General features: G+C 54.8%; 21 protein-coding genes across 41 annotated transcripts; 14 read left to right on the plus strand and 7 right to left on the minus strand.

Moving 5' to 3' along the window:
- Window positions 1–9,847: 9,847 nt before the first annotated feature.
- Window positions 9,848–16,139, plus strand: RUFY4 (RUN and FYVE domain containing 4; the record flags this gene model as incomplete). Its single annotated transcript, XM_084209454.1, is given in 13 exon segments — window positions 9,848–9,902; window positions 9,905–10,016; window positions 10,965–10,971; window positions 10,975–11,026; window positions 11,772–11,878; window positions 12,220–12,345; window positions 12,618–12,724; window positions 12,873–13,016; window positions 13,684–14,761; window positions 14,838–14,944; window positions 15,571–15,717; window positions 15,827–15,958; window positions 16,037–16,139. Coding segments are annotated over 13 exon segments (2,277 nt in total).
- A 1,567-nt stretch (window positions 16,140–17,706) lies between these two features.
- LOC311155726 (C-X-C chemokine receptor type 2-like) lies at window positions 17,707–18,783 on the minus strand (the record flags this gene model as incomplete). The annotated part of the gene is made up of 1 exon (XM_084209106.1): window positions 17,707–18,783. The coding sequence occupies one exon, from the start codon at window positions 18,781–18,783 to the stop codon at window positions 17,707–17,709; it is 1,077 nt and encodes a 358-aa protein (XP_084065232.1).
- Window positions 18,784–22,356: 3,573 nt separating this feature from the next.
- ARPC2 (actin related protein 2/3 complex subunit 2) lies at window positions 22,357–42,631 on the plus strand. Its single transcript, XM_084209400.1, has 10 exons — window positions 22,357–22,514; window positions 32,153–32,187; window positions 33,145–33,257; window positions 35,263–35,308; window positions 35,919–36,105; window positions 36,529–36,622; window positions 38,891–39,017; window positions 40,371–40,471; window positions 40,804–40,904; window positions 41,718–42,631. The coding sequence occupies exons 1-10, from the start codon at window positions 22,441–22,443 to the stop codon at window positions 41,740–41,742; spliced, it is 903 nt and encodes a 300-aa protein (XP_084065526.1). The 5' UTR covers window positions 22,357–22,440; the 3' UTR covers window positions 41,743–42,631.
- Window positions 42,632–42,664: 33 nt separating this feature from the next.
- Window positions 42,665–46,710, minus strand: AAMP (angio associated migratory cell protein). Its single transcript, XM_084209399.1, has 11 exons — window positions 46,602–46,710; window positions 46,158–46,310; window positions 45,629–45,748; window positions 45,357–45,496; window positions 45,128–45,272; window positions 44,901–44,984; window positions 44,511–44,626; window positions 44,062–44,165; window positions 43,489–43,579; window positions 43,065–43,219; window positions 42,665–42,804 (listed from the first exon to the last, which is right to left on the minus strand). The coding sequence occupies exons 1-11, from the start codon at window positions 46,687–46,689 to the stop codon at window positions 42,729–42,731; spliced, it is 1,272 nt and encodes a 423-aa protein (XP_084065525.1). The 5' UTR covers window positions 46,690–46,710; the 3' UTR covers window positions 42,665–42,728.
- Window positions 46,711–48,459: 1,749 nt separating this feature from the next.
- Window positions 48,460–54,387, minus strand: TMBIM1 (transmembrane BAX inhibitor motif containing 1). Its single transcript, XM_084209193.1, has 12 exons — window positions 54,231–54,387; window positions 51,083–51,327; window positions 50,899–50,981; window positions 50,764–50,828; window positions 50,584–50,637; window positions 50,418–50,468; window positions 50,227–50,266; window positions 50,063–50,100; window positions 49,754–49,841; window positions 49,543–49,638; window positions 49,221–49,274; window positions 48,460–49,123 (listed from the first exon to the last, which is right to left on the minus strand). The coding sequence occupies exons 2-12, from the start codon at window positions 51,297–51,299 to the stop codon at window positions 48,980–48,982; spliced, it is 930 nt and encodes a 309-aa protein (XP_084065319.1). The 5' UTR covers window positions 51,300–51,327; window positions 54,231–54,387; the 3' UTR covers window positions 48,460–48,979.
- Window positions 54,388–58,844: 4,457 nt separating this feature from the next.
- Window positions 58,845–61,450, plus strand: CATIP (ciliogenesis associated TTC17 interacting protein; the record flags this gene model as incomplete). Its single annotated transcript, XM_084209564.1, has 9 exons — window positions 58,845–58,920; window positions 59,185–59,397; window positions 59,531–59,586; window positions 59,908–59,994; window positions 60,138–60,308; window positions 60,505–60,629; window positions 60,720–60,796; window positions 60,898–60,986; window positions 61,220–61,450. 9 exons carry the CDS (start codon window positions 58,845–58,847, stop codon window positions 61,448–61,450), a joined length of 1,125 nt encoding a protein of 374 aa, XP_084065690.1.
- Window positions 61,451–62,981: 1,531 nt separating this feature from the next.
- Window positions 62,982–68,123, plus strand: SLC11A1 (solute carrier family 11 member 1; the record flags this gene model as incomplete). Its single annotated transcript, XM_084209789.1, is given in 15 exon segments — window positions 62,982–63,035; window positions 63,729–63,851; window positions 64,143–64,262; window positions 65,019–65,125; window positions 65,216–65,286; window positions 65,380–65,447; window positions 65,579–65,734; window positions 65,872–66,030; window positions 66,210–66,299; window positions 66,476–66,595; window positions 67,045–67,194; window positions 67,274–67,347; window positions 67,743–67,760; window positions 67,762–67,942; window positions 68,022–68,123. Coding segments are annotated over 14 exon segments (1,488 nt in total). The 5' UTR covers window positions 62,982–63,035; window positions 63,729–63,779.
- A 3,374-nt stretch (window positions 68,124–71,497) lies between these two features.
- Window positions 71,498–76,479, plus strand: CTDSP1 (CTD small phosphatase 1; the record flags this gene model as incomplete). The annotated part of the gene is given in 8 exon segments (XM_084208914.1): window positions 71,498–71,649; window positions 71,651–71,736; window positions 72,980–73,122; window positions 73,280–73,381; window positions 73,603–73,659; window positions 74,141–74,233; window positions 74,496–74,681; window positions 74,788–76,479. Coding segments are annotated over 8 exon segments (948 nt in total). The 3' UTR covers window positions 74,917–76,479.
- Window positions 76,480–79,664: 3,185 nt separating this feature from the next.
- On the plus strand, window positions 79,665–85,181 carry VIL1 (villin 1; the record flags this gene model as incomplete). Of its 2 annotated transcripts, none has more annotated exons than XM_084209123.1 (19): window positions 79,665–79,739; window positions 79,942–80,016; window positions 80,157–80,353; window positions 80,615–80,723; window positions 80,986–81,096; window positions 81,196–81,398; window positions 81,903–81,981; window positions 82,091–82,189; window positions 82,286–82,439; window positions 82,549–82,649; window positions 82,784–82,921; window positions 83,076–83,234; window positions 83,314–83,493; window positions 83,585–83,730; window positions 83,825–83,969; window positions 84,248–84,436; window positions 84,594–84,662; window positions 84,843–84,980; window positions 85,068–85,181. In XM_084209123.1, the coding sequence occupies 19 exons, from the start codon at window positions 79,665–79,667 to the stop codon at window positions 85,179–85,181; spliced, it is 2,481 nt and encodes an 826-aa protein (XP_084065249.1). The 2 variants fall into 2 exon arrangements, with proteins under 2 accessions (XP_084065249.1, XP_084065250.1); XM_084209124.1 differs by having other exon boundaries at window positions 83,314–83,483; window positions 83,593–83,730.
- A 680-nt stretch (window positions 85,182–85,861) lies between these two features.
- USP37 (ubiquitin specific peptidase 37) lies at window positions 85,862–119,614 on the minus strand. Of its 3 annotated transcripts, XM_084209499.1 has the most exons (24): window positions 119,536–119,614; window positions 118,513–118,720; window positions 116,062–116,233; window positions 114,892–114,992; window positions 113,455–113,636; window positions 113,025–113,099; window positions 112,413–112,510; window positions 111,191–111,275; window positions 110,113–110,274; window positions 109,514–109,645; window positions 107,636–107,759; window positions 107,184–107,389; window positions 106,312–106,429; window positions 105,013–105,092; window positions 104,328–104,492; window positions 102,810–102,875; window positions 101,749–101,899; window positions 97,748–98,000; window positions 95,621–95,787; window positions 93,749–93,809; window positions 91,493–91,608; window positions 90,533–90,602; window positions 89,881–90,019; window positions 85,862–89,299 (listed from the first exon to the last, which is right to left on the minus strand). In XM_084209499.1, exons 2-24 carry the CDS (start codon window positions 118,666–118,668, stop codon window positions 89,212–89,214), a joined length of 2,967 nt encoding a protein of 988 aa, XP_084065625.1. In that variant the 5' UTR covers window positions 118,669–118,720; window positions 119,536–119,614; the 3' UTR covers window positions 85,862–89,211. The 3 variants fall into 3 exon arrangements, 2 of the variants coding, with proteins under 2 accessions (XP_084065625.1, XP_084065626.1); XR_014616315.1 differs by lacking the exon at window positions 85,862–89,299 and having other exon boundaries at window positions 89,956–90,019; window positions 91,493–91,583; XM_084209500.1 differs by lacking the exons at window positions 85,862–89,299; window positions 89,881–90,019; window positions 90,533–90,602 and having other exon boundaries at window positions 91,104–91,583.
- A 168-nt stretch (window positions 119,615–119,782) lies between these two features.
- CNOT9 (CCR4-NOT transcription complex subunit 9) lies at window positions 119,783–133,167 on the plus strand. The gene is made up of 8 exons (XM_084208978.1): window positions 119,783–119,899; window positions 124,788–124,967; window positions 125,342–125,457; window positions 126,915–127,024; window positions 127,771–127,880; window positions 128,331–128,429; window positions 130,793–130,884; window positions 131,571–133,167. The coding sequence occupies exons 1-8, from the start codon at window positions 119,876–119,878 to the stop codon at window positions 131,737–131,739; spliced, it is 900 nt and encodes a 299-aa protein (XP_084065104.1). The 5' UTR covers window positions 119,783–119,875; the 3' UTR covers window positions 131,740–133,167.
- A 674-nt stretch (window positions 133,168–133,841) lies between these two features.
- Window positions 133,842–143,657, plus strand: PLCD4 (phospholipase C delta 4). 5 transcript variants are annotated; one of them, XM_084209383.1, is made up of 17 exons: window positions 133,844–133,936; window positions 136,523–136,575; window positions 136,845–137,081; window positions 137,562–137,790; window positions 138,014–138,143; window positions 138,620–138,851; window positions 139,246–139,447; window positions 139,715–139,859; window positions 140,280–140,432; window positions 140,794–140,934; window positions 141,291–141,447; window positions 141,853–141,969; window positions 142,228–142,406; window positions 142,535–142,670; window positions 142,740–142,889; window positions 143,017–143,132; window positions 143,311–143,657. In XM_084209383.1, exons 2-16 carry the CDS (start codon window positions 136,551–136,553, stop codon window positions 143,121–143,123), a joined length of 2,340 nt encoding a protein of 779 aa, XP_084065509.1. In that variant the 5' UTR covers window positions 133,844–133,936; window positions 136,523–136,550; the 3' UTR covers window positions 143,124–143,132; window positions 143,311–143,657. The 5 variants fall into 5 exon arrangements, with proteins under 5 accessions (XP_084065510.1, XP_084065509.1, XP_084065508.1 ...); XM_084209384.1 differs by having other exon boundaries at window positions 133,842–133,936; window positions 136,923–137,081; window positions 143,017–143,657; XM_084209382.1 differs by having other exon boundaries at window positions 133,845–133,936; window positions 143,017–143,657.
- A 221-nt stretch (window positions 143,658–143,878) lies between these two features.
- On the minus strand, window positions 143,879–153,857 carry ZNF142 (zinc finger protein 142). 3 transcript variants are annotated; one of them, XM_084209010.1, is made up of 9 exons: window positions 153,716–153,857; window positions 152,956–153,275; window positions 151,786–152,409; window positions 151,289–151,549; window positions 150,016–150,828; window positions 149,608–149,785; window positions 145,770–148,974; window positions 144,767–144,872; window positions 143,879–144,419 (listed from the first exon to the last, which is right to left on the minus strand). In XM_084209010.1, the coding sequence occupies exons 2-9, from the start codon at window positions 153,236–153,238 to the stop codon at window positions 143,920–143,922; spliced, it is 5,970 nt and encodes a 1,989-aa protein (XP_084065136.1). In that variant the 5' UTR covers window positions 153,239–153,275; window positions 153,716–153,857; the 3' UTR covers window positions 143,879–143,919. The 3 variants fall into 3 exon arrangements, with proteins under 3 accessions (XP_084065136.1, XP_084065135.1, XP_084065137.1); XM_084209009.1 differs by having other exon boundaries at window positions 151,289–151,552; XM_084209011.1 differs by lacking the exon at window positions 153,716–153,857 and having other exon boundaries at window positions 151,289–151,552; window positions 153,152–153,245.
- A 32-nt stretch (window positions 153,858–153,889) lies between these two features.
- Window positions 153,890–158,496, plus strand: BCS1L (BCS1 homolog, ubiquinol-cytochrome c reductase complex chaperone). Of its 3 annotated transcripts, none has more exons than XM_084209554.1 (8): window positions 153,890–153,919; window positions 154,705–155,081; window positions 155,341–155,480; window positions 155,596–155,790; window positions 155,989–156,052; window positions 156,409–156,578; window positions 157,031–157,148; window positions 157,857–158,496. In XM_084209554.1, exons 2-8 carry the CDS (start codon window positions 154,762–154,764, stop codon window positions 158,107–158,109), a joined length of 1,260 nt encoding a protein of 419 aa, XP_084065680.1. In that variant the 5' UTR covers window positions 153,890–153,919; window positions 154,705–154,761; the 3' UTR covers window positions 158,110–158,496. The 3 variants fall into 3 exon arrangements, with proteins under 3 accessions (XP_084065680.1, XP_084065682.1, XP_084065681.1); XM_084209555.1 differs by having other exon boundaries at window positions 153,908–153,919; window positions 154,692–155,081; XM_084209556.1 differs by lacking the exon at window positions 154,705–155,081 and having other exon boundaries at window positions 153,906–153,919.
- An 856-nt stretch (window positions 158,497–159,352) lies between these two features.
- On the minus strand, window positions 159,353–166,409 carry RNF25 (ring finger protein 25). Of its 2 annotated transcripts, XM_084209084.1 has the most exons (11): window positions 166,364–166,409; window positions 166,156–166,230; window positions 165,981–166,083; window positions 165,819–165,886; window positions 165,029–165,098; window positions 164,833–164,904; window positions 163,980–164,120; window positions 163,191–163,280; window positions 162,549–162,683; window positions 162,383–162,433; window positions 159,353–162,178 (listed from the first exon to the last, which is right to left on the minus strand). In XM_084209084.1, exons 1-11 carry the CDS (start codon window positions 166,399–166,401, stop codon window positions 161,711–161,713), a joined length of 1,311 nt encoding a protein of 436 aa, XP_084065210.1. In that variant the 5' UTR covers window positions 166,402–166,409; the 3' UTR covers window positions 159,353–161,710. The 2 variants fall into 2 exon arrangements, with proteins under 2 accessions (XP_084065210.1, XP_084065209.1); XM_084209083.1 differs by having other exon boundaries at window positions 159,353–162,433.
- A 72-nt stretch (window positions 166,410–166,481) lies between these two features.
- STK36 (serine/threonine kinase 36) lies at window positions 166,482–179,271 on the plus strand. The gene is made up of 26 exons (XM_084209658.1): window positions 166,482–166,790; window positions 167,645–167,785; window positions 168,485–168,562; window positions 168,989–169,119; window positions 169,370–169,619; window positions 170,017–170,110; window positions 170,370–170,539; window positions 170,756–170,955; window positions 171,034–171,154; window positions 171,265–171,408; window positions 171,678–171,857; window positions 172,073–172,170; window positions 172,524–172,629; window positions 173,388–173,529; window positions 173,807–173,934; window positions 174,536–174,640; window positions 174,985–175,083; window positions 175,275–175,369; window positions 175,737–175,800; window positions 175,972–176,082; window positions 176,226–176,300; window positions 176,686–176,860; window positions 177,233–177,380; window positions 177,584–177,743; window positions 177,999–178,739; window positions 178,840–179,271. Exons 1-26 carry the CDS (start codon window positions 166,611–166,613, stop codon window positions 179,026–179,028), a joined length of 4,125 nt encoding a protein of 1,374 aa, XP_084065784.1. The 5' UTR covers window positions 166,482–166,610; the 3' UTR covers window positions 179,029–179,271.
- Window positions 179,272–179,307: 36 nt separating this feature from the next.
- TTLL4 (tubulin tyrosine ligase like 4) lies at window positions 179,308–205,641 on the plus strand. Of its 2 annotated transcripts, none has more exons than XM_084209659.1 (19): window positions 179,308–179,374; window positions 186,105–187,383; window positions 188,056–188,165; window positions 188,587–188,650; window positions 190,638–190,762; window positions 191,134–191,244; window positions 191,636–191,712; window positions 192,385–192,579; window positions 192,663–192,745; window positions 193,832–193,960; window positions 194,568–194,690; window positions 196,680–196,778; window positions 197,338–197,472; window positions 198,195–198,332; window positions 200,175–200,274; window positions 200,819–201,029; window positions 203,267–203,343; window positions 203,927–204,009; window positions 204,806–205,641. In XM_084209659.1, exons 2-19 carry the CDS (start codon window positions 186,161–186,163, stop codon window positions 204,945–204,947), a joined length of 3,225 nt encoding a protein of 1,074 aa, XP_084065785.1. In that variant the 5' UTR covers window positions 179,308–179,374; window positions 186,105–186,160; the 3' UTR covers window positions 204,948–205,641. The 2 variants fall into 2 exon arrangements, with proteins under 2 accessions (XP_084065785.1, XP_084065786.1); XM_084209660.1 differs by having other exon boundaries at window positions 179,309–179,374; window positions 203,267–203,337.
- A 756-nt stretch (window positions 205,642–206,397) lies between these two features.
- Window positions 206,398–212,487, plus strand: PRKAG3 (protein kinase AMP-activated non-catalytic subunit gamma 3). 8 transcript variants are annotated; one of them, XR_014616287.1, is made up of 13 exons: window positions 206,398–207,166; window positions 208,038–208,077; window positions 208,354–208,574; window positions 208,659–208,740; window positions 208,827–208,885; window positions 209,163–209,208; window positions 209,327–209,381; window positions 209,483–209,877; window positions 210,051–210,088; window positions 210,317–210,463; window positions 210,543–210,712; window positions 211,407–211,458; window positions 211,846–212,483. XR_014616287.1 is itself a non-coding variant. In XM_084208941.1 (13 exons), exons 1-12 carry the CDS (start codon window positions 207,134–207,136, stop codon window positions 211,415–211,417), a joined length of 1,221 nt encoding a protein of 406 aa, XP_084065067.1. In that variant the 5' UTR covers window positions 206,398–207,133; the 3' UTR covers window positions 211,418–211,458; window positions 211,846–212,487. The 8 variants fall into 8 exon arrangements, 5 of the variants coding, with proteins under 5 accessions (XP_084065067.1, XP_084065066.1, XP_084065065.1 ...); XM_084208941.1 differs by having other exon boundaries at window positions 210,543–210,636; window positions 211,846–212,487; XR_014616288.1 differs by lacking the exon at window positions 211,407–211,458 and having other exon boundaries at window positions 211,846–212,482.
- A 649-nt stretch (window positions 212,488–213,136) lies between these two features.
- CYP27A1 (cytochrome P450 family 27 subfamily A member 1) lies at window positions 213,137–218,366 on the minus strand. Its single transcript, XM_084208938.1, has 9 exons — window positions 218,119–218,366; window positions 215,883–216,073; window positions 215,428–215,627; window positions 215,147–215,344; window positions 214,850–215,010; window positions 214,342–214,508; window positions 214,033–214,114; window positions 213,748–213,948; window positions 213,137–213,649 (listed from the first exon to the last, which is right to left on the minus strand). The coding sequence occupies exons 1-9, from the start codon at window positions 218,350–218,352 to the stop codon at window positions 213,524–213,526; spliced, it is 1,560 nt and encodes a 519-aa protein (XP_084065064.1). The 5' UTR covers window positions 218,353–218,366; the 3' UTR covers window positions 213,137–213,523.
- A 9,158-nt stretch (window positions 218,367–227,524) lies between these two features.
- On the plus strand, window positions 227,525–239,748 carry WNT6 (Wnt family member 6; the record flags this gene model as incomplete). Its single annotated transcript, XM_084209561.1, has 4 exons — window positions 227,525–227,601; window positions 235,589–235,809; window positions 238,708–239,009; window positions 239,287–239,748. 4 exons carry the CDS (start codon window positions 227,525–227,527, stop codon window positions 239,746–239,748), a joined length of 1,062 nt encoding a protein of 353 aa, XP_084065687.1.
- An 11,309-nt stretch (window positions 239,749–251,057) lies between these two features.
- On the plus strand, window positions 251,058–267,431 carry WNT10A (Wnt family member 10A; the record flags this gene model as incomplete). The annotated part of the gene is made up of 4 exons (XM_084209174.1): window positions 251,058–251,116; window positions 253,818–254,080; window positions 261,903–262,279; window positions 266,964–267,431. 4 exons carry the CDS (start codon window positions 251,058–251,060, stop codon window positions 267,429–267,431), a joined length of 1,167 nt encoding a protein of 388 aa, XP_084065300.1.
- Between the last annotated feature and the right edge of the window lie 4,405 nt (window positions 267,432–271,836).

The raw sequence follows: 271,836 nt of genomic DNA on the forward strand, positions 1-271,836 counted from the left end.
CCTGTTTCCTGCAGCACAGGAAGCCTCATTGTTCCCATTTCCTCTGTCCGTCCCTCGCACGGGGCTCAGTGACACCGCACACGTGCGAGGGCTGGCAGCCCCACCTGTGACCCACTGGGTGCCACGAGCAGCAAGCACGGCTCAGGGGTGACACCCACATGTGTGCACAGACCCCCACCCATGTGCAGCTACGTGGTGGCCACTGCACACTCACTGCACATGCATGAAGCTGACACACAGCCACGTACACGTGCGACACCTCAGTGTCTCCATGGGCCACCGTGGCCTCCCAGCCACCTTCCCACCCACAAAGGTACTGCACACACTCTCTCACAGCCTCAACTCTCCCTCTAACACACAGGCACACGTGTGTGCACAGATTGGCAGAGGCACACGTTCCCACATTCAGATCCTCGTGCATGCAGGCATACACACACATCCCCGATGTCCTGACCTCCCTGGCACGCCCTGTGCACTCGCGCTCCCACAGCCCCAGCTCACCTCTGCAGGTGCTGCCCTGGCGCGTGATGGCCTGACGGCAGATCCCACAGGCCTTCACCTTCTTGAAGCTCGTCATCTTGAAGGAGTGTGCTGGAGGGGCCTCCAGGTCCTGGGGCTGGGGGGAACACAGGGCTTCATCAGCGGGAACAAGGTGGCACCAAGTCCCAGACACTCAACTCCTACCTGCCCGTTTCCCCTGGGCAGTTCATCCTCCACCCATGTCCCTCACACCCCTTCACCTGTAGCTGTGAACTCTGCAGCAGTGGCACAGGGCATGGGCTACAGGATACGGGGTACAGGGCAAGGGAGGGGGGGTATGGAATGGGGATAGGGGGTACAGGGGAGGCGGGGGGTGGGGCACTGCCTCCACCCCTTTAAATAGTCTCTGCCGCCCCCTGGCGGTACGTGCCGATGTGTAGCGCATGTGTGTGTGTGTGCGTGTATGCACACACTTGTATGTTCACACGTTTGTGCATGTGCACATGTATGTGTGTGTGTGCACGCCCAGATTGTGTGCACAGATGTGCATGTGTGCACAGGTGTGTGTCCATGCTGTTTGTGCTGTGTGTGCACACACACAGGTGTGCACAGCTGTGTGCATGGGTGTGCACAGATGTGTGCACATTCATGCCTCCCTGCATGTGGGTACATCTCCGTGTGTCCCTGTGAATGCATGGGACATGCCCACGCACAAGCGTCTCTGTGAGCACGTGTGTGTGGGCACAGCTGTGTGTGTCTGCACACACAGGGGGTGAAGATGCTTGAATGCACATGCGTGTATGCAAACTCGTGTGCACGTGAGCATGTGTGAATGCACAAAGATAAATGTGCAAATAATACATGCATGTATTTTCATGTGTGTGGGTACACAGATATGTGCACAAAAACCTACGTGCACACCCGAGTACGTGCGAGTGCTGCCAGTAGGGTGCCCATGCTGGGGGTGTCTCGCTGTCATGCTGTGTTTTGGGGTGCATGCCAGGCAGCGTGTGCTGAGGTGTGTCTTGGAGGGGTGTAAAGGGGGCACAGAGCCCCCTGAGCATGAGCAGCCATGCCCACCCTGTCTGGCACAACCCACAGCAAGAGGAGCTGATGCCACGAGTGCGACTGAGTGCAGGATGGATCCAAACTGTGCAACTGTGCAAGTATGAACTGCGTGTGTTCATGCATGGGGGTTGAGGACAGGGAGGGGTCTTGGCACAGCTGCAGGCAGCCAGTGATCCTCCCAAACTCCCAGTTGACTGTTTTTGGAGGGGGGCAACCCTTGGCAGCATGCCAGCCCTGCCCACCCACCCGCTGCCAGATGAAGACGTGAGCCCCTGTAAATCCGCCTTTTCATGCCAAGACTAATGAGATTAAGCAGAGGCCCGGCTGCCCCCCCTTGCCTTGGCGCCCCGCTCTCCTCCAACCCACTGCACCAGAGCCAAAAGGGATGGTGCCAAAGTGTCAGGGGGCCGGGTACCTCCCACAAAATGCTCTGCCTCAGTTTCCCCAGTGCAGACAGGGACGAGAGACGGGCCATGCACGTGCACTGCACACCTGTGTGTGTGTGTGTGCAAACACCCCTGGGGCTGTGAGGGTGCTGCACATGCAACATGCAGTGCACGTGTCGTGGCACTGCATGCGCATGCACACCTGCAGGCATTCACATGCCCAGCAGCCACAGCAGAGCAGTGGCACGGGCTCATTGTTCCCATACGCAGGTCCATGTGCCACCATGCCCACACTCACACAGATTTGTTCATGTGCATGCAAGCCCCTCTTCCCTGGGCACCTGCTCCCACAGGGCCACTGCCTTGGCAGCCCCCAGAGCGGGTGCCACCCTGCTGGGTGGGTGTGTACACACACACACACACGTGTGTGTGTGCTCAGACGTGGCGTCGCCCACTCGGCAGCCGTGGGAAAAGCTCCCCCAGGACAGGGGCTCCCACGCCGCAGTTGCTGGGTGACAGCGAGACCTAATGATGCCATGAGCTCCTTTGCATATGCAAAGCAGCATCATTGCTGCAGGGTGCCCCGGGAAGAGACCTTGCCCCCCGCTCCCAGGGACCCACTGGGATGCACAGGGATGCCGACGCATCTCCCATGCACGTACCCCCCACTCTGCCTTGTCCTCTATGGCTTCATTAATAGCAATTATCCTCACTAGTGAAAGAGCTGGCCCTTTGATTCCCACACCCCCAGAGTCTCTTCTGTTTGTCTCATCGCCAACACCATCACTGTGCCAGAGGGGGACCAACCCAGCACCCAGCTTTATGCCCCCCCACCAGCACCCTGCTGCTGGAGGGGCACTCTGCCCACCCAGTGTCACTCTGCCAGCCAGGGAACCAGCCCATTCCACAAAACAATCCAGTCCCAGCTCCATACTGGCAGCATCCCAATTAGCCTCCCTGCCCCCAAGGCTGGAAACTGTTGGGGGGTTGCAGGGGAACGGGCTGGAGGGCTTCTTGGGCACGTCTCGTGGGAACCCACCCATGGGTACCCACCTCCAGGGTCCAGCACCCACATGGTGCAGGAGCAGGGGTGCAAAGACATCCCTAGCTATTGGGCCCGCCAACACACAGACCAAAGGAGGCTGGAAGGGGACCCAGGTGTCCTGGCCTGGAAGAGGCACCAGACAGAGACGCCAAATTAATCAGGAGCTGGGAGACCTGGGTTCATTGCCCAGCACTGCAGAGAATGCAGTGGCAGCAGGGGGGAACCTGTGACACCCAGTTTCCCTGAGGCTGCAAAGCGAGGGTGGGTGGTGGCCACAGGGACACCTGGTCTTCTAGGCTCAGGTCCACCCAGAGTTTTGCAACCCACTGGGCCCTAGGACCCAGCTTAGTGACTGGGGAGAATGCAGAGTCCCAAACTCCCATAACTAACTGGATCCCCCAAGTTTTCCGAGTAGCCCTTCCCTTCAGTGGAGTAGCATATCCTCTGCCCCAGGGAATGGTGGAGCCCCCAGCCAGTGATGCAGGCTTGGGCGTCGTGGGGGATCAGCCTCCCAGCCTCCCCAAGCCCACAACCCTTCCACACACAGATCCTTCTACAGCTCAGTATGTCCCGCATCCCATCCCTGTCCCCCCACTTCGTGTACCCCCCAGCCTAGTGCCCACCGCCACTTCTCTCTCGGGCTGGGTCCCGCTCTGCTCCCCACAGTCCCCGGCCATCTCCTGGCCCCGCTCCCGCTCCGCTCCCCCCAGCCCCACGCCGTTCTCCGGCCGTCCCTAGTTGTCTCCGCTCTGTCCCGGTTCCCCCAGAGCCGGTCCCGGTGCCGGTCCAGCCCCGCCAGTTCCCCCTGCTCCCAGTCAGCCCGTCCCGGTGCAAACGCCCCCGCTCCGTCCCGCTCCCCTCGCATCCAGTCCCATCCACCGCCCGCTCCTGGGACCAGCCCCGCTCCGCGACCCCGGGACCCCGCGGCGCTGCCGTGCTGCTCCCCCCGGTGCGGGTCGTACCCAAAGCAGGCAGGAGAGGCACAGCCCGGTCATGCTGCCCGCGGCGCGTCCCCGGCCGGCCGAGCCCCCCGGCCCCTCGCTCCGCCCGCCCGCCCCACCCCGGCCCCTCGCCGCCCCTCCGGCCGGGGGAGGAGGGGAGCGGCAAAGCCCCCCCGACCCCGCAGCGCCCCAATCGAGTCGGCCCGGAGGCGTCTGGGACACCCCCCCACCGCCAGCAGAGGGGCTGCGGGACTGTGGGGGCCCGGAGTGGGGCCGTGCGTGTCCCAGGCCCCCTCTTCCCCACTCACACACATTTGGGATCCATTTCCTCCGCTGACCGGGGGACACCCGCCACCCACGTCACCCTCATCCCTCCTCCGGCCTCCAGCGGGTCCTGCGGCGGGATGCACCCCCCCCATCCCCAGCCGAGTCCCCTGGGTGGTCCCGGGATGGGAGACGGGGAGGGATCAGCGGACATCCATGCGCGGAGCTGGGGGGCCTCAGCGAGGGGGGACAACCTCCAGGCGGGACGGAGAGCGGCTTGGCAGCCTGCAGCCCTGACGGAAATGGATTTGGCAGGGGGGTGCTCCAGCCCCTCCTGGGGGGCTTGGCCGTGCGACACACGGTTCCCCCTCTCTCTGCCAGTGCTGACTCCGGCTCCAGCCTGGAAACTTGTGCTCAGCTGGCCGTGACCATGAGGGTGTGAGTCAGGGTGCGGGACGTGCCAGGGGGAAGGACACACCGACAGGACGAGACACGGCTGGCATGGAAACCTGGGCATGGAGAGGACGTGGGCACTGTAATGCCCCCCACCCCATGCCTCGGTTTCCCATCTATACTCTGCATAAAATCGCCAGCCCAGAAAGGAAAGGAAGGGCAGGGTGGGATGGAGGTAGGCTGCTCTTCCCAGAGACTTGGGTAGTATCTGGCTCCTCCCAAAGTGCAGCATCCCCTCCCCAAAATATCCCTGTCCCATATCCCTCCATCCCACCACTATGCTGTGCTCACCCGGGCCAGGGTAGTGGTGCCCCTGTGAGGACGTGCCAGCTGGGATGGAGGACAACACTTCCCACCTCTCCATGCCAACCAGATCCAGGGGCAGAGCGTGGCTGGAGGGGCTGATCCTGCTCACAGCTCCAAAGAGCCATCCCTGCCCACCCCCCTCACACACCCCTCCCCATCATTACAGCCCTTATTAATCAACCTCGGCAAATGAAAGCCCCGGTGGAGAGAAGTGTCCACACCCCCCCATAAATCACCTCCTCCCATTCACTGCCGTGACAATCCCAGGCTCCTCAGAAGGGCAGAGACAAGGGTCATGCGACAGGGACAGGGTGGCCGCAGGGACACAGCCCATTGCCATCATTTTAGGCTCATTTTCTCAGCATGTGGACACATACAGGGTCACTTAGCACAGGGACTCCCGCATGGGTTCTACTGGTGTAGACATGTACTCCCAGTGCAGGTCCAGCCTTGGCAGTACTCCTTTGTGTCCTGAGGTCATCAAGGCCCCCACACTCACTTCCAGCAGAGTGTCTGCACAATGCTCGTGTGTGATGTGTACTCTCACACGCACACATCACACATGTCCCCCCGTGTACATGCCAGGACACACTCATGTACACCACACACACAGCCCATGTCACACATGGTGGGTGGGTCCCCTGTGCGTGGGTACCTGTCGGCACAGAAAGGACCGAGACACCCCTCTGTAACAGCTCACACCAACAGAGAGCCCTGCTGCTACTGCCCCCAGCATACAGGCATGTGTTAGGGGACACACACCCCATGGCAGCTCCATTGAGACCTCCTGTGCACCCACACCCGTATGAACCGCAGTTCACTCTCACCTCAGCCCCATCTGCATGCCTATGAACACACATGCACAGGTGCACGTGTGCTACAGCCCCCCATGCATCCATGTCCTCAAAGCCACATCACAAACACACGGACAAAGTGGTGGGCAAAGGACTGCACAACCACCAACTCGCGTCTCACCAGTGCCACCCACCCACCCACCCACCCACAGCCCTGACCACCCCCAGTTCTACTCCCATCAGTTCATGGTCCTGCGTCCCCGGCGCGCTCTGGGGTCCCCAAGCAGTCAGAGGCCTCTCCTTCCTCCAGGCTGTGTCCCTGTCCTGGCATATACTGGACTGTCACCAGCCTGCAGTGACTCCTTCAGGCGCTGCCCAGCAGTGGCTTTGGCACCTGCTTTTCTGGCATGGTGCAGCTGAAGTGTCCCATGCCATCCTGCCAGGCACGGGGCAGCTTCCCAAAGACTGAGGAACGAAGTGAGGGTGGCGCAGTGGGATCCAGCACCCTCCATCAGCTTCCCCCCCCTCCCCGCCTCAGTTTGCGCAGCCTGGGTGGCAGAGTAGAGAGTCCCCACGGCAGCATGGGCACAGGGATCCCCTGTGGGGCAGTCCTTTGGCACATGGATCCCACACATGCCAGGTGCTGATGGGCCCAGAGGTGCCCTACACAGAGTGACCCCACAGGGTCTCGCACGTTGGGCACAGGGAGCCCACACTGGCTGAGTACTTTATGGGCATGGTGCTTCCCAGTGCCAGGTGTTCACAGGTACAGGGATCCCCCACACTAACCACTTCATTGGCACAGGGATTTCACTTGGAGGGTGTTTTATGGGCACTGGGGTCCCCTTGTGCAGGGCACAGTGTTCCCTTTGTGGGTTCTATAAGGACACAGGGACACCCCCTGCCTCTACGGTCTCTCTGTAAGGACACAGGGATCCCAGCAGATCCCTTAGAATGAAAGGCTGTACGGCAGATCCTCTCCAGTCGGGCACTGCAGGGGTCCTCGGGTGTGGGAAGAGAGGGTCACAGTGAGAGGCTGGGGGGGGGGAGGGGGCAAAAGGAGGGACAAAGGACATGCCCTGCACCCTGGCATGCATATGCAGGGTTTAACCCCCAGCTGCCCGGAGCTGGCAGGGCCAGCGGCAGCCCATACCCCCACTCCCCGCACCCCGGAGCCCCCCCAGCTCCGTGTCCCCCGCAGCCCCTAACCCTAACGCCGTGCCCGGCGATGCCCGCTTACCTCCCGGCGGCGGCGGGCGCGGAGGGGCAGGAGGCAGGACACCAAGGACTTCCCCCAGCCTACCAAGGTGGCAAAGCACCAGCTCAGCCGGGTCATGGTGCCCCTGCCAGGGGCTCAGCCGGCGGGGGGAGGATGCAGGGGCCGACCCCTGCCCAGGGCACGCTCGGACGAGCGGCCGAACCCAGCCGTGCGCCGGCCGCAACAAGCTCCGGTGCCCGGGCAGTGCCCTCAAAGTGCCCAGCCCTGGGCACGGGGCCGTGCGACAATGGTGTGCTGGGGGGCTGCGGTCCCACCGGGCCCTGTCCCCCCCGCCGGTTCCCCAGCGTCGCCTGCGCGCTGGCAGCCAGGCAGGGAGCACCGTGCCCGCCCCTGTCCTGCAGTGCTTGGGTGGGAGCCAGCTCCGACACGCTCCCCCTCCTCCCCCTCCTCCTTCTCCTCCTCCTCCTTCTCCTCCTCCCGCACACGGGGCTCGGGGCTTGGCACCTCCGGCGCTCACCCGCCTGCCCTCCGGGCACGGCATCCCCTAGGGTGGATGCCAGACCTTAACGGGGTCCCCCACTCCAGCGTCATCAGTTTTGGGGGTGCAGGAGGTCGCACACGGTGGGTTCGATCGCAGCTCAATCCGCGACCCTCGCCCCCACCCTGCCTCAGTTTCCTTACAGCTGCCTACCCCCAGCCCTAAGTGGCAGTGCCAACACACGGGAGGGGGGGACTTCCCTCCCCCTCTGCCAGTCCTCCTTATCGCACCAAGCCTCCCCTCGGGAGCCTGAGGACACAATCAGGGACTCCCCACACAGTGCCCTTGCAGTGGGGTCTCTCCCCATCAAGCCTGCCTGACTGACGTGCTGTGCTGTGGGCACAGAATTACCATGGGGAACCTCTCCCTGAAGGACAGCTCAAACCCGGGCACCTCCACCTCGCCGTGGGGCTTGCACAGGGCAGGGGAGCAGAGTAACAGGGTGCAGCCCACTGGGCACTACACAGCCCCCATGCACCCATCGAGGTAGTGCCAAGAGGAGCAGGCAGCAGGCAGCAGCACCCCTGGATGCTGCCGTGACGCCGTGCTGGTGCCGGGCAAGGACCCATCCCCACGGGGCAGCCGCTGGTGCCAAGCGCAGGCAGCGCCCATGCCAGGCATGGGCACTAATTGCATTGCCTTGGGAAGCCTCCCAACAAGCAGCAGCATCAGGGTGGGGGTGCAGGAAGTTTGGGTGGTCCCCCACACTTCACAGCTGTCCCCCCCAGCTCTGTCTGGCACCCTGGGGGTGGTAGAGGGCTGGAGGGCAGAGGGGGCCAGGGAGCCTCAGGGAGGTGACATCACTGCTGGCTCCACGGTCCCCCACCCCCATTTAATTAGCAGATGGCCCCCGGCTCCCCCCCCGCCCCCCCACCCCGGCGGGCAGCGCCAGGCCTGTGCGGGGCCATTAGCTTTATTGGCTGTGCTGAACCGGGGCCAGGCCTCGTTAATTGAATTGCACCCACGCCAAGGATGGGTGAGAGTCTTCTCTGCCCCCCCAGCCCCTGGCACCCCCGCCCTGGCCCTTGGCTGGGGCAGGGAGAGGGGACCCTGCTGCCAGGCTGCCGCAGTGGCGCAGCGGGCAGGGGCACGTCCCCCCTGCAGGTGTTGGGGTCTTGCCCTCGCAGTGCCTGGCACAGGGCACGTGGGTGGGTGCAATGAAGGGCACACACGGTGCCCTCTCAGCCTCTACAGACACCAGCCACACGTGTATAGCTTGCACCCACACACACAGCCACATAGCTGTGCTCACACAGCCGGCACACAGGTGCAATCACACGCACGCCTGCACATGCATGCACACACACACACAATGATGCTGCTGCTCCACTGCCCCCCAACACCCTGCCCAACCCCTATCCAATATGGGGTGCTGTGCCCCATGCCCACAGTGGCACACACTGCCAGGTGGCACGGGGCAATGGGGTGCTGAGGAGGCTGGGTGGAGGGGGTCCAGGACCCATACTCCCCCCCCACATACTCACCCTGAGTACTGCCACTGGCTCCCCTCTGCTCCCCAGAGGCACCTACAGGCCAACACCCACCCGGGAGCCAGGAGGGTGCTGGGAGGCCCAGGCTCCCACTCAGCATCACTTCCTACTTTCACTTTGGTGTCGAGCGAGGCCTAGCCGAAGGGCCACGGGTGTCCCCAAAGACATCCAGGTGTCACAGGTAGGGGCAGCATGCTCTACAAGGAGGGGCATAGGCAGAGGATAGGACATGGACATTGCTGTGGCCATCCACCAAGATGGTGGGGAGCAGGATGGCAGTGGGACTGGTGGGAGGGGCTGGCATCACCTTTGACATCCCCCCCGCCAGGGTTTCTCAGCCCCCAGTCGAGAAGGAGCCCACAGGACAGGGCTGACAAAGTACAGGGGTCCAGGCACAGTGAATGCTCTGCTGGGTTAGGGGCTCCCTAACAAGAGGGAGCCTTATCCGGAATGCTCCGGAAAGAGCTTACACACTGGCTCTGGCTATAGCCCCCATGTGGAGCCCAGATGATTGGGGAGGGTTATGGTCCTTGCTGGGGGGGCTGCAGCTCCTGCAGGGGTCTCTATGCCCAGGGGCTGTTGTGCATGGGGGTGGCCTCTGTGCCAGGGTCTGCTGCTGGCTGCTTCTAGCGGAGTATGGGTCCTCGACCCCCTCCACAAAAACTGCAGGCAGGTTCTTCAGAACATTCCAAATTTCCATTCTCATTGGGGAGCATCAGCGTCCTCCCATATCTGACACTGCTCTTCCTCTGCCCCTGCAAAAGCTGCACAGGCAGAGCAGCCTTGCTGACCCTTTCCCCAGAGCTGGCACCCCCCAAAACAGGGAGCCGGGTGCTGGGGGCTAAGCTGCAGTGCCTGATGTGATGTGGGCCGGGCGGGCTGTGGCTTCTGCAGCCTCACCGACCTCCCACACTTCCTCCTCCCAAGGTACAAAAGGAGAAGCAGGCAGGCACAGCGTGGGCACAGGGACATGCCAGCACACCCGCAGCACTCAGCAACCACCTCGGGGCAGCCCACAGCTCCTGGACACAGGTAAGGGGCTTCTCTTCCCAGGGGAAACTGAGGTACAGGTGGGGTGGGCAGATGCAAAGATAGCTCATCGAGGTCTCTCAAGAGCCCTGGAATGGGAGCGTAGACAGCCCCAGACCGGTGTCCTGCTCCCTCACTGTGCAGTGGTAGAGGGCACAGGGCACTCACACGCTTGGGCACATTTGGGCACACCGGTGCACCCACTCCTGTGAGTGCACCCTGCTGGGACACACGCCCCACCTCCCAATGTGTGTTGCCCCACACCAGCCACAGTGACAAGTCACAGACCTGCCACCTCCATGGGCTATTTCCCTCACCCTGTCCCCAGGCTGCCACCCACCCCAAAATCACTGCACTGCGCCCAGTGGCTCCTCACCTCCTGCCCACAGCTCACGCAAACCCCATGCCAGCTGCGCAGGCAACATGCTGTGCCAGAGGGCTCTGCCTAGGGAGCTGAGCTTAGGGGGGCTGCATATCAGGGCTGGTGTGCCCCCTTGCTCAACCACCCAGAAGCCCCCACATTATTCATTATGTGAATGAGGGAAGCGAGAGCAGAAGCAAAAGCAGCACTTCCCCTGCGCCAAACCCACATCCTGAATCCTGGCAAACAGGGACAGGGATAAGGACAGGGACACAATAGGGATGTGGTGGGCTCAGCCCCAGGAACTCCCCAAGAAATGGGAGCAGAGGCTGAGGACACACAGGGGCAGGGCACAGGGAGAGCTAAGAGGGGGCAGGATAAGACACCTTTGTCCATCTCTTCTGCTCTGCCCTGTGTAGTGGGGGAACATGGGCAGGGTAAGGGGTGCCTAAACCTGCCCTCTCCCACCTTAATAGCAGGCAGCTCTGGGGTAGAGCTGGGGGGGCAGACACTCGCTCTGGGACAGAGAGTTTGGAGATGCCTGGGGAGTGCCAGCCTAGAACCTCTCATCACTGCCCCCGCCTCTGCAGATCCCTGTGAACAGCCATGGCAGGGGAAGGGGAGCTCAACCGTGTCATCAAGGACCTGCAGAGTAAGTGTGCCAACCAGTCCCCTGCCAGCATGTTCCCTGCACGGCACATGTCACCCTGGCCATGCCAGATCCCTTCTTGCACCCGAGTCGTGGGCAGTGGGGGGTGTCACTGCCAGGGATGCTCCAGAGAATCCCCGTGCCAGCCCTGCCACTGCTGCCTGCTCCCATCCTCACAGCCAGCCCCTGGGAACCAGCAGTGCCCAGGAGGTGGCGGTGCTCCTTGCTACCCCTGGTCCCCTCCTTCATCCCAAGTTCCTCTTTCTCTCTGAAGAAAAGGAGGCACAGTGGGGGATCTTATCACTCTCTACAACTATCTGAAATGAGGTTGTAGCAGAACAGAGTCAGTCTCTTCTCCTCAGTTACAAGGTTTGAGACAAGAGGAAATGGCCTCAGGTTGTGCCAGGAGAGGTTTAGACTGGATGTTAGGAAAAATTTCTTCATGGAAATGTTTATCAAGCATTGGAACAGACTACCCAGGGAAGTAGTGGAGTCACCACCCATGGAGGCATTTAAAAGACGTGTGGATGTGGCATTTGGCTGCATGGTTTAATGGTGCATGGTGGATTTGGAAGTGCTGGATTAATGACTGAACTTGATCTTGGAGGTCTTTTCCCACTTAGATTCTATGATTCTATGATTTCATCCACCATGAGAAATCCCCGAGGCCGGTTGTTGTGAGGCAGTTGAGGGAAGAGCGGTAGGATGGGAGAGGGTGCCATGCCAGCCCAGCCCTGCCATCCCGCAGAGACCGTGGCCAAGCTGAAATGCAGCTACCAGGAGCAGAACCTGCCGGTGACGGACGGGAGCCGGGAGCTGCACAGCCTCTGTGCCCAGCTAGAGTTCCTCCTCCAGGTACTGCTGCTCCTCCATCTCTGCTGCTCCCTGCCTCCTTTCCCCTTAGGCACAGTTGACAGCAGCAGGGACCCTGTGTTAACCATGCAGGGGATGGAATAACCCCACCCAGCATTGTCTGGCCTTGGGCATCCCCAGCCACCTGGACCAGGTTCTCCCTAGTCCACATGTGTAATTACATGTGCTGCAAAAGGGTAACTGAGGTATGGAGCCAGTGAAGAGAGGGACACCCAGACCAACCCTGCTGGGGGACCTGGCTGGATTCCAGCCCCACAGGGGACAGGCTGGGGGGAACAGAGGATGCTCCCAAAAAAGAAAGTCCAAGCTTGTACCTCTGCCAGTTTGACCTCAAGGAGAAGAGGAGCTTCTTTGGTCAGCGCAAGGACTATTGGGACTTCTTGTGCCAAGGCCTAGCACGGTGCCGGCAGGAGCATGAAGGCATTCACTTCGTCACCTCCCTGGACAAGGTGGGCATGGGCTGGTGGGATACCCAGGGACTTGTGCACAAACACAAGCTTTTGCTTGCTTGTGGGCGCACATGCACCTCTGCACAGGCGCACACTTGCTTGGGCACCAAGCATTCACCCACTGGTGCTATAAACGGTTTTGAGCCCACTAGGATCCCCACTACATCCCAGGCCAAGCCCTGGGGACCCTCTTTCCCTGCATGGGCTGGGAGGGAGGTGTGTGGAGGGGCAGACTGGAGTGACAGGGATTGATAGCCCCCTCTCCCCTGCAGCTGAAGACCCCTGTGGGCAGGGGCCGAGCCTTTCTGCGGTACTGCCTGGTGCACCGGCAGCTGGCAGAGTCCCTGCAGCTCTGCCTCCTTGACCCTGAGAGCCTCTGGTGAGAGCAGGGGCACACTGAGGGGATGCTCATGTTGGTGGGGGACATGGCCAGGGTGGGCAGTACCCTACGGCACCCAGTCAGCAGAGGTGCTGCAGGCATGTGTACCTGTCCAGGGCATAGAAGGATGCATGTTTTGTGGTTGCAGTGAGTGGTACTACGCCCGTAGCCCCTTCCTGAGTCCCAAACGGCGAGCAGAGATCTTGGGCAGCCTCTATGAGCTGGACTGTGTCACCTTCCACCTGGCTCTGTACAGGAGTGACCTGGACACCGCCTGGCCCATGTTCTCTGAGTGAGCCTGGGGACACTGGGGGCACCAGGGGCATTGGCAGCACTGGGGATGTCAAGGGCATCAGAGGCACCCGGGGCTTAGCATTGTAGCGAAGCATGTGTGCATTGCCCCACTGCCCTGGACCTCACACGGCATTCCAGATGTGCCAGCTCTTCACGTGTGGCTCCAGGGGGGCACAGGCACTGGCACCAGCATGCACACCCTGCCTGTGCCTGCAATCATGCCACATGCATGTGTACACAGAGCCATGCATGTGTACACAGAGCCATCCTGTGCCGAGTATTTCCCTGCTGCAACACCATGACACCGTGACATCTGACAGACAGGGACACACGTATATGCTTGCACACCCTTGCCCCGGGCACACTTGTGGGGGCATCATGGATGCAGCTGTTCCAGCACACTCAGCACACCTGTTCTGCTGAAATGCAGAAATGCTGTTCACATGCCCGTGTGCATGGACTGGCACAAGCATACATGCTTGGGTCGATGGGTGCCACGTGTTCTGTGGGTGCTCAGGCTGGTGGCACCAACATCGCTGATGCCCTGCCCTGCTGCCCCCCAAATTCCTAAAGGCTGCTGTGCCCAGTGAGCCTAAAAGGAGGGTGGTGATGCCCTGTTCACCTTGGGGGTGACCTAGTAGTCCTGAGCCCTGTGTCCCCTCTAGGCCACTGGTACGGCCCAGCCCGGTGATCAGGAGCAGCCCAGCAAAGACAGCCCTGCAGACAGACAGGATCGGCACTGTGGCACATGGATGGTCGGATGGCACTGGCCATCCCACTGTGGCACTCCATGGGCCACCAGCCCATCCCTACCCACCCACTTCAGCTGCCCTGCAGGCAGGGAGTGTGGAAATGGAAGATATAGAGGAAGATGTAGAGGATGGGGAAGTGAAGAAGGACATGGAGGAGGAGGATGAAGAGGAAGTGGAGGAGGATGACAGTAAGGATACAAATGATGTGAAGGTGGAGGATGTGGAAGTGGACATGGAGGAGGATTTGGAAGAGAAGCATGAAGAGTTGGAGGAGGATGAGAAGGAGATGAAGGGTGTGGATATACAGGAACTGGAGGATGCACATGGCACTGGCAAAGCAGCCCACCCTGATGGTGCTGGAGAACCTGGCATGTCCCCACTGTCCACTGGCACAAGGCGCATGCTGGGGTCCCTGTCAGCCAGGGTGTCACCAGTGCCCAGCAAGCCGGATGGGACAGAGGAATCCCTGCAGGCACTGGTGTCGCAGCTGAGGGCCGAGCTGGGTCAGCGTGAGGCGGCGGCCCAGGTGCTGGCGGTGCGGCTGGAGCGGGCGGACCTGCGGCACCGGCGGCAGAAGGAGAGCAGTGCCCGGCGGGCCCAGCTGTGGGCACGCCAGGAGGAGGCATTGCGGGAAACCAACACCTTCCTGCAGCGGGCACTGGAGGCAGCGGTGGCAGAGGGGGACCCGGGGGCACTGGCACGGGCACAGGAGGAGGCACGGGGTTGGCAAGAAGTGGCAGAGGAGAGGGGTACCCAGCTGGCCAGGGTGCAGGCAGAGGCGGCGGCGCTGACCTCGCGCCTGCAGGAATGCCAGGAAGCGCTGGCGGCGGCAGGACGGACGGACGGGCCGAAGGATGCTGGTACCTCAAATGAGGTGGCTGCCTTGGAGGAGGTGCTGCGGCAGGCACTGGAGCTCGCCCGTGGTCGCCAGGAGCCCCCACAAGCCCCCCAGGCAGAAGGGAAGCCCAGCACGGTCACCAGCATGGCCATGGTATGGGCAAGTCCAAGGGGACCCCGTGGTGGGGTGGGGGTTTTGGGTCCAGGATTGAAGCCCCACTCTCCCCCAGCGCTTGGCCAGCCTGGCTACCACAGCACAGGAGGAGACCTGGCAGAGCCGGCAGCAGCTCCAGGCGCAGCGACAGGAGATGGCACGGCTGCAGGAGGAGCTCAGCAGGTTGGACAGGGACCCCTTCTTCCACCGCCCATCACCCCAGAGTGGGACCTCCTATCTCCACCCGCCACATGATTTCCCCTGGGGCCCCAATGATGTCCCGCTTGGACACAGCCGAACAGCAGCAGGGGATTGGCAGGGAGAGGGAGGGAAGGGTTTGAGGGGCGAGGACTGGAGGGAGGGGTCAGTTTGGGACTGATAGGCGGGTGGAAGGGTAGGCGGGTAGAGAGTTGGAGTGGTTTGGCGTTAGTAGGTCGAGGGAGGGAAGGAGGGATCAATTTAGTAAGAATGGATGGAGATGGGACGGTGGATGGAGAGACACAGAGATGAATTTGGGATGAGTCGATGGGTGGGTGGGCACAACGCCAGGGGTATGGATGTGGAGAAGGATGGATGAACAGTGGGAAAACGGATGGGTGGCAGATGGCAAAGTGGCTGTGAGGGTGGAGAGAGAGCTTGAGGATGGATGGGCAACAGCAGAAAAAAGAAGGGAGGGAGGAAAGGAGGGAGGGGGCGAGGGAGAGAGGGAGGGAGGAACCAGCGGCGGGAGATTTATCCGCATGCATGGAGGGACGGAGAGACGATCAGCTGAGAGACAGAGGGACCGTGTCGCCACTGCCCCGCGGCAGGGCCCGGCAGGACGGTGAGCGCTGGGCATCGGCGCTGCAGCGGGCGCAGCGGGAGGCCCTGGAGCGGGAGGCCACGCGCGGCGCCGAGCAGGCACGGCAGCAGGAGCTCATCCGCGACATGAAGGGGCGGCTGCTGGAGCTGCTGCGGTGAGAGCCCCGGGGACTCCACGCAAGGGCAAGGGGACCCAAACCCCTTTGCCCAGAGGAGGGCACCAGAGCCCAGGCAAAACCAGTGCTGACCTCTCCCCTCCCGCAGGGAGAAGGATGCCCTGTGGCAGAAGACAGAGGGCATTGACACTCCGGTGCCCAGCCCGGTGCCCCGCGACCCAGGGCTGTGTGCCCGCTGCCACAAGGATTTCCGCCTCCTCTCCCGGCGGTACAGCTGCAGGTGGGCTGTGAGGGGAATGGGGCTGGCACTGGCACAGTGCGGGGAGGACTCAGCTCTCACCTCCTGCTCTCTCAGCAGGCTGTGCCAGGGCAAGGTGTGCCACACCTGCTCCGTGGACATGGGCAAGCACGGCCGCTGCTGCCTGATTTGCTACCAGCAAAGGCACCCACAGGCCACATGAGTGGGACAGCAGACCTGGCGCCAGGTCTGGAACACCTCCTGCCCTGACTGCCTCCTCTTGGACTTACTGGGGTGTCCAGGGCCTGCATGCAGGTCCTGCTGCCCAGCATTTTGGGTTTGACATGTGTCTTTCTTGCCGCTGGTCCACAAAGAGGAAAACTACTCATTTCTCCTACCCCTGTGTCTTCTGTGTCATCCATCAGTCACTGCCAGATTGACACTGGGGTTGGGTGCAGGGTGGGGAGTGCTGGTGTGGGGATGTTCAAGTTCTCCTGTGGAAAAACCATCCCCAAAAAGGGTGTTCTAGCTGCAGCCAGGGTGAGCCACTCCCTGCACCATCCCACACCGGGGAGAGTAGACAGCTCTTGGTCAACAGCTCTGGCTTCCTACCACACTGCCGAGGAACCACTTGGGCAAGAGGTTTCTCAGATGGAAAGGTGATGGGTTGTCCTCACTCAGCAGCCCCACTGTCTCTGCTCTGCTCGAAGTCTCCAGGGTTCCCACCTGGGTGCTGGGGACCCCTGTGCCCACCCATAAGCCAGCACATGGGTGACATCTGCTAATGTCCCCATGGTTATGAACCCCTAGGAACCTGGATCAAGGTCAATGGAGGAGCAGTGTGGGACTCCAGTGGAGAGATGTGTAGATGTGTAGATGTATAGGTGTGTAGGTGTGTAGGTTTGTAGGTGTAGGGCAGGCATCCTGAGGCCTGGCACACAGAGTGGCAGGAGAGTCCCCAGCAGGGTCACAGTCCCCTCTTCAGTTCCTTGACCCCAGTCAAGTGTCAGCCCCAGTTGCCCAAGCCAGGGCGGAAACATCCCGGTTGTGTAAGGCACAGGTTCCCAGCCCTTTGCACAACAAAGTCCTGACACCATGGCTCGGGGGGGTGGGGGTGCCTGGGGTGCTGGTACCCTTCAGGCAGGGGTCTGTGTGATGGCTCAGTGTGATGGGCTGCTCAGAGATCTTTCAGTGATTTTCTCTGCTGGGGTTGAGATTGGGGTTGGAAAGGGAATCCCACTTTGTCCCCAGGTGGGATACACTCCACACAGAGACCATCGAAGTGCCAGGACCTGTCTGGGGAGCTGTAGGAAGGAAAACCTGGGCTTGGGTCCCCTGTGGGGATGCACAGGATGCCAAACCCTGTCCTGGAAGAAGGGTTACCCACACTCTGACAGGCTCAGCAGGCAGCACTGTTTTGGCCCTGTCCTGCCATGTCCCTTCCCATGGCAAAGAGGAGGCAGACATGGGTGACAAACCCACCAACTCCTTTATTGCTGGATGGTCACTGGGTAAATACACCATCCCCACAGCAGGCTCACAGAGTCCACAGGGTCACAGGCTTTGTCCCAAAGAGGGGGGAGGGTGGACACTTGACATCACTCCCCTGGCAATGGCGTCCTACCACCTCTCCACCCAAGCCCCCTTCCTGCTGGGGTTCAGCATCCAGTGGTGGCCCTGCCCATCCCCATGGCATCACCACCCACATTCCAGGGGACTGGATGAGGATGCTGAGGTGTGTGGGGTGCTGGGACCAGCTGGTACACACAAGGGCTGGGTCCTAGAAGAGCTCAGAGGGTGGTGGATGTATTGCCAGAGGTGGAGGCATAGGAGGCGCGGCCGTAGCGGGCAACAGCATCCTTGCTGATCAGCCCGCGCTGCGCCAGGATCTTGAGGAAGCTGTTGCGAAACTTTTGACCGATGAAGGCATAGATGATAGGGTTGATGCAGCTGTGGGCAAAGCCCAGGACCTGCGTGACAGAGAGGGCTGTGTCGATGCGGTTCCTCCTGTCACAGGTCTCGGCAATGGCCCGCGTCCTCATGAGGGTGTCGCTCACCAGCGTGATGTTGTAGGGCAGCCAGCAGATGAGGAACACCAGCACCACAGCAAAGATGACCTTCATGGCCCGCTGCTTCTGAGCATTCTTGGTCTGCAGGAGGGTGTGGATGGTGACGCCATAGCAGAAGAGCATCACCAGGAGGGGCAAGACAAAGCCAAATGTCTGCGGCAGGATCCGCAGCACCACCCGCCACTTGGCCGTGTCCTCGCCGCTGATGCGCTCATAGCACACGGTGCCGTTGTTGGGTGAGTGGAAAGCCTCACGGAAGAGCAGCACGGGCAGGGAGAGCAGCGTGGAGAAGACCCAGATGCCCAAGCAGACAAACTTCACCCAGTGCCTCTTCTCAGTGGCAGCCCGTGTGGCATAGACAATGGCCAGGTAGCGGTCCACACTAATGCAGGCCAGCAGAAGGATGCCGCTGTAGAAGTTGGCTTCCTGCAGCACGGAGATGGCTTTGCACATCACAGTGCCAAAGACCCACTCGTGGGCTCGGTAGGCTGCCCAAAGCGGCAGGGTCAAAGCGAAGAGCAGGTCTGCCACGGCCAGGTTGAGCAGGTAGACGTCAGTGACAGAGCGGCTGGTGTGGATGGAGGTCACCACCAGCACCACCAGCCCATTCCCCACCACACTGAGGATGAAGACAAGGCAGTAGATCACCACCACCAGGTACTTGTTGAGGGTAGAGCTTTCAGGCCGGCACGGAGAGGATAAGATAGCAGTGTCAGGCATGGCTGTGCTGTAGTCATAGGTGTAGTTGTAAAGGTAGAAGATGTTGGAGAAATCCCCACTGTAGGACAAGGATTCCATTTTGCCTGTGGAGCACAAAATGGCATGAGCCTGGGGTCACAGTGTTGTGGACCAGAGATGGTAGCACCTTTGGGTCCTCTGGCATTTCCATTGTCCCCCAAGTCCCCTCCCAGCCAAGGGGCAGCTGCCCTTCATCACTCCACTGTGATGGAGGACACAGCATCCACATTGTGCCAGGTAATGGTCAGTACTGCAGGTAAACACTGCTCCTCATATACCCCCTCATAAAACTCCCCCTGCATGCCTCAGTCTCCTGCATTTCAGCCCAATCCTGTCCCTTTCCTGACTCCTGCGGAAGAAGAGGTTCCCTCATAGAATAATCATCTCCTCTCAGTTTGGGGGGGTTCCCCATCAATGTAGCATCACATCCCTCCAGGAGACATCTGGCTCCTCCAGAAGCCCTGGGCTACTCTGCTTACTGGGGGTCCTTCAAAAGCCTCTCAGCTCTTTGGGCATGTCAGAGCCCCTCAGGCACCTCCAAAGTTCTTCAAGAACCCCTGTATCCCTCCAGCCTCTCCAACCCCTCAAGCATTGCTGCTGGGATGCCTGGAACGGAGCTGCCCCTCCTGCCACCTCAGCCTGCAGCAAGGCTGGGGTCATGGTGCCTGGGGCAGCAGCACTCGGGAAGGTCTGAAGGTGCTTTGTGCCCTTCTTCCACCTCCTGGTCTTGCTCCTGCAGGAGTAGTTTCAAGCCCTGGGCGGAAAGACACGTCGCACTTTGCAGGCAGCTTTGGAAATATTACATCTCTGGTTTTCCTGTTGCTCAGCTGGGCACTGCCATGTCCCCCCATGCTTGGCCTCAATGAGGAAATCACAGGTGGCAGTCGCTTTTCCTGTCTCCTCACACATAGGAGATGGTGAGCTTGCTCTGCTCCTGCCTCCCCAAAGACCACTGGCTTTCAGTCTTCTCTCAGAATGGATCTGCACTCTTGTTTCACTCTGGTTTCACCCCTCTGTCCCATTTCTGAGCCCCCAACCCCTCCAGGGCTTGGAGATGCCAGGACTGCTTGGGATGCTGAGTCTCCCCAGTGCTGGGGGCCCCCAGCTCCAAGCTGGCCCTGTTTGAACCCAAACCATCCCTGGGACTGACTTTCCCCTTTTGCCTCATGTGAACTCCCTGCTGCAGCTGGGCTGGTGCCACTGCCCAGAAAAATCTCTCCCTGCCTCTGCTGTATCCTCTCTTGCAGTGATCCAGGGATGGAAATCCTGGGATGGTGACCCCAGGGTGGTGATGCTGGGATGCTGAGGCATCAGCATCCCGGAGGACTGCAACCAGCTGCCAATGCTGATGGGGAATGTCCTCCCAAGTGGGGCTCCCACAGGCATGGGGCAGAGCCTGATGCCAGTGCTTCCCCTGCATCTATTTCTGGCTGCTGTTTTCTGCCTTCCCACTCCAAAATTCTGGTGGTTCCTCTGGAAACGGGTATTCCCCGGGTACAGCACACACAAACATCCCACAGCTGGCCCAGATGAGGGGAACAAGCAGCACTCCATTTCCCCCCCTGCCCCTGGCAGGGCTGGGGGACAATGGGGTGACCCTGGGCTCCCAGTGGGGAGGAAAGAGGGACATGCCATGGGGAAGGATCCTCCTAGCTCATTGCTGTGCAAGGAAATGGGAGCAGGTTTTTTCCCCATGGCACCCAAGGCTGATGTCCCTGGGGACTATGGAGGGTTTGCACCCCAGATGAGCCCTCAGCACACCCTTGAGTGCTCTCACCACCACCTCCCTCTACCAAGCAGCCTCTTGAGCAGCTGCAGCAACCCACCCCAGCCCCCAGGCTGCTCCACATGTGATGGGCCTCAGATGGGAGCTGTCAAACCCAAGGAAAGCCACGATCTCCAGCAGTGCACCCCATGGACTCACTGCTCGCTGCTGTTGCCGTCCCCTCAAATGTGGAGTCTGCTCCAGATCCCAAGTTGTTTCTCACTGGGAAGCACACAGGTACGGGTTTAAATCCAGATGTCACCCCCAAAGGGCTCCAGTACAAAGTGTGGTGGGAGGCAGGGTAGCACCAGACACCAGCCAGAGGATCCCTCACCTGCGCCTGCTGCCGTGCCACCTCCCAGTACCCCTTTCCTCCACCGCCCACTTTATACTGCCCGGGGAGGAAATGTTGCAAAATCTTCTCCCAGAATGAAGCGGAAGTGGCAGCCAAAGGGACCCTTCCGTCGTCCCCCCAGATGCCTTTCTCAGTCCGAGGGGAGCCCGCAGCCCTCTGTCATCGTCCTGTCCCAGGATGGCCCAGGCCACGCTGCACTGGGGGTGCACCCAGGGGTTCATTGTCATCCCTGCGATGATGCACCCTGGGGGTCTCCAGCTGGAGGTCTCCAATTTGTCCCCAGGCCCTCCATGGATGAGGAGATCCCTTTCAAGGCACCCCTGTGTGCTGCAGTCCCCCCAGGAGAGCAGAAGGTCTCCAAGGCCATGGCCATGGCAATGCAGGGCTCTGTGCCTCAGTTTCCCTATAGACAGAGCAAGGGTTGTGTCAGCATTTGTGGGATGCACAGGAGCACTGCAAGGCTGGCTTGCCCTCTGTTGGGGGTTGCTGTGGGGGATCCCCCTAGAGTAGAGCCCCATGTCCCTCCTGTGCTGTCTGTGCTTTGCCAAACTAAGCCAAGTCAAGCCATGCCATCAATGCCAGCAGACAGAGCCGTGCCCCAGTGCCAGCCCCACAGACATCGAGAATGCTGTGGCTCCGAGTACCCCTATTGCTTTTAGGGAAGAACTGCTCACAAGTCCATTGCCCATGCACCTCCCTTATTCTGGGGCTCTCACAAACCCTGTGAACTACCCCATCCTCACAGCTCTCCATGTTTGTCAGTTGTAGGGGTATCCCACGTTTTTGGGGCACCTGGTAAATGCCACCATCATATCCCTTGAGCATCCCCACAGACTCGAGGACACTCCTATTCGCTGTGGGAACACCTCCCCAGTTTTGGGCAAACCCCAGCTCCAGGGCACCATTACAGTCCCCCTAGGATACCCCCACTCCCTTTGTCACCAAACATTTTTGGGGCTCTGTAGCTCTGAAATTATCCATTTTGCAAGACACCATTTTTCCCTGTAAGCACCCCCTTATCCCCAGGGCACCAGTTCTTACACAGACCCCTATACACGGGGGGACACCTTCTACTTCCTAGCGCGTCCCTATAATCCTAAGGGCACTCCACTGTTTCGGGGACCCCCAACACGGTGAGTATTCAATTAACGGGGGTGTGGGGGGAAACCTCACACTCTTGGGGACATCCAAACCGCAGGCACACCACATATTCCTGCCTCACCCCGGCTGGCGGGGATGCCCCTACCACGAGGACCCCCCAGAGCACCCCTGCACCTGTGTCGCACCGCATTTAGGGGACCCCCCGTGTCCCACCGCATTCAGGGGACACCCCCGTGTCCCATCGCATTTAGACGACACCCCCGTGTCCCACCGCATTCTGGGGACACCCCCTCCCTCCCCCCCGTTCCCCGCCGCCGCGGGGCGGAGCTCCTTGTGACGTCATCATGCGGTGGGCGTGGCGAAGGCGGGGCGGTGGCGCCGACGCCGAGCCGGAAGTGACGCGCGGGCGCGAGAGCGGAAGCGGCGGCGCAGGCTCGGGCGGGTCCCCGGTGCGCGCAGCGGGCTCGGCTCCCTCAGAGCCGCTCCCGGCACCGACATGATCCTGCTCGAGGTTAACAACCGCATCATCGAGGAGACCCTCACGCTCAAGTTCGAGGGCGCGGCCGCCGGGTATGAACAGGGGAGCCGGGGCGGGGCGGGACGGTTCCGTGGACCTAGGGAGGGGCGAGGGGGCGGTGGCTGGCGGGGCCCGGGCCGTACCAGGCGCCCGGGCACAGAGTAGAGCCTGGCGGGTGGTGCCGAGGGAGGATGGGGCTGAGAGGGGCGGAAGGTGGGAACCGGGGCATGGTGACAAGGCAGGATGTGGGGCCGGAGAGTGGCGGGGAGCGGCGCTGAGCCAGCTGGTGCTGTGCTACCGGGTGGCGGCCCGGGAACGAGGAGGGCAGAGCGGGCACGGGGTGGGGGCCTGCAGGATGCCGGGCTGGGAGCGAGGTGGTCAGGGTGCGAGAACTGAGCTACGGGCGGCGGGGATGGGCAGAGCTTGGGCAGAGGGAAAGCCTGGCGAATGAAGGAGCAGAGCGGGACAAGGCATGTCGGAGGGGAGAGTGCGGCTGGATGGGGTCGTTAGTGCCAGAGCAATGGAGAGCCCCGGGGGAGCAGGACGGATCTGGGAATGGTACCGGAGATTGCCGTGCTGGGGTGGATTGGAGGACAGGGCCTGGACAAGGAGGAAGTTGGGAAGGGAGGAAGGTGGATTTGCATGGTGTTTGCTTTGGGTAAAGTGGGCTTCATCAGCGTGGTGCCAGCGCTGGTACAGAATGTGTAGGGGGAGGCAGGGAACAGGAAGCCTGAGTATGGAGTCATGGCCTCAGCCTTTTGCTTTGGGGTGAAGAGCAAATTCCAGCTTGCTCTCTCTTTGCTTTCTCGAGCAGAAAGGATACAGGCACACGGGTTAGCCACAGCCGCTGTTGCCAGCCTGGTGGGAGCAGACTGGGGGTCTAGTTCACACCCACATCTTTGGCTGGGACAGTTCAGTCCCTGGGGAGCCAGTGGGTTTTTTTAATGAGTATTGCACCAGGGCTGTAAAGATGCTTGCGAGGACACAGCTTAGCTTGGAAGGAAGCCCCTTAAGTATGAATGTCCTTATCTGCAACCGAGTGGCCTGTGGGCTCGATGCTCTGCCTGCTGACTGAGACACCTTTGTACAGACACTAAGCCTTGAGAGGCAAAGCAGTGGTGTTATCTCTGGGGTGGAGCCTGCCCTGGCGCCTCACAAGGCAGGGCTCCGGCTGCTCCAGGAAAGGATCCCCCAGGCAGGTGCCTTTTTCTGTGTTACCTTTTTTCTCCAGTGATTTTTGAAACTCTTCTACCTTTTGCATGCAGAACATTGTCAGAGGCCGCTTACTCTGCTTTCCCCCCACTCTCAGTTGATTTGTTGCTCAGATACGTGTTTTGTTTTGGAGGGTTTTTTTTCCATAAAATAATTATGCAGGCTGCTCTGCCTTGGAGGACAGCTGAGCTTCTCCCAGATTTTGATTTGTCTTGAGCCCTGATCATTTAATGCAACAAGCTTTCCCAGAGTACAGGCACAGCACTGGGCAGAGAGAGCTCCCAGGTGACCACTGTGGTATTGCAGCAGCTCCCATTAGAAAATGTGGCATGTGCAGAGCTTCACAGTGAGTGTCAGAACAGCTTGTCTGTGCCAAGGCACTCTTCCTGATGGAGAGGGAAGAACGTGCATGTGTCCCTGTGTTGATTGGATGTGGAGGGGCAGTTTCCAGCTTTAGATGCACCCCAAAACTCTGTGAGCAGAGCTGTGCTTGCTTGCCCTGCAGCAGCCTGCAGGCCCCTGAGGTTTTCATTTTGCTGTATGGTAAAGCCGCCTCACTTGTGTGTTGGCACGTGTGCCTGACATAGTGATTGTTCCTGGATCAATTTGTAGGGTGGCTGATGGTGCTCTGCTTCTGCCTTTTAGTCATCTGTGGCATGTTCTGTTCTTTAGATGGTGTTTCTAGATAGGTTTTGTGCCTTGAGTGTGTTGCTGAAGGTGTGGAAGACATTTACTTCTGAATTTTCTTCTGTGCTTGTTCTGGGGTCCCCCATGCAGGCAAGTGCAGAGAGGTTTCTCCTGGTTTCAAGTCTTCTAAGGAATGGATGTTACAAAACATATATTTAAGTGATATTTCTTTTTCTTATGGCCACAGCTCTCGGGTTATTCCTGTGGGGCTCAGCCTGTAGGCAGGAAGGGATTTCCTGTATTTTGCTATTTTGGTGATGGTTTTCCAAGGTATATCTTGGGGCTGAATACAGGACAGTCAGGGCAAAGTCATGCCTTGAAGAATTTGGTGACTGGGAGGAGTGAGTCTGGACACTGGGGCACAGTTGGGTTTACATTAGTTGTTCTGACCCAGAAGTGCAGCAGATGTGATGCAGGGATTTGTCAATAGTGGTTGTATCAGAGCCAGGTGTGGCTGGTGGCTTCAGCACCAGCCTGGAAGTGGGGCAGGGCAGGGTTCATTTCCAAATCCTATGCCAGAGACTTGTCCTGTGACATGGGCTGTGTCGCTCCCCTCTACTGCAGTGCAGCCATAGTTTGGCAGGTTCCTGCAGAGCTTTCCTGGGCTATCAGGTGGGAGACACTCCACATTTCACCTTGTCATCTAGAACTAGGTCACATGTAGAAGACTGAATTCATTAACTGCCATTATTGTCATATATGTCAAAATCTGCTCTGCGTGGAGGTCCATCAGCTGTCCCTAGAGTTCCCAGTGTGAAAGGTACCTCAGCAGGACTGCAGACAGAGATCAGCACTTGAGACAGGGCCTAACCCACCTCTAAGAGTACTCCCTGGACAAGGTCCTTGGGGCTCAGCAGCATCCACCTGTAAATAGGGTAATTTCAAATTTAATTTGGTTTTGTGGGCAGTCCCTATGAAATCTCACCTCCTTGGAACTTGGAACTTTCAAGCTACTGTTGAAATATGATTTAGATCAAGGTGGTAACAGATGATGGACTTCAATGCATCTGATTTTTTTTTCCTTACTTAGGTCTAGTAATTTCTCTGTTTAAATCTATTCTCTTAAACCAACCACATTTTAAAATAAAAACCTAAAGCTACTGGAATCTGTTGAAATAACTTGAGTTAGGAATTTGCTGCTGCAATGTGGGAATATCTGGTCAGTATCTGGAAATAAGTTTATTGAAATGAGGTTGGCTCATGACCTTTTTTCATGTCAAGAGGAAGCTTCCATAAGCTTTTCACCAATTCATTTGTACATGAGATGTTGCCTGGAAGCTGGTGTCCCAGGTGAGTTTTCCCATTTCTGATAGAAGTGTCATGTGAGGAGATGAACTCCACCAGTTGGAAAATCCTGTTTCTCATAATTGCTTTCCTTTGCTAACGCACAGACATTAAAAAAACCCCACAAACACTTTAAGTGTAAAACATTTTGATGATTGTCTTCTGTGTCTGATGAATACTCATTCTGTTTGACACTAGCAAATTTGCCATCCTGCACTAATTTAACTAACCCCAGGGAAAGTGTGGCACAGGGCTTTGGTCTTAGGGTTTGGTTTTCCAGTCATACATAGCTTACCCAAAATCTTTAGTCAATTAATCATCTGTCTCAGACTGTTACTTATTATTTACACACTGTGCCAAAGAACACAAATTTGCATAGCTGGGGTACAGCATGCCTTTTTCTAGGTTGGGGGTGGAGGGAAGAGAATCTCAGATTTAAATGATGGTTTCTTTACAGCCATTAGTAGGTACAGCTCTGCAGGGCTCCCTGACAATTAGCTGCATAGGAAATCGACTGAAGCTTGGACTTCCCTGATGCACAGTGGTTCCTGTGAGCTGGTAGGAGCTGGGCTGGGGCTGCACCCACCTGCTTTATGGTATTTCCCACCTGCAGTCACTGGATGATTGTGTGCCGCAGAGCTGAGCCTTTCAGACACAGAAGCTGAACCCTGGCTGAAACCAGGCAGTGAGAACTTTGTGTTCATGGTGTGACTTGCAGTGAGTTCATCATGGGGAGACAGGAGTGTCTGGAGGCTGTTGATGGGCTGGGAGGGTAGAGGAGCTTTGAATCCTGCCAGGCAGTACTGAGGAACTCTCTTCAGGAGTGGTTATGTGTGACTCCAGTGCTTCAGGGCTCAGAGACCCCACCAAAACCAGATTGTTCCTCTGCCACCCCCTCATTCTTGCTGACACAGACATTTTTGTGGCTTCAAGGGAAACAGGATTGGGGAAGTGACCTAGGTTAAAATAAAACAGGCAAAACTTGGTATTTTTAGCTTAGATGAGTTTCCTCATCCCATTCATTGTGTCATGGCTGATCACCATGGTGCAGCTTTGGAGCAGGGATCAGATCTTCCTTCTTCAGCAGCGGTGGCAGGTGCTGGCTTAGTGTCCTCACAAGCCCAGCCTAGAGCTGCACATCTCTCCAGGCACAGCCTCACCTGCTGAAACTCAGTCTGCCTGACTGCAGAGTGCTCGAGAAATGCTGCTGGCAGAAAGACCAGGTTTGTGTTTGGCTGGTACAGACAGTGCTCGTGGTACACCCTGGCTGTCCATGTTAACTGAGAGTGCTGTAGGTGTTGGAGCACAGCTCCTGGGTTGTCACAGCACATCCTGCTTTGGACACCAGGGAAGATGACTTAGCATTAACAGTGGATTGTGAACTACCTCTATCTGGAAGTAGATAGTGCTCTGCTCTTGTGCAACAGCACAGAGAGCAGGAGGGAAGAAAAGCCAGATCTGAAAAGTGTTAGGCTTTCACAGGTGGTTCTGTCATCACTCCAGCCTCAGTTTTCATCTTGGGTTCCTAAGAGGAGCATGCTCTGTTTTATCTTCAGAAAGTGGTTCTCACTGCAGCCACCAATGCTTGACAGCAGAGAAAAGTAGGTGTCCATCACTCTACTAAAGAAACACAGTAAAAGTGTGTGCAAAATAAGGCTCTTATCCAGAGACTTGGCAAAACTGTGGATCTCTCTGGTGGGGAACCACAGGCTAGCTGCCTACAGCTGGGGATGGAAGACAGCTGAGGACAAGGATCTGGCTGGAAGGGAATCTGCCAGTGCAAGCATGCTGCAGGACTGTCTGGGCTTTTTCCGCTGTGAATCCCATTGCTTTCCTAGCAGCCCACTCCTCCAGGCTATAGGGCACACAGCAAGGGAAAAGCTTGGGCATGGAGGGGTCACCTAACCAGGAGGGGAGAATTGGCATATGTAGGGTGCTGTACACAGCTCAGCACCACCCACTGACAGAGCACTCCTGCTCGTGTTCATGGTGGGTGTGCTGCCAGAGCTATGGGAGCTCCTTGATTGCATATGCTCCTGCAGCTTACGCAGAGAGGCTGTTGTTAGCCGAGCAGGGCCCAGAAGTGGAGGAACTGTTCAGAGAATTTTAGTCATTGCTCATAATTTTTTTTATTGAGGTGACCTTTCTGTAGCAAGAGCCTGCAGTCTGTCACTGAATTTGGCTCACTTTATCCAAATTATGTGTTGACTCTGGTGATCTCAAGGCTTAAGAGTATTGCTCAGAGCTTTAAGCTTTGAAATACCCCTTTTTCCCCCCCTCTCCTATGGGACAAGAGGTTAGAGTATCTGCATGCCTGCAGCTTTTGGAATAATTGCCATTCTCCATTATTTGGTAGAGGCCTTAATTGTGGTGTGGGAGATGCTTCAGTGTGGTTGTCAGCCAGGTTCTTAAATTTGTTGTATCATATAGCTAAGAGCCTTTGTGGCCTGAGAATGAAAAGGGAAGTTCTCCGAATCAAGTGAGGAAGTGCTGTCAGAAAAAAGATTTGCTATTGCTCTTAAGTGCTCACTGGTTCTCTCCATGGGCACCTGTGGCTCTTCACGGATGTTCTGCCGGGGTGAAAAATCTGATTTGGAGCTGGCCCTGTATTACATAGACAGGGCGTAGGAGCCATTTGGAGATGAATAAAAGGAACACAGGCAAGAAGACGTAAAACCTGTCAGGGTTTTTTATTGTTACAAGCAGAGGGCAGATGGGATTTGGTGTGGGTTTGACTTCCGACCTGATAACTGTTATCACAAAACAGACTGCTGCTGGGAACAGCTGCCATTTTAGCATTGGAGTTCAGGCAGGGGTTTGCAGAAAGGTCTGGTCTGGATTCAGTTTTCAGTGCAGAGAGAAGCCATCTCAGCTATTCCTGGTATGAGCTGGTTTTATTGTCCATTCAGGGCAGAGGGTAGCAAGCAGGGAAGGTCACTGAGGGATGCTGTGGTTCAGGTAGCATTGAAGGTGAGGAGCTTGAAGGGCTCACAGCAGCTCTCTGTCCCCGGAGTGGATGGGGTGTCCTGTCTGAAATCCTCTGAATATAGCTAGGCTTAGTCTGTTTTCAGAGATTTGGATCAGGGATAGAAGTGAATCCCAAAAGACCTCCTGGCTTCCCAGTTGGTATTTTCAGTCCAGCTGGGACTTAGAGATGGCTGTGATTTAGAGTCATTCAGCACCAAGCTGCTAAACTGCCAATTCTTGCTATGGGTGTGGAGAGCCTCTTCATGGAGGCAAGGGACACCAGAGCACGCTAGACCAGACAAAGCTCTTTGGGATCATGCCAGTAACCTGACAGTACCTGGTACCCACCCTCAGTGGTGCAGGCCCCATCCCAGGCCTGCTGTGAATCCTCTCCACTGAGCTGTGGCTGGCACGAGAGCAGGAGGGACAGAACATGGAGAGGACGCGTTGTGCCTCCATAGAGCTATTTCCGGTGGTAGAAGATGGGGTTGCTGGAAGGTCAGGGGGAAGTGAACATGTGTGTGTCACCTGCAGCATTGTTGCTAATCCAGAAACTACGGAATGCTGGAGGTGAGAGCTCCTCTCTCTTCTGCCTGGGGACTTCTTGAGGTGGGAACAATCCAGGTAGCAAAAGGAGTGGTTTTTCTGTTGGAGAAAAATTTTGAGTAGCCAGGGTAGTTTTGATGAGGTGAGCCAGAGAAATAAATAGAAGCACTTAAACACTGTGATTGTAAAGCTTATGGACTGGGAAAGATTCAGGGGCTCACTTTGCTCCCAGCCACACTTCCAGTGCTCTTCCCTGTCCTCCCCTGGGCCAGGCCAGGCCTGGGTTACTTAAGTGTGTGCCTGGTGAGGCAGAAAACCACTGTGTTGTAGACAGGGCCAGCGTGGCTGCAAGGAGCTCTGTATGCAGCTCACGTGAGCTCTTGCTTCACTGAGGCTGTGCTGGGAAGTGGTTGAATATTCAGCACCCAAAGTTCTGCCCAGTTACCTTCTTTTCCCTTAAATACTCCCCCTCCTCACCATCCCCAAGTACCGGAACTGAGCCACTTGGGAAATCAGCGTTAAAATAACTTCTCTAAGAAATGACGTTTGCACAATAACAGGCTCAAACCCAGCTGTGTTAGCAGTGAGCTTTTGTGTGCAGAACAAAGGCTCTGTGCAGAGCCATCAACTGGCTCCTGTACATGGTCTTGCTCGGCTTCTTCAATGATGTGATGAGTGATCTTCCTGCCATCCCCTGGGTACAGGACAACCAGATGGGGAGTCATCCTTCCTCAGCAAAACCACTCCCGTGTCAGGCACTTCCTTGCATTTGTCAGAGGGAGGTGCTGTGTTTGGAAGGCTCTGCTGGGAGCGGGGGCTCTGGGAGATGTCAGCTCTGTGTGTGTGGGGAATGGTGTTTGAATGGTGTAATTCTGAGAAGATGGAACAGAGGTTTAAGAATGCATCCTGTTTAATATTCCTAGCTCTCATGTGCCTGGCTGTGCTATCTTTAAAGCTTCCTACATAGATTTCTTTTTTTATAAAAATTTATACTGCCATCCAAGCTGATTCCCACGTCTGAGTGTGGTGCTCTAAAAGAGGAATACGTCTGCATCAACTGACCGAATGGGATCTCTGGGATTTTCTTTCATCTCTGCTCTGAGCCGTCCTCAGTGAGCAGAAGTGGCTTGGACATGTTGGTAGAACTGCTCCCCTTTCCAAGAGCCCAAGCTAAATATGCAGCCAGGGATGCCTGCTGAGCCTGTCTCAGGCCCAGCTGGGGAGGGGAGATGAAAGCAAGAGAGGTCACAGGTAGCTGGCACGAATTTTAAATGAAAGGACCTGCTTTGGGTGCACTAGCTCCGCTTCTTTCAAGTGTGTAGTTTTTATCCTCAGCAAGGTGGCACTAAAGACAGAGGCTCCCCAGCCTTCAGACAAAAAAGGGGCTGTTGCCTTTCACAGCTGATCACTTTCAAGAAGCAGGAATGCCTCCTCATTTTCACTTAGGTTCTCCATCTGGGGGTTAATTCCTCCCTTTCTGCTAGAGTAAAATGTTGACCTGGTGAGTGTCTGGGATCAGTGCAGTGCAGTGTCTTGGTCTCCCTGTATTGCCCAGCTTGAGTTTTATCACATTGTGGTAATTTCTGCCTTCCAGGAATGAGGCTGGCTGCCGAAAAGCTGATGGAAAAAACAATGCTTGCTGCTGAGATAAAATCATTTAAATTGTTACAGAATATTGTCAGGGAAAATAGATATTGAGTCATCACTTCACCCCACCTTCCTCAGTGTATGTACCACATGGAGTACAACCAGTACCCAGCAGCACATAAGTGTGGAAGAGCAAGTTTTGGCAAAATGGTTGAAGCTGGTCTCTGGGCAGCAGCAGCATAGCTGAGACCACTGACTTTACTCTGGGAAGTTATGTCAGTATGTTGGTTGAGACAGGTGGGAATGAACTGTTAGAGACTAGATTTCTGTTAGCAGCAGCATTATTAGCCTGTATTCGAATATCATCTACTTTTGAAAAATAAATGGAGATACAGTGTGAAACAGCGGTAGCAGACTGGCATTTTTATCCTGTTCTCATTTTCCATGCCTGCTCTCAGCAGTGGAGATACCTTTGCATCAATTCCCTGTTGGAGAATGACCTATTAATACCAGTCCCTTGGAGCTGTGAAAGCAGTTATGTAGTGCCAATCCCAATGAAATGACCTTCCAATGCAGTTACGTCTTTCATGGAGTCCTACTCTTTCACAGATCATGAACAAATGTTAAAATAGGGTTTGTTAAGAAGCAGTTTAATCTTCATAGTCACAGTATGAGATGTGATGTGCCTCTGGCTTGCAAAGGGTTTTGTTGCTGATGGGGGTCCCAGAGACCACTCAGGACAGTGTTAGAGCACGTGCAGAGCTACAGTTTTTCTGCAGAGGCTATTGGCAAAATGTTGGGGTGTTTTGGAAGGGGGGCAGGATGAAACGAATGTGTGGGAAGTTTCCTTCTTTGACCTGCTCCTGACACTACTAACACTTTCCTAACTTGGAAAAGGGGTCTTCTCTGCAAGTTATATCAATGCATTTGCAGAACTGGTATTGATGGCAAAGGGGGCACTGTGTCAGGAAGGATTACTCAGCTCCTTCCATGAACTGGTATTGCTGAACCTTACAAAATATCCTCTGTGTCATGGCCATTCTGTACAGAGTGTGTGCTTGTGAAAACAAACTTCTTAGTAAGGGGTAGCTTTCTTAGGCATTTCTAACTGGAAATATGTGATGTCAAGATCTATTAATAAACTAGAAATAATGTGTGCCAGCTTCAAAGTCTGTGCCAGCTATTTTATGTCTATTTTATGTCATCTGGGTTAAAACTGGTGCTTATAAGAAAGGGAATAGGTCTAAGGTCAGAGGTTACTACTAGTCAGACAGCAGGAGATAAAAGGGTTTTGAGGAAGGCCTGCCTGTGGAAAAATAAGATGTTGGAAATTAATCCTCTTTCCTTCACAGCTTGGAGGCTGCTGTTAGAGTTCTCATTTACCTCCTTTGTTTTCTTTGCTTTTTAGGAATAAACCAGAGGCAGTAGAAGTAACATTTGCAGGTAAGCTCCACAGCTCTCTTGACTTTACTGAACCAAAGGCTGGCTTGAACAGTTTGCCACACCACTGGGCAGGGGCAATGTGGAGACCCTGCAGTATCCCCAGAGTTGACTGCCCCACTGTTTCTCTGTCTGTCTGCCTTCCCTGGGATTTCCCTAGAGCATTGAGTTCACTGGTGGTAGCGCTTTGGTGTGTGCCTGCTGCATAGCTCTTGTCTTTTACCTCATCTGTTCTCTAGTCCTGCCCTTGGTGCTACTTATTATGAGGTCTTTAGCACCATCTCGTTTGGGTTGTTAGGAAGCTGACTTAGGGTGACAGGCAAAATGGATTCATCACCTCAAGTTTGCTCTTCAGGAAGAGGAATGCCAAGGAATTTCTAGTAATCATTCAGCAACTGATTTTTTGCTTCTGTTATCAGGATTCTGGGTAAGCTGCAAAACTCTGTGGGGACGTGGAGCTTGCTAGGTAGCTGGAGGGTTGCCTTTCCCTTCCTCCTGCCCTCCCTGCCCATTCTGCAGTGAAGTGGAAGCTCTCGCAGCAGGCAGTGGCTGCGCTGCCTTTGCTGGCAGAGAGGTTTTCTCCTCCAGGCTGCAGCTCTGGCCTGGTGGGCATGTCAGTCACTTTCTGTGCTGGCCATCCAGAAGGCTCCCGTCTCTGCGTGTTTGTATCCTTGTGCATTGAGCACAAGTGGATTTGCCAGGGATGCTAAATTACACTAGACTAAAGCTTTCTGTGATGGACAGGTGTCAGAATTGTTTCAGCCCTGTGAATGATAGTAGGTCTCCCTACATGACATTACCATTTTCCTTAATTGCAGGTTTCCCTCTTGCTGTGTGTGTGAGGGCTGGAGCAAGAGGAGCAGTGTCACTTTATGCAGTTACTAGAACTTGTAGGGAAAACCTTCCTCAGAAATAGGAGCTGGTTCCTGTTCCCTCACATTTCTCTTGCTTGCTTCTTAGACTTTGATGGAGTCCTTTACCATATTTCAAACCCCAATGGAGACAAGACAAAAGTGATGGTCAGTATTTCTCTGAAATTCTACAAGGAACTCCAGGAACACGGTGCTGATGAGGTGAGTAAGCATGTCCAGGCCTCCTGCCTACAAATAGTGTGTTGATGGCAGTGCCTTTATGATGTATCTAACATCTGACCCTTAGAGAAGCATCTATGCTCCCATCTCACACTAGTCAAAGGAGCAACCCTGTGCCAACCAGGAGTCCCACTTTGCTGAAAGACAAGGCCAAGTGTGTTCACGCTCTCTGGTGAAAAAGTAGTCATCCTGTATGACCCTGCAGCCCGAAAGGCAGAAGGCACTGCTAATTTCGCAAGTTCAAAGTGAAGCCTGACCATGTAGAAATAATTTCCCTGACTGATGTGTTGAGCCCACAAGTGAAGGAAGGTGCCAAGACAGAGCTGTAGTGCTCCTCTTCTGACTCCTAACCACACTTGAGAGCAAGTGTTGGGCTCCTGTTGTGTGTGCAGACCTTGGTTTTCAGACTGGTTCCCTTTTCACTGCTGCTGTGTGAAGTCCCAGGCTCAGTTCCTGTTGACTGGGCCCTGTGGCTGCGGAGGGCCATTTATGGTAGAAAAAAGGAGCCTCTTTGAGCTGTGGTTGGATGGCAAGGCAGGAAGTGTGACTCAGTTCCTGAGTCAGTTTTCAAATCTCCACATGGTAGCGAATGGGGTTCACCCAGGGCTTTTCAGCAGGCTTTTGCCTCTGGGTGTCTGTCCTTGGAAGAAAACAAGGAAACTGCTCCATCAGTTTATTGTGAGTCTAGTGAGAAATGGGTGATTTGAACCCAAAGTGAATTCCTGCCAATTGCTGTAAGACCCACCTAAGTCAGAAGAGATATTACTGAGTGTCCTGGTTCCTGAATGCAGAGCTTTCTAGGTGCAGCACTGCCTGCTACTGAAGGTACGGCTGCTGGCATGAGGAGTGTCAAGCAGCCCAAATGGTGCAGCCTTCCCAGCATGTATAGTGAGGATCAGTACAGTGTGTGATCGATCCCAGGAGAACTCCTGTGGTGGGTGAGTGGCTGACTCACTGTGCACCAGCAGCCATTGTAGTGGTGAAAGGCAACTTTCTATAAACTTTTAGAGGAAAATGGGATCTGTGCAGGACTGGCTTGGAAGTACTGACTAAATAGAAATTACATTTTTCAGTCTCCAGTTGTCATAATGTTGCTTTCTGTACTTCCCTGCAGACAGTGTTTCTTGTTTCTGCTCTGTGTTTGGTGAAACCCCACTGTGAGGAATGCAGAGTGGGCTTCCTGCTAAGGCAGGGCATCTTCCTGCACTGCTGCAGGCAGGCTCTCTGCAAGGAGGTTTTGGCATGCAGAGAGTCTCTGTATCCTTTCTACGTGGTAGTGGGTGTCATCCCAGGAGGGCCAATTCTGCCCCAACACTGTTGTGTTCTTCTCTGTGAAATACTGCCTGTTCCCAGCCCCCTCACTGACACAGAGCTATGGCTCAGTTGGAAATTGCCATTGATGTAAAATTCAGCAGTAATTACGTTTGAAGAAAGGTTTTTGCTGTGCTGTAGGCGGTTCTGCTTCTGGGAGGCATCCAAGCCTGCGTGGCAGTCTCCTCTCAGTCCCCATCTGTTCGTGCAGTAGGCTGAGACAGTGTGTGATCACCAGGCCATGGTGTGCTCTGAACTTACTGTCCTGTGAGGAGAGGGACCAGGCACACTTTGCATCTGCCTTTGAATGGAAGGAAAAGTGGTAGCCCTCAGGGCTGTTGTGTCAGGCTCTGCTGATTGTTCTCCTTTGAAGGTATGAGCTATAAGGCTTCTTCCCCACACAAACCCGACTAGCAAGAACTTGAAAAAGTTCCAGTTTTGAGTCCTCTCCTGTAGTATGTCCCCTGTCAAGTGGAGTTCAGGGAGCCCTCCCTAGAGCAGGAACAGCCAATAGTACTAGAAGCTGATGACTTAATATTTGTCTAAGTTCTCTTAGACTAGGGGAGGCAGGTGCTGTAATTTGATACTTCTAAAAGAAGACCAAATATGGCCTAGGCTGTGCAGGAGGAAACAAGTCTTGATAGCTTGTGTGCTCAATGTTTAATTTCTTTTCTAGGTATTGAAGAAAGTCTATGGAAGCTACTTGGTAAATCCTGAATCAGGTAACCCTGCAATAACATTCTCTCTCTCTCTCTCTGTCTCTGTCTCTCTGTGTGTGTGAATGTAATTCCAAAGTTACTTAAGTCACCTGAGAAATGCTCATATGAAGGCTGCACTTGAAGAGCTTGACGTCTGAGGCTCTCTATACAATGAATTGCAATTTGAAATTGCCAATTTAAAAGGTGGCTCAGACACGTCAGGGATGAAGTAGCTTGCAGCACAAGCTGTAATTCTTTATGCAGTCCTCCTCCAGGAAGGCTCTGTTCCTCACGGTTGGGGTCTTTGTTCTTCTCAAAGATGCTTTGTAAGACACAGAAAAACCATGGTTACCTGTGACAACATCTCTTCCTACTCACTGCAAAAACTTGGGAGCAGTTCAGCCAGCACGTGTGTCTGGGAGCTTGGGAAGGAGCCCCGGGAACGTTGCCATGGCCACACGTCGAGTTCAGGCATGGCTTTTGGCAAGTGCTTGGAGTGGGAATAACTCACCCCTGGGGCTTTTGGGAGGATTTAAGGCAAGAGAGGGACTGTAGGTGTCTCTTAAAAAAAAAAATCTCTGCTTTCATTAAGGCCCTCTGTAGATTTTTAAAGCTAGCGGCTGTCCCTTCCCAGGTTACAATGTCTCTTTGCTCTACGACCTGGAGAACCTTCCTGCAGACAAGGATGCCATTGTGCACCAAGCCGGCATGTTGAAGCGCAACTGCTTTGCTTCAGTCTTTGAGAAGTATTTCAAATTCCAGGAAGAGGGCAAAGAAGGAGAAAAAAGAGCAGTCATCCACTACAGGGATGATGAGACAATGTAAGTGTTCAAACCAAACAGCATGGGGGTTGGACAGTGGTCAGTAGTCTGCTCCTGTGCACAGCTGTAGCTTTTAGTGGAAAGTCAGGAAATCCTCCTGTCCTGTGCTTTGGCCGGGTAATATGGGCCTGTTCTAGGGTGCCACAAGTATCCCGTGAGGGTAAGGCTTATGCCTCGGGCTGCTGGGATGTTACACAAGAGTCTGTTAGTGGCATCACTTGTGGCTGCATGCAGGAGAGGAACTGGCCACTCCCAACTGAACTGTTGTGCTCCCTGTAAATACTGTCTCAGGGGAGGGGAAATTTACAGCAGCCAGGCCTGTGAATTGCTGTTGTATATACTTGACCTTGTCACGCAGTTGCTTCCTTGTCCAGTTGAACTTAGCTCTGGTTCACAGGTGGGTTCTCTCTCTGCCACCTGCAGGTATGTTGAGGCAAAGAAGGACCGTGTCACGGTTGTGTTCAGCACGGTATTTAAGGACGACGATGATGTGGTGATCGGAAAGGTGTTTATGCAGGTATGGAAACTGAGTTACGGGGAAAGGGTCTGGTCCTCAATTCAGATGCCTGCTTGCTTGAAGCACCATTGCAAAATTAGCTGCTGAAGTGAGCACAAAGGCGGTTTAACACAAGAAAATGCTTTGCTCCATGCTGCACTGGGATGGAAGAACATGCTAATAGGCACAGACAGTGTATTTTTCTGGCTCTTGCATTGGCATCTGTATCATCAATAGTCTTGCTCATTTGGACAATCGAGTGTATTATGTGTTACAGATGAGAAACACCACAATGAATACTTCAGTCCCCACATTGAGGCCCAGTAATGTGGATAGCTATGGTGCAGGGATCTTCAGCCAGCTGAAGACCTGAGCATGTTGAGGCTGTAAAGGGAGAGGAGGGGTGAGATAATGTCATGCCATGCCTGAGGAGGAGCTGAGAATGGTCTTCACCTTGAAGTTTTATCCTGCTAATGCTCAAGTGCTGCAGGAACACTCAGCAGCTCAGTCTGACAGCTCTTGAATTTCAACTTTTTAGAGCTATGAATATACTGAATTTGTGGGCTCGAACCAGTCATTGCCAAGTTATGGACTGGACTCACCTGAGTCTGGACTCAGCTGCCTTTTCCAACTGCTGTTTAGCTGGGAAGTATTCAGAGACTTGTAGTAAGCATGTCTGTGAACAACTGTATGCAGCTTGGAGAAAATGAGACATCTGTGTGCAGCTGGGGAGGCTCAATACATGCTCGTACCTGTGTTCTTCTGTGCCACTGGCCCACCTCGCTCATCTGCTTAAGCTCCTGGGGAGCCAGCCTCCTGTTTGGGCATGGCCATGGAGCAGGGCCTACAGGGTGTTCCAGGCAACTTTAACCCACCTGTTTAAGGGTGCCAGGCCATGCTGTGACAGGCTCATGGACAGCAAGTTACTGGCCCAGTTTGCTGGAGACCAGTGTACCTGTGTTGGGTGTCATCAGAAGATGGTCTGTTGCAATCAAAGTCTGCACAGCTCTGTTCGCTGTGTTCATTTGCTCCAGACAGGACATCTGCTCTGGCTTTGAGGTTTTCCCCCACCAAGCATATCCCTCAGTCTGGAATTCAGTTTTTAAAATGGGAAGGGAGGCATGATGCTAACAAAATGGGGTTAGTGAGGTTCCTGGGAAGATGGCAGTGCTTCAAGGCAGCAGCTGTCCTGGAGTCTCCATGTCCCAAATTCTTGGTTTTTATAAGAGCAAACCCTGCCTCTGCCCAGCCACAGGAATTTCCACTCTGAGTCACACTGGCTCTTTCCCTGCAGCTATTGCTCTTGCATAACACAGCTGGGCATGGTGTCTGCTCATCTGGGTTCTCATGGAGAAAATGTGACCATTAACTAACCAGTGAGGCCATTTGAACCATTTCACCCTCTGGCATAAGCAGGCAGGAGTGCAAGCTAAGCATTTCATTAAGGAAACCCCAGTGATCTACTCTAAAAGGGACATGGATGCCCCTGCCTTTCCCAGGGGAAACTGCTCAGAGGAGAGACCAAGGGTAGCTGATAATGTGTAGGTTGGGATGGAGGTCAGTGAGGCAGAGGGAAGACTGCCCTGCCTCGGGGCAGGAGAATGTTCTCTGGACATTCCCAGCCCACACAGAGATGGTCCTTACAGTTCCTGAAATGCAGAGCCAGTACATTTCCTGTGAGGTGGGGGTTGTGCTGCTGTCAGAGGTGGGGGAAGGGATGTCCCTGCCTGAAGGTATTGTTTCAAGGTGTAGGGAAGCATTAAGAGGAGCAGACCACATACAAGCTTCAAGCCCCCAGATACATCTTGATGCCTAGACAGATGCCTGGTGGGAGATGGTTTCTCAAATGGCAGAACCTTTACACTAGGTGTGATGGAGACCTTGCAGCCCTTCCTGAGAATTTCGGTTCCTTGGCGGTGGTGGGCACTGTGCACTTTCACTGGAAGCACTGAAGTTCCAGCAGGAGCTGTGCTGTCTTGTGTGCTTTCTCACATTGAGGTGTCCCTTCCACAAAACACCCATGGCAGGGGTGTGACACACTGAAAGCCACCCCAGCTGAGGGACTGCGCTATGGTCATGTATAAACCCAGGACAGCCATGCATTTGGGGCTGGTTTTGCTGGGAATAAGAGTTACTTTCAGGGTGTTTGGCCTGATGAACTTAATCAATTCAGGGAAGGGTGGGCCACCTTCTGCTCATTGTCCTTTGGGAGTGAGGAAACCCCATTTGCTTTCCTAGCACGTTGCTGCAGGGTTGCAGTGGGAATCACCTTCACTTTGTCTTGTTCAGGAGTTCAAGGAGGGTCGCCGGGCCAGTCACACAGCCCCACAGGTGCTCTTCAGCCACAGGGAGCCACCCTTGGAGCTGAAAGACACGGACGCAGCTGTTGGCGATAATATTGGCTACATCACTTTTGGTAAGCAGGCAGCTCTGAGGCTTGCGGGTGCTTGGGGAGGAGAGAGGGTTCTTGTTGCTGCATGAAAAACAGAAAGGAATTCACCTTCCCTGAGTGTTGAAGTGGGCAGTTCAGGGCTGCAAGGACTCTGGGGTTGCATTCTGTCTTGTGTGCCCCCTTTGGAGTGTCCCTTTTCTGTATCAGGTCACCTCAGCTCTGCTGTGGGCAAGAAGATGTGGAAGTGGACAGTGACTTTAGTGTGCGCCTACAAAATAAGTTCAGTATTTGGAAGCAAAGGGAAGAGTGGCTTTGCTGTGATATTTTGGAAACTGGAGGTTTCTTGTGAAAGTTTTCATGCAACTGTACTTGTAGGTAATCCAGCTGCAGGGAGCTCTGCAGTGCTTGATCAGCAGAGACAGGCAGAGAGCAGTAGCAGAGCACTGCGTTCTGCTTCTCCAGTTCTGCCTCTTTGCTCTGGGCCAAACACTGATGAGCCACTTTCCCCTGCCAGAGGTGCTGGCCAGCAGAGCCATGACTTCACCCTGGGTAGCAGTGTCAAGGAGTCTAAACCCTGCCCTGTTGAAAGGGATAGGTCTCTTCAGGATGGTTTGGTTTGTTATTAGGGTGTCTCAGGTCAGCATTTCTGCAGTTTGGAGCTCAGAGATGGAGCAGACATTGCAGAGAAAGGTGAAGATAGCATTGCCCTTCTCCTGTGCTGGAAATGGTGTCTTGAGGCCTGGGCAGCTGTCAGCTATGGAAAGAAGAGGTCTAGGATGGCATGTACTTTTGTTGTTGACACTAAATTTCCCAGTTATCTGATCTGACAGTCTCAGGTGAGATCGTCAGCCAAACAAAATGTTCTTTTAGCTCTAGGATCTCAGACACCTAACAGAGCACCAGCTTATGGAAAGAGCAAGCAATCTGCTTGTATCTGAGTCTATGTTACAGGGCTGGCAAGCTGCCAGGCAAAGATCCACAACCAATTTCAAGACCCCAGGGCAGACTGGATCTTGAAATCGGTTGAGCAGCCTGGGTGCCCTGGTCTGCCTCCCAGCTTGCTCCTCCAATTGCATCTCCCAAGCACTGATAGAGCATCATGTGGTTTCCTGCAGTGCCATTGTTTCTGGACACATGGCCATGCCTGTGTCCTGCAGAGTGCACAGGGTGCTGTGGGAAATGTGGAAAAGTGCTCTTAAGCCTTGTATTTAAAATCACAAGTGCTGCATAATCTTGGTACATGTCAAGTGTGAAGGGTTCTTTATAGAGAGCAAGGCAGGGATTCAGTGCAGCATACCCTGAAGTCTCCAGCACTGATCCTAAAGGCCTTGGCAGCCTCAGGAGGTACTAATAGTCTGTGTTGGCCTCTTCTTTCAGTGCTGTTCCCCCGTCACACCAATGCTGCAGCCAGAGACAACACCATAAACCTGATCCACACATTCCGGGACTACCTGCACTATCACATCAAGTGCTCGAAGGTATGAGGGTCACAGGGAACACAGGGTGGCTTCAGCCCATCTGGGTGCTGAAAGGGAGAAGCAGGAACAGAGGTACCCCTTGAGAACTCATTAGGGTCTGCCACTGCCCTCCCCAGTCATGCAGGGGTGGCAAGTGATGCATCGTTGCCTTCTCCCTGCTCTTGGACACAAGACTTCCCTTTCCATTCTAGCAGTGAAGTAGGATTTTTCCCTTTTGGATCTGGTTTGTTTCCCTTCTGAGAACAGAAATTAGGGTAATTGTTCAGAGTGACCTGGCTTTGATGTGTCCTGAAATCTCACCTATGTCCCCGTTTTGTCCTAATGAAACACAGGCCTATATTCACACGCGTATGAGGGCAAAAACGTCAGATTTCCTCAAGGTGCTCAACCGTGCCCGTCCAGACGCAGAGAAGAAAGAAATGAAAACAATCACGTGAGTAGCAACGCAGGGCATGGCTCTCTGGGCTTCTCTGCCAGCCACGAGCTCAGTCTCGCTCAGTTTGGCATACTGCAGTCCAGGGCAGGCAGGGGGTGACCCACAGCTTACTGTCTCAGATGTCCTGTGAGGAGCTGGGTCTGAAGCAGAACCCTGTGCTGGCAGGTCCTTCACAAAAGGCTCATACATTGACTTGCAAGCCCTGGTGTTTCCATTTCCCCCCACCAAACCCTTGGTGGCATTCCTGGGGGCTTTGTTCCTGTTATATTAGAGCTGCCTTGTCTATCTCTGGCAGTAGTTCCAGCTCACGGAAGGGAGAGGAGCCAGGTCCTTCCTTCCTTCCTTGGGGTTTGTGGGCACTGGACCAGGTCTTGCTGCCTAGTGTGTCTGCAGCTCCTAGGTCAGTGGCTGCCCTTGGCCAGCTCATGGCTGGGGCCAGGCCACTATGCTGGCTGGCTCCCTCTTGTGCACAAGCAGCCCACAGTGAAGTGGACGGAGGAGAGCAGTTGTGTGAATTATGTTTCACTCAGGTCCCTTTCCTTCTGCTTATCCCAGAGCCCCTTGGTGTGGTTTTTTCTCTGCTTGTCCTGTCATGTCCCCTTTGCATGCTGCTTTGGGGCAGGAGGGTTGTCCCCTCTGCAAAAGTTAGCCTCTCCTTCCCACAGCCCTGTGACTTGGTTCTGCAGCCACAGACCCTGTGAGCTCCAACCCACCAATGCCCACCTGGCTTAGAGAGCTGTGCTACGTATGCCCCAGCACAAGCCCCACAGGCCCCTGGGGCTGTGCTGACCCCTCTCTCCATCCTTTCAGGGGGAAGACGTTCACAACCCGTTAACGCCAAGTCACCGAGGCTGCCGGAGGACGAAGGTTGGGGCACTTGCTACCCGATAATCGTAGCTTTTAATGTTGCACCTCTGTGGGCTCATAAGGAATTCAAGCAATCGGGGTCTGTTTGTACGACAGTTGGGGGAGTAATCTGCAGAAACGAGCTGTGCTTGCGAGGACTCGATCGTTCCAAGAAACAAAACTTTAATTCCAGTTTGATTGACTTAATTTCTTTTCTTTTTTAATTTTTTTTTCTTTTCAAGCTGTTTCGCTTTGCAATATGTTACCGGAAGTTGCAGTATTTCTTATGAGAATAATGCAATATTAACTTGTTTTCCTCTGAGTATTTGAGTTCAAAACTCCTGTATCTGAAGAAATACTGTTGGGGTTCATTAATAAAGAAGATCTTTCTATCTTAAAGGGCTGTGAAGTTTTGGCTTGTCAATACATGTGACCTTTCCTTGGAAGGGGTGTTTAGTCACAGCCCCAAGGAAAATAATTCCTGTATTGTGGAACATATGCCTTCTAGCAAACTTTGGGGTGCAGTACCCAGATCTGGGAATAGCGTGTTCTGTTAGGGAACTCCTGGACTGTACAGAGCAGGATTCTCCTTCCTTCCGCTAGCAATCTGCACCGTCCTATCCTGACCTCTTCATTCCCCCTAGCAGGGAGAGCTAGGATGGGAGTCTCTGCCACTGATCCTCAGGCCATGGTTGGATGCCAGGGAGATAGATCCCTGAGGAGGGAGCTTAGCTCCCCAGATCCTCTTCCCCCCAACAAGCAGAGTAGATGGCATCCAGTTAAGTGAAATAATTTATATAATTAAAGACATCTTCATACAAAACCCCTGGCTTGGCCCCTAGATGGTGAGGGCAAAGCAGGGCAGGCTGGAAAAATTACAAAGCACGCACTGGAGAAGGGTGGTGAAACCATGTCCCTCGTCCCTCTGTACACGGGGTGCAGGGCAGCGCGGGGACGCTGTCCCTTGATACAGTTCTAGCGATCGGGCCGCTGGACACAGAACACTTTGGCTTGGTGGTCGCCAGAGGTGGTCACCACAATGGAGGCATCCCTGCAAGGAAACAGGGCTCAGAGGTGGGGCTGGGGGCTTCCAGTATCCCTGACCATCACCCCCAGCCCAACTCCGAAGTGCACTCCCCCTTGAGACCCTCAAGTCTCAGCATGGACCTAGGTTTGTCTCCCACCTTGGGACCAGACCACAAGGGCACTCAAAGAAGAGGCAGCTTGTGATGTGAGCTCCTAGGCTGAAGGCCCCTGCTATCACTGCTCCCTCCACCCAGCAGGGAAGGGGTCTAGGGGGTGCCTGCTCACTTGTTGACGGCGAAGTCGAGGATTTCAGCAGAGTGCCCTCGGTACTCGCTGATCATCTTCCCCGAGCGGGCGTCCCAGAGCCGCACAGCCCCGTCCAGGCTGCAGGTGTACACCACGGCCGAGCTCTCCTCCCACAGCAGCTGCACGATCCCTGACTGCAGCAGGGGGAGACCACAGTGGGGATCTCCAGCAAGTCTTAGCTCCCCTCATGTACCCCCACCCCCTCATGGTGTCTGCCATTCCCCCAGAACAGCCAGACCCCAGGGCCAAGCACATCCGCTTTGCAGAGACTGCGGCTGCCCTCTGGGGAAGCCCAAGGCTAAGGGAGAAGTACAAATTGGGAACTGGCCCTTGGGCTCCAAGGGAGATCTCCAAGAGGCCCAAACCCACCTCCCAGGCCTGGGTGAGGGGGGGAGGGCAGTACCTCGTGTTGGCACTTATGCCTCAGGCTCTGTGTGGAGAGGTCGTAAATAGCCAGTGTGCCATCAAGATAGCCCACAGCAGCCAGTGGCATCCTACAGACAGGGGAAGAGGCATTACATGGGACATGGGGAAGCAGGGATGGAAACACAGAAAGGCTCCGGGTAAAAGGCAAACCCTATACTGAAGGCTACAATATATTGAGAAGGTGAGGATCAACCTCATCAATACATTGGAGCCATCAAACACCCCGCTTGGGAAACCCAACAGTACGGCAAGTCAGCAATCAGCCCATGGTTTGTGAAGATGACAATGTCCTGGCAGGAAAACAGCTGTCTGGAGAGTATCCCAGCCAAGCACTGGTCCATCAAGCTAGCCCAGAACCCCAACACTTGCAGGGAGGACTGAGCAGCTGGTGTCCCTTGGCTTCCTACCAAAGGGATCTGGCATCACCACACCCAGCTGGGGAGGATGGAGGCAGGAGAAATACAGCAGATTGAGCACAAGGGATGCAAATGCATGTGTATGACAAGCCCTGTAAGATGTAGCACTAAAGAGGGGCTGTCCCAACACTCACACATTACAGAAGCCCAGCGACTCCACTGAGTTGGACTCTGCCTCCTCGCCCTCACTGATGGGTGCCTTGGGGGTCACGCTCTCCATCTTGAACACGCACACCACCTGGGTAGAGGGAAGGTGACTATACCCCGAGGGAAGGAGACCCGGCTGCGCAAAGGTCCCGTTCGTACTCGGTACCGAGTCTGCGCCCTCATTAGAACAAGGCGCGGCCCCAAACCCCCAACTCCTGGGAGCAAACAAGAGGGAACTTCCTTCCAGGAGCCGGGCGGGACCACCCATGCCGCGCTCCACCCGCAGCGCGAGGGCGCCGCCTGCCGGCTGCCGATGGCCGCACACCGACCCTGCGTCCGAGGGGATCCCAGCGCTCCTGGCTCTGCCCCCGGCCCAGGACAGGGGACTTGGGGGGTCCCCAGCGCTCCTGGCTCTGCCCCGCCCACACAGACGCACCTTGCCCGTGGCAGAGTTGATCAGCTTGGCGTGACAGTCCACAGAGCCTGTCATGATCAAACTGCCATCCTGGTTGCTGGCCACACACGTCAAGGGGTCCTGATGGCCATCCTGGCCTGAGGGGTGAGCAGCAGGTATGAGCTTTATGTGCCCTCCCCACAGAGACCCAGTGAGCCTTGAAACACCATCCTGCAGCCTCCACCCTGCTTGGCTCTGCCAGCACCCCGGCAAGCAACGGCCACCGCTGTGACAGGGAAACCCCGTGCCAGGCTCCCTCCTGCCCACACAGGATGCCTCCTCTCCACCCAGGCAGAGATCAGAGCCCACTAGAAGGAGCTGTTTGCCCACTAGAGAGTAGCCCAGGTGATAAACATCTTCCTTCTTCCCTACCTTTCAGGACATGCAGCGAGGTACCCTGCTTTAGGTCCCAGATGCGCATGGTCCCGTCCTCATACCCCACCACAGCTCGCTTCCCTGGGTGAGACAGAGATAGCCGATAGAGACAGGCCCCCCCATCCCCCTGCCTCCCATTCAGCACAGACTGGGAGAAGCAGGAGGGCAGATGGCCCACACAGAGCTGGTGACATTTCACACTCCAGAGAGGCCTCGTGCCTCACCATCAGGCAGGATCCTGCCACATGTGGCTGGGCATGCTGGACCCTGAAAGGTCTTGCAGTCCCCACTGGGGATCTTCCACATCCAGGTGTTGCCATCAGCTGTACCAGCCAGAAGTACATGGGCTTGAGGGTGCCACTCCATCCACTGGGCAGAGAGAGGGACAGGCAGTGTCACCGAAGTGCTGCCACCCCATGTGCTGGCTGGGGAGCTCCCCACAGCACCACTCACCTCCAAGTCCCCCACTTCAAAGGACCACACTTCCTCCTTGGCATCCACCCGCCACACTTTGATAAGCCCAGACATGTCACCTGTGGCCACGAACACAGAGTCGTGACTGAAGCCAGCACAGGTGACCGAGTCCTTGTGTCCTGCAAACATCAGGGGACAGAGACTGCTCAGGCCAAGCTATGGAAGATGGCCAGGAGCACAGCATCAGCTGGAGGAAAATGTGTGCAGACAGACACTGCTGAGAGGGGACACAGCTGTTCACTGCACCTCACCTGAGCACTCAAACAGGAGCTCCCCATCACTCACGCGCCACACGAAGGCCTTGTCATCCTCTCCACCTGTCACTGCCAGCGTGTTGGTCTTGGGGTCAAGGCTCACACAGAAGACAGAATCTTCATAAAAGAGCAAAAAGAGGCTACATGGCTATGGTGCTGATCCCACCTCACCTGACGCTCCCAGGGGATCCAAACCCCCCGCAGCACAGGGTCTGGGTGGGTTGTCAGCAAGCTGAACTCTCAAACCCAGCCCAGTGGGAACCAATTCTTCACATGGGAGAGGAGCAGCACAAGCTTTCTGCTAAGCTTATGGCCAGCTGCCATGATGGGAGAACCAAAGGGCTCTTCTGCCAGAGCACAAGGTAGAAACAAGCCCAGGGCAGCTCTGAGTCCTGATGGTTGTCCCAGAAGGCTGGGAGACAGCAGCCTAGCAAGGCACTCTGCACCCCTGGACTCTGGGGAAAGCCAAGAAGAGACCAGGTCCCGAGGGGGGTCCCAGCTGCTTCTGCCCGTGCCCAGCACTCACCCGAGTGGAGTGAAAACGTGACCTCGCTGTCGTCCTGTGCCTCCATGCCCTCCTCCACCCCCTCGTCATCCTCCGACTCCCAAGCCTCGGCATCGGGCTCTTCTGCCCCTTCGTCCTCAAAGTCTACGTCCTCCATCTCTTCGGCCAGGTCATCTGCAGAGGGCGAAGGTCAGGGCGCGGCTGGCGGCGTGCCCGGCTCGGCGGGACACCGGGGGTGGCTGCGGGACGGGGCAGCGGGGGATGCGCGATGCCGCCGCGGCCGCGAGTCCCAGAGCAGGGAAACCGTAGAGGAGCGGGACGCGACAGGGGGAGAGGCCGCGGGCCGGGGGGATGCACCGGCCGGGCCTGGCACTAGGGTGGGGCCGCAGCGCTCCCGGAGCCCCGGCGGGAGGCCGGACGCCCGCAGGCCCTGCCCGGTGCGTGGCGCAGGGCGCCCCGTCTCACCCGGCCCGGGCGGGCCCAGCTCCACCACCTCGATGATCTCCTCGTCGCCGTGCAGGTCCAGGGCCCCCGGGCCCTCCCCGGGCTCCATGCCGACCCACCCCGCCGCCGCCGCTTCCGCCGCTTCCGCCGCGCGCTCCGCCCCGGCCGATCCTCGCCCGCCCCAGCCAACCACGGCCCGAGGCCGCGCGCGGATCCCGCCCTTTCCGCCAGCAGCGCGGCCGGCCCCGCCCTGCGCAGCGCACTCTGGGAGATGTAGTTTCTTTTGCACGAACCTTGCGGCGCCGCCCGCCGACAGTGCCCGAGTGGCGAAACTGCAGCTCCCGGCATGCAGCGGAGCCGCTGGTGCACACCGGCACCATGGCGGCGGCGCGAGGCGGATTGCGGGGTAACGGCGGGCGGGCGAGCGGGTGGGCAGGAGCAGGGGGCAACCCCGGGGCGGGGGGACCGGGACCGTTCCGACACCTCCCTTACGGCACTGCTCCGCAGCTTTCGGCACAAGCGCCCCGAGACGGACGCAGCCCCGCCCCGCCCCGCCGAGGAGAGGGCGTAGGGCCACGCCCCGCTGCGCTTGGCCACGCCCCAGTTGGTCACGCCCCCGGCGCAGGCCCCCGCCTTTGAGCGCCCCCTGGCGGAAGGGCAGGGCCATGGCGAATGGATGGGAATGGGGATGGGCAGCGAAAAGGGCAGGGATAATGGCCGGGAAGAGGGCCGGGACAAGGGCAGGGATAATGGCAGGGAAGAGGTCCGGGACAAGGGCAGGGATAATGGCCGGGAAGAGGGCCGGGACAAGGGCAGGGATAAAAGCTCCAGGCAGCCCGGGCTGGGCCCCCCACACTCTACCCCATGGCTGCCCCCTCCCTAATGCTTCTCTCCCCGCAGGACTGCTGGTGGCAGCAAGACGTTCAGCGTGTCCGGCCAAGGCCTGGGGGCGGGCGGACGCCCGGGGCACACGGCTCTTTGGGCAGAGCTGCCCCCGGCCAGCGGGACAACAGGCCAGCCAGGAGCCTGGCAGCGGGGGGCTCCCCGAGGGGGTGGAGTACATCCCTACGCGCAAGAAGGGCAAGAACCCGATGAAGCCGGTGGGGGTGGCCTGGTGAGTGGCTCAGCTGGTGGGAGAGGTCAGCACTGGGGCTGCGCTGCTCTGTGGGGCCTGGGTGGAACAGGGGTCCTGGGGGTCTGCAGCGCTGAACAGGGCACTGCACATGCAGCCCCAGCGTGGCACAGCACCCTTGCTTCCCCACCCACTCTCTCCATCTCCTTGACTGCTGCTGTCCTGCAGGGCCATTGGGTTGCCTTCCGGCATCATCCTCTTCCTCCTGACCAAACGGCAAGTGGACAAAAACCGCCTTCAGCAGCTCAAAATCCGCCAAGCGATGATGGAAGCCAACCAGGGCGAGTACGAGACAGAGAGATACAACAGGATGGTCAGGGGGGCATAGCCAAGCTGCCCCCATGCCCAGGCTGTCACTGCAGCACCCTGGAGGGACTGGCCAAGGTGACACCAGCCCCATGGAACACATGACAGTGGCATCTGCCCTGCCTGTCCAGACCATGATATGGTCGTGGAGCTGAATAGGAACAAATAAAGTGAAACAGCTCAGTGCCACTGTGGTTGCTCCCTCAATGCTCAGCCCCAGGCTCTGCCTGCCTCCGCTGTGGGGGCCCCAGCTGTTCTGCAGCTGGGCTTCTGCCCACAACAGCAGGGGCTACAGGCAGGGGCAGGGAGGCCGGGCTTGGAGCAGTTTGACCTTGGTTTTCCCTTCCCAAATCAGTGTTTGTGCTGCAGCAGGCCGCAGCCCCCACTGAGTCTGCCCACAGGTATTTTCAGGGAGTTGCCACACAAGTAAGACTGGAACTGTCTGGAAAACTGAAGTGTTTTATTTAGCAAGTGCAACTTTGTCCACATCCATGGCTGCAGGGCCTCTGCAATGTGAGCTCTGCCACATTGGAGGTCCCAGCTGCCCCCTGCCCACTCCGGGCACAGCCGCAGCTCGGGGAGGGGGCATGGCCAGAGCCACATTTAAGGCACAGAGTGAATGATACCAACTGTTCTCTGCCAAAAAATCCCAACGTGATCCCAGCAGCCGCTGCCAGCTCCCTGTGCCCAGGCAGGGCTGTGACATTCCGCTGCCAGCCCAATGCCATTGGCACAGCCTCGGTAAGCAGTGCCAAAGCTGGGCTAAACTGCCTAAACGCTGGCAGCCAGTCCCCCCCACTGCCCTCAGAGCTCGCTGGGGGATGATCAAGGGAAGCCCTTTCCTTAGCAGCCTACAGGTAGGAATGCCAAAGCATTAAGAGTCACAGTAAGCAGACTATCCTGTACAGAGACCAGAGGAGGGGTGAGGGGCAGCTGGAGAGGGACAGGAGGGCTCCCAGGGCTAATCCCGGCCCACTATCTGCAGGATGAAGGTGAAGATGTAGATGATGTCAGTGTAGATGGTGAGGGCACCGTAGACATACTCCTCGGGGCTCAGCGTGTTCTTCCTGTTTCCCAGCACAAGTTGGGTGTCATAGGCAAGGAACTGCAGGGACAGAGAGCGTCAGGCAAGGAGCAAGGGGGAATTCCTCCCTCCCCAGTGCCTGCCCCGCACCCTCTGCCCGCTCCAGCCGTCAGCTCACCAGTGTGAAGGCGATGGCCCCGATGGCTGCGTACAGCATGTGGAGCCAGGGCACCTGCGCGGGAAGGGAACACAGCAGGGTGAGCCGGGCTGCTGGCAGGCGGCAGGCGAGGCACAGCACGTCCTGCCCGCTCCCGGCTCCTGAGGAGCTGCTGCCGATGCTGACACACCCTCTCCCTGCAGGCAGGCTGCCTTCCAGGGCTGGTACCACACCCTGCTTCCCAGCAAAGGGACCACCCAAACTCCCTGCCTGCACCAGCCCCGGGGACAGCTAACCAGGAATAGCCAGGGCTCCCCACAGCCCCTCTCTCCTGCCCACTCACATATTTGAAGGAGAGGACGATGGCAGTGATGATCCCGGTCACCATGACCACGATGCCCAGCACGCAGAACAGCCCCGGACACGATGTAAAATCAACCTGATGGGGGGGGGACACACACACAAATGTCACAGGAGAGCCCAGGGTGTCCCCACTGACCAGCTCCCCACACCTGCCCCATAGAGGGCAGGACAGGGTGCATCCCTCTCCTTGCCTTGGTCTGGAAGCAGAAGATGGTCACAACGATGGCCACAATGGCAGTGATGAGCATGGCAATCAGGACAGCTTTCGTGTTGTACATGCTACAGACAAAGAAAAGTCACTTCCCACTTCAGTATCCTCCTGTCAGAGGGGTGTTGGAGACCCTCCCCCACAGCCCCAGTCATGACAGGAACTCTGCAGTCCCTGAGCCCAAGGGACTGGAGCATCCCCTGGCTCCTGGCAGCCTCTCAGCTGAGCTGGCTGCATTGTGGAGGACAGGAGGGACCCCAGATTCTGTAACAGCAGGGTCCCCAAGGCATACCTGGCAATCGTGCCCGTCATCAGCCCCATGGCCAGTGTCTGCAGGAGAGAAGGGTGAGCTCAGTAGGCTGCCCACCTGCCCACATGTCCTCCTATCCCTCCCAGCGGGAGCTGGGGTGCCATGGGGGCACCACCAGGACCCCTTGCCAGTCCCAGCCCACTCACAAAGATGCTCAGCAGGATAATATTCCAGGGGAAGCGTCTCCTGAGAACGAAAGAGGAGAGAGGTAAGCTAGTGACAGCAACCATGTCGTGTCCCCCTACTCCCCACCACCCAGGGGCAGCCCCAGGCAGGACCATATCTTGATGCTCTGGAGATACCCACACACCCCACCCCGGGGGCCCTAGGGACTCACCGGGGACCCTGGCAGCAGGCCAGCACCAGGTAGGTCACCAGGAACACAGCACTGCAAGGAGAGACAGCAGGTGTGAGCCCCACAGCCCCCCACAGGATCAGCCTGGGAGGCTGTGGATGTGGGGGCACGAGCTGGGGGGGCAGAAGCCAGCAGAGCCCCTACTCACTATGAGGCGTAGTAGATGGCAGCATTCCTCTGGACGAAGGAGCGGACAGGGTGGCTGAGGGACAGGAGGGACAAGTTGTGAGGGAGAGCAGACAGCAGCTACTGTCCCCTCTGAACACCTCCAAGGAACTCAAGCTCCCCTCTTTTTCAGGACAAAAGTAAGGAGGAACCCTCTACTCACACAAAGGTGAACACAGAGATGATTCCCACCGTCACCAGGAGCTGCAGGGAGATGATGGCATAGACCTGCAAGAGACAGGGGGGTCAGCACTTGGCCCCCCACCCTGACAGGTGCCCCCGGCCCCTTGGGACTCACCTTGCGGATGAAGGCGTGCCGGACTTTCCTATCATCCCAGTCAACTGATTGGAAGGCAGAGCCATCCCCAAGGCCGTTGTCACCTGTGGGGGACACCCCTCAGCACCAGGGTCAACCATGCAGCCCCTCACAGCACCCCTGTTTCTAGTGCCCTCCCCCAAATAAACCAAGGTGCTCCACTTACCAAACCGCATAGGCATGGAGGGCATGGCCATGCCGGGATGAGGGTACCCCCCTGATGCTGGATACCCCCCTGGCTGCGGGTACCCCGCCCCCGCAGGGTATCCCCCAGGCTGCGGGTACCCCCCGGCATAGTGGGGGGGCTGGGGGTACCCTCCGGGGGGCGGGGGATAGAGGGGGTTCTTGTCATCGTAGAGCGGGGGTGCGCTGGGATGTGACATGCCGGCTCCCTGCACCTCCCACGGGCACCTGCAGGGGACAGAAACGCGGGGCTTCAGCACAGGGCACCCTCCCCGGGCAGGACCCGTTCTTGGTGAGTGGAGCCACAGGTGCAGGGACACAGGGGATCGTGCAGCCACAAAACCTCCCCCTCCCACTTTAATAGTGACTCCTAATGAGTAAGGACAAGGCGGCCTCAATGCCAGCAGGTCAATAACAGACGAGGGATGTCCCCTTGGCTTGGGCCACCCGCATTCCTGCGCCCTGAGTCCCCGGCACCTGCGTCAGTGGTCAGCCGCGGGCAGGGCACAGCCATGCGCTGACTCAGGCTGCGCCGAGGCCGTGACCTTTTCAGAAGGGATCCGACCTCTCCGGCCTTGGAAGCCCGCCCGGAGATTGCCAGGGAGGAAGGAGCAGCACCCCTGGCTGGTCTGTGGGTCCTGGTAGCAGCACACTGAGGACAAATGGCATCACCCTGCCAACTGCCTGGGATGGAAACACAGGCTCCGATCCTCATCACAGCCACGCAGATCCCACTGCCACTCCCATTTCGGGGGTGTCCCCCACCCAACAGCTGCATGCGTCACACAGGGGCTCCAGAACTCCTGAGTCCCCTTATAAGGGGATGTGACACCCACATCACCCCTACAGGAGATGTGACACCCACATCACCCCTACAGGAGACGGACTCTTCTCGGGGAGTGGAGCTGGGACCCCCCTAGGGCCACACCAGGCCCCCTCCTCGGCCACACCAGGCCCCCTCACAGAGCCCCCGGCAGCTGTGAGCAGGCAGCCCGGGCTCAAGGCCAGCTGGGCTTGGTCCCAGCAGGAGGAGGAGAAGGAAAGCAGGATCTCCAAGGCCAGGAAAACAAGAGCGCTGCCAGTAGAGAGTGCCAGGCCTTTACCCACCTCCCACTCCCTCAGCACTGGCACCCCAGACCCCAGAAAGGTGCTAGGACCACCCCCCCCACTCTCCTGGCCACAGTGGTGATGTGATCTTGGGACCATCCCAGGGAAGGAACGAGGATCTGGTGCTAACCAGGAACAGGCTAGGAAGGGATTGGGAACTTCCTCCTGTGTGACGCCAGTGCTTCCCACAGCCAGGCCGGAGAGGCAGCGACGCCGAGGGCACACCCATGCCGGGCTGGGAGAGCAGTTCCGTGTCTGTCCCTCCATCCCTCCTGCCATCCAACTGTGCCAGTCACACTGCCCTTCATCATCGCGATGACGACAGCGCCAAAAATAAATAACTGGTGGGGCAGTGACCATGCGGACAGGAAGTTCACTTTCTCCACACTGTGGTTTCTCAGAAAGCACAGGGGACCCCCTGGTACTGCCTCCTCTGTGGGGCCAGGGAAGGGCCCAAAATAGGACCTTGGCCCTAGGAAAGCCTCTGTGACAAGTTACAGGGCGACCAGAGTCAGCAGGAGGGAGCCCAGGCGTCTGGGAAAAGCAGGGTGTATTTGGCTGGCACCAGACCAGCGGGGTCCTACCCTGTGCCCATGACCAGCACCTTGGGACTGCTCTAGCCCCTCCTGTTTCCACCGCATCGGGGTAGCCTTGGGCACAGGGAAGGAACCAGCCTGACGGGTCCCGGCAGCTGCCACACCCAGGGAAGCAGGCAGCCGAACCCTCCTAGGTCCATGGCACTGCATGGTCCCAAAACTCAGGTCACCAGCTGGATAGTAGATGGCAACCTGGGGCCAGCTCAGTGGCATGACACAGTCCCTGGGGACAGGGTGCTACTCTGCACTGGCACCGTGACTCAGCACAGATAAGGCACATATAGCAGGCACATGGGGCACAGACAACCATCATCCCTTTCACAATCTCATGGGTAGCACAGGGTTGTGTCCCCACCATCCACCGTGGCACTCCTGCCAAGCTTGGGCCCCTGCCACAAGCTCCACAAGTTCCTGGGGGAAACACAACACCTTAGGAGGGGATCATGGTTTGGGGCATGGGACAGAGCTCCCCACATTCAGGCTGCCTGAGAAAGCACCTCACTCTTGAACAGCTTGGAAGCTCCCACCAGTACAGCACGGATTGGTACAACACAGCCTAGTATGGCATCGCAGAGTGGCACAGCCTGGCACAGTACAACAGGGCACAGCTGCCTCCTGCAGCACAGCACGGCTCAGCACAACTGGTCCCGGCCTGGCCCAGCCCAGGCCAGTCGTGCTCAGTTGACAGGAGAGGGTCAGTATGGCCCACCCAGGCGGGATGTCCCCGCTGGCTCACACACAACACAAGCTTGCTGGGGTTCAGCATCACCTCTTCCACATCCCTGCCCCTCTGCAAGCTCTCTCCCGGGGGCACAGACATGGGACAGAGGCGTCCTCCTGTGCGCCAGCCCTGGCACCCAGCGCTGGTCCCCACGCACCCCTATGGTGTCACCCCCACACCTTGCCTAGCACAAACCTGTGCCCATCCCTCCGGAGGCACCCCACGGGGTCCGTGAGGACACCATCCACAGCACAAGTGTCGCTGCCCTCCCACGAACCACCCCGCACCACGCCCCGATTCCTGCCACGCCATCGCGTGGGGTCCGGAAAAGAGCACCAGAGGGACCCCGCGCGTACGAGTCCCGTCCCCCCGGGTCCCTCCCCGCGGGACCCCGTTCCCCCTCCTCCCGCCGCCGGACTTCAACCCGACGTGCCCCCACCCACTCCGGTGACGGGGGAACGGGGTGTCGCAGCGCGTCCCCGCTGTTTAGCGACCGGCCGCCCACCCCCCAGTCCCCGTCGGCCTCCGGGACGCTCGGGAGAGCGCTGCGACAGCCCCTCGCCGGCTGTGGCACCGGAGGGCGCAGGGTCAGGGGGGTAGGGGGACGAAGCGGGCGGAGGGGAGTCGAGAGAACGAGGGGGACCGCCGAAGGCCGCGGGCGGGACTCAGGAACGGCGAGGGGCACGGAGCGGGGCGGGCCACCCTACCTGCTGCGCGCTGCTCCGCCGGGCTGCGGCCGCCGCCGGACGGGACGGGCCGAGACGGGTCGGACGGGGCGGGGGCAGCCACCGCCCACCGCGCCCTCCCGCGGCGGCTCCGCGCCCTGCACCCGGGGCGGCCGGGACCGGCAGCGGGGCGTGCTCTACCGCCTGTTGCTCCCGGGGAGGGACCCCGCTGCCCTCGCCCGTCCCCCCGGGACTTCCCTCCCGCCGGCTCTGACGTCCTCAGGGACCCCCTTTCTCACTCAGTGACGTCAGCGGGGGGACACCCCTCGCACTGCGGGGGGGGGGAATCCCCTCCTCTCGGCGGGTGACGCGAGCGCTGTGCCGAGCGTGTGCCCCCCCCCACTCCCGGTGCTGCGGCTGCGGGGCCGGCAGGGGGCGCGGCGCGGCGGGCGCGTGACGCCGGTTGGCGGCATGGCCGCGGGGCCCGGCGGGGCGGCGGCGGCGGCGGCAGCGGCTGGGGCGCGCGGGCTCGGGGCCGCCTGCCTGCGCCTCCTCCGCCGCGCCCGCCGCGCCGCCGCCGCGCTCATGGCCTTCGCCGCCCCGCTGCTGTTCCGCCTGGGGTGAGTGAGCGAGCGAGCGAGCGAGTAAGCGGTCGCCGCGGCGGGACCCCCGCAGGGAGGCAGCCGCCACCGCCCGCCTTTGTGCTGCCGCCGGGAGGGAGGGCCCACCACCCCCCCTACTTCTGCGGAGCCGCGCGGGGAGGAACCTGCGGCCGCGCCGGCACGGAGAGACCGGGCTGGGGCTCAGCCCGCTCCGGCCGGGGGAATGGGGGCGGGCGATGTCAGCCCGGCCGCCGGGGCCGGGGATCAGACACCGGCTTCCCCCGCGCGGTGCCGGTCACCCTCCCGTGCGGGGCGCCTTCTCTCCGGTGTCACCGCTGACCTGCCCCGGTGCCTCGGCCGTGGTCACGCTACCCGGTGCTGGCAGGAGCCCCTGCTCCCCGGTTTCGGGCTCCCAGCGCTACTGCAGGGATCACTCCCGGTGTGGCATCCAGGGGTGCCCTCGGCCAGGAATGGGCTTTGCAACCCGGGTCTTTACATGTCTGTCATTGCACCATTCCCCGTCCCGTCCCAAATTGCTGCTGTGCAAACGGGGAGGTCCCTCCGAGCCTTATGTCTTTTGCACCCCCACATGCACGGGGGCATTTCTTGCCTCCCTTTTTCCTCGGCTCATTCTCTTTCCTGATTCCCCGGACCATGGCAGGCTTGGGCATGTCTTCCCCCCGAAGCATGGGGAGGAACAGCCAGCTCCAGTCCTTTCTGGTGAGCACCCCGCAGCAATGCCCCACCGCCCTGTCCTTGCTGCTTGAAATAGCTTGAGGATGCCTGCTCGGGGAACCAATCCTGCCCTCACTACACATCTGGGGTGTGGGGTACACACACAACACCTGTAGCTCCCCCGAATGAGAAAGTGGTCCTGTATGTGTTCCCTGTGGGAGTCACAGCCCCGGCAGTAGCCCCCTTCCCAAGTGGGTTCCTCAGGGGAACTGGAGTTTAATGCCTAGGGGTGTCTGCCCTCCCTAGGTACAGCCTGTACGCCCGCACACGCCTGGGCTACCTCTTCTACCAGCGGCAGGTGAAGAAGGCCCGGGAACGGTACCCACACGGCCACTCCGTGCCCCAGCCCTACTGCTTCCCTGGTGAGTCCTGGCAGCCCCTCCCACACCTCGGCCCTGCAGCCCCCCAGCACCGGCACTTTGGGCTGGGGAGGGGTTGCCATCACCGAATTGCCCAAAGCATGTTTAACTAAGAATATGATATAAGATGTGGGGAGTTTGACCCGGACTCCCCCTTTTCCAGCTGAGGGGGATCACGCCCTGATTGTGTCTCTTCCCCCCCAGGGGTGAAAATCCTGCCCATCCCCGTACTCTCCAACAACTACAGCTACCTGGTCATCGACACTGGCTCCAGCCAAGCGGCCGTCATTGACCCCTCTGACCCGCTGGCTGTACAGGTGAGACCCCACAACCACTCTGACTTGGTGTTTGGCTGTCTCCAGGTGAGGGGGCGGCATATCTCTGTATTTTGGGGTTAGAGGGGAGAAAATTTGCCCCTAATCTGCAGCCCTTAGTGCCCGAGGCAAGATGAGCCTCACAGGGGAGCTGGGGGAGATAGGGTTTAGGGAGGAGTTTGAATCTGATACTTGGGTTCTCTGTCCCCCCTTATCTCTCTGTCCATATTTCCTCCCCAGGCTGCCATCGAAGAAGAGGGGGTGATGCTGGAAGCCATATTCTGCACACACAAACACTGGTAAGGAGCAAGAGGTGGCTCTGGAAGGGTTGGTAGCTGCTGTGAAGGCAGCCCCACCTGAGGTGACCCCCAGCCCTGCCCCATTTAGTGGGGGGAGTATGGGGAGGTACATTTAGGGTCTGTGATCTCCCTGTCTGCAGGGACCACAGCGGAGGGAACGAGGCGCTCTGCCAGAAGCACAGCTCCTGCAAGGTGTATGGCAGCGCTCTTGATGCCATCCCACAGCTCACCAAGTAAGTCCTGCACCCCTTAGCACCCCTGTAAATCTGGGGGGGCTTCATTCCCAACCACCACTGTCTGCAGCACTCACCCACCAGTCCATCCCCCAGTTCCACGTTGGGCAGAGACCTGGCACGCTCCCGACGCCAGTGTGTGAGCAGGGTTGCCAGGGGAGGGGCGTGTTTTCAGGTGCTGGGGTTGGGGGAGCACCCTGACGGTGCCCCCTGCTCCCGGCACAGCCCACTTGCAGACAGGGAGAGGGTGACCGTGGGCCGCCTGACCTTCGAGGCGCTGGCCACGCCTGGCCACACTGTGGGCCACATGGTGTATGTGCTGGACGGGGGCCCCTTCGGCAGCCCCCCCTGCCTCTTCTCTGGGGACCTCCTCTTCCTTGCTGGCTGTGGTGAGTGCACCCAACCCCGTCCTGGGATGAGTTTGGGGGTTTCCCCCAGACCCCCCATGACAGGCAGTTGTGTGGGGGTGCAGGCAGGCCGTTTGAGGGCTCCCCTGAGACCATGCTCGCCTCTCTGGACGTGGCTGTGGGCTTGGGCGAGGACACGCTGCTTTGGCCAGGTGAGTGTCCCCAACAGCAGGGCAGAGCTGCTGGTGTCCCCCCAGTGCCGCTGCCAAGGGGGAGATGGGTGGGGAGGATGCTAAGGGCTGCATATGGGAGTCCACAGGCCACGAATACGCACTGGAGTGCCTGACCTTCGCCAGCCTCCTGGAGCTGGACAATCCCGCGCTGGAGCAGAAGCTGCAGTGGGCAGTGCAGCAACGCCAGGAGAAGAGGAGCACGGTGAGGCATGGGGGTCCCTGGGGGCAGCACCCACCATCCTAGCCCCTCCCAGGGTTCCCTTGGCAGAGATGCTGCACCCCCACACCCTCTTGCATGGTGGGTGCCATGGGGGAAGGGGGCTCTGGGGGCATTCCCAGCTCCCTGCCGGGGGTGCTGCCTCCAGCAGGGGAGCTGAGCTGCTCCCCCCACAGTGCCCCTCCACGCTGGGGGAAGAGCAGACCTACAACCCCTTCCTGCGGACCCACCAGCCGGAGCTGCAGGAGGCACTGGGACTGTGGCAGGCCGGGGGGGAGGACCCCGACGCCTTCCGTGCCCGTGTCCTCAAGGAGGTGCGGAGGCGCAAGGACCTCTACCAAGCCACCTAGATCTACCCCCCTCCCCAGGCCCCCCCTTTCCATGGGGCCGGGTGATGGTTGGGCACAGGGGGACCAAGACTGTGTGGTTTGTTTTGCTGTGAATCTCCCTCCTGGGGTGCAGGACTGGGGGGGGGGAGGAGTGGACACCCCCTTAAGTGGGCACCCCATAAATGATCCTTGCCTTTGCTCCCTCGAACTTGGGGATCACCAGCTGTCACGTAGAAGCACCTCAATCCCCTCTCAGGGGGTCTGTAGCCCTCCACCTCACTGCTGGGGCTATAGGAATGGCTACCAAGGGCTTCTCCTACAACATTCCCCCCCCATCATTTTTTTGGGAATCCCCAGTTTCCCCTCCACCACCACCAATCAGCCCCCTCCCCTTAAGCCCCCAGTGTTGTGCATCTCCTTTGTGGGGACTGGGATGGAGCCAGCAAGGGGAGGCGGGCCGGCAGTACTACCTCCAGGCACGGGGCTCCTCTCCAGCACCCCATCCCTGACGCCGGAGCCCCCCCTGTGCACACACACGCACACACACGCACACACACACTGGGACGGGGCCAGACGGTCGCACTGCTGGGGCATGGGGGGTGCTGCTTCGCTGGGGATCGGAGCCAAAATCACCCCCACGCCCCAAATAAAAGACTGGATCAATTTTACACCTGTTCGCCTCTTTCTCTTCACCTCGGTGGTAAGGACCCTCCGGCGCTAAACCCCGCGGCGGGGCGCGGCCCCTTTAAGGGGTGGGGCCAGGGCGTTGCCGGGGAGACGGAGAAGCGTCGGGGACACCGGGCGGGTGCGGTAGGGCGGGGACCCGGGGGCGGCGGGGTCCCGGGGGGACCCGACAGGGGCTGGGGGCTGCGGAGGCGGGGTGGGTGTCACTGCCCGCCAGGGTCACGCGTGGGGCGGGCACCGCGGTTCGGGGGAGCCCCGCCGTCCCCTCACTAAGGGTCCGGCAGCAGGAGCCCCCAGGCGAGGCATGGAGACCCCTCCCGGGAGTCCACAGGACAGCCCGAGCGTGGCGGACACTGCTGCCGAGTTCCTGAGCCTCATCGGTGCGTGCCTCCTCCAGCCCCCGCCTTGTCCAGCCCCCCCTTGTCCTGCCCACGCAGGGTGGGGGCACCGGGCCCGGCAGGAGGGAGCCGGAGAGTGAGGGATTGAGGGATAAATGGCGAGGGGCTCGGCCCACCCTGTGGGGGGGCTGGAGACAGCGAGGGGAACTGGGCGGGGCGACAGTCACTTCGGGAGGGAGTGACCAGAGTGACCATCTCCTCGTGGTCACTGTCCCTCTGTGCTGGGGTCACCATCCCTCTGTGCAGGGCTGAAGGAGCTGGAGTGGTGCCTGTTTGCTGAGACGCTGGCAGTGGTGGCTGTGGGGGCCTCACCAAGGGACAAGGCACAGGGCCAGTGGTGGATGGCAGCCCAGTGGGCACCCTACCATCGGGAAGGTGAGCCGGTGCAGAGCTGCATCCTGGTGCAAACCAGGTTCCGAGGCAAGCAGGATGGAGTGCCTGCCTCCAGCACCCTCAAAGGTGAGCCAGGGGTGGCTTTTGGGGGGTTCCTTCCTCCCCAGGGCTGGAACATCCCCGTTCACCAGCCCCCAGGGCTGGGAATGGGGACAGTCCAATCTAACGGGATTGGTTGAGCATGGCTTTGCTCTGACAGCCTATGTGACCTGGCAGCTGGAGACCCTGGAGCAGGAGGAGCAGGAGCGCCTGGAGGTGACTGATACGGTGGTGGCATGTCCCCTTCCCTGTGTCCTACCCGCTGCCCTGGGGTGTGCCCTGCAGTGGTGCCCTCTTGAGGGCTGTCTCCGCTGCAAGGCTGCTGGGGGTAGTCTGGTGTCCTTTGTCATGCTTAGACTCCAGTTCTGCCCCACCAGCCTGGTCCCCATCCCCTCCTCTGTGTGGCAGCTGGGGTGGGGAGTTTCCCACAATGCATCTGCTATGGTACCCCGACTGACGGCGGGGCTGGGGTCGCCACCTCAGAGGAGGGGTGCCCTGGCTCTACCCTCCACCCCGTGCCTCCCACCCCTCCCGCAGCTCAGACCACACCCCACCGAGAAGACGACCCACATTGTGAGCCACGAGCACGGGATGACGGTCACGAGGACCCTGCAGGAGGGAGAGGTGAGGCTGAGGGCAGGGTGACATCCTGGGAGGGGGCAGCACAGCTGGCCTGTCTCACCGGGGCTGCCCAGGCTCGGGGGGTTGCCGTCCCTAGGGATGCAGGAGCTGTGGCTGTCCCATGAGGTAGCCAGGTCTCTCTGCAGGCAGAGCCACGGTGCCACAGCTTCTCCTACAGCCGGGCCACGCTGCGGGCGCGGCTGCTGGAGGGTGCCAGCCTCCTGCTGCTGCGGGTGCTGGCCCGCCGGCACACAATGCCCCCCGACCTTGTCTTCCCAGCCATCAACAGCGAGGGCGACCTCTGCACTGTCAGCTATGTGAGCCGCCAGCCAGGAGGGCCTGTGGGATGGGGCGGGGGGGAAGGGTCTGGGTCAGGCTGGGATCACCAGGGTGGGATGCGGGAAGGGGGAGTGGGCAGAATGTGGTGGGCAGCATGGGGGGACACGTGGGGATGGCAGCTGGGGGCAGGGGCGACTCTGGGACAAGGCTGACCCCTGGCTGTACCGCCCCCAGTCTGCCCTGGGCACTGAGCGGCAGGCGGTGGGCTCGGCAGAGACAGAGGTGTTTGTGATCAAGCGAGCCGTGCGCGCCAGCACAGGCGCCCGCACCGTGTGGCACTGCAGCTTCCTGCCCAGCGGGTAAGGGCAGGGCTCCCACCAGGGCACCCGGCCCTGCCAGTCTGGAGGGACCCACGATGGGAACGTCAGGGGCTCTTCTTCCCCTCCCAGGCATCTGGCTCAGCTGATGCAGATTGGCTCCCCAGTGCTGATGCTTCTCCAGGATGAGTCCATCCTCAGCAAGTCAGGTACTGAGCAGGGGAGGCTTGTGCCCCCCCCAGCACAGGCAGCCCCTCCCCACTGTCTGGAAGTCCAGGGGCAACACCCTGCCCTGCCTTTCTGCTGCCAGGTAGGTTTGAGCCCCAGCTCCCCTTCCCCAAAGAACCCCTGGCCTGGGAGGAGGACAAGGAGCTCTACTCCTATTTCCTTGACAGGAAGGTAAGATGGGTGGACATGGGGACAAGGGACATGGGACTGTGCCAGTCTCCAGCAGGGTCTCCCCTGGTGTGCCCAGGAGGCACACTGAGGGGGCAGGCTGACCAACATCCTTCCTCACGCCCTCTTAAGTGTGGGAAAGGACCCAGGCTCCTGTCCCCCTCACCCTGGCACAGTGCCCAGGGGGGAAATGTGTGTTCATGCCCACCCCACCCATCCCGTTCACCCCACTGCAGGAGGAGCTGCAACTCTCCCATGCTGCTTACCTCCAGCAGCACCCCGAGGTGCGGGCACTGCTGTCTGACTTCCTCCAGGCATTGCTCCTCCAGCAGCCAGATGACACCATCTCCTTTGCTGCAGACTTCTTCGCCCACCAGAGGCCCATTGGGACCCCCTTTGCCTCTACTGGGGCTGCCAGCCCCCTCCCCAGCTCCCCAGCTGGCCACCCTCCAGCTAAGAGCAAATAAAGCAGCCAGCACTGCCTGTCCAGTCTTGTTTGCTTTGGGGAAACTGAGGCTCAGGGAGGGCAGGTGGAGCTGAGCTGTGTGCTGAAGCCCCACCATGCCTTCTGGGTGGGACCCTGTCCCTCTCCCAGCCCTCACTTAGGGGGTGGGGGTGCCTGGGGCATACTGTGGAGCAGGGCCAGGCTCACATCCCTACGCCTGCCACCACCCCACGTGTTCCTGGGGGACACCCCTTGCCCATCTCCCTGTGGGACACAGCCTGGCTGGCAGAAGGGTACCCACTTTTGTTGGCACAGCCTGACGCTGCAACGCTGGCACGCCATCCGTGGTGTGAAGGTCCCTGCACCGAGGGTGATGTGAGCACCCTGTGCCCCAGAGCCCCCATGGCTGGGTGCTTCCCCAGCAGCCAAGGCTGCCTTTTGATCTCCTTATGCAACACGTGCCTGCTTCCTCCTCACTCCCACTTCTATGGCATTTCCCCTACTCCCGCGGGGCCAGCCCTCCCTTCTCGCTCTGTGGGACACTGTCCCCTGTCCCCACAGTCACCCAAGCAGAGCCTTTGGCATGTGACGGAGAGTGACATGCAGACATGCTCCCATGCCCCGGTGAGGGTGCCTCGTGTTTGCACGTGTGTGAGGCAAAGGGGAGGCAAAGGGGAGGGAAGGGGAGGGAAGGGGCCTCCTGGCACGGGAGGAGGGGGGGAACCGAGACTGTGTGTGCTCATAAGGGTAGGGAAGGAGCACTTCCTTCTCCTATCCTCCTCCTCTCCTCCTGAGGAGGGGGAGGGATGACACAACTGCGGGGGGGTCCTTTAAAAGCAGGGCAGCGGGCACTGCAGCCAGACTGAAATCAGGAAGCCTCAGCACTATGGCTGGATCAGGTCCACCCATGGCATCACTGGAACCAGGTGAGCCTCACAACACTTTCTTGGGACCCCTTGTGCCTCCTTTCATCCCCTGGACCCCCTTCCCTTCACCCCGGGACCCCTCGGTGTGCTCCATCTTTCAGTGGGCACCATCCCCCCCAGCCTGTCCTGGATTTCCCACCTGCCCCATCCTCTGTTCCCTCAAGCCTGGGAATGTGATTCAACCAATTCCCAGGATGTAGTGGGGCTGCAAAAGGGGGATTAGGACCAGTACCAGCTTCTTGTCCTTACTCTATGCCCATTCAGCAGCAGGAGCTGGAGTAGGGTCCCCTCCTGTCCCTGCTGCCCAGAAATGTGCTTGGCTCTTGGACTGCTGAAGACAGCGCTCATACCAGAGGTTTTAGGGACACCTGAGCTGGAGAAGGCATCTGACCCCTTTGATAGATCCCATATGGCCATCCTCATGCTCCCCCTGGAAAACTGGCGCTTTTCCCTCATGGGGTTCATCAGGCAGGGTCAGGTGGGACGGAAGGAAGCTGGTATCAGGGCTGCCTGCCCACCAGTGTCCTTGTCCCCCTGGCAGGCTGCCACCTCCCTTCCTCTTCCTTGTCCCCCTCAGGCCTCACCAGGTCCTTGAAAGGGGGCCCCTTGACCCCACAGCGCCCTGGCACTCAGGAGCAGACCTACCTGGATGAGCTCATCAGCATCCCCAAGGGCAGCGGGGTAGGTGCTGCAAGGCTCTCTCAGGGTGGGCAGGGGAGTGGGACAGTGCTGCTGGGAGCTGGAGGTGGGGAGGCAAAGGGCCCTGCAGTGGGGAATGTGTGGCTTGGTCATGCCCTGGGGACATGCCCCCAGCTCCCCAGACCCAGCTCAGGCAAGTCACAGCCCTAGGCTGTGTTTCCATGCTTAGAGTTTTCCAGATGGAGAAACTGAGACAATGGGGCAAACTGTTACCCAGCGCAAGGATCACCCCACTGCTCACACACCACTCCTGGGCCACCCATGGATGAGCCCAGTGGGACTCCCCAAGGCTGCTTGCACCCCACCAGTCCCCCCATCCTTGTCTGGTCTTGGGGCAGTGGAACAGAGAAGGGGAAGGAATAGTATTCGCTAGTCAGGAGGAGTAGCAAAAGCAGAGGACAGCAATGGAATCCCATGGGATGCAATTAATAGTGCCTGACAGCCCTGGGACCCCCCTGCAAACCACGGTCCAGTGGGTCAGACTGCCCCTCCAGCACTGCTGCTAACAGGGAGAGGCTGGGGGCAGCATTCCCTCTCCAAAACTGTCAGGAAAATGACCTCCGTGTGCTAAACACATCCGTGCGGGAAGCGCCGGGCTAAAGGGGGCTGGATGGGCAATTCGGAGACCCTGGTTTTGAACAGAGCTCCTGGCTCTGACCTGCTGCCTTGTCCCAGCCGGGGTTCAGCTTTAGGAAACTCTGGGCTTTCACCGGTCCCGGCTTCCTCATGAGCATCGCCTACTTGGACCCGGGCAACGTGGAGTCAGACCTGCAAAGCGGGGCACTGGCGGGATTCAAGGTGAGCTGGCTGCGGGCTCAGGAAGCAGGCGGGGGTTTCGTAACCTCTCCAGCGCCAACGGCTGCCCCGGCAGCTGGCTGCCCCAGCCCGGGAGCAGGAGGGGCCACGGGGGCCCTCGGCACAGGGTGACGACACCCAGGGGTGCCAGGGGGGCACCCCTCTGACTGGGCTGGGAGAGCACCTGCACCCCGTCTCTTCCCTGCAACCCTGGTGGAACCGGGGAGCCGGGACGGCTGGATCCTGCCCAGCACCCAGTCCCTGCTGCCTCCCTCCCTCCCTCCTGCCCCCCAGCTGCTGTGGGTGCTGCTGTGGGCCACCGTCCTGGGGCTGCTGTGCCAGCGCCTGGCCATCCGTCTGGGCGTGGTGACCGGGAAGGACCTGGGCGAGATTTGCTACCTCTATTACCCCAAGGTGAGCAGCCACAGGGAGTGACAGTCTGGAACCCTGTGCTTGGGCTGGTGACAGTCCTAGCAGAGCCTTGCAGGGCTGGAGAGGAGCAGGTGGATGCTGTGAGCGACATGCCTCTCTGAGGGGCTCCCCAAAGCCCCTCCGAACCCTGGTGTCCCCCACCTAGTGCCTACAGAGGCCCAGGGTGAGAGGTGGTAAGCAGCTGCTTCAGTGTCCCGGTGTGACCTGGGGACACATGAGAGCGTCCCCTGCGGGAGTGAGTCCAGGCGTCGGGCAGCAACGCGAAGCCGAGACGCGGAAAGCCTGAGCGTGTTGCGGCAGAAAGTGGGGGGAGCTCGAGGGGAGGGATCACATGACAGAGGAGGGGGGAGTTGGGGGTCCCATCTAAGTGTCAAAATCCTGATGGGGGAACGAGCAAGGAGATGCCGGCTGAATCCTGGTCCCCAAAAGGAGGGTTGGACACATCCCTCTGCCCCGCCTCCCTCAAACCCCCCCTATCTAGACAGACGGGTCCTATCCTCAGCTCTCACTGAGGCAGGGATGAGGAGGGGGGAACAGGCTCGGATTTAGCACCCATCTTTCATCCTGAGATTGTGTTGTGAAAGAAGCTGAGAGGGGTCCTCTGAGGTCCCCATGCTGCTCTAAGTGGCCTGCTACAGCCTGGAGACTGGGATTTGCCCCCAGGATGCTGTGCTAGCTTGCCCAGAGCTAGGCACCACCAGCGGGCTCAGGCACCTCATGGTGCCCCATTCCCTCCAGGTGCCCCGCGTGCTGCTCTGGCTCATGATTGAGATGGCCATCATTGGCTCTGACATGCAGGAGGTGATCGGGACAGCCATTGCTTTCAGCCTGCTCTCAGCTGGCCGGTGAGCCTCCCCACAGGCACCCCCAGCCCCCTTCTTGGCCCTGCTCCACAGAGGGCCACGTGTCTAATCCCACCCCCGGCCATCCTGCAGCATCCCCCTCTGGGCTGGGGTCCTTATCACCATCGTGGACACCCTCTTCTTCCTCTTCCTCGATAAGTATGGTGAGCGCCAGGAGGAGGGCTGGGGGTACTGTCAGTGCCCATGTGGCACCAGTGTCCCCTGCTCTGTTCCACCCCATCTCTTGACCTCTCTAGGGCTCCGCAAACTGGAGGCTTTCTTCGGCCTCCTCATCACCATCATGGCCCTGACCTTTGGCTATGAGGTGAAGGGGGGAGCTGGGGACAACCCTTTTCCTGCAAGGCTGGCAAGGGACCCCGCCACACGGTGTCCCCATGCTACCAGCCTGTGGTAGGGAGGTGGCAGCTCACAGTGCCCCTTCTCACTGCTTCCCAGTACGTGGTGGTGAGGCCAAGGCAGGTGGAGGTGCTGAAGGGCATTTTCCTGCCCAGCTGCCCGGGCTGCGGGCGAAAGGAGCTGCTGCAGGCCATGGGCATCATCGGCGCCATCATTATGCCCCATAACATCTTCCTCCACTCCTCCTTGGTCAAGGTGAGATCAAGGCACTGCCATGGGCACTGTTCTGCCAGGGTGCCTCAGGGTACACTTGGTGGGGACCAGATGGCCCTGGCCGTGGGACAGGGGTGCTGACGTGACCCCATGAAACCCATGTCACTGGCCATGCCCAGACACGGGTGATCGACCGGTCCAAGAAGGAGGCAGTGCAGGAGGCCAATATGTATTTCCTGACTGAGTCCTGCCTGGCCCTCTTTGTCTCCTTCCTCATCAACCTCTTTGTCATGGCTGTCTTTGGCGAGGCTTTCTACCACCAGCGAAACGAGGACGTGGTGAGTGTCACCTCACGGCCACAGGGAGATGACGGCTGTGCCCAGCTGTGGACATGGGTGGGACGAGCATCCCCTGGGGCCTGCACGTTCTCATTCCCTGAGAGGTGATGTGTGGGGATCCCCTGTGTCTGTGGGAGCTGCTGGGTGGCTGTCACACTCGTGCCTGCCATGCCTCACAGCACAACAGGTGCATCAACAGCAGCATCAGTCACTACGCCAGCATCTTCCCCACCAACAACGAGACAGTCTCTGTGGATATCTACCAGGGGGTGAGTGCCACCAGGCTGTGTCCAGTGAGCTTCCAACCCCATTTGGGGGATAAGTCACTCTCCCCATCGACCCCTGGGGCTGGGGGCAGTTATAACCCCACTAGAAATCTGGGAGCTGATGGGAATGCCTGGGATAGGGGACACTTTAGGGTGCCCACTGGAGTGTCCTTACACAGGGTGTCATCCTGGGCTGCTATTTCGGGGCAGTGGCACTGTACATCTGGGGCATCGGGATCCTGGCAGCAGGACAGAGCTCCACAATGACCGGGACTTACGCAGGGCAGTTCGTCATGGAGGTGAGAGACAGGGATGCTGGTCCTTGCCCCCAAGGGAGGGGCTGGGAGCAGGGAGACCACAGGTGAGCCCTGGGCAGAGGGGTTCTATGGGCAGCACACTCCCCCCAGGAGTATTTGGAAGAGTTAATTGCCCACCATTCCTGCAGGGAATGCTGGGTGGCAGCTTGCTAGCACCAGTGTTCGTGTTCCCCAGGAGGTGGGCTGGAGACAGTGCCCACCCACTGCACGCTGTGGGTGCCCCACGCAATGTTTCCCTAATTAATTAGATCCTCTGTTAACGAGTCGGAGCTGACACCTAGTGGGGCCCGGCAGCCCTGCAAGAGCATGCTCAGTGCCCTGGCACAAAGGAGGGGGAGATGGCTCCCATGTTCCACCCAGCCAAGGTTTTGGGGGTCGCCCTGACACGGTGCCACAGGCACAGCGAGGGTGCAGGCTCTGCCGTGTTCCAGGGCTTCCTGCAGCTCCGCTGGTCCCGCTTCACCCGGGTGCTCTTCACCCGCTCCTTTGCCATCCTGCCCACTGTCTTGGTGGCCGCTTTCAAGGACGTCAGCCACCTCACAGGCATGAATGACCTGCTCAACGTCCTGCAGAGCATCCTGGTAAGGGGGCGGGAGGACATCACCTGCCCCAAACACCCCGGCCTGGCAGCCATGACGTCCTCATCCCGTCTCCTTTCAGCTGCCTTTTGCCGTCCTGCCTGTGCTCACCTTCACCAGCCTGCAGCCGCTCATGCAGGATTTCAGCAACAGCCTGTGAGTGCTAGGGCACGGGGAGGCACAGAGGGGGCAGAGCAGGGAGCTCTGGCTGCAGGCACCTTCCCTTTGGCCCATCCTGCCCCCCCAAACCATGCCATGGGGCATTGGAGGGGTGTGTTCATTCCCACCTGCCCGGGGCAGTCAGAGCAGAACAGACCCCATCATTAGCCTCGTCATCCTCCTCCTAATGACACATCTGGTTCCTTGGGCACCCCTGGACCTTCAGCACCCTCCTGGCACTGCCAGCCCTGGATTTGGAAGATGGCCAAAATCCACACCTAGAGCCACACCACGGGGTGAAATATAGCTGTGGGGTGCAGAGATGTTCCAGCTGGGGTCTGGTTCACCTACAAACTCAGTTCCCCCAGCCCTTTTTGCCCAGCGGCCCACAGAGTGGGGGCCCTGCCCTGGCACTGATGCCCACTGCCCTGCTCGCAGCCCGGGGAAGGTGCTGATGACCCTCATAACGGGGCTGGTCTGCGCCATCAACATTTACTTCGTGGTGGACTTTTTGCCAACACTGCACGGCCTGGAGTACCACATTCCCCTGAGCCTGCTACTGGCTGCCTACGTGGCTTTCGTCGCCTACCTGGTAGGGCTGGCACCGCGGGATAGGGGCGGGACAGTGTCCCTGGTTGGTGCTCATCCACCTGTCCTCTTTGCCCCTGCAGATCTGGACATGCAGCATCGCACACGGAGCCTGGTTCCTGGCCCGGGGCCACCACAGCCGCTTCAATTTCGGTCTCGCCCTCGACTCGACAGAGACACGGTGACAGATCCCATCCCTGCTTGTTATCCCCACGTCCCTGCCCGGCGCGGCCTCCTGGACACGGATTTGCTGCCGCTCCGAGTCCGGGCATGGTTAAGCCAGAGATGCACCCAGCAAGGAAAGGGTTAACAGACAGGCAGCCCTCCCCCCAGGATCTGAGAGCTCAGCGCTTCTTCCCACCTCCAACCCCCGCCAATTCCGGGGTGCTGGTCCGGGCTTGATGCGAGGGGAGTGGGATAGAGCGGGAGATTCTCCCGTGCATTGGCACAGACGCTTCAGTGAATGAGACGCATCGAAGACTTCCCCTGCTCATTACTGCCAGGAACCGCCGGCCCCCGGGACCGCTAATCACCGCTGGGGACCGCTAATTACCGCCGGGGACCGCTAACCACCCCCCGCCGCCCGCCGGGCCAGCCCCGGGACCGGCCCCATCCCCACGGGGGGCTCCAAAACTTGGGGGGAGTGGGACGGCTGATAAACGGCGTGTTTGGAACCTGGCCTCGGCCTCGCTGCTGCTGCTGCGTGGCCCCGGTGTGGGGCGGGGACCCCCCGGGCCCACCCGTACCCCGGGCGGGGGAGTGGCCGGGGTTGCCAACGCGTGGCCCTGTCGGCGCGGGGGGATCGCCGCCAGATTTCTGTATTCCCCCAGGGGGAGCGGGGCGGTGGGGGGGCCCTCCGTGCCCTCTCCGCCCCGGATGCCCCGTTTCCCGCCTGCCGGTGCCGCCGGATGCGGATACGAAGCCGCTCGGGCCCTGCCGGTCCCGCACCGCGGCCGGGGGGGTCCCAGCGCGCTTCGGCCCCGCCGCGGTTCGCACTTGCGAGACGCTCCCTGGCTGTTTCAAGGCTCCCCCCTCTCCCCAGGACCCCCACCCCAAAATCCCCCTTCCCGACCCCTTTCCCGGCCGGCTGCTGGAGCTGGAATTCTGGGGGCCGGGCACCCCCCCCAGCCCGTGCCCCCCACCCCGGGAAGGAACCCCCCCCCCGCTCCCGGGGGCCGCGCTTGTTTATGTGAAGAATGTCCCCTTCCTTAAAAGGGCGATGGCGGACGGGGTGGGGCGGTGCCTCCCCCGCTCCGCGTTGGCCCGGCCTCTGGCTGCTCGAAAAGGAGGAGCCAGAGCTGTGGGGCCCGCTGAAAGGCGGGGGCTTCCCCTCCTCCGGGGGCGCAGCCGACCCGAGCTACAGGAGGAGGAGCAGGAGACGCCCCTCGCTCGGGGTGCACCTGCCCGGGGGTACAAAGCCTTAGGGGGGGGTCACACCTAGGGGGATATCACGTTGTCCTCAGCGGGCAGAAGGCTGGAGGGACTGGGGTCTGCAGGGTTATGTCTATGGGATTTGCTGCTCTTCAGCTGGAACCTGCAACCCAAATCACCCTCAGTCCAGGGACACATGCCTCCACCCAACCCTTAGGAGGAAGCGTCCCACTCCAAGACCTGTCTCTGTGGCCCCTTTGGCCATGGGGCTGCTCTTGGTGGGGCACAGCTCCCAGGGCCAGGGCTGGGTTGGAGAACAGGGGAAAGCATCCAGGACCCCAGTCTAGTAGCAGCGGGGTGGGACAGAAGGGTCCCTGAGTGCCCGATTGAGTGGGGCCTGATGCTTCTCTGCCTTGTGCCCGCATCCTGCACCCCAAACAATCCAGCTGGGCTCTGCCTGCTCCTGGCCTGGGCTTGTCCCACAGCCCCAGGACAGGGACAGTGTCTCCCTGAGCTCCCCAGCTCAACCTGCCCCCAAGCAGGCAGTGGAACTGGAAGTGGTGCTGCAAGCACCGCTGCAGGCACTGGCCCGGAGACTTTTCTAATTGCGTTAATTGGAGGACTAAGAGGGCCTGTCTGGACTCATCAGGGTGGGAGGAGGAGGATGTAGCCAAAGGGACGCGGGTCCTGCAGGGGACAAGTGTGTGGCCTCTGCAGCTGTTCCCACAGAGAGCAGCATACCTCAGCAACCCAGCCCAGCCCAGCCAGATGCTGGGGACGAAGCAGACATCCTATCCAGTTCCACCTGGGCTAAAGGAGCACAGAGGTCAGCCCAAAATAGAGAGCAGAGGAAGCACGGCCTTTTTTCCTTTTCCTCCTGCTGGGCCAGGAGACAGCGGTGGCTGCCCGATGTGGGAGCCGGCTGCCGTACTGAGGAGGGGCAGCGAAACTGAGGCACGACCGCTGCCTGCCGTCAGAACCGGCGGAGGGGGTGACAGGATGTAGTGTGCCTGTTCCCAACAGCGGCTGGTCCCTGCCACGGCTCGTGGTGCCGGGATGTCCCGCGTGGAGCCGAGAGTGCGGGAATTGCAGGTGCAAATTGGCTTTGTACTGCCAGAGCTCCGCCAGCCCCGCAACATCGCAGCTCCCTGCGGCGGCACCTCCCAGTCCCGGAGCCCGTTCCCCACCGCGGTCCCTGTGGGCGCTTGTCACGTCCCTACTGGGCCAGAAAAGGCGATCTCACCTCCTGAAGTTCCCAAACAGCAGGCAGGAGAGGCGGAAAGATTTCAAATGAGCTCAGATGGGAAATTTCCGACCTGCTGCACCCTCGGGGCAGCGCTGGCAGAGCGCGCAGCATCTCCTGCCACCGAGGTGGCGAGGGTGGTCCCCGGGACGGGGCCCCTCCAGGGCCGGCCGCTGCCCGGGCGGGCTTGGGGGACACGGCGGTGCGAGGCTGCCCCGGCAGAGCCCCCCAGGGCTAGCGAGGGGAGGGGGCTGGCGGAGGCTGCACTTGGGGGGCGGATTTCCTCGGAAGGACTTGTGCCATCCACAAACTCCTGTCAAGAGGCGCTTTTGAGAAAGCGCTTGGAAACAGCCCGCCGAAGGAAGGAGGGAAGGAGTTGTAAGGGAAATATATGTATTGATAATGGAGACTTATTGATTGCCCAAATATTTGGGGGATTGCAGGAGAAAGAACGACAGAAAAACGCGGCGATTACTGGTGCAGTCCGCAGCACCTGCTGTCCCGCACGGCTGCCCGGGGCAGGCAGTGCGGGATGTGCCCGCGGGATAATGGGGACCCGCAGCCTTGAGCCGCTAGTCCAGGGGCTTTGCTCCAGGGGACATCCAGCATGGCGGGACGTGCACATATGCCGGGGGCAGCTGCAGAGGGATCCTCGGGCTGCCAGCTGGATGTGGGGTGACAGCAGGACTGATCCCCCTCTCCGTCCTCTCTCAGCCGGGGCGGGGGGACACCCCGGCGGAGTGTCATCATGGAGCAGGACGGGTGTCCTTCCCAGCCACGCCACAGAACACTCCCCGTCTCCGTCGCAATCGCGGCTCGGCGGGGACCCCTGCTCCTGGCGGGCGGCGCGGGTGCCGGGAGGAGGGAGGAGGAGGGAGAAGGAGGAGGGCCCCCCCCGCCGTCGTTGCCCTTTTAAGGGGTTCCTTGAAACCGCGCCCGGGATCCATGTTTGCAGCCCCAGCCCGGGCGGAGGAAACTCCATGTTGTAACAAAGTTTCCTCCGCGGCGCCGCTCCCGCGCCCGCCGCCCCGCGCCGCCGCCGGCCCCCGCCCCGCCTCCCCCCCCGGGGGCCGCGCCGGGGGGGGCCGCCCCCTCCCACCCCCCCTCCCCGGCGCCCATGGAGCACCAGTCCATCATCGCCCAGGTTAGCAGGGAGGAGGGGAGCGCCCCGCTTCAGGAGAAAGGTAACGCGGAGGGGGATCTCGCTCCCCCTCACCCCCTTCCTGTGCGGGAGAGGGGGAGGGGGGCTGGGGGCCTGCGGGGGCTGCTCCCGGTGGGTGTGATGAGCTGCGCGCCGTCTCAGCCCGCCCCCCTGCATCCCGCTGCCTAGGGCTGGGGAGATGCGCTGGGGCTGCAGCTCGGAGCGAGCGGGGCTGTGTGCGCTCGCCCGGGCTCGGGGGGCCGTGCTCCGGCCCCCTCGGAGCCCGGCGGAGCCCTGGAAGGCTCGGGGTGTTGCTCGGATTATCTGCGCTGTTTCCTCCGGAGCCGGGCGAGAGGTGCGCGCAGCGACGGCGGGGAAACTGAGGCAGGAAGGGCGCCGGGCGCCCTGCTGAATGCCGGCTTCCCGTTCCCCGCGTCCCCTCCATCCCGCCAGGGGGGTTTGTCGGGGGCCGCTGCTCGTCTCCCTGGCGTGGGAAGCTGCCAGGGCCGGGAGGAGTAAACGTGGGAACGGGCCCCGTCCCCAGTGGGAGCTCCTGCCCCACGGGCTCCCCACTACGGCCTCGGGGCCCTGGCCCGCCTGAAGGGAGGCACAGCCAGGACGGGGTACAGCCCCGGCCCGGGCTGCGGCAGGACCCGGCCCCGGCACCGGTGGGGCCGCTGGAGCCGTCGCGCTGCCCCCGGGGCACGGGGTGGGCAGGAGCAGCTCCTCTGCCTCAGTTTCCCCTCGCTCCGCCAATGGGGACTGCGGGAACGGCGCCCAGGGGCGGGCGCTTCGTCCTGATTGGCCTCTCCCCTCCAGTGCACTCGAGTTGGCCAATGAGACGAGGGAGTTGTCTGGAGGCGGGGAAAAGAACGGGCGTAAGCCCCGCCTCCCTCGAGAGACCCCGCCCCCAGGACCCCCTCCCTCCCGAGTGGGGCTGTGCCCCGCAGGGAGGGACAGTGGGGACCGGCCCCGAATCCACGTCTGCTCCCGGGTCAGCCCCCCCGCCCTCCTGAAGGGTCTCCGGCCACGCAGGGGGGCCACGGGTGTCGCTCGTGGAGTGGGATGTGCCGGGTGAGGGGCTGCGGGTGGGCACCAAGCGCTCCTGTCAGCGACGCTGCCCTGGCCCGGTTGCTTGGCAGGGCAGGAAGGCCGAGCCGATGGGTGTCGGGGTCTGATAAGGGCACGGGGGCTCTGGGGCAACACCCAAACATGGCTCACCTGGCCCCCAGTGCTGTGCTGGGAGTACCCCGGGGTACCCCTCACCCCCTCGTGCTCTCCCGCAGGTACCCAGACCCCTGCCAAGAAGCCTCGAAGCCGCAGCATTCTCCAGTCCCTCTTCTGCTGCCTGTGCCGCGATGAGGGGGAGCCCTGCACCGGCACCACCGGCGCGCCGCTGCTGGTGGAGGAGAACGGGGCGCTGCCCAAGGTAACCCCGCGCACCCAGCCTGGAACTGGCGGGGCTGGGCTGCCATCCCCTGCGCCTCCCCTGTGTGGGCAGGACTGGGGGGTGAGCAGTCGCTCCTCCCAGTGCCCCCCTCTGGCCATGCTGTGGATACCCTGCTGACTGTGTCCCCCTGCTGCAGGCTGCTGTCAAGCACCTGCTGCCCGAGATCAAGCCACAGGACGCCAGCAAGCTCTGCGTGGTCATCGACCTGGATGAGACCCTGGTGCACAGCTCCTTCAAGGTGGGGGACACCCTGGCCCACCCCACACCTCTCCCCCCCACCCCGCTCTGCCACCCTTTTCCCCCGAAGTGTTACCCAGCACAGCCTGGTTGGGTCAGTTGGGGTGTCCCTGTGAGGGCGCTGTGGGGCTGGCAGGGTTGCATAGTGAGCATCAAGCAGGCAGCATTTGGGCAGGGGGTGCCTGGCGTGCCCAGTGCTCATCCTGGTGTGCCCTTCCCCAGCCAGTGAACAACGCCGACTTCATCATTCCCGTGGAAATCGATGGCATCATGCACCAGGTAACAGCGGGGTGGGTGCCTCCTGGGAGGGGGGCATCATTCCACCTCCCCGAGGACCAGGAGCCATCCCAGTGCTCTGTGCCAAGGGCAATGGGAGGTATCGGGGTGCCAGCATTGCGGGGGCAGAGGTGGGTGCCCCTCTCTTTGCAGGGCAGGGAGGTGAGGGGTGCCCTGGCATGCTGCCCTCCTGCAGTGGCCAGCCCCGGTTTCAAGTAATCCAGGATAGGCTGTGGTCTGGGCAGTCAGCCTGTTCTCGGTTACTTGGCTCTGGAGCCGGCCAGACGCTTCACCCTGGACATTCCTGTGGGGCTGTGGCATCCCCCGGCACCCACTGGCAGCTCCCAGGAGGTGTGGCCAGGAAGCTGCTCGCTGGCTGGCTCTGGGGTCACAGGTGACCCCTGGGGAGGACATGGGGGCGTCGGGTGAGCCGTGGCCGGTGCCAGCAGCGCGCTGCCCTCCGTCCGTCTGTCCGTGCCCGCAGGTGTACGTGCTCAAGCGGCCGCACGTGGACGAGTTCCTGCAGCGTATGGGCGAGCTCTTCGAGTGCGTGCTCTTCACTGCCAGCCTGGCCAAGGTGGGTGCCCTGACCTGCCCTGGCATCGCCCACCCCTTCCCAGACACCCCTCCAGTGGCACAGCTCCCTTCCCTGCCCACCTGCAGGCATCACTGGGCTCTTGTTTCCTGTGTACCCACAGGCATCACTGGGCACTGGGCACCTGCCCCTCCAAGGCACTGCCCAGGGAAACTGAGGCACAGTGGGACCTGGGTGCCATTGTCACTGTGGGGTGGGCAGGGCTGTGTGGTATGTCGTAGTGATCCCCCTCCTGTGCCTGTAGTATGCAGACCCTGTGGCTGATCTGCTGGATAAATGGGGGGCTTTCCGGGCACGGCTTTTCCGGGAATCCTGTGTTTTCCATCGTGGCAACTACGTGAAGGACCTGAGCCGCCTGGGCCGTGACCTGCGCCGAATCATCATCGTGGACAACTCGCCCGCATCCTACATCTTCCACCCTGATAATGCCGTACGTACCCGCAGGGCAGGGCTGGGCGGCCTGCGGAGGTGATGTGCTGGGGGACCCTCTCCCAACGTTGTCCCCTGTGCCACTCTGTCCCCTGTGCCCCCCGCAGGTGCCGGTGGCCTCCTGGTTCGATAACATGGCAGACACAGAGCTGCTGGACCTGCTGCCCTTCTTCGAGAGGCTCAGCAAGGTGGAGGACGTGTACGCAGTGCTCAAGAAGCAGCGGACTAACAGCTAATGGCCCCCCCAGGCTCTGGGTGCTGCGAAGGGGCACCCCCGGGGGAGCCAGGTGCCTTATTTTGGGGGAGGGAGGGTCCCGGTGTGCCCCGCATCATCCTCCCCAGCCCCGGTGGGTGCGGGGGCCCTCCGTGCCTGCTGGTGGTGGGAGATGTGGGTGCCCCCCTTCTCAGAGAAGGGGGGCTATGGGTGACCCGCTGCCTTGCTGTGCTGAGGACCTATTGGGGGGGTCCCATCCTCCCCCACTGTCCAGCTCCTGCCCCTTTCCCCCCCAACCTGTGTCCCCCCTCCACGAAACGGTTCTCAGGTCCTTTTCCCCTCTGTCCCCCATTGGGGAGGGGGGGTGGGGTCAGCAGCTGCTGCTTTCCACTGCCTTTGGGAGGATTGGATCCCTCCATCCAGACTCTGCCTGCTGGGAGGCTGGCAGCCCTTGGCGCCTCGCCGAGGCTACAGGACAGGTAACACCTTGTCACCCTCCGAAAATGCAGGGAGTCTTACTGGCCTTGGTGCGTAGGGCTGCCACCTTACCCTTAAACTCTGCCCTGGGTGCAGCTAATCACCTCGAGGGGGGCATGTCCTTGGCCTCTCCTCATGCCTGCTGCCCCCACCTGGGGTTGTGTTTTGCAGGGGCAGCCCAGCCTCAGGGCTGAGCCCCTGGGCACAAATGCCTCCCACGTGCCTTGAGACGCTGTGTCTCTGTTCCCCCTTAGCCCTGCAAGGGGTGTGCCTGGGGGGCTCTTTACTCGCCCCCTCCAACTTCGGTTTCTTCTCATTTTTTGGGGGGGAGGTGGCCTCTCCCCCTCTCCAGTTACACTGTGTCACTGGGAGCCACTCTGGTCACCAACAGAAGGGTCCCCTCCCATGGCAGGGGGCACACCCCCACTCCGCATCCATCTGCAGCTTCACCAAAGGCTGCTAGTCCTGGGAGAGAGGGACCCCCATACCAGCCCTCATGTGCCCCTCCCAGCCTTACCCCAGCCCCAGTCCCCCAGCTGGGAGGGGGTGGGGGACACTGCAGCCCCCCCCTGTTGCCTGGGGTTGCCCTGACCCCCGTGGGGTTGGACTTGTGCCAGGGTGTCCCCCGCCTTTGAGGGTCTGGGGGCTCTCAGGGAGGGTTTTTCTGGGGAGGCTGAGCTCAGCCAGGCCTTTTTTAATGTCAAAATATGGACAATGCCTCATATCTTTTTAGAGGGAAAAGCAATGGTTTCCCAAGAAATCATGGGTGCCTTTTTACCACAGTGCCAGCACAGGGAGCAGGGCAGTATTTGGGGGGTGGGTGTGGAGGGTTTTAGCTTTCCGGTGCTGTTCACTGCCCTGCTCCCACTGCTGGGGGTGAGCAGGGCTCCCCAGCCCCAGCCACAGCCCCTGCCCTGGGGTGGGGGCCGGTGCAGCCCAGCTTCCTGGATCCCTGCCAGCCCCGGGCTCATCCTGCCCTGCCAGGAGGGTTGAACTCAGCACTTTATCTTAGACAAGTCAAAGGGCGCCAGCACAGCCGCTGCCCAGCGAGTGCCTGTGGGTGCTGCGGCACCCGAGGAGTGCAGCCCTGCCCTGGGCACCCTTGGGAGGGAGGTCTGGGGGATGCAGGGGCAGCGTGGGGGGGCTGGGGAGAGCTGGGGTACCAGATCCAAGTGCCTTCATGTGATTAAAGCTGTCAAACCATCTTGGAAAGAGTAGTCCCGAGTGTGTGCATGTGTGGGCACGGTACGTATCACGTGTGTGTCACTAGTGGCTGTGCTCAGTGTGGGGGACCCCTGGAGCCCCCGGGGATCCCATGAGTCCCCTGGGAGGGCAGGTCAGTGCCAGGGAAGCACACTCGGACTGCAGGGTTGAGGTGCCACCCCTTGCCTGGTGCCAAGGGGACACCCTCACACTGGAGGACAGCTCCCCCAGGCTGCCCTGGCACCTCCATCCAAACTCCTTCCCCCTCCTCCTGGGAAAAGGCCCCTGGTGCCACAGGGATTGCTATCCTGCCCCTTTACAAGGAGAGGGTAAATTTACCAAGTTACCACATGGGCTGTGCCCTCCTCCCAGCTTTGAGACTTCAAATGAGTTTGCTCCAAATAAGGTGTCAGGCCTTCCCCATACAGACTGGGGGGCACCTCGGGGACATCTTGTGACCCCCTCCCCGCCATTCCAGGCAGTCTGCTGCCAACATGCAGGCACTGGGTTCCTGTGGGGAATGCCTCTTTGCTGCCCCCCTCCCCGGTGCCCTCATTGGCCCTATGCCTCCCCTCATTAATGAAATCTCTGTCCTCCCTGATGGCTGCGCTAATTACTGAGTTCATTAGCGGCCCCGGCTGGGGGCCCGGAGAGGGGGTGAGTTCGCTGGGGCTGGCGAGGGGTCCCCTACCCCTGTGCCACACTGACAGACTGCCCTGGGACGTGGCCAGTGAGCAGAGCGTGACAGCGGGCACCCAGGTGTTCCACCCCACCCCGAACAGCCCCACCGGGGCTTCTGCACCCAGGTAAGGGCTCCCCGGGGACACTGGAGCGGGGTGCAGGAGGAGGTAGGAGCCGGGTGGCGGCGTTTGGAGGGTTTGGGGGCCAAGGGAGTGGAGGGCAGAGCAGAGCCCACTCCTGTGGCACCAGGACACCCCCCTGTTTGTGGCTGACACGCCCCCTGTTCTGGTGCAGCCCGTGGTCATCCCTGCGGGCATCCTTGCGGGACGGGACCGTCAGGCAGGATCTGGGGCTCGCTGCAGCCCAGCCCAGCCCAGGGTGCCTGCAACGCTTGGGGCCAGGGCTGCTGGCTCAGCCGGGCAGCCAGAGTAAAGCTGCAGCAATTCCGCTGGGCTGGGGCAGGTAGGGGAGCAGGACAGGAGGCCCGGGGACCTGCCTGCTGCTGACACCTGCCCCTCCCACCTTCATGGACACCGTGGTCATTCCCCAAAACCACCGTCGGGCCTGGGAGCCACTTCAGTCCCTTCTCTCTGCCAACATCAAGGGCACCATCAGGTACCCACCCTTGGGACTGGGGTCTGGGGGTATAGGACAGGGTATAAGGCTTAGCCATGCCACAGGACTTCATGTCCTGTCCTGTTCCCCCAGGCCCCAGCCCCACGTCCCATCTCTGTACCTCCTTTCCATTCCCAAGAGGACCTTGGGACTGTGGAGACTCCCAAGGCAGGAAGGCAAAACCAGGAGTGACTAGGGATCTGGCTTCCAGCTGGGGTGGGAAACAGCCTGGAGACAGTGCCATGGTCAGGGTGGTGATGTGCCAGTTAGGGAGTGGGACTGAGATGTCCCAAGTGCTGCATTGCTGTCACTTTGTGGAACCTTTCTGGGGGGAGGAGGTACCATAAAAACCCTGGTCTTAGTGCTCTGTGTCTGGGAGGGTTTGGGGTCTGGGTAATGAAGAACAGTGGCCATCCCCATGGCATCAGGACACCTCTGTTTGTGGCTGATGCCCACGTGTCCTGGTCCAGCCCATTGTTATCACTTTATGGAACTTCTTGGTGGAGTGCAAAAGAAAAAAATTCAGCGTGGACTCAGTACCAGGGGCCAAGAGGGGAGGAGGGCTGGGGAGGGCAGAGGAACCACCCTGGGCACAGCCAGCCTGTGGGCAGGGTACAATAGCATCTGGGGGGGAAACACCCCATGAGTAACGGGGCTCTTAGGTGCCACAAAGTCTTGGAGGGCTGTGGGGACCTTGACTCTGGGCTGTCCCTGCCCTTATATGGTGAGCAAAGGCTGGGACATAAGGGAACAAAGGTCTCCTGGGTGCTGGCACCTGAGCACTCCACCTAGGTAGGCTCACCTGTGCACCCAGCTCTGCAGGGAAGGTGAGAAACTGGGGTAGGGTGAGGGGGCAGAGGGTGGGCATGGGGTGGACAGCACATCCCGTGGTCACCATCACTCCTGACATCAGGTTATCCTGGGGATGGGCCTGGGGACCCACCTGAGCCCCATCTCAGGGGTGTGCTGTGGGGGGTGCTTCCCCCGGCTCTGAGGTATGGGATGTGAGTTCTTGTGGGACGGCACAGTGGGGCCAGGAGGGGTTTTGCAGGGCTGGGAAGCAGAGACCTCCTATCTGGGCTATGCCAGCACTCCCTGCCAGCTGGGGAGCGCAGGGTGGCCTTGCCTGACTCAACCCCTCTGCCTGCTTGAGAGGAGCACTGTCAGCCTGGCAGAGATGGCCGGGGACAACCTCAGCAGCAGGGCACCAAGGACCCCTGTGGAGCCAGGATGTGCCCTCCCTGGGGGGCATGGATCGGCTGGGGGTTTGGAAGCAGGGGGTCTGGAGCAGGCACTGCGTGTGTGTTGTGTGTGTAAGCAGTGGCCGTGTCATGCTGCTCCACTTCATGCCAAGCCGTGCCGGGACAAGGCTGAGCAGGGCCAGTTCCTGCTGGTCCTGGGGAGGGGCAGGCCACCGTGCAGCAGTGTCACCCGGCTGCAGCTGCTGCGCTGCGGGTGCCCTGCATGCCCTGTCCCGTGCTCGGAGAAAGGGCAGGGCACTGGGGCACTTATGGGACGCTGCACCTTCCCAACCTGGACCCTGGTACGGACTCATTAGCTGCAGTGCCAGCCAAGCTGAGGGCATGGCAGCCCCACCTGTGTGCCACAGTGCTGGGGGTCCTTCACCCTGTGCAGCTCTGTAGAGGGGGGTTTACTGCTGGGCTTTCTGCAGAGCAAGCAGAGAAGCAGATGGCACAGCAGGTTGGCTGTGTCCCAGCTCTTAATGACACTGCCTGCCATTAACGAGGGTGTTGCCAATGCTGGCAGGTCCCCTTGCCGGTGGTACCTGTCACCATGGTGGAGCTCAGCGCCAAAGTCTCCAGGACACTGAACAAGACCACGCCGGGCATCCAGATATGGCGAATTGAGGTGGGAACGGGGGCACATCACTGGGGCTGCCTTGGGGGGGTCTCTGTGAGGGAAGATCCTCCTTTGTGTCCTCAGTACCTGGGTCTGGGGGTCTCAGTGCAGCATCCAGGGTTAAACCCAGCAGCTCCCAGTGCTGGGGGCAGTGGGGTGCGTGGGGCTGGGGGTTTCCCCACCAGGGCTGATGTCTCCCTTCTTTCTGCAGAACATGGAGATGGTGCCAGTGCCCACCAAAAGCTACGGCAACTTCTACGAGGGCGATTGCTACGTCCTGTTGTCGGTAGGGAAGTCAGGGGTCTCACAGGGAACTGGGAACGGGCTCTGCCCTGAGGGGGCCGGGTGCAGGGGGGGATGTCTGTGGCCAGCGTGGCCTGGGGACACAGGGGCTCTTCTAGCGGGGACCGGTGTCCTGCACTGCAGACCCGCAAGTCTGGGAGCAACTTCAGCTACGACATCCACTACTGGCTGGGCAAGGAGTCGAGCCAGGATGAGCAGGGGGCGGCGGCCATCTACACCACGCAGATGGATGATCACCTGGGCTCCGTGGCCGTGCAGCACCGCGAGGCCCAGGGACACGAGAGCGAGACCTTCCGCGCCTACTTCAAGCAGGGACTCATGTATGTCAGTCACCCCATGCTCCTGTTCCCATGGTGGGTGACACTGGGGAGGGCTCCTGTGGAGACATGCCCAGCGGAGATGGGGACAGCTCTGTCTCAGTGAGGTGGGGGGAGGAAGAAGGAGGATGTGGAGCTAGGCTCCATCTATCCATTACCACGTGTGTGTACCCTGAACACCACCCTGTGCACAGAGGTGGGAGGGAGACCCCAGTGGTGTGAGGAGGGGGACTCAGGGCTGACACCATGTCTGTCCCCTCCCAGCTATAAGAAGGGTGGGGTGGCCTCAGGCATGAAGCATGTGGAGACAAACACCTACAACGTCCAGCGACTGCTGCATGTGAAGGGCAAGAAGAATGTGGTGGCAGGAGAGGTGAGTCATGGGATGTGTGGAGTCTGGATCATGATCAGGCCAGAGCTACCCCCAGACACAGATGCCTTCAAGCAAGGCACACAGTGGGTGTGGGATGATGCTGCCCTGCCTTGCAACTGCTCCTCAGAAAGCCCCTCTCAGGGAAGGGAGGAGCAATATAGGCTGGAGGCCTCTATTCCTGAGTGAGAGGGGCTGCAGAGCTGTGGGGATCCAGGCATTCTGCTGCTTGCCACCCACCCTTCTCAATCCCGTCCTGCTGCAGGTGGAGATGAGCTGGAAAAGCTTCAACAGAGGAGATGTATTCCTGCTGGACCTGGGCCAGCTCATCATCCAGTGGAACGGCCCTGAGAGCAACCGAAACGAGAGGCTGAGGGTATGGCCAGGGAGTCCCAAGGTCCCCTCCTGGAGGGGGGGGAGGGTCACTAGCCACCCTCTCTCTCATCTGGGCTTATCCCTTCTCCCCTGGCTGCAGGCAATGACCCTGGCCAAGGATATCCGGGACCGGGAACGTGGGGGCCGTGCCAAGGTGGGCGTGGTGGATGGTGAGGATGAGGATGCCTCACCAGGACTCATGAAGGTCCTTAAGCATGTGCTGGGTGAGAAGAGGGACATCCAGCCCGCCATCCCTGATGACAAAGTGGACCAGAAACTCAAATCCTCCCTCAAGCTCTACCAGTGAGTTGTAGGGGGTGGGTTACACATGGGGCATTTTCCATGGTGTTAGAGGGAGCCAGCAGCCACCTCTGCTATGTCCCACAACTCCCAGCCCCATGGACAGACACCAAGAAGGGTCAAAGCTACAGCAGGAGTGGGGATAAGTCCTTTGTGTGCCATTGGAGCTAGAGGAATCCCAGTTGCCAAGAGGACTGGCACCCGATAGAGATGCTCATGCAAGCATCACCTTTGTATGCTGTGGCAAAGCGCCTCAGTGGCCCCGTAACATCTGACAGCCCTCTGTCCCTTCTTGTGGCCACGAGTGAACTGCCTGGCAGGGCAAGCTACAAACGAGTTGGCCACCATGGCACAGCCAGAGAGCCCCTGGGCACCACCTGTGTCATGATCTGGATGGGGAAGGGGATGGGGAGGGAACAGTCCCACTAAGCCCGACCACCCTGTGATGGGGACGGGGTTTTCCAATCCACTTCCTAAGCCTTTTTTCATCTCTTTTTCTCCTGTCAGTGTCTCCAATGCCAGTGGAAACCTGGTCATACAGGAGGTGGCAATTCGACCCCTAACTCAAGACATGCTCCTGCACGAGGTCTGTCACACATGGGATGCTTGGGGGTGCCCAGTTTCCTTGGCAGATTTAATCCTTCAAAAGCTGAATCACCTTAAGTCCTAATTTCTGTTGTTGCCCCTTCTTCAAGGACTGCTACATCCTTGATCAAGGAGGTATCAAGATCTTCGTCTGGAAGGGCAAGAATGCCACCAAGGAGGAGAAGCAGCAGGCGATGAGCAGGGCGCTGGTGGGTGCCGGGTTAGGGGCTAGTTGTGCGATAGCCTGACTGCTCCCTGGGGTGCCAGGCACTCCATGGCCACGCTCTGTGTTTGGATCCCACCAGGGCTTCATCAAAGCCAAGAACTATCCAGACAGCACCAGTGTGGAAACAGAGAATGATGGATCTGAGTCAGCCGTCTTCAGGCAGCTCTTCCAAAAATGGACTGTCCCCAACCAGACCAGTGGGTTGGGCAAGACCCACACCGTGGGCAAAGTGGGTGAGTGTCTCCTTCCAACATGGAAGGACTTCTTGGATCGGGATGGGCAGGATGTGGGGAGCTCCTGTGGCCTGAGAGATTTGGCTCACCCCTCTGCCCTTCCCCACAGCCAAGGTGGAGCAGGTTAAGTTTGACGCTACCACGCTGCATGCCAAGCCCCAGATGGCTGCCCAGCAGAAGATGGTGGATGATGGATCTGGAGAAGTAGAGGTAGGGTGACCATGGAAGAATGTGGGACCCTCTCAGGTACCCCCTTTGCTATACCAGGGGCTGCTGTGGGGTCCAGGGTCTGATGGGCAGGAGGATGCACCAGCTCTGACAGCACTATGTCCCTGTCCCACCAGGTCTGGCGTGTAGAGAACAATGAGCTGGTGCCTGTAGAGAAGAAGTGGCTGGGCCATTTCTATGGCGGGGACTGCTACTTGGTGCTCTACACCTATTTTGTGGGGCCCAAGGTGAACCGCATCATCTACATCTGGCAGGTGAGACCTCCAGGTCACTGCCCCATGGGTGGGGGACAGGGGTGTTTCTCCCTGGACTGGGGGTGCTCTGCCCCTTGGGAGCAGCATGAGAGTTGCCTCCTCAAGAGGGCAAGGGGGGCTGTGATGGGTGCTGAGCCCCCTCTGCCCTGCCCAGGGCCGCCAAGCCAGCGCAGATGAGCTGGCTGCCTCTGCCTACCAAGCTGTGGCCCTGGACCAGAAGTACAACAACGAGCCCGTGCAGATCCGTGTCACCATGGGCAAGGAGCCGGCCCACCTGATGGCCATCTTCAAGGGCAAGATGGTGGTGTATGCGGTGAGCACGGGGATGTTGGGGCATGGGCCGGCCAGTGGGCTTGTGGCACCGGTGGTGACCTTCTGTGTCTGTCCCCCAGGGTGGCACATCACGGGCGGGCAGCACAGAGCCCACACCCTCCACCCGCCTCTTCCAAGTGCACGGCACCAACGAGTACAACACCAAGGCCTTTGAGGTGCCTGTCCGCGCCTCCTCCCTCAACTCCAATGACGTCTTTGTGCTCAAAACCCCCAGCTGCTGCTACCTCTGGTATGGGAAGGTGGGTACTGCTGGGCACTGGCGTGGGGGCCACCACCTCTTCCTCCTCTTCGGCCTGGGCCAGTGATGGAGCAGCTGTGCTTGCTTGTCAGGGCTGCAGCGGGGATGAACGTGAAATGGCCAAGACCGTGGCTGACATAATCTCCAAGATGGAGAAGCCAGTGATTGCAGAAGGGCAGGAGCCACCTGAGTTCTGGCTGGCCCTGGGGGGCAAGTCCCAGTATGCCAGTAACAAGAGGTACCAGTCTGTCCCTACCCATGCCCAGGGGTAAGATGGGCCACCAGTCCCCACGCAGGGTGAGCTTCATTCCCATCACGTTGACCCCTCTCAGGCTGCAGGAGGAGAACCCCTCTGTGCCCCCCCGACTCTTTGAGTGCTCCAACAAGACAGGCACCTTCTTGGCCACAGAGATCATAGACTTCACCCAGGATGATATGGAGGAGAGTGATGTTTACCTACTGGACACCTGGGACCAGGTGAGCTGGGGGAGCATGAAGCGGGGGACAGACCTTTGATGCCACAAGTTGATGTTCCAGCAGTTGGAGGACCTGCATCAGCCAGAGTTGGTGGGATGAGAGGCTGGAAACCTGTCTACACGTGGTCCCATGATGCTTTTTTCTGGCCTTCTTGTTCCAGGGAATGCTGAGGATGATCTCCCAGTGTCCTTCCCCATGGACAGAGCCCATGTGCTTCCAACCGGGGCCCCAGAGGGCTCCATCTCACCCCAGTGGTGGACACAGTAACTTTATTGCAGGTTTTCCTCTGGATTGGGAAAGGCGCCAATGAGTCAGAGAAGGAGGCGGCAGCAGTGATGGCACAGGAGTACCTGCGGAGCCACCCCAGTGGGCGTGACCTTGACACCCCCATCATTGTGGTGAAGCAGGGCTATGAGCCCCCCACCTTCACCGGCTGGTTCCTGGCCTGGGACCCTCTCAACTGGGATGTGAGTCATAGGGGAGAAAGGTTTGAAAGATCAGGGAGTCCCTCTGCAGAAGGGAGCAGATGTGGGACTGGCCCCAGGAGCATCTCCAGAGTGTGGGCAGCAGCTTGCCTGACCCCTGTGCACGCTGAGGGGCTGAGCACTTTTGTCTCCTTCCCAGGACAGGAAATCCTACGAGACGCTGAGAGCTGAGCTGGGCGATGAGAGCAGCCTTGGGCAGCTCACCTCAGTAAGTGGCACAAGGAGAAAGGCAGCTGGGCTGGGTGGGGACACAGAAAGCCCTCCCATCCCCTAGGCCGGTGACAGGAGGAGCTGCAAGGACAGATCCTCAGTGAGCACACACCTGTAGCCAGCCTGGTGCCTCCATCCCTGGGCCGGGCCCTGATGTGACTCTGCACCCCCCATTCAGGTGATCACATCCAGGGAAGAGGTCTTCACTGCCACCACCACCCTCGTCCCCACCAAACTGGAGACCTTCCCCTTGGATGTGCTGGTGAACACCTCTGCTGAGGACCTGCCCCGGGGTGTGGATCCCAGCAGGAAGGAGGTAAGATGAGGCCAGAGGGCTGCTGGAGGGGAACACAGGGAAAGCCCCTCCCAGTTCTTCAGCTCAGCCTCCTTTCTCTGGCCCCAGGACCACCTCTCCGATGCGGACTTCCAGGCTGTTTTTGGCATGAGCCGCTCTGCCTTCAGCAGCCTGCCCTTGTGGAAACAACAGAACCTCAAGAAGGACAAAGGACTCTTCTAGGGCAGGAGCCTGGGCACAGGAACAATCCCAGCTCTTTAGCAAATAAAATAAGTATGAAAAACAGAGCTGTGGTCTCTCCTCTCCAGCCTCAAGGCCCAGCCCCAGGTGTGGGTGTTTTTGGTTAAGAGCTGGCACACAGAGACACAGGACTTGACTGGGCACTGGCAGCACAGGGGAGAACCCTCAGCTCCTTTTCCCTGAGGCCTTCCTTTGTCCTCGCTGTGCTCAGAGGTGATGCACAGGCTGGGCATGCTCGAGGTGCCAGGACTCTCCCATCCAGGCACCTGCAGCTCCGGGCTAAAGGTCCAGTGTACAGCTGGAGCCACTCCCTGCCTTATCACTTGAACTGCAGTAAATACATGTGGTACCAAAGGTAAATGAGAGGACACTGTGCCTGCCGGGACAGACACCAGGGATCACTTGTCCTTGGACCCAGGAGGGGAGGAGGGCGCCTCCCTTCTACTTGGGCTCTAAAGGGATGCTGAGAGGCACTGAGGTGTCTCCCCTGGGGACATACCTCTCTCAGGGGGGCAGGATGGACATGTGCTGAGGGGCACTGAACACATACAGGATGCTCCCAGGCAACCGAGCAAAGTTCCAATGCAGAAGGGGAGGCAGAGGTGTAGTGCCCAGCAAGAGCCAGCAGAAATAAGATTCCAAATCAATAGAGGGTTAATAAAGAGGTTTTAATTTCACAAAAATCTATCTACACATCATTTAAAAACGGGCAGGGGGAACCCAAGAGCAAAAACTGTAAAGAATAGAGAGGAACAGGTCTGCTAAAACACAGAGAAAAGCACTGCTCCACATCAACAGTGTAAAGAACCAGAAAGTCAGGGTGCAGGCAGAAGCCAGTGGGAGGCAAGGCTGGAGTCTGGCAGCAAACCACATGGACAGCAGCTGCCAGGGGTCCTGCACCCCTTTTTCTCTCTTTGGCGGGCAATTACAGGGATAATTAGCTCCATTAAAACAAAGCAGATGAGTTATTCCCAGCCCCACGATGTTCCCCACCTGCTTCATGCCAGGCTGAACTGAAGCAGGAAGTGCTGAGCTGGCAATCAGCACTTCCCCTCCTCGGATGCAGGACGGGCAGGAAGATGCACGGGCGATCTTATCTGTGCTGCACTGAGCAGGGGGAAGGCGAGGCCGAGGCCACAGGTGCTGCAGAGCTCCGCGCTCTCCTCCCGTCAGTCCCACTCTGCTGCTCCGGCTGGGAAAACAGTCCTTGCTCTGCAAAGGCTCTTTGTGCAGCCCTGCTAGCCAGGGCTCCCCAGGGACCCGCACACAAGCTCCAGTTCAGTGACACCAAAGCTCTGCCCCTCTCAGATTAGGGGTGTAAATCAAGAGCAAATTATCGCAGTCAGACAATGAAGAGACGAAAGGAACAGAGGGACGGGAGTTCCTTGAATTTCTGTGCTGAATCACACTTGTACTAAACTAGGTTGATTCAGAAGTGGGTAAATGTTTAACTGAGGAAGAGTTAGTACATGTTCAGGGCCCACGACTAAGCTTCACCTACCTATACCCAAGGACAGGTATCCCACATGGAAGGGCCAACCTTACTGAACTGGCTGCTGCAACAGTGTGAGCAGTGGGAATGACACAACTGGTGGGCAGCACATCTCTTGAGAATTACACACCTGTCATCCTCCCCCCTGCTCTTGGGCAGGGAAAAAGCTGGCTTCTGCAAGGAAGGGGCTCTGTGGACACTCCTGCCCGGGTGAAGGTGCAACTGAGCTGCCATATGCCAAACAAAAAAAGCTTAAATTATAGTATATGTCTGCAAATTTTCAATGACTAGAATAACAAGCAAGAACTTCTCATAACACAAGGAACACTGTTTTCAAGCACCAGCTTTTTCACCTTGATCCAAGCAAAACTGGTTTTAAACAAAAGTTACTGCACTGAAAAATCAGGCTATGTTTGCTTTTATTATAAATTAACTGGAGTGCAGCGCCTTGTAAAAACAACCTTGCCACCCAAAAAAGCAGAGCTGACTTCTGATACTACAGGAATACCAGTTATTTACAGCACAAGCATAGGATGTGCTTGGGGAAAACAGGTTTGCCCTCTGGACGGAGCAGTCCATCACATTCGCAGGGCGATCAGTTCAAAGGACAACTCCCATGTCACCACCTCTTCCCGTCGCCCAGAATTCAACCAAAATTAGTACTGACAATACAAAAGTATAATGCTTTGTAATAAATTAACACACCCCCCCCTCGGGCTGCATCTCACCAGATAAACACCCTGGCATGTCTGCAGCCAAGCCTTTGCTGCTGGCCTGGAGGCCAGGAAGATGCCACCGTGACCAGGGCCCCTGGGCTCGCCCCACCTGGGGACTGGGAGGGAGGTCAGTCTCACCGCACCAGGGTCCCCCAAGTGCTCGGGGTGGGGAGGACACCGACGCTGTCACTTGCTGCTTCGAACAAGTGGGAAGAGGCCCCTGAGGGCAGTGACACACCCTGCCGGGATGAACTCCAGTGTGGAAGTGCCCGTGAAAGGTGCCTGCCGTCTCCTAAATCGATGGTTTTGTCTGCTTTGCTGCAGCCAATTTATTCCTGAGAAACTCCTAATGATAGTTTAAAAAACTTACAAACTATCTCAACGGCAAAAAAAGGTGATTATCTTCCTTTTTTTCCTTAAAGAAGTCTTTCATCTCTAAAACTCAGGCTGCAAAAATCAAAACTAGAGGCCAAAACAAGAGCAACTACTCTGCTTACAGCAACAACTTCTCCCAAATGAGTAAATACCGGTGAAAGGAAACATCTGCCCCTCCTTAATTAGTGCAAAGGTGCTGAAAAAAAATGAACTTAATAGGCTTCTCCCCCCACTGCTGAAACAAGCTATAAAAGGAGCATCATGCTTCTAAACCCAGCAGATAGCATCACTTCTTCCTAACCATGTTCTGTTAATGCTGAGCAAGGGCCTTCTGAAAGCTTTCCACCTGGTTAATTTCACAGTTTGAGCACTCTTGCACTCCTCAAAGAGGAGAACTGAGACATGGCTGCAGAACAAAGCCTCTTACCCTGGGGTAACACAAGACCATGGCAAGACCACAGTTCAGTCACAGGGCAGTTCAAGTGCCAGGTGCTGCACAGGAAGGGTAATGCCAGAACAGTCCTTCCATCCCAAAACTGTAGCTCACCTCCTGCCACTGCTCTGTCTGCTCCAGGTACTCAGCTCTCCCAGAGTCACATCGGAGCAGCCCTAAGCAACACAACTCCAGTGTGAAACACAGCACACCCAACGAGAGACCTCGCCTCTCCAAACGGCACTGATGCAACAACCTCATGGAGAAAATGCAATCAAATAACAGAACTTGTAAAACAAAAGAAATCACATATATAATCTCACGTCTAAATGAGGATGACAGTGAATGGTGTAAAAAAACAACAGAGCTGCCACCAGGTATCAATACATTCCACAGCACCGACAGTTTGTTTCCTGGAACTGCACGGAAATCGCAGCGCGCTTACAAACCCATGAATGTCACAACGCATCAGCTTGAGTGATTCCAAAATGCCTGTGAGCCAGATGACTGGCAAGAGCCTGCTCAGTGATCTGGCTTTCCAGTGAATATTACTAACACAACACACGCCAGGTTACAGTCTATTGCTTAAATTGCTCTTGGAGAAAAGAAACAAAAGCGCCAAGTGATATGTAAATCTTCGCCACTCACGTCTCACAGGTGAATGGGCTTTTAAAGTCGAGTCTCTTTTTGCACTATTTTTTAAACCAGTTTATGAGCAGCTGTAGTCTTGTGGCTTGTTACAACTCTTTAAGGCTCCATGCTGACAAAATCATTTGAGAAACATTGAAAATTTCACCACAGGAGGGTCGCTCTGGATGTCAAGGTTTAAACACAAAGTTCAGGCCCAGGACTTGCACAGATGGTTCAACAAACCGAGCGTCCCGTATTTCTACCTTTTGTCTCATGTTTTGGCCCTGAGCTGTTTGTTACTCCTGCATGGCTGGCACAAGTTCAGAATCTTCCTTGCTCCTCAGGAGGAACAAGGTGTTTTACTCTTCACAGAGGCTGACGAACCGATCTTCCTACTTCCATGCTAAGTGGCTGTGCATTTTTTTCTGTTTCTAGTAACTCATCGAAGATATCTCTAGAACAGAAGGAAAGACCAACAGTGAAAATTTTGTACAACAACAAATCACTACATAAGAGCCCTGAGGGAATCAGCAACTGGATTTACTCCACAAACTCAAGCATTACAAATCCTGGCAAAGAGAGATGTCTAATCTGACATCTCCACGCAGCAGCAACAATAGAAGAGGGGGATACAAACAGTCTTCAGTTCTGTGTGCCTGAAAACATTTCTACCTACAAACCTCATTTTGGCTCTGTCCTGAGATGACCATGGCTGTAACAACACAACTGTTAGGAGCAGGGGTAAGAGCATTTACAAATATCACAGCACTTATGGAAAAAAACCCAAGCTCCATTATGATTCCTGGCGTAACACATGCACTGAGACATGGAATCCCGTTCTTAAAATACAATTAAATGTATTTATTAAAACACTATGCATTATTGACATGCAATCCCACACCTCTGAACTCCGAGCACTTAAATTTTGTTATTCTGGAGACATGTTTCATCCCAGCAGAGGACCAGAGGAAGAGAAGCCCTTTTCCTCACAAGCAGCAGGTAATTTCTAGGAGCAAAATTCCCCAAGACACCTACTTGTGCATGTAGAAGAAGATGTATCCGCTTCGGTCTCTGTCACACTGAACGGTGGTCTCTAGAGTTCTAGAGACTTCCAGGTCATTGTAGGTGAACCAGGACTGCTTCTTGATATCATAGACATCACTGATATAATGACCTTAACAACAGAATCACAGAATGGTTTGGGTTGGAAGGGACCTCAAAGGTTATCCTGCTCCAAACTGCCTGCCATGGGCAGGAACACCTTCCACTACACCAGGCTGCCCAGGGCTTTATCCAGCCTGGCTTTGAACACGTCTGGGAATGGGGCAGCCACAACTTCTCTGCACATCTTTCCATGTTGCACTTCAGCCAGTGAGCTGGTTAGCTAGGTACCCTGGTTCAGCCACCTGTGTCACATTTAAATGCTAAAAGACCCTTAAGATCCTGGTCCCTCAATCAGCTGGTAACAAGCACAAGCAATTCTACAGAGCCCATTAGCTGTACGTTTCTTTCATGCCATAGTCAGGCACCATGATATCCCCAACCTGCTCCCCCATCAGCAAGTCATGACAGAAGATTTGCTTTGCTGCCTGAATTCTTTCCTATAAATAATTATGCTATGGTAATTCTGTATTACAGATTTTTCAAGCTAGGTAAGAGATGAAAAATAAAATGTGGCATCTTTTACCTGAAGATGATGTGCTTCCAATATGGCTGACAATGCTGATAAGACGATAGGAGTGAGGAAGCTCTCCTGTCTGGGGAAAAAAAAAAAAGTACAATTAAAGCTTTCAGGCATTCTTTTTTCCCCCACATAGCTTATGGACAAGATGAATTATACCTGAGATATCGACTTTGGCTACTGTATTCCCTGCAAACCAGTGAAGGATTACAGAAACAGACACCCTGCTTCACACCAAACAAGGAGTCCTTCCAGAAGTGGGAAATGTGTATTTAATCTATCAGCAAGCCAATGAGCATGCCAAGGAGCCTCTCTGACCTCAGAACAGATGCTGACATGAGCTCTACACTGCAAAGTTTTCTAAACAACCATTTCCTGAGCAACTTCCACTGATGTCAGAATTAATCCAGCAAATAAACAGAAAAGCCAAAAAGGAACACCATGCTTACTTCTGAAATATCAAAGACATACCACTGATAATGGTACACAGATTCAACAGCTAATACCGGATATGTAGCCCAAATTCTTGTCCTGCACCTGTAATGTCAGTGGACAACACCCTCTTTACATACAGGAAACATGCTCTTTCTATTCAATGGCTTTTGACAATTTATTTTTTAATACTCTCTTGACCAGGAAATGTTACCTCTAGAATTCACTGACAATACTGTCAAAGAGAGTATCTCAGAGAAACTCAGAAGGTCTCTGCAGCTAATTTTTTGGTTGGTTGGTTTTTTTGGTTTCTTTTTTTTTTCTTTTTTTTTTTTTTTTTTGTTTGCTTTAGTTTGGGTTGGGTTTTTTTGTAATTAAAATAACACGGTAAGACTTATGTACAGAAATTTTCTATGTTTTCACTTCAGAATACATCATAACTTTCTAGCCTCTACACCTGCTCTGTAAAACTACCTTCAAGACTATAAAGAATAGCTATATTTCTCAGCTGGCTTTTGAAATCATGGATCACACCTCAGCATTTCTTTTCAGCTCTTCTGCTTCAGCTTCTGAATACTCCATGTCCAGAACATCCTCATTGCCAGAGTCTTCATCAGAGCCAACACTGTCCAGGAGAGAGCTGTTAAACTCTAGATAGCAAGGAAACAATGATAACTGCATGAGAAGCTGTGGACCACACAGGAATTTACAACAGGTTGAGGTACATCTACCCACATAAACAGGCGAAATAAAATTTCAAGCTTTATTTTTAAGGAAAACAAGGGGATAGTCGAATTTCAAAAAAAAATCGCTTGTCCTTTTCCAACTTGTCAGAGCAACAGTTAAGTATCTCGGATTTAATTTTAGCACCATCTCCCTCATACTTTTCCAAAAGGGCACTATGGCAATGACAGCTGGGTGACAAAAGAGCAGTTAACACCCAACTGGCTCTGGAGCACCAATGGGCTGCAGACAGGACAGACAGCAAAAGAAGGACAGCCAGTCTGGTCAGTGAGCTGAGAGTTCCTGCAATGAGAAGCTATGAATTACAGTTTTAACTATAAGTTGCACGAACAAAGTGTATTTTTGAATTAAAACTGGCATCAAAATGCTACTGCTGGCAGCAGGCATCTTTTCATTGTTTTCAATGGTAAGAAGGCTGCTCACCACAGGAACTTCCAGTTTGCTTGGCTGAGCAAAATGCACGCAGCTTTCTGTAAAGAGCCGGAAGGCACCACTGCTCCCTGTACATGCTGTTCCACACTTCCCGGGGTTCTGCAGCTACCCAACTAATTTAAGATTTTGTACAGTTCTCATTAGGAGAAGTAGCTATGCTTTCACCAGTTAAATTAAAGCTGTGGAGTCCCGGGTAGATGAGAAGTTGAGATTAACAGGACACTGCTCAGGAATTTTTTCTCATCTGTTTTCAAGAGACTATCACGCCAGCTGTGATGGAGTTGTTTTGCCAAAGAGATTCTCACACTGTTTGTCCTGTTAAATCATCAGTCACTGGATTAGTATAATCTTCTTGGGAAGTTTACAGATGACTCCCTTACTTAACTGGGAATCCTTTGCTGCTGCTTTCCACACTCACTTGGGCTGTTTCTAGACTACAGCCTAGAAACACAGCCACCTTGGTAGGTCTGTGCACGAAGCACCTGCCAAAGGAATTGCTCAGGGCCACTTCCACAACGGTGCCAGGATGACTACTGGTTCTCTGCTTATGGCATCACTGGGATCCCTCATGAGACAAATGTGACCAGCTCTGCATTCAAGATAATGTACATCTCCTTGAACAGCTGTTTTCTGATGCCTTACAAACGAGACAGTAGCAAGGAAATGCTCATGTTTAAGCCAAGCAACTGCAAATCGAGGAGATGAAAGATTTCTAGTCTTGAATTCTTCCTGGATATCAATCAAGGAAAACTCAAGAAGGACTGGTCACTTAGTCTGTCAGAGCTCAGGGTGAGGGATGCCTAAGCAGCATTCAACTCCTCTTCAGGAACTGACACAGGTTCATCCAGCAACAACTGAGGGCCTTTGAAAGGCCCTGAGCAACTACAAGTATCTTAACACAATACTTTATTATCCCTCCCTCTCCCTCTTTGGAGCAGGAATTTTCTCTCAGTTATGCTTTGCTCTGCCAGATTGTATGAAGTCACTTGCATGCCAGCCTCACACAAATGTTAAACAGTGCCTGAGGAGGCCTACAGCACTGTCTGGACTTGGAGGAGACAGCACATTTTGGGTTTCTTTCTTCACCCCCAACAGCTATACCTTGCAGTGATGTCTGTCCCCCTCCCATCCCATATCTGATAGAAACAGCACTGATTCATTTTTCCAGGCAAGGCTAGGGTATTTATTAATCAGCCCTAAAATAGCAATTCAAGTAACAAATAATCCTTATGCTCTGACTAGGGCCATTAGCATGCTGGGTTTGCTGGGAATGCAAAGTTTCAAGATCCACCGTACTTTCTCTAAATTAATATTATTCATTAGTGTATATTATATGTGTTGCTTATACTATATTACACATATCTCTCTATATCTCTATATCTAACTCAAAACTCAAGAGACCGAAGTAAGTAATTTTTCAGCTTAAGTTTTTCCTGGCATTTGCTTTCACAACCAAGAACAAGAAAAACTGACCTTGAGTGCCAAACACAACAAAGCATGCACCAAAAGAACATGAATCCCAGCTGTCTTACTGACAGGCAGGAGCTGCACTCATACACACATATCAATTTTCTCTCAAAAGCAACATACTGGAAGAACTTAAATAAGTTTCACCTTGTAGACTTAATTCCGTGGCTCGTTTGAGGTCATCATCCTCTTTCTGTTCTCGTGCCTCCTAATGGGGAGAGAACAAAACTTAGCTCATTGAGACATTTCACTGTTTAAAATTCTTGTGGTGCTCTTTTTCCATTGAAACCGCGCTGCTCTGGTTTCTACAACAAACCTGACATTGTAAATTAAAGGTTCTGTGTGAAGGAATGTTTGCAACCACCGAGAGTCCAATGTTCCCGTGCAACAGAACCTGGGACAAACCTTCATTAAGGCTTGTCAAAGCTCCTGAAGTTTGGTATGCAGCAGAGCGAGTCTCCAGTAACACCAAATGCTTTCCCTGGATCATTAATTTGAAAAGCATCTGAATGAATTTGTAACCCTGTGCTCAGAAAAGCTGTCACTTACACACAAAGCTCCTCACACTTCAGTAAAATTTAGTCTGTTTCTGACCAAAGCCAGCTGAGGACACAGTCATTAAATCCTCACAGATTTTGCTATTTTTAAGCCATTTGAAAGTGAAGCCCGTGGTTGTATCTAACAGGTGCAATCCACAAAGGCAGGATGCAAAACGACATCACTAAACAACCAGGTATTAAAAATATTACCATGACCAAGCAGCAAAGAAACCTCAAGTCAACAAACACGTCAAATGTTTGGATAATATCATGCCCCTATTCCTCCCACTGCTCTTGAAAGCCCAGAGCTACAGCAAGCCAGTCAATAATATTTAATGAGCTGGCTTCTTAATTTAGGGTTTGAGTGCTTTCAGCACACACTGAATGCAGCACCCCAACTATGTATTTCAAATCAAGATAACCACAGCTACCACATTTCCATGCCCAAATCATTAGAATAGCAGATTTTTGCTTCAGAACTGTAGCAGAAACACACTCAAAGGGCAGTTTTACATTATTAGCTTGAGGCCTTTTATCTCACTATTTCTAAAGGATTTGGGAATCTTTGTTAAACTACTCAGCATTGATGAATCAAAGCTACATCTGGCATGGAGCATACCAGCACCTCATAATGAGTAATGGGAGAGAAAAAAATCCAAGAGCCATGGAAACATCAGACCTCATAAGGAAAACCATGACAGCTTTGGTATTAAAAGAGAGCAGACAAGGGCACCTATTTAAAGGAAGACCTGGCTAAGTGCTTGCTTTATTCTCTGCTCCTTGGTTAAACTTGTAGAAATCAGTTACAGGTCTTGCACTTCAAGTGGAATACAGATAGTTAGCACACTCAAGAACCCCATTCTTTCCAAGCCTAATTTAAAGGACTTGTTTTCAACTAAATTATTTGGGATCCTTTTTCCACTATCCTAACAGAGAAGGATCATATAAATGCTCAGTTCCTACATTCTTCACTAAGCATCCCCTACTCTCTAGCACCAGAAACACACCTAGGACAGACACCTCTTTAGCCTGACCTGACATGGCCAATCTTAGCCATGGCTTTGAAACCTGCCTCTTTCACTAAGTCTTGACATGACACACTGCAAGAAACTGTCAGAGAAGCTAAAGGTGGGCTGGGATCTTGATGTCAGAGAGGAAGAGTTTAGTTGAGGTTATCATTGTTTTTAATATAATGTGACAAACCAGTGCACAAAAGTGCATGGGGAGCTCTGAGAAATCTGTAGGTCTGTGATGTGATACACAGGTTTCAAAGCACATTCAAAATGTGCCCAGATGTACCCAGTGTCATCACTCTACTGACACTGGAGCTAGAAGAAACCCAAACATTTTTCCATCTGGTTATGTCAAAAAAAAAGCAGAATAATTCCTTTGCAGTTACTGCCTGACTGCAAGATTTTCCTTTAGCTTTCAGGTAACCAGTGTTAGAAAAGACAACTTAAGAAAGCAAACTATTTCTTACTTGCTCTTGAAGGCTTTGAGCCAGTGCCTGCTGGAGTTCTTGTTCTTCCCTCTCTCTCTCCATATCGTACTGCTGCAGCCAGTCAACTTCCCCTTGGGAGCTTTCTGGAGTTTTGTTTTCTTTATTCTCATCAAAATCTTTAGTTATCTCAGTGAAATTGGCAGGACCTGAGGAATCACAAAGTACAGTTTATACTTTTCTGGGTCTTCTGTTTGTTACCAGCTAAGTCCTCTTTAAATCACCACAATCCTTGAAGCATAGTGACATCTATTGACAGGGAGTTCACCTGCCATAAAACACCCACACAGAAGTCAAATGGAAAAAGCTCCAAAGTGCAATATCATACTCATTTTAACTGGTGCACAATGAACCATTTGATTAATCCCTGAACCTGTTCTCTTCTTAGCTTTTATGTTCACTCAGAAACAGCAAGTTAACTACAGAAGCCACACACCACTTTTCCAGCCACGAACCTGAATTTCTCTATAAGAAAGCATGGATTATAAAAATTTGCATTGTATATTATACCTCAGAGTACTACAGATGAAGCCACAATAAAAGCCAAACCAAAAGCAAGAAGAAAAAAAGGCACAAATCCCAAGCACTGTTTAAATGTGCTACCTTTTGCTCCAAGAGCCTCAATCTTGAGAGCTCTATGTACAGCTTTAAAGGTGCCTGAAGATGGTAACTTTTTAGTTCACCCTTGAAGTGAACACAAGGGCAGAAACGCTTTACAGAACATCTGAAATGAACAATCATTCAACTGCTGCATACACTCCTGTAGTTGCAGGACACTTTGATTCTTGCTTGCAATTAACAAAGTGCAACATCTGCTCCAACAGCTATCAGGCAGCAGCACGTGAAACTTCATGGTTTTGTTGTGAGCAGACTTCAACATCTGCTGATTAGTTATTAACAAGGATAATACAAGGCAGTCTCAATATCTGTGAACCCTTAAACACAAGACCAACAGCACCAGAACCATAATCCATCAGTCTAATCCTTTCAAGATGAAAAAAAAAAAACCCAGAATGCCAGAATGTATAACATGAGCTTTGACAACTTTCAGTATAAGAAGAAATACAGAACTTATATTAAACACATACTTTTTGCTTAAGAGTCACAAAAAAGCCTTCAAATAATTACATTGTACTTTCCAAAGAAAACCTGGACAGAAATATGTTTTTATGGCCACATTTTATCACAACTCTATTTCACAACACCATAAGCAACATTACTGCATAAAAAGGAGGGCACAAAGAAGGCGATCATATACATAATATTATTCTTATAGCCTTCCACCATCAAGGCTGTCAAGAGCTGTCCATTGAAACAAGTCACTTTTGGAAATAGTGGGGAGATATTGTGTTGTTAATTAACCACCTGGCTCTTAGAGGACACGAGCATATTGTTGGTCACTTTTTCCATGCCAGTGCAACTAAAAACCTGATGGAAAGCATGTAGCATACATTAAATGATAAACCACTTCTATTTCCTTCAGCTGGCTAAAGGAAGACTCCACTTCCCCACACTGAGAACACACAGGTTCCTTCCTCCTTGTACTTCAACGTATCTCTGTCAGAGGCCACAATTCACTTGAGTCTCTTAAGCTTACAAGTCTACTCTCACATACAGCTTAGAAAAAATAGAGATATAGTTAAATTCATTAGTAACTAGTGACAAAATAGCTGCATTTATGAAAGCATTCTAGTCTTATGCCATGAGAACACTGCTACTGTGCTGCCTAGGCTACAACAGCTACAGAAAGGAAAATACTTTCTGTTTATGGAAGAGTCAGTTCTAGACATGGCCAAATATTAGGAAATTGAACTGTCTGGCACAGGAACCTGTGGAAGCATGTGTTATCAAGAGAGGAAAAAAAAAAGGAAATTAACTTTGAATCATGGAGGTGACAGACTTACAAGAAAATACATTTTCACAGTTTGATGAATTAAATGCTTTATACATAGGGAAATTATAGAGTTCAAGTTCCTAAAACTCTGAGCAAGCCACAGTTTCAGCAGTGCACTTGCATCCAGTTCCTACCACCAGCCATTACCAACCTGATGTTATCAGTAACCTGCTTTAGCCCACTTGAGTCCAGTTAAGATGGTTGCTTTGCCTTACCTGAGTCTAATACTGTTTTGGGTTTCTCCACCTCCATGGATTCCAGGTTTTCTGGCAATTCCTGAATTTCATCATCTCCAAAACCAGTGTCTGGGCTGCTTGTGGGCTTATCTTCATCATGGCTCAGAGACAGAGAAGCTTCCCTTTTGCTAATCTCTAAGACAGCAGCTAGGAGCTCATCTTCGCTCATCCCATCAAAACCAGCATTACCCAGCTCCGGTTTATCACCCTCCATTTTACTTCTTTTTGAACCCTAGAGATGAATGGAGTTATGATTAAGTGTTTGAATAAACAGGTATATAGCATCAGTTTTACATTTCCGTGGAGATTTATTTTTATTAACCCCAGGGAGTGGGAGCTTGACACTGTCAGCATTCAGCATAGTTACATGAGACTCAATGGAGAGACAGCCTTTATAGCTACACTTACTCCACAGAAAAATATTTAAGTATACACTACAACCAGTTTTTACAGGCCTTGTGGATTAACATACATAAGACAATTCTTCTCTTCTCCCTCCTTTCCTTTAAAACATGTTTCCCCTTTAGGTTCTGATGAATTCTCAAGCCCCTGGCAAGTCATTGCTGAGATATGAGCAGGGAAACTGCAAGTTTGCTAACAAAGGATGAAGCAGCAACATGAGAGTAACTGAACTCAAATACAGGGATGGATGAACAGAAATTAAAATTGGGCTGGTATGAAGAGCAATTAAAATTAGGTTTTGTGCTGCAGATTTGTCATATGAAACCGTGATGTGAGTAGAGGGAGGAGTGCAGGAGTTGCAAACCAAGTAAGAAAACAGTTAAACAGGGAAAAGGGGAATTATTCTTTCCCAAGGAGAACAGAATGACTTTCATTTGGAAGAAAAAAAACACTTTAGTCTTAATCTCAATTTTCCTTTTTATAGTTCATTTTCCTAAAGCTGATGCTCATCAACTCCTACACCACCGTAATTTGCAAATAATATAGTAATTTCAATCATTTTGATATTAACTGTTAATCAGGAGGTTAACCTCCATGTATGCATGTTTACACAATTACACTATTTATCATATGCTTAGAATTTCTTTTCCTATATTATGTTAAAATGGGGTAAGAGAGTTTCTATTAAAATGTACTTATCCAGATCTTACTGCATTAGGATGAATCACAGAACTTTGTTAAAATGAACAAAATTACATGTTTACTGCTGCTTCTTGCTCAAATACAGCAAGCATTTTGTATTAAAACTGCCTAATCAAACAAGATTAGTAAATAAATTAGCTAACTAAACTGCTTATTCTAGACATGTTGCCCTCCAAGAACCAGAAGTGTCAAATTTAAACCTCTCTCCTCACAGGTATTTATGCACTGGGTAAGTAAAGCAGAATACCTTTCTAAGCTTTCTGATTTCTCTCTCTGCACCTGTAGGCTACCAACATCAAAACTGGTTTAACTCTACAGCAAACCCTAGTTCCAGGCTCTCTGCCAACAACTACCACTAATTCAGTGGATGGACTTTAAAGACTTGGCAGCATCTGTGCATTATTTGAATACAACTTTTCTACTAGACATTATTTGCATAGATTTTAAATAGCTTAGGCTCTAAGACAGGCTATTTTAAGTAAGCATTTTTAAGAAGTCCTTCAAATACTACTTCATCTGCAGAAGCAAAGATCACAGGAACTGCAGTTGTGCCCTGTTTAGCTGGACAACTGCTGTTTGCCCCTACCATCCAGTGCCATATACAGATGCTATTCCAGCTGTTCTCCCACACAGCAGGGACATTTTGCAAGGAGTGCCTGGCAAGGGAGGTACTTGCCAGACAAAGTGACCACCAAGCCCTTAATGCAACCCCATCCACAGCTCTTTTGAGAATCATACCAAGAAAAATGGTGCAGCAACAGTACTGCCACTTCCAAAAACCAGGACTGGATCTCCCAGGACAACACTGAGGTGGTCAGAGAACCTGGTAATGCACGGTTGGTCAGGCCTGCGGTTGGGAAGTGGCCAATATGCATGGCCACAGAATAAAATAAATTACGTGGAATCATCACCACCAGTGTCTCTTTCCCATAACAGGCTGTAAAGCCTGTAATTAATTTGTTATTCAAATTAGTATGCTTTATTCCCACAATTTCTGCACTTACAGGGCTTGTGCAGTAGAAACTACCTACTCTCCCCCACAAACAAAACTCCAGGAAGAATCAGTTAGGACAGTTTGAAATACTTTTCTGAAAGGCAGATAAGAAGGACTTCAAAGACAAGCTTGTTTCCTTCCCCCAGCTGCAGCCAGGCATATATGTGCCATGAGGACAGCAGACACAAGACCTTCTGCAAATGGTTTTCTGTGCTTTCCCACAGCAATCAATTCCATCTCTACATATCCTGACCACCAGGAACTGTTCCGTAATATTTAATCTAAAAATTACTGTCTGCAATTTAGTCTATTACTTCTCGTTCTATCCACCACAGGCACGGGAAACAGCTCAAGTGCTTCTATTAACTTCTTCCCCTTCCTTGAAGACACAAGCCTTGCTTACATTTTTCTTTAAACTAAAGACCAAACCGAAGACCACTTGCCTGGCTCTTTCTCTCAAAATCTTCCTTTCTAGACCTCTGACCATTCATGTTCCTCTCCTCTGGCCCCTCTCCAGTTAATCTATAACTCTTTTCAGTCCAGAGCCCAAAGATGGATATAGAACTCCACCTAAAGCTCAATTCTGAGGAAAAAAGGAGGGTTACTTCACACAATGTGTACGTAGGGTATGGCTCTGTCTAGATACTTCTACTTTCAACCTGCCTAACCTTGTGATTGTCACCTTTCATGACCTTTCTGAAGGCCCACTGTTTTCAAAGCTGTTCCTATCCCACATTTATATTCAATACTGATAAGATTAGCACCTCTAGGCCTGCTCTACTGAAAAACCTCTCCTATTTTTATGCAGTTTCTCATATTTGTCAAGATCATTCTTATCTGTAGTTCTGAGCTTCATCAAACTGGCAGCTCTTTCCAGCTCTGGATCTTCTAAAAGTTTAATACTCAGTATCTGTCATTTATTAATTACTGGGTCAGGATCCTCCCTTGATTTGATTTTCCCATCAGATCAGAAACTGTAGATATCTTCCTGCTGTTACTACTGCTATTCATCTACACTTACACCTGTCCCTTAATATCATAACCAAGGCAACAAATCTCTGCTTGTTTAAAATAACCCCAAGAGCTTCATCAAAAACTTTAGTGAAGGAAAAGCTTTATAGAAGCAAAGATGCAGGAAATTTGTCCTATGCACTAGGCCTGCAGCACTATCAACAGAAGAAAGTGGTGCTGCAAAATAATCCTCTAAGCTGCTCCTATTCCCTTCTGGGTCATCATTTCTTCCCACACAACTCATCTACCTGCTAATACACTGGCCTGACAGGCAAAAAAAAGCATCTTGGCAGCATTAACACTAGTCACAAGGAAAAGCTCAAAGGCAATTTGAAATTAACTCTGCCATTACACCAATGAACTTGGTCTCTTCACACTTCTGCGTTTGCCTACAGAGACAGCTTCAGATTCTAAAAACATTTAAAAGCCACACTTGAAAGGGGACACAGATTGGATGTGCATGAAATTCTCTCAACTGAATATTTTGCTAAGCCCAACTTGTACTGGATCTAATTTAATCAAGGGCTTTACTGCATACTTTTATTATTGACAGCACATTATACTTCAGCCCAGGAACATTATTAGTGGAAGTTACCCAAAGGACTGACCAAACTGCTAAGCAGCTGGTATCCATAACCTGAAAACTCAGGTTCAATTGCAACGCAATTACTTCTGTTCCCAGTGGGAACCCAAGACAACGGTAGAGAGAGGTCAATTAGCAAAGCACTCCCTTCCGGCATTGCAGTGCTAATTAGGAGGAAAAAAACCTCATCTGACATCAATGTCACTCAGTTTATGCTAAAAAAAGCACACAGCAGACATGAGCACATACAGGATCTAGTACATGGAAGTTTGTGGGTTTCTCCCCTACCTTTTCTGGCTCATCCTGCAGTTGTTGCTGGTCTCTACTCTGTATGTTACACAACCTTTGGCTATGGGCAACAGAGCGTTTCAATGGCTCATCATCGCTGTCAGAATCTACATAGAGCGCTGCAGAGCTCTTTGACTTGAAAGTGTATTTTCTGTAAATTAAAAACATGGCTGTAGAACATCACAGCATTGTAGCATCATACAAACATATCTCAAAGTAACTGTTGAAGCATTGCTTTCACACTGTTCAACTGGGGAACAAACCGCAACAACGGACAAAGACAATTTATTAATGTGGCAGTCAAGGTTTTCAGAAAAGCTTTATTCTCTTGGGTTAACTGACATGTTTACTTAAAGCCTGTAATAACAGCTTACAAAGTAACTAAGTGTGTGTGTCTTGCTTTAAAGGCAAAGGATTCTGCACTTTATTACCTCACAATCCCAGACTGAACTCATTTGAGACAAGGCCACATGAACACATAGAATTTGTCATAAATAATGTTTTTTAAGTTGGACATATGGCTTCTCACAGCATCATCCAGGTATAAAAAGTACAAAAATGCACCAATTTTTTATTTTTCTTGTTTGCTCTTCCATTAAGATAAATTCTTGCTTCTTTAGAACAGAAGACAAAGGAGTCTGGGGAAGTCACAATTTCTGTTTTATTGGTAAATCTGGTCTTTAGCAGCCCTCAATGGAAAACCATCCAGTGTGATATCACATTTTTCACACTATCAAAAACTGGCTGTCTCATCTTTGCAAATTAACTTAAGGAATCAACCACCTGTTCCCAAAACAGCCATTTTGGCTCCATAGTCAGAACAAAGAGCTAGATTGCAGAAGTAGAAATAATTTTTTTTCTTAAAGAAGGCAAATTGCACCACTGATGTTAATTTCAGCTACCATGTAATACCAATAAAACTCATATGAAAAAAGACAGTAGCTGAAATAATTTACAACATAAAAAATGCAGAAAATAACTAGAAAATCTAAAAATGCCTTGGAAACTATGCCACAAAACTCCTGGCCATTGGACAAGGACACTTCAGAGTTATAACTTACCTACAAGGTGTGGAAGTGCTTACAGTACAGGAATTCACCATTTGGGAGGCTTTCAATGGACGGGAACTATTAAAAGAGCAAAATAATTTATTGCAATAGTTACAGTCTTTAAAAAATAAGTGTTTACTTGTCTGCTATGCATGCAAATCCATGACCAAAAGAACAAGCAGAATACCATTATGTACTTGCTAATTGCTTAGACTTACAGTAATAACTTCATCACACTATAAATAAACAACAGTTGTTCAAAACCATGTATAATCCTTTAAACTTGATTCACTTCTTGGCGATGCACCCTCAGGGACCAGCTCACAAATTAAAGGCTCTTGGCTCCCATGTCAAGACAACTCATTCCTTTATATTTTATTCCCACCAACACTTGAGTTCCTGCTCCCAAACCAGTCTCCTGCTGTTGTCTGGATCAGCCGGTTTTCTGGCATATCCCACATCTTAATTTCTCCTGCCTTACCTAAATTCCTCTGAACCAACTTCCTGCTCCATTTAATCCTTTCATGGGCTCCTCAAAGTCCATCACTATCACTACACATCTATCAAACAGATGGTAGCAGAAATCTTTTCTAATCTTCCCCCTAAACCAGGGCTGCTTCTCTCCAGCCTAGTTCCCCTTCCACTCCCTGGTCAATCACAATGATTTCCATGACTGAAAAAAACTCTAAACACTGGAAAGCTATTTCCAACCTATTTTCAAGTATTGCTGCTCTGGTTCGCATAAACTGTTTGCTGTTTTTGAGATTTCTACTGTTAAAACAAACTCATGGGAAGCATCCACTTACATCTCAAACCACCACTAAACATTTGGCAGAACACCTGCCACACTGCTGAGCATATGCACCAGATGTGTCCTAGCTCACTATGGATACCCTGGCTATGTCACTCAGCATAGGCTACAAGAGACCTAAGGGTTTCTTGTTCCTTACTCGGCCACAAGCTTCCTATGTGACAAATGGCACATTTAATCTCTGTGTCTCAGGCAACTGTACAGAAATAACAGTCTCAGAGAGAAGAAGAGAGTATTTTCAGCATGCAAAGTGCTCTCAGATACTACAGTGGTACAGGAAAGACAATGAAAAATGAATGACAGGACAGGAGGCGCAAGTGGAAATTAGCAGAAAAAAGCAGGATGTTTTCTAAGCAGAGTTAGAGTGCTCTGAAGGGAGAGGTAATCTAGATTACTTTGGACTGAGAGGCCTACATTTTAAAAATTACTAACAGAGGTGTTCTTAAAATGAATATAAAGTTATTTTCAAGGACAGTGAAGAATATCATCTTACCAAATATTCCCTAGATAATGCCCAACTATTTCTTCCTACTGCTTCTATTATGATTCCTTTCTAAACATGTTCTTATGACAGCAGCGTTACAAACCAGCAGCACACACATCTGAAGCTGCATAATTGAAATGCTTCCTTGCTCAGATATCCTCTGGAGGAGATCTAACAAGTGCCTACCTTGTGGCCTACATGATTAACAGAGCAGGGACCAAAGCTGCACACTTACATGGCAGAATGGACACTCCATCCCAGTGTCAGTGGCAGCCTGGTGCTTTCTGTGCAGTGGGAAAGCAGGGTTAAGTATCTCGGAATAACCACCTGCTGCCCCACTTTATGATTGAGAGACAATGCTACATTGAAGCTGTATCGTTTCAGATGAAGGATCAGGACCCTGAGAAAAATGAGAGAAGGACAAATGTTCATCTCAAGACAGAAGTCAAATAAAACCTATTCAAAATCCAAGTAAGCCTTTTTTCCAAAGGCATTGACCTGACCAAACCAGATTACTTTGGGGTGGTAGGCAAATGCTGACCATTTCTTATCTGCAAGACATGGGTAATTACGCCCCCCTGTTCATCACTCAGTTTGTACAATATTAAAATTCCAGAATATATTTTCTATATCTGCTTCCTCCATTTCACAAAAACCACAAGTAAAGGGGAAGGGGAAGACTTATTCCTACTTGTGTAGTGATAGGGAAGAAGAAACAAGTACTGCTGAGGGTTTACAAGGGCTTCTTTAGAGTAAAACTGAAGAACAGCATGAAGACTGACTGCAGGTGCACCTCTTTCACACACTGACCACTGTACATGCTGTCCTGCTCATTTTCCCAGACTGACTCTACAAGGTATTTTTGCTTTAACTTCTGTAACATGCTTCCAGGAAGGAGAGGAACAGGTGTCAGCATTTACCTGGGAAGCCTGTTGAACTTGTGTGTGACAACAGCAGACTTTCCATTGCACTTCTCACAGGAATACTCAATCTCCTCTGCCTATTTAAGGGAGCAGAGAAATGACTTGTAGAACAAAAGGAAAATCAAAGAGATCTCAACCAAAAATACATCACATCTGTTACACAAACTCTTCAAACAGCAGTAACCACTTAAAATTATAATCACCTTCAAGTTGAAGTAGTAAGAGGACATTTAATAAGAGGATAGGCAGCAGGCCTTAAAATTTCACATCATTTCCACTAACACAGGTGGAATTCCTCTTGCAAGTCTACTGGAGACCAGTGAAATTAGCCACCACAATGACACAAAATAGCTTCCAAAGGGAGGGGACAATCTTGTGAGGTTAACAGTTTTCTCTCCTATACACAGGACTTGTTTGTTGGGTTTTTTCCCCCCTAATAATCTTTGGTGGATATGGTACCGTGAAATTTTCTCCCTCTTGTTCAAAACCTCTGCTTTGTTCCTCAAAAGGTATTCGCATCTAAACTTACCAAGGGTATGCTACATGAGAGTAGAGTTGTGGACAGACATCAAAAGGATGATTTCCTTTCTTGAAATTACATAACCTGCCCATCAAACATTCCTACAGCACTTTACCTTAAGTGAAGTGAAATTACATTAAAATTTTAGGATTTTTTTTAAATCCTAAGACCTCCACCAGCTTTTAAAGAAAAAGCATGTCAGCTACTCCCTCTGTTGAAAGTACTATCTATACAGAGAGAAAAAAAAGTTTGTCTGAAGATATGACAAAATACAACACCAATTCACAGACATACAGTTCATTTTCAGCTTTCAGAAGCTTCACCTTGAAGCTGTACTTAGAAAGCAAGCATCCACATATTATAGCTATTTATTTTTTTTAAGTTATTGTACCTGCATGACCTTTTTCCTCCATGCTAATTAAGGCTTGTACACAAGCTGTTGAAGCATCCTAGCCCAGGAGAGGTAGCACTTCCTGAGTGATTATCCCAATGTGACAGCCTCTCTTCTCTCCTCTCTATTTGTTTACACCTCAACTCTTTCATCACAAAATTGGGAAGTTTACCTATTTTACAGCAGTTAATTTTTGCACAGCATTTTACAATATAAATTTCCATATGCTGTTAATGGACAAACCTCAAAAAAGTTCAATGTTATTTCACATGCCTGCAAACCACTGTCATAGACACTAATAATCAGCTGTACAATCAGAATTTCCATATGGTGAATAACCTGCACACACTCCACAATACATAAAAACCCCTCTTGAAGTACATACCCGAAAAAAGAGGTCAAGAGAATCCTGGATGGATCGGGAAGGAAGGAATTTCTTCCTTCGAGGAAGGTCAATGGAGAGGTCATTAAACTGCTCTCGTTTAGTGACTGTTTCACCACACCTGAAAAAGAAACATGCTCGTGCGAGTCTGATGAAAAATAAAACTTAAAACTAACAAACACTTTTGTGGTTTAGGGTAAAGCAACTTCCCAGTTCATCCTATTTTTACTTATCAAAATGGAACTGTTTGATGCTCAGGACAAAGTTGGAACTTGCAATTTCTTTTTGATGCTTTAGAAGTTGAAACATTTGTTTAAGGGTAAGAACAAAAATGCACAGATTACTTTGGAGAGGCAAGCGATCAGGTATAGAGGAAATCAAAGTCATTGCTACAGCTGAACACATCTGTTGCACAGGTCACACACAGTGAATGCCCAAACATACTGGTTGACACCTTGTTCTGCAGGAATGTAGAGAGACAGAAGAAAATGCCATTCCCTGGAAGCCCTTAGAAAGATCAAATTAAAAACATGGCATCCCCTTTTCCTTATTTTAAGAGGAAATATTACTTGGCTGAAACCCCCTTTTCTCTCTATTCCCATACAATAGGTACACAAAAAGCAAAGAACAAAGGCTTTCCATTGGAAATGCAATGAAGAACTAGGTGGTATGAAACTGTTTAAAGAAGGCCCGCAGCAGCAGACAGCGTGGTGTGAAGTTTACAGCATTTCTAGACAAGAGAGTATTCTTCTAAATATCTAGCCTCGGATAAAACATAGTTCTTAGTTGTGGTTACTGCAGAAGAAGTCATGTGAGATGGGAACACTTCCTAGTCTTTTAAGGTAAGTGTGAAAAAAGCTGGCAAGCACACTTACATTTTGCAAATAATAGAATGCTGAACCTCAAACTCTAAGTTACTGATAACGGGACATGTATAAACTTTGGTGGCTGAGAGGTCATCAGAAGCACGTCCTGGTGAGTTATCCTCATTAGGGACTGGTTCACTCTTCCAAGTTTTGTTTAACTTTTCCATGTCTTCCTTCAGCTGATCCAGACACTGGCTCAAGAACTCATGTGCATCCTAGAAACAGGGAAATGCAATGAAATGGCTTTGTATAACTTCATTCAGTATTTTTCTCAAACACACACAGACTGGGGAATTATGTTCAGTTCACTGCATTCAGTAATACTGAGGCAGTTCTGCTCTAACAGTCATTGCCATTCAACCAAAAGTCACTGTCAAACACAGCTGAAGCTTGACAGGTGTTCAACACAGTCCAAGCACTGGACAAACTGCACATAACTGTTTCCAGACAATGATACTTACATTCTGCATGTACCCAGAAAATCTCTCTGCAGTAGCTGAAATGGCACTTTTCACCTTCTTGAGCAGCTCTTTCTTAACCTCAGGGCTGCAGACATCTTTTTTAGCAAGCAGATGGGCAAAACGTCTGCAGAAGTCAAGGCAATGAAACACTGGTTGGTTTTCCAGGATTTTAGAGAAACATAATAGAACTCATGATACCTTATTTTAGGAGTTCCTAAAAGCTTCTGTCCTGTGATAAGTGGTTCAGGGGTTCTGTATGAAAATATCCCACATATAATTAACCTTTTCCATTTCAGGCATTTTGAGATCTCATTTGAAGCCATCATCAAACAGCACTCAAATGAACAAAAAAACCCAATCCACAATCTTTTAAGGTAAAGAGAAAAGCCTTATAAAGCTCTAAAAATGTATTTCTCCTCTTTTACAATGAGGAAAAAACCTCATAATGCTTTTTAAAAACATTTGTACTGATAGGAAATATGATATCACACAGTACCAAAATAAGCAATAAAAAATCACTAAATTCAACTTGAATGATCAGAACGGCTTCTACTTATGCTTTATTTTTAAACTTCCACTCATTTTCAAGCCTTATGTCTTTCAGCAGTAAAAACATTTTAACAGAGAAAAAAGCTGTAGCAAAAAGAGCCATGAGGAGTTCCTTGGTTCAAGCTAGTGCTTCTGTCAGCTTTGCTACAGAACTTTTGAAATGAACTTTACTTGTGCCTCTGAGCTACTGTGATTTAGTTATCTTTTATAACTGCTTTACAATTTCACAGGACATAGACACCAAATATATTCCAAGCACAAGTTTTGGTCATGCTACATACATAAGAAGGTGACAGGAAAATGTCACACTGCATGACACAAAAAGACTCCAACCCAAAGACAGGGAAAACCTGTATAATCCCCTTGCATCCCAAACCCAACAACTAACACTCAGTTAACCCCAAGAATCTGATCAGTTTCCTGCAGCTTGACAAGTTTCTGCTACTCTGCTGAACTCCAATAATGCCGTGCGCTGTCCTAGCCCTCTACAGCTGCTCAGTGAAGCAGGTTAGGAAACCACAGCACAGTTGATAAGCAATCACTGATCAACCAGAAAACCAGTCACCAGGTTAGATGATACAGCCAAACCAAGAGAAGACAAAGTGGATGCTTTGAGTATCAACTCTGACTTGTACAGGATCACACACTGCCCATTAGGTATATGGAGCACAACCTTCAGAGGTCTTTCTATAAAAATTAGAGAAAGGACATTTCAAGAGGCACATGGAACAACCTCTGATCCCAAGTAGCGTAGAAAGAGTTCAAGATGACACACCAAAAATAGAAAATTACCTCAAAAGATATAAAAAATGATGGAACAGAAACACAAATGGTTCTGATAATCCTGCATCTTATTTAGTGACAGAAAAGGAATGAGGTGCACAAGAGAAAATATAATAAAATATCCCAAATGGCTGAATTAAGTGAAAGATTCAGTATGCAAAACTTGAACACTTTCCACAGCTACCAAACAAAAGGCATAAGCCCCCACATATCAGGTGAAGTTAGTGACCAGCTTAAACTCTACCTGGCAAGGTTTTTAAAAGAAACTTTTCTGCATCTAACTTATTTTGCAATTTCTTACATTTTCTTCTGAAGCATTTCATTCTGACACTAGAAATATAGTAAAAGAATGCCTATAACTCAAAATTATAAGTTTTAAAAGCTGATTTCCTATTTCAGAAGTAAAACTCCAAAATACAGACACGTCTAGGATTTCTTTTATTATCTATACAGGCAAATGACCCTCCACAAGGATGCTACAGTATAACCAAACCAGTTTTTCAGTAAAGAAAGAGAAAAACAGCTTTCACAGAATGCAAATTTTACCTGATAAGTGCATTGAGTGGAATTTTTTTCCATGGGATACCCTGTTTGAGTAAATCATTAGCAAAAGACTGAATTGAAAACAAGGACTGTAGAATGGCATTCATATAGCAGGTGTTTCCCAAGTTTGAAAACCTGAAAAAAAAAATTTGAATACTTTGTGTCTAATGGTCAATGTGCAAACCTGCTGCCAAAGTTAAATACAGGATATTCACCCCAGCCACTCCCCACAGAGCATCTTACTGGAGCTGTTCCCCAGCCCTGCAGCCTAAACTGAAAACTCATGGGAGACAGCATTTATCAGGAAAGCACCCATGAGCTTCTACAATCAAACTTAAAAAAAAAAAATAGATATATATACACACACATGAAGACAGAGAAATTAATCATTGTTAAAGGAACACAAATTACCTGAAACTACTATGTCTCTGAAACTCCCAGGATGTGAATTCAGCAATACATACCCTCCAAACTAAGAAAAGGGTTCCCTCCCTCAGTGTTCATTAATTTCAGGATTATTTTTTAAATTAAATAATTGCAACAAGAATGTGCATGTTCTGATGATCAAAGTATGCAGGCTAGATAAAGAAAATTAAATTTACCCTTGCAACTGTTGTTGAGGATGGGTGGAAAGGGGCACTCGGGGTTTGTTCCATCCTGTGTAATCTTGATTAGATCTCATTTTTTTAACAGAAAGAGGAGCAGGCTGAGAAAGGAATCCCAGGCTTCTTTTGGCTGAAGAGGTCTGGCTGGATACACTGGACCTAGAAACATAAACGCATAAGAAGATAGAAGATTTGTAATGTTCTGCCTTAAAGAGGGATAGTCCATGACACTGGAATCGCAGCACCATGGAAGACAAGGTCTGGTGAAGCCATACAAGATAACTGGAATGTATCACAGTGAAAAAGAGGTGTGACAGAGAACACTTCTTTCTAGAAGTGTTAAATTCTTAGCTTGGTTAAATTTTCCTATATCCACTGGTGTACATGCAGTATAACCAAGTCTTTGGTCTTATAAACATTTAATAATTCCCCACACTCTATGATGAGAGGAAGAATGATTACATAGCATGAGATCACCAGTCCCAAGATTTGCTTAAAATTCACATCTGGGCCAGAATCTTCATTTTCAGTCTCTTGTTTTTGTAACCTAATCACCAACTATGGACCTCAATTCCTAACATTTAAACATGGACAATGCTTCTTTTCTCCCTTGATCTTGTATCTCATCTATCTAGGGCAGAGACCATGAACCTGACTGCACAGCACCTGACAAAGAAGAATCCCAAGCTCAGCAGGATTTAGTATTTCCTAAAATACTGTTATGAAAACATAGAATTGCATGCCATTTATCTACCTGGGAAAAATGAAGCACAAGTTCAGACTTAACTTGCAGAGTTTATATAGTATTTGAACCATCTAAAGTTATTCACAACAACTATAACAGACTTGAGTGATTTTACAAAGTCCTTCTATTGCAAGCAGTAACTAAAGTTTGTAGATGTAAGCAGGGCAGTTGAAGACACACTGAAGAACTGGACTGTGTTCCCGAAGGAAAAAAAACCACCTCACCAAGTCATGCATCTAAGCACCATGTGATCAACACACAGGAAACTGAAGAGCTTAATTCCTGTGAAACAACTGCTATTTACAGTTCATTCTAGTGAATCAGCCCTACCTGTCCAGGGAGGAACTGCCAGTGGAGTACTCTTTTGAAGAGGATCGACTACCATAAAAAGATGATGACTGCAGTGGTAAAACGCCTTTAAAAGAGAAGGAAAGACAGGACATTTTGTTCCAGGTTGCACAGCTATTTTTACAATAAGCAACTTGTTTGAAAGCACTTAGTCAAAAGGTTTAAAAATCCTCAAATACTGGTTTCTAGAATTGGTTGGGAGATGACTAATACATATACTTAGAAGTACTAATGTGAATATTAATGATATGTAAGTAAAGGCACGATGGAGTTTCAGGTACTCAATTCAGTCACCATCAAACCCAAAGTGCAATATGAAATATTAAAAAGTCATTATCTTCATTACGTGAAAGTTAATAAATATCTACCTCTTGTTAAGAGAGACAAGACACATGTACAGAAAACTCCTGATTTCCAATGCAGTGCTCTCAAAATTCAAGGTAAATATGCAGAAGTGAAAACAGCTTCTCTTCCCACTCCTAATTCCCACAGTAAATTACTACATACTTGGGGCAAAATAGGATTGTTTTATTGATATGATATCATTGTGACAGATCCTGAGACTTTAATGCCTCAGATGGTGCCACATTAGGAAAAGGCTCTCAAGAGTCAAAACCCCACCTAGTGAATCTCAGTGTAATTTAGTTTGAATAATGAATAACTGTTTGCTTCTTTTTCAGCCTGAAGTTGTTTGAGCCGTGCAATTTTCAGAAATGCAGGTATATGAAAGATGTTTGCAAGAACTTGCAGGGATACACCGACTCTAATTTTTGACTCTGAAGACAAAGAGTAGACATCTTAATCACAAAAACCAGCCTACAGTTCTCATGGGCATTAAGAGCAAAGGGAAGTTTTAAAAATATGTAAGAAAGCAAGTAGAAAGGAGTTTACAGAAATCCCCTCCCAAGTGAAAGGGCAGTTTGGAGCAGTTTGAAGCTGCTTGTTGGAATTTTCAAGCAAGCTGGCTCATGGGCTGGCATCACCACTGAAGAATAAAGGTCAAGGCCACACCAGAGCAGGACAGACTTTGAAAACGAAGGCAGGTTATTTGCATCTCATATATGGCTCTGGAGGAACCAACTAAGTTAATGGCACAGCAGATTAGGAAAAAATGCCTCTGCAGCAACTTGCTGAAGTTGTACCAAAGGGGCAAAATTGTACTGGTCAAGGCTAGGTATCATTTGGCTTTACATTCATTTTTTACCTGATGTCCTATTCTCCTCAGCCTGCTTCAGGTTCAACTGTTTCTCTCTGCTACTATTCAAGTACTTCCATGCTGGATCACTCAAGGCTTTATTATTCCTACAGAGAAAAGAGTGGAAGGCAGTGCAGTTATGGAAGATATGGGATATTACTGTTCAATATTTACAACTTGTTTTAAAGCATTTCTCACCTATCACCTTTAATACTTGACCACGAACAGTAGAACTTCACTCACACATAAGTTTAACTCACATAATTCATTCAAAGAAGCCCTCTTACAATTAAATTTGACTTCAAACACATAGAACTTCTTCTTTGAATGGCAATTCCTCTTTATCAGTTTTGTTTTGAAAAGGGTCAAAGCACATATAATCCACATGCAGTTCTGACTGACATAATTGACAAAAGATCGATGATACAAAATTTGCATGGAAATCAACTGCTGGAGCAGTCTGTATTTCCCTTATTAACCCTGAACACGTACCTCATTTCAAGCACCCAATGTATTCATAAGCTGACTGGCCTGGTCCATGTGGCTGAGAGCATTCTTTTTAGAAAAATATCCCTTTACAAATGAACAAGGAATTTAAAATCAGAAACAACTGTTACTTACGTTGAAGAATCATTCTCTTTGGGATAATCTTCACTCATTTCTGAACCAGAGGGTTGTGCTCTTTTCCTCTTTTCACTGATGACAGAAAAATTTGTGGTCATTCTTTCTGAAAGGTTAGCAAATGTCCCCCTTCCAAATGAATATAATTCCTCAATGCCTTCCATGAATTTTGGACCTATCTTCTGCAATCTCCACTTTTATAGCATACAGAGAGGCATTTGGTCTGCACAATTCTTAAGCTGTACTGGAAATTCTAGTGCCAGTACCAGTCAGAGGCTATAAAAGCATATATTAACATCCTGTTAAAAGTAACAGCAAAACTAGAGGAAGATTTATATCCCCTTCTTATGTCTCAGTGTAGTGAGTTCCACCTGTAGCTCTACAAAGAGCTGAATTTTTACAGTATCATAGTAAGACAAAACCCTCCTACCGATTCTCCAACAAGCCTGTCCTGTGAGGGACTGATGATGCAGGAGATGCTGCAATGTTCACCCTGTTGCTTGGTGTTCCAGCTCCAGCAGAATTCTTAATAGAGCCTCTCGCTGGGGTACCCAGCACCTTGCGGAATGTGTTCTCCTCCTTACTCTCCACAGTCACTCTTTTGGGAGGCGTCTGAAAAGCCCAAGTGGAGTGGGCCAGGGAGAAGACCCAAGAGTGAAAAAACAGGACCATCTTCAGTCTAATCTATGATTTCTGCCCCTTTTTATTTCCTACAGCGTAGCGTCCAGAAGTGGAGAAATACTACTTGTAGTACATTCAGAAAGTTTAAACACTAATTAGACATAGGTAACATTTTGACTGAGTCATACAAGTCGTAAACTTTAAACTCTACTGCAGTAACCACTTTCCCTTCTCATTTTCCAATGCTAAGTAAGTTGAATTTCAGTTTTTAAAATCTCCTTTACAAGCTATGACATTAAAAAAACCCAAGGCGTGATTCCTAACTATCCACACAATCCTGGGTGGTATTACAATTAAAAATAATAAAAAGCTGTACTAAAACCCACATAATTAAAACAGTGCCCTGACTGCCTTGGGCCAAGCAAGCCCTATACATGATCCAATGCAAAGAGGTAATAATTGGTCGACTAAGGAATGTTGGCCAAATTTAGACTTGAAAACGGAACATGTCTAATCTCACCACTGTACATACAGCCTCGAGTTTTTAGAGTGCGATTGCCTTTAAGGTAACATGTAGAATTTGTTTTGGGACAATGTCAGAAATAGTCTCCCTCAGGGCAGTAATATAAGTGTATTCACAGAGATAACAAAGTAAATTAAAACTAGCAGATACACCATGAAATCTGGGGAGAAAAATAAGAACAAAATATTTTGAAGGAAAAAAACGTCTGGGGGAAAGTCCGTGAAATTTACACAAAAATGTCAGCAGAATGCCACAAATTCAGTAACTTTATTCAGTAAGTAAACCTGGATCATCTGCTTTTCAATGTACACATTTGGCTGAAGTCTGCTAAGCCCATTAAGACCTATGCTGACTAAGACATGGTCACACACATGTAAGGTGTTTGGCATAAAACAAAGGGAGATTCAGAACTATGTGAGAAGCAAGAAGTCTCAGTCATGTACTTTCCTTCTATTTCTACTTCTCTCCTAAAAGCTCATATGTGAAGAACATAGTCTGACTTCCATAGCCAGACACTGACCTTTCTAACTCATACAGATGTCTCCTCACAAACAAGATACAGCATTGCCAACCACCCCATACCCATCCATTCCAAGCTCTCTAGATTACAACACTTTGGATGTAAAGTATTTACAGCGACATTACAACATACAGTAAAGAGAATGAGAGGAAGAGAGAAATAGAATAAAATTAGAGAAGAAAAATTTGAACAATTTAACAAACCTGGTTCTCTATGTAAGAGAATTGCCTATTAGCTTCCTTCTGTGTGGTCCTGCTGCCCAGCACACCTCCAAAACTGCCAGATCCTTGAGAGGCTTTCCCAGCTGACAAAAAAGTACACAATATTTGATCTGATTGTCATTTAACTGACTGATTTTTATTTGCAAAATGTTTAGCTGGAGCTGACTTTGGAAAGGGCATGCCAGATTTCTTGCCAACAGACTACAATATTCTGAATGCACAGACATAAGCACGTGTTTATGGATATCCCTCATACTGGTCATTTAGCCACTTGGCAGCAAACTTCCTGCCCTTAAAAAGGAAAAAATAAAGTAAGTAAAATAAAAGACAAGGAGACTGTGCGTGGGTGATTAACAACTTTTCAAATATCAACACACAACGTAAACAAATCCCTTATGTTAATCTCTGATTTTTGTTCAGCATGAGAAAGGTATAAAACAAAAAATGGGGTTCGAGGCCAGAAAGAAGCATTTACAGAAGTGCAGAGAAAGCCAGGAACACAGGGACAAAATGTGCTGAAGATGTGTGCTGGTTTTGGCTGGAGCAGAGTTAATTTTCTTCACAGTAGTGACAATAAGGCTATGTTTTGGATTTGTCCTGGAAATAGTGCTGATAACAAAGATGTTAGAGTTATTGCTGAGCTCTCCACACAGAGAGTCAAGGCCTTTTCTGCTGCTCACATCACTCCTCAGGAAGCAGGGGATGCACAGAAAGCCAGGAGGGACACAGAGGGGACAGCTGACCCCAACTGACCACAGGGATATCCCACACCATGCAGCATCATGCTCAGTTTATAAAGCTGGGGAAGAAGTAAGGGAGGCACAGTGATGGTGTTTGTCTTCTCAAGTCACCATCACACATGGTAGAGTGCTGCCTTCTTGGAGATGGCTGAACACCTGCTTGCCCACGGGGAGTGGTGAGTGAATTCCTCATTTGTTCTGCTTGCGTGCACAGCTCTTGCTTTACTTACTAAACTGCCTTTGTCTCTACCCACAAGTTTCCTCATTTTCACTTTCTCATTGTCTTCCCAACCCCACTGGGAGGACTGAGTGAGCAGATGCTTGGGGCTTAGCTGTTGTTTGATAAAGTTAAACCATGATAAACAACACCTCTCCATAATGCTATAACATGATTTACAACAATTGCACTCACCAGTATGAAACCTGTCTTGATGGACTGCATCCAAATACATCCGCATTTCATTTGCATCTTTGAAAGGTACCTTATCAATTGTCAGAAAGCTGGTATCCTTTAGTGTTAGCATCAGGCAGCACAGTTTTCTGCCATTTGGTCGTAAGGTCACAGTTTTAATGTTATGGCTTAACTGAAAACAAGAAAGTGACTATAAGCATAAATCCAACTTTAAAAGGTCAAAATACTTACAAATTCAAACAAAATAGTTCAAATAGACAGGCTAAGAGAAACTCTCTGCAAAATACTTCTTGCTCCACTTCAAGGAAACATTAAACCTCATACAATTAATACAATCTGTGACCTTAGCATCTGACAGGACTGCAAGGACAGTATCACTATTGCTCAACAGTCTCTAGAGTCCTGGATAAGATTTCTGAAACTTGCTTTTCTACTGAGTGTGACATCTGTAAATGTAAAGGAAAAATAACTTTATGAAGTCCCATTGAGTAAAAACTTCCACATCACGTGCAAAATACAATTTAAGATGGGGAAAGTTTCAAGTATTGAACACAAATGTCTCACTTCACAAGTTGCTCCCAGAGAAGACAGATTTGAAATAACTTAAAAAATCTGCTGAAGGATTAAGTCAGTAAGAAACATGCTTACTCTCTATGCAACATCGTAACAATTAAGTGGTGCCAAAACTTTCAGGGTTATCGTTAAGCACAAGAATTATTTTAATAAGACTTTGTGGTCCCTAATGATGCCACTGCTATTGTGTCACAAAGTTTTGGCAGGTGTGGGGAAACAAAGTATTTCTCTTAATACTATCCAGGACAACTTAGTTAAAGCTCTGAAACATCTCTAAGACTTCATCTGACAGAAGAAATTTGATGACACACCAGTCACTGTAGAAAGAAATATAATGCTGGATCCATCCAAACCTTCCATTATAGAAATCTAAAAACAGGCAGGGAAATCACGGCAGTCCTCTCAGAGCAGCTTGTCAAAAAACAGGGAATGCTACTTCTGAAGCAAGATCATCAGGAATTTGTCACACCTGAAGGGGCATGCCAACAGCCTGGGGATGTCTCACACAAACTACCCTCCAGCACAAGCCTCCTCTTCCTTTGCTGCAGTCCCAGCTGCATGGTGGCTTATCACCCTCTCTGCTAGATCCTGCATTCAGTCCTTTCCCCAAATTTCTGTGAAAACCCTCCACTGAGCTCACAAAGAGATCTGAAAAGTGCCAGAGACAGCAGACATGAGAGGCTGGGAAGAAAACCTGCCCCTTTAGGCCATGGTTAGCTGCTCTGTGGGCTCATCCTCCCCGTGGAACCTCCCTTGGAGCTGCTGTCACACCTCATCACTCATCCAGGCAGAAAGGAGTGTGTGAGAACAGGCACCTAGGGATTGCACAAGGGGAAGACAAGACTGCTCTCCTCAGGAGCAACAGTGGATTAAACCAAACCTGCAGCCACAGCAACACACATGACAAGGCAGAGACTCTTTCCAAGTCTACAGTAACACAGGTGGGAACAATTCATAGCTAACAATTTCCCGACAGCCTTGATTTCCAGGTAACACCAGTTACCAGACTCTTTGCTGAGACTTTTCAGCGCACTAAGGCAGCAAAAACCTAACCTTTCCAAAAGAAATTAAATTTTTTTTCATAGCATCTGCACACAGAAATAAATGGCTCAGAGAGCAGACTGGTGAACATTACTGACAAAAAAAAACAAGTGGCATGAAAAAGCAGAAGCCAACATATAGATCAGTTTAGGTTGTTGCAAACTTGCTAAATAAGCTGGGATTTGTTTTCCTCCAACTGCTCTTGTGTCATTTACATATTTCTAAAACAGGTATGTATTTCTTATAGAAAAAGCATTCTGCTTTTGATTTGGGGCACTTTGCAGAAAATCTAGGAAGACTGACCTGATGTCAACTACAGAATGAGAAAAATTTTGGCTGAATATTTCAAGAGAATCTTTAACAGCGATCTGCATCTGCATTTAAAACCTAAAACTCTAACAAGTAGCGTTCAGCAAAGTCTCACAATAGGCTACAGGTGTATTAACATCATTACACTTCAGCTGGGGAAACAGCTAATATAAAATGGTTAGGATCTTCTCCTCTAGAGAACACAAATGTGCCAGTAAGAGAAAGGTTACAGGTTCCAAATATCCAAAACGTGAGCCACGATGCTCTACACTTCAGTAACTTTTCTCTGTTCTTTTGGCTCTTCCCATTCAGTGCTATCTCAATGCTAACCTTGATAGATCCTTTAACAATACGTGTAAATAATTTACTGGAGAGTTATACAAAGGGATTAGTGTTCAGGAAACCAGGAACAAGAAACAGTGACAGAGGGAAGTCTGCGGGACACTTAATAGCCTTGAAGAGGACAGCTGTTCACAAGAGAGCACAATCCATGCACTGTTAAAACAAAAGCCTTAATGTCTGGCATACCTGAAACGTGGTTGGAATTCCTCCAACATTGTAGTGAACTACTAGATTCACTTTGTTGTCCTTCTCCACAATTTCAAAGCTCCCTTCTTTCCATTTCGTAATCCCAGTCTGCATGCTGCGCATCCGGACAGGCCCGTGCACCTTTAACAGAGCCATGCTTTCTCACAGAAAAGAGCTAACAACAGTAAGCGTGTTCCACCTTAAAAACCTGTTAAAAAGGAGAAACGTATAACCTGGCAGGCCAAATAATGGCTAAAGGAAGACGTAAGCATGGCTTGAACTTTCTGCAGAAGTTTGGTAGAACCTTTTCACTGTTTTTAAACACAGTAAGGAAGAGCTGGACAGCAGTGAAGGAAACTTAAGATCGATAAAATCTCTCCCAGTATGAACAGCAGCGCACCGATTCCTTACTGCTGAAAGGCGAGCAGACACAATTTAAGACACAGAAGTCCTTAAAACCCCTTAACTTCAATGGATTTAAGGCAGGGGAGGAAAAAAAAAGTGCCCGAGGAAAGCCAGTATGAGATGGGAAACAAAGTTTTGGGGGAGGTCTCCAAAGAAAGAAAACGAGCTCGTTTCTGACGGGACCCTCGGCCACCTGGCAGGGCCGGGACGGGGGTCTCCGGCTTCCCCCGCTGCTCTCCGCCCGGGAAAGCCACGGGCCGGGGACGAGAGCCACAGCCAAGCGTTCCGGAAAGCACGGCGAGGCGTTTTCCCGGTAAAAGCCAGAAGGAATGAATGGAGCGGCCCCTGCGCGCAGCCCGGGAGGCGCTGCCGGGGAGGTTCCCCCAGGCATCCCGCGCTCAGGCGCCGCCGCTCCCGGTCAGGCCTGGCGGTGGTCCCGGCTCTTCCCGGGTCCGGCCCCGCTCCGCTCCCGCCGCTCACCCATACAGGGACCCGGTGAGCACGGGAGCGCCGCCCGCCCCGGGCCGGGCCGCTCTGAGGGCAGGCGGTCGCCGCGCGGCGGGAGGGGCACGCGGCCGGCGGGAGCGGGCAGGAGTCGGTGGCGGCGATCCCCAGTACCTGCGTTCCGGCGCGTTCCGGCAGGTCCCGCGGGGCCCGGGGCGAGGCCCGGGGGGAAGGGGGGGGGGGCGGGGGAAGGGGGCGGCGGCGGCGGATGGCGGGAACCGGCCACAGCAGCGCGAGACGGCGCGCAACGCGCGCCCGCTCACGTCAGCGCGGCAGCGCCTTCCCGGCGCGCCCCGCGCGCGCCCGCTCCGCGCGCAGGCGCCGGCGCCGCACCGTCCCCGGCCGGCCCCGTCCCGGCGTCCCCCGCGCGGCGGGTGAGAGGTCGCGGCGGTGCCGAGTCCATGGCGGTGACGGCGGCGGCCTGAGGCGGCGGCTCCGCTCCCACCCTCCGACCATGCACAGCCTGGCCACGGCCGCGGTGAGCGCGAGGCTCCGCGTCCCGCCGGGCGCACGACGGGACGGCTCTGGGGATGGGGCCCCGTTGCGCGGGTCGTGCTGGGAGCGAGAGGCCGCTTGGGGGGAACTTGAGGCCGCGGGGTGGCGGAGCCCCGGTGAGCTCCGTCCCCTCGGCATCACCGCGGGGTCCGTTTGGCAGCTGCCGCACTCCGGCCGCTCCGTGCCGGCGGTGCGGGCTCTGCTGTGGCGGGGCCCGTCCAGGGCCTCCAGGGTTTCCCTGTTGGGCCATCCAGCTCTGCCTCGTGTGCCTCACGCAAGGCTTCCCCTCCTTCCCACTGCCTGCCCTGCTCCCTCCCTGCGCCTGGATGCCTCTTGTAGCCAGTCAGTGTTTTAAGGTTCCTTAAAGAACCACTAGCAAAGATGTCGGCAAAAGCAGGTTTGATACAAAAGCAGAAGCACGACAAATTTTGTTGATAAGCTTTGCTCTACTTCTTAAAAAGCACGTAGAGGAAAGGCAAACAAAAGTCTATAATTAATTAACCTAGAACCAAAATAAATTAAAAAAAAATATCCACAGAAAGTGTGGAGGGGGAAGAGCAGGGAAGAAAAGGATTAGGATAAGAAAGGATAAGGAAAACCTTCCCACTGAGGCAAAAGGTTCAGAGTGGATCTTCCTTAAGTGACCTTAAAACACTTATCTGTGACATCTCCTGCGTGCCCAGCCACCTCCTCTGTCCTCTGGGGAGCTGTTTTACTGCTGGCCTTGACTGCAGAGGGAAAGAGTAGATAGTGAAAAGCCCCTCAGGGCAGCAGGTGCTGCCTGTTCCTGCTTCTGTTTTGCCCCATTGCAGTGCAGGACCAGCCATAGCCGGTGCTTGCCCTCTGCCCCCTCAGGAAGCTGCCAGGATTGGGTATGGTGCCTGGTGTTCAGGCTGGCAGCAGTGGAACCTCGGTGCCTCGGCCTGGGTGGGTTCAGAAATAGAAGCTGAGTTTGAAGGATGTGGTTATTGCTTTGTATCTGCCACATTATTGGGTTTGTGTTTTGGTTTTCTCTCTTCCAAATGCTCATTCATGGCATGTGTAAGACTTCCTAGAGCTGATTGAGTCTTGTGTGTACTGAGTGTGGGAGGTGTATTGCAGAACCAGCAGTTAGAGCTGTTTCAAATGAACTTAGATCAAGGGTCTGGTTGGACTACTGAGCTAATGAGTAAGTAAAGTTTCGATGAACAGGAGTTAGAGAACTTTTTAAGTTTCTCCTCTTTAAATGCTTGTGACTTTAACTGGTTCTTGGAGTGCTGTCAGAAACTTCTGATTTGAAGTACTGTTCTCCAGAGTGTGGAAGGGTGTGCCAGATCAAGTAAACTCTCTTAATCAGCATTTAAATTTTTATAGCACTGTAATTCCTAAATGTTGGTTGAAATGCATAAAGGACTCCCATTATGTGTATCTCCCATTAATCCTCTGTCTGTGGTCTAGTTACCTCTTCTTTTTAAATACAATTTTAACAAAAAAAAAAAATTTCAGAATGGAGATCAACTTTATTTTAGGACTCAATTTATGCATCGTTTATGCTAGCTGGTAGTTCTGTATTGAAATGTTTCCTACCACGGTCAGTGAGCTTAGACTGGAGGTGACAGGGAAGGGTGTTTGGCTCTGAAGATGTGTTCACGACCTGTGGTAAATAAAGTCACCTCTTAGTAAGGTCAGGAATTGGCTCAGGAGTCCCTTTGGGTACTGTGAACACTGCTGTGATAACGCTGTGGTGACCTAGAGCAGTGGTCTTCGTACAGTGATGCTGATGGCAGAGCTGACAGGTGTCAAGCCTAAAGGCATCACAGAGTGCTGAGGACAGACTGAAACCCCTGAATGTAGCTGTGATTGGCTGCAGGGCATTGAAAGCCCTGCTAGAATCAGCTAATTCACTGCTGTGGAAGTTCAAAGTTCATTTTTGGTGTTTCTGAGCTGATGGGCTATCAAAATAGTTTTAAAAGCATGCTATCCAATTAGTCAGTGTCTGGCTTTGGCTGACCAGGACTTTTACCAGTGTGCCTAGCAGCAACTGCTCAATTAGGAAGAGAAAGCCTTTTGCCTAAATCAGTTTGTTTTGTGAGTGTTAGAGACGTCTTTTCTCCAAGAAGGAGAAAAGGTGTTACAAGATTTTTCCTGACCTAATACTGTTGAACAGTGTTGCTTTCCCTGTGCGTAAAGAAAAGTCTGCCTGGTGGGGTTCTGTTCTGGGGCTTGCAAGATTTCTGGGGCCCTCAGGGTTCCCCAGAATTTTGGGCCTTAGAGGGAGAAGAAGAAATAATAAGGAAATAGGGAATTAGGAAAAAAAACATGTCTTTTCATATAAACTAAAACAAAAGGAGCAACTGTAGAGCCTACGAAAAGCAGTTTGCTCTGGCTAAGGCAGATATTGGACACCATAAACTTAATTGTGTGGAAGATCTACTTAGTGTTCTCTAGGGATCACAAGCACATGATTGTGCTTTTAAGGGGTCGATGTATTTAAGCTTACAGGAACTGAAACTTCCACTGAGTCTAGAAAAATAGATGGAAGCTTTAGATAACACAATTATAACAACATTATTGCTACACTGCTTGTCAACCCACCATCCCACATAAAAACAAATGAGCTCTGTTCATTCTCCCTCTCTTTTTGAGCTTCACTGTAGAAGTTAGCATTGCAATTGCACTCACAATTATAGGGGCACAAGAAACTTGGCAGGATCACTAATTTAGTTTGAGATTTTGGGGGAAAAAAATACAAATTGAGTAGGTGACTGTCCTGGTTCTGACCAGAACAGAGTTAATTTTTGAATTAGACAGGAAGGAGCATAGCTAGGGCCCAGAGATTATTCTGTACCACCTCACATCATTTTTCAGAGAGGGAGGAAGGATTTGATTTGAGTTTGGGCCAGTGTGACCCAGGAAGCAGTTGGGTATTGTAGGGGGGGTTCTGTGGGGTGAGCAATAACTTTCTTTTCTTGTACCCTCTGTCACTAATATTAGTTAGTTTTCTTATCTCATTTCTTATCTCATTATCTCATTAATTAGTTTTCTTATCTCATTGTTGCTATCTCAACCTGTGATCTTTACCTTTTGTGCCTCCAATTTCCCTTTTCATCTTGGAGCAGGGGGACTGGGAAGGGAAGGAGGGAGTGGCAAGTGGTTTGGAGTGGTTTCAGTGGGAACACTAAATGGGAGATTACCATCCCTAAACCATGACAGTGAGAAAAAAGAGGATAGGAGGAAATATGAACAGCTAAAAAAGTACTTGAGCCCAAGAGTACAGGGACTGAAAACACCACATTGGCTTATGTATCAACATTTAATAATGCAATGAAGGTGGCTGGAGGAGAGGGAAATCTCACAGCTGGGGAAGAATCTCTTCGGATATGACTGTGGAAATAAAATGGGAATAAACAGAGGAGGGAAACCTTTGCAGGCATAGAGAAAGAAAGCTGTTGGTGTCTGCCAAAGGTTGAGAAGTCTCTTTCCATCCCTCCTGCATGCCTTCTGGGACTGCCTCTCCGTGTGGCTTCATGTTTCACTGCAGCCACTTTCAGTTCCTGAGCTCCCCTGTATTCTCCTGTGTGTCTCAGTGGTGAGCAGCTTGGTGACAACATTGCTGTCAGTGTGGTACAGGCTCTGCTTGCATCTGTTGTGGGGAGCACATGACAGAGTTTCAGTTAGGGTTACAAAATAAAGTTATACAGTCCTGTTCCCAGCTGGGATGCACAGCGGGATGCAGAGCTGGTTGCGTGCTGGTTGGGCTGGCTCAGGAGCAGCAGGTGCCAACAGGGCTGTTCTTGGCTTCAATAATAACCACTGCAGCAGTGTTTGAAAAGGTTCTGACCTGGCTTTTGGAAGTGTTCACAAAGGAGGTTTTAGTGATGGTTTTTGTCTTCCTCAAAATTCTGTATCTGAGTCACCAAACTATCTCCTCAGGAAACAAGCAGAGCATTTGTTCGCACTAAGTGCTGCTTGTGCCAGCAGAGGCAGGAGACAAAGTTTCAGTGAAACACTTGTGCCTTGCCTTCTCCACAGAAATTATTATATAGTCCCTCTTCTTCCTCATTTTTTGTATTGACAGCTTGTTGATCTTGATACTGTTCTTTCCCTGATGTTTCAAGAGAGGCAGAAGCAAAATTTGGATTTCCCCTGAGTAGTAGAAAATGTGTCTTGGCCAGGAATACAGATCTGCTCTTCTCTGGGCTTATTTTGTACAGAATCAAATCATCCTGAGATCTTGCACAAAGTCATTCTTGAAAAATTCCCTTTTAGCTCCATGCATGTGAACAATGTACCTGGTATCAATACAAACCATTGGTAACAGCAGCTCTTACTGGCTGTGGCCGGTGTCATGCTGATGGTGAAGTAATGAAATTTTTTCTACTGTTTGTGTGAATATTTTTCTCATGTGCATTGGGTGAATCTCATTGGCAGCTTCCAATGTCATGGATGTTTGTAGAGAGAAGCAGATGACCTCTGCCTTACTCTAAATCTGTGTAATCTTGCACTTGAAGCATTAAACAAATGCATGCCAAATGCAGGTGGAGCACATGATAGCTGGCTGAAGTGTGTGTTGCTCTCCAGGAGTTTTGCTGGCACACATAGGCAGCAGCTTGGCTCTCAGTGCTGAATGAAATTACTAAAGTACTGCTTGACAAGGGGATTAAGAGAGACTGTCTTAACAAGTCAGGCCAGGAAATAAAGCCTTTGAATTTCAAATAGGTGAAATACTAAGACTAATCTAAGGAAGGGATGGATCCATGTCCAGAACATCTTAATAGAGCTTTAGGTCGCCCCCTCTCCGTCTGGAGTTTCTTTTTCTGTCAGATTGTGGAAATGATTTGGGTGAGAACTGGATAAAATGTTTGGACTGAAGCTTTCTTCTTTCCTCCCAGCCTGTGCCAACAGCTCTGGCTCAGGTTGACCGTGAAAAGATCTACCAATGGATCAATGAGCTGTCCAGTCCCGAGACACGGGAGAATGCACTGCTGGAGCTGAGCAAGAAGCGCGAGTCCGTGCCTGACCTGGCCCCAATGCTGTGGCACTCGTTTGGCACCATCGCAGCACTCCTTCAGGTGGGTCAGGCTGTCTGGGTCTTTATTCCGTGCTGCAGCATCAACATGTTGCAGAGCTTGTGCATCCATCAGGTGGATCTGGGGAGGAACTGATGGGATCCCTTATTGCCATTGCTTGGGAGTATGATCTTTGTTGGGTTATGTGGTGGGGGGCACAGATGAAAGTTTGAATGCACTCTTGTGACTCCATGTCAAATTGACTCTGACCCAGCTCTGCCCTTGCCTGGGCAGCACGGTGGCTGCCATGTAACTTGAATGTAACTTGGTGAAAGCAGACTGTTATCTGCTGTCACTGCACTTCCTTGCCAGGCAAGTGCTTTGGTGTAGCTTTCTGATATTTTTCTCCTTTAACTTTCCACTCTGTTAATTTTTAGGAAATTGTAAATATTTATCCATCAATCAACCCTCCAACTTTGACAGCCCATCAGTCCAACAGAGTCTGCAATGCTTTAGCTCTACTACAGTGTGTTGCATCACACCCTGAAACGAGGTAAGTGTTTCCAAGTTGTGTGGGTTTTCTGAGGGGTTGATATTGACACCTCAGCCCATGTGTTTGATTTTAGAAGTACTTTAGCTCCTTTATTTTTTTTTATTTGAGAGAAGTGAACCAGACAACAGAGCTGATAGATAGGCAGCTGCCTGCTGCTTTTACTTGTTTGCATGGATTATCAGGATGACAGCTTTATGGTCCTAAATGCATTGCATTCCCTGGATCATCTTGAGGTCTTGTAAATTCTCAGAACATTGGGTTGTAGCTTCTGGGAGGTCAGCCAGAGCTAAGGGTACCTTTGTATTGAGTGCTGTGTGCAAGGATCCTTGAGCTTACAATTATTTAGGCAAGGAGCTTGGTTAGAGCATAGTATCAATAATGCCAGGGTTGTGGGTTCTATACCCATATGGGCTATTCACTTAAGAGCTGGGCTCCATGATCCTTGTGTTTTTCTCCCAACTCAAAATATTCTGTGAAGTCAAAAAAGAACTCCTTAAATTTCAGCTTACAGTTTTTTAGACCAGCTGTTGAAAGGGTGGAATGAACAGGACTGTCTTTCCCAGGCAAGTGTGAGGCAAGGGAGCAATAGAAGAGCCATTTTTGGGGTCCTCAGCCAGTGTCTGACTTCATGTTTTCTCAGTCTGAGCCCAGTCCATGTCAGTAGGGAAAAATATGATGTTGGTTCAGCCAAAATCAGTAGCTAGAACTTAGAGGAAACTACCCAGAGATCCACAATCTCATGCTTCTGTTACTGCTGAGCAGCAGCATAGTTGAAGTTGGTTTTGAGCTCCTGCAAAGCAATGTTAAACAGCAACCCACCCATGAGATGATATCCAAAGAAATAGGGTAGTTTTACATGACTCACCTTTACATGTAAAGTTTGAAAACTGAAAATGGAAGAAGTATTCTGTATGATTGTGCAAGAGAGCTTCCTTCTGTTAGCAGAGCAATCTCCAGCATTTTACCTGCAATTTTTATTTTTCACTACTGCCAGAAGACAGTGTGAGGACTCTTGGGGAAAGGTGTTGGTGCACATTTAAACTCTGGTGATGCCTAAATTTCAGCCAGTCTTTGTTTCTGAGAGGTACTCTTAACAGGCATTGTGGCTGACAGTCCTTGCCATTGAGAACCTGCAGAGTGAAATGCAGCAGTGAATGTAGAAAACTGAGGGTCTGGGTGGCAGGAGGAGGTAATAAAAACAACAGGGTGTTCTCAGTTCCTGGTCAGCTGAGGCAGGAATGCAGGTAATGGACAGGTCAGGTGTTAGGTTTTGTGCTGTGTCTAGTGCAGGATTTGCTTCGTGCCTTCCCATCAGAGAATTGTTACCCACTTTTGAGGAGCAGTAGCAATGGGGTCCACCAGGAATAGTCTGAGGCTCTGCATGGTAATACATACCAGATTATGTGCTCACTTTGTTTCCCTTGTTGTTCACGTGGTGTGTTCTGTGTTTTCTGCAGATCAGCTTTTCTGGCAGCTCATATTCCTCTCTTCCTGTACCCCTTCCTGCACACGGTCAGCAAGACCCGTCCATTTGAGTACCTGCGGCTCACAAGCCTCGGAGTCATTGGTGAGCAGCCAGACGAACGATGGAGCGCTGATCTCTTACTGAGTTAGAGCCCCTCATGCTGTGGGCATAGAGATCTGCATGACCAAAGTCAGAGGTCTCTTGTGCTTGGGATTTTCCAAGTCCTGTAGCAGTAAGAGAAGGAGTTGCTCCTTTTCTGTTGTGAAGGCAGACTCCTCTTCCTTTTCACTTATAAAAAAGCCACTGCCAAAAATATGTTTCTTTGAGTACCAGTACCTGCAGACTTGTTGGACCTTCACCCTTAGCTCTCCCAGCTAGGCGCTGGCATGGGTGGGTGCAGGCTGGGCTTTCTCTGGGTTTCTGGCAGTGATTGACTTGGGTGTATTTTCCCTGTCTTCTCCTTATCCTGTTTTTTTTTTTACTTTCTTCTTTCTGCCCAAATAATTCTTTTCTCAATGCATAAAGAATCTTAAAATATCTTAAAATGGATTTCTTCCTCCCAGAGGTTTCTGTGGGTGCCATGATCCTTTTGTGTTACTATTGAAGGAGAGCCAAGAGGGCATCCCCTGTCTGAAAAATAAACAACCCCCAAACACATTACTTTTACCTGGCCAAAATTATTTATTCTCCAGCCATGTGCTGCAACAAATCTAGGGTGACAGTTATCTGCTTGGCATTCAGACTGAATGGTTTCTGGGGAGAGCAGAGCACTGGCCCTCCTTGAAAGGTGTGATTTTTTTTAAACAGTTAATCATTTACTGATTTTGGATTTTTTTTTTTACTTCAAGGGGCCTTGGTGAAAACGGATGAGCAAGAAGTGATAAATTTCTTATTGACAACAGAAATTATCCCCCTGTGCTTACGTATTATGGAGTCTGGCAGTGAGCTCTCCAAAACGGTACCTTTCTTTTGTTTTAATAACGACACTTTGTTGTTCATCTCTGACTGATCAGGCAGCCAGTGCCCTTCAGAGCTGGCTTCTCTGCTGTTGCAAATGCTGGGACAAGTCTGGGTGGAGTTTTTACCTCCTCAAAATCCAAACATACCAAGACCTGAGGCTACCTGAGTGGCCTGATGCAGTAGTTGGCATCTTATGCAACCTGAATCCAGTCATCTTGTACACTCTGCTTTGTGTCAGTCTCTTTTCTTTAGCCAGAGATGCCAGGCATTGTGTACTGTCCTGCATTTCATTTTGGCTTCTAACTTGCACTGAGTAAAGCATTTGCTGCCTGCTGGAAGACTTTTCAACTCTGGGGCTGACTTGAAAAGAGCACCACACAAAGGGTGTCCCTTTTCAGGGCAGATAAGTTGTTTATATGCTTTGTTTTCTGCTTTCTCCCCATTCTAGGTTGCTACATTTATTCTTCAGAAAATCCTCCTGGATGACACAGGGCTGGCATATATCTGTCAGACTTATGAGCGGTTTTCCCACGTTGCCATGATACTGGTAAGATTATTTGTTTTTAAAGTGTTTATATCTAAAAAAGAAAAAAATTTGCTCCAGCAGCCAGCCTTTTCAGCAACTACTTTACTGATGTCTGGCTGGAGCACAGGATGAGGGAGGCAAATCTTTCTTGGGCTAATTGCTTGTGGCACTGTAGCTCTGCTTCCAGGTTTCCTTGGTATACTTCTGATTTGCATGTCAAGAGAACACATATTAGTTGTGACATACTAAGTCCCCAAGACAAAAACAGGTAAATCTCTTCAGAGAAGAAAAAGATTTTCCAAAGTTGTGGGTGTTTCCATTTGTAGGTGGGATGTGAATTGATTTCATTTAATGTAAGAATGATCACACAGTTCGGATTGTGGATCTGTGTCCCATCCCTGTCTCTCACAACATGTTGAAAGAGCAGGGCAAGTATATATCATACTTGTCTTCATAACTTCATAGCTACCAGCTACTTCCAGCTTTGGATTTCTGGGGCCACTTGTGGGGTTTCCATGTAGTAACCCCCTGTGTTGTCCTATCCACCCCTTGAACTCTCGGAAACTTTTTGCACCCACATTGTCTTTGGCCGAGGATTTTCACAGGTTTCCTGTTTGCTGCCTGGAATGCCACCTTCATTTTTTTCCTTTCTGAATCTGATTCCTACTAGCTGCTGCATATGATCTAATTTTTGTTTTGGAATACAAAGAGAGCAAACAAGTTCTGTCCATTCTGTGATCCCTGTAAAGGACGAGTTTGGCTACTTAAAATTTGTTCATCCAAGGAGTAATAGCCCCAGCTTGAACTTTATCTTTGAGTTTGCCAAGGGGAATACAAATCTATCCTGGAATAGTTATTGCCATGGGTTTTTGTGTGCTTGTTTGCTTTTTAAAGCGTGTTTTCAGGAGAAGAAAATGCCGCAGTAAGTTAGGCACATCGCAATGCTGGTTCTGTGACTAAATGTTAATATTTTCAGTAGGGATATTTACTTGTTTGTTTTTGCAAACGTAAAGAAAACATTGCCTCCTATTCACCCACTAACAGCAAAATATTAATGATTTTGCACTGATGTCCCTAACATCCGCTGTGGTGTGATTTTTACGTTCAAGAAGATCAGCTTTGATGAAAGTACATCTGACTCAGGGGAAAAGTGAAGGATGCAATTAGAAACTCTGAGGTAGGGGCGAGAAGGCGACCATGCCCTTTCCAGACATGAATTCTTCCTTGAACCCAGAAGCATGTGGGTGTGTAAAGCTGTGTTAGCCTGAGTAGTCCCACCTTTAGGTGAAGCACTGGGCAAGATCAATATTCCAGAGTGCAAGAGAGAAAGATGAAAATGTATCAGACTTTTTCATTGTCTATTTCAAATATCAGGATAGTGTACTCCTGTCTAATGAGGGTGTTGATTTACTTCCACGTCTGCTGATAATGGAGTAAGATGTCACACAAGTATTATATATGCTTTTAAAAGAGCAAGTTAGTATTTTCCATCCAGGAGTTCTCTGAGGAGCCTGTGGTTATTTATTTTGAAGAAATAATTGGTAATCCTGGGGAATTACTAAGAACAGGAAACTTGCAAAAGGGCAGATGAGGGGGACCTGCTAATTGCTGACTGCCAGGATATCCAAATGCAGGTGAATTTGGCTAATGGGGAAAAATGTAGTTTACAGGAAAAAGAAACAACTTGTTGGGCAGACATGATTGACTCCTAAATACAAGCATGGGCACCTTCAAAGGTGCAGCCATGTGCAAGTCCTACTTAGTGTGGGAAACAGAGACTGGGCCGGGAAGATCTGTCTATGCCTTGCTTCATTAACAGCTTCATGAGGGATGTAGCAGAAAGAAAAAATATACTGCTTGGATGCATGCTAAGACCAGATAAGGATCTTACTGCAAGTGTGGGTAAGCCCAGTCCTATGGCCTGGCTTTCCAGGGTATTGCTATTGTCTTAAAAGGGTGTTGAAATGAAGGGAATGTGTATGAGAACAGGGGGTGTTACAGACCTTGGGACCACACCTCATGGTGTCACTCAGCTTATCAAAGTGTTTGGAATGTATCTGTCTTCCATGAGGGGGAAATCCCAGGGTCTCTTTAATCTCACAAAGAGTTGCTTAGTAGTCCTAGAAGGTAAAAATTTAACAGAAATGAGATGAGCTTTCCTCGAGCTGCTGAGAGAGCCCTTTCCAAGTCGTGGCAAGCTGCTATTCTCAAAAGCATCTTGGCAAACAGCACCAGGCTCCCTGCAGGGGTATCTAGATAAAAGGTAATGGGCTGTGCTGCACAGGAAGCCAGGGTAAGGGATTTAATGATATTTCCCAGTCTCTGTTAATTGTGAAGCTGTTATTTTAAGACTTTAACTGGTGGTACTGGCCTCTGTCAAACAGGGTAAAATGGTCCTGCAGCTCTCCAAGGAGCCATCGGCACGGCTGCTGAAACATGTCGTCCGCTGCTACCTTCGCCTTTCCGATAACCCCAGGTAAACATTTTAGGAGTTTGGGCAAGGGCTTCTCTTGCCCTTGGAAGCACAGTTCTTCTTCACAGTGCCCACCTGGGGGGAATCAAGGTTCTTGGTCTGTCAGCTGTATTTCAGTATGGAAAATGGGTGGAGTTTTTGCTTTGATTTTTTTTCTTGCTAGTCACAGGAGCTTTTATGGTGCATGGGAGAAGCAGTGACTGCTGGGGGATTGTGTAAATTTCAGCTGTGCAGGTTACTACTGCCTGAGCTCATATGTAGCTTGAGCAAGATACAAAGGAGGGCCTGAGGTGGAAAGTACACTTTACTCTGCCTCTTCCGCATCAAGACAGGCTGTTAGCAGTAGAGGAAATTCAGTTGAGAGAATACAAACTGATGTCCTGCTGACCAGTAGCTCTGCCCAAAGTTTCTGGGAGTGTATTTGTTGCTTCATTCTCTCCTAGCATCACATCACTTTGGTGCTGGGTGTCGGGGTACAGGGGCTGCTTGGCGGGGTTTAGTGTCAGGGATGAGAGCTGTGCTGGCTGGCTCAGTGCCACCTGCTGCAGTGCTGCTGCTCAGTGCTTTCCTTGGTTGGCTCTAGCAGGGAGACCTCCAGGCAAAGGAATGCTGTGTCCCCAGTGGGGCTTGCTCCCCTCTTGCCCCTGTGAGTTTATTTGTTGGGCCCCGTTTCTTGTCTCTTGATGTAGGGCACGTGAAGCTCTCAGGCAGTGTCTTCCTGACCAGCTGAAGGACACCACCTTCGCCCAAGTCCTGAAGGATGACACCACCACAAAGCGCTGGCTGGCTCAGCTCGTCAAGAACCTGCAGGAGGGTCAAGTCACTGACCCACGGGGCATCCCTCTTCCTCCGCAATGACTGCTGGGGGACGTCAGGCACTGGGGAAGAAACAGCTCAGGTTTACAAAGAACCAGGAACAGGTGACCTCTTCTGCAACAAATGGGGCACGCCAGCTGGCTGCTGGCCTTTCAGACCATCCCACCCAGCCAAAGGGCTGCTCTGTAGCAGTGCAGCAAGCCTCCGGGGATCCCAGCACCAGCAAATGCTGATACTACAGCTTCAAAAAAAAATCAATAAAAACAATCTGTGTAGATCCCAGTCTCTCCGGGAGGCTTGGGTGGCATCTCTTTCCCCACCTCCAGGCAGGGGATAGTGCAGATGTCCACTCTTCCAGCAAACTCAGCCTCTGCCCAAGTGGTGCACAACAGCGGGCATGTGCACCACATCCCTCCAGTTCCTTGTCAGTTCTTGTTTACATGTCTGTTTAGATGAGTGAACTGAATAAAAGCTGATCCAGTTGTTTTATCCCCACCTTACACTGCTACTCAGCTGCAGGTAGTCCAGGGACAGCTTTTTTCCCTGCCAGCACATCCTTGCTCCTGGCTCTGTATCTGTCTGGCACAGTGAGCTTCTCTCTTCTTTTCCTTTGGTGTGGAGGAAGTGGCTGCAGCCAGGCCACTGCGGTGCTTGCCCCAAGAGGAAGGGTGGATTACTTGCAATGAACCCATGTGTCATAAGGTTGCTTCACAGAGCTCTAGGGGAGGAGAAGACAGCAGGATTGTGCCTCCTGTGCTGTAAATAGTTCACTCCCACAGCTGACCAGCAGCCAGAGGCTGATGTGTGCTGGCCTCTCATCTAGACCTGGGAAGGCTGCTGGCTGGCTTATCACATGGAACTCAGTGTGAGGGCACCTGCCTTGAGGTGGTGGTCAGGCCACCGACTGATCTCCTGCTGCCTGCAGGCTCCAGGTATGCTGCCTTCTGCTCCCGCTGCTGCCCGCCAGGCGCCTCTCAGTCCTGTCCCCTCTCTTCCCCCCTCCTCCCGCTCCTCTCTGCCAGCCAGGTGCATCCATTTCAGCTTTGAAACCTGCCTTGGCATCTGCCACGGCCCCACTGCAATTAAACTGCACCAGCAGCCACTTACCTGCCGCCCCTGGGCCGAGGGGCTAATGCAGCCGCAGTGGGCTCTCAGAAGCAGTGGAGGAGCTCCCAGGCTCTGCGGCAGCAAAGCCTGCTCTTGGCTGCAGGCAAGCCTGGGCAGCTACTTAATTTCTCCCCCCTCTTCGAGTAGCCCATTTTGCTGATCATCTGCAGTGTCGTGCCAACAGTGTCTTAAATCCCATCATTTCCCTTCCCTCCTCCTCTCACAGCCTTGCATAACAAGGGCAGAGCACAGCCTCTTCCTTGCCCTCGGGTTCCTGTTTTATAACCATTGCCTTTTCCTTCCTTTTCACCCTGACCTTGCCAGGGTGTGAAAATGCTTCTGTTTGGTTGATTGTTTTTTTTTTTTTTAATAATAAAACCCCAGCTAGCAAGATTGGCCCTTGTCTGGTCTCTCGGGGGGCGTGGGGGCAAGCGGCGCGGTGGGGATTTATTGCAGATGGGAGGAAGGGCGGGATGTGCCGTCTTGGGGGTATGAGCGCGAAAGAGTGGCCTTTTCCCGGTGGGAGCTGGCTACGTCCCTGGGGCGCCGCATCTCTTCGGGGACAGGTAGTGTGGAGGGGATGCTGCCCTGTTTTGCTTCGCAGGAAGGCAGCGAGCCTGCCAGGGAGTGAGCACTTGCCTCCCTGAAGCGTCTTTGCAAGCGCTGCCGCACTCCCCCGGCGTCCAGGTCTGTGAGAGCATCGTCCACCCCAAATTTCAGTCCCTGCCCCTCGCCCTTCGCCCGCAGCTCGGCCTGTCCTAAGTCTGCCCCAGCTTGGATCCCCATGGGTGCAAGGGGATCTGGGGACAGACAGGCTCAACCGGAGGATAAGAATGGGGGCTCGACCCCAAACAAGGGGCGCCGCAGGATGCTCCAAACCCTGCCGGCCCCTCCGCCGCCTTCTTTACCTGCCCCCCCCGCTCCGCCTCGGGAGTGGCGTGACCTTAATCCGAAACGACCTTGAGAGGCAACGGCAGCGGGGCGTGCGGGGCCGGGGGCGCCCCGCGGGGGCGGGGGGCCGGGGGCCGGGGGAGGGCTCGCTGCCCAGGCGGTGCCGAGGGGCGGGCAGCCCCGGCTCCGTGCGGCTGCTGGCGGCGGAGCACCGGCGGAGCGGAGCGGCAGCGGAGAGCGGGTACGGAGCGGGCGTCCTGCGGAGGGGAGGGGGCGACGGCGGGTACCGGACAGCGACCTCCAGGTTCTGGGAGCCCCTCTCTCGGGCTGCGGTGCCCGGAGCGCCTGCACGGTTGGGGTGGCGCGGGACAGAAGTGCCGGCGATTTTGCGTCCTTTGCCATAGGGTGTGATTTGTCCCCTGAGCTCCAAATTCCTTGGGGTTTGCCGCCCGATCCCGGAGCCCCTAGTCGGTTCCCCGCCTTACCTCCAAGCCCTTCTGCCCCCGTCAGCTGCCGGCTGAGCAAAGCTCTAGGACAAGGGCAGTTTGTAAGCACACCGGGACAGCGAGGTGTGGGGGGGCTGAAGGGGGGTGAGGGGTCATCTTTCCCTGTTCTGGCACGCTCACCCCTACGGTGGCATTTTATTCTGCCGGGCTGCTCTGCACTGGAACGGCTGGGGACCGCTCACACTCACTGGCCCTCCAGCTCTCCTGGGGCATGTCGCCACCGGGAGAGACGCTGCGATGGCTCAGAGTGTGCTGGGGTAGCTGGGGCTGTTCTGACAGCAGGCAGCTGCCCTGCGGGAAACTCTCGCGTTGGGTTTCTCCATATCCTGGCTCCCCTCCCGCTTGGCTCAACAATGTAATTCAGACTGGGGCAAGGGAGCCTGCATGGGGCCAGGCTGTGAGGGGCTCATGGCATCCCTCACACAACAGGAGAGAGCAGAGCAGATGTGTCCTTTCACCCACATGCTCTTCCTTCTGCTTCCTTGGGTTGGAAGGGGGCATCCCTTCTTTGCTGCACTTGTGGGGAAGGCACTGCTCCGTGGTTGGGACTGGGAATGCTTGAGCTGAGTGCTGGGAGCCTGGAAGGGGTGGCACTGGGGGAGAAATTTAGCTCCAAACTCTGTGTGGTTAATGGGCCCAAGAGCTATAAGCTGCCCCTTTGTATGCTGCCACCTTGTACACATGCATGGCAGGGTGCCAAGAGGACAGAACTGTTGGTGGCACTGAGCCCATCTTTGTCCCAGTCCAGCATGTCTCCCAGCTTCTCCAGTTCTGCTGCCACCCCAGCTTCCCTAAGACATGCCCATCTCCCTCATCTGCTATGGCACAGGGGCTGCAGAGCTGGTGAGCACCTGGAGCTATGGCCCTGTGAAGTGGCTGTGCCAGGCTGGGTGTTGCTGGAAAGCAGGAGAGCGCAGGCAGATGGGTGTCTGGGGTGGTTCCCCCTGGTTCCCTGAGGGCCATGGGGTGCAGGGGCTGAGACCATACAGTGGGGGGTGGATGTGGGGCACTCCTGGAGCTGTGCTAGCCAGCATCAGGGCACCGACTCTGACGGGCACAAGAGGAGCACAGGGCGACCCCCCATTTTTGAGTGCAGACACTCCAAGTCTTGGGTCAGTGGGTCAGTGCCCTGTGGGTTGGATGTGGGGGGATACAGGCACTGCAGCAAGTCCTTGCAGTCCGAGCCTTGCAAGAAGGACCAGTGTCAGGAAAGCACAGCCCCAGCACTGGGCACTACTGGAAGGCATTTGGGATGGCACCCCAGCTACTCCATGTCTCCAGCAACATGTGAGGTCCCCAAGAGTGGACAGACAATCCCTATGTGCCCTGAGGACAGTCAAATAGCCATGACTAGGGTGTTTCGCAAGAGCAGGGCCACAGCCTGGCCAGTGCTGTTCTGCCCTGCTGAGCACATGGAGCAGGGTGGCTGCTGTCTGGCCTGAGAGCCCACAAGGGTCTGGCAGCTGGGCTTGGCAGCTGCCTGCACGCTGACGGCACCGGCTATTCCCAGCCCTGCGTGACCGATGCCTGTGCTGAGTCAGGGACCCAGGGCACAGCTGCCACCCCTGCACCCTGGCACAGAGCCCTTTGCTCCCTGGGACCCTGGGTCCCCTCCTGCACCCAAACCCCAGCCCACCAGCTGTGGCATCCACTCCTCCAGAGCCCAGCTCCAGCACCTGGGTGACCGGCACATCCTGTGATTTGTCAGCGTAATTAAAGTCTCAACAGCCTAATCAAAGCCTCATTGTCCAGTAGTATTTATAGACCTCCTCACTGCCATGTGCTCCCTGTACAGCTGTGGGTGCAGTCACTGCCTGGGGTGCTGGTATTCCCTGGGGAGAAGCTGCAGGAGCTGAGGGTCATTGCTCTTCCTTTCTATCACAGCTGTGCCTCTCCCTTACTTTCAAATTTGCTGGCTGGGGTTGTTTCCTAGGTGGTGGGGGTGTTCTTTGACACTGCCAGAGCAGTTTTTCTTGGTTTAAGGCGGTGCTTCTTACCTGGGAGCAGCAACTTGGAAGCAGCAGGGCTTTAGTACCCGCTGGGCTGTGGGGTGTCAGTGCTGGCAAGTTTTTCTGTTTTCCACCAACACCTTTTGAGCTCCGGCTTCCCGGTAACACAGATTAATATTTCATGAGTATGGCGGTGTGAACTCGACACTTAAGGAATGCAATGACCCAGCAGGAGACAGACACAGGTGCGCTCAGATGAGGGCAGGGACACACACACACACCTCACACGCATGTGGGTATGGCTCAGCAGGACCTGGGCACAGCACGAGGGTCTGACCTTGCTTCCAGCCACCTTCTCTCTTCCCTCCCCAGCAGCGGCCAGCGTGGAGAAGGCAGAGCTATGGCATCGCTGCTGTGCAACGCCCGTGAGTGCCCCAGCGGAGGATGGGTGCAGGGCAGGGCATTGGGCCAGCTGGATTTATGCTGAGGCAAATCTGGCTTCTGGGTTGAGCTTACCTTGCTGCACTCAGAAGCATACCTACCCCACCGTGGCCATTGGGATTTGGGCTTGGAAGCACCAAGGGTGGATGGGAAGGGTTGATGGTGAATTACCCTGTGCACCTCTTGCGGTGAAGGGATTGTTTCTGATTCGTCCCTCCTCCCTCATGGATTGAGGGACCATGTGTGACCCCAGAGGTGAGAGGAAGCAAAGTACCAGGGTGCAGGGCCTGGATACTCCCACCCTCAGTGATGCAGCCCACACTGCCCCCAGGCATCCAGCTCACAGACACACTGGAGCAGATGCAGCAGGGGACTCTGATGCGCAAAGTCAAGTCCAAGAGCTGGAAGAAGCAGCGTTACTTCAAGCTGCAGGAAGACTGCATGACCATCTGGTACCAGTCCAAGAGGACAGGCAAAACTGAGTCTGCCTGTGAGTACCACTTGCTGTGTGTTATCAGTAGGTTTCAGAGTGAACAGGGATGTGAAGGTATGGAGATTCTTGGGCCATGCCTGCTAAGGGTGCTGGCGGATTGAAGAAAGATGCTGCATGCATGTGTGATCTTTTCTCACCCACACCTCTCCATGAAACATCCTGCCCCCCGCAGGACCCGTGGGTAAAAAGGGCTGAGTAGAAATTGCAGCTGATACAAATGGAGGCTCTGGAATGCCAGCACGGGAGTAAGCAGACAGAGGGGCAGATGGATGACTGGCTGACTTGATAGTTCAGTGGTTAATGGATAGATAACTAGTTCAGTGGATGGATGGATGGATGGATGGATGGATGGATGGATGGATGGATGGATGGATGGATGGAGTGGAAGAAGGAATGACTGGAAGATGTCTGTGGGCAGTGCCCCTTGCCCTGTGGCCCTTGTCTCCTACAGACAGGCCTGCCCTCCCTCTGCCCCAGTCTCCATCAGCGATGTGGAGACGGTGCGGGAAGGGCACCAGTCGGAGGTGCTGCAGAGCGTGGCTGAGGAGTTCCCCCCGGAGCGCTGCTTCACCATTGTCTTCTACGGCCGTCGCGGCAACCTGGACCTCGTTGCTGGCTCGGCAGAGGAGGCACAGTGCTGGGTACAGGGCCTGCGTCAGCTCATCGAGGTGGCCACCACCATGGACCAAAGGGAGAAGATAGACCAATATCCTTCCTGAGAGCAACACTCTGCCCCTCACACCCATTGCTGATCATCCCCCAGGCCCTGTGTCTTCAGCCTTACCCCAGCATGCGTGTAGCTGTTCTGGGTCTCACCATCTGCTTCAATGCAGGGCACAGGAAAAGGAAAAGATTCCCTCTGATATTACCCAGCCCCTCTTCTCATAGCTAAGGTCCTTTCCCTTAACATTTGCCCTGGTTTGTCGCACATGGATTCGTGACTGGTTCCAGAAAGCTGACAAGAATAAGGATGGGCGCATGAACTTCAAGGAGGTGCAGCGTCTCCTGAAGATGATGAACGTGGACATGAATGAGGATCATGCCCTGAGGCTCTTCCAGGTAAGCACTGCACCTGACAGCCTGGGGGAATTGGAGAGGGACTGGAGGGGCTGGAACAGACTGTGCAACACCTCCTTGCAAAAGGATCTGGTCACTTTCATCCATCCATCCATCCATTTGTTCGGCCAACTACCTGTTTACCCAAACAAACACCCATTTGCTCATTTATTTGTTAAACTAACACTCTCTTCCTTCCTCCCATTCATTTGTCCATCCAGCTGCTCATCTGTCTACCCAGCTAACCAGCCAGCTGCTTTTTTATCCCTCCCTCCCTCCCATCCATGCATCAGTCCACCCGACCAGCCCTCCATCTGCCCATTCATCTATTCCCCCATTGATCAATGCCTGCCACTGCCACTGGCATGGGGTCTCAATGAGGTCTCTTTGGGGTGGGAGAATCTTCCCACATCAACTTTGGTCGCCAAGACACCCTGTTGTGCCCCATCTGGATGCTGAGCGAGCTCCCTTGCAAACAGGATGCTGACAAGTCAGAGTCGGGGACGCTGGAAGGGGAGGAATTTGTGCTCTTCTACAAGGCTCTCACACAGCGTGAGGAGGTGCTGAGCCTCTTCCAGGAATACTCTGAGGATGGAAAGAAGCTGACACTGCTGGAGCTGGCGGATTTCCTGCGGGAGGAGCAGCTGGAGGATGAGGGCACAGAGGAGCTGGCCATGGAGCTCATTGATAAATATGAACCATCGGAGACAGGTGAGAACTGGCTCAGTCATCAGCTGTGCTCTGCTTGGGGGCAAGGAGGGGTCACAGACTCACAGCCCCATTTCGGAAGCATTCCCAGCCCCATCCTGGTGCGAACGGAAGACTCACCAAGGTGTGACTGGGGTGCAGTTCCCCTTTATTTGGTCCGTTCCTGGACCATTTTGGTGTAGAAGGTTGACCACCCATGGTGTGCAAGCACCAGCTTTGGGATCCACTGCCCACCTTTCCAAAGTTACTGCCCTGCTGCATCTTTCTGTGCCCCAGACTCTGGCAGCAGCTGTGGCCATCAGTTTAGGGACTCTGGGAGCCTCCAGCAGCCCTGTTTGCCCCCATTCTGCCTCCTCCATGTCCCTGGCTGTTGCTGAACCTCCCCCTGTGCCTGCAGCCCGGGCCCGCCATGTGCTGAGTGCTGATGGGTTCCTCATGTACCTCTGCTCCCTGGAGGGCTCCATCTTCAACCCCCAGCACAGGGGGCTGTGGCAGGACATGAGTCAGCCACTCTGCCACTACTTCATCTCCTCCTCCCACAACACCTACCTGATAGAGGATCAGATCCGGGGCCACAGCAGCATCGAGGGCTACATCAGGTAAAGGGACTGCTCCCTTCCAGCTGCCCTCCAACACCTTCCCACCCCAGTGTCATGTCCTGAGCAGCTCCATAGGGTAAAACCCAGAAGCTCCTTTGCTCCTCTGCAGTCCAGCACTCCTCTGGCCATGCCCTGCATGCAGTAGCATCCCCACCCTTGGTGGGTGTCCCCTGGTCCCTCAGGGGTGACACCCACAGGCAGAGGGGAGGGCAGGGAGCTGGTGCCCTGGATGAGTGCAGGGTTCCAGGGGTGACAACCCATCCCCAGGGCTCTGAAACGTGGCTGCCGGTGCCTGGAGGTGGATTGCTGGGATGGGCCAAATGGGGAGCCCATGGTGTACCACGGCCACACCTTCACCTCCAAGATCCCCTTCCGGGAGGTGGTGAGCACCCTGGGGAAGTACGCCTTCAAGGTAAGGCACCCTTCCCCAGGTGCTGGTGGTTGTGGGTGGTCCTCAGTGGGTGAGGATACATGGGTCCCTGGAGGGGGAGTGGTGCTGAGGCTCACACACCTGGTGATGCAGCAGGACTGGTCACACTGCGGGGAGGAGGGTGGCTGTTTCACTTTCTGGGGGATAGCACTGGGGGGTCTGACCTACAGCCTGCACTGTGCAGTGCCAGGGGTTGGAGGGTCATGCAGACATGGACTGTTGGGCGTGCAGGGGTGAGATGGGATGTGGGGGATGCTGGGGGATTGGAGGGGTATGAAGGTCTCAGAGGAGAAACAGACACAAGGGGCTCCATCCTGGCACTGATTATGCCTGGATGAAGCCTTTGTGAGAGCCCACCAGCCCCACCAAGGCTTATTTCCAGGTGTGCATGTTGCTCCTCAGACCTCGGACTACCCGGTGATCCTGTCCCTAGAGAACCACTGCAGCATGGAGCAGCAGGAGGTCCTGGCCCAGCAGCTCAAGGACATCCTGGGGGAACAGCTTCTCATCACTACCATCGATGGGCATGTCCCCACCCAGCTCCCATCCCCAGAGGTATGGACAGAGCACAGCTGTGCAGGGCATCTCTGTCCTGCCTGAGAGTGTGGTCAGGAGGTGGATCTGCTGTTCAGAGAATAGGCCAACCTGTTCCAGCATTGTCCTGCTCCACTGGAGCATTTGAGGACACTGGGGGTGGGTACTGTGTCCTCATGTTCACAGAAGTGCCAAGGCTGTCCCCAGGGTTGTCTCCCCATGTCCTGCAGAATCAGACAGCAGGGCAAAATCCTCTTACCCCATCCCCTTCTGAGTGCTGAAGGGAGCTGGCCGTGCTGGCCTCCAGCCGTGCAGGATCCCAGGGCACAAGGCCCAAGGAGGCACTGGAGGTCAAGGTGCTTCTCTATCCCCAATCCCACAGGAGCTGAAGCACAAGATCTTGCTGAAGGGCAAGAAGATTGGGCGGCTGGAAGACACTCTGGATGGGCCAGGGGATGAGGCTCCTGATGTGTCTGACGATGACAATGGGGCGGAGGCAGAGGAGGAGAGGCGGAGGGCAAAGGTAAGTGTCCAGGCTGGGATCCAGGTGGGAGAGCTGAGCCCCTGGACACAGCTATGAGCTGTGGTGACATTTTACTGCATAGATGAGAGACAGAGACTCTAGAGACATCACCAGGCAGGGAGGACAGCCTTTTCTGCCCCTGGCCATGCCAGCCCTCTCTTTGTTGTGGTGGCAACATATTGGAGGTCCCCTGCTTGCTCTATTTCTAGCAAGAAGACTGCTATAGTAGGGATGCTGCACCCACCAGCACACCCCCGGCTGCTCTTACCTGCCCTGGCTCTACAGCCCCTGGCCTGGGTCAGTGCTGGTGGATGGTGCTCCCATCAGGAGGGACCCAACGTGGCTCTGCCTTGCAGAAGGACAAGGAGACCTTGGCACAAGCATTGTCTGACTGTGTCATCTACTGCAAGAATGTGCCCTTCCGGGGCTTCCAGGAGGCCCGCAGCCATTCCCGGCCCTCTGAGATCTCCTCCCTGTCTGAAGCCAAGGCCAGGAAGCTCATCCGGGATGAAGGTGAGATAAGGGGGGCAGTGGCACAGGCTGACTGGGACAGAGTAGAGGGGGCTGACGCCTTCACATGAGTAGTGCCAAAGCCTCCTGGCACTGGGGTTCCCTCCCTGTCTGGGAGAAACAAGGTCCAGTGGGGCTGTAGTGTGGGGTTTGGCTCCAGTAAGTGATGAGGTTATTGGCTTAGAAAACAAGGCAGGACGTGGATTCCTGAGCAGGGAGAGGGATGAGAATTGGTGGGTGGATGGGTGGATGGACAGATAGATAGATAGATAGATAGATAGATAGATAGATAGATAGATAGATAGATAGATAGATACAGATAGATAGATAGATGGATGGACAGTACATGTGGGTGACTGTACAGGCCAGAAAATGACCCCACAAGTGGGCCTCCTGCTCTCTCCCTAGGAAATGAGTTTGTTCGCCACAATGCCTGGCAGCTGACACGCATCTACCCCAGCGGGATGAGGACTGACTCCTCCAACTACAGCCCCCAGGAGATGTGGAACGTGGGGTGCCAGATTGGTATGCCCGGGGTGCAGGAGGGCTGTGGGCTGGGGAGAAGCCCCAAGTCCTGTGCTAAATGCCACTCTCAACCCCATCTAGAGCCATGTCAGGTTGCCAGCTCTTGCACTGCCCTGGGGGTCTTCAAGCATTATCACCTTATTCCCCTATGCAACTCCACATCTCTCTGGCTGTGGGGACAGGCTGGTTTTCAGCTCAAAGCAGAGTTGTGGTATCTCCAAGCTGTTCTGAACCCTTTTCCCTGCCACCTCCCTCCAGTGGCCTTGAACTTCCAGACAGCTGGCATGGAGATGGACCTGTGTGACGGGCTCTTCAGCCAGAACGGCTGCTGTGGCTACGTGCTCAAACCACCCTTCATGAGGGACGAGGAGACTCTCTTCAACCCCAGTGACCCCAGCAGCCGGGAAGGCCCCGGCCCCATCACCCTGACAATCCAGGTACAGGGGTGTGGAGAGACCCTGGGGAAGCTGTGACAGTGTCCTGCTTTGGTCCCAGACAGATGGGGACACTGTTGGGCAGTGTGCTGGAGCCAAGGAGCCTCATGAAGACAGATTTGGCCCTGCAGGTAATCAGTGGGCAGCAGCTGCCCAAAGTGGCCAACAGCAAGGAAGGAGCCATCATTGACCCGCTGGTGCGTGTGGAGATCTATGGGGTCCCTGCGGACCAGGCGCACCAGGAGACCAAGTACATCGAGAACAATGGTGAGACCCACAGCAGCACCCTGGCCCCTGCTGTCCTTCACTCTCTCAGCACCTGCTCTCTCTTCCCAGGGTTTAACCCCCGCTGGGATGAGACACTGCAGTTTCAGCTCCACGTGCCCGAGCTGGCCCTCATTCGCTTTGTGGTGGAGGATTATGACAAGACTTCCAGGAATGATTTTGTGGGTCAGTTCACCCTAGCATTTGCCAACATGAAACCTGGTGAGTAGCTCCCGCCCAGTGGTTTTGGGTGCCCAGAACAGCCCTGCAAGCATGTCTGGGGCTCAGCTGGGTACTAGAGAGGAGGGTGGGATTCCAGTTAGCCAGAACCTTGGTGTCCTTCCTGCAGGATATCGGCACATCCATCTCCTCTCAAAGGATGGCACCAGCATCCCACCCTCTTCGCTCTTTGTCCACATCCGCATCACTGAGCCACCTGGCCCTGAGCAGGACTGAGCTCATGGGGTGAGCAGCACCCAGGTGGAAGCCATAGAGCCAGCTCCAAGCAGCTGGGGCTACAGAGCCAACCAACTTGCCCTCTTGTTGACCTGTTTCTGTCATCCCCATGTCATTGTTGCTGCTGTGATTCCCTTTGCAGTAGCCTCTGAGGGCTGGGAAAAAGCACTGACCTCCCCTTTTCCAGGTTCAGGATGCTGCTGCCCATGCATGAGTGTGGGATCTATGTCAGTGCAGCTCCCTGCACTCTCCACAGGCACCCTGTGCTGGCCCACGGTCAGAGCCTCACTGTGGAGAGGAGGAGAGATGGTGTGTGGCCCAGCTCTGCTGCAGGGGCTGGTCCCCTCCCAGTCAGGGGAGCAAGGCTGGAGCTGAGCAAACCCCAGGGCTGGGCACAGCTGGGAGTGGAGTTGGTCCTCACTGCCCCCTAACCCTGCAGAGCCCCATCACATCCCTTGGCCCCTACAGCCCCAAATTACCCCTTATCCCATCCTTTCTCTGTAAGCAACTTAATAAATTGTTCAGTGACAAACAGGTTGGGGTCTGGGTGCAGTAGTGCTGGGGAGAGATGGGGAGCTGAGCTTGGGTTTGTGCTCCCACCTTGTGGGCACTTGGCCCACTGTTCACACAGGGGTTCCAAGCAGCACAAAGAAATTATATTAAAAGGAACTGAGCAATTCCTTTTATACAGTTGTGTATTTTACAACCCATATACATATATGCCTGTATATACACACACATACATCTCTGCAGCAGGCCCGTGCCACCAGTGCCCTAAAGCAGTCGGGATTCTTCCTCACTGTGCTGTGCCATCCTTCTCTGCAGGGCACTCTCCTTCTTGCTCCATCCTGGGGGCCCCCTTGGCCTGGCTCTCCTTCTGCACGGTGTGAAGGTGCACGGTGTGTGTGCTGGGGTCCTTTCCCACCCCCTGGCTAGGGTCAACAGCCCTGTGCTCAGGGTGATGCCGCTGGATGTGTTTGATGACCTGGAACTTCTGCTTGGCCTTGTAGGGGCAGTAGCGGCAGAAGAAGGGGTGCTCGTTGGTGTGGGTCAGGTAGTGGTGGCGCAGGCCAGCTGCCCAGCGGAAAGCCCGCCCGCAGGCGTTGCACACATAGGGCTTCTCCTCGCTGTGCTTCTTCAGGTGGGTCTTGAGGAGAAAGCGCGTCTTGAAGGCCTTGCCACACTGCTCGCAGATGAAGGAACGCGCCTCCTGGTGCCGTGTCTCCTTGTGCACCCGCAGGGCGTCCGCGCGGTTGGTGCAGTACTCGCACTCATCGCACCGGTATGGCTTCAGGCCTGTGGCAACAGGGAAGGGGATGGCACCGGGAATAGGGCACCGTGCTCTCCAGTCCACGGGTCTCCCCATCCCTGTGACAGGGATGCATCAGTCCCCAGCGACTTTTCCCTACATCCCATTTTGTTAGCAGGCACACCAAGATCCCCATTTCCAAGGCACCAAATAGTGCCTGGGGTCTGTAGGCACACTTCCCTCCCACCTGTAGAGCACTGCCCCCACCCCATTAGCACAGGATAATGTGCTGCCCCTAAATGTCCTCCTCTGTCTCTAGCTGGGCCACTAGCAGAAAAGAAGCCCCAACACCCTCCCCAGTGCTCAGCAGCTTACCTCAGTGGGCAGCACTCACCCGTGTGCTTTGTCATGTGGTACTTGAGCTGGTTCACCCATTTGCATTTGTAGCCGCAGTCAGGGCAGAGGTATTTCCTCTCCTCCTTGTGGATCCGCATGTGATACTGGGCAGGAGGATAGGGTCAGGATGAGACCATGTCCCCGGCCCTGGGGATGTGCAGGGCTTGGGTGGCAGTGAGAGGCTCAAAGACAGTTCTGAAATCTCCAGCTGCACAGGGCAAGGAGGGCTGTGTGCTCGCTTGGCAGGCTATGGGCAAGGGGGATCCACACCAGACTCAGGACGAGATCCCTGTACTGCTGAGCTGCTCTGTCCTAGCCTGTGGCTGGCACAGGCTTTGCTCCCCAGATTGATATGCAAGGCAGAGTCAAATTAAAAACCCAGCCCAACAGAGCTGAGCACATTGCACAGCCTGTCCCAGGTGGCCCCAGGAGACTCCAGCTCAGCCTGGCCATTAAAAAAGTCAATACTTCTTTTAGCAAAACCAGACTATTTCTCCCTCCATTACCCCATGCCTCCATCACCCACGCATTTCCTGTTCTAGGAAAAGCCCTTCACCATGCATCAGGATGCTAATCACCTACAGCAACAAGGGCAGGGTCATACTCTGCTTCCAAGAAAGCTAGAGGTTTCCCTGCATCCTGTCTAACTGGCACCACAGAGTATGCTGAAGCCAGCAAGCAGCCAAACTTGGCTTTGAATGGTGCAAGGCTGCACCCAGAGAAAGCCAGAGATGTCAGCAAGAAAAGAAGTGAACTTAGACGGCTGCTACTTTCTTGCTTTGTTAAAAGTCTCCCTTGCCCTTAAACTGCAACAACAGAGAAGAAATATACTGTACTGACAATGACTTCTATCTGCTTGACTCCTATTTCTGCTCAGTATGAGCCATTGAACACTAAGGATGAAACCTCCCCTAAGGAACTCCTTCCCCAAATCCCTGGGGCTGGATGCCCCTCCAAGCAATGCAGATGGAGCAGGGTACATTCCCAAGCAGAGCTCTTACCTTGAGACGCGAGGGGTCAGCACAGGCATATTTACAGAGGTGGCACTTGTAGGGCTTCTCACCAGTGTGGATGCGGATGTGCCATGTGATCTTTTGCCTGTTCTTTGTGGTGTACTCACAGTCTGAGCACTTGTACACGCGGGTGCCCCCATGGCCCTTCATGTGCTGGTCAAACACAAGCTGGTGCCGGCAGGCAAAGTCACAGAAAGGGCAGTGCAGGGGTTTGTCCTGGGGCGCAGCCGGCTCGTGGCTCTCCATGTAATGCCGCACCAGCTGCTGCCGCTCCTTGGCTGCAAAGCTGCACAGCTCACAGCGGTGGCTGAAATGCTGCGTCTTGTGCTCCTCCAGTGCCTCCCGGGTGGCAAAGGTCTCCTTGCAGGTGCCGCACTCCAGGTGTGGGTGCTGCTTCTGCACGTGGCACTTGAGCGTGGCCTCACTGTGACACACGAAGTCACAGCGTGGGCAGCTGTAGGAAACCTTCTCCTCGTGCCGTCGCAGGACGTGCTGCTTGAGGGCTGTCTCAGAACTGAAGCGAGCCTCACAGCGGGAGCAGCCAAAGTTGAGCTCGCCATGGTGGCAGCTGTTGACGTGGCGGGTGATGTCATTCTGCAGGTAGCTGCTGTAGTCGCAGAGCGGGCAGAAATGGGTGGGTGTCTTCTCATGCACGCGCAGGCGGTGGATGCGCAGCTTGGAGTTGGTGCCGAAGGTCTGGCTGCAGATGCCACAGGCGATGCGCCCCACACCGGTGTGCAGGGACTGGTGGGCCTCCAGGCGGTAGCGTCGCGTGGTGCTGAACTCACAGTAGCGGCACTTGTGTGGCTTCACCCCCTCGTGCTTGATGCGGATGTGCTGCCGCAGGCACCGGGCCTGCTTGCAGGTGAACTCGCACTGGCGGCACTGCAGCTGTGGCCGCTTGCTGTAATGCTTGCGGTGCAGCCGCAGGGCTTTGGCCACCTTGGAGGTGAAGGGGCAGGAGGTACAGCGAAACTCACCCAGGGTCACGCAGCCCCTCTTCTTGTGAGTCTTCATGGCCCGTTCCTGGTGGCAGGTGAAGGGGCAGGTGGGGCAGGAGAAACGCCTCCTCTTGGGCAGGGTGGCTTTTGGTGGGGCTGTATCCAGTGGGAGCTCGCTGGTCTGGTCCTTCTCAACACTGAGTGGGTCCCCCTCAGGGAGTTCAGTCCTTTGGGGTTCGTCCTGGGGATTCACAATGTGCTTTTGAGCACAATGGCTCTTGAGGGCCCGTCGGGAGTGGAAGGTTTCAGGGCACTGGGAGCACCAGAACTGCTCCAGGTTCCGGCAGCCATCCTCCACGTGCGAGGTGATGGTGGTGACACGGGAGCACACAAAGGAGCAGGCATTGCAGTGCAGCTTCCCTCCCTCCAGTCGGTATTTCTCTGAGGGTTTCCCAGGCTGGGTGGCATCAGCAGCTCCACCTGGCTCAGTTCCACCCCCTTGCTGGGGAGGCTCTTCTGCCACCTCTGTGCTGTCACCCAGCAGGGATTTCTCAGAGGCCTGACAGCCTGATGTCTGTGCCCCAGCCAAAGGAATGCCTGCTGCTTGTGTTTTATCAGGTAGCAGGTCAGCTTCCCAAGGGCTCTCAGCATGGCCTGACTCCTCTGAGCCTCCCTTCTCGCTCCCTGCTGTTTCTGTACCATTATCACCAGGCTGGTCTGCAGATTGGCACAGTCCAGGGGCTTCCTGATTGGTTGGTTTAAGGATCTTGTTGTTCTTCAGGAGAACAGGGCACTTCTTTAGGAGGTGGGTGTTGAGTCCCCTCTGCTGCTTAAAGCTGGCACCACACTCATGGCACACAAGGGGGGCCCGGCGGCTCTGGCAGCTTGCTTTGGAGTGCAGGAACATGGATTTCTCCTTCCGTGTGATGTATGAGCACTTCTCACACTTAAAGACCTGGCTCTCCGACTGCACCACCAGCATCTGCACCCTGCCCTCCAGAACCAGTGTCTCTGCCTGCTCTTTGTCCTGCTTCCGTAGAGCCTTCAGCACTGACTCTGAGCCACCCCTGGCATTGTCACCGGAGGTGGGTGCATCCTCTGGGACAGGCAGGTGGCCCTGTTCAGGTGCCTTCAGCATACTGAGCCAGGCCTCGGGCAGCTTGGGTTGGCTGTTCTCTCTCTCCTCAGCGTCTGCCATGACCTTGTGGTGGTCTGAGCATGACCCCTGAAGGTGGCCCATGTCCTCCTTTAGGGTGTCTTTTCCCTGGTTGTCTCCTGCCACTACACTGCCCTTCACCACCTTGTCTTCCTGTACATCTACCTCTTCCTCAAAGTCTGGGATATCTTCAAGTGTATTGCCACTGTCCTCCAAGCCAAGGCCATCCTGGGAGCCCAGCATCTCATAGGCTACAGGAGGCTCCTTGCAGGACAGCATTTCCACGCTCTCTGGCTGGGTCACACAGGCTTCTCTAGTCAAATTCTCCAGGAGAGGGTCAGACGAGACATTCAGTGCCTCCAAGTGCAAAGTGCAGCTCTCTGCCACATCTTCAGAAACAGTGAGCTCAGTAGAGCCTGCAGCAGCATTTCCTTGCATGCAGTCATCTTCCAGGGCATTGCCAGCAACAGGACAGCTCTGCTCCCCCTCGCCTCTCTCTGCCTCGCTGTTGCTCTCTGGTGGAGTGGCATCCTGCTCAAGGAGGGGCACCATGAACACTTGCTGGTAGCCCTCTTCTCCCTGGGACTCCACCTGGGATGGCTTCTCCTTCATCCACTGCTCCTTGCCAGGGAGGGGGGAACTGGCATCCACATGTAGGGCTGCACCAACCTCATAGCCAAAGAGTGCCTCAGATGAGCTGATCTCCAGCTCCTTGCTGGCATAATTTTCCAGCCAGTCCTTGTCACCAGGAACGTAGCCATGAATCTTGCGCTTATGGAAGAAGAGGCTGGTGTTACTGAAGGTGCAGTATGAACAGAGGGCACAGCGAAACTCCTTCTGCTTGGTGTGCTTGCAGTTCTCATGGTTCAGCAGTGCCTGCTTGTACTTGGTCTGGTAGGTGCAGTACTGGCACTGGAAGACAGGTACCTGGTAGTTCTGCGAGTGCTTTGCCTGCATGTGCTTCTGCAGCTCGTACTTGCGCTTGCAGGCGAAGCCGCACACCTCACAGATCAGACTTTTACCCTGGTGCCGCAGCTTGTGGCTGCTCAGCTGGTCAGCACGGTGACACCGGTATGAGCACTGGTTACACTGGTATCTGCAGGGACAAGCAGAATCGGTCAGGCAGCACAAGGAATTGGGGCAGGCTAGGCTTCATCAGGCACGCTGAGCTCTCCTTCCCCATCCCCGACAAACAGGGTAGGGGTACTGTTCCGTTTGTGAGATCTGACCTTTGCCATCCAGACAGCTCTTACCACAGGCAATTCCTCCCTGCTGCAGCCCTTGGTACTGCTGGTACTTTATACCCCCAGCCTGGGGACTGGAGATAGATTACCTGAGTACTCCATACAGTGACTGTGTCAGACACGCACTCTCACACGTGCACGCCAACAGCACTTCCAGCATCCCTGGAGGCAGACTAGACCCAAAGGAGATGATAATCTGGCAGTCCTGAACAGGCCTTGACCCACAAACATCAGCAGAGCAATGAACCCAAGCTCAGAGTTGCACCTCTGAGGTAATGTACCTCCTTGGTGGCACAGAGACACCAAAAATAGCTTTGCCTCCACAGCATCATGCTATAAGTTCAAAACCTAAATTTCTTATGTACCAGAAAGGGCAGGGCAGCCATGAGAAAGTCTGGCACACAGTGCAGCCAGAAGCAGACCCCTGGGAACAGGATGTGGGGAGCCCTGACTATGCTGCCAGGCCAGTGGAACAGGGGTCTTACCGGAGATCTCCAGTGTGCTTGCGCATGTGGACGTTCAGGTAGTGCTTCCACTTGGTGATGTACCCACACTCGGTGCACATGAAGTTCTTGTCGTTGGAATGCGTCAGCATGTGCTTGGACAGGTAGCTCACATCCCGGCATGTGAAGTCGCAGAGCTCACATTTGTGAGGTTTCTCTCCTACATGAAACACACAAATGCCTTCAGCATGACAGCCAGATAAAGCAACATGGCAGGGAAACCAGCTCAGCAGGGAGCATGCAACAACTTCAGGCGAGTGATTCTGAGCTGGCAAAACTGGTGGTGGGATCCAGGAACTCTGACCCAGCCCTCCCTGCCCGCCCAGAGGTGGGACAAGACATTTTCCCCATCCCAGCTCAGCTTTTGGGACCCCTACGAGGGACACCCACCAGTGTGCAACAGCATGTGCCGGATGAGCACCCGCTTGTGCGCTGTGGCGAAGGCACACTCAGTGCACTTGTGGATCTTTTCATTGGCGTGCATCTTGCCCACATGGTCATGAAACTCCACAGGGTTGAAAGTGGCATAGGGACAGAAACTGCACTGGAGCTGCTCGCTGCCTGGGTGGCCCTGCTTCTTGTGCTTGCGGAAAACGTGCTTGTTGGAGCAGATGAAGTCACACTGCTGGCAGTGGAAGGCATAGTGGGTTTTCCGGTGAGCCTCCATGGCCTCAGCTGTGCCAAAGAGCAGCGAGCAGGCATGGTACTTGCACTCCACCGCCTTGATGCCATGAGCATCCTTGAGGTGACGGACAAACTCCTTACGGTCCTCTGCACAGTAGTTGCAGTCCCCGTGGAAGCAGCTCAGCCTCTTGGGTTCAGCTTTGTGAGTCTTCAAGTGCTCCTTGAGGGCCTGGCTGAGCCGAAACTTCTCCTCACAGACAGGGCAGGAGTAAACATCGGAGTAGAAGTTGGAGATGTTCTCGTGCATGCTGGCCATGTGGCGGTTGAGAGCGTTCTTCTCCACTGAGCTGTAGTGGCAGAGTGGGCAGCGATGAGCCTTCTCGCCTGTCTCCCGCATCATGTGGATTTTCAGCTTGCTTTTGCTGGTGAAGTACTTGTGGCAGTTGGGGCACTGCAGGCTGGGGTCAGGGAAGTGCAGGTGGAGGTGCTCTACCAGGTGGGTCCGCTTTTTGAAGCACCGCTTGCATTCGGGGCACATGTGGGTTTTGTAGAGGTACTCAGAGCCTTCTGCAACATCCCCTGGGGGAACAAAGGAGGGGGGAGCAGTTAATAGGGAAAAGATGGAGAACATAGGCAGATGTTCTGTCCCTGCTCCAACTGTGCCAGAATGAGGGTTTATACACATGTGCAGTCACACAGCCACCACCCACTCAGAGGGACTGTCCCCATTCCAAGCCACCAGCACACTTCAAGTGAGTTCTTTTCAACTCAACACAGGCAAAGCACAGCCTACATCAGGCCTGCTCAGGTGCCCCTGGTCCCCAAAGCCAGGCAGACCTTTGCCTAAAACCGGCAGCCTGCGTGAACAGGAAAAGAAGAGATGTATTTGCTTGGGCAGAGGTTGGGGGAACAAGTGCACTGGGACATGCAGGAGATATGAGGTCACCCACCAACCTGGGCCACATTTCCCTGCTAGCCCTGAGGATGTGGTGCTTGTTCACAAAGCCTGAGCAGTTCCTGGTAAGGCCCTGCATCCTACCTTTGAAGTGCTGTGCCTGTGGTACTCCAACTTTTCTGGGAGCTGTCTTTCCATCCTCTTTGGCCTCGGCTTCACAGAGGCTCTCGCCATCCTCCTCTGGTGACTCATCCCCACTGCTGTCTGAGTCCTCTTCTCGAGCTGATGCTTTCTGTCCCTTCAAGGAGCTGTCCCCAGTACCTACAGGCTTTGCTGGCCTTGCTTCTGCTGTGCTGGCTTTCCAGCCAGGGTGGCAATCACCTGGCTCCTCCTGCCCTTCTGATGCTGCTTCAGTGGGGAAAGACAAGAGATCATCATGTTCCATGCAAGAGGAAGCCACCCACACATATGCAGAAAAACCACCTGGCTAAGATGGAGGGCACAAACTGCTTCAGGGAGGCACAAATGCAGGGTTCCCAGCCCTCCAGCTTCATCCCCCACTCTCCCAGCTCTAACTGGGATGCACAGACACAGCCAGCCTCTGCAGCACCCACAGGCCCCAACCCCCCACCCAGCCATACCCGACGGCAGGATGCAGCACTTGTAAAGGCTGTGGGGGTCGCCGGTTGTGGGCATCCCAGAAGGGGACTCTGTGGTGTGACCCTTCCTGTGCTGCCAGAAGAGCTTGGCATTGGCTGTGATGAAGTCGCAGTGGGCGCAGTGGAAGGGGAAGTGTGTCCGGTGGTGCTGCTCCATGGCCTGGCGGCTGGAGAAGAGCAGCGGGCAGGCCCGGCAGGCGCAGGACACGGGGGAGGCCCCATGCAGGTGGCGCAAGTGAGCGCGCAGTTGTTTGCGGTCCTCTGTGGTGAACTGGCAGCCCCGCTCGGGACAGGGCAGGGCTCCCGACGGAGCACGGTGGGTCTTGAAGTGCTCCTTGAGTTGGCCAGGCTGCAAAAACGCCTCCTGGCAGACGGGGCACAGCAGGCACTCGGGAACAGAGCCCTCCTGTGTGCTGGCTCCAAGCAGCTCTGAGCCCCTGGGATCACTCTGGCTCTCACTAGCTGAAGCCAACAGTGCCCCTGGGAGTTCCAGGTGCTCTTGGGGGGGCAGCAGCAGGCACTGGTGCTGGGACAGCAGAGAGGGCTCTGAGAAGCTCTGGCCACACCTCTCGCAGAAGTACAGCTCCACCACTTTGACCAGAACCTCTGCAGAGAGCAAGGGATGAATGTTAGAAGGAGCTTTTTCCAGGCCCAGAGCTTGGGACTGGTGGGTCAGCTCCAGCTCTGGACACGGAGAACACATCCCTCTTGCCACAAATTACATTCTGGGAACCACATCCCCCATAAGAGGGGAAATACCACCACCCAGGTGGCCAGGATAACCAGTTTCCGTCCCTTTGCACCTTTGAAGCATGCAGAGATGAGAGGCTGGCTTGCCCCCATTCCTGTTAGGATGTCCAGTGCCCACACTGGACCCACGTGGGAAGCATGCTGGGGGGTAGCAGTTCAGGTGGAGATCTCTGCCTGGTCCCTACTGACAGCCTGGAGCAACCCCGTCATGCAGCATGCAGCTCTCTCAGTCACTCTCCCCATCCACACACCCAGTCGGTGCCAGGTCTGTGCTCAGTGGTGGCACCAGACTCATGATGCAGGGTCAGAGATCTGAGGGCACCTGGGACAGGGACACTGACCAGACCTCTCTAGCTCTGCTGACTGCAGTGGGGCCCATTCTGCACTCCCTGCACCCCATACCTGTGGCACTGGCCGCGTTGCTCAGTGTCACATTGCCAGCCACTGCCTCGATGAATATTTCCACATTGCTTCCTTCAGCGTGAGCCCCTTCCCCAGGCATCGATGCCTCTGCCAGCAGCAAATCTTGGCTGGCAGCCAGCGGGGGTGTCCCAGCCAGACCAGTGCTGGCCACACCAGGGCTTCCCACGGCTCCCACCTCTCCTGGTGTGGGCAGGAGCAGCTCCGAGCACAGGGTCTCCATCTCCCTGCTGGCACCCTCTGATACAGTCACTGCTGCGCTCATTGCACTGCCTTGGCGCTGGGCTGGATGACCTCTCAATCTGAAACAGAAGAAAGCACTTCAAATGAAGGACATCCCAGAGCCCAAGAGGATTTTGGGGAGCAGCAAGTCTCGAGGCAGGGTGTTTCAATGCTGGCTCCTCTCTGCTGTGCCCCGAGCAGGCTACTGGCAAGCCCTCTGTCACGGGGTAGACAAGAGTGCAAGGACACCTGTACGTTCTCCCCGAGCCCAACATCCAGGGCTTGCTCCCTGGCTCCAGCTGGGCCGGCCCCCGAGCCCACCCTCAGAGCCATGCCCAGCCTACAGCCAGCAGGTGCCCCCATGAGTCCCGCCGGGCCAGGCTCCCCCCAGCCCCTCGCCTTTCACCCCGGGCTGTCCCCTGCACCCCCAGCCCCTCACCCCAGGCTGTTCCCGGCCCTCCCAGCCCCTCACTCCTGACGCCGAACTGTCCGCGGGTGTCCCCAGCCTCTCGCCCCTTACCCGGGGCTGTCACCGAAGTCCCCTCAGCCCGGGCTGTCCCCGCCGCCCTGGGCCCCTCTGCCCCGGCACATCTCGGTGGTGGTGTCGGGCGGCGGAGCGCCGCCCTTTGTGCCTCTCGCGCAGCCGCTCTGCCCGGCCCGGCCAGCCCCGCTCTATGGTGCGGCCGGAAGCGGCGCGGGCGGGAGCGGAAGCGGCGCGGTGCAGGTGAGCGGCGGCGGCGGCGGCACCGGCTGGAGCGGGGGCGAGGGTGGGGGATCCTCCGCGGAGTGGCCGGGGCTGAGCCTCTGCTGCGGGGAAGGCCGGTGTGGATCCGGGTCTTTTTCAAGGGAGGGTGGGACTCTTGTAGGGGGAGGCTGCGGGACCCTGCCCAAGGGACGCTGTGCCGGGTAAAGAGGAAGGTCACACCTTATTCTAGTGGAGGTGGGATTCTGTACCTGAGAGAGCAGAGCGTGTCTGTGTGTCTGGCGGGGAAGGATTCCCCTCGATCCCAGTACGTTACAGGCCTGCGGAGGGAGGTGGAGAAGCTTCAGGCCCCCGGAGCATGCGGCTATAATCTAGACATGGAGGTGTGCCTTCTACCACCGTCGTGTGCCCGTTCTCAGCACCAAAGACCCGGCTCTTGGCTCAGCCTGGGGATGTGCTTCAGCTTTTTCAAACATAAACCTTAAATAATTGCAGTGCTCATTATTTCTGGCTGTTTAAATAATAAAACCTTGTAAAACTATGGCCTTGTTGTCTTGACTGAAGAAGCTACAGATGTTACTGTGCTTTTTCAAGAGCCTCCTGGCCCCCTTCTGCTTGGCTCACCCAGTGGTCTGCAGAGAGAGAGAAGGTTCCTGCAGCCAGCAGGAACACTTGGTAATAAGCGCAGGTGTGGGAAATCCAGATGTGCCAGGCACTCCTTCACCTTGAGGCCTAGCCATGATAAAGGGCAGGGAACTGTGGGTGATCTGTTGTGTTCCTTGCTACCATTCAGTCTTTCCTCACAGGTTTGTTGCCGGAGTGCAAAAACAATGCTGTGGAAAGGAGCTGCCTAACCTCCCACAATGCCCCTTTCTGACTTTGTCTTAGCACTGAAGGACAACCCATATTTCGGGGCTGGGTTTGGCCTCGTCGGGGTGGGCACGGTCCTGGCAGCAGCCCGTAAGGGGGCCCAGTTTGGGCTGGTGGCTTTCAGGCGCCACTATATGATCACCTTGGAGGTGCCCAGCAAGGATAAGAGCTACCAATGGCTGCTGAACTGGGTCTCCCACCATGCCAAGCATACACAGCACCTCAGTGTTGAGACATCATACCTGCAGCATGAAAGCGGGCGTGTCAGCACCAAGTTCGACTTTGTCCCCAGCCTCGGGAATCATTTCATCTGGTAAGGGAGGGTAAGGGAAAGCAGTTTGGGGGTTGAGCCTCACTTTTACAAGCTGGGGGGCCTGTAGAGCAGTGGAGAGGGTCCTTCTTCCTCTCTGGGTCTGGGTTAGGGCAGGACATGAAGAGTAGCAAGAGCAGCCTGTACTCAGCAGTGTGAAATGATTTCCTTACATGAGATGAGTGTTCTTGATGCACGAACCAGTTGAGGCACAGCTGAGTGGTGCTGGATCACTGTACACCCACCTGTCTTCCTGCCCCAGGTACCGCAGGAAGTGGATTCGCATCGAGCGCAGCCGGGAGACACAGATGCTTGACCTGAACACAGGAACCCCCTGGGAGTCTGTCACCTTCACTGCACTGGGCACTGACCGGGAGATCTTCTTCAATATTCTTCAGGAAGGTCTGTAGGGAACCTGTGTGGGGTCCTGCTGGGAACAGCCTGCTCCCTGGAGATGCCCAGGGCTTCAAGGGAGATCCTCTTCCCTGGCAGCTGTCTCCTGTGCCTCTCTCTACAGCCCGGGAGCTGGCACTGCAGCAGCAGGAGGGGAAGACGATCATGTACACGGCCGTGGGAGCAGAGTGGCGCCAGTTCGGCTTCCCCCGCCGCCGCCGGCCCCTCAGCTCCGTGGTGCTGGAGGAAGGCGTGTCAGAGAGGCTGGTTCAGGACGTGAAGGAGTTCATCAACAACTCCAAGTGGTACAATGAAAGAGGCAAGACTCTGGTGTGGTGTGCTCTGTATGGGGTGGGGCAGGATGTTCATGGTCCTCTCTGGAACTGGCTGTGGAGATTTTTCCCTGCTGCTTACTTTCCCCAGGTATATCCTCTTTGCGTGGTCAGCACAGCACCACAGCTTGGAGGGAGCACAGAGCAATCCAGGTGGTTATCCTAAAAGAACACTGTCTTTTTAGGGATTCCCTACCGAAGAGGCTACCTGCTTTATGGTCCTCCTGGATGTGGGAAAAGCAGCTTCATGTGAGTACTGTCAGCTCCCTGCTCTGAGCCACAGCAGTCTTGGATGAGAGGGTGTGGATGAGTTTGGGTTTGGAATACTGGAGTGGACTGTGCCTTATGTGTGGTGCCTATTGTAAGCATTTGCATTGCTGGCACTGTGACAGGTGAGGGTGACAAGTCCTTTGTGCCCTTGTTTTGCACAGTGCTGCATGGTATGGGTGGGCTGAACAGGGGCTTCTGCCCACCCCTCAAATCTGATCCTTGTTGGGAAGGGACTCCTCTGCCCTCTCCCTTACTGCTAAGGGGAGAAATCTGATTTTTCCTTGACTGTGGGCTTTCCCACTGTGATTTATCCTAGTGGTTTGTGTCCTTTCCAGCACAGCCCTGGCTGGGGAACTGGAGTATAGTATCTGCCTGCTGAGCCTCAGTGACCACAGCCTCTCTGATGACCGGCTCAATCACCTCCTGAGTGTAGCACCACAGCAGAGCATCATACTGCTGGAGGATGTGGACGCTGCCTTTGTCAGCCGGGACCTTGCTGCTGAGAGTGAGCACTGCCCCTGTTCCTGGGCCAGTAGCAGGAGGGAGGTTCTGTGGCTGTACCTGAAAAAATATTTTGACTCTGGACTGCTCAACTGCTCCAGCAGAAACCAGGAGTGGGGGAGTCTCTCAGGCCTCAGAGTCCAAACTGGAACTTGTCCAGTTTTGGCTAGGCTGTAAAAGGGAATTTGGATCCTTTATGCTTAGGCAAAGGTCCTTCTCCTGCCCAGCTACTTGCAGGATGAGGGAGAAGGTGGCTTTCCTTCTGTTTTTCTTTGAGTTCCCATGGGTGTGTGTGGGCAGGGCAGTTGAAATGTGCTGCCAGCCAGGTAGAGGGTCAGCCTCCAAGCAAGGAGCGAGTGGGGAGCTTGGCATAAGCCTCAGGTGATAGGAAGGTGGCCCCAAGCCTGTGCAGGGTTAGTGGCCAGCAGCTACAATCTCAGACACCTCTCTTCACAGACCCAGCTGTGTACCAAGGCATGGGGCGCCTGACCTTCAGTGGTCTCCTTAATGCGCTGGATGGTGTGGCCTCCACAGAAGCCAGGATTGTCTTCATGACCACCAACTATGTGGACAGGTCAGAGCTGCCCCTGGGAGGGAACGGGGTGGGTAGCAGAGGAAAACCTTGCTCCCTTTTGCTGGGCTTTATTTATTGAATCCTCCAGCATGAAGACTGGAGATTCAGATTTCCCACATCCTCCCTTGGGATGCAAATCCTTTGATTGCTGATCAGGATCCCTTTTGCTGGAGCCTCAGACGCCTACTTGGTGTTCAGAACATGGTTGTGTCCTTCAGGAGTGGTACCACCTTCCTGCCTGTGGGGAGCTGCAAGTTTTGGGGTTGTGTCCATGCTGTGTGTGAAATGCTGGCCCCATGTGCAGCCCACTGGGTTGGTGGGATGCAGCCTGGGCTCACAGTGCCTGGACAGCTGCGGTGTGGTGTGCAGGCTTGATTCACTACAGACCAAGCTGACCTAGGGGTTTGTTCAGAGGTTGCTTATGGGACACAGATGGGCAGAGCTGTTTCCCAGGACAAAAGTTGCTTTCTTGTCATCCTTTAGAGTCAGTACTTCCCCAGCTCTCTCCTTTCTTTTTGGGTTGATTTCTCCCCTCAGTCTCTCCAGGGATGAACCTGTTTGCCTCCTTCACCATCTCACTTCACCATCTCATGGCACTTTGCAGAAAGGACAGGAGCTGTGCTAGTGTGGATAGGGGCTTCCTGCAGGGCCCACCCTAAACAGATGCTTTGATCAGGTTTTCCCGCCCCACCCTTTGTCTCTTGCCAGGCTGGACCCAGCCCTGGTGCGTCCTGGCCGTGTGGATCTGAAGCAGTATGTGGGCCATTGCTCCCGCTGGCAGCTCGCCTGCATGTTCCAGCGCTTCTACCCCGAGCAGCCCCCGGCTGCAGCCCAGCGGTTCGCGGAGCAGGCGCTGGCAGTCTCCAAACAGATCAGCGCTGCCCAGGTGCAAGGCCACTTCATGCTTTACAAGACAGACCCTGAAGGAGCCACTTCAAACATAAGCTCCAGCCTGCTGTGACCAGGGGCCAGCTTTCCCTTGTGACACTGAGATGACTGGGACAAAGATTCGACGATCATGCTATGAAGCCACCCACCTGCACAGGCCAGGTCTCTGTTCACCTCTACCTCTCCTATGCCTTGGTTTTGGAGAGTCAGAGCTGCCAGCCTCACAGCAAGGGAGGGAATCTGGCTCTTGTGCTCCCCAGACTTGGGTGCTACTGCACCAGCCCTGCTCACCAGTGTGTGCCTCATGTTGGGATTGCTGTAAGCTACCAAGGCTCCTGGTGTGGGTCAGCCTGGAGGTGCCCCAGAAGGGCATTTCCTTTGGGCAGGACATTGGGGTTCTACACTGGTAAAAGTGTCTGGTTTTTTTAAAGGACAGTGGTCTCACTGGTTTGTGAATATCCCCTGTGAAGTGCACAACACAACTCTTGTCTCTTTGGTTCGTTTTCCTGTTAGTTGTCCCTCTATTCAGCTGCTGGTCCTGACCAGGGCCTGGAAAGGCCAGTACTGCAAATCCAGAGTGTTTCTGAAAAAAAGCAGCTCCTAAGAGACAACTCATTGTCCCTCAGGCTCCAGGCTGGCACCACTGGTCCTGCTGAGTTATGATGCCAAGTCACAGATCTGCTTGGATATTGTTCCTAGATGGGCATGACTGTCCTTCCCACCAAAGGAGATGTGGGGCCCTGGAGCTGTATGAGGGCAGATGAGAGGCCTTGGCCAGTTACTGCATATCTTCCCAAGAGCTCTCCCCTTCCAGTCCCTTTTTCACAATCCTGAAAGTAGTTTCCTCAGAGCCAGTCCTATGTTAATGTGGTCAGTTTAGGGAGTTGCATCACCTTGCTTGGGCTGGGGGAGTGGATTCCAAGCCAAACCCTAATTGTAGGTCACTGCTTAGCCCTCCTCTTGCCTCTGCTCTGTGGGACCAAGAGCCCGTGGCAATACACAGGGGCACAGTCAGTTGGCACCTGGATGGGTTTTGGTGCAGACAGGCACTACTTTAATGCAACCCCAGACTTCCACAAATGTTTCTGCAAGCAAAGGATCAGGATGCTGCTGGCTGGCATCTCAGACCCTGTGTTTGGCCATCCTGCAGAGGCTGGCTGCTCAGATCTATCCTCTTCTCTCAAAGCTGAGGGTCAAAACTGGCCAGTATGTGACTAGCAGATGTCCCACAGCAATCTGGGAGGATGGGGAGTGTTTGGGGGGGAGCCAGAGGGACCCGATGCCACCACACGCAACATCTCTCGCTGCTTGCTTTTAATAGTGTTAATGCTACAGATGCTGCCAGTGCCTTTCTGCCTGGCCTAAGGGCTTCTGCCAGTTAAGCCTCACAACAGCCTTGTGAGGTAGGTGCATGACACAGGTGGACACCAAGCAAGGGGACCCAGGTCGGCGTGCAAGCTCTCTTCCTCCCCTCTGACCTGGAGGTTTGGTTTGTTTATCCCAAATTCATTTCCATATATTGTTGCAAAATGCCCTCTGCTCCAGGCTGACAGCAGTGAGTCACAGAGGGCCCTTATAGCACTATTCCCAGGGAAAAAATCCCTTCCCACTAACACATGTGGCATTTGATTGAAGTTATCCAAGTCCTCACTCTGATTTCCATGGCTGAATTCCCATGCTCCAAACATGGCACAACAACATTTCTGCTGAGAGTAATCCTGGCTTACCAGAGGAAGCCAAGGAGCTTCAGCTGCTGTGAGGGGCAGAGATCTTCCATGTTTCTTTCAGGACACAATCAAATGCCTTTCTTGGAACACAGCAGTTTCACCAGTGAAGGCAGGAGAACAAGTGCCAATGTCAGGTAAAGTCTGCACCTTTTCACCCAAGTGTGGGCAGGCCATTCCCCCAGAAACCAGCTGAACAAGGACAAAGGGAGCACCGAAGGAAAATTAGGGCTCTCTTCAGGACATGAGTGCACAGCCCCCGTCTGCAGGAAGGCACAACTTCTGTCTCTCAGATCAGCCAGCCCAGGACAGGTAGTGTAGGCTCAGGCCAAGGAGGGAGAAAAAAAGAATGATTTTAAAGCATTAGGCTTGAAAATAGACCTGTGTTGGAAATTTAAGCACAGAAGGTTCTTGAGCAGCAGGTTAAACCAACCCCTTCAGGTCAAGACCAGGTATGGAGTAAGCAGGGCAGCAGATGAGGAGTTCTCAGTCAAGAAAGGGGGTAGTGCAGCTTTCATGTGCCAAAGCTCAGCCAGACGGATGTGTGCACTGGCAAATGCCCTCTTGGCACACACTGCTGTTGGCTTCCTGGGGATCTCATGAAGTTCTGGCAAGTCCATTGTAGCACTGCTATTTTTGCACTTAGAAGGAGGAAGACTATAACAACCCATGTGTGGGCACAAGAGGTGGGGGAAAAGGCACAAACAAGTGTGAAGGAATCAGTATTGTCCAGGTGAGGCAGAGCTTACACTAAGCCAGGCAAAGCAGGGAGCCCTCCTGCCACCCAGAAGTGCCAGGGGAAGGTCTCTGCCTCAGCCCTAGTTGTAGGGAACAGGGAAGGAATTGAAAAATACCAGGGATCAACACCTTTGCTCCAAAAAGCAACAAACAGGAGCAAGAGGGCAGAGGAAACAAAGGGAGCAGGCTCTGGAGAAGACCCAACAAATTAATTTAATAGCATTCCCCCACTTCAGAGGCTTGGGATCACTCTTCATGGCTTCTGAATGGGACATCATTTACATCTGTGGAGCAGCAGCAGATGGAACTGCACCAAGTTAGTTTAAACAGCAAATCCTCATTTAAGCAATATCAGCTTGAAGATTACAGGAGGGTAAGCTGTATCCAAAATACTGGGGCATGTCTTCACTTCTGGGTTGTCAGAAGTGCTAAGAGACAGCCTGGCCTTGGAGGGGGCTTCTGACACATAGAGGTTACAAAGCAGAGTACTCTTTCCCGAGGTTCCCCCATCAGCTTCAGCCTGCACAAAAGCAGCTGAAAGACAGGGCAGGAGCTCCAGTTAAATATGGGCTTCCTGGAGAAGCAGGAGCCAAGGTGAAGCCACCAGACAGCTGTGACCTGCCTTAAGTGCTGACTTAAGCTTAATTTAGATATCATGGCTGGGACTGGGCAATGTCCTGTGTAATAAGGATTTGCCAGGCCAATCCTAGCCTTCTCAACTTTCCAGTTGAGAAAGTGCTCTGAGAAGGAATGGGGGACAGAGCAAGTGGAACTGAGCTCCAAGATACTGCCCTGGCACTTGGCACCAGCACAGCTCCACTGGCTTCCAGGGAAGGTCTTGCCACACTTTGGCTCTGCCATGGCACCATGCTGGACTCAGACCTTTGCTTTGTAGGTGTGCACATTTCTTGGCATTTCACCTATAGGGACAATGGCTGCAGGTCCCCAAAGCTACTTCTGTCTTCTGGGTCCTCTGAGACCAAGGCTGATACGATCTGTCAAGGTTCCACTTCTCCAATGCTGGTAACAGCCCGCTGCTCATGCTAGGATGCTTTACACTGCACATACTCTGGTGACACTGCCTGTCCCACGCTGTCCCATGTGCCATCTGCCTCCTCCCTTCCAGGGGGTACAGTATCTGCTTGCTACTGCTTCATTGTTCTCTCCAGAAACAGCCCTTTTTTCCCCCAGCCCAGCCCCTCATCATTCCTGCTAGGAGCCACTCTCCTTCTCAAGATGGGCTTCTCGATGTCCACTGGGCCTGAACACCCCTCGCCCTCTTGGTGCTCTGGGGTAGGAACCGCGCTCCTGAACTCTGGACCTCTCCCACCTTCCACAATCCCAGGGCCTGTGGTGGCCCTGCCAGTTGGGGGCAGCTTTGTGATCACTGCGGTTGAACATCAGGTTCTCCTTTTTCCTGCCCCGGGCCTCAGTCCCCTCCTCTGTGCTCCATTTCTCCATGTCATGGTGCTCTTCTTTCAAGTCCACAGTTTCTGTTGCTGGTGAGGGATCTTTACAACACAACTCCCTTCTTTCAGCCAAGGGAGCAGCCCTGCTTCTACTGGGAGGCTTTGAAAACTCCTGGCTGTGCCGTCCAGCAGGTCTACGCTCTGCTCTCTGGCTGAAGACCCTGGGCCCCCTGGAGCCGTGGAGTGGATAACAGGCTTCCTCTCCTGGTTCCTGCGAGACACTGCACAGCTGCCTGCCCCGTCCTCTGGAGCTTGGCCTCTCCCCTCTGTGCCTCTCCCTCTTGCTCAGTTGCTCTCTGGGCACAGCACACCTCTCAGGCTGCCCGGGTTCCACCCTGGGCTCTGATGCCCCAGCTGGCTCGGGAACCGAGGCTTGGCTGGGTGGCTGGGGCACGTCCGCAGCGCGGGCACTCACCGACAGCTCAGAGGCAGTGGCTGCTTGTCCTGGATCCACAGCAGCTGGAGGCTGAAAGAAAAAAGCCACTGGTTAAGAAAAGGACAGGGGTGTTCCACAGCAGATGACAATGCTTGGTCCTGCAGCCCCACGCCCCCTCAGAAGCTCTCTGTCCCCAGTCCCGTACCGCCTGGAGGCTGATGAAATATCGGTTCCTCTCGGCCTCAGGGTCAATGATTCCCCCCTTCTCTTGCTGTCTCTTGAAAATCAGGCGCAGTTCTTCCTGGTGCTGCAGCACCTTGGCATCTGGCCTGTATGGCTCCTGAGCAGAAGAAAGCAAGGCAAGGTAAGGGCTCTCTCAACACCTAGCATGGATAGGCATGGCAGGGCTGGGAGCTACTCCCCAAACCCTTCTTTGCACAGTGGCAGGCAACCCACTTCCTTCTGCCACACTGACCAGGCCTACAGATGCATGGGAAATCCCTGGACAGAAGCTGAGCATCCCAGTGCAGACCCACTGTTTCTGCAGTGACTGCCTTGGGCCATCCTGCTGTGGGGCAGGATGCAGAGCAGCTACCATCAGGTCACTCTCCTGACTTGATTGTATCCCAGTGAGTGCAGGGATGTTCCCCATGGCAGAATAACCTCTCCCTCACCACATCTGCTCAACTCAGGGCGATAAAACTGAACCTGCTTTGTGAGCTGCCCTTTGGATGGGACATCTAGGAGGACCTCAGATAGAGCGTGCATGCATTCATCCCTTCCAGTGTCCCAGTTGAAGCTACCCAGTGAGGAGGCACAGCTGGGCAGGTGAACCTCCATCTCTCACCAGAGGGTGCTGCGGGGGCGGCGCTGCCTTCAGAGCACAGAGATCGTAGACCAGGGTCTCCCGGCAGACAGGGCACTGCACACCAACTTCCTGTGGGGAGGCAAGAGAGGATAGCAAACCTGTCTGTGATCCAGCTCATGCACTGCCCCACAACCCCACCCTGGAAGTGGAACAGGGTGTCTTCTTCGCTCTTCTGCCAAGGTAAGGAAGCCCAGAGGGGTTCCAGCAGCATGAAAGCAGCCTAGTGTCTCAACAACTGCTATGGAAGGTGTCTCCACATGAGGCATGCTGGGATTTGTGCTCCAGCAGCTGACTGCTTTACAAAGTACCTCTGTCAACACATAAGGCTTCAGCCCTCAGCCTAGGATGTATTTTTTCTGCTCCAAAGTTGAGTGTGTCATCAAGGCAGCACCTCTTTGAAAGGTTTGTAGGAAGGAGCCTTTGATTTGTTCCATGCTCAGCTGTTACATTTGCTTTGCAGTGGACAATTGTTCCAACACATGCTAGGCAGGTTTTATCACCCCAAAACACAGGTGATTTGTGTTTACCCTGCCGCAAACCTCCACAGTTCAAGGACTAGGACTAGGGAAGGAGCCCTTTTTTCTAATTTCTGTGGTTCCAGAAATCTAAAAGTGCAACTCCCTTACCCCCTCACACAGCAGGCACTGACGCAGAGATCCAATAAACCAACTAGTTTGGTCAGAAAGGGCCCTTGCCCCATGTGCCAAAGAGGGTGATACAGATGTTACCAAGGGTCTGTGCAGGGGGCCAAGGAAGGAGACCCAGTACCTGTTTGGGGGATGGTGCAAGGTGCTGCTCTCTCTCCTCCTGCTGCATAAGGATCTCCTCCTCCATGTGCTGGGCATAGCGGGCCAGACAGTGGGAGTGGAAGTAGTGGTAGCACTGGGTCTTTGTGAAGGCTTCTTTCTCCTGTCAAGACAAAAGTGCATATTTGAAGGATTTCTAAGCAAAGAGTTGTGTAACCACCCAGCTGAGCTGGGTTTTCACTTCCATGTCAGTGGTGTCCATGGGGAACTAGTGCTAGAAGAGCCACCTAACATCATCTGTTGGGCTGCAGCTCCACTCCTTCAGCAATTTCTGGGACGCTGCTTCTTGTTTCAAATGTCAGAAACACTCCTAATGTCAAGATGCAAAGATTTTATGACTGATTTCTCTGCATGCATTCCTGTGTAACCAGCAATCTTCCCACCTGGTGTGTTCTCCTTCCTAGGCAGGTGTTGACTTTCATTGCAACCCTGGTAAGGCCTGCTCCCTGTCCCCACAGACCTCAGCACCTGCATGGATATGTTCTAGTCCCTCCTGACCACCTATGTGCTGAACTCCAATTGAGATGTAGCCAACACAGGGAAACTGAAATGCACCATCAACTAGCCCCAGAACCTATGCTTCTTTGGAGATGTTCCAGCATCTCTCGCTGCCCCACACCCATTTTCTGTAGAAGATTATCTAGAAGTTGATGGGAAGAGCAGCGTGTATTGCACTAGGAAGGGCCCTGTGCAGAATGGGAGGCAGGGGGCTGCTGGGGTGTATCTTGGTCCCAGGCTGATACCCCAGTGTCAGACTTCCTGTTCTCTTGCCTCACTTCCCAGTCAGTTTATGGGGTCAGGAGACACATGCCTACCTGGAATCCATAGAGGCAGATTACACACTGTCCTTGAGGAATATTGTTGTCAGTGAGGATCTCCTTTCCCTTCTGTGAAAGCATTAAAGCAATCGTTTTACTCACTGGCCTGCCCATGGGCTCAGGGATGTCCTACCCCTTGGGCAGTCAGGGATCAGTGTCTGTGGCTGGTCACACCCAATCTCCTCACTCTCACCTCGATCAGTTCATAGAGCACCTCTGTCCCCAGCCTGGCTTCAGCAACACTTCTGAGGGTCTGGGAAATCCTACAGCAAAGCAGCAGAAATCCTTAACACAAATTTAGCTACACCTTTTCACTGTCCCACATACCTGCCATCCTGCCATGATGACAGGAGGAAAAAGAGAACACTGGCCTTCAGGCTTTGCCTGGAGCACAGGATGGGCACACATACAGACACATATTCACGTGCTGTCCTGGCTCCCCACAAGCCGGTGCACAGGAAGCCTTTGTTATGACAGGACTTGCAGGAGCATGTTTGCTGATGGCCTCAGCTTGAGCTCAGCCAGCACCCTTTGGTTTTGGTGAATCCCAGGGTTTGTTTGTCTGACAGCAGCCCCTGAGCAGGTCCGTTGGGAGCCACATCCTCTTGTACTGCTGACAGGCACCAAGGTCTCTGCACACATTCCACTGTGCCAAGGACCAAAGCACAAAGACAACAACAGGCTGCCCAAGGACTTGGATCAGTCCTACCTTTGTCAGGGCAGAACCAGCAACTTTCAAGGCCCCAGGGATTCAAATAACATTTCAGGGGAACCACAGGGGAATAACCACAAGGTGGACCCCTCTGTGTTAAATTCAGCACCAGTGGCTCCTGAGAGATTCAGGACAAAGTGATTTAGAGACCTGTATCCATCTGTTAACCAGACACAGGGAATCATATGAATTAGAGAAGGCTTGTCCATCAGTTCTGCCTCCTGGATCTCTGAAGGAAAGGACTGCCACTCCCCACCCTCCTGGCACTCACTTTTGAATCTGCTCATCTGACAGCCCCCGCGGATTCCTGATGGAAATCTCCGGAGCTTTATCGGGATACTAGGATAAAAGAGAAACACCCAAAGCACAACAAGGAAGGTGGAGAGGCCCGAGGGTCGGAGGTGCAGGGGCGCCGGGGGCGCGGGCAGCCTACCTGAGGGGGCACGGAGAGCACCAGGGTGAAGCGGACGTACTGGGAGTCCTGGTCCTGGGCCGTGGCAGGGTGCAGGGTGATGCTGATCTCCCAGGGCTCCCACCTGCAGAAGGGGCAGCTCGGGGTAAGGAGGGCAGCCCGGGGCCGGGCCGGGGATGGGGAACGCGGGACGTACCTGCCCAGGCCCCGCGCAACCTGCAGCTCCTCCAGGTAGATGGACTCCAGCACCTCCACCTCCGGCGGCAGCGCCCTGCGGGAACGACCAGGCGGGGGTCAGACGGCTCCGGGGGGCTGGGGGTGCGGGACGGCGGGGGTGCGGGGACCGGGAAGGGTGCGGGCACGTGGGAGGGTGCAGAGACCGGGGAAGGTACGGGAGCTGTTACCAGTCCGTCGCCTCCGCTTCCTCACCGGCCGCCGCCATCTCCCCGCTCGCCCCGGAAGCGGAAGGGCGAGCCCGTTGCCAGGAGACGCCTCGGCGGCGGGTCGGGGGCAGAAGCGGAGCGCGGCGCGGTTCATCCCGCCGCGGGATCGCTGCCACCGGGGCTCGGGGCTCGTCCTGCCCTCCAGCCGGTGGGCAGGAACAAGGCCTGGGGCGGGGGGACGACACTCGCCCAGGGGAACGGGCGCCAGATGCAGCCCCGCGGGAGGAGAGGTGCCCGCGGAAGGGGACACGCTGCTCCTCACCGGCCTCTTTGCCTCGGCAGCGCAGCGGCCCCGTCCCGAGTGATGGAGAACTACCACGTCCTGGAAATGATCGGCGAAGGGTCCTTTGGGCGCGTGTACAAGGGGCGCCGGAAGCACAGCGCCCAGGTGAGGGGAGAGGGTTGGGGCTCTGCTGTGTGTGGCCGGGGCTGATTTCTGGTGCCTCTTGAATTGTAAGGCTCTGCCAGGATTTTGGGACTCGGAATTCATTCGACTTTCTGCCGACGGTCCTGACCAGCTCCAGCTGGCACTAAGTCATCTGGATTCAAGGGACGTCAGGTGCGACCTCAAGACCTCAAAGCAGAGCCAGCACTAAATTTAGATTATCTGAACCCCCCAAGACAAATACCCCATAGCTGGTGTCTGACTATTACTAGGATGAATGTGTTTTCCTCTTATCAATTTGAACCTCCCTCTGTTTCAATTTGTAATTCTTGTGTCGTCCTCCCACATGCTTCAGTCCCCTCACCATCATGGGTCTCTCTGCTATACCCGTTCCAGCCTATTGATGTCTTCTGGGCCAAAAACCTGGCCACAATATTCCCAACATGGTGCACAAGATTAGAAATAAAGGTCAGTAATCACTTTGCTGCAGGTCCTGCCTGTTGATATAGCCCAGGGTGCTGCTAGTGTTCCTCATTTTCAGGGCATGCTGCTGGCTCATGTTAGGCCTGCTGTTCACCAGCAACTCGAGGTCCTGTCCCATGTTTCTGAAGTCCTGGTTTTGTCTGTGTTCACTGACTACATTTCTTTGCTTTAAATGCCAGTGTGAAAAGAAGTGTGAGCACAGTATTGACGTGCAAGGGCCTGGGGAGAGCCCTAGGTCCAAGGGGCCCAGTGAACAAGTCTCATTGCTCGATTGTCTGTGTTCAGCTGGAACCCTGTTTGGGTTAAAAGCAGCCTTTGCCAGGGTGGGTCTGACCAGGAGTCTGGCCTGATCCCAGCTTTTCCTGCTTTGAAAGGTGGTGGCCTTGAAGTTCATCCCCAAGGTGGGGCGGTCTGAGAAGGAGCTGAAGAACCTGCAGCGGGAAATTGAGATTGTGAGAGACCTCCATCACCCCAACATCATCCAGATGCTTGACAGCTTTGAGACTGCTAAGGAGGTGAAGGGGATTACTCCTGGAAAAGGCTTTTGCTTGACTGGGGAGGGGAACAAGGGCTGTCCCCTGCTGTTGTAGGGACATCTTTCTCAGGAGATGCTGCTGACCTCATCCCAGGATCTGGTTAGTGTTTTTCAGAGCCCTTTCAGAGCCCTGCCATGTGGGGAGCCAACACCTGTGTGTGCTGCACTAGGTCATATGCAGAGGTGAAGGAGCTGACCAGGGGCTGTGTGATGCAGGAGGAGTGGTTTGAGATCACAGGATAAGGGTCACTCTTCACTCATTAGTCTCTTCAGAAACTGCCTTTTCACTGATTTAAACTCTCATGGATATAATATGATAAGAGAGGATTGAAGACTGTTCTATGGCACATGGGAACATGAAATAAAGTCATTGGACAGCAGATTCAAAATAAGCTCAGGGAGTGATTCTACCCACTGGGCTTGGCAGTACCATTCTGGGCTTGTCCTGTCCTTCCCTCTTCTCTAGTCTTTGTTGGCTGTCTGATATGGACAGCTACAAGGCCTCTGCCAAGTGCCAGGTCCTTGCTGCAGTGCAGCTATGGGAGCTCTCTTCCATTCCAAGTCCCAGCCCAAGCTGATGGACTTTACATGATGGCATCCCAACACCTCCCTCAAATTTCTTACCCTGCTTTGTCCTGGTCCCCAGGGCCTGATCTCACCATGTCGCTCTTCCTTCCAGGTGGTGGTAGTGACTGACTACGCAGAGGGAGAGCTCTTCCAGATCCTGGAGGATGATGGGAGTTTGCCTGAGACCCAGGTGTCTATCTTTGCAGTGGCCATGCAGTGTTTGCTGCAGCCTAGAGAAAACAGGACTTGTGTGCCTGCAGGCACAGGGTCTCAGCTGTGAGCCAGGAGATGTCAGGAGGGTGAGGGTGCCTCCAGGACTTTACCTGGCAGAGCTTCTGAAAAGGATGGAGAGGGGCCCATGTTGGCATTGTGGGATAGTGGGGTCCTGCAGAGATCTCAGTTTCTCTGTTCCCTTTACAAGGGCCACAGCACTAGACTGCCTTGGCTATTGGCCCACTCCAAGAAACTGCTGGCCCATGGCTGGGGTTGGTCCCTGCCCCAAACAGGACAAAAGTAGAAGTAGTGTGGGAGCCAGGCTGTAAGGGACGTAGCCCCCGTGGTTGTGCCAGTGGGTGGCATCATGGGACACAGGGTGAGGCTTCTGTGTCTCTGCCAGGTCCAGACCATAGCTGCCCAACTCATCTCTGCTCTCTATTACCTGCACTCCCACCGCATCCTGCACCGTGACATGAAACCCCAGAACATCCTGCTGGGCAAAGATGGTGTTGTCAAGCTCTGTGACTTTGGGTGAGTGCTGGGGGCCAGCTTGAGGGGAACACCGGGCCTTGGAGCAGCCAAGGGGTTTCCTGCATGCTGTAGAGGAGGAGTAGGGGAGTGCGGAAGGGGGCCTGGATTCTGTGCATATTTAGAAGTTATGCAGAGAGGGGAGATTTTGTCCTCCAGAAGGAAGAAGTATTGATAAACTCATAGGGCACTTCCTGGGAGCTGCAACAGATGTTTCAGCCTGAACTTCAAGTCTGTGCTTTGCTCTGAGCAGGTTTGCCCGTGCCATGAGCATCCACACCATGGTGCTGACGTCCATCAAGGGCACCCCGCTGTACATGTCCCCTGAGCTGGTGGAAGAACGGCCATATGACCATACAGCAGACCTGTGGTCTGTGGGCTGCATCCTGTATGAGCTGTTTGTGGGCACTCCTCCCTTCTACACCAACAGCATCTTCCAGCTTGTCAGCCTCATCATCAAGGACCCTGTCAAATGGCCCGTGAACATAAGCCCAGAGTTCAAGGTAAGGGCTGAGGCCCTGTCTGCAGTGTAAGATCTTTTAATGCAGTTTTGGCCTCACCTGCTGCCCTGGTGGGTCACTCTTAGCTTATGTCCCCTAGCAGGGACTTCAGAACACAGAAAAGCAATGAGAGCTGGACCTCCTGGAAGGGGAATCCTTATCACTGTTATCAAATGTCTGCTGTCCATAAGCTGGGAAACTGGGTCCAACAGCAGAGGAGTGATTTATTGGGTTGTGAAGGGAAATGCCTTGCTATTTGCCCTAAGCACTAAGCTACTCCTTTCCCAGAGTTAGGCAGGAAAGACAGGCCTCCTGAGTGCCCTCAGTGAGGGAGACTGGTGGGTACACTATGCTCACTGGTGGGTGCTGAACATGTGTCAGTGATCCTGCTGCTCTGCAGAGCTTCCTTCAGGGATTACTAATGAAGGACCCCCACGAGCGCCTGTCATGGCCAGAGCTGCTTTCTCACCCCTTCATTGCTGGACGGGTTACTGGTAAGTACTTACTCCTTTTCCAAAACTGTCCAGGTCTGTTTCCTTCTACTAATGTCTGGAGACTGGGAGGAACCTCCCTGCCCTGCTATTTTTACTATCCTGGTCTATGCCTCTCTCCTCTCAGCTTTTTCCAAGCACTGACTCCTAGCTCCTGGTCTTGCTCTGGGTCCCATGGGATTCCCCCGGGATCTCAAGAGAGATCACTCTCTCTGTGTCCCAAGAGAGAGCTGCTGCTGAAGTTCTCCTCTTGCCTCCCCAGTGATTGATGACACAGAAGAGCATGGGATTTCAAACCCCTTCACTGTCAAGCTGTCTCCAGAGCTGCAGGCCCTGAAGGAGCAGCAAGTCCATTCCATGGCCCCCAGGAGCAGCTCGTCCAGGATCTTGAGAAAGGCCCAGCAGAAGATGGTTGAAGAGACAGAGATAAAGGTGAAAAAAAGTCTGAGGTTCCCCTGGCTATGTCTCACAGTCAAGGCAAAGGAAGGACACTGAAGTGGGCCCTGGGGGAAAACACAGGAGTACATGGGTCAGGCTGGGGTGTCATCAACACACAAGGCAGGATGTGGGGTGCTCATGGTGGTGTGGTCTAGGGGAGTCATCTGACTGAGTGATCCTCCCCTGACCAAGCTCCTCTGCCATCACCAGGGGCAACTGAAGGCAGATGATACATCTATGAAGGATTCTGTCAATGGACATCCCACTCATGAATCCAGAGCAGCATCAGGGAAGGCAGCCCCTGAGGAGAAGGAGCCATTGACTGCCTCCAATGAGAAGAATCCATATCTCCTGCAAGGAAAGAGCAGCACAGCAGAGTGGGAGTCTGAGGAGTCTCCTCCCATCCCAGGGTGAGGGAGGCAGAGGCTGGGGCAGGAGGAAGAGGGAAAGGAAAGGTCTTTCACTGACTGTACTGTTTCCTTGGCCAGGCAGCACAGCCTCTCTCAAGACTATGAGTGGGAGTTTCTTGGAACAGGTTCGCCTCCACAGCCTGGTGCTGGCAGAGCAGAGCCCTGCAGCAGGCACAGCACTGTGGACCTGGAGACTGAGGTAAGATGGTGTCTTCAGTGAGGACAGCAGGGCCCAATTGCCAAGGGCTGGTACAGAGACCCTGGGACTGGCAGAGTCTGTGGCACTAGTCCTTTCTCTTCTGTCGCTAGGAGCTGGAGAGTGATGAGGAGTGGCAGCAGCTGATTGAGGACACTGAGGCTTCAGCCATGGAGCTGAGCGTGCCTCTAAGCCTCCTGAAGGACCCAGCTTTCCAGCACCGTGTCCAGGACCGCCTGGCAGACTCTGCTCAGCAGGTAAGTGATGGCTGGCTCAGGCAACTAAGACTGGAGACTTGGATGATGCCTTCTTCATCAGGATTAGGTTGGAAATATATGAAGAATCCTCAGTCCAGCCAGCAAGAAGATCCTCTGCTTCTCCGGGAGTTGGAGCTGTCTTGTGCACTTGGCTTGCCACCTGCTCCTCCGCTGTCCCCTGCCTGAATGGGTTGAATTGCTGCTCCATGGCTGGTGGAGACACCAAAACCGCTGCTCATTATAAGCTCTTCTGCCTTCTCTGTGTCCAGGTGCTGGAAGGGATGCTGGAGGGAGCCTCCCGTCTTCGTTCTGTGCTTCGTGTTATTGGAAACCTCCTGTCTACCCAATGTGATGCTGAACTGCTGGACCACTTCTGCCAAGAGCTGAACGTGCCTCTGTCCCTTCTGTGTCTAGCCAAGCAGATCCTGGAAAGTGGTGTCACCAAGCAGGTGGGTGTAGAACCCCGGGGAAATATGGGCACCTTCCAGCCCCACGGAGTAGTGGTGCTGAGGAGGCCCTGATGTCCTGCTGGATCTGGCTCACAGGTTCCTCTTCCAGGCACCCTTAACAAGGCGGAGGTTCTGGTAGGGAAGGATCATGTGGTAGTGGTGTGGGGATGGCCAGCAGACAATCCCCATTTGTGGTTTCTTTCTGGATTCTGCAGCAGCCCTGGTGTATCGCTGTGCTGACAGACCTCCTCATGGTGACTGAAGTTTATTTCAGCAGTGAATGTAGCCTGGAGGAGAGTGGGCAAAAGGACAGGTAGGGACAACCACCTTCTGTTCCCCGAGGTCTTGTGTGGCCACTTTGGGGACCACAGGCAGTAGGTGGAAGGGTGGTGTTCATACTCTGCAGCTGGAGTTGTCTCTGTGGGGGACCATCATGGTCTAAGTGCTTCATGCCATATTGCTGTGCTCACAGAGGAGCACTTTCCTTGAATGGGATTAACTGAAGGAAAGGCACAGTTGACAAGTCCGGTTGTGCTGCTTGCTGAGAGCAGCTCGCAGTGTGCATGTGCTGCCTGCTCCATTAGCCAGAGCCATGTGGGCCTGTCCTCACAGCAAGGGGCCATGTTTCTCTACATTCATCTATCCCTGCTGCCCCCCCACCCCCAGCCTGCAGGCCATTCAGAAGAGTGCTGACTGCTTCCTGGCCCTGCTGCCGGAGCTGCTGGCTGTGCCAGTCGACAGTGAGATGAGACTCTGCCAGCAAAGCCTCCTGGTAAGGGTGCTTCTATCTCCCTCCTCCACACCCTCTGCACCCAGGGACAGTAGCTATGGGGTGGTCTGTGTATGTTGGAGGAATGCAGCCTGAGGACCCTGCTCCTAACTATGGCGTCTGATATGTTCTTGTCAGGGCAGGCTGCCTCACCCATTGGGGTTTTTGCGGGGAATTGCATACAAAAAGAAAGTCTCTGAGGGGGCACTTTTACTGGCCTTACCATTCAGGTGTGGCTTTACTGGCTGAGCCGATGGCAGGTGCAGCCCCTTGTACACACTCTAGCACAAAAAGTGTCACTTCATCAGACATACGCCTGCCTCTGCTGCCTAGAGTTCTGCTGCTGGAATTGTGCTAGGTGGGCACAGTGGGTTCTCAGCATTGGAGTATGACTCACACGTGGCTTGGGCAGGAGATGCATACAGGCTTGCATTTGATATCTTTTAGCCTTTGTTTTTGAGCTGCATGTTTTAGCACCAGAGTCAGCAAGAGCAAAAATAGCTGTTGGACATGCTCTGCCAGGCTGTGATAGAGGTAAGGAGGGACACATGCCTCCATGTGTACTCCTCACTTTGGCAGCATGCAGGCACATGTGGGTCCTATACAGTAACCTGGCTGGAGTGGTCATTTGGAGGTCCATAAAGTTCCAGCATGAGTCCTTCTCCCATTTCTGCTGTCCTCCCACAGCTTCCTCCTGTGCTGTCCTTTTCTTTCCTCTCAAACTCAGTCTGCTGTGATGGCAACTCCTGTGTCTTCCCCAGTGCTTCACCCAGCTCTGTGAGAGCTTGGACACGACAGACCCTTCTATCTCTGCACACTTCTACATCAGGCTGCAAGAGGAGCATCAGCCTCTGCTGAACAGACTCCTTCAAGGATCCATCTCAGAGCAGCCTGCTCTTCGAGGTAGCAGTGGTAGCAGCTCGCCACCTCCTCCTGGGATTTCTTCTTCCTCCCCTTGGTCTCCATCAGAGCACTGACAGCCATTGTAGTGCTGTTGGCCAGAAGAGGTGGCTGAAATTTATCTGTCCAGACCCCTGCTAACTTGGGCTCTCCTCCCTCAATCCCAGATCTCACCCTCCTTATGTCAGAAGCCTCTCTTTTTCTCTCTTGCCATCCAACCCTACCCTGTTTCCCCCCAGCACCTTTAGCACAATGAATCCCCAGCTCTGTCCCTGTGCAGGTGCAGCAGTGGAAGGCAAGTCAGCCCATGACCAGAGCCCATGTGTGGCAGAGTTCTTCCTGGCTGCATTGGCTGCTGCATGCAGCATCCCCCTGGAGAGAAACAGCTGTCGGGAAGCCAAGCAGCAGGTTAGACCAGCTCTCTGTACAGGGTGAGGAGGTGTGGTCTTCCCAGGGACAGCAGCCCTTTCTAGGAGGATCTCTTTCTCAGCAGTAGAGTGGAGGGCTGGGATCCTCTGGCTTTATTAACTTCAGGGCTCGTATTTGTGGGCTGCCAACCTCCCCAGCTAACAGCTGACCTTAGGAATGTAAGGATTCTTGAATCAATTAAGAGACTCAAATGTAGGATCTGAACTGTGAGATGGACTAAGTAAAGAACCAGGCAATGCAGGGAAAACATGAAGAATTCTTTTATTACAGTGATATGAACTGTAGGAAATGTGAAATTGAAGGGGCAGTAAGAGGGAAAACAATTACAGGTTTACATTTGATTCTTTAACTCTGAGTCAACAAGGAGAGAAGCAGAGGAGGAATCTTACCTTGCTCATCTCAACTCTGGGACTGTGTATCAAAGCCATGCTAGGTCATGACAGATAGGCATCCCTTAGTAGACGCAGGCAAGATGTAAAAAGCAGATGCTTTCTTTCATTAAATTGTTGCTAGCATTAAACTCTTCTAGTCTGGACAGTGCTTCAGGTGCCCAGAGTGCAAAACAGGCTGTTTTCTTCAGGTTGCTCATGCAGTAGCTGAAGAGCTTATGGAAGGAGAGAGTCAGCAGCTTGCAAGACTGCTGGGGAGACTGGAGGACCCAGGCTGCTCCTTGAATGTCCTGAAGGTAATGGCCCAGTCCTTTTATCTGGCTCTGCCCAGAAGTGCCTGGGCCTTTACTCTGGAATTAGAAGCATGGCTAAGAGGGAACTGTGAGCTTGGGAGACTGGAGGACCCAGGCTGCTCCTTGAATGTCCTGAAGGTAATGGCCCAGTCCTTTTATCTGGCTTTGCCCAGAAGTGCCTGGGCCTTTACTCTGGAATTAGGAGCACGGCTAAGAGGGAACTGTGAGCTTAGCCCTCAATGGCTCCCATCTGTCTGGTGTCAGTTGTTGAATAAATGAGCCCATGGTAGCCATGGGGTGGAACCTGTCTGCAGGGGCTGGTGGCATCTCTCCCCTCTGCCTTGCAGATCCTCTATGCTGCCTGCCATGCCTACCCGAACTTGTGCCAGCACCTGGAAAGGAGCCAGCCTCTGTGGGGTTCCCTCATGCAGCTCTTGAAGGGTGAGGTAGGACTGACCACAGCCCTGGTGGAGGGGTAGGAGTGTGGGCAAGCAGGACGCATTCCGCTGAGCACTGGTCAGATGAATTTGTGAAGGAAGAGGAGTTTTGGGGAGTTTAATCGAAAGAGTGCAGTTCTCCAGAAACACCTCCCAGAAACACCTCCTTCTCCCTGCTATGAGTTCTGTTCCTTTGGTAGGTCCCTGTGGTGGAGGTGACCCAGGAGGCAGCCTGTGAAGCCTCTCTGTACCTGCTGGCCCTGCTCACTCTGCAGCTTCAGGCATCCCCTCCCAGGTAAGCAGACACTTTCATTCATGGGCGGGAGAGGAACATGCCCTGCCCTGAACAGCACTCTGTCATGCACACGGCCCGGAGCTAGAACCTGGTCCCACTGATCCCTCTGATCCAGGCATGCCAGCAGAATGCTGGGGCAGTGTGGGTGGGTGCTCGGGATGTGGTGAGGATGATCCAGGGCAGACAAGGAGGTGCTGTGAACCAGGGCTCCTCCTGAAAAGTAGCTGCTTCTCAGCCATGTGGATTTGGATGCTGCTGTTCTGCATGATGTGAAGCTTTTAACACTATTTTGCTCAGCATGTAATATCTAATGCCCTTGATATGAGGCACCTAGTGAGTTATAACTCTCCTGGTCCCTGCATTTCAGGTGTGAGGAGATGGTTGCCCTGGCTGTGGATCTCATCACCCAGTCTCCTGTTGTGTCCCTTGTGGTAAGTCACGTCCCCTGCCAGAGCCACTACTGACAGCTTTGCAGATCCCTGCATCCCATTTGGGCCTTACTGTTCCTCACTCAGGGTGGGCTGAGGCCAGGGGATGAAGGGTCAATAGTGACCGAGCAGATGGGTAAGTCCCAAAGATGCTGAACTCTCCTTGTCCCACAGGGTGCTGCAGCATTTCTCCTGGCACAGCTCAGTCAGCATGGGGTGGCTTTGGAGCTCAAGAGAGAAAAGATTCTACCAGTGGTAGCAAATGCGCTGACTGCACCTGCTGAGGTATGGGATGAGGACAGAGAAGTTGGGGACCCATGCATACCCCACTGTAGAGGTTGCAAAGATGGGCTCAGAAGGGTGCAAGTGTGATGCTGTTGCCCTCGAGCCCAGCACCCAGCTTCAGACTGTCTTCCACTCTCTTACAGCTGCAGTTCCCCCTGCCAATGGGTGCTGGTCTGTATGATGGGTTCTTTTTTCTCCTGCTGAAACTCTTTGAACAGGTACCAGTCTAGCCATCTGCTTTTCCTGGTCCCTGCCAAAAAGCGTGGGGGCAAAAAAGCCTGAATGCACATTGGTAACGAGGCTGAGGGAAATCAGGAACTGTGCAGTTTTGGCTGCACAACCCTATAAAAGTCACCTTGTGTGCCTGCCGGGCTGATGGAAGAGTGGCGGGTGGGGAGGGGTGATTCATGGGCACACTGGAGTAAAGGAGGGCAGATATGCCCAGGGACTGACACTACTGAAAGGTGCAGCAAGACCCCTGGCCCATATCAGTCTAGCCCGGACCTCCAGAGAACCATGGGACTGGCAGAGCCATGTATCAGAACCCTGGGGAGCCATGGAGGAGGCCTTGAAGACCTCTGACATCTGCCTCTCTGCCTCTAGGAGGATGTGGTCTTGGAGCAGGGCTTTGCTTCCTCTGAGCTATGGAGCCTGGTCTGGCATTCTGTTGCTGTGGTGCTTCATGTGGGCACCAACAGTGCAGCGCTGGAGGGAGATCCACCCCCAGGTGCTGGTCACCCCATGGCAGAGCCAGACTGGAACCTCCTCTCCCCTCAAGGTAGGAGCTGTGGGACAGAAGGGCATCTGCCTTAGACCCTGCTTCACATTCCATGTCTGTCTTTCTCCACATCTGTTCCCTGAGGCCAGAGGACTCGGGTGGTTTTTCTTGAGGATTGCAGTGTCTGCTGGGGAGAGAGGGCAGCAGCTCAGCTGAGCTGGCTGTGGAAGAGCAAAAAGGATGTCTATGCTGCAGAGAATGTCCACTCTGTAAGGTGTGACCACCTGGGTGGAGATTTTCCGGTTTTGGGCAGGGAATCACAGAATCTACGCTGGAGCAGCCTTGACAGCAGTCTGGAGCAGCACAGACAGAAGTGAAGGAACTTTACAGCCTTCTCTAGCTTTGCCCTTCTGCCTGCTGTTTTCCCTGCAGGAACCCTGTTATTCCTCAGCCTGGCCCTCAGCATCTTCACTTGTGAGTCCCACCAGTGTCTGCCTCAGCTCACCCAGTCCCATGGCATCCTCATGGTGACACTGAAGAGACTGCTGTCCCCTGGCTTCTTGGCATGCATGGCACAGATGTGAGTTGCGGCAAGGGCTGAAGTGGGCAGAGCTCAGCTGCTGAATGGGGCATGGACATGAGCACACCAAGGGCTGAGAAGTTCCTGATTTGGCACTTGCAGAGCCTCTCCTTAGTGCCTGGCACAGGGAATGCCCTTTGCCCCTTGCCCTGAGGTTTTTCTGATCATCCCTGTATTAAGCCCTCTCTCTTTCACAAATTCAGGCAAGCAGGAAAGGATGGAGAGCCTGAGGTTGTCCCAGATGTGGTCATCCAGGTCTGCCAGCTCCTCTCTTTCCCTTTTGCCCTGGAAGTGGATAAAGACACCTTAGCATTGATCATGGAGGCTGTGAAAGATACCCAGATCCCTGCCCAGCTGCTGCAGGTACTCTCTTGGCCCTCCTTCCCCCCATACTGTGGTGACCCCTCCCTACATTGCAGTCCCCAATGCATGGCACCTCTTCACATCATGTTGGCAGCCCATACAAGGATGTCATTTGGGTGCTATGCAGCCCTTGGAGAAGCTGGACTGGCTGCTAAGCTTGCGCTGACCTGCTGCTGGCTGCCTTCAGCTGCTGCTTGGCTTGGCTCATGTGTGAGCACAGTGCACTCAGCAGTTCTGTCTGTCCTTCTGCCTTAGGTCTGCGCTCACCATCTGCCCTTCTCGTTCACCGAGCTCCCCATGGGCCTCTTGTGCCAATTTGTGGTGTCTGATATACAGGTCATAGACCAAGTGGTGACAGAAGCTGCTGCCTCAGAGCACATTGTTGCCTTCTTGAAATCTGTCTTGTCCTCAGACAATGTCATACTCACAAGTGACCTCCTATCTCTCCTGGCCCACGTGGCCCGGGCCTGTTCAGAGCACCTGCCCTTTCTCCAGAGGATCCTGACGGACTCAGATGTGGCTGAGCAGCCACTGACCTACCTGCTCAGTCACAACCATCACTTGATACGGGCCAGAACCTGCAACTTGCTGGGCAACCTGCTCCGGCACAGGTCTTCCCCAGCGCTGCAGAGCCAGCCCGTTTGGCTGGAGAGGCTGCTGGAGTGCCTGTCGGACCCGGAGAGCTGCGTGCGCAAGGCAGCCACCTTTGCAGTGGGCAACGCTGCCTGCCACGCGTCTTGCCCGGCGGGGACGCTGGGCAGGGCCGTGCCCGCGCTGACCCGGCTGCTGAGCGACTCGAGGGCCCAGACGTGCTACAACGCGGCCCTGGCCCTGAGCAACCTGGGCCAGCGCGGGGAGGAGCTGCGGGATCTGCTGATCCAGAACAGGGCCCCCGACCTCCTGCTGCAGGTGACCTGCCAGGACCCGCGGAAGACCGTGCAGGAGGGAGCTCTCGAGGCACTGCGAGCCCTCAGCCAGTACCCTGGGATCCAGCAGGTAGGGCACGGGTACCTCGGCTCCTTTGGGGGACGTGATGGAGCTGTGGGGACAAGGGTCAAGCTGGTGGGTGACTCTTGTCCCTCTCTTGGCTGTGCAGGTCCTGCTGTCCCTCAAAGCCACCGAGAGGCTGGCTGCGCTGGCCACTGTCAGTCCCCAGCCGCCTTTTGCCCGGGACGGCGAGCCGCTCTTCCACCGCCAGTGCGAGCTGCTCCTCCGCCGCCTCGCCGCTCCGCCCAGCCGCGCGGGGCCCAGCCTGCTGTCGCCGCGTACCGGCGCTGAGCGGTGACGCCCGGGCATCCCGGGACGCCACGGACGCTTCCTTCACCCTCCTCAGGCTCCAGCCGGACCTTCCTTGCAACCCGCGTTGTCCGCCTGAGGGGAACTCTACCCTGCCGTCTTTACCCGGGGTGCCCCCCGCGGGAAGCCGGCCCTAAAAAAATGCCCGTTCCTTCTGTAACCGCGCCACTCCCGACGGCTCCCGGAGCCGTGCCCTGCCGCCGCCGGGCTCCGCCGCGCCGCCAGGGGGCAGTACAGCTCCCGGCGCGGTGGCTGCCGGGAGCTGTAGTCACGTGGGCCCGCCGGCTCCCCATGGTAACGGCGGCGGCGGCGGGACCGGCGGGCCTGGGCGGGCGGTGAGTATGGTGGCGTTGCCGTTCTGTGGAGCGGGGCTTTGCTTCCCGTGTGTCTCCCTGGGTTGCACCCTCAGAGTTCCCCCACTGGGGCGTAGGGCCTTTGTCCTCCCCGCGTTGCCTCCCCGGTTCCTCCGCCCCATAGCCGTGCCCGGGCCCCGAGGAGGCACCTTGCTCCCGCCTGGGCCTGCTCGCGGGGCTCGCCACGGCCTTGCCCCGTTACCCCGTGGGGCTGGGGGGCGGTTCGGGAGCGCTCTGTGGCGAGACATGCTGGCGTTGGCGGCCTGGGCGGCGCTCCAGCGCCAGGATAAAGCATCCTGGTAGCACCTTCGGCGTCAAAGTCTTTCAGTTGGAGAAATGAGCCACACAGTGTGTTCCCCGGGCGAGCGGCAGGGAGGAAGGCCTGGGTCCCCGGCCACTCACGGCCCCAGGGAGCCTCTCCAACGGTATTTGGAGTATTAGGATGGAACTGGGATCCACCAGGCCCAGGTGGAGTGCTGGGATGTCTTGGATGTCCATCCTTTCATTAGGGTTTTGGCTTGGCTGCTCTTGTATTGTAAAAAGGAGCCGTTGAGTCTGAAAGAGGAAAGAGCTGAGTTGAGACAAACCTAGAATATTTGCTGAATGCCTCCAGGGTTTGGTCAGGGAGTGAGGAGTGAAGGTGTGGGAAGCCCTGTGGCACTGTGCAAGCCTCCTGTGCAGCTGGGCTGTGGATGTCTCATGGGTGGCAGAGTTCAGCCCCACAGCTACACATCAAAACCCTGCCTACATGACCCCCTGAGGCTTGTCTTTCTTGTAGTGGTATTCTCCTCACGAAATGGGCAGATGACATCTAGTGACTCCCGGATAGTTTGGGGGAATTTACAGTCAATTGTTGGCCTTATTATAGTTTTCTAGAATAATATTTCCACAATTCTTACTGTTTGTACCCAGCAGTTAGCAGCATTTGTCCTTTTGTTGCTCTCTTGCTGCAGTTGCTTTGTCTTAGGCAAAGCTGGTTGATGACAATTGCCTCCTCCCACACCTCAGTCGAGGGGTCCTTCTCAGCACAGCAGGGATCATATTTCAAGGAGGAGCTGAAGAGACAAATGTCACATAACAGTGCCTGCATGGAGATGTCAGATCACTGACACAGGTCGGGGGCTTTGGCTGCTGTACCATCCTGGCTGCGTGCCACTCCTTGACATTTCCCAAGTTCCTGCCATGCATCGAGTCTGGGAGTATTTGGCAGCTTCTCACCTTGAGTCTCTGTTTCTTCTCCACTCCTGAGAGATTGCTGTAGGGGTTTTGCAGTGGCTTCAGAAGAATTTTTCCCAGCCCTGTCAGGACATGAAAGAGTCCTCAGCACATACTGAAGGACAAATCTGGGAACCTTTTCTTCCAATTGCAGCTATGTTTCAGTAAAAAGTATCAAGAACAGAAGGTGGCCTAAGAAATTATGTGTTATGAACTAATTGGGTAGTTCTTGTCTCCTTGCTGTGTGTTGATATTTTATACTTGTTTTGCTCACTCCAAATCCTCCACTTTTATTTTTCTACTAAAGGCCCGTCTGCCTAAGATCAGATGGAGCTGTGCTGTCTCAGGTCTTACACTGGTGGCCAAACTCTTTCCAGGTCTTGCCATCAGATTCTCTTTTCTCCCATCATGGAGCTCAATTGAAAATGCTGTACCTTCAGTTTGAATCTTCAGGAATGGGCTGTAGACCTCCTTGATGAAAGGCTGTTAATCTCATGGTTTAGCTTGCTGCTTTTAACCCAGATTTGTATCTCTGCTCTTGTTTGTGTTGCAGTACAACTGCTTCTGTTGCCCATGTGATGAAAAAGTACAAATTGGGTGGGAGCAAGGGCAGGCACTTACCAGCTTCACTGCTGGAGAAACAGAGCTGCATTATCTGCTGTCGGTGTGCACTGTATCTGCTTTAGGGCCTGGGTAGTCTGCCAGGGAGAAAAGTTGATATCCTTTGACAGCAGCAGGAACTCCATACTCTGCCCTTTGCTGTGGCCCCTGCACTGTCCGGTCACAGCCAGGTCAGCTCTCCCGGGGCGAGCACGGAGCCGGCCCTTTATTTGAAATGTCCTTGGTGCACTCAAGCTGTAGCCCTGGATTTTCTGCCTATTGTGCCAGAGTTCCTTACCTCATCTGGCAACTGTGCTTCAATGCCCTTAGAGTGATGGGAAAGTCCCTTGTGAAGTCAAGCACAGGAGCCTTCTGTCCCCAACTCACTCTGTAAGTGCATGGAGGGAGGCATTTGCTGCAGCGTAGGGTGAGATGGTGGCTGGATTGCAGCTCTGCCATGGCTTGCTCCAGCATCCTGCTGTCCCTGAGGTCTGCCTCCACCTTGGGAACAGGAGCACACACCTGAGCTACTCTATTTCTCTTGCAGGGCAATGCTCTGCCTTAGGTAAAGGGTCTTTTCAGGCAGACATACACTTCTCATACTTCCTCTATTCAGTGTGGAGTGGATTTCAGCACCACAGCTGATGAATGGAAATGACCAACCCTGGCACAAATTTAATCCTGGGATGCAGGTGGAATTTGCTGATGCATCCTCACAGAGGTTGATTTCTCACTGTTTTGTTTTGTTTTTTACCTCAGTGGCCACATAAAAACTTGACGTCTTGATTGGGACAGAAATTGGTTGTCATCCTCTGGATTTGCACACAGAATGTGGTTCTGCAAGGATGGTAATGAAGCTGATAGGTAACAGTGATGCTTAACTGTGTGGCAAAGCAGCACACCAGGCTGATGTACCCAAGAGCATTTCTGCAGTGGCCAAGCTGCCTCTGGGCTATGTTGTCTTCTTGGACAAATTGTGGCTACCAACACTCTCTGCTCTTCAGCTTGAACTTGCTGGTGGACTCAGGTGCTTTGGCTTGGTGTGGGACTGCCCTTGAGTCCACTAGTTTCTTGGAGTTGATGTAGGGGAGGGAGGGCTGTTTCCATGCTGTTGAAACACAAATTTGTACCTAGCTATGAGCTGTTGGAGCACTTTTAGGCACTCACTTGGTTTCAGATCAATGTTGTTGATCTTGTTCAAGTTTTAATTTTTTTGAGGGGATACAAGCCCTTATTTTTAAATGTATATTTGTTTTAAAACCTGTTTGTTTTGCATTGTTGTTAACTTGCTTGTTCAAGCTTTAATCAAAAGTCCCAGAGCTGCAAGTAAGGAACTTGGTGTAAACTCAGGTCCTGTTTAGAAAAATATGTTATCCTTTTTAATAATAAAGAACAGAACAGAATATGCACCTTGCAATGGCATAGAAAACAATAGCAATTGCAGTTGTGTAATCTCTCTTCCTTGTGATTTTAGGGTGTGTGTGGTTGACAACACATTATCAGGTCAGCTTGCAGTGCATACATTTACAAGCTCTTGTTATTTTAAGTGTATCACCAAGCTGCACTTAAAATAACCTCCACAGCCAAACTCTTCTAACAGTGGGATGATGTGCACCCAGGCTCTTGAGGTCTTGTCCTTTCCTGTTTGGAAGAGACCTGTGAGGAGCTGCCACGCTGCCATTAGAGGAACACATGCCTCTGTGGGGCTCAGGCTGGATGAAAGGGTTTTGTCTGCTGTGTACTGGGTGTGCAGAGGCTGGGGCTCATGTTGGCCCTAGTGCTCTAGTGATGTCACATTTGTACAGGCTGTGGCAGTGCTCCAGCTGATGTCTCAACACTTGCAATCAAGTTGTGTGGCAATTAAAGGTGTTGGCAGAATAATTGTAAGCAAGTGCAGCTGTACAGTCACTCCAACAGTGACAGCTTTGGCCTCTGTATTGTGTGTCCATAAGTCCAAGCCAAAATCCATTAATTACTTGGTTGGGTTTGAATTCCAGCCTGGCCAGTTCACCCTGGGCTTTTCCTAGCTCATGTTTCTCCAATAAAAATTCAAGAGTGTTATTTTATTGCCATTGTGAGATGAAGAACAGACTCCAGCTCCTTTCTCATAGAGTTGGATTGGCAGAACTAGGGATTACATCAAGCTGTGACCTTTGTCCATCCCAGAACTCCAGCTGAATTAAACATAAAGGGAAAACTTCCCCACTGCTAACCAGCTGGGGCAGGTAACGTGTTTCCTACCCAGAGCTATGGAGATGTGGCAGCTGCTGTCCTGTTGTGACCACAGCCTGGCACGTGAAGGTGCCTCCCTCCATCTCCATCAGGTCTCCTGGATGCTCAGCAGCTGCTTTGTCAAGCTGTCCTTGCAGTAAGGATGGGAGACAGTTTTCAGGTGGACATTAGAGTTGGCTGTGGTGGCATGCAAGAGGTATGAATGGAGGGAAGGACAGGCAGCATGGACTGGTGCTATCAGTCTGGATGCATCCTGACCTGCCTCCTGTGAGAGCATCTTCCTTTCATCTTTCCTGCCCCTTCTGCCCCTATCTCTGAGCTCCTGTGTCTCCACAGGGAAACAGTGATGGTGACTAGCTGTTGGCCAACCTAGGCCTTACCTGAAAGCTCTGCTAAAGGCCCTGCAGCTTTCTTATGCACCTGCTCTTTCCTGCACACCCCTCCCCTGTGCTGGCCCAGACACTTCTGCAACTCCGTGACAAAACTGCTCAGGAGGGGGGCAAGCTCAGCACATCTTTGCTACTGTGGGGCTGGGTTCCAGGCAGTGTTAACTAAGGCTGTGCCATGCCCAGCCCTCCACCCTGGCAGCCACAGCTGTCACCAGCATCCCCGTGTCTGTGTCAGTCACATCTGTGCTACCGTTGTCACTTACTCCCGATCAGGGTCACACAGGACTTGTGCTGGCATTTTCACACCTGTGTATGAGCTGACTGTAAAATTCACGGCCCTTGTTACAGCTTCATTAGGCCCGATCACTTTTATTTTTACAGCAGGATGATTCACTGATAGCTGTAAAGCCGGGTGGAGATGAGGTACAGATGGCTTTCACTTCAGGCTGGTTTCACAAGGTCATTCACAGCCGGGTGAGAGTGCAGCCAATCGCCAAACTGGCAGTGCAGGTGGTGATGCTAGTGACAGACCCTCTAGGCAGGAACACTTCATTCTCCTTGGATTTTAGTTTGCTCTTTAACACCTATGTTCACTGGTGTGCTAGGGTCACTTTGTGGTCTGAGTGTGCTTGTGAGCTGGGGGGGGGCAGCGTGTGCAAGCCAAGCTCCGCTCCCTTGTTTACTGGTGGAAATTTGAGCTGGGCAGGTGACGGCATCTGAGCCACAGCTTCTTTGCTCTGTGCTAATCGCTGTGAATGTCACAACACAGCCAGGTTTGCTGCTGGGGGCAGATTGGGTAGCCATGGAATAGTGTTGTACATCTCAGTTGTGGGATTCTCTTCCCTGGGGTTTGGAGCCCCTCTGGGCTGCAGCTCCCACTGGGATGTAGGTGCCCTCTCCTCATCAGGCATTCTCAGCTTGACTGTACAAGCTCTAGCAAGCAATGCAGCCTTATGGGTGTGGTATGGACTCGGCACTTTTTCCTTTTTCACAATTTCCTTGCAGAGCTTGGCAGGGTAGCAGCTCTCCTTGAGGATGTATAGCTCCTATGGCATCCTGCATAGGATGCTCCATGTCCTACATCCTCTGGCTGAGATGCTGCTGACCTGGTACGTGCAGGAAACTGGAGCTGATTTACAGGTTGAGAAGGTCTGGCAGGTGTAGGTCTGTCTGACTCTCAGGGTCTCCAAGCTACACTTTAACTGCTGCATCTGAGGCTTGTCTTTCAGGTGAGAAAGGAGTGTGTATGTGTATGGCAAGAAAAGGGAGAGTAAAGGGAGAGTGTGATGGCTGATGCACTGCTTATCCTTCTCTTTATACCTTTTTTTTTTTTTTAACATGCAAGCATGTGAGAGCTGGAAGGTGGAAGAACCAGCCAGCCTGCTTGGAATACAAATTCCTATCGCAGCTGTATCCAGGGGCCCTCCAGGCATGTGTTAAAGCAATAACTGGCTAGTGGTTTGTTTTCTCTTTTCCCTTCTCCTCAGGCAACAGGATGTTGCAGGTATGGTGCAATATTCATTCTAGGAAGATTCAGGACACTTTTATCTGCAACTCATTGGTCTGCCGGTTTGGTCCTTGCAGGAGACTTTTCTGAAGGATTGCAGTGGGGAGAGATGTTTGTGTACATTACTGCCAGTCTCTGCTGGAAACAGAGGTGTTGATATTAAAACAGCCCTGCGTTTGGTTTTTGCTGCATTCTCAGTCCTGAACTCTATAGGAAGCCTTTAGCCGTCGCTAAGCTTTTCTACAAGAGTGAGAAACATGTTCCTTTTAAAAGCAAGGGCTGAGGTTCTCATATAGTTGTGTAATGTACTGAGCTGAAGCTTTAAGGAGTAAGGAGAAAAAATAAGCAGCTGTTTTGGCATTTGTGGTGGAGTCAGGAGGCTGATTTTGGAGACACAGAGCTGTAGGAGTGGGCTCCAGCTGCCACATGGGTCCCAGGAAAGCAGCCTTTTGTTGCAGACAGGGTGACTGTGCTGGAGCTGCTACCCCACGGCGCTGGCTAGTAGTCAGGCACCCCCGTGTGTTTGCAGGGTACAAACTTTCCTGCAGATGGCTCTCTTTACATTGTTCTTTGCATCCTCTGGTTTCATGTGAGATGGCAGCCATTCTTTGACTTGGTCTCCAGAGACTCTTGGTGAGCTCAGTAAATGGGAGATGTGGCTTTCATCCTGCAGGAAAAGCAGCTCATCCTGCTTTCCTCATGTGGCATTAGGCTGGGTGCTGTCCCCTTACAGGACAACAGTGTCTGTCATGCTATCCTTCTGTTTCAGGCCAGCAAAGATGCTGCTGTAGATGACTGACTGTGCCTCAAGTGCTATGGCTCTACATGGCGTCCGCAGGACCAGACCATGCTAATGGGGGCTCTAAACAGCAGAAGAGCATTGGGCTGGAGTCAGGCAGCCTTCCGGCAGAAAGACCTCAGCCGTACTGGCCCTGGCGCCTCGCTCAGCAGCAGGCCAAACCCGTCTGGAATTTAGAGAAGAGATATGCGAGTGCTTTCCAGAATCGCATCCTGCTGCCCTCAGGGATCCCTCTGCAGCAATCCTGCTTCTTGTGCTCACCATCACTATGCCATGCACAGCCCACTGAAGACAGCCTCCAAAGCCCTTCAGACGCTGGCTCTGCCACAAGAAGGGTGATGTCTTCCCTGCTGATGGAGCCCTGCCTGCTGGCAGAGGAGCGCTCTGGACCTGGAATTGAAGGATCTGCCCTCAGCTCAGGTCAGCAGGCTGCCAGCTCCTGTAGACCAGCGCTCAATAACAACTCCTTCCTACGGTCAAACAGTGCTAAAGTGCCTTTTCTGCAGTCACTGAAGATGAAAAAGATGGAAAACACCCAGAGGTTTTCTGCTACTTTATGGTCCCTCTCTGGGGACAGTAGAGACAGCTTCCCTAGTAGCCTGATCAACAGGGCAGTGAGGGACAGCAACGTCATGTCAGAGCAAAACAAAATACCCTCCCATACCCTTGTGCAATCCTCAGGAAGGACAAGCAGTGCGGTCCTCAGGAAGAACCAGTGCTCGTTGGAGGATGCTAAGGGGAGACCTCACAGCTCAAAAGAGAAGGAACCAGAGAAGAGCCTCTTGAAGGCTGTGCAGCAGCTACCTAGTCAGGCTGCCACACACAGAGGCTTTGGGTGCCAAGTCGAAAGTTCCGGCCTTATGAATGTGGGCAGCCTGTCCAACCAGAACAGCGGGAGGAGGCAGCATGCTGGAGTGCAGATGACCCAGAAAGAAACCATTGCTCCCTCGAACTTGGAGCTGGGGAGCCATTGCCTTAACAGTAACTCGAGCCTTACGGGCACCTGTGATGCCGTTGCCCACACTGAGCGGATCAGTGTCCGTCCCTTGGCCTCGTGCGCCAGCGCTTCCGACTGCAGCACCGGCTGCCATCGCATGGGTGGGCTGAGCCCTCTGTGTGCCGGGGACCACCTGGTAAGAACAGAGCCTCTGCACTTTGCTGCCATCTCTGAAGTGGCAGCACAGGTGTCCGCCATCCAACTGGAGGAAGAAGAGAAACAGGCCCAGGCTGTGGTCTCAGGAAAGCTTAGGTAAGTAAAGGCAGGAGGAGGAGGGAGGCTGCAGTAGGATGTGCCAGGCTGGTCGCTGTGTCTGCATGTGTTGGGAGAGGATGCACTGTGGGCAGTACGAGGTGGCCATAAGGATAACCATGGGCTGTGTCCATGAGCAAAACCCTAGTGAGTGGGGCACCTTCCTGCAACCCCCAGCTTGACACAGGCACTTGGGATGGCTCCAAGCTGTTCCATTTTCTCCTTTAACCACAATATGGAATTACTGTGTGGCATTTCTAGTTTGTTCTTCTCAGTTGGGGGGGCCCTGCCTGCAGTGGAAAGCTCTGCACATGTGAATGAATGAAACCTGCTGTTGAACCAGGCCGTCCTAGTCAGAGACATGGGTTCATAAAAGAACACAGAGCTAATACAGGATAGAGAGGGTGTGAGAACATGGAGCTCCTGCTCTCCTGCTGGAAGCGGGTGTCCTTTTTCTTCTTCTTTGTAGCTGCTCCAGAATGTGTTCCTTTTCAGCGTGGTCTGGGTCCTCTCCATCTTGCTAGCTTGGGATGAGTGCTTGTACATCAGCATTGGGGAGGGCAGTGCCCTCCTTCCCCTGCCCACATTATCTCATGCTGCCTCATGGGCTTCTGGGTTTTTGGCCCCAGAAAGCATGAGCCATTCCTTTTGATGTGATGTCCTTTGTCCCAGTGCTACTGCTGAGAAGTCGCTGCTGCAGCCGAGCCATCCCCAGGACGAAGCAGAGGAAGAACTTCCTGATGGCCTGGATGAGAGCTCCAGTCAAGAAGAGTATGAGGACAGTGAGTACCCCAGGGAGGGCGGTGCTCCATGCCTCAATGTGGGGAGTCCAAGAGTTTTCTGGGAGCGGGGGGTCAGCACAGCTGCCCTCCTGTCTTACATTCATGCTGTCATTTCAGGATGTACTGAACCCAAAACTGATATAACAGCAAGGAGGAACTGCATGGGTTCCTTCTGGGAGCAAGCTAGGGCTCACCACTGTCCTTCTCCAGAACTTAACCATCTCCTCTCTGTGCAGGGCTGTCAGCTCTGCTCCCTTCCCTGTTTTTATGACCCCAATTGGTGGGCAAAAGCCAGGATCCAAGGATTTGGGGTAGCTGGAAGGTTCTGTCCCCTGCAGCATTTGTTTCCTCTCTTCCCTCCCTAACTCTGTGTGCATTCACTCCTCACGGAGACAAAACTTGAGTTTGTTTCCTACTGCAGGTGACTCGGATGCTTCCTCTGATGATGATGTGTTGTCCATTAGCTCCGCGACTCCTGCATCCGGGTCAGTAGCTGTAAACAGTGCACTGAACTTGGTATATTTTTCCCAGACTTGTCCCAGGACCCGAGGGAATGGCCTGAAGTTGTGTCAGGGGAGGTTTAGCTTGGATATTAGAAAAGGGTTCTTCACCCAGAGTGTGACTGGGCACTGGAATAGGCTCCCTAGGAAGTGGCCACAGTACCAAGCCTGACAGAGTTCAGGAAGCATTTGGACAATGCTCTGGGGCACATGGTGTTGACTCTTGGGAGTAGTGCTGGGCAGGGTGGGGAGTTGGACTCAACGATCCTTGTGGGTCCCTTCAAAATCAGCATATTCTGTGATTCTGTCATCTTTGCTGCCATGGTGACAGAGGAGATGGTAGCATGCGGGGTAAAGGAGTGAAGATAGGAGCAGATGTCCCATCTAAAGCAGGTTTCCTTGCTACCTCTCTTGCTACAGACAGCAGCCTGTAAACTGCTGAGGGTGCATCCGCTGCAGCAAAACAGGGGTCTTAATTTCACTGGCACTGACAGTTGCTGAGTTAGGTTTATTCGATTAAATTGTGCTCTTGAAGTGTCATTGCCCGGCAGATGAACAGAGTGGAGGTGTCCTGGGCCAGAGACTGCAAAGGCTCCTTGGATTTTCATGTCTCAGCATAGCATCCTAGAAACAAGTCCTGGAGCCTGGGTTTTTCTTTAACTTTTTGGAGAATCTTTGTCTGGGGAGCACTGGTCAGCCTGTGGTCATCTGAGCCCTGCCTTCATGACTCCTGGCTGACCTTTGTTGGACCTATTTTTGCCCATCCAGCAGTGGGAGCTGGTCTTGCATCAGGGTTGCCTCAGGCTTTGCTGTCTGCCTGACAACTTGCTGCTTCCCATCATGTCATCACTAATCTGGGAGACAAGCAAGGCTTTCTGTGAGCAAGTGTTGAGCCTTAGGGTGCTGCAGGGCTCTGGGTGTGCACATGTGGTTGTGAAAGTCCTGCAGAGGTGATGTAAACTGGCCCAGCAGCTGTTTCTGGCAGGATGTGTCTGGTTGGCCTCCGGGGCAGATGGGGAGAAGCAGTGCTTGGGCTAAATGCCTCTTGCAGCAAGGAGGTGGGGGGTGGGTGGGGTGGGGTGGAGGGTGTTGGCCACTTCTTTGTGCAGGCTGTGTGCTGGCCTGGCCTTGAAACCTTTGCAGCTGTCTCCTGCCTTCAGTTTGTGTGGGGAAACCCAGTTTTGTGCCAGAGAATGTTAACCAATATAATCCTTTGCCAGTTAATAAACTTTTAATTATTGATTTCAGTACTGAAAAGAAAAAAAAAACAAAAAAACAAACCAAGGACTTCTATAAAACACCTCTTCTTCCTTCAGCCTGGTCTCCAATTCTTTTGTGACAAGCTACACTCGGTCCCTTCAGTGATGCAAGGGGTGGCCTGAGAGATTGGTGATAGTGTGTTGTAGTTCCTTTTCTTTTGCTGCTCTTTGTTCTTTATTGGATTGCTCTGGTGTGGCTTCTTCCACTGGCTGTGGTGGCATATATTTGAATATATGTTCATTGCAAACCCTACTTTTCAATTCATCACAACCTTAATAGAAACATTACAAATTTTATCCCTCCTTCCAGGTATTGGGGCTTGCTGTGGTAAGGTGTACATATAGTGGGTAAAACTCCATCCCTCTTCCCTGCAACACAGCAAAACCATGAGGGTTGCAACAGTTAAATAATATGTATTACAATCTCCACCCCTTGTTCCCTTGGACTAGGTTATAGGGTTTGTCGTGTAAAAGACTCCACTCCTTGCCCTAGAAAATCAAAAACCCCACAGCAGGTACTTGGCATGAGCGTTCATTGCAGACTCATCCTCTCATTGCTGCAGACTGAGTTACTGACCTAAGTGCCCACTGCTTGCACCACATTGCAATGATGGTGCAAATTCCTGATACCCAGATTAAGGCTCCTTCCGGCTTCCCTCTTCCTTTGTTACTTTTCACTTTTAGCCAGCTGACTTCTGCTTCATCTTTCTTAGGAAACCCATCGGGTGCCTGGCCCAGCCTTCTGAGGCTCAAGACAAAGTGCTCAAACCAGCTCTTGTCTGCAGTTTATTCCCTAATGTGCCTCCAACTATCTACTTCGGTACTCGGGATGAGGCAGGTGAGCCAGGGTCTGTTGTTGCACAATGTGAGAGTGGCCAGCCCATTATTAGGGAGCAATGGGGCTGGCTGGCAGTGGCTACCCTTAACCCTTCCCATGATGACACCCAACACTGCTGTGAGATCCAAATGACTGCAGTACGCTGTTACTTCCATTGTCTGGAGCATGACTCAGGTTGCCACTAAATGTTCCAGTGTCCTGGATCTCTCCCAGCTGTGGAGTCCTCTGCTCATGACAGTTCTGCAACAAGGGCTAGGTACCCTCATCTACAGGCCTGGTGCCTGTGCAGCAAACCATAAGAATTTTGCAGCTGTAGTAAATCCAAATACTGTGTTTGTTTTCCTTCAGTCTTTAACTTTTTGCCTTCCTAGTGGAAAAGCTGCCTTGGGAGCAGAGGAAGCTGCTGCGATGGAAAGTCTGCAGAGTCACACCTAAGATAGTGAAGCAAACTGTTGGCAGGTCCCACTTCAGAGTTAGCAAAGGTAAGTTGGGAGGCAACATTGTGTCCTTCCTTGCCTCCAGTGCCTGGACACAGGAAGGCAGAATGCCTGCAAAGAACAGAGCAGAAGCAATACAGGCTTGGCGCTGCAGGATGCTGGGTTCATGTTTTTGCCTGTCTGACCTGCAGCATTCAAGATCTGTGGGTCCCAGCAGGGGACCTGCCTATTTGCAACGATATGACCCTTAATTAACTGGATGCCACTCAGCCCTTGCTTTGGCAGCTTTGCAGTAGCAAGTATGAGTGCTTTGGGCTATAGCTGCGCAGCATCCCTGGCATGCTTCTGCTAGCCCAAGAATATGGGGTGCTGTGGGTTGAGCGGGTTTTATGGGTGGCAGGGTACTCAGTCATGGACTTTTCTGTTTTTCCTGCAGAAAGCAGTGACTGGCTGGGTTGCTGGGGCAACCACATGAAATCCCCTTGCTTCAAAGCCATCAGGGAGCACCAAAAGGTATGAGCTGTTTTTCGCCAACCTCCTTCATGTGCATGGAGAGTGTTGCAAGGAATTTGGGTGCCCCTCTCTTCAGGGCCAAGTGTTTGCTGTGCCACCTGTACCTGCAGTGTCCCTTCCAGACCTGGGAGAGGAGTCCAAGAGACAGGCATAGCTGGATGGGCATCTCTGCTGTGAGGGTGGCTGTTGTACAGACTGAGGCTGTAGCCAAATTGTGTTTATTTGTGAGTTTCTCTAAATTCAGTCATTGCTGCTAAAAGCAATGCAGTCCTCCTTCTGGCAGAACTGAGGGGTAGGGACAATGCCCTCACTGCCAGTGCAGCAAAGGGCATGTACCTTACTCTGATCACAGAAGAGTCAGGTGTAACTTATGGCTTGAGAACCTGCGAGGGACCAAAGGTTTGGTATCTGTCACAAGTACCTGCCTGTTCTGAAGAGCTGTGATGCTCTGACTGAAGCGGTTTGTCCCTGCAAAGCTTGACTGAGGCGGTTTGTCCCTGCAAAGCTTCAGGAATAGGTAGAATCAGTTTGGGTGCAATCTTGGGAGGGGAGCAAAGACTGTTACCCTGCACTGTATTCAGAAAGAATGTATCCTCTGCCAAGGGAGCTGAAAGGGGTGGGCAAGGAGTAGGGGAAGCAGAGAGATCTCATAGCATCTGTGTTCCTTTCCAGCTAAACCACTTCCCTGGTTCATTTCAAATTGGAAGGAAGGACCGTCTGTGGCGCAACCTGTTAAAGATGCAGGCTCGCTGTGGGAAAAAGGAGTTTAATTTCTTCCCTCAATCCTTCATCCTGCCCCAGGACATCAAATCACTCAAGAAAGCATGGGAGGAAGGAGGTAGCCGACAGAAATGGATTGTGAAACCAGTAGGTGTAAAGCAGAACTCAGTCCTCTGTCTTTTTGTAGGTGCAGGGAGAAGATCTGATCCTTTCTTGTTTGTGTTTTGTAGCCAGCATCAGCAAGAGGCATAGGTATCCAGGTCATCCACAAATGGAGCCAGCTCCCCAAAAGGAGACCACTGCTAGTACAGAGGTGAGTGAACATAAAACCAAGGTTGACACACAGCCTGGGACCTCTTAATGTCTTGTATCTCTGGCCAATTCTGGGCCCCTACCAGTATGTGGCAAAGCAGAAGTACCCGATTTGCATCTGGAGATTTCTCTGGAGACTGCCTGGTTGTCCTGCTGCTGGAAGTTTGGCTCCGTCAGCTGCAACTGGGCTTACTGCAGTGCTGCTGTCTCTGTAGATATTTGAGGTCTCAGACACAACTTGGTTTCATGAGCTTTCTGGAGCTTCTGTCTGCCAGGTGGACATCTTCAGCTCTGCTGTGATCCAGCTCTCACTGCTCTGTAGTCTGGGGTTTGGCATGCTTGGGGACAAACAAACCTTATCTAGTTCACACAAACACAGTGGAAAGCGAAGTCCCAGGGAAGAGGTGGCAGTTGTCAAAGATTTGTTCTTATCGAAGTTAGAATGGTTCAGTAAGAGCCTCAGTGCATGTAGATGCAAAGGATTTTCCTGAAATAACAGAGTTCTCAATCTCCTTCCCCTTCTGCAGAAAAGTGGAATAGTTCGTCTTGATTTGAGGTTATTTTCTGGGAAGATTCTTGTGAGAGCAGGAAAACTGCAGTGTTTGGGAGACAGGGAACTGTTGTGTTTGCTTGTTAGTTCTCCCTGTCCTCTTTCTATGCAAAGAGATAAATTTTCCTATGGAAAATCATGAACCTCTGGGATGAATAATCAAATGAGTTGGATTAAAATACCCAAATGTTTCTGCTTACTGTACAAAACCATCTGTGGTGTACTGTATGTCTTAAATGTTCCTGAAAATTGTGATCAGCGTTGTGGGTGTGGAAAAGCTACTGTGCCTTAAAACTGAGGAAAATCTCTTCAAAATGGAACTGAGCAGAAGGAAACACTGCTTATGTGCTGCAGGAGCTCCTTATGGATGGGAGAGCTGCTCTTTCTCTCATTTTGTTTGTGATGTGATTAACTTGGAAATGCTGTGCAAAAAGGCTTCAGCATTGATCCCTTGTTTTGCCAGGGCTTCTAAACTGGGTGCTAGAGATGTTCCTGCATATGAAATGCTAACCCTTATGTGCTTACTTCCCTCTGCAGATATCTGCAGAAACCCTACCTCATTGGCGGGAAGAAGTTTGACCTGAGGCTCTATGTTTACGTCACTTGCTATGACCCCCTCAGGGTCTACCTGTTCAAGGATGGATTGGTTCGCTTTGCCAGCTGCAGGTAGGCTGTGCAGGAGAGCAGTGCTGGGGGCTGCCTTGGTGCCCAGGCACCTGTGGCTGTGGTACCTGCCTTGGCTGGGGCAGGAGGCAGTCAAGCCCTATGAGGGTGATGCTTAAAGCTGTATCTTGCTTAAGAGGCAGTGTGGAAACACACGAGGTCGCTGCAGGTGACTGTTGAAAGGGAATGTGAGAGGGTGCTGCCTACATCCAACCTTCCCAATGAAAGATCAGCTCATTGTAAAGCAGTTCTTGAAATACATCGTCTGTGCTTCATTCTGCAAAAGCTGGCACACCAGAAATGGAGATGATTCTTCCAGTTTTCATTGTATTGCCTCACGCTGATGGAGTTCCATCACTGCTTTTGCTCACTGATACTCTGGCTTTTATTTGTTCAGGGTGGGATTGCATGCCACTGTCCCAAGGCAGCCTGTTCTGTCTCACATTTTGTTCCATTAGCTCTTGGCCTGTGAGGACAGAGAGCTACAGGCAGCAGGGCTGGTGGATGGCTGAGAGTGCTCTGAGATGAGAACAACGTCTGTGCCTGCCTCATGGACCTGGGGACAGCCACTTCAGTCTCGGACACCTTGTGTTCCTCTTGTCTTCTCCAGGTACTCCTCCTCAATAGAGAGCCTCAGTAACAAGTTCATACACTTGACCAACTACAGTGTGAACAAGAAGAACGCAAAGTACAAATCCAACTGGGATGAGACTGCTTGTCAGGGACACAAATGGTAGGTACTGCTTTTAGGATACAAGGCAGCTCTTTCTATTTCCCATTAAGTCAGACTTTTTTCAGTATTCTTACCCAAAACTTGAACTTGCTTTCTGTATCATCTGCTTCCACTTGGGAAAGTGGAAGAATTGAGTGATTTTAGCATGAGTTAGTGTCAATGGAATCTGGATGGTCTCCCTGGCTTGTGACTCATCCTGTACACTACTGCTTGAGCTGTATGTGCTGTTCATCCTGCCTGTGTTTGTGCCATTCCCTGCTTCCAACGCTGCATTCATCTCTGGTCATTCATCCCCTTCCCCTATTGTGGGCATGATGGGATGTAGTTAAAGCGAAATCTGATTGGTTTTTGTTAGATATTGAATGGGTGATGCTTAAATTGGCTAGATGGGAGCTTCTGCCCATCTCATTCTTGACTTTGCAGAGAACGGGACAGCTCTGGTTCAGAACTGTTAATTTATGTGCTATTCAGTGGGAATAGGAGCAGTGGTGCCATTTCTAGGCCTTTGGGAGGAGGGCTGCAATTTTGCAGGAGTTCCTATTCCTTGCTGTCCCATGGGTGAATGGATGCAAGCCCCAGAAACTTGTCTCTGATTCCATGGCAGTGTTTGAATCCTTTTAAAAATAGTGCAGGATTGAGTTCTCAATCCTCAGCCTGGACAGGGCTACTGCACTTCAAAGGGAGTTGCAGAAGATGTTTGGCTGTGGCCATATCACTTAGACCTGGACCTGCTCTACAGTGGTCTCTTCCTCCACTGGGACTTTTAGCAGGGTCCTCTGCCTCTCAGCAGTTGCCATTGTGTGGAGTGGGATTGTGTGGGTTTCCCATACTTGCATGCAAGTCAATGCTGGCTGCTCCAATGTTAAAGATAAGTGTGGCTGTAATCCACTCCATCTTGTATGTAGGAAGCGTGACCTTTGGATTCCTGGCCATTAGCCACATGGTCTCACTTGAGAAATATCTCAGCATCCTTGGCTCGGTGTCAGAGTAGCTTGCAGCACTCAGTGTGGTATGGGAAACTCCTGTAAAAGCATAGATGCTCCCCCATGCCATCTTGTTACCACATTTTTCAGAAATTCTTTTCCTCCCTGAAGCCTCAGTGAAGTAGCTTTAGTGAAAACATTTTTGGGGTCTTGTTGGATTCCTGCTGAGCTGTTTTGCAGTGCTGCGGGGGAAGGCCTGCAGGAAGGGGAGGTTTGCTGAGGACATGGAGGGGGAGGGAAGAGAAGATCTGGGCCTGACTTACCTTGCTCATGTGCTAATTTGGGACTGTGCTGAGAGAAGTCTATGACAGATTCATGTTCTTAGTAGCTTGGGCCTTCAAACCCAGGGGCCAGGCTGGGGAGAGCAGTAACTAGGAACTGAGAGGTTTGAGGATATCAGGAGGATTGCCATGCCAGGGAAGAGCACTGTCAGGGTTCCCCTCTGTTGCTTTCACCACCAGCAGCAAGGGGCTATATGTTGGAATCCAAAATGCAAGGAATTCTGAGAACTTTGGGCCTGTAAGCCAAAGCTTAAAATTAAACACGGTATTTGATCTAAGACCTTGGGAAAAGCTTCCAAACTTAAGTGCTAGAAGCGAGAATACAGATTTATAATTTGAAACAGAGACATGTTAAAGTAAGTGGAAGAAAATTTAGAGTTTTAGAGTTTAGTGTAAGTTTGTGTGCCATAACATGATTGGCTCAGAAAGCTTTCACTGTAACATGAGTCCATAAGATGAAATATTTTAAAATTAGGTCAGAAACATAAATATCCTTGTTTTATTAGTGTTTTATTAGTCAATAAATCCTTAAAAGGTCTTGTAACTAGCTGTCTTGTGACCTTCTGAACTATGCAGTAAAGATGTGAACCAAACTCACCTTTCCTACCTACGCAGAAGATAAAAAAAATAAACCATATCATCTAAAACAACTGGAAAATCCCATCTCTAACTCATTTAAAATTCCTTCAAAAATCCCCACTGCTCCTTTGCTTTCTCTCTCACAGGGCGCTCAAAGCTCTCTGGGGTTACTTGACCCAGAAAGGAGTTAATAGTGAGGCCATCTGGGAGAAGATTAAGGACATCGTTGTCAAAACCATCATTGCGTGAGTCTTGGCACCCCTTGCTCTGTGTGTCTGTGAGGTGCACTTTGGCCCTTTTGACTGTCCAGTCTCTTCTCAGCCTGGTCCTTTTGTTCTTAACTGAAATGGTATCCCTGCTGTTGGCCTCAGTATTTCTCTGCAGATCCCTCCTTTCACTGTCTTACTTATGCTCGTGCTACAGCAGCTGCAGTGGGTAAATAGATCTTACATTTCCCTGACCTTCCTGAAGTCCAGAAAGGTGCAGTGTTCCCAAAATTGCCCAGCTTACCATCCGCTCCCCTGCTTTGGCTGAGAGCCTGAGAGAATGGTCCCTGGTGCAGGTTAAATCTTGTATTCAGAAGTGAATGCTACCTGACACAGCAGGGATGCTCAGGATGCAGTGCTGAATCCACATGTGGTGAGGCAGCAGCAACACACAGGCCTGTGTTGGTCCCTCAGCCCACCTGCTCCCGCAGCACGTGGCTGCATTACACTTCCAGAACTGTCAACACGTGCTGTGAACAGCCAGAGCTCTGCTGTCTGTCTGACTGTTGGAAACAAACGTTTTTTTCTTGGCTTGCAGTTCTGAGCCCTACGTGAACAGCCTGGTGAAGATGTACGTGCGCCGGCCGTATTGCTGCCATGAGCTGTTTGGGTTTGATATCCTGCTGGATGAAAACCTCAAGCCCTGGATCTTAGAAGTCAACATTTCCCCAAGGTAAAGCATATTCTGACCCACAGCAGAGTGGATAATGGCCTTTCTTTTACTACAAAGTGAGTTTGGCTTGAAATGTCCCCTGTAGCCTGTGCTGAAAGATCATGAGCTTTGAAGCCTCTCTCTCCAAATTGCAGGAATCAAAGCCCTCCCTGTCTGTGAAAGCAACATTCCTCTGCAGTTCAGAAAGCTTTTCTGGGCATGCTCCAGCTAGAGCCAGGGAAGAGTATGTTAAAAAAGGAAGGCAAGGAGGGATGTGTCTTGTACAGAACGGGTGATGGCAGAGATTTCTCTGCGTGGGCAGAAGCAGTCAGCAGTTCCACTGCCTCGTGCACCGTTCTTTACTTCCTGACCGCATCCGGCCTTGTGGTGTCAGCTGTGCCGGCAGGGCTGGGAGCTGCAGTGTAACCGAGCATGGCCTCCCTGTCTGCGAGAGTGGGTGGGCATGAGCTGTGCACAGAGCCATGTACATGGGGCTCTGGGATTGGATTTGCCTATTTCTAGCAAACTTGGGAAGAGATGAAAAAATTAACTATTTCTGATAGGAAGCCCCGCCTTCAAAGCTCTGTTGTCAGGATTTTTCTCTCAATGTCTTATGGCTGGTTTCATAAGGTAGGGGACAGGCTGCTGTTTGTGTCCCAGTCAGTGATAACCCAGGGATTGAATTTGGGGCCATGGGGCCTCCATTCTAGCACTCAGGCTGCTGTGATGCTTCCTCTCTGCAGCCTCCACTCCAACTCCCCACTGGATGTGAGCATCAAGGGCCAGATGATTCGGGACCTCCTCAACCTCGCTGGTTTTGTTCTGCCCAGCATGGACAGTGTGGATTCAACGACACAGACAAGAAGTTGCTCTACCTACAGGTTATCCCCCTTCTCTGTTAAAAAAGCAGGCTTTTTTCTTGAGGGATTTAATCTGGGGGGGGTGCTTGGAGCCCAGCAAATGCTGGCTTCTAGCTGTTGAGCCTGTGCTTGCTGGTGCTTCAGCTATGGATTCAAAGAACTTGTCTCCTTGCCTGAGTATGTGGTTCCTGTGGTCTCTTCAATGCAGAAGGATTTATGCTCTCTCTGCAGGTCCATAGTTGGAAGTGAGGCCAATGTAATTTGTGCTTGCTCTGCAGTTAGTCAAGTCGTGCTCTCTTGTCCTTCCCCCTGCCAGAACTAATACGATGCTAAGTTTCACTGCTTCTCTGTTTGCTTGGAGGACTGGCTGGCTCTGTTAGGGCTGGATCCACTTACCCTCTGACTTACCAGAACTGACATGCTGCTGCCTGGAGCAAGAGGAGCACCTGTTATTTTGCAAGTGCTAGAGTGATCAGTTCTTTAGGCAGGACTGCAGGTGTCACATGCTGCCAACCTATGGGTGGAGGTGTGCACAGTCTTACTTCACAGCCAACATGGCTGTTTTTTACAGAATGGTAATTCCTGGGTGTGTGTCCAGCCAGACCCCTAATACTTCTGTGTTTCACCACAGCTAGGGCTTATCCTGGTTTCAAACCTGATGGCTGGAAGGAAACCAGTCTGTACCCTGCAGCAGAATGGCTGCTGGCCATATGTCACTGAAGGATCAGCTTGCTGGGTGAAGCACCAGACTGCAGTGATGTGTGGGCATGCCAGAAGATGGGACTCTTGCCCTCTGAGTGCCCTGTGCCTTCAGTGGAGAAGCTTGGAACATGGGTCTGTTCCAGATGGGGAGCTCTCACCAGCTCATCTGCGGTGCTTTGATCACATGCTGGTTTGCCACTTCCAGTGGAAGTGCTGAAGGGCAGGTGTCCTCAGAAAGACTTGCAGGGGATTAAGTGGATCCTTAACATGGTTCAGATGATGCATTACCAGATTTCTTGCATCCAGAGGCAAGCTTGTTTAAGCTTGTATTTCCTGCCCTGGGAGGCATATGAAAGGTTTTTTTGCATATGAGTAGAATTCCAGTAGATCTGCATGTTCCCCAAGCACCATGCAGCACAGACTCAAGGTTCTGCTCTCCCTGGTTGGATCTGCACACAACTAATACGTTTTGCAGCAGCAGGAAAAAAAAAAAAAGCTACTTTGTAGATGGGTTAAAAGGTTTTCAAGAAGTATCTCCCAGATTCTGGCATCCCCAAATGGTTAAGTTGGTGCATAGAATAGATGGTTGCTGGTCAGATAGTACAAAAGGCCAGGACTTCCCACGGCATGTGGGTGAATTCGAGTCCTGAGAGTACTTCTATGTTGCCAGAGGAAGTTTTTGATCTAAGAATTCTCTTCTTCCTTGTATGGTACCAGTACTGGGTACTTGCACCCCCATCCCTGTGTGCTTGCAGTTAGGAAGCTGTGTTCCAAGTGGGATGTAAACCTGAGATCCCACCAGGCTTCATGTGCTGTGAATCACATCATGGTGTGTCTTTGACCCTCTTGCATCCTATGTGAGTGTGAGGTGATGGCTCACCTTTTGTGTGAAGGATCACTGAAATGCCTTAGTGAGGGTCTGGCAGAGTCCTCCCAGTTTCCCTGCCCACATCCTTCTTCCCATGTTCTGAGCTGGTGCACAAGGCCGTGGATCCATCACTGATCTCGGAACTAGTGAAATTCTTGGAGAAAGCATTCTCTCATCCATGTCATTTTCATGAGGGTATCATTACTCTCTCAGAAGTTGCTGGGAGCAGCTCTGCCATGACAGGACTTTGTCTTCTCTATTTAAATGCTCTACTGTCTCTCTTGTATCCTCAGTCTGGGCAGTGCTTTGAAGAAGTCCAAGCCAATATCTGAGTATTTGAGAGCAGAGAAGATGAAGAAAGTCTATTACTTGATGCAGAAGATACCTGACCAGGTACAAAACAACCTCCTCTGTTACTTCATCATCATGCCAAGCCCATGTGCCAGCCAGTCCCACATGTCTGTCCCTCTTCAGATTGTGCTCTTTTCTGAAGTCAACCAGATGATGGGGTGCACTTGGGCTCCAGTGGGTTACAAGACAGCTGGTCAGAAATAAACTGGGTTTGGTTAAGCCACAGTCTCACTGACTCATCTGTACATTAAAATAGATGTGTTCTGAGGGGCACATTATCCACCAGTCCCCAAACAGAGTCTGAGCGCTGCCTGCTCTTCCTTATGTGTCTGTGCACCTCTTACAGCCTTTGCCAGCTGACCCCCATGCTGGATTAGTAGGGTCGCTGGCCTTGTCTGCCTCCTGTATTTAAGAGAGGCTGGGCTGCAGAATTGGTGTTCTCTTCAGTTCTGTGCAGCGTTGGTGTCACCAATGAGCCTAGATTCCTTCCAGTTTCCATGTGGCCTTTGTCTCAAAGATCTCAGACACATGGAGACCTTTGCTTGAGAGATGTTTGTCCCTGACCTTGGATTGCTCTTGTCTGCAGGATTTTTATTCTTCTGTCCTGGACATCCTGACTCCAGATGACATTCGCGTCCTGGTGGAGACAGAGGATGAGTACTCCCGGCGCGGGCAGTTCGAGCGGGTGTTCCCCAGCCGCATCTCCATGCGGTACCTGCGCTTCTTCGAGCAGCCTCGTTACTTTAATATCCTGGTGACCCAGTGGGAGCTCAAATACTACTCGAATAGACACAAAGGTAACTGCCCTCCAAAGCCTGGCACAGCCACCTGACTCAGGCAGGCTGCCTGCCAGCAGTCGTGGGAGACTTCTGAGCTGTGCATGTTGAGGGGGAGCTGCCTGCCTGCATACTAACCCCATGAAATGTGTTACCTTCCCAGACTGCTTCAAATATCAGAAAAAGCTTATTCTGACTTGATGAGAGGTGGTGACTGTTCTGGTATGCACAGCACCTGCACTTCTAGGTTCCCTGGGCATGAAGCAGACTGGGATTTTGCCTTCACCCTGTAGCTTTGGCCTCTTACTGTGTTTCTCTGCCCTCTTTGATGGAGAAACAGCTGGATTTGCTGGGCTTTGCTCCTGACAAGTGATGTGTGAAGGAAAAATTGGGCCTATTCCCTGGTCTCCTGCAGCTTTCTAATTGACGAAAAACAGTCAGCATACAAATGGAAATTTTTCCTAAACACTAGAAATCTAGCTAACATTTCCATCCTTTCAGTGCACAATTCTGTATTCTAATAAAAAACATTATCTTGTAATGAGGCATAGCTGGGCTGGACCAATTCCTTCTCACCCAGGGTTGCCTCTATTAGGGAAGCAATATAAACTGTTTGAAGGGTTAGAGAAAATAAAAAGAGAAAAAAATAGAAAAAATAGAGAGAATAAAGACTGTGGCTCAGGGCTTTCCATCCAATATATGATCTAGATGGAGAGGCTTCTGGAAGAGCTAGCCCTCTACTGCAGTGACTGTATGTGTGCTCCTCACCTGGCTATCAAGGAGAGAAAGAAGAAAAATGCTTTTGTCACTTTTCACTGGTGTAAAAGCGAGTATCAAAGGGATCAGTAACATTCTTTCACAGAGAGATGGTAACATCATAGCCTTCTCTGGCTGTGTTGTCAGCATGTGTCATCCTTTGCCTTGCTAATATCTTTGCTGGATGATCTTCCATCAGCTGGAAGAAAGATTCTGTCATGGTCCTCACTGAAGTGCTGCCCTGAACTTTGCCACTCAGGCAAGGGTCCTAGTTCAGTGCTCCAGCTTCCCCAAAGAAGCCAGGCGAGCAGATTTCCACTATCCCATCACTGCTCTTTACCTCTGAGCAGAGCTCACCCTCCGCCTATCCCCTTCCTGTTCCCCTGTGTTCCATGCAGCACTCCTCTTTCCCTAGCCTGCAAATGCAAAGCCCAGGCTCGTGTACAGACCCAGCACAAGGCATCTGAGCTGCCCTGCTCCCCTTGGCCCCCAACAAGTGGGGTTTTGTTTTTTTTACAAGGTTCTGGAGCTTGCTAAAAGGTCACTGAGAAACAAGTTTTGGACAGCAAGGATTTCTCCTAGTATCTTATAGAAAACCACAGTAATGCCAGCTGGACAGCATCAATGGACTAGCCATTGCTTTGCTGGTTATTAATTCTCAAGTCACCCTAGCCTTCTGCTATTACCCTAAGGCTCTTAAATAAGAAAACGGGATGGGATTTCTCAATGTTTTTGAGCTAGCCAAAGAGCAGGGTGCTTGGCTGTAGTGGGGACAGCTTGTTGGAAGCCCGGGAGGAAGTGGAGCCTGTTCAGTGCAGTTGAACGCATGGCTCTGCTTCAAAATGACCTTGCTATGCTCTGGAGCACCATGTCTTGTGTGTGGTGAGAGGATTGGTCCCTTCCAGTCATATCAGCGATGCTCTTGGCTTGTGTCAGTCTTACCCTCTGTCAGGGGTGAAGTCTCAGCCCATCTTGAGCTCTGGATGGATCCCTGTAGGGTGGAGAGGATGCGCTGGGATGCTGCAGCTGATCTGTGCTGTGCAAGGAGGAGGTTGCCTCAGCTGCCCTCCTCTGGGAAACGGGTCGATGACAGCAAAGCTGCTCTACATTTGCGCGGTGGGAACTTTCACCGGTGCAGCCCAAATCAGGTACTGCTTTTGGCAGGCACTGGGCTCAGGGGGACAGCCAATCTGGTTTAATTCGGCAAATCCTGTGTTGCCCCAGTTTTCCTGTTTCGCTGAGCCTGCTGCAAGGAATGTCTTGGCTCCCTGGGAGGAAGGCAAGCACTGCAGCAGCCCACGCACTGATGTTTGCTCGTACAAAGGGTGAACGCCCTTGGTTTACCCCGTGTTTACTGGCACTCAGGCACGTGTTCAAGTGGTTATTGCATAGCATGTTCTATGTGGTCAGTGCAGCATATTTGCATGCCCTGAGCTGGGAAGGCTTAACTCTTTGTAAACCTGGCTTTTCTTTTTCACTTATTGTCTTCTGTCACTTCCCAGGTCTGGAGCTACTGAAGAACTGGTGTGTCAAAGGGTACCACACTGGGGCAAGGACGGATTTGCCCCAAATGGTGCGTGTAAGTGGGGGTAGGGTAGGCAGAGAATGGTTGTTTACCTGCACAGAGCTGGGTAGAGATCCTGCTTGCTCTGCTTCCTCTGGCTCCTGTCTTACCTGTTTGCCTTCTTCCCTCTTTGCCAAGGCCTCCAGGAGTCTGGAAAAACCCATGCTACCCTATTTCCCACAAACATGAAGTCATGAACAGTATATCAGATCTGCAAGTATTTTGCATCTGAATATCCTTGGGTGCACTGGGCACAGCCCTACATATTTGGCATCTGTCCTGACCACTGTTCTTCTCTGTAAGGGAGTCGTCTCTGTTTGTCACTCCTATGCCTTACAGCAGAATGCTGCTCTGAAAGAAACCCACTCTTGACCTCGAGCTGCTCTACTCCCACTTTCAGCAGAGGGATTCATTAGGCAGAGAGCAAAGATTGCTCTGTTTGCTATTCTGGGAACAGTCTGGTGGCAGTGACAATGTGCAGCAGTGAGGCAGCTCTAGCTGAAGCTCTCTAGGGCGGCCTATGGCAAAGCACAGCAGGCTTGAGGGATTTTTGCCACGACTTAAATAGCCATTCTGTTGTCTTCCTCTCCTTCCACAGTGGTCATTGCCAAAGTCGTTCTTCCTCCAGAAGAGTGGCATTCAATCAAATGGCTTCAGCAAACTGCAACTGGGCAGACTGGGGTGAGTTTGCACTGGCCATGATGTTCATGGTGTTCATAGTGTGGCTTTTGGACTGGTGTTCTGGTAGAAAACTGGCAGCCTAAAAAGCAGCTTTATTAAGGGGAGAGGAACAGATTGGTTTGCAGGCTCTGAAGCCTCTGCTCTCCGAGGAGCCAACAGATGGAGCTGGCATGATGTCTGTGCAACTGGGCATGTCTCCTTGGCACTGTACACCCAGCTTAGATGGGAGTGAAGCTCAAAACAGCCAGATTAGGTGATGCTTGGAGCTGTCATGGTCAGAATATGCTGACAAGATATTCCCCACACTGGAGCTTGTATCACTTCTGTGGACACTCATGTGGTTAACAGTGAGCAGAGGCTCTCAGCTGCAGCACTGGCTGGGGAAACAGTGAGGTCTCCAGGTCTGTTGCACTCTCCCAGCTTCCCCGAGCAAAGCTGGGCTGCTGACAGCTTCCTGCAGAGGTGGAGGACGGGAGTTTGTCTGGGTGAGACAAAGTGAAGGGGAGGCACATCACTGGTCTCTGGTTTTAAGAGAAAGGTCATCACTGTTCCTGTGCTGACACCATGGTGGAGTTAGGTTTACACACAGACAGGGAGACTAAGCTGTGACCCTGCAGTCCCACTGATATTGGGATACCTTTGAGGTCAGTGGCCTGGAATGGGAGATGGAGTAGGTGGGCCTGGCAGCCCTATCTCTGAGTCCATGTGTTGTGATACAGCAGATGATTATTGCACCATGGTCCTTTTGGTTCTTTCTCACTCTCCTAAGAAGCTCAGAGTCTCCTTTTCGTTGCAGCGCATGCCTCCCTTCAGCTGGTGAGGACCTCAGGAGATGCCTGGAGCCCAGCCCTGGTCAGAGCTTACCTCTCAACAAGTGCACTGATGGAGCCAACCAGAGACCTGCTGGCTGCCTCTCTGACGCTGCCCTGGTGATGTGACCAAGCAGCCACTGTCCCTCCCAGGGGACACATCGACCTACCTCAAAGGAAGAGACAGGAGCTGGCTCTGTAGAGCAAGAACTGTGGGAGTCTTTCTCACTGCACACTTGTTTTGGGGCTGGTTGTAGAGAGAGATGTTTTCCTGGGCAAAGAGGAGACCTGTGTGACTTCATTTTCTAAAACAAGTGGCAAAGCTTGAGGAAGTGGGGGTTATCTAGCCTATCTGGCCTTTGTCCTAGACTGTTCTAAAAGCCTGACATGGTGGTTTCTGTGCTGTGTGGGAGCTGGCTGAGCCTGCCCGTCTAGTCCCCAGTCAGCACAGGCTGAGTCCTTGCTTGCCTGTGTCTGTGTCCTGAGCTGCTGGCAGCTGAGCCTGCTCTTGCCCTGCTACAGCCTGGCCCCTGGAGATAAGTCCCCAGTCCTCATGCCTGGGGTGTCTGTGCCAACATCCTGCCCTCCTCCAGCAACAGGCCCCACAGGAGACCTCAGGCTTGCAGCTCCAGAGAGACCATGGGTACCGGTGTGGCTCCAGTTTGTTGTGGGGGCAGTGGGGCTGCTGGGGAGGGAGCATCCTTCTCAAGGCCATTGGCTCTCTGGTGTGCCCTGCAGCATGTGTGCATGGACTGCAGGCTAGTGCTCTTCTCTTGGGTCTGCTTTCTATTTTCCCTTTGTTTCTCAAGGATTTCTATTAAATTTTAACACTCAACTGCTCTCCTGGTTCTCACCTGCCTTGCTTTCCCTGACCTCTTTGTGTCCAGTGGGAAGCTCACTCCTTCCCGTGCTTCACTGGGCTCTAATACAGGGAGGGTTTGTGCCACCACCCCACTTCCCTGTCCTTCCCAGAGCTTGGGGTAATTCTTGCTGCCCTGTGGCAGGTAAACATACCCCACTGCATGGAAAAGCAGCTCCCAGCATAACTGCTTTGGTCTGGAGTCTTCCTTATGTCTTAGGGACTATCCCATGCATCAATAATCAAGGGGAACAGTTCAGTCCAACCTTACAAGAGGAATAGGAAGGGTTGGGTGCCCAGAGCTGGCCCTTGCTGGTTCAGGGTCCTGCCCCCCCAGTATGGTAGATGAATGCTGGGTTCATGGGCAGGCTCTTGGGGCCCAGAGGAGGTGCTGATGTGTGGGTCCTGGGTCTCTTAGAGAGCCTTTCCCTCCCCTCTCCTCGCAGCCCACCATTTCCCAGTGCTGGGCCCTGTTTCTCTGGTCTCCTTGGTGACAATCTCATCTCTCCTCGGCTTCTCTCCAGCACCTGAAAATAGCCTCCGAAAGTGGAGATGCCTGCTCCCTTCCCTGCTGCCAGCACCCACGATGGCCAGGCTGGAGCCAGGCTGCTCTGCACAGCACAGCTGTAAGGGTCTGGCCCCATGGGCCCCTGCACCACTGCGGGATTGGGACACCATGTGAGCCAGCACCGAGGCCCCGTCCTCTCCTCGTCCCTCCTCTTCCTGCCTGCTCTGAGGCAGCACCAGGGAGCTGCTTGTACCCCCGCTATGGGCCAGTATCCAGCTGTCCCCTGCAGCCAGAGACCTGTCCCTTTGGCCCTGTAGCCACCAACCCTGCAGCCAGCCCGACAGCCTCCCAGAAATAGAAAATGGAGCCGGGAGCAGGAGGGGGTGGCCCCGCGGCAAGGAAGGAGGTTACCCCACGCATCGGGCTGCCCCCGCCGTGGGACAAGGGTCGTCGAGGACTGTGAGCTGCTGCAGGATCCCGGGCAGGGACAGGCAGGGCTGGGCAGCGTCGAGGACAAAGGGTCCGCATCCACCCAGCCTGTGGCCGGACCCAGCCGTTCTCCAGCATCCCCGTGGAGAGGGGACCGCTGTGCCCCGCACCGCGACGGAGCCGGGCAGCACCGCGTCCGGACGGCGCGGAGCACCGCTCCCGGAGGACAGGGGTTCGCAGAGCGGGCTGTCCCTCTGCTCTCTGCCCCCAGCCATCCCTCCATCGCCCCCTCCCTCGGGTCCCCAGGGCCAGCGCTGCCCCCGGGGCCGCGACCACCTACTTCAGCCCGAGGCTGCGAGGTGGCTGCGGGCGCTGCTCGGTGGCGTCGGCCGTGTCCCCCCCCCCATCCCCCCCGCAGCGGTGGCGGTGGGGGCATGGCTGGCATTGCTCGCTGACACTCTATCTGCCAGGGCCACGCCAGCCGCGGGCCCAGAATAGCAGCGCTGCCCCGCAGAGAGCATGGAGCAGCTCCGTGGCCCTGCCGCGTCCCAGGTACCGTAAGACTAGGTGGGGTGCGCGGCCCGACAGACCCCCGATTGGGGACAGGCCACCCCGGGGGTGGGAGAATGTGGGCTGCTGACGGGCCCCTTCCCACGGACATGCAGCCCTGGGGACAAGGACGTCCTTGTCCCAGCTGTGCCAAGCCCCTTGGGAACGGTTGGGGCAGGTGGTGCAGGGTCTCTTCCTTCTCCGTGTTGGCTCTAGGCTCCTTAGAGAGTGGTGGTCCCTGTCTCTGTGTCTTCATTATTTTAGGGTGGCCTGTAAACTTTGGCTCTGTCAGGAAGGTTTGTGGCCGGGGTAGCTCTTCCTTCTGCGTGTGCTGCTGTGTTTTATAGGGTCTCCTGGGGACTGGGGAAACAGGGTCAGCTGTCTGGCCCTGTGGACTCCCTTCTTCCTCGGGCTGCTGCTTTGTTAGTATAGGTTTCCTGGGATGGACCTGGTCCCCGGGAGGGGCCAGTGGGGTTGGCGAGGCTCTCTTCACGGGAAGAAGCAAGAACAGAATTTACACCTTGGGATTGGGAGAGGATGGGTGCAGAGCCGCTGTGGGACATGCTCAGCTCCAGCAGGAGAGAGAGAAGGCAGGAGGTCCTGCCATCCATGCCTTGTCCTGCTCTGGAGACTCCTGCTGTCTTCCCAGAGCAGGAGGACAAGCTGGGTGTCCTGGACTGGAGCCGCTGTGGAGACTGCAGGCTCTGGGGGTCCTGGGCTGGTGCGGGGTGCCCACATCCCCGCCCTGAAAAGACTGTTCTCTCTGCCTGGCTTGAGTGGGCCAGAGCACCTGGGTGGGTGCAGGCAGAATCCATGGGTGGGGAAAAGACTGGGTTGACTCCTGCTGACTGCTCCTCACTGTGTGCCCTCTCAGGTGGCTCTGCTGGATGCTGTTGCGTGCCCTGAGGAGGAAGGTGGGTAGCAGGAAGAGTCTAGGTGTCTAGGAGGGGGGACTGCCTTACCTTGTGACTAGTGCATTGGTCCTCTGCCCACCCTGCCCATACCCCTCTTCTCAGCTGGAGTCTGCCCCAGGCTGGAGAACTGCTGTGTGCTGCCCCTGTGCAGTAGGGAACAGAGGTGCTCTGTTGGCAGCATCCCCTGCTTCCCCCAGACAGGAGGGTGCTGAGACCCAGCAGCTGAGACCCAGCAGCTCAGCTTACTGGCTAGGGCTGGGGTGACTTTGCCTGCAGGGTTTCCAAAGGCTCTATGCCCCAGGGAGGAGGAAGAGGAGGAGGAAGAATACAGGAGACCTGTGACCTTCACACTGGGAAATGAGATACTGGGGCTGGGCCCAGAGACCGAGTTTCAGAACCCTGATGCTGAGGTCTATATGCACTTCTTGAGGAGCCACTGCTGCTATGATGCCATCCCCACCAGCTGCAAGCTCGTTGTCTTTGACGTCTCCCTGGAGGTGATAACCTGGGGGATGAGTGGGGATGGGCAGTGAAGAAGCAGGTTTGAGGACCCTCTGAACCCCTCTGCACTCTGCCAGCAGATCAAGAAAGCCTTTTTTGCACTGGTGGCCAACGGGGTTCGGGCTGCCCCTCTCTGGGACAGCAAGACGCAGAGCTTTGTGGGTGAGTGCCAGAAATAATGCCTGGCCCCATCCCCTGCCTGGCAGAGCAGGTACAGGCAGCGCTGCCAGCCCCACATATCTCCACAGGGATGCTCACCATCACCGACTTCATCAACATCCTCCACCGCTACTACCGCTCACCTTTGGTGAGTGCCGTCAGGAGGGCTTGGGGGATCAGGACATGCATGGGGCAGGGAGTTGCTGTCCCCACCACTCCTGGTCCCTTCTTAATCACTAGACAATGACCAGGGGATGATGCCGGGCCAGACCAGCATCCGCTTGTTGCTCCCCTGCTTGGCCCCCAAAATGTAATCCCTGCGTTTGGGTGATGGGGCACAATGCCCAAAGAAGGGGGGGCAGTGTCTCAGAGTGCCCTCAGTCCCCCATGGAGCCACCATGACCAGGGCATTTCCCTGCCTCCAGGTTCAGATCTACGAGGTGGAGGAGCACAAGATTGAGACCTGGAGAGGTAAAAATCATGTGGGTGGCTGGGCTGATGTCACACAGGGCATGGAGGTGGGCTCTGGGGTTGCCAGGCTGCAAGAGAGGGCTGGAGGACCTCCTCTCATAGCTCTCTCCCTTGGCAGAGGTGTACCTGCAGGGCTCCCTCAAGCCACTGGTCTCCATCTCTCCGAGCAATAGGTGAGAGCCTGTCCACTGGGGGTGAGCACACGCCTTGGAGTGGGGGTGTGTGTGCACCTGAATACAGCCCTATCCCACCACGATGTCCGCATCACCCACAGCCTCTTTGATGCTGTCTACTCCCTGATCAAACACAAGATCCACCGCCTGCCTGTCATCGAGCCTGTCTCGGGCAATGTCCTGCACATCCTGACCCACAAGCGCATCCTCAAGTTTCTCCACATCTTTGTGAGTGTTGGGGCTGTTTGTGCACACTCATGGCTGGTGTCACAGGCAAGGATGTCAAGGTACATGCAGGTGCCAGCCCAGCCCTGCCCTGTCCCATTGAAGGGTTCTACCATCCCCAAGCCACGCTTCCTGAAGAAAACAGTGCAGGAGCTCTGCATTGGCACCTTCCGTGACCTGGCCGTCGTGGCTGAGACTGCCCCAGTCTACACTGCCTTGGAGATTTTTGTGGATCGCCGTGTCTCCGCCTTGCCTGTCATCAATGATGCTGGTACCTGGGGAGGGAAAAAGTGATGTCCTCATCTCCCTCTGCTAGCAGCTCCAGCACCATCCCTACCCAAAACCCCTCTCCTGGCCCTTGGGCTGCACCTTGGGGTGTGGGAGGAACATGGCAGGTCATCCCTAGGGCTCCTTCTGCAGCCCCTGCACTGTTTCTCTTTGCAGGGCAAGTGGTTGGCCTGTACTCGCGGTTTGATGTCATTGTGAGTACCCTGCGTGTGTGCGTGCCCAGGCTCAAGTTCGGCCCCTTGCATGCACTGGTGGGGTGCTTATACCTGTCTGTGCCCATGCAAACCCACCCCAAAGCATTGTCATGCACGTGCCAGTGCACATCTGCTCTGTGCATCTCCTGGGCTCAGTGTCCCTTCTGTGGTGGCACAATGGGGTGCAAGGACACCTTGGGGTGCTGAATGGGGACACATCTATCACAGCACCTGGCAGCCCAGAAGAGCTACAACAACCTGGACATCAGTGTGAGGGAGGCACTGCGGCAGCGCAGTGTCTGCCTGGAGGGGGTCCTCACCTGCTACCCCCATGAACCTATGGAGGACATAATTGACCGTATTGCCAAGGAGCAGGTGAGTGGCCAGGGTGCTGTGTGCCAGCCACGGCTGCCAGCTGCCCAGCCTGCCTGTGATGCTCTGCCTGTACCCACAGGTCCATCGCCTGGTTCTGGTGGATGAGAACCGCTACCCGCGGGGCATCGTCTCCCTCTCTGACATCCTGCAGGCTCTTGTGCTCACTCCTGCAGGTATTGATGCTCTTAACTCTTAGCCCACGGTGCTCCATCTTTCTCCACTTGCACCCTCAATTTCTCTCCACTTCAGGTAGGCGCCACCCCCCTCATTGCTGTGTGTCTGTTCCCTCCCTGCTGCTGGGTCACCTGCCTCTGCCCCATCCAAAGTGGTCCTGGGGGATTGAGGAGGCTGGGTCTGGGGTCTGGCAGCATTGGGTGCCCAGGTAGGGACAGCAGGACCCAGATGCTGCTTGTCCCAGGGGTACACAAGGAACACAGGGGATCACTGGTGACTGTGAGGAAGGATGGGGGCACCTTCCACAGAGACACTCTGCCAGAACCCCATTCAGGCAGCATATGGAATGCAGGTTTTGCAGGTCCCTGGGCTTGGGCTGGACGAGGGTTTTGGGGTGTGATGCACCCCAAGACAAAAGCCTATTTTTGATCTTGCTTCATTCCCCTCCTGAGACCTGAGCACCTCCAGCGCCATTCCCAAGGGACACAGAGCAGACAGACCCCCACTCGCACACCCCAGACACCTGCTGCCCACCACTAGCCATAAGCAAAATGTGGCCAGCCCATGGGCCCCAGCTGGCAGAGCCTCCCACCCCCTCCACTTGCAGCAGCCCCAAAACTGTCTGTTCCAGAGACAGGGCTCACTCCCAGGTGGCACTGGAACAACACTGCCTGGCCACCTGCAGCCAGCTCTGTTCACCCACTGCCTGGTGAATCCTCACTGGCTATGGATGGGCATGGTCCTGGCATCCACTCTGGCATCTCTTTAGGGGTGAAATGAGGAGGGGGGAGCTGACTCTAATTCCCAACTGCTTCCCAAAGGTAATTATGCTTTTTGGGGTGGTAGTGGGCAATGGGTTGGGACAGGCCTGTGCCTACCAGTTCCCCCAGCAGTGCCCAGCTGCTCTGCACAGAAGGGGACTGGGAATGGTGTGTGTTAGCCACAAATGGGATATCTCCCTTGCCCCCTCCCCCCATCACACCTATCCCTGATGCCCACAGGGCTGGCTGTATCAGGAGCTGCAGGGGGCCACTGAGATGTCCCATGCCAGCCAAGCTTCTCTCCCTCCTACCCCAGGGCTTGCATGCAAGCAAGGACTGGAGGAAAGACCCCAGTGTCCACTGGGATGGTTGGAGGGACCGTGTCACAGGGTGGCCAGTCCAGCACTGACTGGGGGTTATGGTCTCACACGCTCTCTTGCCCCACAGGCATCGATCGATCCCCACTCTGAAGACACCAGGGAAATGCCACTGTCTTGTCTGACTCGGGGATCTCTTGCGTGACCTGTGAGGAGGAGGCTTGGGCCCGAAGGCTCTCTGTGGGGAGGACGTGCTTGTTCACCCCAGTCCTCAGGCTCGTCTTGAGTCCAGAGCTAGATCCTGCCGGTCTTGGAGAGGCAGAAACATGAAAATGGGACCCAGGGGTGCCTCCTGCCAGTGAGCACACAGCGATGCTCAGTGGGCATTATGCTGGAGGGGCTGCAACATGCCTGCAGCCAGGCAGAGACCCATACAGCCCCAGAGGACCTGGCCACCCTCTGCCATCCTGCTGATGGATCTGAGCTTTTCTATTGTGGCTCCCTCCTAGTGAACACAGTCCTGCTGTCTGTGCTCGGTGCCTGGTAGCGTAGGCTCAGCTGCACACACAGGCTTTTTTATTTTAGGGTCACACGGGGCTGGAGCTCTCTGGCAGAGGCACAGCCTGTGCCAGAGCTGGCAGCAGGATGGGCACTTGCATGGAGACCCTGTGCACGTTTTGGGGTGGGAAGGGGATATTTATTTATTTGTTAGTTTGTTCAGCCTTGCTGTAACAAAACAGCCTGATCCAAGAACTGCCTCTTGCCTTTCTGGGGTAAAGCTGGGCATGACTTCTCTGGAGAGAACCAGGCTGGGGAAGGGGTACTGGCTGTTGGCCAGCAAGTTTGGCATGTGGGTAGAACCAAGGGGATGGGGACACAGGGGCATGCAGTCTTAATCATGTAGGTGGTGTGCAGCTCCCTTTGCAGGAAAGTATGAGGGGTTCACTGTTAAAAATGTCCCATGCCCCACCCCTCAAGGACTCTGGGCAAATGGCAATGCATCCCCTGCCTGTTGCTGCTACCAGCTGTGAGCCTTGCAATGGTCCTGGCCTGGGGACAGGGGATGCTGAGCTGATCTTTCTCCTCCTGCTTTGCCCGCAGTGAGCCCTGCCATTCCTGTTACCCCATATCAGCATCTCAGTGCAATAATGGCTGACAGTGGAAAGTCCCAGGAACTGAACACCCCTCCTGAGCTGGCTGGCTCTGCCAGGGGACGCAATACCAGCGCTGGGTGGTGACGGGCCTCCTCCCATCATGAGGAATGTGTTATTGCTGTGCTTTCCCAGGACCAGCGCTGGCTCTGTCCCTTGGGAAAGGCGCAAACCCCAAACACCACCATGGGGGCAAGGGGAAAAGTGAGGCACAGAGAAGTTTCTGAGGCCAAGGTCAGCTGTTCAGAGAGGACCCAGATGTCCTGGCTCCAGGCACAGATCCACGCACAGCTACACAAGGACAGGACGAAAGAGACACCGAATGGCTGCAAGCCCCCTCCCTGCTTTCCCCCAGCCCCAAAAGAGCTCCCAGGTTCCTGATGCAGCCCAGCTGGGCACGGGATGGGGGGACACAACCCCCCTGCAGTGTGTCAAAGGCACAGCAGTTCCCCAAGCCTCCTGCTGATTTTGGGCAGGAGGCTACTAGTGGCCCAGGGGTGATTTGGGGGGCAATCTTTCATCCCCCCCACCTTTCCCACTGTGGGGCTGTAAGCCCCCTGCTCAAGCTGGCCAGGGAAGGGGTTTGCCTTCCTGTCCTCCTTGTGGGGCAGTAAGGGGGATCTCCATTTGGCACCCAGGGTGGGGGTGGACGTGCAGTCAGGGGGCTCCCGGGCGAGCGATGAATTCCAGGTTGATGGGCTTGTCAGCCACCAGGACAATGCGGGACACAGATGTCACTTCTACGCCACGGGGGTCCGGCCGCACCTCAAATGCCTGGATCATCTGTGGGGAGAAGGGGGGTTGGCAGTGCCTCGGGGACTCCCTGGGACGCCCATCCCAGCTCATGGCAAGATACTCGAAGTGGAGGGGTCCCTACTTACCCTGGCAAGGGCCAGGTGCATCTCCAGCTCAGCGATGCGGCGCCCGACACACGCGCGAACCCCGTAGCCAAAGGGGATGGAGCTGAAGGGGTGGTGAGGGGAGCCGTGGCCCCGGAGCCAGCGCTGGGGCAGGAACCGCTCGGGCTCGGGGAAGTAGGTCTCATCATGGGACATCGCGTAGTGCGCCAGGACAAAGAGGGTCTGCAGGGTGGGAATTGGGGTTTAATGACCCCACCTGGCCCCGCTGAGTGCAGTAGGGGTCCCCACAGCACAGCCCCCACTCACATTCTTGGGGAAGAGGTAGTCTCCGATGACAATGTCCTTCTCGTAGAAGACCCTGGCGTTGGTGGGCACCACAGGGTAGACTCTGGGATATGGAGAGAGTTAATGGGGGAGCAGAACTCATCAGGAGATCCAGGAGAGAGTGAGATGAGGCGCAGGCAGGACAAGGCTCAGCAGCTCCCCAGGGGGGAGGTGGATATTTGCAGTCCAGAGGGACTGAAATCCAGCCTTGCATCCTGCCTGGCTTGTGCATCGTCCCTGGAGAAGGGGCTGGTGACCTGGTCTCAGGGCAGGGACAAGGCTGGGATGTACCTCAGAGTCTCCTTGATAATGGCCCGAAGCATCGGCAACTTGGGGATATCCTCAGCAGCAGGAAACCGGTCGGCAGGCACAACAGCTTTCAGCTCCTGGTACAGGGTCTCCTGGATGTCTCGGTCCCGGGAGAGGTGGTACAAAGCCCAGGACAGCGTGTTGGAGGTCTGGGGAGTGGAGCACCAGGGGGAGTGAAGGAACTGGGGCCAGTACCTGAGTAGCCTTGTGCCAAGCACAGCATCAGTATGGCACCAGAGAGCCCCTGCTCTGTTATGCAGAAAAGTCAGGGGTAGCAAGCAGGCAGCAGTCAGGCAGCAAGCACAGGGGAGAGGGAGGCAGGGAGCAGAGGACAGCGTCTGTACTGACCAATCCCTGAGGGTTTGCCCCTGTGGAGCATCAGCCCCAGCTAGGGTAGAGCTCGCAAGAGCTGGGTGGAGCATGGCCCCATGGGTTCCCTTGGGCATGGAGCACAGCAGGGATCCCCTGACAGTAGCTGCCTGGCTCTCACCGTGTCCACACCAGCCAGCAGCAACTCGGCCACACTGCCATAGACCTCATCCAGGCTGAGTCTGCCACTGGCCAGCAGGTAGCTCAGGTAGCCAGACACCTCCGTGCCACGCTCCACCTGCCCCTCCAGCTCCTCCATCTTTCGGTCAATCAGTGTCTTGCCTGCAGGGACAGAGTAGGAACCAGAGCTGACAGAGTGAGGGCTGCCAAAAAGACATTTGGCCAGGGACTGCCCTGCTTTTGAGAGTCCTTAGGGAGTCCAGTGCCACCACACTGGATGCCCATCGTCACCACTCACCAAAGGCGAAGATGGTGTCCCAGCTGTCCAGGTAACGGTCCCAGAAGGGCAGCACCTTGCGGCTCCATCGGGGCAGGACTGTGGCAAAGATGGAGTTCTTGAACATGAGGTTGATGGAGTCAATGAAGCGCTGGGTCTCAGCAGGGACCTGCTGCTTGAGGCACCCGATGCGGGTCTCGAAGAGGATATAAGAGATGCCTGTGGGGGACAAACAGCATCCAGACCTCTGGAGGAATGGGAACGGTGGGACAGGGCAGGGGTGAGGGAGAAGACACCCCTACCTTCCAGGGCAAAGCGGTAGAGCAGGTTGGCCACATCCCCCACCAGCACCCCCGAGGCGCTGCGGCTCCGCTCCTCCCGCAGGCGCACCATCAGGTCTGACACCACCTCCCCGATGGCATCCGCGTACAGCAGCGCTTCCGAGGGTTTCAGCAGGCGCTTGTTGAGGACCTGGCGCAGCCGGTACCAGCGCTCCCCTTCCCTGCACGGGGACGAGGGTCAGCGCTGGGGGGGCAGCGGCTGGCAGCAGTTCCCCAATCCCTGTGCGCACACTCCCTATCCCAGGCTGGAACCATCCCAGGGGTCATTCTGCCCGCTGTGGCCATGCCCTTCTGCTTGGTGGGGACAGGTAGCTTGCAGGAGTGGGAGTAATGCCAACTGCCACCTGGGCCCTACACCTAGGGAAGGGACAGGAGATATGTGCTGGCCCAGAGAGCACAGCCAGGGCGGGACTCACTCGGTGAAGGGTCCGTAGGGCAGGCGCCGGGTGTCCCGGTGCTCCTTCCACAGGGCCATGTCGCTCCGCATGGGGTACTTGCCCTCCTGCCGTAGCAGCTGCTCCAGCACCACTGGGCTCCCAATGTTGATGTTCCTATAATGTCCGAAGGTTGACTTCCAGATAGGTCCATAAAGGCGTCGGGATATCACCTGTGATGCACAAAGCATGGCAGGGTCAATGGCACGAGCTGGGTCAGATCCTCCCTGCCCCAATGCTGCCCTGAATGTGCCTATCTGCACCCATCCCACGGATCTCAGCATCACCTCAGCTCAAGCACCTGCCTTTGACACCCCCAAGCTGGCAGCATCCTTGAAGTGCTCTGCAGACGGCCTGGGCTGGTGTCTCCAGGCTCATTTCCTCTCCCAGCACTAAGTACACCAGGCACTGACCCCTCAGCACAGACCGGCACATCCTTCACCCACACCAGAGATGCAGAGAGAGCCTGGTGGGTCTTTTGGGGAAGGAAGACCAAGAAGGGACAGCAGGGACAGAGACAACTGGCAAGCACAGGACTGTGCTGAGATGCAGGACCATTGCAGCAACCACCAGCAGAACTAAGTCCTGCTGCTTCCAGCATGGCCCCAGCTCTGCCTAACCTGGGGACAACAGTCGCTGAGTGGGTCCTTGAACTCACCACTCAGTAAGGGTGGTTAATGATCAGCAGTGGGAGGGCAGCACCAGGCTAGGGCATGATTGGGCTGCTCCCAGAACAGGCTGTCACATCCAGGGCATGGCCCTGGGGCCACAGCCTCACTAGCCAGCTAGGGGATGTTCACCAACATCAGCCCTGCTCTCAGCTCTGTTGGCTGCAGCTCCCTTCTCCTTGTCTGCAGCCACACGTGCCATGCCTGCTGCCCTGGCCGGGACCACAGTGACCCCCAAGTGCATCCCTTGGGGGCAGCTGGGCAACCCTTTGCAAGTAGATCTGCACAGGGCCATGTCCAAAGGCCACTTTCCATCCCACCCAGGCACCGCCAGAGCCACTGCAGAGCATGGCCAAGCATGGGGGGGATGCAGGTGACTTAGCAGGCAAGCCCTGGTCCCCATTCCCCGTGGCTGCGGGGATGCACGTGGTACAATCTCCCTTGGTGACTGTCTGCATCGCAGCCTGTGCCTGGATTCAGCTGGATTTGTCACCACGGGGAGACATTCTCCTGCGTGGTGGCAGGAGGAGGGGGAGGGACGGCCGTGCCGGTACTGCAGGCAGCTTGTGGGCATGGGGCAGCTGTGCCCCGGCTTGAAGCCTGCCCACCAGCATCTGCTGGCAGCCAGGACTTGACACAGTGCAGGCCTTCGAGAGCTGGGCTGTGAGGAGCTCGAGCTACCTGGATCTGGGGAAAGGCACCTCCAGAGCATGTGGGCATCTGAGTCCCAAGGCCAGGAGGGAGCAGGAGGGAGCTCCAGTGCCTACACCCTGAAATCCCACTGTCCTGTGACAACCCCTTCTCCAACCAGCAGTGCCTGGTGCTCTGAGGTGCCAGGGAGGCCTGATCCCGCACGGTCCTCGGGCTGGTCAGAGCTCCAGGGCGCTGGAAGATGCCGCCTGGCTTGCAGCCAGCCAAGCCCATTGCTTGCTTCATCCGACGTATGAGGAAGTGTTGACAGAAGAAAACAAATATCTCTGCCTACCCCTCCCCTGTCTTGGTATCATCTGCCCAAAAGCCTGCCCAGTCACCTCCACCCAAAACCGCTGTTCCCTCCAGCTGTCACAGCCGGGAGCCCAGGGATGCCAGGACCCTGTGAGATGCCCCCGAACCTTTGCCCTCAGCTGCCTGGCCGGCTCGGGGATGCTGGAGCAGCCCTGGGCTGGCTGGACCTTCCCGAGGTCATTTGGTTCTGACGGCCCCTCTCTACCTGCTGGCCTCAGCATCGCCCTACAGCGCCGGGTGCCCCCCACCGCCCAGCCCCTCTGCTCCCCTGCACTGCCGCCCCCGCTCAACTCCCTGCCGTCACTTGCCGGCAGCTAACCCCCTCCCTGGAGCCCATCTCCCCTTGTCCCCAGCGCGCACCCACTCCCTCCCTTGCAAAGCCCCCCCGGTACAGCACCCTCCCTGCAGTCCCCCCGGAAGCCCCTCCATCCCACGCACCCCTCCTAACCCTCCTCCACCCCTACGCCCCCGTGCAGGGTCGCCAGGCCCCCACGCAGCCCGATCCCCGCACGCCCGCAGCCCCGGGCCGGGCTGCCCCGGCGCACCTGCAGCCGGTGCGTGTGCAGCAGGTAGCCCCGCAGGAACAGCCAGACGAAAGTACGGAGCAGCCCCGGCCCCGGTAGCTCCTCCGGTCCCTTCAGCCGCGCCGGCCCCGCCGCCGCTGCCGCCGAGCCCCCGGTCCTGCGCGGCGGTCCCGGGCTGCTGCGCGGCGGCGGCGGGCGGGGGCGCAGGAGCAGCGGCAGCAGCGGCCACCGGGCCCCGCCGCTCGGGCCCGCCATGCTCCGTCGGCAGCGCACGGGACGGGGCGGGGCGGGGAGGCACCGAGGGTGGTGGGGGGCGGCACCGGGGGCGGCGCGGGGGGCGGCGCGGGGGCGGCGACCGGGCACCGGCACCGGGGACTGAGCATCGCGCACCGGGTACCGCGCACCGGGAATAGAGAATCGCGCACCCGGTGCGTTGCGCAACGGGTACTGGCCCCGGCTGCTGCGCTCTGGATGCGGGGTACCGGCTGCTGCTCAGCGGGGACCGGGCACCGGGCAGTGCATACCGTGCGCCTTGTGCCGGCTGCGGCACACCTTCTACCGGTCTGTGGAGACTGGCTGCAGCGTGCTACGTACTCGGTACAGCACACTGGGTACCATGAGCCATACACCAAGTATTGGACAGTGCTGACTGCTCAGCAGCATCACAGACCAGGCAGCGGGTGCTGGGTACTGGAAATGGTACCAGCGGTACCCAGTGCCATGTGGCAGGTACTGGGTGCCAGGTGTTGTGCATGGTGGAGCTAAGGCAACTGGCAACCAGCACTGGCATGGCACGGTAGGTAGAGCACCCTGGCACGATGGAGCCTGTGGCACCAGGTGCTGTATCCTGGGCATTGCACAAAGGCAGTGGCTGCTGAGCATTGTGCACCAGGCATGGGCACAAGGACTGGGCACAGCACCAGCCAGGGCACAACGTGTGCCAGCACTGGCATTGCACTCTGGCACTGGGTATCGCATCCCAGACCCTGCACACCTTGCATCAGCTCCAGGTTCACCACTGGGCTGCTCTTTAGGTCTGCTTGCCCTCCTGGACTGAGCCCTCTTGCCCTGCTTCTGTTCCCTGCCTGTCACCCCCCTGGGTCTGCCTTGTCCCCCAGCAGGGCAGGATGGTGCTGTGGGGAGCTGGACCAAACCTTCCCAGGCTCTCTCTCACCGCTTCCTCCAGGCACTGCCAGCCAGGACCACGGGTGGGGAGACCTTGGTAAGCCCACTGTGGCTGCTGGCAGCAAACTGGAGGGAGATTTGGTATGTTTTCATGCCAGCAAGAGAACGGTGCCGGTTCCTGCCTCAGGCTGGTGCAGGCCAGGCTGTCCAGCCTGTGAGCAGGACCCTGCTGGGGTGTCTGGGACTATGCATGCACGACGTGTCTGCTCTGGGCAGCCTGGGGCAGTGGGGCAGGCAGTACCCTGTCCAGGTGTCACTTCAGGGGTGTCCCACACCATGTCTCTGGGACACCAGTGCTGATTATTAACCGCCCTTATCGGGCATCGGGTACAAGGTCCTGGCCAGGGAGGCTGTGTGAGGCTAGGCAGGTATCCGAGAGCCCCGTGAGTGGCTGTTCTTGCCCTCGGTCCTGTCTCACCAGGGCACCGGGAGTGTCCCGCGCTGGCCTCCAGGCTGATGCTTTGTGTGCTCCCGGCCAGCGGGGCCGGGACTGGGGCGCAGGATACGGGCACCCCCGTGCTTGTAGACACCCCTGAGGCACCCCAGGCTGAGACAGCCAAGAACGAGTTCCTGCTGCCATCTCATGGCTGTTCACGGCCAGCTCCGTCGCTTGCCTGCCCCGGCCGGGTTCAGAGCCTGTGCAGCAGGAAAGTCCCCACCCGAGGACTTCTGTGAGCTTCCCAGCCTGGGAAACTGAGATCCTGTAGCTCTCACTCCCCCGGCAGAGGATGCCTTAGCCTCTCCCAGCCTGCTGTAACTGTGCTTCTCCTTGCCGGGCATTGGAACCCTGCGACCTTTCAGTTTAAAACAATTGCCACTTGCAAAAAGAGTGAAAACTACAGTTCCTGGTTAAAGGTCTCCATCTTTCTAAGCCCGTTTATATATTGAAAGGTTGCAATAAGATGTTCCTGAGCCTTCTCCAGGTTGAACAACAAAAATCTTTCAGCCTGTCTCACGGGAGAGGTGCTCCAGCCCCCCGATCATTTTGTAGCCTTGTCTGGCTCCCTTGAACCTGCTCCAACAGGTTTGTGTCTCTCGCACTGAGGACCCCAGAGCTGCTCTACTTCAGGTGGGTTCTCACAAGTGTGGAGTGGAGCAGGAGCAACCACCTTCCCTGCCCTGCTGGGCATGCTTCTTATTTTCCAGTCTCAGACATGATCTGCAAGTGCTCATTGTCGGCTCATTTACTGTTTTTGATCCACCAGTGCCTCTGACGCCTTCTCCACAGGGCAGCTCTCCATCCATCCATCCATCCATCCATCCATCCATCCATCCATCCATCCATCCATCCATCCATCCCGCAGACAAAACCGGTACTAGGGTGGCCCCGACCTCTGTTCAGGATCTCGTACTCGACCTTGTGTAAGGGCAGGGCTGTACCACCGCAGCGACTCCCCAGGCCGGTCCCCGGTGCCCCGCAACCGGCTCGGGACACGGAGCGGGGCGCCGTTATCCCGGCTACTTCCCGCTCCTGCCGCTAGGCTGTGCTCCCCGTCCTCGGACGGCGGGAGCGGCGGCGGGGACCGGCGGGGGCTCCGCCGGGGCCACTGCCAGGGTTGTGGGGGAGGCCGCGCTGCCTCCAGGGCCGGGAGGGTTGGGTGAATCAGCCCCTCTCAGAGTCTCCCGGCGGGGACTTCCGAAGGGAACAGGCTGGGCCATGACCCATCCACGGCCGGAGGATGCCGCCTGGAGCCGGGGACACCGCCAGCTCCCGGGAGGTCGCCCAGTGCGGGGCCAGCCCAGCTTGGAGACAAGCGCAGCAGAGGCGGGAGAGCAAATGCTGTCTTCAGCAGTGGGGATGTGGAGCTGGGGGGGGCAGGTCACATCCTGTGTGTCACTTTGCCCCAGGGATGCTGTGACCGTGCTCATCCCACAGAGCCATTGTCAGGTCCGACCGCATCTCCCTGGCAGGACCTGTGGGTGCAGATTCAGGCACTGTGGGACCTCCTGCCTCTCTGTCCCTCAACCATCCACCGCACACTGCTTATGGAGGGTCCCGGCTGCTGGTCCTCCTCAGAGGGAGGGACAGCTCCTTTATGTGACTCGTGCAGTGTCACCCAGGAGCTGGAAATTTTTCCCAGAGTTGCATCCACTGACCCTGACTTGTTCTCCCACAGATGGGGGGGAGGAAGTGGGGTGTCCCAGGGGAGGGCATCCCTTGACTCATCCCCAGGAAAGCCCAGGCTGTGAGAAGGCTGATCCTGGGTCCTGAGGACTGTAAACAGCCCAGAGCACTGAACTGGAGATAGCCTGTTACATCAACTGTGTGTCACCACACTGTCACTGCCTGAGTCATGAGCCATGCTGGGGCCAGTGGGGCTGCAAGGGGGACATGCGGAGATCAAGAGGAATGTGGACAGATCCCAGGTCTGGAGACAGCTGCTCTTCTCTGACAGAAAGAGTTCAAGTGGGACCCTCTTGGCCCTCTCCCAAAGGTCCCCTTCCCCTCCTTTCCCTCTATCTGACCCCTCAGACCTGGGTAGAGGCCTGGGGGCAGAACAAAGCTTTTGAAACAAGAGGCAAATCAACCAGCATGATGGTGTGTCCCCCACCACCACCATGGGGGGCTCAGCACCTGGCAGAAGGCTCTGATCCAGGCTTCCCCTGCTTTGTGCCCCATGGGACCCTGGTGGGCCAGGACCTTCCCCCGAGAACGTGAGAGTGGGATGCCGGAGAGAACCCGGGGCTGGCATGCTGTTATCACAGGAGACGGAGGCAGCCCCAGGCTGCTCTCAAGTGGTCCTGGCTGATTAGTGACTTCAAGTGCCTATGGAGTTATTCTAAGTCAAGTAGGAGCAAAGGGAGCCGACCCGGGACCAGCGCTGGGCTTTCCTGGAGTTTCCCACATCACCTCTGCTCCCTGCCAAACTCTCCAAGACAGGGAGGTGTCTCCTCTTTTCCATCTGCTCTCCCTGTCCCTTACTCCTCCTGCAAAAGGCTGTTTGCTCCAGCCTAAAGCAAACCTGATTTTATCTCCTGACTCCAGTTCCCTTGGCTGTGGGCCATGGTGGATGCCTCCCACGCAGAAGCTGTGAAGCCCATTCGGGGACCCGTGCACAGAGCGGGCTGTGTGTGCTGTGTGTGCCACATGACATCATGTTTACAGCCCGTGGGGGCCCAAGGACAGCGGCATCGCTCGCAGCCCAGATATGCGTGTCCTTCCCATGGATGGACAGATGGACGTGTGGGGAGCTGGAGCGAGTGGGACTGGCCACACACCCATGCCTCCCTGAAGAGGAGAGGTTTCAGCTTTGTTGCTCTGCAAGCCAGTTTCCTTGGCCTCAGTTTCCCCTTTGGCCAGTGAGAGTGGATTCTGTGCCAGCAGTGAGGGTGCACTGCTTCAGCAGCATGAGGTCGGGCCCTCACATTGTGCAGCTAGAATGACAAATTTTCTCCCCTTGGGACGTGGATGTTCCCTTCTCTCCCAGGACAGATGCTTTGTGAAACTTAGGTTGTTTGGAAAGAGCGACTATGTCCAGAGTTACACAGGCTCACTAAAGAGTGCTGTTAGGGCCTTCCTTTCTCCTGTCCGTCCATCCATCCATCCATCCATCCATCCATCCATCCTCACAAGCAGCTTTGTCGCAGCCATCTCTCTATCCATCTCTGTACACTCATCCATCCATCGACAAATGCATACATTACTCTTCCCATCCAGCCCTCTTATGTATCCAGCCAAAGAGCTACCCACCCATCTGTCTGTCCATCGTCCTATTCACCCACCCTTCCATCCGTCCATCCATCCATCCATCCATCCATCCATCCATCCATCCATCCATCCATCCATCCATCCATCTCCCGCCTGTCAGTGCCCAAGGGATGACCAGCCCTCCCTGAGGGTGTGGTGTGTGCTCACAGGTGTGTGCACATGCGTATGTGGGTCATGCTGGCCATGCCAAGTGCTGTGGGCCATGATGTCCCAGGCTATGTCTGGCCATGGGGCAGGGCCAGGAGTGCTGGCCAGGGGGAGGGGGATTTGTCTAATTTAAGAATGAGCCCTACAGTCGCTGTCAGCACCGGGCGGCTGTCATCTGGGGACAGGTCCTCATCAGCTCTGCTTGCTGCCCGCCAGCCTGACATGAAAGGGCTCTGCACCCCGATAAGGCCCCAGACGCTTGGTCTCAGAGGTGGGCAGCACTGTGGCCAGGCCTGGGGGACCCTGAGGAGTAAGTTTTAGCATGGCTGTCTCCAGATTCACTGTCACTTCAGCACCATGTGGCTTGTTTGTTTGCATCAGTTGGGAGCTCAGCCCTGGGGGCCACCCTCCACTTTGAGCAATGGATCATGCCCTGTGTCATCACCATCTCCCACTGGTGACGTAACCCCAGGGAGGGCACCATCCTCATCATCCTCCTGGCTGCCATAGGCCTGTCTGCTGGCTGCTACCCTGCACTGGAGTCCCCCAGCTGTGAGCAGCCATGGATGGGGACCGTGTTGTTTTAATAAGATCATTCTCCTCCTGCCGTGAGGTCGCAACCTGGGCTTATGACATCACAGCGCGCTGCCATGGAAATGCCGGGATGTCACAAACACAGCTCGATGACCTCACTGCAGGAGCAGGAGAGGAGGCCAACGTGGGTTTGATTGCCAATGTCCTCTGGAATAAAGGAGGGGAGGGACGCTGGGAAAGTATGCGGCTGCTGAGCGCCGGGGTGTTTGGGTTGGAAATCACCACGCTTTCCCCACAGCGGGAAAGGCCCATTACTTCCTCCCCTGTCCACTCCCTCCCAGCAGCCAGAGCCCCCCCAGCCTTGTGGCTGTGGGGTAGGAGGGTTGTTGGAGCAGGGCACCCCCATCCATGCCCTTGGGGCTGCATGGCTGGGAATGAGAGACAGAGCTCAGCACAGCATCAGGACACCAGCCCAGAGGCAGAGGGAGTTCAGTGGGGGGTGCAGGATGGGCCACTCAGGGGATGCTTTGTCTCACAAGCAGGCTGGGGATTGCTGGGGATGCTGTCACAAGAGGCAGAGCAGGCTGGAGTCCTGGGGAGGTCTCCTCTTCCTCAAGAGGACTTCAAAGTCATACTGCTATATGGGGATGATTCTCCAACACAGCACCCTCAAAACTGGACCTCAAAGCACCTCTTGGCCCAACCCAGCCACCTAATAACTGTCCCCTCCCCAGTCCATAACCAACAACTTCTCCTGAGGACCCCAGGCCCAGCTGGGGACCCTACAGCCCTCTGTCCCATCACCCCTACCAGAGCTGAGTTCTCTGTACTCCACAGACCCTGCCACGGGAAAAACATGGCTGGTTGGGGGGGCACCCATCCCCCCAGCTCTCTGTTGCAGGGGTGCAGGGGTGTCTGCTCTCCCCCTGCATCCTCCATCATTAATTTCCATCAGTGGCCAAGTGGGGCCAGGGCTGCCTGGGGGTGGCCGAGGAACACGGCGCTTTCCCCTGATAGCAAAAATAAATACATTAAAATTCTTGCAGGAGGCAGAAGAATGCGGGACGGCAGGAAAAAATTGTTTTATAATTTGTAATAACACAAAAGCCGGGGGGGGGGGAGTGAGCTGCGAGAGGCGAGGAAAGGCAGAGACAAAGGATCAGCTGTGGTGGTGGAGGCTGCTTCAGAGTGGCAGTGGCATCCCCGTCACCCTGGATTAGTATGACCACTGTCACCTTGTCCCCTGGAGTACGTGTGCCGTTGGGTCTTGTTGCAGAAGGGGCTGAGCAAACAGGCAAGCACTCCCCACCTGCTTAAGCAGGTCTCAGCATCTCTGTGCCTCAGTTTCCCCTTGCTAAAGGAGAATTTTTATGCAGCTGTGAGAAAAGCTGTGAAATAGGGCAAACTCCTGGCATACAGCCCATCCCAGCTCCTCTGATCCAGACACACGGCAAGGAGCCCACCTTTGTCCGCTCTGCCCCACCAGCGCCTCTAAGGGGGCTCTGCCCTAGGACCCAGGCAATGGGGCAGGTGCCCTAAGTGCGCTGCGGGCATGGCAGCCCCCCGGCCCCTCCAGCCTCACGCAGAGCTGACATGATAAGGCGAGTTGCTGAGCACCAGCCGCACCTGCTCGCCGAGACGGCACCCCCACCCCCCGCTCCCCTCTTCGGGGCAAAATCAAAGGGATTTTTCTGCCCTTAGGAAATCAGATAAAGGCTTCTCACCTGCCCCGCGCTGCCTTTGCGAGGAGGCCAGACGCTAGGGGCGGAGGGACAACAGGCACTTTCAACACGCCGGCAGATGAGCCGTGCGGTGCGGCGAGCTCTGCCGGCAGGGGCTGGGCCCCTGGGCACAGCGTCAGCCTCGCCCAGCCGCAGCAGGGATGTCCCCGCTCCACCAGATACTCGCTGCCGACTATCCCCCCAAATTAGAGGTGACGGGGTCCCTGGGAGACAGCTAGCACGGAGGCTGGTGGGTGAAGGCAAAAGCAACAGGGACAGGGCATGGTGCAGCAGCCCTGATGCAGTGCCCAGCTCAGGGACTGAGCCGGTGTCCCTGTGTCCCCATGTCCCCATGCTGTGGCCAGGGCAGCTCAGTCCTAATCACCATGCCAAGAGTGCAGACCAGGAGCCCATTTCCTGTGCAGGAGGGCAGAGAAAGAGCAGGTAAGAGACTCCCACCTCCCAGAGGCGGTGGGAGTCTCTTACCTCCTGTGCCCAGGAGGGAGAGAACTGTGCCAAGCTGCAGATAAAGCCTGAGTCATTCACCACCCAATGCTGTTAGCAGGGAGCAGACATGCCCAGGTGAAGGGATGGAACCACTGGTGATCAAGGCAAGGGGAACAGTTACGGGCAAGCCAGGGGCTTGAGATGGGCAGGGTATGGGAGGCCATGAGGGGGGACAGAGCACAGATAACTGCTGGAGGGAGGGGTGATCTCACCAGCAGCAAGGTGGAAGACACCTCCTTTTCCCTTGGGCTAACCCAGTGGGCTGGCTAGTTGCTCCGTGGAGCTGGGTACAGAGATCAAGCGAGACTCCCCCAGGGCAGGTCCTCTCCTAGGATCCATGGCGCAGATGCTGCAGGGCTGGGGGCTGATCCCCAACCTCTGCTGGGAGCCATAAATGGTACAAGAGGAATCTGAGATGCAGAGCACTGGGCTGAGCTCTGGAAAACCATTCCTGAGGCTCCTCTGTGGGGAGAATTGGTGTGGCAGGCTATAGGCTGCCCCTGTTCCCAGCTGCCCAGCCCTTGTGTGGTCCCCTGCTACCTTTTGGGGACATCAGCTTCCTCCTGCCCCAGGCAGCTCCTGCTGCTCTTCCTCTTATGCTGGGGGCCGTGTCCATTCTGGGCCCCAGCTGCACCTGAAATGAAATCACCATAAACAAAGTGTCTCTCATCACACTCTTCTCCTGGTCTCCTTGCTCCTAGGGCCAGCTTGATCATTCTCCTGCATGTCCCTCTGCCCCAGGCGTGTCTCTCCAGAGTGCTGGAGCAAAGTGTGGGGAGATGCTTGTGAGGGGTCACTCCTCCAGCTTTTCCAGGCGGGACAGACTTTCCCAGATGGACTGTCCCCCCTAAGGACAGGTAGGGTCACGGAGTCAGGGTTGTACCAGGCGAGCCCAGACAGGGACAGGGGCCAGGCAAGGCTGCCCTGGGGGCAACACAGGTGCACCAGGTTTGGGCAAGGCCATGCCAGGGGGGTCAAGGTCGGACAGGAGTGTGACAGGAAGGTGTCGGGGACACCTCGAGGCCGGCTTGGGTTTGACAGGGCTGCGGCAGGACCCCGAGCGGAGCCCGACAGGGCTGTGCCAGGAAGGGCTTTGCCAGGCAGGTCCGTGCCAAGGAGGTCCGCAGCAGGTCCCGGGCTTCGGGGGCAGGGCTGTGCCAGCCAGATCCGCAAAAAGGGCTGCACATTCAAACACCGCGGCGGGACGCGGGGCCAGGCGGGCTGCGGCCACCGTCCTCTACCGGAGGGTGCCCGTGCCCACATCGCGTCCGTGGCTCTGCGCTGGGATCGAAGCCTGGCACCCGGGAGTCCCCCCGCCCGGCCCGCCCTGTCCGTCCCCCGGGCTCCGGTTTCCCTGTCGGAGCAGATGCTTTCGCAGCCCCGTCCCTCCTCCTTCTCCGGAGCAGCCTCCGCGCCGCGCTCCAGCCGCCCGGAGGTGCCTGCCCAGCCCAGCCCAGCCCAGCCCGGCCCGGACGGCCCCGCCGGCCGCGCTGCCTGCCCGGCCCGGCCCGGCGGAGGGAGACAGCGGGCACCCAGCCGCCGGGGCCCCGGCCGGACCTCGGGGGTGCCCGGCTCCCGGCCAGTGGCTCAGAGCGAGTTCGACGCTTTCCTCAGTCCTGGCAGGATGCTGCCTTCCTCCCGGACCCAGCTGGGGCTCTTCTTCATCCTCCTCTGCCCCGCTAACATCATCGGGCTCTGGTGGTGAGTAGGACATCCCGGGGGGGGTAGGCAGGAGGGCACGCAGGTATCTCGATCTCCGGGGGCAATCCTCCCCCCCCCCCCCTCAGCTTGGGGACAAAAGAGTCCCCTACACCCAGGCACCACTTGGGTTGGAATTGCTGCTCGCTGGCTGTTCTGGTCCAGACTGGGGCACCCACATACTGTCAGAGTTTGGGCACACAAGTGTGCTGGAGGCAGCAGGCTGGGGATCCCCAGGAGTACAGGGTGCACAGGTCCTGCGGTGAGAGTTGCATTTTGCCTCCCCGCACCCCCAGCCCACTGCCTGGGAAGCTTGCATGCCTGAGGGGTGGGCAAGGGGGCTTAGTGGCTTCCAGACCCCTTCAATAAGTCAAATTTAATTAAAAGCCTTAGGGTCCCTACAGTGTCCCCCCTGAACGGTGGCCTGGACACAGCAGGGACAAAACCCCTATTTGTAATGGTGCCCTCATCAAAGGCAGAGACGGTGCCTTGCAGGATACCAGAGGGGGTGGGGGATTCATTACAGGCACAGAACTGGGACCCAGCCTTGGAAAGCCCAGGTATCTGTCGAAACATGAACTATTTAAATCTATTAAGAATTTCACCCAGCCTGTCTTTATCCGGTTTTAAGTGCTTAGATTCCAGCTCCCCGGCGTGCTGTCCGGGCTATCATTCATTATCTGAGGCTATTCGTCTCCACATTGTCACACTCTTTTGACCCCTAAAATAAAGCTCTCCATAAGCCTTTCCCCTCGTGGTCCCCTGCCTGCCCACCAGTGATTTATTCCACGTCTCCATTCCCTTTGCTAGCCCTGGTTCCAGGGCTGCACTGGGGGTCTTGGTGAGTGTAAATGGTGCTGTTACAGTCAGTTGGACATCAGCTGAGAGTTTGTCCCTGGAGCCCAAGTGCTGTGTTTATTTCCAGGCAAGGGTTTAACATGGGGCTGAGAGGGACTTGCCTTGGGGTTTTTTTGCTAGAAGAGGGGAGACTGAGGTAGTGCAAGCCCTGGCCAAGGCAGGGTGCTTGTGGAGGGTCTCCATGCTCAGCACACTTACCTCAGAGTAGCTGTGCCATTGCAGGGCATATGCCCTCCTTCTGCTGTTTCTCCCTGGTTAATTCTCAGACACACACACAGCTGTCCTTCAGCTGTCCGTGCTTTCTCTGCCCCATCCTCGTCAATATCTCCAAGTTCATGCTCTGTGCTCCAGCTTTGAGGGCGTCTGCCCATGACTGGAGCAGGTGAAGCAGAAGCTCATTTTGATGTCATTTCAGGGGCAGGCAGACAGCACCAGCCAGGACAGGGTATGGGGTACGAGTGCCCCTTGCCCCAGGTGCTCAGAACTTCATCTCACCGTGGAGTCTGGGTCCTGCTGGTGCCGTGTGTGCACAGGCAGCAGTGACTTCAGGAGATTAGCAGGATTTGGCAGAGGAGGGCAAGGGGTCAAACTTGCTTTTTCTTCTTTTAAAAAAAGAAGAAGAAAAGGAACCTTTATTTTAAGAATAATAACTCTGCTGCCTGATGCACGGCAAATGCACTGGGCAGTGGAGTGGCTTCAGGGGGATCCCCAGCTCACACTCTGCTTCACTCTGGAGCCAGCGAGCTGGGAAGAGGTGGTGGGTGGATGAGGCCACCAGCACTGCCAAACAGACGTGCCAGGCTTCCTGGGACAGGGCATAGGAGCAGCTGGGTGATTCATGAACTGCTTGTGTCAGAGTTTGGTGTTTTGGCTCCTGGCTGAGATGATCTCAGGGAACCCTTCCTGTGTGGGGCAGAGGAGTCTGGGCACTCGTGACAGGCATCTTCCCATGTGCCTGCTCCTGGTACTGGTCCCCTCTCCCAGGTCTGGGTAGCACTGGTGTCTGTGGGTTTTGCTGTTGGTGGGAACCAGCTGTGTGTTGTGCCAGAGCTCCTGGAAGCACCAGGACTGGTGGCATTGATAGAGCTGTTCCTTGCTGTCACTGTCATTGATGTATAGGGACTTTGGTGGCACACCTTTGTGTGTGCATCACTGAGCACTTGTGGGTGCTTAGCCATGGTGCTCATCCATTTTCCCCTGGCCAAGAGAAAAATGTCTTTACAACTTCACCATCCCACCCCTGAGTACATTATCTGTGTGCTGGGGGGGATACAGGGGTTGCCTGTTTAAACCAGCATTTTCCCCCACTGATGACCTAATTTGTGAGAGGGCTGTAGCTGGGCTGGATCTCAAGAGGAACAGTCCCAGCCCAGGCAAACAGCAGGACCTGGCCACTCACAGGTGGTAACTGTGCCCATTGGGATCCTGGCACATGATTGCATCTATGGGAAAAGATTTAGGTATGGTGTGCAAGCACTGCCATCCTGCTAGTGACGTTGTAGCCTGAGAAAGAGCATCCTCATTGTGTTAGGATGTCCCCAGACAGCTCACTGAAGACACAGACTGTTCTATGGCAAAAGGGAGCAGGCTGTGGTCAGTGCCAATGGAAGATATGTCACTCATGTGCTGCTGGCACCTTGATTAGTGCCAAGCTGCAGGGAGTAGGCTCTCCTTGCACCCAGAGGCTCTATATATCCTCTTTCTTCCTCCTTCCCTATTCTTTACACATTTCTTGCTCAGCTCCTTGTGCAACAGTGATTTCTCCCTGAGCAGGACAGGTAGGGACTGCCTGGGGCTCCTGGGCCGGTCCAGAGGCTGCAGAGATACAGAGCAGGCAAACTCAGTGCCTGAGGAGCCCCAGGCATGTTCAGGGCAGGATTTCAGCCAAGCCGGTTTGCAGTTGGGCTGTGCTAGCAGGAGTGCAGAGGCACTCTGGGGATGGGGGCAAGCAAAACCAGCTTCCCTGGTGCCTGTTGGCTCTCCATGGGCATGGCTGAGAGTACCGGGGAGATGGAGGAGAAAGCAAGGGAGAAAATCATCCCAGCTGAAATGTGCTCTGCTCCAGCTGTGGGTCTGAGGGGGCACAGAGGTTTGGACACCCTGCCCTCCATCCCCTTCCCATCCATGCACAAGGGCAGTGCACCTCCAGCTTTTCTTCAGAGGTGCTCAGAGAGGACCTCTCCCACCAGCCCCTTGCTTGAGGGGGTCCCAGTCCCATGTCCCTCAAGCTACACAGCCTGTGTGACCACCCAGCCATGGTCCCTCCTCTTTCCCTGCCCTGACCAGCACCCACACTGCCAGGCTAGAGCCTGTAAGGGCAGGCTGCTGGGCTGGAGGGCCTTGCCTTGGGCTGAGCCTTGTGAGTCACACCCTGGCCATGCTGACCCACAGTTGCTACCCCAACAGACTGGGCTGCCCAGCCTTCCCCAGCATGCCTTCTGCCCTGGAGCAGCACCATATGGGCAGAAATGAATCTCCCACTGGGTGAGCCCTGCCTGATGCCATCTCCCTGTGCCCTTGCTGGGGCAGCTGCTGACCTGCTGGATTTTTTGAAGGGAAAATGTTTCTCTTGTACCCTTTGAGATTACTACTGGCTCCAGCATTGGGTGACTTGTTTTCTCCCACAAAGGCAGCTGAACTTTCCCCAGTGCCATCCCTTCTCCCTGCTCCTGGTCACATCCACTCTCCCATGGTGACACCCAGGCTCCCTGGCCATGCCCTACACATGCACACAGCTGGAAGATTTGTCTGGCCTTTGCATCAGAACCCTGAGTGCTTCAAAGCCGCCTCGTGCAGGAGGGTACTGGGCACACCTTGACATCTGCTGAGGCTTTGCAGGGTCCTCCCACAACTTGTGGCACCCACATTTGGGCATGAACTAGCCAAGCTCTTGTGCTACCCCAGCTTCAGCCTCTGTCAGCACTCAGAGAATGAGGCAGTGACCACGAGTGGGTGGACTTCTTTCTTCTTATCCCAGACCTTCCAGGGTTTGGACATGGCTTTAGGACCACCACCTCTGCAGGTGAATGCTCCCTCCATCCCCCCAGTACCTGCAGCACAAGTTTGGGCAGCTCCTGCTCACTCCAGCCTGGCCTCAGCATGACCCTGCAGCTAGCAGGTCCATGGGTTGGTGCAATGCCATGCCAAAGCCTCTATCCTTTAGACAGCTTCCCAGCTGTTTGCATGCCGTCCTTGCCAAGGAGATGTAAGGAGGAGGGAGGGGAATGGGGTCCCCCTTCTCTTCCCAACCCATGGCATTTCCTGCTGCCTCAGTGCCCCGGGTGCTGCTCGGCAGCCAAGCCCTGGCTGTGCCCCCAGGGCAGTGACTTGTTTCTTACTCAGCACACCTCCATGGGCTCCCGCTCTCATTCCACACCCAGCTGCCCCGTTAGTGGCAGCACCCACGCATGGCCTGGGCGAGGGGCTGAGTGCCCACCACAGGCCTGCATGGGCTCTAGGAAAGCTGGACGGGTGAAAATTCATCTGTGGGTCCCCCTTGCCCTGTTTGCACAGCTTGGAAAGAGATGGGCTCCCTTTGGGTTTGACTTGTAGGCTGTCACACAGTGTGACCTCGTTGTGTGGGGTGTGAGGTGGTCTGTGTCCCCAGGGATGGAGGTCAGTTGTCCAGGGCTGTCACCCTGCAGTTCTTACCTCTCCAGGTGGGTGCAGAATTACCTGTGGGCTCAGAGTGATGACCTAGGTACCCTAGTACCTACATCACCCTGCTGAAGGCTTCCTGAGGCTGGGATAGGGACCCATACGCGAGGCAAGACACAGCCTTACTACCCTAGAGCAGAATTCCCCTGCCCCACAGGAGTGCCCAGGCAGCAGCACTCAATGGGTGCAGGCCTGTCAGATCCCACATGGAGCTGGCATGGCCCAACCACTGCTCTCCTGCAGGTGTGACTTTTGGAAGCTGACTATCCTCCTCACTGCATAGTTCTACCAGCTTCACTGCCTTGGCTTCCTGCAAACCAGGACCCTGCTGGGTCCCCTCCATAATGGTCTGCTGGCAGGGGCCAGAAGTCCTGCTCCACATCATCCCCATGCCCAAGGAGAAGACGGTGACTTGACCCAAGCTCCTTGGTCCATGATTTTGGCTGGGAATGAGACTGGGACATGCTGGAAGCCCCATGACCATGAGCTGAGCTGTGAAAAAATGGTGATTGTGGCTCTTGGGGACCCCCGTCTCTGTTGCAGCAGGCACAGCATCCAGAGCATATCAGAAGCCCCGGTGACTCCTGTTTGAAGTGCGTCACTGGGACTGGGCTCAGGCTGTGGCTGTGGCAGCCTGAGGGGTGACAGTGGCACATGGGCAGAGGTTTGCAGCCCTTTTTCTGTGCCTCACTCTCCCCTTTCAGCAATGGGGGTTGTTTCCCTTACACAGGGCTGCTGGGATAGCGGGGCTCACCATCCCATTGGCTTTCGGGGCAAGCCAGAGCCCCCCAGCAGCAGTTCTGGCAGCCAGCAAAGGGCACCAGGGGCAGGTGGCAGGGATGCTGCTGTGCTGCTGATCCTGGCTGGGGGCTCCCAGGCAGGAGGCGGCAGGGGGCCGGGGTGCCCCAGGCAAGTTGCGGGGAGCCGGGCTGGCGACCCTGTTCCTTCACCAGGGCAGGGGGAGGAGTGCCCGGCAGCAGAGGTGGGGCACCTTAATTGTAGATGCGGGAGGCCTTGGAGCGGGACAAGCTCAGGCAGATCTGGGCCCTGCGCCGGAGCCCTTGCCAAAGTGGTAGCAGTTTGGCAGCATTTTTCTTGCCCTTGTCTCCCCCCATTCTCCCCCCCCTCTAAACCCTCCAAAGCAAAACAGCTCTTGGGCTCCCGGCAGCCACCCTGTGCCAGAAAGTGGAGCCCAGCGGAAATTAATATCGCTTTGGACTTAGGCAGCCCACCCCACGCCTGGCCGGCAGGGACAGAAAGCTGCTGCGCTCTCCGCCAGCCTCGCTGCCGCCTGGACCATGGGTGGGGACCCCCGCGGTGCCGGTGAGCCGCCCATCACCCCCAGACCCGCGGGGCTGAGCTCTCCTTCCTGGCCTGATCCAGCGGGCTGGGGTGAGCCACAGTTCAGTATTTGATCTGACGGCCCCGGGGGGCTGGCGCATCGTTTTTATATGAGTACAAAGAGTCGTCTCTTAATGAAAGTCCCATCCCGGCTCCCCCTCTTCCCCACTCCACCGGCAGAGGCAGCCAAACCTCCGCCATCCTGCTGTGGTCACAAAGGACAGCAAGCTTGGAGACCAACATGGAGGCTCAGATCCCTCTGTGGTCATCGTGGAATGGGTCTGGACAGATTTTCTGGTCACTTTCCATGTGGGCCTCAGTTTCCCCATCTATGGAAGACCTGTGCCGGGCAAGCTCTGTGATACTTCCCCATCTGCCCCATCCCTTTGCAGAGGTCCATGTGAATCATGCAGCAAAGGGAAACTGAGCTGCCGGGAGCAAAGGGAGATGGGTTCTCCCTGGAAGGAGTGTGAGCTTGCCTCAGTTTCCCTTCTGGAAGTTCCCTTTCCAGGCTGTGCCTCTCTGTTGAGCTGTTTAACCTTTAAACCTCCAGCCAAAGCATAAGGGCTCCTTTTCCAGGCTCTGCAAGAGGGCACGTCCTCTCCAAGCCCAGCTGGGGTCTGATAGGCAGGAGATCCAGGCAGCTGGGGAGCTGACATGAATCAGGGGAATCCTGGCAGGGCTTTGAGCTTCAAACAAGGGGCTTGGAGGGAGTTTGCACTGGGGACAGGATTGCAAGCAGAGTAGTGCAGCCTGGTGTCCCAAACACAGCCCCCCAGCTGCACAAGAGTGAAAAGGAAACCCAGAACACAGTTAAACACTGAGATTCAACTTGTGATTTTTGAGCCCCTGGGGCTTGGCCAGACTATAAAGCTCTGGGTTTGGAAGCTGTGCAGCTGATGCTCTCCAGTGAGTGGGGCTGAAGGCAGCATTGGCCGCCCAAGCGCTGCTCCCCAGGGAATCCCAGGGAATGTAACCTCCCAATCATCAGGCATATCCTGATCCTGGGGTATGTTGAGTCCAGCCCTGAGCTTCTGTGGGCATCCATGGCCACGAAAATCATGTTGTGGAGTAGGATGAGCTCTGAGCCCACAGGAGCAGCGCTGGAGGCGGGGGTGGGCTGAGTTTAGGGTGTGCTAAATTGGTGTGGCCCATGGCTCCGGAGTTGCCCGTGGCAGAGCTGGAGCATGGCCCGTGCCAGCACGAGGCAGGGTGCTGGAGGCTGTGCAGCTGTGCAGGCTGTGCCGTGGAGGGCACTCCGGGCAAAATGTGTGGGGAAAGTGCAGCAGTTTCTGTAGCCCATGGCACACTGGGGAGCATAGCAGTGTGCTCAGACTTTGCCTTCGGGGCGAGGGAGTCAGGCACCTCACACCAGCTGTGCTGGCAAGGAGGACCTGCCTCTGACGTGGGCCCAGCCAAGACTTGCCCTCCCTCGCTGGCATTGGCAAAGCTGGCAATGCCACCTGCATCCCTCCCTTGCACTCCCGCACCCGCCCGTGGCTCCGTTCCCTGGAGTCAGTGCCTGGATTTGGGGAGGTGAGTACAGGATCCTGGCCAGCAGCCGAGGGGCTTTATCAGAGGCAAGGTCACTCTTCTAGTCTCCCACGGGGTAAAGCAGCGAGAACCCGTGGAGAGGGGGAGACACACCAGGATTTCTGGCTGGGCTCCTTGTTGTGTCCACAGCTCTGGGAGATGCAGCTGCATCAGGCATCAGTCACATGGTAGAGCCAGGGCTGGGTTAGGTCAGTGCCAGCCCCAAAGAGCAGAGGCTGATAGCACAATATTTCTGACATCTCCCTTGGGGACACCACTATGACCCCCATGGATGTCCCCAAGGATGCAGAGTGGTATGTGCCAGCATCATCCTGTAGCCTGTCCCACGGTAGGAGATCCCCCCAGCTCCCCAGTGGATGGACAGGGCAAGATATTGCCTGGGTGAGCCACCCATACCTATTGTCCTATCCCCGCTGCATTTGTCTCTCTGTCTCCTTGTCACCTGGGCTCAGCATGGAGCTGGCACTGCCCTGCAGCCTTGCTCCATCCCTGGAGGTAGGTCTGGTCATGTCCCACCCACACCCTGGTATCTGCTGGGCTTGGGTGCTGGTTTTGCTCTGCTCGCTGTCCCCTCCTGCAGGGCAGTGGGGAGCCCCCTGGTCATGGACCCCAACAGCATCTGCCGCAAGACGAAGCGGCTGGCGGGGAAGCAGGCAGAGCTGTGCCAGCTGGAGCCAGAGATTGTGCAGGAGGTGGCCAAGGGCACCAAGCTGGGCGTCCGGGAGTGCCAGTACCAATTCCGCTTCCGCCGCTGGAACTGCACCAGCCACAGCAAGTACTTCGGCAAGATCCTGCAGCAGGGTAAGGCCAGTGCTTCCTCAGTTTCCCATTTCCCAAAAAGACCCCAGCCTGATGAAGCACCTCCCCGGGACTCCTGGAGCAGAGTCTTGGCGTGCAAAGCTGTGTGTGTGTGTGTGTGTGTGTGTGTGTGTGTGTGCGTAGGGGATTGCTCAGTGCTCCCCGGTGCAGTCACGCTGAGGTTTTACTGCCAGGACATGTCTCCCTGTGTTGTAATGAAGCAATTACCAATGCTCCCAGACAGTGCGGGGCTTCATGAAGCCCAAGAATGCACCCTCGTCTGGCAGTGATTTACTGCTCCCCCGGGACCCCAGGGTGTGCTGTGGGAAGGGGCCCAGCTGGGAGGCAGCGTGCAGCCCTTGGGAGCTGCCCCTCACCCCGTGGGTACCCTTCACATCCCTCCTCCTGGCCTTGCAGGGAGTTGAGGAGAGGAGTGTTTGTCTCCTGTCCCTGTCCCTGTCCCTGGATGGGCACGGTGGTGTCACCCTGAGGAACAGGGCTGGGTGGCAGGAAGGTATGTGCAGGTCTCAGACAGTAGATACAGCGGTCCAAGCCAGGCCCAGCTGCAGCAAAATCAGAGCAGGGGCAGAGCAGGAGGGCACCCATGAGTGTGTAAGGGATGGGAAAGCCCTACCATGCTCCTCAGGGAGAGTAGCTGGGAGTGGTTGGTGCTCCAAGCAAGAGGGGTTGCTTGAAACACCTTGGGCTGGTAGGATCACTTAATGGGAAATGAGTTCAGCCCTGCCCCTCTTCCCATGTTGGTCCCTGTGCTATGGCAGATGGGGATGCTTGAGCAAGCCCCAGTCTCCTCAGCCATCACATCTGTTGGTGCATGACCAGCCTAATGCAAAGTGGATATGTCCATGAGCCATGCAGGGGAGTGAAGGTGGCATCCCTGGGGGAATTGGAGAGGGTGGGGTGCCCTGGGCACCCAGCTGACTTCAGATACTAGTGGGAGTCAGAGCTGAAGCCTTGAGGAAGACACTGGCCCATGGGAGGGGGATAGGCTCATTAAAAAAGCTGATTTGCAGATGTGGGTTCCCCCCAACACAGGGAGGTGTATTCAGCCAAGAGGCAGAGAGTCAAGGCACATGGGGGACTCCTGTCTCTGGAGTCACCTATTGTCACCATAAGCTGGCAGTGAGGCAGGTGGGATCTGTGCCAGAGAGGGATCTGCTCTGGGAGTGGGGTGGTGCCAGAATGCAGGGCCAGACCAGGTGGGGAGTGAAAGGTGCTGGCAGATGAGCTGCTGGGGACCCAGGAACAGCTTGTGTTGCAGGAGGCACAGGCACACCAAGCATGGGGATGCTGAAGGAGCCACCACATTGGTCCAGCTTCACTGCTGGGGTGGTAGAGATTAGCAATGTTGTAGGGACAGTGGTGAGTTTGAGTCCCTGGCACTCTGAGGACATGGGGCATCCCAGCTAGGGTGTGAAGTTCCCCAGGGCAACAAGGTGGGTGTCAGAAGCCCTCAGAGGTTCCAGCAGGCACCCGCCTCCCTGTAAGCCTGCAGGGACTGCACAAAGTATCTCAGCATTTTTGGTGTTCCCAGCTCCATCAGATAAATACCGCCCATCCAATATCCTTTTCTATCCAAGGATGCAAACCTCTCATTCCTGGCCATGGCTTCCCTGGCACAGTCATGGCTGTCCCCTCTTCCCTTGCTGCCACCTGTGCCAGGTGTGGCATGCCAGGGCAGGCTGGCCTGGGGGTAGCCACGTGTCTGGAGGAACTGTCAGAGGAGTGGCATCCCCCCAGGGCCCGGCTGGCAGGGTGGCATGGGGATCTCTGCCAGCCTTGGGCTGTCTGCTGAGGGTTCTGCCAACCCCAGGTGGGAGCAGGTGGGTGGTTGGGTGCCTTGTGGGGGTGGGAGGGCCTAGGGAGGGGGTGGTACCCCCTTGGTGGCACTGCCAGAAAGACACCGGTGTGCCCAGCTCCTGCTAACAACAGAGGGATGCAGATGCTGCATGGGCTTTTGGAGGAGCCGCTCATGGAACTGGTGCCCTGGTACCCTCTTCCTGCAGCCTCCCCACAACAGAATACTGAAGATGGAGGGATGGGACACCCCCCAAAACCCACGTTCCCCTCCCTCTCCAGGAATCCCCTGCAGGCCACCACCCTGGGCCAGCCCTGCCCTGGCATTCGGGTGGGCAGGAGCGGGGCTGGCACGGCGCAGGGGGGCGCGGGAGCCCCCCGAGCAGGGCGCCGCACCCCTGCCGCCAGAATCCCCCGCTGGCTGCGGCTGCGAGCGGCAGGTCCGGGCAGGGGAAAGATGCTTGGAATTCGTGTCCCGGAGCAGAGAGAGACAGGAGCAAATACTAATAATAAATAATCCTGCAGGGTGGAGGCTGTGCCGGTGGAGAGAGGGGGGCGGGCAGCTCCCCATGGCAAAGAGGGTAGTGGAGGGAGAGCAGGCAGCACAGCTTCATTCACTGCTGCCCTGCAGAGGGTGAATGGCACCCTCCGTATCCCTTGCAGTGTGCCCTTCCAGGTGCCAGTTTGGAGCTGGGATTGGGATTTTTACTGCTTGGAGGGATATTGCAGGGTCGTGTGAGGAAGCTGTGGGTACCACCTGGTCATCTGGGACCACCCTCTGCTCTCTGAGCTTCCCTGTTTCCTATGGGGCAGCACCCAGACTTGCAAGAGGAGGTGGGAGATTTGTTGCCTCTCCACAGCTGAGTGCAGGAACACTGGCAGGGCCTGACCATCACCCAGAGTCTTCAAATCTGCTTGCAAAAGGAAACTCCTGCTCCAGGCAGCCCGTTCCAGGGTGGGTGCATCGCCCAGGGAGCAGCACCGAATACATATGAGGAGGGGGAAGCCTCTGGGATGTCAGCCAGGGGGTGGTGCTTTGCTTGCTGGAGCTGACCCTACATCTCGGCCCTGTCCGTTCTCCTGCAGATATCCGGGAAACAGCCTTCGTGTATGCCATCACGGCGGCTGGAGTGAGCCACGCCATCACGCAGGCCTGCAGCATGGGCGAGCTGCTGCAGTGTGGCTGTGAGCTGACACGGAGCCGGGCCCCCCCCTCACCCACCGCGGGGCCGGGCACAGAGGGCACCGCCTGGGAGTGGGGGGGCTGTGGGGATGATGTGCAGTTTGGCTACGAGAAGTCCCAGCAGTTCATGGATGCGAAGAACAAGAAAGGCAAAAATGACATCCGAGCTCTTATCGACCTGCACAACAACGAAGCCGGGCGCTTGGTAAGGCCCCTGCACTCCCTGTCCCCTGCAGCCCTTGTGCCCCTGCCCAGCCCTCCACCTTCAGTGTCCCCAAGCCGTGTACCTGCACCAGCTTTGGCTGAAATATGACCCAACATCTTTTGGGTGTCCTTTGCAGGTGCTTTGGAAACCCCCGGGCCACTCTCCACCCCCAGCCCCTCCCCGGGGCGAGGGCAGCACCACGAGGCAGGGTTTTGGCTGGGGGTGCTGGGCAGCGAGAGAGGGGACGGAGGGCTGAGCATCGCTGTCTCTTCCTCAGGCGGTGCGCAGCTACATGAGGACAGAGTGCAAATGCCACGGGCTCTCGGGCTCCTGCACGCTGCGGACCTGCTGGAGGAAGATGCCCCATTTCCGCGAGGTGGGGGATCGCCTGCTCGAGCGCTTCAACGGGGCTTTCAAAGTGATGGGAGGCAACGACGGGAAAACCCTCATCCCTGTGGGCGACAACATCAAGCCTCCTGATAAACAGGACCTCATCTACTCGGCCGACTCACCTGACTTCTGCTCGGCTAATCGCAAGACGGGCTCACTGGGTACCAGGGGCCGTGTCTGCAACAGCACGGCCATGGACACGAGCGGCTGCGACCTGCTGTGCTGCGGGAGAGGGCACCGGGACGAGACGGTGGTGCTGGAGGAGAACTGCCTTTGCCGCTTCCACTGGTGCTGCGTGGTGCAGTGCCGCAAGTGCTCCGTCCGTCAGGAGCTCAGCCTCTGCATCTGACAGCCTGCGGTCAGGCGAGGACAATTTGGGAGGCCACCTCCAGGCTCTCAAGGCCCCCCTGGGACAGAGACAGGTGGAGCCGGTGGCAGGGTCAGCGTGGGTGAGCTCAGCTCTGCGCTCTGGGGAGTCCTGGCTTCCCCAGAGGGCAGCACGGGGCTGCCTGGCATCCCCATGGTCCCCGTGTCACAGAGCTTCCACTAATAAAGCTATTTAAAGCCGTATGCCACAGAGCTTCCTGGGGAGGGCTGAGAAGTGCTGACCACCATACTGCAATGGGCTTAGCCAGAGAGCTGCCTTGCCCCACCTGTGAGTCCCAATCAGTCACACTCCTGCCAGCCTCTAGCCCTGCTGGGACCTGTGGTGAAGTCCAGCTCATTTTTTACCTACCCTCTGTTTTTCTCTGTGGTTGTCAAGCCTGGAGATGTGTGTGGATGAGGGCGAATACTCTCCTGCCCTGCTCTGCTGCTTCCAGTGTGTGAGTGCTCTACTTCCATCACCCACAGCTGTCATTGCTTGGGGTGCCCGTTTGTGTTCTGCCACCATCTGATCTGGGCTGTTTGCAGTCCGTGGTGCCTCCACTCATGCCTCATGCCAGAGGTACATCTAGCTGCTCCAATACTCTGCTGTTGTGCTCTGACTTTCTCAAGGGGACCCTGTATTCTTTTCACTCCGGCCATGGTCACTGCAGTCCCCGCTGCAGAGCCTGGCACACAGAAGCCCTGGACAGTGCTGACACTGTTGGCTTGGTGGCATGCAAGGCATTCACTTGGCATGCCATGGGCCACGTGCAACCCCACCTGGGTGGCAGGGTGCCAGGCATGTACATCTTTATAACCTGATCAGCCTGTGCCCCTCATGGACAAACACAGGGTGAGGAGCAGCCTGCCTGGCTGCCCAGCAAGGCAAGCTGCCAAGCCCGTGTTCCAGGGGCTCCAGGAATCTCTGAGGGGGTCCCTCCCATGCTGCAAGGAGCCCACAGGAACTGGTTTCTCCAGGGTTACCCAGCATAGGGTTTAGGTAACTGCAGAGTGGAATGTGTGTGTAAGTGCCTGCTCAGCTGGCCATGCCCCAACTGGGCTGAGGACCCCCAGAGGGATGTCAGCAGCGTGAGAGCCTGGGCAGAGAGGTCCACACTCCTGTGCTTGCCCTTCACCTTGCAGCAGTGCTGGACACTGGGGGCTTTCCTGTATGTCCCTCTTCAGGAGAGCTGTAAGCTGAGGTGGCTGAAGTGGGCAATGCCCCATGTGCTGGGTACTGCCAGGCAGGGTAAAAGCAGAGCTCACAGTGCTGGGCACACTGCAAGGCAAGGGAGGCTGCCTGGGGTGCTGGAGATGCCCATGAGTGTGTCCTTCCTTGGCTGCCCCACCCCAGGCAGCCAGCAGGGAAGGGCAGGAGAAGCAGGGTGCTGGTGAACCATTAACTTAGCCAGCAATCATTAGGGAGGAAGTCTCTAAATCTGTTAGCTGCAGCTTTGCAGCTGGAAATTCCCTTCTGACTTGGCCACAGTGGTGCTGGGAGAAGGGAGGCACACAGGGTTCCCAGGAACTCCTGTCCCCACGCCCACCCACAGGAACACATGGGTGGGTGTGAGCAGGGTAGGGTGGGTGCTGGTGAAGGTACCTGTGCATGCAAGCAGCTTGGTGTGTGTGCATGCACAGGTAGCATGTTTATGCTTGTTCATATGTGTGCATGTGAGCTTATATAACCCATCACTGTGTGTGTGAGCCCTTCGTGGGTGTGTAAATAAGCTGGCCTCTGTGTGTTTTCCTGCATGTCTATGAATACACAGCAAATTGCCAGTGTGTGTGACAGTGACACTGTGCCACGTGTGCCTATGTGAGAGTATGTTTGTGTGCCATATTATATTTCCTCAGATATGTCTGGGACTGGGAGGACATGTGTGGGTGCAAAATGGTCCTCCAGGAAGGGAGCTGGAGAGTTGCAGGAGCTGTGTGCTGGAAGATGTGCGGAGCTGTTCTGTAGGCTCTGCAGGTGCCTCCGAATTGGATGCACTTGAGCACACGCCATGGCCTGGACTGCCTGCCAGGGGAGGTCAGTTCAGGTAGGTCCTGTGAAACTTTAGGTCACCCCTGCTGTCCTCTGGAACCATAGCTGAGACCACCTGTAGAGGGACTCTGAAACTCTCTGTGAAATGTTCAGAGTCTGGGCTCCAGCCTTCAGCAAGTTCCTTCTCTGGCTTCTGTCTCAGCTCTCCCACAATGGGCTGCTTTCATGCTCTGGGCTGCATGGACATGGCTCGGAGATGTGGCGATGGATAAACCCCTAAGAAGACATTTAGTACTTTTGAGTAAGGTATCTGACCTGCATCCTCTCTGCCATTGCCCCAAATCACAGCTCCTGAAGGATGGAGATCAGAGAGGTCAAAAATGTGGAGGGAAGCATATGGTCTGTGCTTGTGCGGTAACTCCTCCACACATCCATGAGTTACCTCTGCACTGTGTGACCTTCTCATGTGTGTGCAAACCAGTTGTTGTGTGTCTTGCTTTCTGTCCAGCTGGGGAAAAGGGACAGCTCTTGTGGGGGGTGACAGCTCCCTTCCACAGCTCTCTACTGCTCCTGATCTGGCAAAGCCAAATCCATTCCTTTGACAGCCAGGAGAAGCCCTCACACAGGCAAATGCTGCCAGTAGCCTGTTAGGGTCTGGAACTGTCCCAGTCGTCTGGAGAGGGCTGAACAGCTGGCAGAGCTCCCTAGAAATCTCCCAATTCTCCAGACCTCCACAGCTCCCCAAGAGCTCCCCATCCAATAGGACCTCATCCCATATTCCTAACACAACCCAGCAGTCCCTCAGGGCAGTTACTCCCCACCTCCCCAGAAGTGCCCCAGGAGTCCCCCAGATTCCTAGAAGTCCTGCAGCCATCCAGGCCCCCAGGAGCCTGCTGAACCCCTCAAACCCAGCCTGCGGAACCCCTCAAGCCCTCCCGGCCTGGGGGCGCAGCATCCCCGCCGTCGCCATGGCAACCCGGGATACGGGGCGGAGCGGGCGGCACGGCGGCAGGCGGCCGCCAGGGGGCGCTGCGGTACGGCACGGGGAACATGGGGATGGGATGGGATGGGATGGGATGGGATGGGATGGGATGGGATGGGATGGGATGGGATGGGATGGGATGGGATGGGATGGGATGGGATGGGATGGGATGGGATGGGATGGGATGGGATGGAAGGATGCATGGGGAACATGGGAGTGGGAGTGGGGTGAGATGGGATGGAAGGATGCACAGGAAACATGGGAGTGGGAAAGGGATGGGATAGGGCAGGATGGAAGGATGCACGGTGAACGTGGGAGTGGGAATGGGAGGGGGTGTGATGGAAGGATGCACGGGGAACGTGGGCGGGGGAATGGGGTGGGATGGGATGGGATGGGATGGGATGGGATGGGATGGGATGGGATGGCATGGCATGGAGAGATGCACGAGGAACATGGGAGTGGGCACAGGGTTTAGTGGTGAACATGGCAGTTTGATGTTTACAGTTGGACTCGATGATCCTAGAGGTCTTTTCCCACCAAAATGATTCTGTGGCTCTGTGAATGTGGCTGTGCGTGGGGGCTCGTGGAGGTTCATTGGGTTGTGCAAGTAGCTGTGCTTGGGGTGGATGTGTGGGGGTGTGTGTGTGCATGGGTGTACATGGGAGAATGGGCACAGGAGTGTGTGTGAGGGTGTACAACCCCCTGATTCCTATCCCTGTGCTCTTGTGGGCAGTGGTCAAGCAGGACTCTGTTCGGGGGGCTGGTGAAAGCCAGGAGTGCACAAGGGTGTCTGTGTGGGTGCAGTAAGTAGCTGGAGAGCCCAGGGGATGTAGTTGTAGATGTGCGTGTGTAGCCCAGATCCCTGCCACTGGACAGTTTACATTGCAAAACTTGCAGGATCTTCCCAAGGGAAAAAGAGGAAGTTTATAATAATTGGATTAAAAAGAGAGAGAGAGAGAGAGAATCCCAGACCCCTGTAATGTTAATGACTTTGGGTTTTGGTTCTTTTTTTTAACATTTTCTTTCCAAATGGCAAGAATGCAGTTTTCCCCTTGATTTCCCAAGTTGAAAACAACTGGACAGATTAATTCAATCAAATTTGAAAAGGAAAATCTCTCTGGACTAAGACCAAAAATAGAATATTTTGGCCCGCAAAAAAGAAGCACTTCAGGAAAGTTTGCAGTAATGCAAATAAGTTCCAAGAGGGGCAGGCCAAGAAACCTGGATACCAGCTCAGCCAAGCTGAGTGGTCAGGCTTGGACAGTGGCACCCAAAAACTGTGTCAATCCCTTTTCCTGTGGTTGTGCTGCCTGCTCAGTGGTTGTGGCTGAGCAGGGGCTGCCTGGCCAGCGGCGGAGCTGGGTCCTGGCCAGGGCTCCTGCCTGCCCAGCCTTGCTCTCCCGGGAGGCCTCTAACTCTCCTTCTCCAGGCTCTGCTGCTCCCTCCAGGGAGCTGCCTGTAACTGTCCTGCTCTGTCCTCACTCCATTTCCAGTGACAGATGTCACTGGGGCAGCCATGAGGACACATCAACCCCAACTTGCCCAGGAGGACCTGGCTGATCCCTGCCCATCACGGGGGTTCTGCTGAGCCAGACCAGCTCCTCCCGGCTCTGCCCTGCTTCTGGGACTCCAGTGTGTGCAGTGGCTGCCTCTGGAGTGGGACACATGGGTACTGGGGGGTGTCCAGGCCAGCTCTGCTGCAGCATCTCTGAGCACTCAAGCAAGGGAATATTTTGGGACCTAAAGCAGAGTGCAGAGAGGGGTGTGATCTCTCGAGGGACAGGAGATGGGCTGCACAAGGACCCCAGACATGCTCTTTGGAGACACTGCCTATGAACATGAGGGGTCTGTGTCCTTCCTTTTCCTGAAAGACACTCTCCAATGCTGGTGTCTGGGCCCTGCCCTGTCCACACAACTCCAGCATTGTGGGACTGGCTGTGCTGGCCTGGCACACAGTAAGCAGTGTTTGTGAGGGCAATGGGCTCTGGAGGCTCTCAGGGAGCTGCCTGACACCAGGGCACTCCTTAGCTCCCCCACCCCAGAAGAAGGTTAGAGCAGAAGCTCCCTCACTCCTGGGTCCTGTTTCTGACTGCCAACATCTCACCTTATCCAAGCATCTTCCACTCTATGGCCTCTGTACTTATCCTGTAACAAAGGCAGCAGACATCCTCCATCCTTAGGGAGGGATTCCCTATGCATACCCCTGGAAGGCAGAGCTGCAGGAAAAGTGATTGCTGAGGTGGCTTCATGCCCTGATCACTCCACATGGGGATCAGCACCTCCCACCTTGTGGCTCTGCACCCCTCCCCACAGGAGGCACCTGGAGCAGCCCTGCACAGATGTGCTTGGGCGGTCCTATCCAGCCACCTCCCTACTGCCTCAGCCAGCAGCCTGGCCCTTTTGGGGACATGCTCTCCTTGCCAAAGGCAATGCAAGGGTTGGGATCTCCCATTGTGGTCATACCAGCTCTGCCATGGGGTGTCCCCCGACACGGCCAGTCCCCGTGGTGTGTGGGAGGCAGGGTGCATGGGGGCTTGCTCCAGCCCCATGGGATGGTGTCCACAGCAGGCTTCAACCCCGTCCTTGCACCCTGCTGCGATCGAGGCACCCTCTGCCAGGCGCTGGGAGGAAGATGAAGAGGCAAGATCTGCCTCACTGCAAGGATGCTCCAGGGATGGCCAGAGGCAGCCAGGCCCTGCCTTTCCAGCCTGACGCGAGGCAGCGTGGCTGAGTGCTGGTGCTGGCACTGCCCCAGTACCCCGGGCCCTGCCCGCGCCCCAGCCCCGGGCGGCTGGCAGGACTGGCCGGGCCAGACCAGTGGCCGTGCGCTTGGTCCTGAGTCACATCCAAGCAAACTTGGGCAGGCTGTGGGGTATGAGCCAGCAAGAAGGCAGTGATACTGGGGGCTCCAGTGCTGCTGGGCTGGGAAAGTTTGGTATGGTGACTAATGCTGCCACAAAAGGCAGGGTCACCCTGACCCCACACCCAGCCCTGACTCACGAAGCTGTCGCTCCAGTCATGGGTGCTGCTGGTCAGGGGAGTGAGGAGAGCTGTGCTTCAGGATGTTAAAAACTGGGTAAGTGGATGGCTGCATGGTCTCCCAGCAGATCTCCCTTTCCTCCTCCTTCTCCTCATCCAAGCTTCCCCTCACTTTAAGATTCCCCAGAGCTTCCCCCTGCACCTCTTCAGCCCCACTCTGTGTCATCAGAACTGCCTCATCTTCCCACACCTGCACACACAGACTGCCTGGCCCTGGTGGTCCCAGAGGCCATCAGCCCCTCCAAGGCTGCAGCATGGCCAGGATTGTGCTTGTCCAGAGCAGGCTGTTCTCTCCCTGTGCTCCTTTCTGGTCACATCTGTGGGCGCACAGCCAGTCTGTAAGAACAAGTAGGAGCACCATGACATGCACAGAGGTCTCAACCCCTGTATTTTCCTGCCATGGATTTCTAGTGGGTCATTCTTGGGCGTCACAGAACCTCAGAGAAGCTGCATGACTGTCCAGGTCACAGGCCTTGGAAGTTGATTATCACAAGGCAGAATGGGTGGAGGAGGGTATATGCCAGGAGGAAGGGGGGAAACAGAGACAGCAAGTTATGGGCTGAGTGCTGAGATGCTGGAAAGGAGTTCAGATGGAGATGACAACAGGAGAGCCAGCTCCATTCTCCCAGGGGTGTGGAGCCTGTGGCGTGGGGTGCTGGCAGGACCTGCTCCTGCACAAGGGAATGGAAACAAAGCAGGCAAAGTGCAGGCAGCCTGAGGGCTGGGCAGGAGGACATGCAGTATAAGAGATGCAGGGATGGCAAGAGGGATCGAGAGACAGAGAAACAGAAGGATGGAGGGAAGGGAGGATGGAGAGGAAGAGGTATGGATGCTTGCCCAGTCCCCTGCACAAAGCACATCCTGGGACATCATGTAGTCTGCAGAAAGAAGGGACATGCCTGAGTGCTTTGGCCTGGGCAGGGGAGCTCCGATGGGTATTCCCAAAGTGCTCTGCACAAGGTAATTCCTCATCACCTTTTGTACACTGGCTCTGAGGAGCAACCACCTTCATTCCAGCTCTGACAGCATCCCACATCTCTTCCTGGTGTCTGCAGAGCGTGAGGCTGCTGAACAGTGCTGGAGATGGGACAGAAGCTTGGAGCTGACAGGTCCCGTGACGCACTGATGCTGTGCTCCCAACTGGGGGCCTACAGTAATGACAAGAACAGATGCAGTGCTCTCAGAAAGCTCAGCTTTTTGCCCTGAGCTTTGATGGTCCCATCAGGTCCAAAGCACCCTCCACCAGCCTCGCATGCCTGCCTACACCCATCCCTGCTCAGCAGGGCCAGGTCCTGTCCTTAGCCCCCCAGCTCCCCGGGCCACAACAGGTGCTCAGTCTTGTGCTTAAGGGCTTTGCTGGTGTAATGCAGAGGAAAGGATGGACCAAAAGGCTCACCTGGCTCCTCTTGAGCCTCAGGACATTGCTGGGACATGAGGAAACAGGTCCCCCCTGCCTGCCCCCCCTGTGAGCACTGGGACACAACAGCTGCTCTCCTCCCCAAGTCAGCAGGAGCGTGCGAGTGATACACCCGCTCTTGGAAGTGATTGTGAAAGGATGAAAGTGCGTCTCCTCTGATTTGCATTGGCATTTATTTTGTGCACAGAATCCTAACAAACATACAAACATCTGTGCTCCTGAAGCCTGGAAGCAAGGGTCCCTTCCCAGAAGGAAGGAGCTTCTGGTGGGAAGGTGTCCCGCTTTCACCAGGGGATCTCTGGTGGGTCCAGGCTGAGCACAGAACATGCCTGGGTGTAATCCCCGGGGTGGCCCGAGAAAGAAAGGGGTGCTGAGGACCTGCTGAGGACACCTGAGCCAGGAAGCTGCCTGAAACTGGAGGCTGTTCTTCTGCCCTATCTGTGCCTGCTAAGTGGGGGTTCCCAGCCTGTTCCAGGATGTAAAGGGGAAACTCGAGACAGGAGTCAGGTCTTGTGTGAGAGGAAGTGCAGAGGGTGGGAGCAATGGCTTCTATGTTAGGGACCATTGTGTGTCACATCCACAAGTCTGCTGGTGTGTTCTGCCCAACCCTGACACCACACCTTTCATCACCAGTCTGCACCTCTGCCTCCTTTGGTGGAGGGTCACTAAAGGGTGTCCTGACACCATTCCCAAACTCCTGTGGGACACTGCACATTACTTGCTGGGTGCTGGGGGATCCAGGAGGGCAGCAGCTATGGAGGAAGTGATGAGTGCTGGGTGATGCTGTGCCAGGAACATCTCTGTATTCTCAGGTCCTTGCCAGAGGGATAGAAGGTGCTGCACCCTCACCTCTTGCTGAACTGTGTGGGCAAGGAATTTGGAGGGTAGATGCTGGCTCTGTACCAGTGTCCATACCTGCACACAGGCTAAGCCCACTCAGGAGCAGAGCTGGGGACAGGAGAACAGCCAGCAACCTCAGGACTGCTGAAGAAACCTCAACGGTGATGCCACACTGCTGCACCTAGGGGAACCAGCACAGTCTCAGGGCTCACCCCCAGAATGCAAGTAATTTCCCAAAGGAAGTGCATGTTCCTCTCTGGTGCAAACAGGAACCATTACATGAGCAGAGAAGGTAGCTCCTATCAGTGCTGTTGTGTTGATGGGGAGATACACAGTGCCTGCCTGGTGGAGAGTGGTTTGCCACCTGCCAGGCAGCTGCTTATGGCCCAAACACCAGCCTGGGGTGAGCCGTGGTGGCTGGGGAAAGTGGGGGCCTGCAAGGCTACTGCCTGCCACCCCCATCCCCAGCACCCAAGTTGAGGCCCCTAGCCCCAGAATGAGCACCCAAACTAAGGGGACACCAAGCATCACCATGATTGGGGAGAGGCTGTATTGGGCAGATCGCATTTGCTGCGAGCCCAGTGAGCCTGGGCTTTTCTAGGGAGACCCTCCTGTCCCCAAGGAAGTGGCAGGGAGACAGGGATAACATGCAAGGCTACTGCACAGTTCCCAGATGAAAGATACCCTGCCCACGGGGACTCCATGAAGGTAAGGCGTGTCCAAGAACTAAACTGATGGTGCCAAGGAGGTGGGCGAAAATTGTGTGTCCAACCTGGGAGAGCTTGTGGGCTGAGGTGGGAAGTGCTTCGTGGCCCTGTTGAGGGAAGGGAGAACCACATCCACAACTTCTCCACAGGCACTGGCCCATCAGCACTGCTCTCCTGGAACTGGGTTGGGGGAAAACCAAGAGGGGGCTGGCACATGGGATGTATATGGCCATTCTCCACGCCCACACACAGAGTCACACCCCAGCATGTGCCACTCACGCTCACACTCCTGTGCACACTGACAGGCACCCACATGCCTTGCACCTTTAGGAATGCCTTCCTGCACAACCACAGCTTGTGCCAGCACCCCCAGTCCCCCTGTGCACACCCTGATACCTCTGTGAACCTCCAGCATCTCCTGCACACCCCACACCACAGGGACACTCACCGCCACTCCTCCATGCTATGCATAGCCCTCTCCCCATGTTCACTCACTCCCTCCATGCCCCATGTATTTCCTGTCTGCTGGTGCAGTCACTCCCCACACACCCCACACCCTGCACTCTCTCCATCCCCATTAACACTTACCCATGCCCTCATACCCTGCCTATTCACCCTATGCCTCAATCACATTCAATCCACGCTGTCCACACTTGACCACATTGCACAGACTCGCTTTACACCCCATGCACATTCGCCCCACACCCCCTGCACACAGGCATTGGGATTCAGAACAGTTCTCAACACTCCACACATGCTCACGCTCACCACTCACACTTTCTCTGTACTCCATGCACACTTCCCCATGCCATGCACCCTTATGCCATACCCAGTGCCTGCTCACACCCCCAAGCCCGATGCACTCACCCCACACCATACCCACATCAGACCCCATGCAGCCTCGCCCCTGCCATGCACACTCACCTGTGCACTGCTTTCTCACCGGGCTCAGGTACAAGGGTCCCTCTGCTCATGCATGCACACTCTCCCTTGTCTCACACACACTCAACCAAGACATGCACGATCACCCCACACCCTGTGCCCTCACCCACACTTGGTGCACTCTCACGCTGAGCACATTCACTCCACACCTAGAGTATGCTTACCCCACTTCATGCACATTCACCCATACTCTGTGCACACTCTGCTTCTTTGCGCACACCACCAAACCCCACGCCCACAGCACCTTTCCCCCATGCCCTGAGCACACTCCTTCCAGCAGCGTTCAGCTCCCCAAGTCCCCACGAATATGGTCCCACAGCATGCACGCTCACCTGCCACCCCACGCACAGTCCCCCACACCGTGCACACAAGCCCACGGGCCACGTACACTCAGTTCTCCCGGCGCTCCAGATCCACGCCGCACATGCTCACCCCACACCACGAACACTTACCCTGCACCCTCCGCACACTCCTCCGCGCTGAGCATTCCCACCACACACACTTCGCGCTCTGCAAGCTTACCTCACACACCGTGCCCACTCACCCACGCTGTGCCCACCCCACGCCGCTTTCGCCCCAGCCCCGCGCCCACTCTCCTGCCGCCCGTGCCCGCTCGCCCCCCCCGCCGCCCGCTCCCTCTCCGGTAGGCTGCGTGCGACACGCCGGCTCCCCGCCCCGCTGCCACCCTCTGCCCCGTCCTTCCCCCGCGGGCTCCTGTCTGGACGTGTCGGGACTCGGGCTCCGGGCGCTGAGTAATGCTCGGCGCAGCGCGATCCCAGGCAGAGCCGCTGCCGCCGCCGCTCCGCGCCCAGCGCTCCCGGGGCGCTCCGGCCGCGACCCTGCTCGCTTCGCCGGAGGCCCGGCGACACCGGCGGCGGGGGGCGGCAGGGGGGCCGCGGCTCCCCATGTGCCTGCGGGCCCCGCGGGAGCCGCGGAGCCGCTCGCCCGGCGAGCCCTGCCCACGCCCGCCGCGGCCCCGGAGCCCCGGGGCGCCCTGGGGAGCGGCGGGGGAGCGCACCCCGCGGGCCGAGGGCCCCCCCGGCCCCCCGGCACGTCCCGCCATGGGGGGCTGAGCCGGGGGGCTGTGCGCGGCGGGGCGGCGGCGGGCAGGGCGGGGGGCGCGCAGCCCTCGCCGGGCTCGGAGGGCGCCGGGGCGGCGGGAGGCGGGGGGCGCATCCCGGGAGGATGGCAGAGCCGCCCCGGCGAGCCGAGCCCCGGCGCGCAGGGAGCCAGTGAGAGGGAGGAGAGGGGAAAACACAAACAAGCAAACAACCCACAACAAACAAAGCGGGCAGAGAGCAGCGCCGAGCCCCGCCGCCCCTGCCCCAAAGGCGCCCGCCCGCCCGCAGCCCGCACAGCCGCTGCCCCAGCGAAGATGCGCCCGGCCCTGGCCCACGGACTCTGCTCGCTGCTGCTCAGCCTCTGGGTACCCAGGTAGGAGCTGCACCCCTCCATCCCCAGCCCCGCCGCTGAGAGCCCCGGCCCCACGGGGAGGGCGCCGGGAAGCCGCCGCGCCCAGCCCGCACCGGGGGCGGTCTGCCCAGGGGGCTCCTGGGGGGGTCCCGCCGCCCCAGCCCGGCCCTGCACGCTTGCGGGCCCCCGTTCAAGGGGCTGTCAGGGCTGCTGCCCCCCTCCGCCTTCCCTCGTCCCGACGGAACGCCGGTGGGATGCGCAGCTTCTCCTGCTCCAGGAGGCTGTCCCCCTTCCTCCCCGGCCAGAGACGCTCCAGCGCCCGCCCCGACTGCCTCAGTTTCCCCGCTCGCCCGCGGAGGACGGGGGAATGCCGGCTGGGATGTCACTGTAGTGGGGGTCGGTGCCTACTGGATTCCCCTGCGTCCTCTCCCTGGCTCCGCCTGTCCTAAATGCCAGAGGGGTAAGAGGGGGCCACCTGCTTTCCAGAAAGTGAACCCCCAAATTCACTGTCCCTGTCCGTCTTCGCCTTCCCTCTGCCCGCTCCGAAACTTGTGCACTGCAGGCAGCCGTGGGTTAATCCTGGTGCTGGTACGAATCGGGGGGGGGGTGGGGGGGGTCCCCCGCCCTTCCCCTTCCCTCCAGCCCCTTTAAATATAATTTGTTAACGTTGGGACTTGTATTAATTAAAGCAGCAGCCGCTGCAGCCTGTGACCTGGGGGCCTGTCACCGTGAAATCAAGTTTAAATCCAGATTTAAAGGGGGAAGAGAGCTGGGGGGAGCGCTGTATCCTCCTAAGAAGTGTGACAGTGACAGCTTCTTGCCGGTCCCTGGCCCTCCTGAGCCCTGGGTGGAGCGAGGCAGAAGGACCTTCCCTCTACTCTCCGGAGCTCCTGCCTCAGTTTCCCTGCCGTGCAATTGGGAGAAAGACCATCGCCCCCATCCCGGAATGCCCTGGGAAAAGATGGCAGATGCTGTGTCAGGCTCAGGACACGAAGGGAACGAAGTCGTTGCAGTGTTCAGGGCAGGAGCTCCTGGGGTTGGAGATGGTGGTGGCTGTATCCTGCTCTGCATCTTTTGTCAGCCAGGGCTTGCTTCACAGTGGGAATGAGTGCAGGAAGCTGGGAAGATTTCCCCTCCTGTGTAGGGGTTTTGGAGGGATGCACTCCCTTTGTCTCTCTTCTCCGCTCCACTTCAACTCTCCCTATTGGAGTCACTGTGGATTTGTATTGGGGCATATTCATATACTACCCATGAAAGTGGTGGGATGGGTATAAACACCCTTGGGAAGCTGGAGAAAGCAGCAGCCTGATCCTGACAGCTCTCCCTCTGCCCTGAGCAAGCTGTAATTCCGCAGAGACGCTGGGGCTGAACCCTCCCTCCAGAGCTGGGTGAACGCTGAGCTGGGGACCTCTTCCTCTGACAGCTGTTTCTGTCCAGGTACCTGCACCAGGCTTGCAGAGGGAACAGAGGGGGAGTAATCCTTCTACCCAAGACCTGGCAGCTGCAGTCCTTCCTTCAGCATCATCCTCCAAGTCTTGTTTCTGTAATCAAAGTTCAAAGGGCTTTGAGCTCCTTGCTTCTCCCAGGGACCCAGCTCTTGCCTGTCCCAAGGAGCAGGGAGAGACTTTCCTGGGGAAAACTCCCAGCAGGGACCAAGCTCTCCTGAACAAGCAGTGGGGTGGTGCTGAGCTCCTAGTGGACCATGCTGCAAGATGCTGGATGCTGCTGGGCATCCCACTGTCTGCTGCTTGCTTTGTGGGTCTTCCACTTGGGCACTATTTAACCCAGAGTCCTTCAAGCCATTCCCTGGAGTTGGGCAAACACTTCCTACTGTCTCCTTCTCCAGATTTTTTGGTCATGTGTACCTCTGTATTAGCTCCAGGCATCTCTTTCTGGACATGCTTTGTCTCCCCACATCCCACATCCCACATCCCATCTCCACACACTCCACACTTCCCCATTTCCCCATTTCCCCAGATCACATCTCTGTGTAAGTATCTGTACCCCTGCCACAGACCATGTGCCTCTCCTTGCACCCATGCATGTGCTGTTCTCTGTGCTTCTGTGGCCACAGGTGTCTGGTTCAGTGGGGCTAGGATGTGACAGTGGACTTGGGATTGTTGCTGGGAGCTTGAGGATAGTTGGCACAGTGCATAGTTCACAGCTGAGCTGAAAAGAAAACGCTGATCATTCCCTTTACCTCCCTTGTAAGGACCAGCAGTGTTGGGGGATACAGGAGATGTAGGGAGGGGATCAGCCAGCAACACTGGCTGGAATGGTCTTCCTGCTCCAGGGTCTCTCAGTTCTCCCAGGGGGAAGCCCACGCTTTCTGTGGAAGGCGAGCTGGGGCATTGTGTGCTGAGTCTGCAGTGCATGGCCAGTGTGGGAGATCCCTGGTGGAGCACACAGAGAGAGCAAGCCTGGGAGATGCTGGGCTCCAGGGGCAGCATGGCCGGATTTAACAGCTGCTGGGCAAAGGCTGCCAGGGTGTCTGTACTGGACTTATGTTGTTGGAGGCGATTGCGGCCCCAGTGCTGCTGGTTTTCTCTGCCTGGATAAGCTGAGTTGAGTTTTTCCCTATAGGCAGCGGGCACTGTATAGATTGAGGAGCATCTCCCTTCCCCGCGTGTGTCCCCCACAGACTTTTCCCCTTCCCCAAATGGAAAACCAAGTGGTTGACACATTGCTTGCTCTGAGCTCAAGGGTGTCCTTTTCCTTCCAGCTCCTGCTCCAATGAGATCCTGGGCCTGAAGCTGCCATCAGAGCCAGTGCTGAATGCCAACACGGTGTGCCTGACCCTGCCGGGGCTGACACGGCGGCAGCTGGAGGTGTGTGTGCGCCACCCTGATGTCACTGCCTCAGCCATCCAGGGTATCCAGATTGCCATCCATGAGTGCCAGCACCAGTTCCGGGACCAGCGCTGGAATTGCTCCAGCCTTGAGACCAAGAACAAGATTCCATATGAGAGCATCATCTTCAGCAGAGGTAAGGGCTGGACGGTTCCCCTCCTGTCCCACTATCCAGCACCTGCTCTCTGGAGCCCTCATGGGCTCCCCCTGGGTCCCTGCACAGCTCTTCCCTGGCCCAGGGGATGATGAAATGAGCTCTTCAGCACCCCCATGGATGAAAGCAGACAAATGTTATGGTCTGTCAGACAAAGGAACACTGAAGGAACTGCTCCATGCACCTTTGTACCTGCACTTGCCCTTGTCCTGAGCCAACTCCAGCTGCTCCTAAGGCTCTTTCCAGGCCCTCCTGCTTTCTGGCATATTCTTCCCAGTGGTGTAGGCTGGTGTTTGGAGCAGTGCCATGGGTGTGCAGCATAGTTGATGGGTCTGAAAGTGGACGCTATGCTCTGGGATTTGGTTTGGTCGATACAGTTGAACATCTTGGCTCAGTCCTGCTCTGGGGATGGTGTTTCAGTGTGTTGTGATGAGCTGAAATGGTCCTAACTAGTGGGACGTAGCTCTGTGAGCCTGTGCTCTGCCTTTATCTTGGCTTTCCAGTGCAGAGTGCTAAGGGGTCACTGTTTTGTGGGACCCTAAAGCATGATGGCAGAGGGGACAGAGATACAGGCTGTCCTGGGAGCTCACCTGCCCACAGAGCCCCCAGCTGTGCTGCTGAGAGAACTCTCCTAGCTCTCCCCGTTCTGCCAAGGATCCTGGTGCCAGGATCTCATCTCCCTCACAGTCATGTCTGGCTCTGCCTGTATCAGAGCCTCCCTGGCTGATACTCTCTCCCTCAGGAGCAGACTCTGGGGGTGCAGAGGGGCTGGCCTGCACGGTGCAGATTAGGGTTGTGACCTGATGGGATCTTCTAGAGGATTTGAATGTATATTTTCACCCGCGTGCCCTTTCTTGAAACCTGTGCTTCAGCATATTTCTAAGTCCCCGTTGCCACAGGCCATGGTCAGGAAGGACAATGTGGTGCCAGTGGCCAGCAGTCAGGGTGCTGGGGGCAGGCCAGGTGCCCAGCACACAGACCACTCCTCCAGCTCCCAAGAAAGCTGAAAACTACCTAAGAAACTACTCACATACCCTCTTTGTGAGCCTCTCAGCTGATGCCCAGCAAAGAGTTGCAACCATCCACTCTTCTTCAAACATCCTTCCGCATCCTACATCTTCTTTCCTTGGGACTATGAGGAGAGTCTCAATGAGGAGAGCTTAGCAGCTTGAGGCTTGCATGTCATTGAGGGGATGTGGTGGCAGGAGCCCACAGGCAGCTGTAGCAAGTGGGGAGAAAGCTGGAGGGGGGATCACAGAAGTGTTTCGGTGTCCAGAGATGTCCAGGGCAGCCTGGACAGCCTTACTGGACGCTACCTTGGAGCATGTGTGGCATCAGGGCGGTGGTCCTGCCATGGAGCAGCTCTGGTCCCTCTCAGGACCTTAGTGCCTGGAGAAGGGCAGTGCCTCTTCCCTCTGTGAGTAGTGCCCAGGTTAGGACCTGGCAGGAAGGGTGGGGACTGTCAGCCCCGATAAGCATCGAGGTATTTCCAGGTCCTCTGAGGAATGTGGTTCACTTCTAGTCTCCTCAGGCAGCAGGAGACACTGGCTTGCTGGCTCAAGTTGCTCACACACCCAGACAAGCTTCCTTGCTCCAGGTACCACCAGGCTGGGAGAGAAGCACCAGCAGCAGAGAGCAGTGACCTGCATCCCTCCCTCAGTTCACCTTGTCTGCTGGTGGCCCCAGTGCCTTGCACCTCTCTTGTGTCTCAGATGCTCCTGCAGCCCTTCCTGCTGTCAGGGCTGTGACCAATAGATGTGGGGACTCCCACAGACCCTGGACTCCTGGACTTGAGCTGTTGGACATGCCTCAGCCCAGGCTCTCAGCATTGATGGGATCTCATTCTCTGCAATGGAGACACAACATCCAGCAGCAGGGCAGGATGGAGGTAGGGCTGGAGCATCAGAGCAGGCAGGCACCTCATGGCACTCCTGTTTTGGTAGCAGAGGTTGCAGGATGAGCCCCAAGCTCATGTAGCTATCTCATGTAGGTGCTTGGAGCCGTTCTGGCATGGAGAAAGCCTTGATACCGGAGCCCTGGCCCAGTTTGAACCCACTCATGTCCCTCAATAGCAGTGCTGGAGCTGTGAGCCTTGCCTTCCATCTGTTACAGGAACAGCCATCAGAGAGGGGATGCATCTCAGGAGCCCAGTGCTGGAGGAGAGGCGAATGGTAGAAGTGAGGGGTGCAGGCTCCATGGCGCAGACTTTAATGCATCTGACCTCCAGGGAGCAGGGCTCTGCTCTGCGCCCTGCCCCATCCTTGCCGTGCCTGGGAAGGCAACGTGCTTGTAGGATCATTGTTTGTAACCCGAAGTGACAGACCCCTTTAATCTTTCATTCCTTTTCCCACTTCTTCTGCCATCAGCTCAGCCGTGCGTAAATCTCACTTTAAATTATTTGTAGCTGGCTTCTCCCTCCCGCTCTCCCCGCTTGGCTTCGCTCCCCAACTCTGTCCTGTCCTCCTGCATCTCTCTCATCTTCTCCAGTGTGGCCATGAGCCAGAGAGGATGCTACACTGTTCCAGCTGTCCCATAGTGCCCATCCCACAGTGCCTAGTATCCAGGCACTCAGTGCTGCCAGGGACCTCATCCCCTGGGGACAGAGAAGAGGACAGTGGCAGATGAGGTCCCATCTCCTCATCCTGCTGAGCTGATCCCAGAAGTTTGAGTACAAGCTCTGGGGAGACAGGAAGGAGAGGCTTCTCATCAGACAGGGCTGTGAGTCTGGAGTGGCTGCCAGCATCCTGGGCAGAGCACAGACCTGGGAGATGCTGCCATCACTGGGGCACGGGAAGCAGTGGCTGTGACACACAACAGCAGGTTAGTGGAGGACAAGGAGGGTGCTCAGGAGTTTACCATCCCTGTTCTCACAGAGCCACTGGGTTCTTTTGAGACACCACCATGGTCTGTGGTCTGGTCTTTTGATGCTGCATCCTTGGGGTATGAGATGTCTTTTGTAACCTCTGTTGAGTCTCCAGTGCCATCTGCGCCCCATATCCTCCTTGGCCCATGTCTCCTCCTTGCTATGCCAGGCTCAGCAGTGCTATTGCAAATCCTCTGCCAGTCTTCCCTGGCTCCCCAGCTGGCTGCCTGTGCTCACCACCTTCCTGCACATTCTCTGGCACTGTCACTTCTGCCAGGACTCTCCAGTGCCATCCCTGGTCCCATCCTTCTCTGCTGTACCTCCCTCTCCCTCCATGTGCTCGACTGGCTGACAGAGACTTTCTCTTTTGGCCTCAGGAGAGGTAGGGGGATGGAGCAGTGAGGTTGAGGCAGGTGGCTGCATCTACACTAGCAGTGGAAATAGGTCCCCTGCTCCTGCTCCAAGGGTGAGCAGCACGATTGTGTCCACCCCACTGGAGAGGATGGCCTGTTGTCCTGCTATATTGTCCCACCACAGCGTCAGTGGACTGCCAGGCACTGTGTGGCTTGGCTGGGCTGACCTGGTTGCCTGACAAAAACCAAGCTGCAGATGGTGGTGGGTCACTGAATCTTGGTCCTTGTCCAGTATGTGGGCACCTATGGGTGGGTACAATGCCATCAGGGCTGGGGCTGTCTGGCTGCTGGGCAGGGGCTGTCTGAGGTGTGCTGTGGGACTGACTATTCCCCTTTCTCATCCCAACCCCAGCCCCATCTACATGGAGCTCTGAAAAAATTAGGACCCCCCATGGAGGGGCTGGATGTCCTTGAAGGCTTTCAAAGGCTCATGGTTGGAGGGGACATGACCCTGGAGTGCAGTATTTCTTGGTTCCTGCAGTCTTTAGAGAGATGGGTGATGCTTCCAGGCCCTGTGCCTACCTTAGAAGGGCTCACTGGTGACAAAGGGTCTGTGTGGCCATGGCCAGATCTTGATTTCTTCCAGCAGGGAGTGGGGAACTCCCTGCAAGGATGGAAACACCAGGTGCTGGGGCCCAGCCAGCTGTGAAACGGAGCTTGGGGAAGCTTTGCTGCATGCTGAGGGAGGCAGGTGTTGTTTCAGCTATCCAGGGAGATGCTGCCAAGCTCAGGACCCCGGCACCCAGCTCTGCAGAGCCCCAGCCAAGCTCCGGAGCCCGCAGACCGCAGCGCCTGGCCTGGCGCACCTGCAGCTGGGCTGCTGGCAGGGTTTTGTGCACCCCCAGGCAAACCAAGGGCTTTGCCCACCTGGCCCTGGAGCACATGTGGGTACTGTGGATGCTTGGCTTCATCCCTGTGGGTTCCCCCATTCCCTGGACCTTCTCCCCACTGATGGTGGAAGGGAGACCCTGGGGCCAGGCAGGATTCCTGGCGATGTGGGGCCGAGCTCGGCTCCCTGCAGCCTGCACAGCAGCAAGGCCTGCTCCCTCACAGCGCCGTGGGCGGACAGCAGCGAAGGCTGCGGGCTGTCCCTGGCACGCTCAAGGAGGTGCAGGGAGGCAAGTTGGGATCTGTAGGGAGGCATTTAGTGCCTGGTGCTGGGCCAGACCCTGGCAGGTTCACCTGCAGTTTAATTAGGGAGAGGGGAGGGGAGGGAGCGGGGCTGGGGGAGAGGCAGCATGTCGGGACTGGCCGTCTCAGCAGGCCTTGCAGGAGGTGGTGGGAGAAGTTCTCCTCTGCCTTATATCAGGGCTGGGGCAATGTGCCCACAGCTCCTGGCAGCTACGCCCCACTCCTGGGGGGTATTGCCGTGAAGAGGGCAGCTGAGCATCCCTGGGGTACCCTAGGGTGGGCCTACATGAGGCTGGCCCGCCGGCTCCCTCAGTGCCAGCCAGGCATTGCAGTGATGAGTGCCGGGAGAGAGTCGCTGCCTGGATGTGATGGTGAGCTGTGGGGGGAAGGCCGTGCCTCTGGCTGTCCCTGGTCTACAGACTGTAGAGCCCAGAGCTGTGCCTGAGCCAGCCCTGTAGCCTTCATTGCACATTTGCTTGAAAGATGGAGGAACTGCAGCATCCATGGCAGAGCCAGTGCTAATGGGACTTGGGGTCTTGCTAAATGACCCCCCATCTCTTAGGCACAGCTTGACAGAGAAAACTTTCCCTCCTAAGAAAGCTACTTTGGGATTTGACCTGGGGAAGAGATTTCAGACCTGTCCTCCATGCCCATCATGGTCTTTAGGTACACAGTAGGCTGGATGCCAGTGGTGGTGTCAGGATTGTGTCCTCCTTTCTCTCTTCCCTGCAGGATGCAATGCTTCTTGTACCTCCCATGGCTACATCTCTTCTGTGGTATCTGGTGGGATATGGTGACTCAAAAATCACTGCTGAGGTCTTAGGTGGCTGGGGTAGCTGGAAAGCTTCCCTCCAAAGTGCTCAAGGCTGGCCACCACACACCACTCTCGGCTGTGGTTCCTGGAAGCTTCCAGCCTTGTTGAGCCCACGAGGCAGGTGGTTGTTGCAGCCACGTTACTTGTTGCTTTGCTTCAATCCTCTGTCTCTGGTGTGGCTGGGGTAGAGCAAGGAATGTAAACTGAACCTCCTAGCAAAACTGTACTGGCATGGCTGCTGTGATCCCAGTGCTGCCCTGACCCCTCCTCCCCTTTGCTCACAGCTCCTCATGAGAGCAGGTGAGGGAAGAAGGGAAGAACTCAGGGAAGAATGGTGGGGGCAGGCAGAGTGATACTGAGCAGGGAAAGGACCACGATGGGATGGGATGGGAACAAGACTTCCTGAATGCTGTGATGTCATGTCTTGGGGACCAGTCTGTCCCCTGTCCACAGCCTGGGGAATGGCAGTGTCAGAGAAGAGGGCCCATACATCATCCATCAGCTCACATGTACTGGGAGCGCACTAGAGGAAGAAGGAGGACTGGGGCTTTAACCCATGGGTTTTCCCAGCCATGGAGGGTGCCCAATCAACCTGACCTCTTTACCTGTAAGGACACAGGCTTGCAAGACGGACTGGGTGGGGTAGAGCTTGTGTCTGGGCTCCAGAAGAGATTTTAAGGAGATGCCACACCAGAAATTATTTTTTAAACTGGAAAAATGTGTGAGAAAGAGGCAGGGCTGAGGGGAGGGTGTTGTGCTGGGTGAAGGGTTTGCTGCTCCTGTCCCCAGGCACTGGCTGTGCGAGGAGCTGGGGATGCCCAGCAGGGTGGCAGTGACGAATTGGGCTGTGCCCAGGTTTGGCATATGAAGGGCTGAAGCTGGCCCAGATGGTGGGATCAGAGAAATGACATACAGAAGATTTGGGAATCCAGGAGACTTTTCTCTGTTGGTTCTCCATCCTCCATTGCTCACCTGCGGACTGAAGTTGCCCAGATGTGGGCCTTCATGCTCCAGCAGAGCTGTGGGTGTGTTGCAGGCACTGCCTGCCAGCACTCTCCCTGGGGAGGCTGCACGGCACAGTGTACGCACCAGCGGCCCCATTACCTGCCCGCTGAAAAATGTTGTTCAACTTGTGCATGGAAAGAGGCAGGCTGAGAGCAAGCTTGTCCCACACCAAGGGGAAGCTGGGAGAGGCTCCTGCTGGCTTTTAAGCAGTGCCTCGTTAATTTTTTAAATGCACCAGTGTCAAATTAACACACAAAAGAGCAGCACGACTTTAAATGCAGGTTTCCGGGCTGCATTTCATTTTGCTTTAATAAGATCATAGCGTTTGCTCAGCGGGCGGCAGTGAACTGCGGAGGAGACATGCGTGATGGGGAGCACTGCCCAGCACAGCCAGCAGCAGCGCTTGCACTCTCACTGCTCCTGACTCTGGGGCACAGGCAGGGAGTTGGCAGGGCTTTGGGGTGCCCACCCAAGACCCCTGTTTGATGGTGTGGATTTGGTGAAGAAAACACCACAAAACCTCTTGTCTGTTCAGCTCTGTCAAAGCCAAACTGCTCATGTCCAACAGAGGGAGAGAGGCTGGGAACTCCAGCTATTTATTTATTCACATGTGACGCCACGGCGCAAAATCTGGCACTCCCTCCATCCTTGCCTCATGCTGGGGCCAGTCAGTGTGCACCAAAGCAAAGGGCACTGCAGGCTCCCCGCCTGACCTGGGAACCACAAACAAAAATATTACTTTGCATTTCAAATAGAATAGAAACTCCCAGGGAGGACAGGGTCTTCACCTGGCTTCAGTGAAGCCAAGAGATTCTCAGGTATCCCCTGCTCACAGCCACATGCAGCCTGATGAAGCTCCTTCTGTGAGACCTGTCCCTGTCCCCATCTGCCCTGTCCCCAGCTAATGACACTTGTGTATGTCCTCACTCCCTGGTGTTTAACGACAACCAGCTGTTGGCTCTGGCAGTGCACAGTGTGGTCACGGCATGCTCTAATTGATGAGGGATGTTCATTTTTTTCCAGCCTGGTATCACATTTAGAGCTTCTTGTGGGACCTGGCAGGGTTCAGGGTGGGAAGGGATATGGACAGATGAATGGGGCTGGGCAGGCAGTGCAGCCTGCTCTTTTTACTGCCTAATCTGCACCCTGTGAGTAAGCAGATGTGGCCCATTCTTCAGCAGAAATATCTCTTGGCCAGTGTTATATTTAGTATAGTAGGAAACTCTGAGCGGAGAGGGGAGGAGGGATTGCCTTTCCCATCAGAGCCATGACGCTGATGCCTGAGCAGTGCTGTGGTGGCATCTCCTGGAGTGATGTGAGAGCAGATGGTGGTGGAAGCTGGGGTCCCAGCTAGGGCAGGGCTGGCCCTCAGGGCAGCAGTGTGTCCTGGTGGGGATGGGGCTGGAGAGCAGAGAGTAGAGATTCACTCATGGCCTGTGTGGGAGCTGGTGCATCAGGAAAAGGCAAGACACAAACTGAACCTCCAAATCCCTACGCCCCAGTGTGACAATGAACTCACGCAGCCCCGCACGGGGGTCACGCCACCCAGCCTGAGCCCCAGTGTGTCCTTCCTTGCAGGCTTTCGGGAGAGCGCCTTTGCCTACGCCATAGCAGCCGCCGGCGTGGTGCACGCCGTGTCCAATGCCTGCGCCCTCGGGAAGCTGCAGGCCTGCGGCTGTGACCAGAAGCGCCGTGGCGATGAGGAGGCTTTCCGGCGCAAGCTGCACCGCCTCCAGCTGGAAGCCATGAACCGCGGCAAGGGCATGGTGCACGGCGTGCACATGGAGCACATGCCGGCAGAGACCCCTGGCCTCCAGGACTCCTGGGAATGGGGAGGCTGCAGCCCTGATGTGGACTATGGAGAGAAGTTCTCCAAGGATTTCCTCGATTCCCGGGAAACCTACAGGGACATCCACTCCCGGATGCGGCTGCACAACAACCGCGTGGGCCGGCAGGTGAGCGGGACGCTGGTGACAGTTGTGGGGAGGTGATGGTGGCCACAGGGTCCCCAGGACATGTGTGGGAAGGCTGTGAGAGACTTGTGCTGGCTGCTGTGGAACCATTTGTGAGTCTGGGATTGCCCTCAAGGCACCTCCTCTCCCCAGTCTTGCCCAGAACAAAGGCAGTGAAACCCTTATCAGGACAGGGCTGCAAGGATATGCTGGCCAAACATCTGCTGGGAGCAGTACCTCTGAGCATTGCTGCCAAGGGATGCTGTCCAGGCCACTGTCACCTGTCTGTGCTGCAGTGGTGCAACTGGAGTGGCACAGCAATGATTCTGGCTCCTGCCTCTCAGGACTGGTGTTGGGCAGCTGCAGTGGGGGTAAGCTAAAGACAGGGAGGAGAAAGTTGCTGACATCATGGGGACACAGCACAGGTTCTGCAGCACCTAGACATGTCTTTGCCTCCACAAAGAGAGCCAGTGCCCTGACGAGGCAGATGTGAATGAGATTGAGTTAGGCAGTGGTCTCCTATACCAGCTGGGAAACACAGCATACCCTTGGGAGCAGAGGTGACAGCCCACAGCCTTGTCCCCCATCTCGAGCAGTGTGTCAGAGCCTGTTCAGGCAAGCAGGACAGCCTCCCCTCCATTCTTATGATGTCAGGTCTCCTTAAAGGTACTAATTAGTAGCTCACTCTGTCTGGAAGCTGAGGTTTAAAAGCAGCCTGACACTGGAGACAAGAAGCATGCAGGCAGGAGGGGCTGGGAGGATGGCTGCATTTCCCTGCCTGCTTTTGCTCACAGAAGGTGCCTGAGAGATCACATCCATTGAATCCAACAGGACACATGTCCCCAAGACCCCAGCCACATGCTGCCAGGGCAGTGCCAAGGGATGTGTAGTGGCTGCAGGAATAAATAATTAAAGGTCAGAATTCCACAGGGAATGTTTCCTTGAGATGGCTCAGACATTTGGATGTACCTCTTGCTTTGAGCATGTTTGAAGCCAGCTGTGAGGTGAGGATGCTGCAGAACAGGACCTTAATGTGTGGCTTACCCTGATGCTGGAGCTGAGCTTTACCATCCTGGAGAAGCCACCTCAGTTAGGCCAAGCTGTAAATGCCTGGGGAATACCAAAGCTTTTGATTTGTTTGGCTTTGTTTGCTTGTGTGTGGTGAAAGCTCACTCAGGCAGCTGAATCCTCTGCAGACTGCTCTGGCCCAATCTGGGCAAGACCCCTGTTCCAGTTCTGACTACAGGGCTCATCCTGATTCCCCTACATCTCTCCATGCCCCGGATCTCTGGGACTCTTGGCAGTGCTCAGAAATCTGTAGTCTATGTTCCCTATTTCCCAAGGGAAACCTCACAGGCTGCAGAAGAAAGGGAAGGTGACAGAGGAATATTTGCTCTGGCAGGATGTCACAAAACATTTCCCATGGGATCCAGTAGCCGTGAGAATGCCTGGGGTCTGCTTGTCCCTGAGGACAGACAGGCACGAGACTGGCAATGTCAGCTCTTGGTGGCTTCAGAGACAAGATCTGGACTGATGAAAGAAGCCTGGGAGCTAGAAGAAGAGGCAGAAAAAGACTAAAGGAATAAAGGAGGGAATGGTACCTGTGCAGGTGGGGAAGCAATGCCTGGACAGGCAGCTCAGGGACCTTGTTGAGATGAGGGTGTGAGCCCATGTGTGGTGCTGCGGGTGCCAGACATTGGAACAAGGAGATGATGCTGTGCCCTGTCTGTTTCTGTTGGTGCCATGCTTATTGCCAGGGCTGGTCCTGGGGATGGGTTCCCACTTGGGATGGGTTCTCCAACTCCCCTCCTGGGGGTCCCACACCCACCCAAGCCCCACTTTCTACTAGGGGCAATTTTCCTGCTGTAATAAGGAACAATCTCCTGGGATTTCAAGGGAAAGGAATGGCTGTGCTCATTGCAGCAGCTCTGTGGTCCTTCCCTCCAAGTCCTGAGGCTTGAACCTCTTTAGCAGAGCAGAGGTGTGGATGTGCACACCTCATGCCATGCCCTGCCATGCACCATCCCTCTTCACGCACCAAGCAGCTGCAGCACCCAGAGCTCTCCAGCAACTCACTGATTCTGAGCATCCTCTCTGTGGTTCCTGTGTGTCCCGAGGGTGCTGTGCCTGTGGGTGAGCCTGTCTCCTGGCTCAGACCCTTCAATGCTGGAGGGAGGTGACAATTCCATGAATGGTGGCACCCAGGTACCATCAGATGTGGTTTCTGTAGTGTAGTGGTTATCACGTTCGCCTGACATGCGGAAGGTCCCTGGTTCGAAACCAGGCAGAAACACACTGATTTTTCCTTTTTACACCCAGTTATGAGGCTGGGCAGGAGATTGCAGCTGCAAGGGATGTGCAGCATCTTCTGATAGTGGCAGTGGTGACCTTGCTCCTGAGGAATAGGAAGCCCTGGGATAATCATTGCTTGGTCCAACTCAGGACTGAGGTGGGTATTCTGCATCCCTGGCAGGCAGCAAGCTCCCCAGCAAGGAGCAGCAGGAGTCTGAGAGTGACTTTGCAGGTCCTCCTAACACACCAGATCAGAGAGCAAGAGAGGATGAAAGGAAGCCAGGAACTACCTATTACCCTCACAACAAAGACCTACGATAAAGTTCTTATGAGCGTGCCTGGGAGGAGCTGGGAATGTGTGAAAGAAAGCACCAGCGAGTCCAGGCATGTGTCGAACCTGCGTGTCTATGAGACAGGGAAAGGACGGGTAAGGGTGCATGGAGAAAATTCAATGACAAAAGCATGGGGCCAGGACTCAGATGGGCCCTTCTTGCATCTCCCAGTTCTGTCCTGGGAGAGGGTCCTGTCCCCTCTGTGCTGCCTGTGGAGGTGGGAAAGACCATCAGCCGTTGCTGGTTAGGGGTGGATGGGTGTTGTGGTGCTGGGGCTCAGAATGTTCAGCAGCGATGGCTTGGGTGATGGAGATGGCCACACTTGAGACCTTCTTCAGCACCTGCTATGACCAGCTGTCCAAATGAACTCCTGTCCAGCTGTCACACCACTGCCCCCTCCATCCTAATGGTGAGCCTGCCAGCCACAGCCCTGCATGCAGATTTTTCCTGGTCCAGCCAAGCCAGCAGGGAGGGAATGTGGGAAAGGGTGCCAATGCTAAAGTGTTCCCAAGGACAGTGACAAGAACAGTGGCAAGCAGTTGGTGTCACACCCAGGACATGGTGGAGAGGCCAAGTAGTTCATTACCTGTGAGGTGGAGGCTCTTCCCAGCAGGAGCAGGACTCTCAGCAGGATGAAAGCCAAACTCCAGCCCAGCCCAGACCTCTCCGCCATGTGCCCCAAGCTCCAGGCGTGTTTCATTACCATAACTGCTTAGCAACTTGAAATTTACTCAAAAACAAGAAAACAAGGAAAAAAACCTACCCATCCATACCTAAACAAGGCTGTCGTGTCACATGCGTCCCTCTCAGGGAGGGGGCAGGAATAGGCAACATGTGGCAGGCATGAAGCCAGGTAGATGTGCAGGACTGGCATTGTAGGACAGCACCTTTCACAGGGACAGGTGTGGGATCCCTGGAGCAGGGCCGTGGGTATGGGGATCAGCCTGTGATAGTCTGCAAGCCCCATCTGAACTCCTGGTAAGGTTTGGGTGTCTGCAAGGGAAGGAAACTCAGTGAAGCCTGTGTGAGCACATGGATATGGGGGCACACAACCCAGCAGGGGATCCCTATTGGGACAGAGCAGAGGACATTATAAACTGCCTCTTTCTAGGCTGTGTGAGGACGTGTGGCCATGTTGTGCCCCTGGAGATTGATGGGCACGAGCTGTTTCTCTTGGCTTGGCCACAGCAGTATCCCTTACAGGGATGGGGGATGTAGGGGATCCCAGCATGCAGCCTGGGGGCTCAGCAGCCTTGCCCAGGGAGTCCAAGGAACCCCACACTGGCCTCTGACCCCTGCATGAGCTGTGCTTTCAGGCTGGCCCAAACCACAGCCAGAGCCCAGCCTGTGCACCCTGGCCCTTGAAGAGGGTGGATGGGTAGCACTGGCCACACTGCAGCCTCTACAAACCTAAGTGAGGGATGTGATCACTGCTTGGAATTCAGGTGTGCTGGGAGGCAGCACCTCAGCCCGCTGGCACTGTGGCCAGGTTGACTGAAGGAGAGCAGGCAAGAGCTAAAAGCAGAGCTGCTCCTAGGACTCCCAGAACTGGGGCTTTATGGGGAGGGGAAAGGAAGGGGAAGCATCCCTCCCACCTGCCCCACTTGCAGTGCTACGGCCTGGTGAGGTGTGTGAGAGACCCTTGCACTAGGGAGGTCCCGGTATGGCTGCACAGATGCAGCCATGCTGGCTTTTAACTGGGGTCCAGGATCAGGTTGATGCTGCTGGAACCTAGCAGCAGTGGGAGGTGAGATCCAGGATCCTTCTCCTCCCTGTGCTCAAAGAGCTCACCCTCTCCTTTAGGTGCCAATCCCTTGATGAAACATAAAAGCCAGTTGGTATTACCAGGATGGGACGGGACAGGGTGTGGGACATGAGTTGCACTGGGCACAGCAACAGGGTGCAGCCTTGCTAGCTTTGCAGTTCCAGAGCTTTGATGGCTACTCATGCCAGCCCTTGATGTTCCCGTAGTGCCAACCCACACAGAGCTCCATTGTGGCTTCTCCAGTCCCCAAAATGCGTCTCCTTCATGCTAACTCCTCTGTCCTTCCTTCCCCGCCCAGGTGGTGATGGACAACATGAGGAGAAAGTGCAAATGCCACGGTACCTCAGGGAGCTGCCAGCTGAAGACATGCTGGCAGGTGACGCCTGAGTTTCGTCTGGTGGGGTCCCTGCTCAAGGACCGTTTCTACGGGGCCACCCTCATCCGGCCCCACAACCGGAATGCCGGGCAGCTGGAGCCGGGCCACGCTCGGCATCGCCGCCGGGCTGGCATCAGCGAGCTGGTTTACTTTGAGAAGTCACCCGACTTCTGCGAGCGAGAACCGGCCCTGGACTCCTTGGGCACTCAAGGGCGCCTGTGCAACAAGACCAGCCCGGGCATGGACAACTGCGAGAGCCTGTGCTGCGGCCGCGGGCACAACATCCTGCGGCAGACGCGCAGCGAGCGCTGCAACTGCAAGTTCCACTGGTGCTGCTTCGTGGCCTGCGAGGAGTGCCGCATCACCGAGTGGGTCAGCGTCTGCAAGTAGCCAGGCAGGGATGGGTGCCCGCCCCAGGGTGCCAGGGACAAGCACGCCTGCCTGCGGCAGGGGAGGGAGACGGGGATTGGCGCTGGGGGAGAGGTGGAGCCGCGATACCCGCTTCCCTCCGCTCCGAGGGAGCAGGAGAGGACATGCTCAGCACCCTCCAAAATCAGCACTTTGTCGTCACCTGGGAAGGGAAGGGCAGGGCTGCCCGCTGCCCCCCAACCCCACATGAGAGCACCAAGGCTCCCGGCCCCGGGGAGCCCACGGCCATGCTGTACAGACCGCCGACACCAGCACCACTCGGGGGGGCGGAGGGTGGGCGAAGGGGTGGGGGACTGCCCGCTGGCGCCCAGCGGTATGGAACAGGATGGGGTCTTGGACAGCAGGGCATGGGGAGCCCAGGGTGGGAGGGAAGTGGGGGGGACACACACTAGCACTGTGCACGAATTCCTCCAACCACATGAGAGGTTGTGCTCGGAGCAGGATGGGGTTGGAGCACCCCATGGGATGGAGAAGGGGCACGGCTCCCCGGGCTGGGGCTCACCTCTGACCTCTGGGCTGGCTTGGGCTTCGTGGCCGGAGGGATGGGTGCCCGGGGCTGTGCTGTGTGTGTCTGTGTTATTATATGGTAAGTTATTTTCTGATTGTGAATAAAAGTGGATTGGAGACAGCATAGGGTATTTCAGGATGCAGCACCCTGCTCTTCCTGCTGCCAAGGGCTCTCCATTCCTCTAGGGTGACAGAAGGATGGAGGGGGACCCTCGGTGCTGCCTACCTACTTATGTGAGACTTTCACTTGGGTGCTCTCCTGCCATCCCATAAAAACTATCCTGTCAACTGTTTACAGACTGGCAGGAGGTGGCGACCCATGGCAGGCATCCCAGACACTTGCAAGGTGGCTGCTGGGAAGCTTCTGCCCAGCTGGATGCATGCTAGACCCCATCCATCCTGTGGGAATCCTGGCTGTTGCCCCCGTGCTCATGACCATGCTGGGGCTGGGAGCTGCCTCACTATGCCCCACACTCCTGGGGAGGGATGGTGAGGCTGGAGAGTAGGGAGAGGGGAATAATTGCCTGGCATGAGTGGGCCAGGCAATGGGGGTCCACAAATGGCAGCTTGCTGTGGTGGTGGGGAGGGCACCCATCTGGCTGCAGCAGCCTGCAGGGGCCAGGCAGTGAATCATTCTGCTGCTGTCTCCTGGCTGATAACTTCCCTGCTCCTCCCATGTCTGTGTACCCCTTGGGGCTACACAAAAAAATAGAAGTCAATTTAAAAAAAAAAGCTAAATCAAGGAGGAAAATACCAGGCTGGAAGGAAGCAAGAACCGCGGGTCCATCAGGGAGTGGCCTGTGTCCTCATTTCATAACACTCACGCATGCAGCTGGAGCTGCATTGGCTGGGACGCATGCTCTGCCCTTCACCACCCCTGCATGGGAGGGCTGGCTTTCCCCCTTCAGAAGGGACCATGTGGATAGGGTCCTTGCTTCTGGAACCAGGTGAGGAGAGGAGGAGAATGCTGTAGGTGCTGGAAGGACACACAGGAGCTTCAGTGATCTTGTGGTACCTGCATGGCTCTGTCTGCCAGCGCAGGAGGGACAGTGAGACACAAGGTCTCCACAGTGGCTCCCAGCAGCAGAGACATTGGGCTGGTGTTCTTGCAGGGAACAAGATCTCACTTGGGCTTTGGGGGCACCCAGGCTTGCCCTGTGAGGCATGAAAGCAATGTTGTTCCCGTGGGGCAGGTTTACTCTGACAGGGCATGCTCCAGCAGTTCATTTTTCCTCCTGAGATCCTACTTTTCCATCTCAATATCCATCTCCAGTATCAAGGCCCTTTTTCCAAATCCCCAAGACTTTTGCCTTTTGGCCATTAGCCCAAGGACTAATTGGACCCCATGAGGTTCCCCTCCCTCCCAGGCTTGCCAGACCTTGTGTCCCTAAGGTTATGCTACTCAGGGCAGTGGAGCCCTGCACATATATCACGCTCCAGCCCTTGGTAGGTGACGTTGGCTTCCCACCTCCCAGGGGCTGCTTTGCAGATGCCTGTGATCTCAGGGCTGCCTGGGGTGATGACTGACTCACCACGGAAGCTCTCACCACTCTGCACTGGCCCTTTCACCCCCTGCTTGCTAATCCCAGACCACCTGCTCTGCACAGCAGGATCCTAGGATATGACTCCCCCATAAGGGGACCAGAGTGGGGACAAGGTGTGTTTGATGATGCAGAGAAGCGATGCAGGGCAGGGCCATTCTCCCCAAGGACATATCACATTCCCCAGCGAGGCACCAGGCTCTGGGCATCCTGGATCTGCAAAGACTGAAGCTTGCTATTGCCCTGTCAGCCAATTATAGGAATAACATTGTGAAAGAGCATACCAGTAGTGCCAGCACATCTTGGCTGAGACTCCCAGCACAGCACCCAGTGCTTTGGTTCTGTAGAGACCCTGTGTGAGCTGGTGACCCTGGGATATTCAGAGAAAAACATAAGATCCCTTGATCTTTGTCAGTCTGCAGGAGGCATGGTTAGGGTGCAAGTGCTGTGCTGGAGGGGTGCTTTGGGCTGCAGGCAGCACGCTCTGGGTGCAGGCAGCTCCAGGGCACAGGCATCCTGCTTGCAGCATCTCATTTTCCTCTTAGGGCCAGCTGGCTCCCAGTGCAATACCAGTCTTCAAGATCTGCTCTGTAGCTTCTCTACTGTGTGCCTGGGCGCCCCAGGCAAGGTGCCAGTGTGCCTGTGGTTATGAAAAACAGTGTCCCCATGCTTCCCTAGCTAGGAACCACCCACTGGGCAGCTGTCCTAACAACCACATTGCTGCACAGAGCGCATGCAGGACACTTCCTTTCCCCACAGTCACTGCTGACCTTCCAGAGCAAGCTGCCAGTGAGGGCTTGGCTCCCCGAGGTCTGGGCATTCTAAACTTCTCTTCCATGGACCACCTTCCCTGATGCAGCAATGGCTTATGTCCCAGTCCCACCAAAGACCCACGTTTCCTCATATGGAGGGACTGTTTGAGCCTGCTGAGCTCCAGCCTTGCACATGCTAGTGCATGGCCCCTACTGCCCCATGAGGGACATCACCCTGCAGAGGTAAATCACTAAAGGAGTTCCAAAACTGAAAAGGGAAATGGCCATTCTTTTCACTTGCATGTCATAAAAGGGCACTGAAGACTCTAAAGAAGACATCAAGTCCTTGCTGGCAAAATCAGGTAAAACTTATTCCAGTTTCATTAAGTATTTTGGCCCAAGCTCTAGAAATTCCTCCATCCTTGAGGATCCCTGCTGCCAAGGGAGCCACCAGCCCAGTAGCCCTGCTAGAGCTGTGTGAAGTCCAGTGGTTTTCTCAACCTTTAAACTTCCTGGTCCCAGGGGCAGGAAAGCTTCTCAGATCCTTCTAGTAAACTGAAAGTATATCTCACTTCTTGCCCCTGTGGTTGTGGAGAGTGATGGGAAAGCCTGACCTGAGTGTGACTGCTGAGAAGGCATAGAGAGACCTGAGCTGGTCTGATCACTTTGTACTTCTGCCAGCTCTGAAGCCAGATCTGTGGCTGTCCAGATGTGGATACCCCAGGCTGGTGCTCTCCCAGACCCTGGCCTTGTGCCCACCAAGAGACACAGAGTGGAAGAGCCAAAGGGACAGTGGATTCCCTCCAGCACAGCAGGTTGCTGGGTCCTTTCTCCTTTCACCCAAAGCCCCAGCTCATCTCTTGCTTCTGGAAAGCTCCAGCAAGGGTGGGGAAGGTCTCTGGGGGTGGCAGAGGAGTAGTGGGGGGGCTGGGACTTTCCCCAGGAGATCACAGGAGGAACTTTGGCTGGAGGGTGGGGGGAACCGATGAGGAGTTGCTACATCATGCCCCAATGAGCCGTGAGTAACTCCTCTGGTATTTCTTCCCCTCACAGAACAGTCATCAGAGCCAGATCCTGCCTGGGGGAATCACTACACGGGAACGCCCAGCCCCATCCAAATTCCATTCCTGCTCCCATCAGAGCTCTCAATATGAAGCAGAGCTATGAGTGGACAGTTCTGTGGTAGCCCCTGTCCCATGCCACCCACTGGGGTGGCATGAGCATGGACATGGGCAAGGCTGGCAGTGCTGGCTGGCTGAGCCTGGTCAGCTGCTGACCCACAAAAGAAGCCAAATGCACCTGGGCTACTGGAAGTCAGGAGAGATCAAAGCCTTGTTGTGTCTGCTTATCCAAGGGGAGCAGAGGGCAGCCCCTCTCTTGCTTTAGTCTGGGCAACTGGCTTCCATGCTTGAGAAGCAAGTAGCCATGGCTTGAGACCCATACTGAGAGCCTGGCTGGCACTGTTCTGTGAGCTGAGATGCAGAGAGGTGCTCCAAGCCTTTCCTGACGTTCAGCCCCAACATGTCATGCTTGGCGCCAGCACCCATGCAAGCCCCCGAAGAAGAA

Source organism: Fringilla coelebs (genome assembly GCF_963513975.1).
Source record: "Fringilla coelebs genome assembly, chromosome: 7".
Lineage (NCBI taxonomy): Eukaryota > Metazoa > Chordata > Aves > Passeriformes > Fringillidae > Fringilla > Fringilla coelebs.

Bases quoted from the DNA above. Each gene is read 5' to 3' on its own strand.
- ARPC2 (XM_084209400.1), top strand. From the start codon at position 22,441: ATGATCCTGCTCGAGGTTAACAACCGCATCATCGAGGAGACCCTCACG. The intron at 22,515-32,152 runs GTATGAACAGGG...TTTGCTTTTTAG, and splicing joins TTCGAGGGCGCGGCCGCCGG to GAATAAACCAGAGGCAGTAG. The intron at 39,018-40,370 runs GTAAGCAGGCAG...CTCTTCTTTCAG, and splicing joins TATTGGCTACATCACTTTTG to TGCTGTTCCCCCGTCACACC.
- AAMP (XM_084209399.1), bottom strand. From the start codon at position 46,689: ATGGAGCCCGGGGAGGGCCCGGGGGCCCTGGACCTGCACGGCGACGAG. The intron at 44,985-45,127 runs GTGAGGCACGAG...TGTCTCACCCAG, and splicing joins TGGCAGGATCCTGCCTGATG to GGAAGCGAGCTGTGGTGGGG. The intron at 44,166-44,510 runs GTGCGTCTGTGT...CCCTCTACCCAG, and splicing joins TCAACTCTGCCACGGGCAAG to GTGGTGTGCGTGTTCAAGAT.
- TMBIM1 (XM_084209193.1), bottom strand. From the start codon at position 51,299: ATGTCACATCCCAGCGCACCCCCGCTCTACGATGACAAGAACCCCCTC. The intron at 50,829-50,898 runs GTGAGTCCCAAG...TGTCTCTTGCAG, and splicing joins GGCACGCCTTCATCCGCAAG to GTCTATGCCATCATCTCCCT. The intron at 49,639-49,753 runs GCAAGGAGAGGG...CCCCCCCATCAG, and splicing joins TCTTCTGCTTCCAGACCAAG to GTTGATTTTACATCGTGTCC.
- USP37 (XM_084209499.1), bottom strand. From the start codon at position 118,668: ATGGCTCTGTTAAAGGTGCACGGGCCTGTCCGGATGCGCAGCATGCAG. The intron at 106,430-107,183 runs GTAAGTGTGCTT...TTTCTTTTTCAG, and splicing joins CATTCTATTATTTGCAAAAT to GTGTGGTGAAACAGTCACTA. The intron at 91,609-93,748 runs GTGAAACTTATT...CTTGCTATCTAG, and splicing joins CACGGAATTAAGTCTACAAG to AGTTTAACAGCTCTCTCCTG.
- CNOT9 (XM_084208978.1), top strand. From the start codon at position 119,876: ATGCACAGCCTGGCCACGGCCGCG. The intron at 127,025-127,770 runs GTGAGCAGCCAG...TTTTACTTCAAG, and splicing joins CACAAGCCTCGGAGTCATTG to GGGCCTTGGTGAAAACGGAT. The intron at 128,430-130,792 runs GTAAGATTATTT...TCTGTCAAACAG, and splicing joins CCCACGTTGCCATGATACTG to GGTAAAATGGTCCTGCAGCT.
- PLCD4 (XM_084209383.1), top strand. From the start codon at position 136,551: ATGGCATCGCTGCTGTGCAACGCCC. The intron at 136,576-136,844 runs GTGAGTGCCCCA...GTGTGACCCCAG, and splicing joins ATCGCTGCTGTGCAACGCCC to AGGTGAGAGGAAGCAAAGTA. The intron at 141,448-141,852 runs GTGAGATAAGGG...CTCTCTCCCTAG, and splicing joins GAAGCTCATCCGGGATGAAG to GAAATGAGTTTGTTCGCCAC.
- ZNF142 (XM_084209009.1), bottom strand. From the start codon at position 153,238: ATGAGCGCAGCAGTGACTGTATCAGAGGGTGCCAGCAGGGAGATGGAG. The intron at 150,829-151,288 runs GTAGGATGCAGG...TTGTTCCCCCAG, and splicing joins ACAGGCACAGCACTTCAAAG to GGGATGTTGCAGAAGGCTCT. The intron at 144,420-144,766 runs GTGAGTGCTGCC...CTGTTGCCACAG, and splicing joins CCACATGACAAAGCACACGG to GCCTGAAGCCATACCGGTGC.
- BCS1L (XM_084209554.1), top strand. From the start codon at position 154,762: ATGCCCCTTTCTGACTTTGTCTTAGCACTGAAGGACAACCCATATTTC. The intron at 156,053-156,408 runs GTGAGTACTGTC...TGTCCTTTCCAG, and splicing joins TGTGGGAAAAGCAGCTTCAT to CACAGCCCTGGCTGGGGAAC. The intron at 157,149-157,856 runs GTCAGAGCTGCC...GTCTCTTGCCAG, and splicing joins ACCACCAACTATGTGGACAG to GCTGGACCCAGCCCTGGTGC.
- RNF25 (XM_084209083.1), bottom strand. From the start codon at position 166,401: ATGGCGGCGGCCGGTGAGGAAGCGGAGGCGACGGACTG. The intron at 166,084-166,155 runs GTACGTCCCGCG...CCCCTTCTGCAG, and splicing joins GTTGCGCGGGGCCTGGGCAG to GTGGGAGCCCTGGGAGATCA. The intron at 165,887-165,980 runs GTAGGCTGCCCG...CTTTTATCCTAG, and splicing joins TGCTCTCCGTGCCCCCTCAG to TATCCCGATAAAGCTCCGGA.
- STK36 (XM_084209658.1), top strand. From the start codon at position 166,611: ATGCAGCCCCGCGGGAGGAGAGGTGCCCGCGGAAGGGGACACGCTGCT. The intron at 166,791-167,644 runs GTGAGGGGAGAG...CTGCTTTGAAAG, and splicing joins GCCGGAAGCACAGCGCCCAG to GTGGTGGCCTTGAAGTTCAT. The intron at 175,370-175,736 runs GTAAGCAGACAC...CCTGCATTTCAG, and splicing joins CTTCAGGCATCCCCTCCCAG to GTGTGAGGAGATGGTTGCCC.
- TTLL4 (XM_084209659.1), top strand. From the start codon at position 186,161: ATGGCGTCCGCAGGACCAGACCATGCTAATGGGGGCTCTAAACAGCAG. The intron at 192,580-192,662 runs GTAGGTGTAAAG...TGTGTTTTGTAG, and splicing joins AGAAATGGATTGTGAAACCA to CCAGCATCAGCAAGAGGCAT. The intron at 204,010-204,805 runs GTGAGTTTGCAC...TTTTCGTTGCAG, and splicing joins CTGCAACTGGGCAGACTGGG to CGCATGCCTCCCTTCAGCTG.
- PRKAG3 (XM_084208939.1), top strand. From the start codon at position 207,134: ATGGAGCAGCTCCGTGGCCCTGCCGCGTCCCAG. The intron at 208,886-209,162 runs GTGAGTGCCGTC...CCCTGCCTCCAG, and splicing joins GCTACTACCGCTCACCTTTG to GTTCAGATCTACGAGGTGGA. The intron at 210,089-210,316 runs GTGAGTACCCTG...CATCTATCACAG, and splicing joins ACTCGCGGTTTGATGTCATT to CACCTGGCAGCCCAGAAGAG.
- CYP27A1 (XM_084208938.1), bottom strand. From the start codon at position 218,352: ATGGCGGGCCCGAGCGGCGGGGCCCGGTGGCCGCTGCTGCCGCTGCTC. The intron at 215,628-215,882 runs GTGAGTCCCGCC...GTCCCCGTGCAG, and splicing joins CCCTACGGACCCTTCACCGA to GGAAGGGGAGCGCTGGTACC. The intron at 214,115-214,341 runs GTACATCCCAGC...TCCATATCCCAG, and splicing joins ATTATCAAGGAGACTCTGAG to AGTCTACCCTGTGGTGCCCA.